At 35.6% G+C, this 265,855-nt stretch overlaps 2 protein-coding genes and 1 pseudogene across 7 annotated transcripts; 1 reads left to right on the top strand and 2 right to left on the bottom strand.

Moving 5' to 3' along the window:
* Positions 1–1,341: 1,341 nt before the first annotated feature.
* MMS22L (MMS22 like, DNA repair protein) lies at positions 1,342–113,594 on the bottom strand. 6 transcript variants are annotated; one of them, XM_033102207.1, is made up of 25 exons: positions 113,470–113,594; positions 112,718–112,956; positions 111,648–111,773; positions 110,843–110,892; positions 105,468–105,555; positions 105,195–105,372; positions 102,776–102,866; positions 101,117–101,247; positions 99,275–99,388; positions 92,653–92,829; positions 87,854–87,916; positions 79,339–79,458; positions 76,907–77,133; positions 74,531–75,034; positions 37,021–37,214; positions 32,390–32,540; positions 30,428–30,579; positions 29,453–29,595; positions 23,627–23,786; positions 19,475–19,644; positions 16,627–16,838; positions 13,439–13,602; positions 3,919–4,015; positions 2,369–2,536; positions 1,342–1,647 (listed from the first exon to the last, which is right to left on the bottom strand). In XM_033102207.1, exons 2-25 carry the CDS (start codon positions 112,876–112,878, stop codon positions 1,566–1,568), a joined length of 3,723 nt encoding a protein of 1,240 aa, XP_032958098.1. In that variant the 5' UTR covers positions 112,879–112,956; positions 113,470–113,594; the 3' UTR covers positions 1,342–1,565. The 6 variants fall into 6 exon arrangements, with proteins under 6 accessions (XP_032958098.1, XP_032958106.1, XP_032958100.1 ...); XM_033102215.1 differs by having other exon boundaries at positions 113,478–113,582; XM_033102209.1 differs by lacking the exon at positions 113,470–113,594 and adding an exon at positions 113,127–113,263.
* A 9,706-nt stretch (positions 113,595–123,300) lies between these two features.
* On the top strand, positions 123,301–123,908 carry LOC117020784 (60S ribosomal protein L9-like; annotated as a pseudogene).
* A 101,764-nt stretch (positions 123,909–225,672) lies between these two features.
* On the bottom strand, positions 225,673–226,207 carry LOC117015706 (ubiquitin-40S ribosomal protein S27a-like). Its single transcript, XM_033094402.1, has one exon. The coding sequence runs from the start codon at positions 226,178–226,180 to the stop codon at positions 225,710–225,712; it is 471 nt and encodes a 156-aa protein (XP_032950293.1). The 5' UTR covers positions 226,181–226,207; the 3' UTR covers positions 225,673–225,709.
* Between the last annotated feature and the right edge of the window lie 39,648 nt (positions 226,208–265,855).

A 265,855-nucleotide genomic window follows, 5' to 3' on the forward strand; every position in this document is an offset into this window, starting at 1 on the left:
GAAATCTATTAAGTAATCTTAAAGAGGCTTTTATCCATTTCATTTGTTGAAGTAATGACAGTTGATTTGGGGGGGGAAATAAACCATTTGTATGTTATGAAAATAACAGATACTCCTTTAGTTCTCACAGATTAAAATTAGGACAGGGCTATTAACTATATTTTGCTGATTGCAAAACATTGCATTTTCAAAGATAGTTCTTGAGCCAGAAAAGGGTTGAAATGTTTTCTTGAAAGGAATAGAACCATGATAAAGACTAGAGTTCTGAGAAGAAAGTGATAAATTATTTGAAAGATAGCAAACATGACACATTAAGAAAACACTGAAAAATAGTAGGATCATTCATCTAGGACATATTAAAGAGGGACAAAATTGAGGTATTCTTTACCTTTGTGCATGAATATACAGTAATGTCTGTACATCTCCAAACGGAACATAGGCCACCAAATATTTTCAGATAAACATTGTCCCATTGGTTCTTACCAAATAGTGTAAAATAGAAAAAGGATTACTCTTTGTTTCTCCACTAAGAGACTGAGGCTCAAAAAAGTTAAGTAACTTGCTCAAGGTCATAAAGCAGAGCTGGGTTTAAGACCCAGAGCTCTTCTGATGAAATAATGCTCACCACAAAAAAGGAGTCAAGTACAAGAGCCCAAATGGTAAAATAAATCTGGATGGGACAGTTAAAGAGTTGAGAGATAATAGCTACTAAAAGAAACTAAATTGGTTCCCTATCAACATAAAAGATGCTAAGTTATAAGAGGCTCTCCTTCAAGAGCAGGGAGATAAATCAGCTGACTTCTCAGACCTCTTCTGTTCATTTGCAATCTTAAGATTCTCCAGAATATTATTAAGCCTCTTAAAGACTCTTGTTTATCGTCTTCCTGGTAGGTCTTTTAATGGCAACTCCAAAAGAAAGGATGAGTAGAGCAAAACATCTGGCAAACGTTGGAACCTTAACATAAACACTGTTGGCCAAGGTTGAAAAAAAAAAATTATGTATTACCTGAATAATCATTTAGCCAGGTTCAGTCTCATTCCTCACAGTTAAGTGTGCTTGGGAAGGGTCTTATTTATTAACCTGCTTCACACACAGTATAAAAAAGGATAACAAACAGTCCCATCTCCTGACCATCCCCCCGTCTGAACAAAACAAAACAAAATAATAAACAGTAAACTTGAAAAAGCATCCTATTAAAACATAACTTATAAAAACAAAAACAAAAGAAACACAAACAAACCACAAGGCAGAAAGTCACATTACAGTAAAAAGTCCATAGATCAACCTGCTTAGGGGTCGTACCCAGTTACCCAGATAACATTCGCAGTTAGAAAAGGTTCTTTAGCTTAAAATCTCTTCAAAATAGAATGCAGTTTTGCCAAGTTACAACGATCGTGTAACACAATTAACCTTTATTTCCTTAATTGTATACTTTATACTTACAGTTATATAAGGTAAAAATCCTAGAAAGTATTTTTAACAGAACATTATACAACCAGTTAAAAGTAGGAGTTAGAATGATGGGAAGTGGCTTCAGATATAAGAAAAGACGAACAGCAAAAGACTAGATGTCACCATTTTCCAGTCTCTGTATCTCATCTTGCCCCACTTGTCCTAGGTGAGATAAAAGTTTGCTATAGGCTTTCCTGTTTAAGAAAAAAGAAAAGAAGGCAGATATATTTGTTACCTTCCCTATTATTTTTCATTGAAGTATTTACAAATTGAACCTGCCTGAATGTGTCTGTACACACACACACACACACACACACACACACACACACCCATGTGATTAAAGTACTTTGATTCTTTAACAACCTTGGGAACATATGAATTCTAGTATGAGTGCTGAACCCTCTAAATCAACCTTTTCAGGAACTACAGGCTTATTTCCACAATGTTGCATTCCTTTAAATAGTTCAAGCGTTATCCTCAGTTAGATTGTAAACCTATAAGAAAAAAAGCTTTAGTATCTATTTGTGACCAAAAACCATATTATCTAATTGGGTCACTCAGCCTATTAATTCGACACACATGATACTGCTGATTCAGCAAAGCAAGCATTCCTCAAAGGGCTGACTTGCCACCATGGATTTTATACAAAAGCAAGACACCTGCGGCTCTGAAGTCCACTTCCCAATGAGGAATACAGCGTTCGGAGCCACAGCAGCACTGCTGAAATACACAGCATTCTAAGGTGGTCACTTTGACAAGAACAGTATGTGAACGGCTGTGTCAATCACACCTGAAACATTTTCCAACTCAACACACCCAAAATTTGGGGGAATGGGAAAAGAAGGCATGTCTAGAAAATGAATCTAGATTTTATAATCATTGTTCAAAAGAACTTAATCAAATTACCACACATACCTTTGTTTGGTATTTCTGCCAAAGCCCCACTTCTGCTCTGAGTCCTTTAAAGACTGAGTGAGGGTAGAAATCAAGTGAATAACAACTTGCTGGTCCAATGCTGCTACTGCTTCTAAAATGCTGTAAATCTGATAATCGTATCTCATCCCATAATCCTGGATAAAATCCCTGAAAGTAAATCAAGTTACTTAGGATTACTTATGGGTCAATCCCTTAGGCTGGTGTCTGTATGATAATCAGCTATAACCTGAACACAAGAAACCACTTCACGTGAGATTACCTTAAGAATCTAGATGCCATATGAAGACTATTTATAATACTTAACAATGAAGGACAGAAATGGCTTATTTCAGTGGCAGCCAGGAAGAGAATGACGGCATTGGGAAGAAGAGGGAAGAGCTGCAATCCCAGAAGGGGGAATAAGGGGAAAAATCTAAGCCCAGGAACTTTTTTGCAATAGTCTGTATATTACAATCTGGGTAGTAAGGATGTGGAAAGAGACTAAGACAGAAAAAAATCGAGTCTGGCTTCCTAGATTTTTTTTTTTTTTTAGTTCTTCCTCACTCTAGATAAATCATATTTTTTGAGGAAAGCAAGTTATTTGTTATACATTTTTATATTCCTTAACCGAACAAGAGACTTTAGATGCATAGGAGCCCTTTTTAAATAAGAATTATGTATTTTAACCCTAAAATTCCACCACCACCCCCAACAAAATAAAAGCCACCTAGCTTAATAAATTGTAGATAAACATGAACCCTTTATTCATATAAAATCCTTTCTCCCGCATTAGGGTTGGACAGTTTCCATAAATGCATTATTTATTTCAAGTGATCAGAATTTAAATAAACTGTAAACACTTGACAAGTGCCAATTATGTGACAAGAACAAAAGCTGCAGAATCGAAGATCCAACACAGAATGAAGAAAATGACCCCAAATTATTTATCATGGTAGTGCTAGGGTAGAGATATTCATAATAAAAGTAAACTAGTAAAAACTGTAAGACAGTAATACTTAAAAATACAGCCCTAACAGAAAGCACAAAAGAAAGGAAGAAAGGCAGGGGGAAAAAAAGTTCCTCAAGTTGCACTGTTATTCTTGCAAACAAACAACTATCTACTTCTACAAAGTCTATGCTTCACAAGTGAAATATAACTGCACTTTCTGGGTCAGTAATATCTAAAGCAAGTAAGACACCATGCCGTGTACTTCCACACTGGGTCCTGAGTTAGTGTTTAGCAGTCTGAAGGCTTGTGCTCCTGTCATCAAGACCCGCGTTTCCCATTTCTCCCTCTTAAACATGCAAGAGGCTTCCTTACTAAATACTTAGGTAATTTTAAGTCAGTTCACTTTGTCTTTCTCCCTGGCAAGTTTATTTTTTTAATAAACCACACAATGTAACAAAACTACTGCCAAAAATACAATAATTGAAATACTATAAACACATAGTAACACATTATGTTTTGGATAATCAGTTATTTAAAAAACATGTTGGCTGTCAAATGGCTGGCGATAGTCTCCTTGCCAGTTGGCATATTTTCCAGTTACCTAAACACTGAAGTCAGCCGGGCGGCAGCTTCTCCTCCTGACCCCGCTTGGCAGGCTCTTACCATGTACTCCAAGTTCTCTGTGGCTAGCCTTTTAACTAGGAGGGAAAAGTACAGCATTATACACTGTCTGAATGGACCATCTGGATCCTCATTTTTATAAACGCTCTTGATTTAGAAAAATATGTTGTTTTCTTAAAGTATATATATGCTTTCTTGTTATTTCTCAAAATGAAATAGTTATGAGTTTTTGTTTTGTTCCAAAGTGTATCTCCCGATTTATCTCCCTCATTTTAAGAAAATATAAAAAGCTCAACAGTCTATTTTTCACAATCTTATAACTAAAACATTACAAGTGAGGATATGTCTTTCTCTTAGAAAAGAGCCCATATTCAAAAAGACTATACCATCCTAATTCTGCAAGTACTGTTACATCCTGAGAAAAGACAGCCTTTACTAATGCAGCTGATTTGCAGACAAGGTTATTTTTTTTAATTCATAAGCATATTCCTCCCACTCACTAATAAACATACATGTAGCAAATTAGACTCCACCAACAACTTACCTTCACTTAAAATTAGTCAAAAATATGTATAGATATAGAGATGTAGATAGATATGTCAACTATTTTAGATGCTACCTTCCTTTCAAACAGCAAAGTTACAAAAAGAACATTTGTATTATTTAAATATTTAACCAAATCCTTTAAAATTGTGTACTTGTACATAAAAATAAAAAAAATCAAGAAATATAGAAAATTCAACATGTTCCAAATGCTACTAAATTTTTGTTGTTTTAGTACATTTAATAAAAGTAGCTGGGGGATAAGTGCTCTCTCTAAGAATAAAAAAAAAAATCAGAGATTAATCCATGATAGCAGGCACAGAAAACATTATGCACATGAACTTAATATTAAGTAGTAATATTTTCTATGGCATGAGGACAGTGGATAAAGAAGATACAACATACTTGACTTTATTGAAAAAAGAGCTTCTCATATTAGATACAATTCTAGAGTCAATATAACAGGTTCTTTTTAAAGGATATTTTCTTAAAAAACAAACTCCAAAAGCTCTCCTGTGCAAAAAGTACCAGATCGTGAAGAAATAGCCTTCACAGCATATTAATAGCAAGTGCTGTTTTTTTTTTAAATAACAGCTTTATTGAGGTATAATTCACATATCAGAAAAAAACAACCTTTAAAAATTTACAATTCATTGGTTTTTAGTATACTCAGAGTTATGATGAAGCCATCACCACTATCTAATTCAGAACAATTTCATCACCTCCCCAAAACCTTATACCCATTAACAGTCATTCCTCCATTTCCTTCCTCCCCTAGTCCCTGGAAACCACTAATCTACTTTCTTTCTGTCCCTATGGATTTGACTCTTCTGAAAATTTCATGTAATCATATAACATGGGGTCTTCTGTGACTGTTTTCTTTTTACTTATTTAGCACAATGTTTTAAGGTTCATCCATGTTGTAGAATGTATCAGCACTTCCTTTATTTTGACAGCCAAATAATATTTCATGGTATGGATATACCCCATATTGTTATACATTCACTAGTTGATGAACACTTGGGTTGTTTCCACTTTAGCTACTATGAATAATACTGCTACGGATATTAGTGTATAGGGTGTTTAAAAAACATATTGGCAAAATGTTTTTAATCAGGTCTCTAATTACACTGAGCTTTTTTTTTTTTAAACTGGGTAATTCTTTTTCTTTAGATTTTTTTTACAACAGCTTTATTGTCATGTAATTCACATATGATACAATTCACCCATTTAACATGTACAATTCAATGGCTTTTAGTATATTTACAGAGTTATGCAATGATCAGCAATTTTACAGTATTTTCTTTACCTTGAGAAGAAACCCCACACACTTTAGCTATCACTCCCAAACCTCTGATACCCTCTAAGCAACCAGTAATCTACTTTCTGTCTCTATAGATTTTACTATCCTGGACATTTCCTATAAATTAAGTCATTTAACATGTGGTCTTTTGAAACTGGCTTCTTTCACTTAGAATGTTTTCAAGGTTCATCCACGCTATGGCATGTACAAGTACTTCATGCCTTCTTACAGCCAAATAATATGCCACTGTATGGATATATTACATTGTCAAAATCCATGTGTCAGATGATGGGCAGTTTACCTTTTGGCTATTATGAATAACACTGCTACAGACATTAATGTACAAGTTTCTGCGTGGACAGATACATCCATTAATCTTGGGCATATACCTAGGAGTGGCATTGCTAGGTCACATGGTAACTGTGTTTAATCGTTTGAGAAACTACCAGACTGTTTTCCCAAGCGCCTACACCATTTTACATTCCCAACAGCAGTAAATGAAGGTTCTGATTTCTCCACGTTGTCGCCAAACATTGCTATTACCTGACTTTTTCATTATACCCATCTTGTGAGTATGAAGTAGTATCTCACGGTGATTCTGATGTGCATTTCCCTGACGAACACTGATGCTGAGCATCTTTTCAGGTGCTTGTTAGCCATTTGTTTATATTCTTTTGGAGAAACGTCTATTCAAGTCCTTTGCCTATTCTTAAGTGGTATTTCGTTTTTTATTATTGAATTATAACAGTTCTTTATATATTGTAGAAACAAGTTGCATGTCATATAAATGATTTGCAAGTATTTTCTCCCATTCTGTGGGTTGTCTTTTCACGTTGATAGGGTCCTTTGAAGCACAAAAGGTTTTCATTTTAATGAAGTCCAATTTATCTCTCTTTTGTGGCTCATGCTTTTAGTGTCATATCTAAGAATTCACTGCCAAATCCAAGGTCATAAAGATTTACTCTAATGCTTTCTTCTAAGAGTTTTATGGTTTTAGCTCGGACATTTAGGTCTATGATCTAGTTTGAGTTAATTTGTATACAATGTTCATTCTTTTGCATGTACCTATCACTCTGTGACCTAGCACAATTTGTTCAAAAGACTATTTTCCACTTATTGAATCATCTTGAAATCGTTGTTAAAAACAAAACAAAGGCCACAGACACATGGATTTATTTCTGAACCCTCAATTTTATTCCATTGATCGGTATCTTTATGCCAGTGCCACACTGTCATTAGTACTATTGGTTGTACTAAGTTTTGAAATTGCCAAGCATGAGTCTTCCAACTTTCTTCTTTTTCAAGATTGTTTTGGCTATCCTGGGTCCTTTGCAATCCCATATGATTTGTAGAATTAGCTTGTCAATTTCTGCAACGAAGTCTGCTGGGATTCTGGTAGGAGTTGCACTGAATTTGTAGATCAATTTGGGGAACTAATCTGAACAAACAGAAAAACAACTCTTCCCAGATGCATCAGAGAATTGAGGTCATGAGGCAAACTACTACCCTCCAAACTGAGCACACAACTTGTCAAATTCAGTTTAAGTATTTTGATGAGTATCAGCTCCAGCAGCAGGCTTCTGGCCCTCGTGAGCTCTCCTCAGTTTTAATTGATCAAATAGGCAGCTTTCTGTTCAAAATAATAATATTTGGTGATTATGCCTCATGGATAAGTGAAATGAATGACATCAATATTATAAGGGACCAGAGAAAGGAATTGGGAATACTCTGTTAAAAGGTACCTGCACTACCGTGAAAGGATATAGTGGTTGTTATTTGAAAGTGGACTTGGATCACTTTAATGTTTGTACTACAAATTCTCGGGCAACCACTAAAAATAAAAAGTTTAAAAAGAGTATCTTTGATGTGCTAAGAGAGGAAAGAAATTGAAATTACATAAAGTACTCAGTTAAAACCTTCAGAGAAGGCAGAAAAAGAGTAGAATATGACAAAAAACAAGAGCAATGAATAGAAAAGTTACACATCTGGTAGGTATCAATGCAGCTATATCAATAATCAAATTAAATGTGAATCAAATAAATAAAGCAATTAAATAAGAGAGCCTGATAATGGATCCAAAAATAAGGCCCAACTGTATGTTGTCTACAACTGTGTCTACTTTAAATATAAAGACATAGATTAAAGGGAAAGACAACTATATACAATACTAACACAATTAAAAACACAGCTGTAGTAGCTATATTAATTTCAGATAAAGCAAACTTCAGAATTAGTGGAATTATCAGGGATAAAGAGATGCATCATACAATGACAAACCGAAAATAGAACTGCTTCAATCTGATGAAGGATATCTATGAAAATCCTACAGCTAACCTCATACATGCTGGTGAAAGATTAGATGCTTTCCCTTAAGATTAGGAACAAGACAAGGGTATTCACTCTTGCCATTTCTATCAACATTATAGTAGAAGTTCTAGTCAGGGCAAGAAAAAGAAATTAAAGGCATCTAGTTTGAAAAGGAAGGAGTAAGCGATCCCTATCACAGGTGATATGATTTGTGTATAGAAAATTCTAAGGACTCCACTAAAAAGCTATTAGAATTAATAAAAAAAGCTCAACAAAGTTGCAGGAGAAAAATTCAAAATATAAAAAGCAATTGTATTTCTATATACCTTCAATAAATACCCTGAAAATGAAATTAAGAAAATAATTCTATTACAATACCATCAAAAACAACTAGGAATAAATTTAACAAAAGAGAAATACAAAGTTATAATCTGAAAACTCCCAAACATTGCGGAAAGAAATTAGAGAATATCTAAATAAATGGGAAAACATGCCATTTTCACGGATTGGAAGAGTTAATACTGCTAAGGTGGTGATACTCCCTAAATTGATCTACAAATTCAGTGCAACTCCTACCAGAATCCCAGCAGACTTCGTTGCAGAAATTGACAAGCTGATTCTACAAATCATATGGGATTGCAAAGGACCCAGGATAGCCAAAACAATCTTGAAAAAGAAGAAAGTTGGAAGACTCACGCTTGGCAATTTCAAAACTTAGTACAACCAATAGTACTAATGACAATGTGGCACTGGCATAAAGATACAGGTCAATGGAATAGAATTGAGGGTTCAGAAATAAATCCATGTGTCTGTGGCTTTTGCTTTGTTTTGTTTTTGACAAAGGTGCCCTGATGATTCAGTAAGGGCGAGAGTGTTGACTTTCAAGCTCTTTACATGTTGAGTTGTAAACCAAAAAAATCCTCCATTACTGTTGTCTAGTTCTCCCTTCATATCTCTTAGTTTTTGCTTCTGTTGTTAGGGACACATATGTTTTGTTAAATCTTCCTGATGGATTGACTCTTTTATCATTATAAAATGTCTCCATTTCTAGGAACATTGGTTGGCCTAATGTCTATTTTATTTGATGTTAATATAGACATGCCAGCTTTCTTGGTTACAGTTTGCATGATGTATCCTTTTGCATCCATTTACTTTCAATATTTGAACCTAATGTGTTCCCTGAAGGTAGAATATAGTTAGATCTTTAAAAAAAAAAAAAAAAAACCAACCTGATAATCTCTGCCTTTTGATTGGCTTGTTCAATCCTTTAACAAATAATGTTACTACTGATATCGTTGGATTTACATCAGTCATTTTACTTTTTGTTTTTGAAATGTCTTGTTTTTTGTTCCTCTACTACTTTGAAGTCTTTATCTATTAAATCCCATATCTGATTGATCTCACTAGTAGCTTTTGTGGCCTGCTTTTCTCCCAGTGTATGGATCATAGGTCTCTGCTTTTTTGCATGTCTTGTAAATTTTTTATTGAAACTGGAATTTTTTTTTCATGAAGTTTACTTCTTTCTTTCCCCTTCCCCCAGTGTGAAGCCTCTAACATTCCTCCTCAGGTGGTGGTATCACCTTGGGTGTGCCCACAGTCTCCTCTGGAACAGTGATTTTGACTGTTTCTCTCTCTCTCTCTCTCTCTCTAAAGTTTATTGGAGTGACAATGGTTAGTAAAAGTTACACAGATTTCAGTTGTACAACTCTGTAATACATCATCTATATATCACATTGTGTGTTCACCACCCAATCAGTTCTCCTTCCAACACCATATATTTGATCCCATTTACCCTCATCTACCACCCCCCTCACCCCCGCTATGAAAGGCAGTGAGGCGATTCCTCAAAAAATTAAGACCAGAATTACCAAATGACCCAGCAATCCCTCTCCTGTGTATCTACCCAAAACATCTGAAAACACCTATCCATAAAATATATGGGCTCCAATGTTCATTGCAGCTTTATTTACAGGGGCCAAGACACGGGAAGAAGGTGTGGTATATATACAAGGGATGGATCTTGAGACAGTGCCCTCTGGGTTCCTTTCCCTGACCACATCCAGTTGTTAAGCTCCACTAATTGCTGGCTGATTATAGTATTGTTTTCAATAATGCCATGGGCATAAATTGCTTTCCAGGCTTATCTAATCAAGTTTTAGCTTTTTAAAAGAGATAGTTTCTGAGGTCTTTGTTTGGGATCTATCCTGACCTGAGGGCTCTATCCAGCTGTCTCTTTCACCAATTCTTCACCAAACTAGCTGGCCTGCACATTAGCTTGTATCTCCAATGACTCTGTTATTCTTCTACTAACTACTTTTCACCACAAACATCACTGTTTTTGACAGCACCCTCAGGCTGGAACTTTTTCACACTCAGTTGCAAATGATGTCAGTTCCTTTCGGAGAGGTTCAGAATTCCAGGCAAAACCTCAGAGGCATGGCTCTGGTGCTGGGACAGGGATCATGGTGCCTACCAGTTTCTGGGTGACACACCCACTTCAGAAGCTGGGTGCTTGTGGAAGCAGGGGCAGCAGCCCCAGGTCCCCTCCACTGGCTTCTCTTGGCATGGAACCCCCACCTCTAAGCTGCAGCAAAAACGATTGGCACCCCTATATTCTCAGTGGTGTAGAACTCAATGTACTGCAGCCATGCCATGACTGGGGGCTGCGCAGGAGAAGGAAGCCCCCACTTCTCAACCATACCTGCCTAGAATGGAACCTCAGCCTCAGGTCCTGTGGGGCAAGATGAGGAATGTTGATAGCCTGCCTCTCGCAGGATGATAACAGCCCTCCTACTGGGAGCTGGGGAGAGAGGGAGCCCTCTGTTCTTGGATTTACTAGTCTGGAGTAGACTTTCTGTCTTACTGAGCTGTGAGAAGAGATCTTGGTTCAAGTACCACAAATTCTTGCTGTTCTTACCAAGTTTTAGGTTTACCTTCAATAAATGTTTCTCCATGTACTGTATACCCTTAGACTATTTCCAAAGAATTTAAGTGTTTTAATGTTCACCAGTTTTGCTGGGAGCAGGTTGGCAGAGCTCCTCACATTGCCATGCCAGAAGTGGAACTCCTCAAGCTCCTAGGCACAGGTTTTAGAGTGGGCATGTGTTTAAAATACCCTTGGGCATATACCTAGGAGTGCACGTGCTGAATCATTTAGGAACATTTTCTATGATTTTATAAATTGTCCTTTTAAACCTTGAGACAACAAGGAGAGTCAGAATTTTCTCTGAGCTAAGCACACAAACCAGTGTTTAATGCTGCTCCTTCAAGGTCACGAAGACAGTAATGTGGAGATGGAGAATTCTGTGTTCCATCTACGTTGAGCATGTGAACAATTCACTAGCTAGTGTGAACCCCGAGAACAAAGATTCATTGGATGTGAACCCTGAGAAGGAATTTATCTCCCGAGGTTGATTCCCTATGGTCAACCGAGGGCCTAAATCTAAATCTTATGAATATGAAGAGTCTAGCACCCATTTGCTGACAGGGGCTTCTCGCATATTCTGTATACTGAGAAGAACCTCATACTGAACTCATGGCTTCCCGAACTATGCCCCGCTTGTTTATGCCATGTGAGTCAACCACTGCAGGGAAACCAACAGACTGCTTTCGTCATTCAACCAACAGACTGAGACCTGCCCCATCCAATCAAAACTGCACAATTTGGAAACCTCATTTGCATAAAATTGGGAACTTTATAAAGGATGGCCTCCACTTTATCTTACTGGAGCACACGTTGTTATCTGAATGTGTGTCTCCTGGACTATATAGCTCCTTTTGCTCAAATAAATGCTTTTTATCCTTTATTAGAGTCTAAAATTAATTTTGGTTTACACTAGATATGAGAGGCAAAATTTACCTTCCAAACCCTGGTCTCCTTCACAATAACTATTACTATCATTGAAATAAGAGGCTAGCTAAAATTTTATATTGTCTACTCTGTCTCAGGAAATTTTGTATTGTACATATAACAGGCTTTCCCTGAATTTAAAAGTATGCATAAGTTTTCGATGAGGGCAATATTTCTAAAGAAAAGTCTGGGGTCCATCTGGGTAGTCTTCAGTGAAGGGATGTTACTAGCAAGTAGAGTATTTTAAATTAACATAACACAACATTTTTTACAAAACCAAGTTTGGGAGCAGAAAGATCATGTTAAACACTAAAATAAATAAGGATGAAAACAAAATATGCATAATTTTTTTGAGATAAAAGAGAACATTTCGGGCCGGCCCGGTGGCTCAGGTGGTTGGAGCTCCATGCTCCTAACTCCAAAGGCTGCCGGTTCGATTCCCACATGGGCCAGTGGGCTCTCAACCACAAGGTTGAGGGTTCAACTCCTCGATTCCTGCAAGGGATGGTGGGCTGTGCCCCCTGCAACTAGCTACCGCAACTGGACCTGGAGCTAAGCTGCGCCCTCCACAAATAAGACTGAAAGGACAACAACTTGAGGCTGAACGGCACCCTCCACAACTAAGATTGAAAGGACAACAACTTGACTTGGAAAAAAGTCCTGGAAGTACACAATGTTCCCCTTCCCCAATAAAATCTTTAAAAAAAAAAAAAAAGGAAGAGAACATTTCAAAGAGCTGTTTGAGCTTTCAGCTAACCATGTAGGTCACTGCCCTCAGATTCTTCAGGATACATACTGTACTCACTTATCAGCAATTAGAACTTAGGTAAATGAAGCATTTACGAAGAAATCACATTATGATGATATAAAACTCACACACACACACACACAACATTCTACTTACACTGAAAAACTCCTTTAGGACAGAACTATGGCTACTATTCAGCATATTCCCAATAAACTTATTAAAGCATGCTACTCAATGTGGGGAATTAAATAAATGATATTTTAAAGAGATCACTGGCAGTAAAGCTGAGGGGTCTGAAAACAAAAGGACTAGTATCAAAAGATCCTTTCAGGTTTGCCCAAGAAATCAGCTTAGATATTCTAGCAGAAACCTGAATAGAAACAAGAAAGTATGCTGACCCCCTCACCACTTAATATTTAACAAGTTGCGTTTAATAGGGGAGTCAAATTGAACAAACATTCTTTAAGAGATTAACAAGTCTAATTAGAGGAAGTAACCCTCAAGTAAACTATTTGCTTTGGGGGAAAAAACTAAACCAAACTAAACTAGACCGAAACATGCCCGTTTTTAACCATTTTATCATGCTCAGCCTCAGCTAGCTACTAGTTGGAGTTTGGTCCTTAGCCATGATATATACAAACTGATATAAAATAGCCAAATACTTTTGTAACTATCAATTTAACTCATAGGAAAGAGTACTTTCTTAATTTGTGAACAGAAAAGTACAGCAAACACAAACTCAAACTAACCTTGGAATTCACTGACCAACACCAAGCATTTTAAGACACCAGGGAGAAGTAGTTCAACGTCAGAAATGTCTATATCAGTTTCTCTGAAGAGCTGGAGCATGAAGGCCAGAATGGATGCTAAGCGAGGAGGGAGCGAGAACCCTTTAGACTCCAAGTAGGATTTCCTGGAAAGAAGCACAACTTAGTTTTTTCTTCTGTTTAAAGTTTCAGTAGAGCAGAATAATAAAATGATACACAGTTTACAGACATTGGAAAATTTTACCCCCACCCCAAATTAATAAAGCACAATTTCTAAAAAGAATGTATATTTTACCATGCTATCTTCAAACGTAAGATTTTACAATCAATGACTGAGCATCCTTTTTGTGTGCTACAAGGGCCAAAGGAGAATACAGACACAAACTAAATTTAAAGCAACCTGGTCTTAAAATGAACTTAATCAAAATCCAAATAAAAATCTAATTGCTAATTTGTTTTTTCCTTTCTAGTATAGGCCTGATCTCTTCTATCACCTCCTCTATAATGAACATTTTCTCTAATGTCAAATTTGCATAAAGAAATGTCTCCTCACATTTATTTATTTAGGGATTTAGGAGAGGTCTTATTTCCCCAAACAGGAGTGTCCTAAGAATTAGCTCCCCACTCTGGCATTACCTCTTCCTTTCCCACAGGAAGTAAAAGAATCAGAGAAGTCATTTAGATTTAATATCTTCTCTCAAAGAAGGACAACTTTTAGCATTAGAACTCAAAATAGACCATAAAGATAATTTATCTGACTCACTTTTGTGTCTCTACCTCTTAGAATAGATCTTGGCTCATAAGAGGTGTATTTTTCAGTGTATTTTTGTTAGGTGAATAAATGAAAGTAGGAATTAGTTTCTAAAAAGTCTAGACAATACGAAAAATTGTCAAATGCAGCTACATCTAAACTAGACAGCCACATATATTTGCAAAGCAATAATAATTTTCCAAAATGAAGCACAGAAATTACTACGAAATATAAACCCGTTCAGGGCAGATGCTCTGGCTTCATCATCATTTCTATTCCATACAGTAACTTGAACAAATATTACATCTTAGAAGATTCATTCATTCTTTGAGGGTAAGGGTTTTGTCTTTTTTGTTCACTGTTGAATTTCTAATGCCTAGAATAAACATTTATTGGGTACCTATGGTATACCAGGTACAAGTCTAAGAACAAGAATGTAAAGCTAAGTAAACTATGGTCTCTGAAAGCAAGGGGCTCGGCATCCAGAGGAAAAGTTGAACAAGAAAAAAAAAAGACTATCGTAAGACTATAGTGTGATAGCTGCTTTGAAAACTAAGCCCAGAATTCTCAGGAATTCAGAGGATGCAGGCCTAATTAAGCTGGGGAACAGAAGCAGTAGAGAAGCATGGAATGGAGGAAGGCACAGGAGGCGAATTCTATTTTTTTTTCCCTGAGTAAAAAAAGGAAAAAAAAAGGAATTGTTACATTTTTGGGTCTTCAACTAGAAATCATGAGAACAATGTTTTCACTGGTAAATAGGAAAATCAGCTAAAGCAGCCAGTATCCTAAATAACTGGCTTTAAAACAGTTTTATGACCTGAAGGATTTAATTTCACTTCAGCACTTGTCATTTGCTTTGTACTAAAATTACTTATAGTGTCTCAAATACAGTGGTAGAGTACTACAATCTTTTTTTTTTTTTTTTTTTTTTTTTTATGGCGGGCACAGCTCACAGTGGCCCATGTGGGGATCAAACCAGCAACCTTGGTGTTATCAGCACTGCACTCTAACCACCTGAGCTAACTGGCCACCCCTGAGTACTACAATCTTATTGGCAATTTAGATACAAGTAAAGCAGAAATGTCACAATTCTGCAATCTGAATTGTATAGAGCATATGACTTCCAAAGAAGGAAGAAGCATCATGGTACACTGAAATTTTATAAAAGGTGTAGGTCTTATAAAGTCTAGGTAGAATTTAGTCCAGAGGGATGGCGTTTTAATGGAGAAAATGGTATGAACAAAGTTGTAATGTAGGGAAACGTAAAGCATTTGGAAGGGACAATAACTAAACCAATCTCATTTGGGTTTGTATATGATATGATGCCATGGAAAAGTTAAGTGACATATCACGGAGAACTAAGATATATGAAGTTTATTCTATAGGCAAAAAAGGAGCAAATGAAGGTCTGGGAGCAGGAAAGTGTCACAATGGAACAGTATTGCAGGAAAAGTAATCTGGGGCATTATTTAGGCTGGACTGGAAGAAAAGACTAGAGATAGTAAAAGTAGTTAGGTGACTGGCAATATTCTAGGTCTAATGTGTAAAGAAAGAAAGATGTGAAAAGGAAGGAAGGAAACAATTATTTGGCAAAGGGTGGCAAAGGACAGGGAACCAAGACCATAAAGCTTCCAAACCTGAGTAACAGCACACTAGGAACACAAATTAAAAAAACAGTTAGAAAAAAGAAAAAATTTTAGACATGGAATTCCGTAAAGAGGTGATGGACAACATCAGGTCATTAAAACCATCAGGTCATTAAAAACAGAAAAAAATATTAGATAAGAATAATATATATCACCATAGCATCTTAAAGTTTAAAAGCTGATTTCATATGAAGGTAAATACTCTATGAAGACAAAGGAAGGATAATTTCTATTATATTATTGAATCTTCTAATGTTACAGGTGAAAGGTATGGAGTTTAGTAGAAAATCTCGGAAGTTTCATTTATTTGTCTGCCAAATAATAAAACTGAGTTACTAAAACAGAGAATAGACTAAGAAAATAGGACTTCATATAGCTTCCTTTTTCATATTAGCAATCATATTTTCACTTGTAATCTTTTATAAAATACAATTACTGTATCTTATGCAGTACAAAACACAATTAGTTTATCTAATAAAAACTAAAACATATATATACATATGCCTTTAAGACATAAATGCTTATAAGGAATTATGAAAAATAATAAGGAAAATAATTGCTATGTAGAGAAAACAAGCAATCTAAAGAACATTGTCTTAGGCCGCCATGAGCGAAAGTCATTTCAGTAAAATCTTAGACAATGCTTCTCAGGAAAAAGAAGTTTCTAAACCACCAGTATCCTATGAGATGCGAAAACTTTTGAGATGCTTTGCTACTTTTCAATAGAGACTAATACATTGTAAGTACCACTTAGCTTTAATATTTACATCTACCTTATGACTTGTACAATGCATTTCTTTAGTTGAGACATCGGTGCACCCGTGGCCGAGTTTCTCAGCGCCAACAAAACAGGATGTTGTTCAAGATCTAAAAGCTGTGGCGAGGCTGGAAGAAACCGCCCAATGTACTGCCCAGTAACATTCCCCAGCAATTGATTCAAATAGGCATTTGGATTTTGAGACTGGCAACACGCGACACACATGCCCTACGGGGAAAAGCAAGAGAGATGGAAATATTAAAAGAGAAGGAAATATAAAAAATAGCTAGCAACCTACTAATGTTGTCCCCTGCATTGATATTTATGTCAGAATTTGTAACTGATCACAATCCACAAGGAAACAGCCCACTATCAGTAGATAACGTTTATATGAAGTTCAGGGAGTCGCTGAGCTTGGTGACAGCGAAGCTGCTATGTCTAACCAAACGTACTTGTCTGTGGGGCACAGCAAGGAAGCAGGGAAAGTGCAGGAAGGCAAAGGAAGTGTCCTTCTTCCCCTCCTCCTCAGGAAACTTGACCACCACACTCAGTGACTACATATATTTGTAATTTCAAAATTATAACATACGTTTTAGGTCAGTATTTTTAAGGTAGGGCACTGATCATTTGTCTGAGTAAGACTACAAAGGTTGATGCGAAGAATCTTCCATGTTAAGAAAGGTGATAAATTTAAAAAAAAAAAAAATTGAGGAGAGAAATGCAGAAGATTGACTCAGAATAATAACAATTTATATTTAGGTTTTCTTTTGTCTGGCACTGTGCCACGTGGTTTATATTGATTATTTTATTTAAATGTCTCAAAAAACCACTGAATCAGTGTTACTACAGTTCAAATTTTACAGCTGAGGAAACTGAGGTTTAGAGATATTAAGAGCTTGATCAAGGTCCCACAAAACTTACAATGTCGTATTACATGTCTGTCTATTTAATCTCTTCCTTTTGTAGAGAATTTAACAAAATACTTTCATATAGAGTACAGCATTTGATACTTACAATTAAACCAATACCTTGAGAAACAGAATTTTTTTCTGCCAGTATTATTAAATACTACATATTACTAAATATAGATAATCACACAACAAATTATGTTCTAAAAGTTCATTTATAATTTGATTGGGTACTTGACGATTCACAATGTGTTTTTCCAGAGAAATAATTAGAAATGTGTATGTCTCCATTTTAGGTATAAATATTTACCCAATAAGAAATTTTGAAAGAGTATTTGTAACAAAAACTAGAGTAGAGCTGTTAAAACACCAGCAACTAAACAATTTTAAAAAAATAAAGGGACACCCCTCTACCTCATTTCTTCAATGCTTTGTTTAAAGAAAAGCACATTAAATCAGAAGATGAAGGAATAGATATGTTTTGAAAATTCTGAAGAGGACAGTTGGGTACCTTCAAGACATTAATGATACAGCTCCAAGTCAATTCTGTCAAATGGATAATTCACCAAATTTTTCCATATACAACTTTGGAATTTTATAAGAATTCTTATTAAATGTACAATTTTGGCTTAAGAAGGCCACATGGAACAAGCACTCCAGACCCTTCAGCTGCCCACGACATCCCTCCCTCCTCTGTGGTGTTGGCAGTGCTTTATCTTCCTGCAGTGGACACACTAAAATTTGTTTTAAATGGTATTATGAATGTAAAATTAAAGAGCCAACTTTAAATGTCTTAGAAATCGTAAAAATCTGTTTTAAAAAAATTCATCTGTGGAAGAGACTGCTTATTACCTGATCACAGTTTTTTCTCCCCTCCCTCCTCAGCTTCCCTTGCTGGAGCAGAAATTAAGAAGCACTTATCTTCAGTGTCAAACACTAATGAAGAACAAAGGACACGTCCAGCCCTGTCCCTTCTCCTGAATGACAGATCAGCATATTTAAGTGCCTGCTGGACATCATTACCTAGATATACCCCAGCACCTCAAACAAAAGCTATTCAAAAATTCTACCTTCATCGCTTTCTCTCCAGTGTTTCTCATCTCAGTTAGCAGCACCACTATCTACAGAAGCAGCCACTCTGGAATCTAGAAAGTATGCTATTTTTTTCCGTTGCTCCACACCCTCACTCAGCAAGTCTTTTCGACTGGAGCTCCTAACTGTTTCTGAGTTCTAGTGTGAAATCTACTGAGCTCCACACCCACTGTCTTACTTCAAAACCTTCAGATAATGAACTACTCACTGCTTTCCAAGTCTCCAATCTCACCTCCACACCAACTATCGTACACATCGCCACCAGAATCACCTTTCTAAAATGTAAATATATGTCACTCCCACTTCTCTGCTCAAAATCCATCCATAGTCCCCATGGAAAAGAACAAGTCCAAACTTCTTACCACGGCATATACAGCTGTCCATTATGTGGCTCCTCTTACATGAGTCTCCAGCCACAACAGAATTATCTGCTTTCCCCCAGCGTGTCACATTTCCTTATAAAAATCATGCCCTTTACATGCTGATCCCCTCTGACAGAAATAGAACTTCAACTCCTACCCACTGTGCTCTTTGACAAATAATACCCTTTACAGTGTCTTTTCTCACATCTCCTTGTCTCAGTCTGACTGACAGCCAACCGACGCCTCTAAGGAAAATACTGAGCACACTACAACTCTAAGCGTCTATGCTAGTCAGCCTCTTCTCTCAACTTGAAGCTTCTTGAGGGTGGAGATTTTGTCTTCTCCATATTTGTTTTCAGAGACAAATACAAAAGTGGAAGTGCCACATGTACACTTAGAGATTACAGTGTATGGTTTTTATATCTGCAGTTAGTAAACTCTGTTAAGGCAAAGTTTCCATTTTGTTTCCTTTTTAACTTTCAAACAGCCACGCTTACTATACCTGGAGAAACAAAGGAAGACTCTTCTGAATTGCTGTCAACATAGGTGCAGGCAGCTCCTTCTCTTGCTGTAACACCAAATGGGGCAGCAGTAAGCAATCGATGATCCGGAACAGCAACCTCTGGGCTTTCGAGGTGGCAAAGATCTGTGCCCACGATTTAACAAGAATTCCTAACAAGGAAGAGCAATAACAGCAGTTAAGGTTTCAAGGTTTTCTTCCAAATAGAAAATTTTGTCATTTCACTAAAAAACGTATATTTAAAGCACACAGGAACAAGTTAAAGTAGGTAAGAGGAAGAAACATTTATGATGAGTCAAAAGATCTTGTCAAGTATTGTATTTCCACTAAAGACACAAATTTCTCTGAGTTCTGAGCCAAGAAAAACATACATTTCCCGAGAAAATGGCATTTAATACATACACACTCTCACACACAATGTGACTTGGTTATACATTATGTGTTGCAATTAATAAGCCCTCTCTTTGTTTTGGCTGCTAGGAAACTCAGAGGCAAATTTACAATCCAACTTTAAGAACACTGTAAGATCATACACTATGCTATTATGTGTGTACTTACTTTTCCATGGGCTTCATCGTATTACTCCACATTTTTTTTTTTGATACTCTTATGTCTTTCTATTTTTATCTTACATACAATTTTATATGCTGTCTCAACCCAGTTTGCAACAAGAACAGGCATAACTAAATTCAATTGTTAAAATAGGAAAAAAGGATTAGGTGTAATACCTTGAAGCAATCATTTAAACTCTTTGAACTTCAGTTTTTGTAACTTACAATCGTTTAACATAAACAAATAGGGAGTTTAAATTTTAATTCTGAAAGAAGAGAAATAGATATCTTTACTATGTGAGCTATATTATGGTTTCCTTAATGCTAGGAGTCTGTCAGTTGATACATTTGACGATAGTAAGCTTAACAAATGAGCACCCTTTGTTTAATAAAGTAATCAAAAGCAGTTATATAATTCCCATTAAAGTGTATTACTGCTATTGAAGTTTTCTTTACTGAAAAAACGAATTTAAAAGGAGATCACTAAGTGCTTGTCCAAATAGCACCGTGGTACATGTATCACAAACTTTTACATTTTATTTCATCTCGGAAAGCAAAAAAGGTGATAAAATTCAGTCATTTTCATAAAACAAAAAGTTTAAAATGCAAGTTCTGAAGGAACACAAAAATATGCTTATAGAAGAGTATATTGATGTTAAAAAAAAATAAACCCAACCAATAAACACTTCTAAGAACAAACGGCAACATTAATCTTCTGTTGTAAAAGGAAATACAATAATCAATCATAAAGAAACACAATGCTCACTTAGCAATATTTTAAATAATGCTGGCTTGCTCCTCATTTTTCCAGTAGGTGAAAATCTTGAAAATGACAGCAATGTAAGAAGAACTCACATTCTAACTAACATTAATATACCCACAAGAGGAACTGCCATCGTCACTGACATCTGAAATGATTCATATCACTCTTAGGTGTCACACGTGTGCTAACTTATAAAGAGCAAGGGCCTTCCAACCAAAAATGCATCATCGACCCTTGTATTTCATTTTCGGCAGTGGTTAAAATGCTTTGCTGAACACCTTAAGTTTTATGAGTTCATAGAAGGCACAAGTGATACATTTATTTTACTGCTATAGCAGAACCCTACCTTTTTTAAGTTTCAGCAAAGAATATTTGAATGTGTGTGGTAGTAAACATGCAAAGAAAGAATTTTTTAAATAAAAAACTTTGGGAAAAGTTTAAATACATCACGTAGCTCTGTGGAAAACCAAGTCATTTTCCTGCCTATAAACATATTACTTATTTACTGATGAAGCTGAAAATATAGAAAAATTGTGGGTAATGTACTCCCACAATTCAACGAGATGCACTATGAAAGTTCTTAGGTGTTTACTTATGTCTACTGCATGCATATGTTATGCTTTAAAAAAATGAAGATTGGGATCATTACAATATTTTTTAAATGTATAGGAACTTTGCTCATTTAGGAACTTTAAAAAATACATTATGTACTATTAGCTAGCTTTATAAAATAATTAAATTCCAGAAATATTTATTTAGTACATGCCATCTCCTACATTGGAGAAGCTCTTCAACTGATGTGTCCCCAGATGTATCCCCAGCTCCCAATCCAGTGCCTGATACACACATGAATATGTGTGCGTGCAGGCGTGTGTGCGCGCGCACACACACACACACACACACACACATACACACACAGAGTAAATGTTTTGATTTGTTCAAAATACAACATAATGACAGGAATGAAAAGTTCAAATACTATGGCCACTACCATGAGTAGGTTTAACATTTAGATAGGACACGCTAAGTACACAAATTATAATAAATGTCAAACTACAAAAAATGTCGTAAGGCCAGATGAAGCACAATCAGGGAGATCAAGTCTACTTGGGAGTGTAAGAAAGGTGGGACATTGGGCTGGGCACTGAAGGGACATGGGTAGAATTTCAATTACAAAGACAAAAGGCGAAGACTTACTGAGGAGAGAGGGATACTTAAAAGGAAAGCCATGGAAACAGAAAAGCAAAAGACATAAAGAATGAGAAAAAACAACAAAAAAAAAAGATACAAAGGGGTAAGTTGAAGATATTACTGATCGATCAATCCTGCTTTTTCAGAAATTATTGAACTACAATTAAGATCCCTGACGCCTTAATCTGAAGGGCAATTTTATCAACAGTTTGCACCTTGCAAATGAACAGCAGAGGTATCTCCAGTTAAGAACTGGCAAGGCGAAAAAAGCCCAAAATTTCATTGTTACACTCTTTCTCTCAAGTGGATGTGATGCCCTAACCCTGCACACTTAAAATAGGTTTGAACTCTCCAAAGTTGTATCTGCTCTTTCTCCATTTTGTTCTAAATCTTTTACATAATAGAAGACAATAAGTTATCTGTCCCTAATTTCTAATGAATTAAATGAGCAACACTGTAGCAGTATACTCTATTCTCAGTCTCTGAGATCTAGACAAAAGAATATAGATCTACCTGCCATCAAATCAAAAATCAACCATTTAACAAAACAAACAAGGCCCTCAGTTCTTCAAAAGGACACTTTTGCCCTGGGTCGACATATCACCAATCCAAAAATGATTTTGCAGTTCCTGATAAGACTGTCATATATTTTGTAAAATAAAGATATTCCCTGAAATCATACATTTAGCATTATAAGCCTAAAAGCTGAAATGCTTATTAATCTAGATTTTACTATGTTAAATTTACAGTAAATTTTCACTCACATTTTTCTCTAAAGATGCCTGAATCGTTACTACAGCTTTCACTACATTCTAAATCATCCATATTTACACACTTTCGCATTCTCCTTTATTTTTCACAACAAAGATAAAAGGTTTCATACAGCCCAAATCAGGTTTATTCATATGTTTATAAGATGAAAGGGAACAGATAGAAGGTTTAGGCCACAGAGAAATAAAAACAAAAACTTAAATTCTGTATAAAAACTTCTAAAGAAATCCTTCTTATTTCCCTTTATCCAGTTCCTATTTTTAGTTAGCAACACGGTTTCAGTGAACAAAGGTATTTAAATTACTTACTTCCTAAAGAAGGATGAACTCTGGTGTTACAGACTAGGCACAGAAAAAGATTTCTTTTTCAAAGAATAAAACATTGTGGTGTGATATACAAGATTTGAAGCATAAATACCCTTAGTGCTGTAATAAATTCTTTCCTGACCTCCTTCATACAGAGAAAACCATAAAAATAAAAGTTTTGATATTTTAAATTCTAACAAAGCATAGGTAAGCATTTTAAAAAGTCCATTTTAATTATCCAGTTATTCACAATGTGAGTGATTGACAACAGAGTACTGATAATAAATTGCTGGTGACCTATTTTCTGTATTGATCATAATTAATTTCGATATTAACACAAGCGTAACAAGAAAAGTTCTGAAGGAAGGTAGGACAAGACAGAGATACACTTGGAAGCCAACATGAATTATTTTTTAGCTAAATCACTGTCTTTCAGATTATTCTTATGATTGTATGGAGAATAGTGATATAGCCAGTGTATTAGTATATTCCTATCCATCATGATACTATAGACTCAAACTCAGAAAATTTTAATAATATCAGAAATACATACCCATCACACTATACGTCAGCTGCAGCCCTGCACTGGAAATTTTTTTTCCCAAATAAGGTTTTATATATTTTAATATTTCACCAAGGTATTCTAAAGACTTTGTGACCATGGCAGATTTATCAGAAAGTTCCTGCAGATTCCTGTAAGTTACACCAACAGCCTATAAATAAGGAAAATCATGATTTAGCTTTCCAAGTTGTATACAATACAGACTTCAAAAAATAAAGATTAATTTCTCACTCTCTCTCTACACACACACACACAAAACCACACACACCCCTGACATTTAAGCCTTCATCCTTAACTTTCCAATAAATGTTCATCGCAATTAAAATGCAACTCAAAAATAACACTTTCCTTTTATTGGTTAAAATAAGAACAAAAAAATCAATTCACCAAAAATTATTCATACAAGATCTGACTCAGCAAAGTATTAATAAAAAGACACATGGAACTGACATAAAAGAAGCTTATAACTAAATCACATCGAGACTTCCAAACGTCCTAGTATATAACTGGGAATTCAAAATCCTCAAATTCCTACAAGGACGACCTACAAGCGAGGTTACCAAATCCATACACGTTAAGACCTCTATAAAGTTCAGCTTTGTGATATGAATTGTCCCCCCAGAATTCTCTTTATGCGCCATTAGATGCCGTTTTAGCTTTCTTAGAGGAAAAAAGGATGAGGCACCAACCCAGAGCAGGGATGGCGAAATGGGGAGGTGGTGGAGAGAAACGTAAGACGAGGCTGTAAGGAGAACAATGCAGTGGGAAAAGAGCAAAGGAAATCAGTGAAAGAGTAAGTTGACGAAGGGTGAGAATAAGTAGGAAGTGAGAAATCACAAAGAGAATCAAGAGAAGACTGGCTAGAGATGGGTTAGAAGGTTTAAAAAGACTGCTCAAGTTTTCAAACCATCACTGGGAACTTCCGGTGGATTTCCATGACCTACGCTGGACACAATGGCATCAAAACACAGTTATGTGATTTGTCTTCCGTTGCTCTCAGCATGTAAGTCAAAGGAGAGAAAATAAGTCGTTGCACCAAACCAGGATTGAGTGTTTATAGGTGTGACCAAAAAACAAAGGAAGATGGTGAGAGTGGTGGAAAGGGCAGTTGAAATGAGGCCCCCGTGGGCTTAAGATAAATTATCCAAGGTGATACTAAAGTTAGCCATGTTGACAGTAAAATGTGGAATGGAGGAGAAGATAAGAAACGTAGTGAACTTAAGTGATCGACTGTGAATTGGACAGATGAGCACAAGAAGATGAATCTTTTTTGTTTGTAAATTAAATTTATTGGGGTGACTCTGGGTGGTGAGCACACAATGTGATATATAGATGATGTATTATAAATTGTACAGATGAATCCTCTTTTCGATTTAGCTCTCTGCCATTGGTTCTCTACACTTCTTTCCCTAGACCACAAGTTCTCAAACTTTTGTCTTAGTTCTTTTTATACACTTAAAAATGGAGAATCTTAAAGAGCTTCCTATTATACAGGTTATGTCTATTGATATTTACCATATTAGAAATTAAGAGAAAATTTTAAGTTATCAGTTCATTTAAAAATAATAAATATTGTATACTAACATAAATATACTTTTGGTGAAAAACAACTATTTTCCAAAACTAAAAAAGAATTTAGAGAGAAATGGCTTTTTAAAACATTTTTGCAAATCTCTTTAATTCTGAATACAACCAGTTGCAACATGTTACAGATGAAAATAAGTCAGCCTCACAAATATACGTAGCTGAAAGAAGAACAAGTATTTTAATAGATTTTTCAGATAACTGTGGGAATTCCTCTTTGATATTACACCAAAACTTGACAAATAGCATTTCTTAAAGGTTAGTTATAATATGAAATCCAAAACCATGTCAATGAACATTTTGTACTATGCTATATTGGTCTATCTTGCTCTTAGAGTGGATGTTTTATACCCATGCCTGCTTTCTAAAAAACCTGTCACTTGCGTTTTTTAGAAAGCATGCATGGGTCTAAAAAAATTGGTCACTTGGAAAATTTGGGTTCCCTGAGTTATGCAGCTTCTTAGTCAATGCTGACACATTTCTTTATCCATATTAAAAAATCATATTGGTTAATACCCCACCACTGTCATTGAAAAAGTCTTTAAGTACCAAGAAGCTTTCAAGCTCATGATTGCAAATACAAGTTTTCCAAAATTCTAATTTTCTTAAAAGCCCAAATTATGTTATTAGCAACAACCACCATCAGCTGCTTTCTTTTATGTGACAGGCTCATTTCACTCGTTTTTGAGAAAATGTCTGACAAATACACAAATCTGAATAACCATATTTTACCAGTTGTTCTTTCAGGATAAAAGCAGTCAGTTCAGTTTGCAACTCAAATGATCACATAACTGCGTTTTATTTAGACACTCATCTTGCTTTGGTACGCAGTAAAAGTGCTTCAAGCGCACTTTCCATTATCATTCATAGAACATTAAAAGTACATGAACTCAAGGGTCAAAAACCTAATAAAATAAATAATTTTACTGCTTCATTAAGGACATTCTTAAATAAAACTGGCTTTTTTTTCTCTTATGATTGCATAGCAGTGAAAATTATAACGACTGCTATATAATCTTGGGCCATGGTGTTGATTCGTGCTAAAGCTTGTGCACTATTTGTGCAAATATCAACATACTTTTGAGTAAAACTCCTGAAAAAGTATTAGTAACCCTCAGAGGTCTATGAAACACACTTTTGAGAACCAGTGCCCTAGATCTCAATATTTCTCTACATTTAGCCTTAACATCCCGAGATGATGAGATGTGTTATTTCTCAGTGTCTTGACTATCACTAGTTACAAGTCTTGCTATCACTTCTCTGCAGAAAATAATTAACATAGTAGGCCCAAGCCTGCTCTCCTTAAAGAGACCTACTTGAAAGGTCTGCCCATGGCTGGTGTTTGGGACCACAGAATTTCCCCACCATTTCCTGATAAGAAGCCTCGTTGATCCTAAACTGTGTGTGCAAACAATATGAGGTGTGATCAAACAATATGGTGAATGTTTAAATTAAACAAAGAAAAGGTTATTATAGTAAAAGACACATTGCTATAAATCCCCCTCAAAATATTCCCCCTTGCTTCAAACACACTTATCCCATCATTCTCACTACTTTCTGAAGTAGTTCTGCATGTCCTCTTTGGTGAGTGTCTTTAGTTGCACTGTCAGGGCTGCCTTCATGTCCTAAATCATTTTGACTTTGGGGAAGAGCCAGAAGTCACATGGTACCAGATCCATGTGGTGGATGAGGACACACCGTAATGTTTTTATTTGACAGAAATTGCCGTGTACCAGAAGCAATGTGTGACACAGAGCATTGTCATGATGGAGGATGGTTTATGGCACACTTTAAAACACACGTTCTCTCAACTGTAGCTCACACCCAACTGACTGCACTGAACAAGTTGAACCTTGTCATACACTGTTAGTAAGGTTTGACGCATTGCTTCCTGTATCGAAGACCCCTGCCTTTCCATTGGATGGCACTCGGCAGCAGCATTCACCGTATTTTGTGATCACAACAGAAAGGCTCTGTGTCACACATTGCTCTGGTACAGTGATTTCTGTCAAATAAAAACATTACAGTGTGTCCTCCTCTACCTTATTCACCGTATCTGGCACTGTGTGACTTCTGGCTGTTCCCCAGAGTCAAAATGACCGTGGAAGGTAAACATTTTGAATTGATTCAGGAGATCGAGGCAGCCAGGGCAGCACAACTAAAGGCACTCATAATGGAGAACTTCCAGAACTGCTTCAGAAAGTGGCAAGAACAATGGGATGAATGTGTTCAAAGTGAGGGGCAGTATTTTGACGGGTGTTAATGGCAATGTGTCTTTTACTGTAATAAACTTTTTAAAATGTAAACATTCACTGTATTTTTTGATCAGACCTCGTATAGTTTATGCTGAATATCTGCTTCCCTTCTAAGAGTCTGGGATTTTGTAAGTGCTAGGCAAAGGCTGTTATGTGACCAGCTTCCATTAAAAACCTTGGCCAATGAGCTTTCTAGTAGACAACACTTCATGTGTTGTCACAATTCCTTGCTGGAAGAATTAAGCACATCCAGTGGGACAGCCAGGAGGAGACTCTTGGACGCTGTGCTTGGTTTCTCCGGACTTCACCCCATGCACCTTTCCCTCTTTGCTGAATGGCACTTTAAATCCTTTCACTATAAGTCATAGCTATGAGTACAACTACATGCTGAGATCTGTTAGCCCTCCTAGTGAATCACCGAACCTGGGGATGACCGCGGGGACCCCTAACACAAGTTCAAATGAACCAAGTTTAAAATGAACTACTCCCCCACCCTAAATCATAATGTTCCTATTTCTCCTTAAGGTATCATCATTCTTCTAGCTAAATACAGTATTTATTTCATATCTACTCAAAAATCTCATAATTCAATCTTCAGTTCCTTCTAAATCTCACTAGTATTCTGGCCAATAGTTCTCCTGCACCTTTAATCTACTCTATTGTTACGAAGTTTCCAAAAAAGTCATTTAATCAAATCAGAACTACTCAAAATTTTATAAAGCCTGTTCACAGGATAGAATCCAAACTTCTTATACCAAGGTACTCTGAACTCTAACCTACTGATTGACCTATTAATTAACTGGCACTTAGTATATGTGGTCTTTTATTACTATTTTAACCTCTTCGAATATCTTGTATTCTCAGACAAGTAAAAGTTCTTTAACATCAAGGACTACTCCTTTTGGTTTTTCAAATCCCTAAGAAATCCTAGCATAATATCATCAGCATTTAGCAAATAATTATTATTTACTGATTGACGAAAGAATAATTAATATGGATTGGGTTGAATTAAAGAAGCCCTTGAAAACCATCCGTGGAATAATACATGACTTCTACCTCCCTTTCTGGTCCAGGATGGTTCCTAGCACAGGTGTTTAATTAATGACAGATTGAGATCCAATCAACAACTACATAAAAAGCTCACAGAAATGTGTATTTTACACCTGCATATACTACTACCAAATATTTTTAGGATTTATATAACATCTCTAATTGTCATACAATTGTCCTTTAACCTAATAGAAACCAATAGAAGAATTTACACTTATGAAAAAAGCTTATGGGTTGTAATTATGTTCAATGCAGTTAATACCAACCGTTTTGTGGGAAAATAAACCAACTTTTACTGTGAATAGCTTAGAAAAACACAAATTCAAACACATTAACAACCTTAACTAGGCTATAAAACAAAGACCATCACATAAGATAGATTCCTATAAAATTAATAATTGAAGATAAAATGTTGAATGGGACTATTTATTATGGAGACAAAACAAATGGATTGAATTTTAAAGCCCCAATCACACTATTATATGAAGTATTTGGTGCTTATGCTGAATAGACTAAAATTTTACTGTAAAATTTACACTGCTACAGGATGGTAGACATTAGTTGGAAGTATTATGGACCATATACAAGGAAATTTAGTTCCCAAGTACCTGAAGAACACTGTTAATCCAGCAATTTCAGCAACAAGCTATTCCTACAGTTTAGGTCAGCCTTAGTGCAAGGCTTTCATGTAGCATTTTTTACTCTTATTTTTCATTAAATGTAATTCTTCTGCTGTCTTTAAGAGTGAATTGTACTATACCTTAGATTCACATTTTTATTCTTCCAGAATGTTATAGTATCAGGCATCCAATAATATGAGTCAATTTAAAAAAATTCCTTTTCTAGAAGGACGTTATGAACAATTTCAAGTTTTTTTGAAAAATGATTGTAACTGATCTGGACAACTATATTAATAATTGAAAAATACCTCAAAGAATCGAATAAGTGCTTTTTTGGGGTCTTCCAGGATGGGTAAACATTCAACTTGAGACTTTGCGAAAATATTCTTTACTTCTGAGAGTTTAAACAGCAACCTTGTCAGTTCAGCCAACTGTTCCATGTAGTCTTTTTCTATTAAAATAAAATTACGTATTGATATTTACATAATATGTTTATTATATAAATTTAGTTATATACATAAATGAGAAAGCAGGAAATGTAGCATTCTTCATTTATAACATACTTTTCTTTTAAAATTCAAATTTCCAAATAATTAAAAACTTTGAATTAAGTTTCTCTAACTAAGGAAAGGTTTTATTATACTTTAAAACAAAAAACATGTACTTGTGAACATCATAGCCCTAGAAGTTTTTAATGTAAAGCCACCTCATATAATAATATAGCAAAACAAATTTGGAGCATTTTTTTTCAGTCCAGCCATTCTGTGATTTATAAATGTTCATATGGAACAGCTTTAGGAAAAGGAATGTCTTACAGACGACCAGAATGTATGGGATATCTAAAAAAAAAAGTACAAGTATAACTCAGTGACTAATAGTAAAACAGAAGAGAGGAAAAATATGTAACATAAATTGGGAATTATTCATAATTGAATAGTTTTCTTTTTAGGATTTTCAGTGATATCTGGTTATTTACTTCATATTTCTAATTTCTTTGTGATTAGTTTCTTCAAGGTAAAATAAATAAATAAATAAATGCTTGTCACCCAAGAGCTAGTTTTTGTTCCTGGCTTCCTTTTATCTTTACAGGAGAGAAATCTGTCATATATAGTAACAGGAAAATAACAAGAAAAAGAAATAGCCTGTAAAAAGAAATAAATTTCTGTTTATATTCATACCTAATTACAAATATATTTTTAATCTTTTCTCTTAATTTATATAACAAAACAGGAAATGTTAAACATATATAGCTAACTAGATAGCAAAACACCTGCAATACTTACCTACTGCCTGCTCAGAATTTCTATCAATGAATAAATCATCAGCCACATAGAGGTCTTTTATATACATTTGCAAAATGCAACGGATCCATGATCTTACAGTTAAGGCTTGAAAAGATACACAGCCTGACTGAGAAAGTGCTTCACATAACATGCTGTAAAAATAAATTGATGGATATTAAAAACAAAAACAACACCCGACAATAAGTTCCCTGAATACAGAGATTAAAAAATAAAGAAAAACATTCTAACATCCCCCACTTCTTGGCCTTACTTATTTTACAGGCAAACACAACTAATACAGGCAAGCATTGCTGAAAATGAACACTACAGATACACACAAAAATATATTTTAGATAAATATTCTTGCTTTCATTTGTAATGTTCTAATTTTTAATTTTCTTGTTCCACTGATGGCATATGTGTATGGTTTGTGCCTAGGGAACTAGGTAATGAAGAATATGGTTAAAGGTGGAAAGCGTGGGAGGGCTTATAACTAGCTTGTTGAGATGATAATGAAGAAAATGACATGTGGAATAAAAAACAGTGGTCCTTAGAGTGAATAAACCAAGAAGCTCGTCATGACCATCTATATAAGAAAAAAGTTAAAGACACAAAGACAAAAAGTATTTCTGTGTGGGTTTCCTGACCAATCCCATTCTTGCCCCTTCCTTTCCTGCTCCCCACCAAACAGGCTGTCATTATTAAAGAATTCCAAAACAAGATCTGACAGAAATTAAAAAAAAAAAAAATATTTCTATGAAGCCCAGGGCTTGGCTAATTTGATTTCTAATCATTTCGTAAGTGGAGGTAGAAAGGATGACGATGTTCTTAGCTAACTATAAAGTGTTATATAAAGACAGAGATTTTAAAAATACATATAAATGTAATTCTAGAAATACTGTTTTAAAATACTTTGAATATTAGCGGTCATAAAAATAGTACACAATACAGAAGAACTCAGACTGGTAATGTATTACCTATACAACTTTCCCAAAGCTATTTAACATCTTTGCATTTCAGTTGCTTCAGATGTTACTAATACACTAATAGTATTTTAAAACTAAAATAATTTGGGATAATTTCAGCAAAGGTATTTAACAAATAATATAACTGTTTGTTATTATTACAGAATTCTCAAGTTCAAGGGAATCTAAAAGTAATCCAATTAAAGTTGAAGTCCTTTCTTTACTTTACAACTGAAAGCCAATGAGAAATGACTTAATGACTCTGTTGAATGAACTTCCTTATGAGAAGACACCGTACCAGCTGCATCACTCTTCCTTTTCACTGACTCCCAGCTTGAACAAGAACGACAATGGTCTCTTAAGTTGGTATATTTATTTTATTTTCCCTTATCTTAATATTCTTATTCAAATATTCCTGGTTACTCTATATTATTTCTATTTTAACTTCATTTATTGTATATTTTTATTATTGGGGTTCCTCCGCTCTCTCATGTATTGTGGCAGGAGATACTTATAGATAAGGAAACCAATGTTCAGGGTAGTGCAGTGTCTTGTTAACGATCACCCAAATTAAGAGTCAAATGTTTAAAAATCTAGCTGTCAAAAGGAAAGCTATCATTAAATCTAAAACTTCAATAACATATCAGTGTCTTGCAAATTCAGCAATATTAATTGCATAATTTCTTTCACAATGTTGAGTGCAGAAAGGTCATTTCAGGATGGGAACAGGGCGGACCTACAAAACCAGTTTTGAAAAAGGGCTTAAGCAGCACCATTTTTTTCCTTTTTTTTTTTTTTAAAGCAGCCCATGAAACATAAGTTAGACTTCCTACTATACTACTGGCAAGATGCTGATAAACCTAAAAAGCAAGAAACTGCGAAAATGAGACTACTGGTAGTAAAAGACCAGTTTCTTTTGTGAAAATTCTTACTTTCCTAGTGCACTGACCTGTCATGGGTTTACAGTACTGTGCATACCTGAAAGGAAATCACTTACCTATTTTGGAGGCAATGACTTAAATATCTTGCCACAACTTGGGGCCAGATGATATCATCCCAACCAAAAAGTTGTATCATTGACAGAACTGGTTGAGGCTGAATGTCTGACGGGGCAGTGCTGGGCATGGCCATCGCAAGCAAAGTAAAATCTAGATTTAAAATGAGAGACACTTATGGTGAGAACATTGTTACAACTCTTTCCCTTCCCCAAGTTATACCAATTACGATTTTTAGAAAAATCAGCACTGAAGAATAATATGTCACATTTAGAAACATAGAACAAAAAGCTAAAACTAAATTAAATTTATATTGTCAAAAATATTTCTGGGGAGATCCTCTAGCCCACCAAGAGAGGGTCTAGAATAATTCATCTCAGCATTATTGTTATTAATCTATAATGACTCCCTCAAATTGCAAATTCTAAACCTGATTTTCTAATGCACCTTCCTCATTCAAAAAACCCATTTAAAAAATATGTCTAGCATCTACTCTTCTCCTGTGGAGCTAATTTACCTGCCACCTGCCACAGGTGAAGCGTTCACTCTTATTGTAGACACTGGGCACTGTCTTCTATTAAACATGGATCTCCTACGAAAGAATCTATGGCACTCCACTTCCTTCGGGACCAACTAGCCTAGGAACTAGAAGTCCTTAATTAACCATGTTAAATAAATATACTTTATTTTGGGATTTCCTGGGAAATCCCCAACTTAATTTGTATTATATTAATTTTTTTCAATAAATTCCTTATTAAGCACTGCCTCCAAGCAGCTCTCTCAAATGATGACTATTTATTTATTCGTCCACTCCTCTCTTACCACTTGACCTACAGGTAGGGTGAGTTTACTTCTTGGTCCACATTGCTGTTTCTAGATCATTCTCCCTTCCTCCTCTTAAAACCTCCAGCTTTGATTCTTATGTCTATGATTCTTATGTCTAATATTCTATGATTACACCAGCCACTAACTCTTCTTGCGGCATTTACCTACTGCTTCCTCCTTCATCCACACTCATTCTTTGCCGATTGTAGCTCACTGTCACACTCTCTAACAGCACTCTCGTCACAATCCTTGAGGATATTTCTCCCAATATCCTGGCCTCTCGGTTTCTTGAACTCATTCTCCTCCAATGAATCTATCCTCCACTCTATTTGAGTCTTTCATTCCCATGGTGATACCAAGAGAGCGTGGCATTACCAGTAAGTACAATCTCGCCATAATTTCAACTTCGAGGACTCCATTTTCTGGCACAAAACTCGTTTTCCAACTCTTTTCCTCTACGTCCCCAACTCCAACAATTTTTTTTATTCTACCAGGCCTACAATTCATTGATCTGATAACCTTTTCCTTGTCCTTCACTGCCTTCGTGCTTTCCTTTCCCTTTTTAGGCAGCTTGATTGCATGTTCACTATGCACATTTGCGTAAAGATCAACTCCCTTGCTTCTTACTTGATTCATTGCACTTGCCTGGAAACACCATCTATTTAATTCTAACTCTTGGTTATCTCCCCACATGCACCTGCACCAGTACAAATGGCTAGTGAGCCACCATGCTGACTGATCTCACTTTGAATTTATGACTACAAACCTTAAGTGGGCCGTTAGAGATGGCCGGCATTCCTACCACATTTCTCGAGACCATTCAGCTTTTTATTCTCCCGGGGGACTATTGCATACCTTCTCTCCATCATCAGCCAGCACCTCTTCCCCATCTCCACATCCAGCTAAGGCCCTAGTTACTACATCACAGAAAAATGAGAAACATCAGAGGAGAACCACCACAAGCTCCTACCACATCTACCCAGCCCCCTCCACCTGGACCATTTTCTCTGCTTTCTCTTCTGTTACCACAGATGATGTGAGACCAAGTCCTCTATGGGATCCCATTTCTCCTGGGCAATGAAACACAAGTGACTCTTGAATCATCAATTTTTGCATCACTCCAGAACATTCCTGTCAGTATTATAAATATGCTGAAATTTCTCCCACGTTATTTTAAAAAAAATCTCTTTGACCCCACTTCCCCCTCTAGCCAATATCCCCATTTTTCTCCTTCTCTTAAACAGTGATACCCAAAAAGATGTATCTACATTTGCAGCCTTTAATTCCTCTTCTCACATTTTCTCTTGAACCATCTTCAGTCAGGCTTCTGACTCTAACACTGCACCAAAACCACTCTTCAAGGTCATTGGCAACCTCCCTCTTGCTAAATCCAATGCCCAATCCTCAGGCCTCATCTTACTTGACTAATTAACAGCATTTGAACTGCTGATCACTTCCGCTTCCTTGAAATGCTCTGTCATTTTGATTTCCAGGACATCGCACTTTCTTGGTGTTCCTCTTTACCTCACTGGCACTCCTTTCTTGGTTCCTCTCAATCCTACAAATCTGAATATGGGATATCCTAGGGCCCAGTCCTCAGACTTCTCTTTTCACCGATACTTACTCCAGTGGTGATCTCATCCAGTTCATAGTTTCCAAATTCAAACCTCTAGCTTGCATCTGTTCCCTCAACCCTAGGCTCATTATCCATGTGCTTACTTAACATCTCTATTTGGATTTGAATGAATATTTAAAAAAATATGTCCAGTATCAAAATCCTAGTCTTCCCTCATAAAATCTGCCCCTGCCACCGTCTTCCTCATCTCAGCAAATGGGGAATTCTCTCTTTATCTATTTGGCTTACTATATCACACCCACTTAGAAAATTCTGTCAGTTCTACCTTTAAAATACTTTCTCTACCTTTGAATTGGGAATCTGACCACTTCTCACCACCTCTACTGCTACCACTTCAGCCCAAACTGCTCATTTCCGAGCTGTTACAATAGTTTCCTAACTAGCCTTCTTGCTTCTCCCCCATTACCTCTCTGGAGTCTACTCTCAATCTAGCAGCCAGAGGGATCATATTACTCATCTGCCCAAAACCTTGCAACAGATTCCAATCTCAGAGTAAAAACAAGTCTTTATAACTGCGTGCAAGGCAGAACACAAACTAGCTCTCTATTACCTATTGATCACATAGATCTCTGACTACTCTCTCCCTTTACTACACCACATGAGCTTTTACGGCTTCCCTGTAGTTCCTCAAACACACCATACATGCTCTTGCCTCTGGACGTCTGCACAGCATTGGTCTCTCACCTCCTGTAGGTTTGCTTAAATGGGGCTTACTCAGGCCTTCCTGACTACTCTACTTAAAATTAAAATCTGCGTCTGGCCTTCCCTATCCTTTTCTATATTTTTATTTTTCTCCAGAGCACTTATTATATATTCTATATAACATATTACACATTTTACTTTATTTATTGTTCTCTCCCCCAACTAGACTATAAGCTCCATGAGAACATATACGTGAGAAAAGGAGCTGAGTCCTTTCTTCCTACTGGTATTCCCTTAATGGCAAAAAAAAGTCGCTTTCAAGTCCTGTTTTTTTAATGCAGGAATTTTTTTTTTCCTCCTAACTTATCTTTATTTCAAAACAAATCCCAAACCCACAAATATTTTGCTTCATATTTATAGACCTCTTTCAGCACCTAGGACAGCACTGATTAAAGTTGTGTGATAATCATTTTAGTGGACTGACTGGGAGTTGGGATGATGAATGGAAGAAAGATAAGTAATATTGGCTACTAATGACTGCTTTGGTTACACCGATTGAATATCAATATTTATTTTCATAGACATTGCAGTGGTTGGAAAACCGTTGCCCTATCATAATTCTTCAATCTATCATTGTAAAGTTTTAATTATAGATGTGCTACAAACAAAATTCAAGATCTTTTAAAATTGATATCATTCAGTCTTTTGTGTGGTGCTTTTAGCTCTGCCCTCATCATTCACACAAGAATAAAATAAATCTTGGTTTAGATTTTAGTTTTTTTAAAGCATTACAATTAAGTACATTAAATACCAGCACATACATTGCACTTAAATACATGCAGACACCATAATGATCTCTGTCTACTCTAGTACTTGTTATTTTGGGCAAAATATCCCTTTGAGAAAGATAATGACATCTTTTTAGAAAACTGCACATATGTACATATATTCAAATTCTTGCCTACAGAGTCATGTGATTCAGACTTCCTTAAAGACTAAGGATACATCATTTGGCTAATAATCAAATTAAGTAAAAATTACAACCTAAAATAGAATCTAGAATTCAAAACAATAACTTTCTATATGTTTGAAGTTATTCTCATTTCATCTGCTTGGTGTTGAAGTGGAATTCCTGCTACACTCTTTTTCTCTTTATACAAGTAACTTCACCTGATACCTAGATATCTACATACGAGTATATAATCTGAAAGTAAACTACTTGGACTAGAAGAAATCAAACGCCACTTTACTTTCCAAATATTGCATGCATAAGAAAAGTTTATGTACATTCAATATTTTTTAAGATTGAAAATTATCTTTTGTTTTTAGCAAATAATCACTTAATTTTTACCTTTATTGAGAGGAAAATAAACAAGCCAAAGAATCTTAATTTTAAAGTATATAATTCTTTTCATTTTTCTGGTTGTCAAAATATTTATTACACTGTAATAAAATAAAGGTTTGTTCCCAAGCTAATGGAAGAAAAAACTGACAGGGTCTGCAAAATGAGAAACGAATTGCAAAGCTGACCTGCAGCTGCATCCGCGAGTTGGGGGAGAGGCACTGTTTGTGACATTCTCTGACTCTTCAAAAATGAAAAGAAATGTTTCCACAGTGCGCTGGCGACAGCGGCCAGGTGGCGCTCTTTAGCCGATAATGAAGACTGCACATTGAGGTCCACATTCTCCTTTTGAAGTTCCCGACTCAATTGTTGATGCATATTCCTAAAAAGAAATAGAAATATAGCTAACACTCAAAAACGCTTACAAAAATCTTCTTTAAATGCATTTTGGACTTTTAACATTTATACCATATGAAATCTGAAGGACCATTTTATATAATTAAAACCTTTATATGCTAAGACATTACGCATTTCTGGTTATTTGATGGGTGAATGATGGCATATTAAGCACCATAAAGTTAATGTTAATTACGAATGTCAACCATTAATTATACGCTTTTTAATATGTCAGATCCAAATGAGAAACAGGCAGCTTCAGAATGAAGGTCTGCATTTTGCGACTCACTCTGACAAGTGATTTTACTTACAATCTAGACATGAAAACAATTTTTTAAACCATTTTCTCCTGAAAGCTTTAGGACATTGATGTATCAAGAGGAAAGTAAGTATATCTGGCTTATATGTGGTATTTTAAATTAAAATATTTTCCTGGTTTATAAAAGACATAGGCCTTGTACTAAAATACAAACGTATAACAGATACAATCTTAGCACCTTGGTCCAAAAAGATGCACAGCCATTTTCACATAGTATACAACACTTAACAGGAAAAAGTCATTCTTCTCCATAAAATAATAAAATATGAATTCAACACTGCCTCAAATTTTGATTCATCATTTGCTCAATTTCTTTTTCTTAATTCAATTGAAAATTTAGACATGTCTAGACATTTACAGAAATATAAGAGGGGGAAAGACTAACAGCTTTTACCACGATCTAGATTATAAAGCATCTATACAATATGCCCAGTAATTAATAATATTATTTAAAACTAAATGTGCAACCATGATATTACTCCTATTTCTGTTTATACACTGCATATCAATCGAGAGTACACACAAATGCATGTACACCATCATCAAATTTTTCTATCTTTAATTAAAGAAAAAGCACTAAAAAATAACCGATGGAGCTAAGGCAGAAGACTTTCTTTGACAGTAGTAGTATTCTATTAAGAAAAATAATTAGTACTTTGAAAAAAGAAAGAAACATTCCTGATATTTTAAATTAGTTTATCTAGAGGAAGTGGACACAGAACTAACTAGTATATGTACTAAAAACAATTCCACAAAAAGATCAAACTGTTTGTAAGACTACATATTAGTACTTTTCACATAACTACACGTAAGCAAATATTATAAGTATAAATTATATAACATTTGGACTCTGACCCTTTACAGTGGAATTCTTGTATAATCATGAGGCACTACTTATTACTACTTGAAGTACAGGAAAAAAGTGTACAAATGCCTGGGGAAAGAATATCATAGCAAGCACTTCTCATAAAAGCTAACCAAATATCTGCTATGCTGTCTCTGTGTAAAAACCTGCCTGAAATGCTTTCAACTTGAACTAGTGGCTAGAGAACCATTTCAAGTCCTTTAGCTTTAAGATGAATATCAAACCACTAAAATCTGTTTGGCAACTAACTCAATTGCCTACATCAACACAGCAAAGTTCATGAATACATTTCAGCACACTGGATCCAAGTAAAATAATACTACCATTTGCACAACCTATTTATAGCTTTTTCAAAGTGTATTGGTTTCAAAGGATAATAAGCAACTCATTGTATTTGGGTAGGATGGATTTTGCCCCCTATTTCAAATAGACAAGCCATGTTCTTCACTAAAACCTATCCCGTAGGAAGGGGTTATCATTTCTGATCATCCTCTATGTGCTAGAAATTCTTTAAAGTAAAAATCACAACAATTCTATGAGATAGGTATCATTAATCCTGTTTATAAATGATGAAGCTGATAGCAAGATAGTAAAACAATGTACCCCAAAGTCACATAACTAAGAAGTGAGGAGGACTGGCCCCGAAATCTGACTCTGAAGCCTGTACTTTTCCTTACACACTATGACACACACCCTTATGCACTAAGTCTCACACACACACACACACACACACACACACACGCACACACACACTGGAAATACTGATAAATTTTCTGCTCTCCCTACTTGGGTTGAAGAAATTTCAGCAAGCCTAAGAAAAGAAGCTGGAAAAGCCAGGTGTAGCTTTGCCTTATGAAAAGGCAGGGGCAACACCACAATTCTGTACTAGAAAACTCTAGGAGAAGAGATACCAAGAAAAATGCATTCAAGACAATATTTAAAAAGGCCAACAAATGTGAATCCCTTTTGACCTCTCCACAACAAAATGTTGAGGTACCAGGGAGTATAGCTAGGAGTTACTATGGAGATCTGATTCAGAGCTCTGAAAAAAACAAACCACTAGGCACAAAGTTAAAACTAGAAATTGCACCCTCCAAGGTAAGAGTTAACACAACAAAAACAAGTTCCAATAAAGTGTAAGACATTGACCCCAAAACAGACTTGTTTTGGAAATGTGCAATCCACTTAGTATTTTGGTTTGAAAAGAAGCTATATATCCTGGGAATACACAAAATACTTCCTGTTCCATAGTTTGTATGTTCAAACAGTATCAGTCCAGATAAGAAGAATGATAATCTTATATTTTAACACAAAACAAAGTTGTTTAAGACCTTGTAATAATTGCTGTAACATGAAGAAACCAGAGTGGCAAATGCAGGAAATGCCAAATATTTACTCTAATGTGGGACTGAGGGAAGAATCAAATTTCTGCACTGTAGCCAAAATAATTAGAACTATCCCATGCAGTCATAGGTAATTTTTAAAATTACATTTTCTGTACCAGAAAACTAACTACACAAAGACTACAGAAAACTAGGTTATATTAGATGTGACTGCATCTCTACTGTAGGTACACTGACAAAAATGCAGACATTGAAAGAAGCACTATTACTAAAGATAGCAATATAAGAGAAAACACAAACATAAAATATGTAAAGAATATGACATAGTTCTAGACGTCATGGCTATTTTATTAACCATTTTCTACCTTCTTGAACTAATAGAAAAATATAAAAGTAAATTCATTGCACAAAAGGTAAAATGTGATTTCGAGTCAAGAACAAAAGGAAATATCACAAGAGATGTAGACTCTCCCAACACCTGGCAAATGCTGTGAGGACAAATTTAACATGGATTAAAATCATTTTGGAAATATACTCATGTAGAAATGTACATGCATAACGAGACCACTTCCATTTTAAAAGATGCAATATAGTATAGCAGAAAATAAAATTTGCCAAGTTATTCACATTGCAGCTCACATAACAGAAACAAGAATAACACCCATTATTTACTGGTATTTACCATGTGCCAAACACTATGCCATGTGTTTTATAAGCATTATTTCTCACCCTCTGAGGTAGGTACAATTATTATTCCAATCTTACAAATGAGGAAATTGAAGCAAAAGTAATGACATGTTGGGTAACACAGCTGGTTATTAGCAAAACTACTCAGGGCTGTGTGACCTTGGGAAAAAAAGAGTAATTTCCCAATTTTTGTTTGAAGAATCAAAAACAAGAACGATCATTTGCTATATCCACTGTTAGGTTTGTTATGAAGACCACATGAAATAACGTCCTCGAAAGTGTTTAGAAACCTATCATTACATTATATAAACAACCAAACTTTTACATACTTAGTTATCCAGGTCTTCTTATTCTTCTATTTTTAGCTCTGGGACCCTGCCTCCTTTGACTTACCTTATGTTCTAGCGCATTCCTGATTCCTGCATGTGACTGTTCTTTTGTCACTCATTCTAGTATTTGTTTTCCTGTTTTTATCTTCTTGCTACTTCTTGTGATTCCACACATTCATTTATCCATTTGCCCCCTGCCATCCCATCCCTAAACAGACAAATGTACTAGCCCTTCTATCATACGAGAGGCGCTGAACCCTCCACCTGACTGCTGCTACCTGCCAGCCTGGTCTCTCTGGTATGTTCCTCTCTGATAATTTGGGCAGGCTTATGGAAATACTTACTAGACTACTATATCCTAATATGCTCGTTTCTCCTATAACTGATAATTATGGAACAAGGTATGACATCCTGTCCTTCCTGGTAGTCCTAATTTTCTATGTAATACTTCTAATATATTATGCTTCAAAAATTTAAAGAACAGTTGTCTATTGGTGGACCAGGTACCACACAGAAAAGCATAATATAATAAATGTGACTGATAAGACGTAAGAGAAAGCAAAGGATTGACAATAACTGAATTCGTTTTATAGCTCTACTCCAAACCTGGCCACTTTCTTCAGTCTATATTAGTGAAAAATGTAATGGGAAGTTCTAAGTTAGAAAGTTGTTCTAAACCATTATGAGTAATTATTCCCAGTATCTGATTGCTCTAATAGAAAAGTGGATGGGAATCCAGATACTCTACAACCACGTTTAGCCTAAGTTACACCGTAGGCACTTTAAATCCTCTTGTCGTTCTTGTTCACATCTGTAAAACAGGGCTATAATCTGCTTTAGCACCCAAAAAGAACATGACATAACCAAAGTAATGACATGACCACAAAACCCCACAAAGTTTTAAAGCTGGGAGATACCCTAGAAATCACTGAATTCAATTGTACCTTCAAAAAATGAGGAGGGAAAAAAATACAGCCTCCAGGTACAAAGAGACTTCTGCAAAGCTTCCCTATAAGCTGATGGTAGCTTGAATCTTCACTCCCAATTCTGTGCATTCCCAAGTTACCAAGGAGAAGCAATAAGCAGAAACCAGGCTGGCAGGGAGCAACCCAGACATACCTTGCAAAGCCTCCCTGTAACAGATGCCTCAATGCACCTGTGCGTGGTGGAGGGGGTGAGTGCGTGGTGGATGACTGAATGCACGCAGGCGCTCGAGGCAAGAGGTCTGTTGGCTGTTTTGAGTGTTGACGACTATGACAAATACAAAGCACAGCACTGGAAATGATGCTTTAGACACATACATGCACCATTAAGGAATAAAGGGGCTCCTCAACGTGGGAATTAACCAAGTGAGCACTTACCTAAGACCACCTTACGACCCTGGAAAACTCCTGAGACTTAGTTTTTCATCTGTTAAGTGGGAATAATGCCCTCCTATCCTCCACGGAGCTGCTAATGATTTAGATTTACCTAAATCACACCATTTAGGTAAAAACAATTTGTAGACTATAAGGCAAGATAATATGCCTTTTAGTGGCATTACTAACTGCTTCTAAGTCCTGATAACCAAGGTCATAAATGCAGTAGAACATTATCTAGAAAGACATGAGCTTTAGAGACACGCATACCAGAGTACAAATCCTACTCTGTCAACTACTAGTTGCACTTCCTCATCTGTTGTAAGAATTCTTCATAAGACACATTCAATAAGTAGAACAATTATTATTTATTGTTGGCTAGTAAATCAAAAATTGTTTATTGAGAATAAATAGATGTGCCAGCCCTATTCTACGTCTTTGACCTTTATTAACTAATTTAATCCTGTAGGTATTATCGTGATCCCCATTTTATGGACAAGGAATCTAAGTACAGAGAGGATAAAAAATTTGGCTCATACTGTTAGTAGCGGCACAGCCAGAATTTGAACCCAGGCAATCAATTTAACTACCATGAAACAAGTATGCTACAGCTACCTCACATACCATTTTACTATCCAAATAAATAATACATGTTTTAAATGTCACATTGCTGTGTGTATTCATTCCTATGCCAAGTCCCTAATAAAGGTAATTTCAAATCCCAGTATAACACCCAATCCCAGATGGCATACCAGATATGCAGACACTAAAAGTTGAAAGCTTCTGGGGAGTATAGACTATTCTACAGGGATCTCAAAGGTCAATGACATGACAATTTGAAAATTTCCTGTGAAGAAAGAGAATAAATCAGGAAGCCAGTGTTAAGCCTTGCAAATCAATCATGCTTGTAGCAAAGCTGCCTTATGGTTTTACAGAATAATACTAGCGAAGTACTTAAAAGTGAGGTTGTTTGCCCCATCCCCAAAATATGGTATCGTATGAAAACATGTCAATTAAAAGTGATTATTCTTATAATGCTATTAGTCTTCCATTATATAGAAGATTACGGGTCTCAAATCACTGAAGTTTTTCAGTGACATGTCACTGCACTTTATAGTACATCAATAACAAAAATCGACCTCGGTCATTCTCAATCTTGACTACCATCACCTGTGGTAGTCTACAATCATCTGTGGAGCTTTTTAAAAATACTAACATCCTGGCCTTACTAAAGATCTTAACTGTATCTTCAAGTTTGGGGCCTACACTTATTACTTGTTTTAAAATTCGGACTCCGTAGGTCTGGGGAGGAGCCTGAGTGACATCTGTATTAGAAAGATGCTGCTAGCCCCCAGACCACACTTTAAGCAGTCACTTTCTTGGCTTTTGTCATCTATAAAATGGGGACAATAACAGCACCTACAGGATTAAATTGATTAAAGTAAAACACTTAGAATAGGGCTGACATATATATTCTCAATAAATAGTCTCTGATTTTCTGGACAACAACAAATACTTCATTTATTGAATATGTCCTATTTAATTCTTGCAACAGATGAGGAAATGGCCATACATCCAGTAGCCCATGGACCCCAATGAGCAGCAAGACCATACATAATTCTTTACTGGAGGAGCGCTGAGAACCATTTCCCTACTCTATAGGCCTAAGTGTAAAACAAAGTATAGGTTTTATACTAATTCAGAGAAGAAAGATCATTGAGGGAAGCAGAAGGAAACGGGCATGGAAATAATTCCCAAAGGACACGTGAAGGGCTGCATAGGTGAAAAGGAGAAAAGTAAAAGCACAAAGGCATATAAAATGCATTCATTTATTCTCCAATTCAACACATATTGCAAATGTGCTAGGCAGTAGAAATACAAAGTTAACAAAACAAAGTCTAGGCCCTGCTGGAGCTTATAGTCTCACAAGAGACATAATTAAACATAGGTGTGTAACAGCTCAGGTGGTGGTAAGCTTTAAGGATAAAAAAGAATCAAGGTACAGGGATAATGAGTGATGGGAGCCAATGTTTCAACCAGGATGATCAGGAAACACCTTCTGAGAAGGCGACATCTGAGCAAAGGCTAAAAAATAAGTAAAGGAGAGAAACACATGCATATATGGGGGAGAGCATTCCAGGGGGAGGAAACAGCATGCACACAGTTGTTGCCAAGGCTTGCAGTGTCATAGGCTCAATGAACAACAATCAGGAGGCAGCTGGCTGAAGCACCACAGATGACAGAGGAACAGCAGATGAATTCGGAGGTAGCTGGGTTCCAGATCAGGTAGGATCTTGTAAGCCATGGTAAGGACTTTGACTTCGGATAAAATCAAAGTGGATAACAAGCCATAAAAGCAGAAGAGGAACACAACTGACACCTCAAAAGGAACATACAAAAGAGCAAGATGTTGAGAGAGGGGGGAAAAATAACCACTCTGATTATAATGGAGAATTTTTATAGTAGCATTATAAGGCAATAAATTTAAGAATAGAAAATAGATCCCTATTTGTTAAGTCACATGTTTTCTTCAATTCACTTTGCAAGTGTCGGTCACTGAACTGGATGCCAGAGATACAAAAATGATTATGACAGATCCTGCTGAGGGGTGGGGGTGGGGATGTTTCTAAAGGTAGGAAGGAGCCACCGAAAGATTTTGAACTAAGGAATGGTATAGTAGAAATGGTGCTTTGGGAAACATGATCGTGGTTATGGCAAACAGAATGGTTTAGAGGAAGAACTGACGAGAGACAGGCGAGACCAATTAGGAAGCTTCTGTAAACATCTCGGGATGAGCTAATGCGTAATTTGAGCTACTTTATGTTGGAAAAAGAAAGCTAACAGTAATTACTTGATATTTTGTGAAAAAGGAGCAATCTATGTTATTACTAAGGTTTGGGGGGATGGAAAGAAAGGTAGGAGGAACAGATAATTACTGCAGAAGGAGAGTATAATTTGATTTGAAAACAGAAAATTTAAATAACAAAATCCAAAATGTGTTTTTGGAAATCTGGACCAAGAGTCCAAGAGTTAAATTCTGACTCAGGAATCACTCTGTCTGATAGTTCAGCTCATTGTAACGAACATTTCAATATCTATTAATTAGTTACATGAGGTACTGTATTACAGGCTCTCAAATATGGTCCTTGCTCTCAAAGAATGCACAATTAAGTGCTGAGACAGAGGTATAATGCACAAAAAAGGACCATTTGTTTCAACTGGGGGGAAGGAGGACAACTGGGGTGGATGAAGGCTTTCTGGAGTAAACATGCCATTACTAAGTTATAGAAGTTGTGTTAGCTAACTGAAAAATAAAGTCTCAGAAAGTTGAAATAATATGAGTAAAGCATGGTGACATGAAAGTGCATGGTGGACGAGGGAACTCACGAACAATTTAGTATTGACAGAAGATGGAAGGTCAAGGAGCAGAATGATGGAAAATGAAACTAAAGTATGATGAGGACCAGGTCATGGAGGGCTGTGCCATCCAACAAGTTAGAGCTACAAGTGAACAGTTCTTTCAGGTGGAGAGAATCAATGGAGATAAAACCAGCTTACATACCCAACAGATATCTTCCCAATAGTTTGTTCCCAGTATAACCTAGAACTTACAAGGACTACCTTATACCTTCATACATTTACACACTCTGTGTAACTGCACAGAGCTGATGTTACAATGCTGTTTGTCTTTCAGACAGTTTCATTAAAAACCCAACCCGGTAAGTATGTGTATATATGACATGGCACATATACAAATATATATAGCTACTCATCACAACATACTATGGATACATGTGTTTTTGCCAACGGTTGAATGCTATTTTACGCTCTCATCTATTAAAAGCGAGCACACCAGACCCACTTGAGCCAGCCTGACCTATAACCATTTAGCATTATTAACACAGCACAGTGCAAATGCTCTGAGCAAATGGGTGCTTGACTGCACTGTCCTCAGTTGAATATGTTTATTTTGTTGTGGTCTCTGTTTCTGCCATTTATTCTGTGTTTGGGGGACCGGTTCGACCCAAGACCAACAAGTACTAGTCCTGAACTTAACACAAAGAATCAAAGAAAAAGTGTCATGTGAAACATTAAGATTTCAGTTTTATAGCACCTCACGTGCCTTCAAGGGAATGGTTGAGGTTAAAACCCTATTGAGGCCTAGATGAAGTCCTTTGACATTACAACTATTAATATAACATACTATAGGCAGGTAGATGTTGTGACAGGGATTGTGATGTGCAGATGACGTGACAACAGAGCAATCACCACCTGACTGTGACAACTCATTTCCAAAGAGGTAATGCTACGGAACCTTGTACTGCTTATGTTCATTTAGGGCCCTCATTTCCAGAAACGCATCCTCCAAATCTATGTGGGTATAAGAAATGGATGAAAGTAAGAGAGGAAGAGATTCTGGGCTCAATATAACACTAGTCAGTTTCCAAGTGTGCCTGCTACCAGAATATCACGTCGGTAAGACCATGAGTTATTATACAGGATCCGGTCCATGTTAGAGGCACTCAGAGGTGAGAGCATCTCTGTAAGAAGTCTCACAATAAAATGCATACATCTTAGATAATATCTAAAGTTGTCATACTGATCTTCTGGGATTTCAAATATGGTTCTCGTCCTCTTCACTGTATAAATGAATAGGTATAATTGAGCAAGCATACATGTACTGGATCTCACCTAAAATGGTAAATTATGTGTACAATTCTCATATAAGAAGGAGAGATGAAAAAAAAACAAACTTATGAATTCATGGTCGTAAAAAGAAATCAGAATATATTTATTTGCAATATATGCAATAATGTGAACAGAATATTTATGAAAATAGCCTTCATTTTGGAACAGAGATCACCAATATGTCAAATTTAGCAGCATGTGTTTAGCTACCATGTGGGGGAATGTGATTTGGGTTCAAAAGAATTCAGGATCATTTTATTAAAGGTCAAGACTCAAACATTTTTGAGGTCAAATATTCCACCACCAGTAAGCTAGGGCTGAATTCCATTTGTGAGCACTTTTTCATAATTGGTGGTAATAAATTCATAAAAAGAAAAAGTTTAATGGTACTGTTGACTGATTCTTAACTACATGAACCCAAATGTTCCTGTCACAGTGAAATTTGCTCTATAACTTACCTTAATGGACTAGGTATATCGATAAATACAGAAACGTCCAGTCTCTTTTTTTCCCTTCCATTTAAATCAAATCCAATTCTATGTCAACAGATTGTACCAATGTATAATTACAGTAGATAATGCATTGGGAAAAGCAGTGTTCTTTGATAAATAATTTTTCTAAAACCTCTTAAGAATTCTGCATCCTCAATATTTCTCTTACACTCAAGAAATGTAGTAAATTACACAACAGGACACTACTGACCACTGCCGACTGTAATAATGGATCTAAAAACCTCATTATCAGCTCCAAAAGTGAGTATATTTTCAGATTTCAAAACTCAGCCAAGCAAGAGTCAAAAAGCACCTACGGAAGATTTAGAAGAACTTTCTTCATCAAAAATATAACCAAATTTTAATAAGTAATAGCTTAGTCACCACTGTAATATAATGCTAAATCTGGGATATATAAATAAGCCTTCTAAGTTTATAAACCCCGTGAAATGATGTATAAAATTTTTTGCATGTAAATGTATGTATTTTCATGACAAGAGAGACTATAGTTTTCATGACAGTCTCAAAACGGCCTACCTCAAATGAATGAAACCTACTAATTAGATCCTGTCTGTCACTTTTCTTGTACCACTTTATAAACAACATATTCTAAGTACAAGCTAAATGCTTCTAGATTTCTTACCCGAAATCCTCTTCTCCCTCCTTTTCATTTCCCCACTCTGTGCCTCTCCTGCTCCCAACAACCCAGCTGTAACCTCTGTGTATCAAATACACTAACTTTGAAAAGAAAAGCTTAATATGCATTTTATAAAGAAAAAGCTGTTACTAGTCATTGTACAAGATCATCAAAATCATCAAAAAGAAATAAAAGTATAAACTTATTTAGAACAAACCTGTATTTAACAGTCAATAAATTTCTTAATTTTAATTTAGTTATTCCAGATACTTACACACATACATTTCTCTCTAAAGATGCTATCTGCCACACTTACTGTAGTTCTTTAAAGGGGAAGAAAAGATGGAGGGAACAAAAGTTTTCCTCAAAGATTACCCATTGACTCAATGATCTGTGGGGGTTATTATGAAGCTCCATTACTAGGGTTGAGAGATTCAAAGGCTTTTGTTGTGTCACTAATTTCTTTCAGCAAGGCTTCAGCAAATGAGACGATTTATCTAGTTCTGCATGCTTGGAGCTTGATACATGCTATTTGTACATAACAGGTTTCAACTGCATAGCACCACTAATAACATTTATCGGAACATCAAAAAGCTCATCTCCTGACATAAAAAAAAAATGCATATACTGGGATAAGAAATGTTAAAGAGGTGAGTAAAAGATCTGTGCTATCTTATAAAATGGAACCAACCTACAGGAAGATCACCAACTGAGTATGAATGTGCAACAGGACTAGAGGAACAGACAAAACACCAAAAAAAGGAAAAACTGGAAAAATCCTTGCTTACAGTGATCAAGTGTAGGGCTTCGTTAGCATCCTGTGAATTTTAACTAGAAATGGGAAAAACTAATTTACATCAAACAGTAAAGGATGAAGCTTTATGATCAAAGCTTCATACAGCTTTATGACCAAAGAAGAAATATTTCAAAATAATTTTTAAAATAGTCCCCATTGTTTATAACCAACAGAAGAAAATGAACTCCTGAAATTTACTCTTACAGGGAAAAAAATGTTTAGATTGTGGCTGTGGGTCACAATTAAAAACCTCTGATAAAGCTTAAAGTCTTTATAGGAAAGTAACTTTAGAGAACACAAAACAAACAAAAAGGTAACCAAATGTAAAACTGCTTTCCTTTCAGAAATGATAATCAACTTAAAAGCATCCCTGTAAAAGATTCTAAAAGGAGGGTACAGCCTCCATATCTGAATAAAATGTAATCACAAGGTTATTTCCAAATTTCCAACAGATGATACATACAACACTTTCTTCTGAGAAAAATCAGTATTTTTCTCTGTGAAGAAGGTATACGTCAATTTAAAGAATTTGTTCCTATAACTTATCATCTTTCAGAACATGAGGTTAGATTAGGCTCCAATCACCCCCTACTCCAACTCTTCTCAGCATTTGGTAATATAGACAGTGGAGCTAATTTTCTGTCACTCAGGAAGAACTGTTGGATCACTAAACTTGTGTCATCACCACCTCTGAAACACACTAAAAAAAATCACTGTTAGAACCAATGGTTTTTAGATCGAACCCACCATCAACAATGTCAACTCTGCCTGGTCGTGTTAACAGGAAAATGTTTTACGAGTCCCACCACTGGGCATCAATTTAACTTCCAGCACCAGCTATGCTGCAAAACCGTGAATGTAATTTATATGGTGACCCGCATGTGTGGGAAGCAATATCTAGGTGAAACTTCTCACAGTCTGACAAAATGCTTTGATTTGCACCATTCAGATGATTGAGCAAAAAGAGTTTAAGCAATCATCACCAATAGCCTTTATCTCCAAATGCAGTAAAAATTTATTACTCTATGAGTGCAACCTATTGCTTTAGAGTCGGCTTGATAGAATAGAAATGATTGGATAAATATTACATTTTCAACTGGTACACATCTTGTCCATTAGGTTTAAATATTGGACAAACTGCGTGTTTAAGATAAACATCAGTCTTAGCTGATTCCATCACATAGTACATTTAGAAAGCCTCCAAATGTTTCCATAGTAATATTTTTGTGCTTCCACATAGCTGAGGATACATGTTCATTGCCAATTAGGAGATAGTAAACTGAGAGACCACTGGACTCTTAAACAATTTACCTTTGTCTTTTACTTAGCGTTTAATACAGTTGACAGTTATTTACACATCTATTGCTGTGTATGAAGCAATGGAATAATCAACCGCTCAAAAAGGAAAGGACATAACATGGCTCATCCACCTATCCTATATAACAGTTGACTATTCAGGCCTTCCTAGAAATTTTAAACTAGCCTAGATTTCACACTCACGGCTGTTGCTGTGAACGAAGAGAAGAGTATTTACCTGGCAACCTCTCTATCTGCCTGCCCAAGATCATACACCTTTAAAGATGGCAATGGGTGCTTCTGATCTACATATGCAGAGCAAAGCGGTCATGATTCCTGCAATGCGACTTTAAGTATCCTTTCTGGCATCATGGGAGGGATCCTATGCATATAAGCTTCAATGCCTTTGGGCTCCTAAGCAACTTCAGTAACCTTGACTAACCTGATTAACTCAGTATTACTTTCTGCTATTTTCTAATTTGGTTTGATTAGATACTGCAAAGTAAATTATATCACCTCCCGTTTGGTGATGAAAAACTGAACTCAGTGGTTAAATAACTAGATCAACAAGTAATGGAAATGGAATTATCACCCAGCTCTATCTGATTCCAAATCATTTTCCACTATAAGCCATGCTGAGGATCATTTTTGTTCAAGATGAGACTGTAGTAATTAAAATCTTACACCTGAAGGTTTAAAAATGTACTGAATAAAATAGTAAAATAAAACTTAAACACATATAGGGTTATTTATAACAGGCATATCTTTATGATACACCTAATCACCAAGATTTATTCATTGAAACAATATACTACTAATCAAGCGACCATCAGGAGAAATGACTACAGGTCCTTAACCTTGGCAGTTGAGTTGTTTTCCTGAATTAAGGTCCCAGTCTTGTCTTCACACATTTTGTTTGCCACATTAAAAAAAAACAATTGCAGTGTACAAAATGGATATAAAGCAAAAACCTACTATGGAGAAACAAATCATACTATATTCCATATACAAAGCCGTACCACTAGAAGAGACTTAAGCATTTAACTTGGAATGCCGAGCAAGATCTTTTAAGTTGTGTTTCTTATCTTGTTCTTCAAAATTCGAAACTAGAAAATCCCACTTGACTAGAAAGATAAATAAATAAAGAAAGAAGAAGAAGGAGGAGGAAAAGGAGGTTGTCATTTCTAGGGTTAACATGTTTTTTGTAAGATTTTAGGTAAGATTAACCTTTTGCTCACAATAGGACTGGTTATTGGTTTTATTTTTTTTTTTTACTGTCTTTAACTCAGGTAAAAATCAATACAGAGCGAGACAAAGGGCTCTAGAGGGTCTGGCTACACCAGCTTTTGGTTTGGCTCCTGCACAATTCTACAACATGCTGAGGCTGGGAAGGATTAGCCTGCTTGTGTTGAGTAAACCGATGATACTCAATAAACAGTTTCTGTTGTAAACCCCTGAGGACGTGCAAAGCCACACTAGTTGGCAATAGCCCAGATAAGCTGCAGAACCAGCTGTAATCTCATTTAGACCTGAGCTGATCCTCCTGTCCTTTCATTCCACAGGATCAAAGCAAACCACTGAGGAGGCAGCTGTATTATAGCGGCTCTGCTTGCTGGATGCAGCAAACATTTCATAAATTCCACTCCTTGAAGCAAGTCTCTACCTAATCTCTACTCAGAGCTGGGACAATCAATGAATTTCTGAATTCATTAGACTGATTATTACAGGGTAACTTTTTTCTCTTGGGAGAAATGTGATGATTGCACGCCAACTTTACAAAGCAGCTCCTATTTCTGACCATCATTTTCTTCTTGAAGGGCCCAAATTTTCCCCTACAATACCAAATAAAAAATGATTTAATATTACTTAGGTCATTATATTTAATGCATATAAACAAGCAAACTGTATATGATGCTGAATTCCTCCAGATGGAAGGGCTGACTACCACTCAAACACACCCAAGCTGTACCAGTGGCCTGTATTTCCATGCTTGTGATCGTGGGGGGAGGGAGTGGCGGGAAGACCAACCCTTACTGGGAACAATACCGTCCGTATATTGGACAAAAGTGGTATTCAGAAAAAATCTATAGAAAGCATTTCTGCAGTTCATCAGAGAATATTATTTAACATTTATTTGTTCTTTTCCATAAAAAAGAACAAACTTAAAGTATTCCAAAATGAGTGTTAAGTATTTCAAAATAAGTGTTTCTTTCCCCCCCTTTCAATAGAAATTACACCTTACTATCTCATTCTACAGGAAATTTCCTTTAATAGAAATCTAAATTTCAACTTACAAAGCTTTAGAAAGCAGCCAGCACTCCCAAATTTAAGAGAATACTAACTGAATGTACAATGGGCATTGAAGAAGCGGGTATTGGGCGTCACATCACAGATCACTCTAAAGAGTAAACATGAAAGAAATGAAACTGAAAGCAGATGTGCCTGGCTATATGTAAAACATCAGCATTTAAAAAGAATCAATGAATAATTTAATGCTGAATGCCAATAGTTGAGAGGAATCCTATGGAACATCTAGTCGGAGCACTGGCCAAACTTTTTTGTAATATTTAGGTTTTGCAGGTCACATATTCTTGCCATCTTACAAACTTTTAAAAATGTAAAAAACAGTCTTAACTCAATGGCTGTGCAAAAACCCGCCATGGGCCAGATCTCTTTAAGCAGCATCCTAGTTTGCCAACCCCTTCTAGTGCAAACTACTCCTTTTATAGACTAGGACACAACCTCAGGAACATCGGCTTCTTTTAACTAAGCAGCAGGTGTCAGCATCAGAATTCAGATCTGTTGAGTCCCACTCTGGTGTTTGTCTATCGCCTCCCAACATTTACCCCAGTATTACTCCCGAAAGAAAATGTGTGAAGAATCGACTGCATTTCAGACACATCTGAAAAAGATAATCAAAACTGTGAGGGACTTATCAATCTAGCAAGCAATCTGGAGCACATATTACCTGACCAATCCTTTCCTACCAAATGCTACTTTTAATGCTTCACGTCTCTCCAATCCATTCTTCAGACATAAAAGGGCTCCTTTTAACATAATCACATAACAGCAAAAGAGATAAATATCGAAATCTTAACTCTTCTAATATTTGCAAAATCCAGATCTTTGTAATAACACCACGATAGGAAACTGCAAAACTGTGTAATTAGACTTTAATTGTATTGTGAGGCATGCATTAATCACAAAGTTTAAGTACCAAGGATGGAATTATAATAATTCTGTAAAACAAATTTCAGCTAGCTAAGTAGGTCAGAACCACTAACATGCAACAGGAGACCTCTGGGAATTTATCAGTTAATGGCTATTTATGTGCAAATGAGTGCCCTCCAACCCTCCAAAATCCTGTGTAGCTGAAGGGTATTTCTGTTAACCAGGAGCACTGCTTAACTGCAGAGGCAGAAATTAAACCATTTTCTTGGAATGATTTTTAATTCCTCTGGTTTTTTTCTTACCACATGCCCTCCTACCTTTCTAGAAGCACAATTTACAGAACACATTTACCAGGAAAAAAAAAAAAGATGGCTAGAGTTTTCAAAATTGGTCTCTCCTAATGCCCACATGTACACACACACACACACACACACACACACACACACACACACACACACACACACTCAAAATACACCTTCAGCAAAATTAAAGGAAAACATTTCTTTTACTTCACATCCTCCAAAGGGGCTTACATTGTTTAAAAATTAAAGCTTCAATACAAGCACTACGTTAACACTTGTTACAATGAATTATAATAAAATAAAATTATATTTTATATCCTTATATTATTATCTAACAGAAGACAAAGAAATTCAATAGTTTGCCTATATGATAATTTTTCCTATGAGTCAAACTGTACACCTATCAAAGTATACTCTGAGAAGAGGAAAAAAAAGCCTTTTCTTTTTGTTAAAAACAAAAACCAAAAACCCAACACCCTAAATGCCTCATTTCTAACTTGCCTCAAAACAAAATGAAGCAATTGAATCTTTTCTGAAGGGGGTGGGGGATAAGCAGAATAAAATTTTAATATGACATAAATATGGTTAAAAGAAACCACTCAACATCCATTCTCAGGACCATGCCAAACTTACTGAAGATGTAGTATAAACTTAAATACTGTCTAACTTTTAGATTTTAGGTGGAATAACAGTTATCTAAAAGTACTCTTTTTAAAAATTTCATATAGCAGCAATCTAAAAGTTTTAAGTTGTGCTAACATTCCCTTGGAGTTCTTTCTTTCCTATCATTCAATGAGAAATAAAATATTCTATTTAAACCTAATGGTAAGTTAAAGGCAAGTAAAGGCCAAGATAAGGCATCCAGTATCTTTAAAATTACAGTATTTTATAGCACAGGGGAAACCTCCGCACTTTAAGCTAGAGTAAAAACGGTACTATTTGTGGGAACCCAATTTTAAACACACAGGTAATAAAAATGAGTGGTCAATCCTTCAAAAAGATAAGAAAAAACATTTTATTCATCTTTCTGTAATTGAATTTTCTAGGGTTGTAAGTAAATTATAGCAGAGCAGATGATTATATCAAATTTGCTTCTGATTAGTATGCTTTGGAAACATACCACTTCTGGATTCAGAGCGCGATCATCAAAGGTAGCAAGTGTTCCACTGGACAATTATGTTTGCATATGAAATACGGAACAGAAGTCTCCAGCCTAATGCCACGTGTTATACTTAAATGTATAATACATGTAAGTCATAGGAATTAACATGCATTTATAGCCTTAAAAAAATTAATTACAGTGATCTGCTTTTAGGAAGAACACTATGAAGTAGAAAAGATAAATTCTTACACAAAAGTAACCATCTGTTAAAGGTCATCATCTCATGTCAAAAGACAACTCTCAGAAACTGTCAACTCCGGGCTTCCATGCCCCTTGTGGTTGGGGCAATACAGTGGTCACACCGGGGTCTTCCAGTCACAGGCACAATCTCAGTCAGACCTCCTCTGCCAAGCACTGCCCTGAGATAAACAGGACCTTCTCTATTGTAGAGACAACAGATATATAATCGGCTTGCTGAAGGAGCACCAAAGCTAAAAGGCAGGTTCATTTTAGGACTACCCCCTTCCATAACTGCATGACAACATTAGGTGAGAAAGAGAACTGTGCAAGGTATATGAACGTGACTGAAAGTTACCTGACTCTGGGTGATGAACACACAGTGTGATATATAGATGATGTAGTATAGAATTGTACACTTGAAACCTATATAACTCTTTACTAACCATTGTCACCCCAATCAACATTAATTAAAAAAAAATGTCACCAAGCTCTGCGTTTACATGGCTGAAACACACGAATGACATGATATTAAGGTTTTTTGACATCATTAGGGTAGGAAGTCAACAGCACCAATAAGATAAATCTCAGACTACAGGATTAATGAAAAATGTTATCAGTCTGGAAGAAGTAAATCTAAAATTTCCATTTCCATAATTGCTCAAAATGTTGCTTAAATATTATTGCCTAACTATACAGCAAGCACCAGCCTAAGTCCTCAGATCATCTCTTTCCTTTATTCCCTTTATTTCCAATCAGTCTTGACTTCAAAACTCTTTCTTACCATACTGTATTTTTGAAATTACTTTAAATTTTTTTAAATTTATTTTTGTATTACTAGTCTATTTTACCACAATGGCTTCCTACCTAGTTTCCTTGCCTCAAGTTCCCTTTGAATCCATCATATTACTGCCAGAACCGTCTATATAATTATCATTCATTCATTCCACAAAGACTTACTAAGCAACACTATATGCCAGGCACCTTAGCTGGATACCTAGTGCTGAAGATAAAAACATAAATAAGACAAATTCCATGCCTTCAAAAAGTATCATTCTAGTGAAGGAGATGGACAAAGATAGATGATGACGTTTCAAGTAATAAACACTCTAGGTGATACAAATATGTACAGGGTGCTCCAGGGTGGAAGCCTTCCCCTTGCTCTGCCTGGGGAGCCTGGAAATTCTTCGTGGGGGAAACTGCATATTTCACTTATACCTGAAAGGAAATAAGTTTTCGGCAGAGAGGGAATCAAGAAATATTTCAGATGGGGGAATTAAGAGAAGTACCAGGTAATATCTTTTTCTCAAGGAGCTTATGATTCAGTCAGGGAAGAAGAGAACATGATGTATTTAAAGAACTGTTCTCCTGTTGTCTCTCTGCTTAAAACCTATAGTTCTTGATTTCCTCCTCACCCAGGTCTATACTCTTGCCCTAATTTCAAATTTCAAATTCCTTCATAGTCTGGTGTCATCTTTCTACTAAAGCACATATCCTCTTCTTACATCAGCCCCTAAAAACATTTAACCCCTTCTAACTTCCAGTTCTCAGATCACTCTCCTATCCTAGTATTTCCCTCTCTTCCTTCAACAACTAATATAATGGCCATTCTTATATGCCACCTCTTTCGAGAGGCCTTTCCTATCCTTTCTGCAGGTAGTCTTCCTTATTACGAGTGTAAATTCCACTGCTCCTACAATACCCAGCTCCAGTGCCACCTATTTCATATATCTTTCCTAATTCTCTCATCCCGTCCCTTCTCTTCCCTCTTTGTCCAACTGAAGAATTATATAATACCTTATAGTACTCATTACTTATTTTCACTTTGAACCACTCTACATTTAATACACGTAGTTCATTAAAAAAATAATTTCCGTTAGAGTCTATACCATTTTGCACACAAAGAAGTATTTCGCTCCAGTAGAGCTCAATAAATGTTACTGAATGATGCCATTTATCGAATTACTACAATATCCCACTAATGGTTTTGGGATAGTGTGTGGTACCATGTAGCTCCAACTAGAGAATATCTGGTGACTCTCTCATGTCCTACCTAACACCAGGTAAGAAGACAAGTCCACATAAATCATCCAAAAAATATCTGCCTAGGTATTCATCTACTCTTCCCTCACTCAACCTACTTACTTACAGTGTCTTTGTAATTCTTCAAATCTTTCTTCCCTGCTAAAGCATGGGGAAATGAGAACTCAAAGTGCCTGAAGACCCTGGCAGACAAGAAGCCCTCAACAAATACATTGTTTAGTAATGAACTAATCTGTACTTGGTTGTTATGCCTCTACCTAAAAAAATATCATGTACAAAGTGGCCACCTCAATATTTATTGACTGCGTTATTTTTTCTAACATGTAACTAAAAATCACCAACTACTGGCCAAAGTCAAAATATTTGATAGTATTTGTAGCACTGTAAGTTGGGGCTTAAGAAAAGTCTTTTCTTCACATCATTCTCTTTTTTGTATTTTTATTTTGTGCATGCTACATAAAGCAGGGGGGAGAAACCAGCTCTACATAAGTAAAAGACATAATAAAGCTAATTAAGTAAAATCTAGCTTAATTATGCTGGCTGTATAAATTATATTTCCATTTCATTTCTCAACTTTAAAAAGAAAAGTAAATTTACCTAAAAATATTAAATCATTCAATATATAATTAGTAGCATTAGAAACACTGAAACAATCTATTCTAACCCTTTATCCATCAGATGAATAAAACTGAAATATGGGGTTCAGCGAGGTCCCACTGGACTCACTGGTTGAATGAGGTACAAAAAGACTTCCTATCACTTCACATTCCACCTCATTTTGCTTCTTCAAATAAATGTAACTCAAACTAGTGATTTCACTCCCAAAATAAATGTAAACACTGCAGTAATAAATACTCGAGGAGCTATAGAACATATTAAATGTGTAAGACCATAGGCGAATGTAAACAGGCAGCAATTTTAACTTACTTTCTTAATTTTGAAACTTTGTATTAAACGTAAATAAAAGAACTAAAAAAAACTACAGGGTGAATAAAGGATTCTCTAACTTAGACAATTCTCAATAAAAGGCATATGAGACTAAAAGAGAAAGGATATATATGAAAATTTAATGGACTTCTTGGCTCCCCCACAATATTATCCCAATAGAAATAAATACACCCACCGCTATGGACTGAATTGTATCCCCCAATAAGATTCATACATTGAGGCCCTAACCCTCAGTCTGACTGGATGAGAACTCTATAGTAATTAAAGGTGAAAAGAGGAAATACGGGTGGGGCCCGGATCCAATAGGATTAGTGTCATTGGAAGAGACACCAGAGTGCCCCCATCCCCATGTGCACACAAGAAAGGTCACGTGAGTGCACAGTGAGAAGGCAGCCCTCTTAAAGCTAGGAACGGAGGAGCTCTCACGAGAAATCGACCATGCTGGCACACTGGTCTCAAACTGTCAGCCTTCAAGCAGAGAAAATAAAATTCTGTTGTTTAAGTGACTCAGTCATTCTATAGCGTTTTGTTACAGCAGTCTGAACAAACTAAGACACCATCTGTCCAAAGTTTTAAAAATTTTATGTAAACGAATGATGTAAGTAAGCCCCTAGTGCCTACTACTATTCTAAATGATAAATGCAGAATAGCATCCGCCAAAATTAGACATGACCGTAGCAGTCCATAGGAAAACAATGGAGAGATTGAACCATGTTTAATATTTCTAAGTTAGGCAAAACACACTTGCCTTCCAGGAAATTAGGGAATATATGATTACATCTTATCACAAAACTTCCACTGTAATGTAATTCGATAAAGGCTGGACCAGTATTTGACTCAATACATGAAATTTCTTATATTCTGGAGAACACCTACCATTTTACATGAGTGGTCTTCAGAATATATGAAATTCCATATTTATATGATCAAACTAATGGTTCAGGTATTTCAGAATTCAGAAAAGAATGGCTGAGTGGATATAAAAACTTGGAGGCATTAAAAGCTGGTTTCCACTACACCATAAGCTCTACATTCATATACATAAAACACAAAACTTCTACACAACCAAAAACAATGTAAAATGCAAATTTCAATATATTTAATACATGATGTTCATAAGGTCACTGTATTTAGCATATAATTTGCTGTGGAAAATTAATATTGAAAGACAAACAAGGTTATCCTTAGTGAGAGGTCATTATAACAATTCCTATTCAAGGTTATATATAGGCTCTTCAAAAAAAAGTTATTTTATCATGAAATTGCTTTATTTTCCCCTGGAACTAGAAAAATAATTTTTCTTTCCCCACTTTTTCCTGGAGGGCTGCCTCCCACAGATTATTATCATTCTATTTCAACCTGGAATGGTCGTTGCCTGAGCCAGGGTAAAACTGTCTTCTATCCCTATACGATTTCGTGCTGGATTGTCCATTTCCTGAACCCAAAATATTTCTTGTTCTTGGCTAAATCCTTCATTTCCCTGAAGCACACATTCTTTAGCAGTACATCTCAAAAGTATAAAACTAAAAGAAAAAAAGGCACACCTGTCCGCAGCATCTCTGGTATGACAGCATTTACATCAACTTTTAAAAATGCACAATGCAATACTACATATCGGTTTTGGATTTTATTTTAACACATTAAATTATGAAAGTACACTGTCCTCAAAAGATCAAGTGTTTATCACACATTTAAAAAGTGGTGGCAGTTGGGTGGGGTGGGGGGATATACAGGTTTCAAAGAACGGGAATAGAAGAAACGTAAATAATGTCAAAACAAAGAAATGTAGAAAAATACATCAATGACCTAGTGATGCAATTAACAATTCACTAAAGACCTTATGTATGTTTACAAGTGACTGGGTTATTGTTTTCATTATTAATAGAGGGAATGGGTTAAAGATGTGAAAAACAACTTGAAAACTTTTGAGGTGCTATTTATACAAGCACAAGCTGCTAAAGACATACAATATCTCCCTTCTAATTCATCTGTCACCGATCAGCTTTGTGACATAGTGTGACAGATTTATGACCATATAATCACATACTTTACTTTGTATAGGGCAACCTAAGAGAAAATTCTGTAAGTGACAAAGAAGAGTCTCTTTAACATTTGTCTACCTATTTCTTTGTACGTCTGTCTCACCACAACTGGGGAGCATTTGAGAGCAATGATCTGATTCTATGCATCTCTATTTTCTCCAACACCAGCACAAAGTCAGCCACAGAAGGTACTTACTGGGCACTCAAGAAAAGAGTATTGACTGAAAACTACAGTCATTTCTGTTTCATGAACAGGCACAAAATTAATCCAGCCAGAATTCTCTAAACCATAATGAAAAAGGGGGGAGGAAGAGAGACATGACTAAAAAGGAATAATTTATGCTTTTACTTCAAAGATAAATAGTATTCTTTTCATGGAATACCACTGAATTGATCCAGAATGGAGCACCAAAATATCTTAATTTAGAGTGGGAAACTCTATACCTTAAATTTACTTATAATACACATTCTTTCACTTGACTTCTCTGAAACCGATGGACAAGCAGTAATGAAAGCAATCATCACTAGGTACTCTGCTAGACACCTGACATTATCTCTTTTATTTTTTAAATCAGCTCTTTAATATGTATTATTATACACGTTTTACAGATTAGAAAAATTGAGGTTCAAAGAAATTACATGACTTGCTGAAGATTAAAGTGAAAGACAGTGGCAGAATAAGGATTAAATTCACATTTGGAAACTTTTGAAAAATATAGTAATATTTTTTACTATAAGTAAAAGAAATGAATTATTCCATATGATTCACACATATTAAATGACTGCAGTGAAAATCTGCTCTGTTGGTTTTGATGCTGGATATATTAATAGCACAAAATTGAACTACCTACCACTAATATTCCAGTTAAATAAACTGAGCAACCCAAATTTTCAACCAGAAATCTTAGAAAACCAGATAGGTACAAGAACCAAGCCAACTTAAAATCACATACAGCTCCTAAATGTTCACTGGGATTGAATAAATTAAGGTTTATTATACAACAAGATACTACACAGCCTTACACAATGTGTGTGTGTAGAGAGATGTCTTTGATCGCTCATCGAAAAACTGAAGTTGCAGAAATTTCTGAGGTAAAATCTGACTTTTCCCAATTAAAATAAGAGAGGTAGTAAAAGAAGCACTGTCGACAAAATAAGAAGCAATAGCAGTTTAGAAAATTATTCTCCAAAGGCTTTGTGGAGGAGTTCAGGAGGAAAGCGCCCTTTATTTTCTGCAGCATACATTTCTACATTTGTGTATTATTTACATTCTTTAGATGATACAAGAATTTTGATAACATAAAGATAAAAAAGAGATGCATTGGAAACTCTCTCTAGAGCCTGCAAGTGCTTTAGAAATTATATTAAAAACTACTTTATATTCGTAATTAACAGTAAGAAAAAAAGGGCTTAAAGAACATGCAGGAAAATTCTTTTTTAAAATTCTGAGAGATGAAAGGTAATTAACCCTATTACTTGTCATTTCACCCCAAACTCTAGAAGTTTTCTATCACTATGTTTTCAACATACAGAACTACAGTTTTGTTCTAAAGGAAAAATAGTTTTTATTTTTCTAGTCTAAGGTTTCCTACTAGTTAAAAATTTGCTTCTATAGGATGTAATGTAATTATGTATATATGTGTATGTATATATAAATCCTGGATATAATAAACCATGGCTCCCAATTTTTATTAGAAAAGAATTATATCTAAGATTCTATATTTTAAACCAAATCAATAATACACACACACACACTCACACACGTATATATCTTCCACATATAATCAAACATGTCCATACAGATCAAAGCCTCATTTGTAATGTTATAAATGGCACCTGTGGAGTTGGGCAGCGCAATTTACACAACAGTATCGATGGACCCTGCCAAGATACACATAAAGACGTTCATCACATTTTTGTATCTGATGGTGAAAATTTCAAAACAGTTTAGTTTTAACCAATAAGAAATTGTCAAGTAAACTATGGTATATCCACACAATGAAATACCATGAAGCCATCAAAAATAATATTGTAGATGTCACTGATATGAAAAGTCACTGATGATATATTAAGTTAAAAAAGTAGGCCACTAAACCCCAATTCTGATATTGGGGCCACTAACCCCAATTCTGGTATTAAAATTGTATATAAATAGGACAAATCTATACAGTTATAACAAAATATCAATAGTTCTCGCAGTATGGTGAGTTAAAAAAATCTGTCTACATTTTATAAATTTTATATCATAAATATACAATAGCCTAATATTGATTTTTTTAAAAAAATTACAACTGCAGAAATAAAATGAAACAAAAGAGATCTCATATCATAGGGTTTTTCTGGTTTTTGCTTTTTTAAATCATTTGACTTCTGGAAGAAATCTTTTCCTTCCATCCCACCCCCTTCCTAAGAGGGAGATTTATGCAGCATAAGCTCCATAATCATGGGCGTTTTTCACTTTATATTTTTATCAGGTATCTTTCAAACTGTGCTAACACTGTGGTTGGTAGTCTGTTGTTAGATTTTGAAGATTAGCTGTTAGTAAAATGATGTTATTGATAAAAATACATAATTGAGAGGTCAACCAATCCAACTGAGGCCCCCTGAAAGAACACTATTCCAGGCGGAGTATACTGGGGTTTCTTGCCCTGGGTAGTTTCACTTCATAAATGGATTAACTCTTGGTTAACTAGAAAATTAGGGAACAATCAATTTCCTAATAATGAGTTTTTTTGTTGTTTCAACTTACTATTAAGTATGCTCTAAAATACCATTTTCTTTGCATCCTACCACTGGCAACTTTTCATGACCAAAGCATCCCAAATTCCTGGAAGTCTACAGAGGAGGCTCTATTCTTCATTATCTTTTACCGGTTTCCAGGAAAACTGCCAGTAGGAGGCAGCAACGACTGGCTGTGGCACCAGCAGTGGCTCATCTCTGCACAGTGGGTAGCTGCTGGCTTCATTCTTCTGTCATTATATAAGCAAGATGACACTGTTCTCTAATCCAGCCAAAGCTGATAAGTACCATCAACCTGTCACTTCCTACATTTCAAATTCTAACATCACAGCATCAAAGAGTTTTTACATTTCGATTTCTTTCGCTGGCAGCAGCCGGTAGCCTCTCATTCTCCCACGGTGTTCTAATGCTGCATTTGCACACCGGGGTTACTCCCAGACTGAATAGCAGGTCATCCCCTGCTCACTGAGCTCATCTGTGGCCCATGTGCTAGGCAATTTAGATCCAATCAGCCCTTATTTAGCTCAAGAGTAATGAGCAGCATAGTGACACAGACTTAAGCCTGACCCTCAGGACACTGCTCATCAAGCAGTAAAACTGTGACAAAATCATTCATCTTCCACCCGCTGGCAAGAAATAATACTCGCACTCACTGTATTACTTTTCAAGATAAAAAAAAAAAAAAGTCCTGAATTTTCATGATGTGAGACATTAATTTGCAGAAAGCTGAATTCCCTTAAACCCCCCTGTTGCTATGAGCTCACCAGGGGGAAACAGGCCTTAGGAGACTGAAATGGAATAAAGAAAATTGCTCCCGCTTTCTTTTCATTTTAAATAAGCCTTAAATCTGACAAGAGATATCCTAAAGAGAGAAAAATATACATCTTGTAAGGTAAAGAAGAAACAATTGAAATTAAGAGTTCCAAATGCTAGTTTCACTCTTTATACTTGGTTTTTAATATTGTTAAAATAGAAATAAAATTTGAAATAGAGCAATTACTCACCTTCTCTACAAGGTAGATTGAGAAAGGTTAGGAATTGTTCCTTATAGGCCATATGGTGGCAAAAGTAAATTCCTAGCATAAAACAAAAATGTCCTCTGATGTTTTCTAAGAAATACATCTTAAGGAAAATAACTAGGATAATTGCCAGAAGATGGTGGGGCTAGAAATATTTTTAAACTATATTGAATCTACTTTTTCCACAATTTACAGTGCCTTCTGAGGTCTTGGTAATCCAAAAAAATTAACAGGATAATTAAGAGATCAGTTTCCTTCCGTCACTGACACATCACATCATTAAAAAACACATCTAGTAACTTACTGTACTATACTTATTAGACATAAATGCTTCAATTATTATTGCTTCCTCACTTGCTTTCTCTGAGGATTTCCCCTTTATCACCAAAGCCACAATGACAGTTCACCTCACTGAATTTCTTTAGACTGAGTCCACTTATTGAAATCACAGTTTCAGGCGTTTTTACCCATTCTCTAGTTGGAAAAGAGTTAACTTTAGCAATCCTGTCACAACTGGGATTTACCAGTCTTCAATATATTTATTATGACATGTCTTTGGTTTAAGAAACATAGATAGCACTGTGTGGTGTCATGAAAGAGCACAGTGGCAATGCCTTCTCACAAACTCATTGCTGAATTTCATCCAAAGCTTCAAAGATCTGGGTGGTCTCCATACCTACGGTGAACCATGGGGTGCAGACAAGGAACCGCAGTGCCATAAGTAAAAGTGAGGAAAGTAGCTTCCGTCTCACCCCAACAGCTTTTGATTTATTACCATTTGCTAAAGAGAAACATTCCAGTGGTTGGTACAGAAAATAATCATGGCACTTCTATTCCCTAAACAACCGAGCTGATCCACTTTCAAAAGAATGAAAGGTTTCCTTTACAAAGTATATTTATTTTGTCCTTGTTCTTTAATCCCAATGTTCTTCATCCCAATTTCTATTTGAAAGTATTTTCTCTGCCCTTACCTTCCCTCTTTTTCTTCTCTAACTATGAGAGGTGGCTTTATTGTTTCATCTCAGAAAAAAAAACAGATTTTCAGTAACTTTGAGAACTGTGAATCAGAAGCCATAAAGCCCCCGTCACCTACTTCTTGAAAATAGGAGCACCCTTAGAAAGAAAATCTAATATAAAGCTCTAGTCATTTCTTTAATTTTGTAATTATTGGGAATCAGGGTCAAATGTTAGATCTGACCTAAATTATAAGTGGAGATAATGAGATAGAGGCACAGAAAAGACAAAATGAGAAGACAAAGAGAGGTAGGGAAGACTAAAATGTCCATGGAAACTTTGGTACCTCTTCTTTGTACCCAACAATTTAAATTTCACACAGATGTGCCTTGCTGCATCTTACACTGTGCTGGAGTCACTCAATAGGCCCTTTCAATAAGGACTCTTTCATTCTGGGAAATTGTATTAAATTATTTTATTATTTCCTCTACTCCATTATTTCAGTTCTCTTTTCCAAATACCTCACTTCTAACCCAATCCAAATACAGATGATCTCTACTTTTAGATTCAAAGTGTTCCTGTGGACTCAGCCTTGACGGAAACGTTCTTGAAACTCGCAAAAGCAAGGTAAAAATCTCAAAGGCCCACTTACTCCCTGTATTTCAGTGGGAGAGGCAAAATAAAATACTAAAAGTGGTCCAAAAAATTTCAGCTACAGTAGACACGAGTTTTATCTTTCAATAACACCAGAAATCTTTCAATTAATTGAGAAGAATGGACTCCTGTCATCTCTCTGGAGGTTCCTTCTGCCCATGGTGTTTAGGTGGCAATAAACATGGAGGTGAAAGTCAGGTTATGCATTAAATCTACAGGCTGGCTGTGCACACACTACTGTCTACTTTCATGCTGGATATTGGCTAGAATTGTTGGATAAGCAGGTAAAACTTGGGGACAAGTTTAAATCATTAACAAATAATGCTGAATAATTTAAATAGTAAAATATGAAATGTGAAAAGGTGATGGTTTGAATAAACACCAAAGTACCTTTCTCCATTTTCTCAGTATATCTTTTACGTAATAAATACATGAGTGCATACCATATATGATGTAGTTAACTAGTTCGCTGATACACCCCAAGTGCCTGTAATAATGCCTGCTATTACAGATGTTCACAAACATTATTTGAAATAATAATTTGTTTAATGAAAATGTATCTTATGTAAAAAACAATTAGAACACAACACGGAAAGCAATCAAGGACATTAGAAAGTGTTAAGGAAACTCAAACAGAAGAGAGGTTATTCAAGATTGTGAAACGTATGTAACTTGACTAACCATTGTCACCCCAATAAACTTTAATTACAAAAAAAGATTGGGGACACACGGACATGCATATGGTTCAAGAGAAGTTTGTAATCAAGAATAATATTGTTCACAGAAAATGAAGAAAATGAACATGCATTGAGATTATTATGGTCCATGTCCGGGATATGGGTGCAGCTTCTTAGTCAGTGCTGTCCAGCAGATCTGCCGTCCACTACAGTAGCTGTTGAGTACCTCATATGTAACTAATGTGAGGGAGGAGTTGACTTTTTCATTTGATATTCATTAACTTAAATTGTCACACGTAGCTAGTATGTATGTACAGCAGAGATCTAAGCAGGTGTTCACAGAAAGCCTAGAATGTGGGTATTACTTTATAAAGATGCAGCTGAAGCTTAGAAAAGATTAAGTGACTTCTCAAGATTGTCCCGCTGGTAAGTGGAGGAGGAGAGAGTCATCTGAACTCAGGTATATTGACCGTAAAGCTTCTGATGTGTGTATAATATGCTGGAACAATGGCAACTCTCAGACACTGCTAGGGGTTCCTTAAGAAGCAAAGGCAAAAACACAACTTGCTGCTATGGAATTGTCTACTGCTGTCAGGAATTCTGGCTCCTCCCACATATGATGCTCTCTGATTCCATCTCTAGCTCTGATCTAAATACTTCTGACTTCTAAAAGCGCCGTTTCCTTCCCCCAAATCCCTCTAAGTCAGTCTTTTGTTCTGGGTGTGGTTTTCTTTTTTCCTTTCCTGTACTCCGCCCCCCGACCTCTGTGCCTACTCTGACCAGCACTGATCATGTCTGACTTCTGATCTTAACTGCTACTTTCATTCCCTCTATTTAACCCTTTTCTAGTCACTAGCTATCACATAACTTCAGCTTATTCGGTCCTCAGATCTAGTCTGAACCCTCAACTAGCTCTGACAGGAAAATATCGAAAAAGGTAAGAAAGACAGAGATTTCTTGAGAACCAGTAGTTCCATCTGACTAAAGTAAAGGGGAATCATAAGAAAACGTTGCAGACATAGGTAAAGCCAGACTGTGAATGACTTTGAAGACAATAATAAGGAATCTGAAATTTTCAGTGTCCGCTAGGATGTCATTAAAGGTGTTAAAACACAGAATGATTTAAGCAGACTTGTTCTCCAAGAAGAGAAATGTGGCAAGAGAGTATGAGATGAGCACACGCAACCACAGAAAAAATAAATAGGATTTCATGAAAATTTAAAAAATTTACACTGCAAAGGACATCAGGAAAGTGAAGAAACAACCTATAGAATGGAAGAAAATATTTGCAAATCATGTATGTGATGAGGGACTTGTCTACAAAAATGTAAAGAATTCTTAAAATTCAGTAACAAAAAGACAAATAATCCAATTTAAAAATGAGCAAAGGATTTAAATAGATATTTTTTCCAAAAAAGACATAACAATCAGCAAGCACATGAAAAGCACACGACCAACACCAGGGAACTACAAATCAAAACCACAATGAGATACCACCTCACATCCACCAAGATACCTACAGTCAGAAAGACACGTAACAACAAGTATTGGCCAGGATGTGGAGAAATTGCAATCCTTGTACACTACAGGTGGGAATGTAAAATGGTGCACCGGAAACAGTTGTGCATTTCCTCCAAAGGTTAAAAAGTGTTACCATATGACCCAGCAATTCTACTCCTAAATATTAATATAGATCAAAGGAAAAGAAAAATATGTCCACACAAAACTTTTACGTAAATGTTCATATCAACATTATTCATAATTGCCCCAAAGTGGAAACAAACCAATGTTCATCAACTAATTGAATGGATGAATACAATGTGGTATAGTCATACAATGGATTATTTGGCAATAAAAAGAAATGAAGGACCAATACATGCCACAAAATGGATAAACCTTGAAATCATTATTCTAAGTGAAAGAAACTATCATAAAAGATGACAAACATGTATGATTCCATTAATATGAAAGGTCCAGAACAGGCAAATCTATGGAAACAGAAAGTAGATTAGTGGTTGCTGGAGATGGGGGTTGGGTCAGGGAAAATGGGGAGTGACTGCTCATGGGTACAGGGTTTCTTTTTGGGGTGACAAACTGTTCTAAAACTGTAGTGATGGTTGTACAACTGTGAATACTCTGAAACCATTAATTGTATGGTACATGAATTATATCTTAATAAAGCTGGTCAGCAAGTGAATTGTATAAGTGATATATCTCAATAAAGCTGTTAAAAAAAGAGATGGTTTAAGGAGGGAAGGCACTGGAGGTAGAGAGATTAGACAAACATTCATAGTGGTCTAAAAATGAAGAAACGGATAGTGAGAAGGGATGATAAAGGAGATCCTTTAAAGAAGACATTAAAAACAATTCTCTCAAGCAATCTGATATAGAAAGAACGTAAGGACATACATACATGTCCCATTTCTACCTTTAAAAAAATATTTTCTTTTTCGACAGCAGCTCTTTACCTTTTAAGTAACAGAGAATCACAATTTCTAGCAGAATTTCTAATTGTGAGGCAAAGTTCATGTTCCCTACAAACCTGACTTTGTTTTTAAGAAATCTGTTTTATTTACACATCAAAAAGCATTTATTGAACGGCCTCTCTGCTAAAGGTACTATATTAGGAATGGGTTAAGTACCAGCAAGGGAAGTCCAAACACATACACACACGTCCAATGAGACTGACAGGCATAAAGTGTAGTATAAAGAAATGATTATAATATGGGTTCTTCTGAAAATAATAGTAACGATAATAACAGTGACATCTAACATTTACTGAACACTTACTAAGGTGCTGGGCACTGTGCTAACCACTTTATATTCACTATTGCATTTAATCCTCAAAATAACCTAGTGAGGTATGTGCTATTATCCTCATTTTACCAATAAAGCTAAAATTTGGACACATAAGTTTTCCCTTACAATATTTTAAAAGACTGGCTTTGTACTTATGCAAGGAGAATTCATATCTTTGTACCAAACCTAGTTGGAGACTAAATAAATGACCAAAATATTAATTTCTTTACATGAAATATTAAGTAGATAACCTATGCTTCGACAAAGTAGCCAAAAACCTGCACAAACATTCCTAAGTTAATAGGGTAAGTGGGTTATATTATTGCATAAATTTATACATATGTAATACAAAGTGAGCTTACCATATATAAATATAAGTGTAGTAAATATTATAAATACAGTAAACACACTTTGCAAAATTCAAGCCTAATAAAGAGTAAGTGGTTAAAAAACTCATAGCATACATGTAAAATATCAGTTGAAAGATATAAGAAATATTTAATGATGAAAGAAATCTTTATATTTTATATATTCCCAAAATACTAAGATTTATACGACATTCCCTTAGGATCCTTATGCTTTCTCTGAAGGAACCAAAACTGGTATATGGATCACTCCTAGTAAGCAACGTAACTATTTGATTTTTTCAAAGAAAAACTAGAAATACCTTTTTCTGTGAAGCATACTCACGTGCTCCCTCTCCCAAATTATTAAAACACTGCCCCCAAATTTGAATCAAATCAAATCAAAATGTGCATCAAATCATGTCATATATATATAATAAAACTGCAGATCAGCAGATATTCTAGGCAATCTAGAATACACTGAGCAAACTATATGCAAATAACTCATGATTCGATTATTTTAAAAATCCCCCCGTTTCAAATTTGTTTTGTAATAAACTATTCTTCAATAGTTCAAAGCTGTAACCCATTCATACCAATAGTACGTCCAACAACAAACGGTGGAAAAGGCATGCATGCTGTCAAGAGTATCCTTTCTATTTTTCCTGAAAAATCATGTAAATTATTTGGCACATAGTAGGCCCTCACGAGACTATTTCCTTTGTACTACCTTCTTCCCTACCTGGACAACCCCCAGTTCTCTCCCTGAATAAAAGATGTATTAGAATAAATTATACCATACCAGTAAAGGTTGAAATAACTATAACTATCGAGCATGGAAAATATTTGAGAGAAATAATAAACACAGTTCTTGTGCAAGCGTGTGCACATATTCTCATCTACCCATCCCAAAAGTCAAAACAGATATATAACAAACCGATAACCTTCTAGGCTCATGGGAAGAGAAGAAAAGGGATTTAAAAATATATATTTTTTCAAAATGCATTTTGAAGCCAAGGAAAAGAGTTTTAATCTTTTAAGGAGTTGTATTTGAGCACATAAAGTATCAAAAAAAGGTAATCCCTTTTGAACTATTTCTTAGCCTCAACATTTAACATTTTAGGTATGTTTTCAACTGCCTTTAGACTTCTTTGAAACCAGGCTCTTGTTTAATACAAAACAGGATGTCAGTTGATCAATATCCATTTGGCTTAAATTCATAAGTCCACAACATCCCTTACGTGGTAGAACAAACAGGTACAAAGCCTGAAAATTTATTGTTTCTTTTTAAACTCCAAATGATATTTGCAGATGCCAAAAGGCATTTTGAAATCACTCACCCTTACTTCAGTGAAAATGAAAAAGGGGATGGGGAGGAGGGAGAATCTCACGAGGCCTTGTATGTCAAGTTTTTGCCCAGAGCTAATTTTCATAGCTGTATTATAAAACCCTGAAAATGGAGGTTTAAAATGGAAATGCTGACAGACCCTTAACTATAGCAGCATGAATGGATATAATTAAAGAAAAGCTTTTGGCTACACCTAACTCTACAAATGAAAGACTGGCATTTTTATATTAACCTCAAATAACAGCAAGTGAGAACTAGAAATGTGATTCCAGAAAGGTAATGTAAAATGTTAAAGATGACTGCTAAAACTGTTTGACATTCGAAATTTTCAATACAGAGGCATTTAGTTAACATAACCAAGTCAGTATTTTCATAATGCTACTTAATCAGCAATAAAGGATGCTCTGGTGAGCCATCAGCTCCAGTTAGCAGAAAGTGGCATATGAAGTTATTATTTCTTAACAGCCTAGAGGGAGCCTCTTCTCCCTTTAATCAGTGATCTTAGTTCCTGCCTACCTATAATTTCTCTACCTATAATAGTTATAAAATTATTACCCAATTCAACACATACACTCACACATCCTACACACATATTTATGCAAAGACGGGTACCTTATTCCCACCTGAATCTGAAAACAGAAGAGATTGCTAAAGTAAAGTATTTCATTCTTTCCCTTGTCAGAAGTACAGCCAGGAATAAATATCATCAATCTATGTAACTCATCTTTCTCATCTAAACCAAAACTCAAGGAATTTAGCTGTGTTCTTAACTTAAAAGAAAAAAAGAAAGAAAAGAAAGAAAGCCTATGCTTTAATTTTTAACAACTACCCAAAATGTCTTTGAACTTTCTAATAATATTAATAGTAATAATATTATAGCATACCCAAAAGATTCCTATAAAAAGATATGCAACAAAGTTCTACATTTTGGATTAAGAAATGAGGAACACATCTCTATGATCAAATACCTAAAGGACTTTTTCTCACGCTTCCCCTCCCTGCCTCCCTTCCTTCTTTGTTCATAAGGTAAACAATCCTGAATGATCTTTGGGGCCCTTCCTCAAAAGATCCCAAACTAAAAGTAAGTTTGTCTTGACAATATCTGCCTCGGAAGTGCTAAAGATTGATGGAATAAAACTAAACTATCCAAATCACAGTGACTCTTATACACTGCAATCAGTCTCATTGAAGAGCTGTGTGCAAATTACTACACAAGCTTCAGAAATTTAAAAGATGACAGTGAATAACGACCTGCACTCTTGGTCAAACACTGACCTCAAACCTCTGTTAAAACTGTTCTATAATTTTGGGAACAAAAGTTATACATAATTTAATATTCACTTATAGCAATTTTTAAAAATCATAGTTGAAGAGTATAAAACAAAACCAAAAATAAACATTTTGCAAGGAATTAAATGTTATCAACATGAACATCTGTGTCCTTTTTTCACAGGTTAGTCCTAGAGATCAGCAAAACACTTCTTGCTCCTTGAACCACATGACAGCAAACTATAAACTCAAACCAGTTCTAGTTAAAAGATACTCCTAGTACAAATGTAAACTTACTTTCACTTATATAATCGAAAGTCTCCATTACGCCCTCTTGATGCTTACTTCCGTACTTCTGAATAGTGAAATTCGTGGATTAACAGAGATGCTTTCTAGTTTACAAGCAATATTTTTCAACACTCCTGAAACAGCTCTGGCTTTAATGCTAAAGGACTTCTACTAAACTGAATTTGAAGAGCAAATATTTGTTTTTATTACAAGAAGTGAAATTTAGATGGTGGCAATGGTGTTAATATAAACGCAAAATAAATTATTAAAAATAACATGTGATTTACTTGTCTCCACAACCCTTTGTGATTCAATTTTTCCAAGTTAACGACTCATTGAAAAAATATGTAACTTGCAAAATTATAAAAACAAAGTAATCAAAAGGCCCCAGTAAGCAACCAACCACCCTTTTATTTTTCTCTTAGTGGGAAAAATAAAAGGCAAAGACACTCGGAAGTATATGAGTAGTGGTAATACTTTCAGGTTTGCAAACAGTTTACAGATTTCATTCACTTAATTATCTCCGAATTTATAACTTCCTATTTTACTGCTTTCTTTGTATTTCCATTTTGAAAGTCTCTCCAACCTTCAAAATAAGTCTCATGTTCCTATTACAAAGTTTCTGTTAACATTTTTAAAAAACTTCTGTATTTAATATTTACCTCAGAATGCATGTTTTCTGAATATACCTCAGACATTACTGTAAAATGTGAAAGGAAGCTTTCTCATACACTGTTAGGGAGAGTAAAAACTGGTGCAAATTTCTTCTGTAGGAAATCCGGGAATGTCCAACCACATTTAAAATGCACATACACCAATGCATTCTTAGGAATTAATCTACGGATATACTTTCACGAGTACACAGAGAATGCGTGTATAAAGATGTGAAGTAAAACTGTGTTTGTAATAATATAAAATGGTAAACAGTACAAATATCCATTATTGGGAGACTGGTTAAATTAAATTTAGTACATCAATGAAATTAAACACTACAAAAGCTATTAAAAATAATTAGATAGGTGTCCACATACTAACATGAAAGCTGTCAAGGAAATAGTAAGTGAAAAAGGTGGCTGCAGAACAAAGATTATCCATTTTGTGTTTTAAGCCTATACAATGGAAAAAGGTCTGGAAGGTTCTGTAAGAATCCATTTTACTTTTGTGGAGTAGAACTAGAGCAATGTTTTCAACCTCGGCACCACTAAGGCTGGACCAGACAATTCTTTGTTGTGTGAGCTGTCCTGTGCATATGTAGGATGTTTAGCAGTATCCCTGACCTCTACACACTAGATGCTAGTAACACCATCCCAGTTGTGACAATCAAAAACTTCTCCAAACACTGCCAAATGTCCCCAGAGAGACAAACTCACCCCTAGTTGAGAACCACTGTACTAGAGAATAAAAGGGTAAAGAGAGGAACCTTTACTTGTCACCTAACACATTTTTTTCTTTTAATTCAAATAATATATTTGCAATTTAAAGAAAAATTTAACGAAAAAGATCTCCCCAAATTTCTAACTAAAAAATTAAGTGTTTGTAGAAAATGAATCTTTGTTTAAAACAAAACAAAACAAAACAAAACAAAAAACCTTTGTAGGAGCAATACAATAGTTAAGATGATTAAATGGGACTTATCCATCTTTAATGGAAAAGGCAAAAGATAGGGATTCTGCAACTTGGTTTCCATGACTGCTTTTTCCCAAGGTGCCCATACTCCCTGCTTCATTTTCTACTCTTTCGCCCCTATACCTTTCGGGGGGCTGGAGTTCCTTATCACCAGGATGGTTTAGACCGGCAACCTCCTCTTCTGTCTTATTTTGTATATTCAGAAAAATATAAATTAACCAACAATGGTACCAGAAATATGGAAATTTTGCCCAGGAAGTTTAGGGAAATACTACTTACCAACTATTTAAGAATTTCACAATGAATTTGATACTTGGGAAAGTATAATATCTGCTAACTCTACCAGACTTAAACAATTCATGGAGAAGATCCAGAATTAGTAAGTTTCTTCCCATGAAATTGGTTATTCACTTACTTATCCATCTATCCATCCATCCAAAAAATTTGAGTTCTTTAAGATTCTTGCTTTAATACAGCATACATTGGGGAATAAAGGGATGATTATCTGATCAGGAACTCTAGCTAAAGCTTTGGAACTTAAACTAATGGAGTAAATTATAATACATTTCAGTAAAGCCACCTGAGACATGAGCTCATGGTTTTGCTTAGAATATCTGAAACATTCCTCTAGATAATAATACTCCTTTAGGAGAGGCAAAAAGGAAAGGAAAGGTGAAAAGGCATAGCTCTGGAACTGTATCAGGAACTGCTCTGAGCTTAGTGTAATTTTATGTATTTGCACATAAGCTTTCTCTTAAAGAACTAGTTTGAAAACTACTGATTTATGCTAATGTAGCAGTAAAACCAACTTTTCTCTCTACTTTTGGATTTGATGAGGATGTTAAAAGGAAAACTTTAACAGAGAGTCAATATATGATTGGTGATAATATGAAACAAATTAATAAACTAACACATTACTGCAAAACATACCTGATTCTGGCCAGAACAGCTTGTAGAAAGTTCAATACTGTCCTGAGTTCAGATTCTTGACAAGCTCTGAGAAGCATACTAAATCCATCATTAAGCAGTTTTTCATGGGAAGCATGCAAGCAATGGCTAGTCTCAAACACTTCTTGAACACCATCAATATAGATAGAAAGAAGTATCCAGAGAGTGTGTCTTTGTCCCATTTCATCATTCTTAGATACCAAGAACTCCTTTGCTTTCTCCTGGAAAGCACCTGAAAATTTCTCAGCCAAAGCACCAATATCCAGATTTTTCTGGGTGTACATCAAGAGGAAGGCCGCCTGACCCTTCCAAATGAGAGATGACGTTTTAAAAGCAGGCTTGAGGAAATTCAAGAGGTCTAAAACATGACTTGCTACATCTTCCACGTCTGCAACAGCTGCTAACAGTAGAAAAAGGTTGAAAAAGTTCTGCAGACCAACTTCAGTTAGTTCTTCCATTCTCTTTTGATGGAATTTAGAATATATTCTGTAAAACATCAAAAATTGCTTTAATAAACTGTTTCATTCACAAAAATCCATCTTTTAAAATAACATTTCGCTCAATATTCATGACACTTATTACTTTAAATTTTTAGCTACTTCTTCCTTGTGCTGCTGTCAGGTCACTTTGTCTACTTAGAAAACAAATGCACAAAATACCACTACCTTCAAATTTCTCAATGATGCAGCCAATCACCTGTAAATGAATCAAAGGATTCAGTGGCTTTCCCCAAAGGCCAGTAGAAATGTTCTCTTCATAGAGTACATGACTTTTCCTTATTTTGTCCCCCGTCACCTTTCTTTACAAATTTTAAATGACAAATAGAAAAGAATATATAATCTTTCAAATACAATTTGATGTGCTTTACAGAAATCTTAATAGGGCAATTCCCTCTACTTTTCGTAAGACTTGCTCTTGCTATATATTTATACCCTAAGACAAATCAAAGTGCTAGAAAAATTATTTTTATTTACTCACAAAGAAAATTTGTTAGTGTTCAAACGTCTAAGACTAGCCATTTAAAAATTTGTGGTCAATACTACTTAATTTTAATAGTAATGTACTTTTCTTTCATCATAAGGGATGAGAATTGAAAATCATGCATCTTCAATCCTACTTAAGAATTGTTAAATTTTGAAACTACTATAATTAGTGTATTCAAGATAGAAATGACTAATGTTAATGAGCAGTTAAACTTTTATTTGTAAATAATAGATCTGGCAAGCTCCTGAAAGTAAGTATCTGTTTAATTATCTTTATGTCCTCCGTCATGCCCATATAGTGCGTGGTATGCATGGCATATTAGTATTTTCTAATAAACAGACTTGTTATTGAATGAATTCCAATGATTTCTTTTAGCAATAAAGCACCGAGTATTTTGTCTTCCATAAAATGATTTAAGATTCGAAGACAAACCAGCAAATACAACAAAGAAAAAAACCACTTTTTGAGCCACATAATTATTGGGGGGTTTAACAAAGTAGCTACCATTGACATTTAAAAAAGTATATCCTAAATAAAAAAATCCGAACTGTATCACTATAACCTTCCAAGAATTATTAATTGTGGGAATCATATAGGGATTTTATTTAGTCATTCTTGAGAAATCCCCACCTAGAATAAGACGTATTCTGCTGCAAGAACTCCTACCCCATAAGCTGAGCAAGTGGTAGGTGGCAGTGTATGCATCAGAGGGCTAGAAAAAGGGCAAGTAGGCAAAGGAAGCAAGACGTGGAAAAAAATTAAAAATCATACCCATGTAACAAACAAAACCCTAAAAAAAGAGAACACATGAATGTGACCAAAAGTTTATTTTACCACACCAGAAATGAAAACGCCATACTCCCCAAAGAGAACATTAGAGTTATTTGGTTCTATTATACTCTGGTTAGTTTTCATTCCAGAATGCAGGGCTTGTCGGACTGCTGGGCTCAAAGCACACGAAGTTTATAGGTTAAACTTATTACTCGCCAATGTAAAATTTGGAGATGTTTTTCTACTTCTTTAATTGTTAATAAAATGTATGCAATGAGTTATATAATAACATAAAAATTAATTTTGGCAAGGAAAACAACAGTTGTTTAATATCCTTGCATTTAATATGTGAAATTTCAATCTTCAGGAATGATAAATAAGAAATTAAAATCCTCCCGTTATAGATAATAGGTTTGCTCCTTACTATAAAAAATGGGCAGGTTCAAAAAGCTCCATATTTTGCAGTTCTACATTAAGAAATACATTTTAAATGTGTAAGCCACAAAGACCTCCAAGCACAAGTTTAACTTAAAAAACACAAACAGTAACATTTCTCCAAAGATATCAGTGGACAATCACGACAAAGAAAGATATGGTACACACCTTCCTTTGACTTGTTTCCAAGGATGAGGGCCATTGTTCTTCATTGCTTTCTTAACAACTTTTGCCAAAATGGAAAGGAAAATGGTATAACTACTTCTGGATTTACACAGGTTGTAATCTTGTTTATCACAACAGCAGGTCTTCACCATTTCTAGCATACATAAGGGTGACTTAATGATATTTGTAAGGCCCTTCAAAGGATGCCACGAAGTACTGAAGGAACTATTCTAAAAGCAAAAAAAAAAAAAAAAAAAAGACAGCAAACAAGTGTGAAGTCCCTGAGTAAATAAAAATGGAATAGTGCAAATCCCAATTAGCTCAGTAAAAGTTTGACTTATCTTAATCACAAAAGTTACAGTCGTTACCACATACTTCCCCAAAATAATTCCATAAAAGCATAAAACATCAAGAGGTATTCAAATTCCTGGTTTATCCCCCAAAAATGTCTTTTTAACAGTTGGTTTGTCCAAATTAGGGTACAAACAAGACGCATACGTTTTATTCTTTAAGTTCCCCAACCTTTGTCATACCATTTATTTTTATATCCTGCCATTTATTGTGTAGAATTTCCTATATTCTAGACTTAACTGCTTGTATCTCCCTAATGTTACCTACTGTATTCTTTTATCTACTATCTTTTCTATAAATTGATAGCTGTATCGAGAGGACTGATCGTATTTAGGTCAAGTTTTTTGGTAAGAATCTTTCACTGGTGGTACTAGGTACCTCCTTTTGCAATTAGTAAAGAGGCACGTAAGTTCTGTCATTCGTTTTGTGATGCTGGGTTGTCCCGTCGTCAGCCTGATCTGTTCCTTTCAGTGATCCCCACAAAGCTTTTACTTAACAGTTTTAGCGGCCACTGATGCTCACTGCCCAGATGCCTTATTTCATCAGATGTACAAGGTAGTGATTTTCTAATTCTAGCATTCCTTCTGAATTAGTTCATCAGAAATTTGGTTACTCTAAATATAGTTTATATTTTCCTTTATTTACAGTTCTTAGGATGAGGTGCTTTTTTTTCAGGATAACTTTTCTAAAAGCATCATAAACTCAAGGACTTAAACATATTTGATATGTTTTAATCCACAGCAGTCAATACTTTTTCTTATGCTCAAATTTACGCAGCATTGGGCAATGGGGACTCCTTTCAGGTGGCTCCCATGTCCTGTTGCTTACTTTGATACCTTCCCGCTTTCACTTATGACAACTTACTTATCTAGCTTCATCTTGTACACATGCTGCCTCAGAACTAGATTTGCCTCAGCACTAGATTTTGATTAGATTTCTCTAATCAGCCTGGCACTAAGCTTCAGAAAAAGGGATTTTTCTCATTTGTTAAGAAGCTCTGTTATGTACCAAACCTAAACTTATAATTGACTTATAAGTTTTCCATTTTCATTTTCTATCTTCACTGAAGAGATCACTATTTATTTACCCAGAAACCCAAACATTTCAAATCTTCTCTTATCTCCACACACTACAGGTTAACTAAATTCTTTAAATCTACCTTTAAATTTTTATTTTCCAAATTTATCCTCTCCTTTCTAAACCAATTGTTGTATTGTAGTTCTCACTTACTGCATTATTTGCTTATACTACTACACTGCATTACTAAATTATCTGTACCTACTTTATGAATACCATTTTCAGAAAAAACTTTCTCAACACATACCTGTCACATTCTTATTTACAAATATTGCCTAAACCATAATTCAACTGCACATTATCTTCAACCCTTCATACTTAGCCCATTACCTGCTCTGTTTTCCTTGTTTCCTGTCTCTCTCCATAGTCACCTCAGACTTATCACTAGAGCTATTTAACACCGTAGGAACAGATCATGTTTTTTCATGTCTCCATGTATTTGCTCACTCTGTTCCTTTTGTCTGGATGTTCTTTTTCTTCTGCATTTGGAAAATAACACTCATTCCCCAGGCCAAGTTTAAAAATTATGACTTCATAAAGTCTTCCACAAGTTCATACACTGGGTCAGAGACACCCTTCTCTGGCGTTCCACAGTATTATAACCTTTTTCCACAGTATATCTGCCCACTAGCCTATAAGTCACTCAAATGCCAAAACTGTGTCTTTTTCAGGACAACATTAACTCTTCAATGTGTTGCAAGCAATCAATAATTGTTAGAAAATACTTATAAATGAGGATATACAAATACATATTTCTGGCACAACTTCAGCTACTTCCCCTACCCTCAATCTAAAAAGGGATACCAAAGGCTTCGTTTCTTTATGCCAATGCTCCATAGACAAGGTTTGTGAAAGATAAAAGTACTCTTGAGCTGCTCTAATCTACTTCGAAAAATTAACTTTTTAAGACATATCTGTAACTATTCATAATTAAGCCATAACAGTCCTCAAATGTCATGTATAAATTCTTCAAATTCCCGGAACAAATTCATATTCTATTTACTCACCAGGTTCTTACTATAATATTCCCATAGAATGGTGACAACTGCGATGTTTGGCTCCCAGAAATCACAAAGCGTCAAACAACAGTGAAGATACATTCGTAATTGCTCTTCCAGTATACCATCCTAAAAAAGAAACTAAAATTGTGAGGAAGTAAATGGGCTCTGGCAACATACTATCACTTGATAGTGCACCGAATAACCCACCTGCTTCTAGAAAGAATATGACTATATATCATCAAATCATAGCCATTTTCATATTCAGACGAGAAGCTCCAAATCAACGTAAGGTATATGTCTAAAAATTTGCTCTACAGTCAATTAATATATTCAGATAATGGAAATTACATAACTCAATTTGACTTTTAACTCAATTATTTAAAAATTACAATAGGTGTTTCATAACTGAATGGTATAGGAAACCCAGAGCCTGGAAAAGAAACCCAAATCAGAAAGAAAGAGCAAAAATGATCTAATAATAAATGGATGGATAAAGAAGAGATGGTACATATATCCATTGAGGGCTGCCAATTGGACTGAACGATTGAATGAAGAAGAGCTGAAAGAAAAATGTTCATGACAGAGAAAACACATGGAAAGTTCCTGAGTTAGCAGTAAGTCTTCTATTGTAGCAATTAGGTCAGAGACAGTCAGGGACCATATCTCTTTGAGGCTTTATAAGTCTTGGTAAGAAGTATGGATTTTATATTAAGTATGTTGGAAAGCCACTAGAGTATTTTATGTAGAGGAGTGACATTTTGTGACACTTTCAAAACTCCTGCTCTGGACCATGCATGGAGAATGAATATAGTGGATAAGAATAGAAGCAGGAAGATCAGTTAGAAGGTAAACAGTCACACTTCTAGTGTAAGAGAAAAGCAGACTGAGAGGTCAAGTGCAAAGCAGACCTATTGGGAGTTCTGAAGGTGCATGATATGTAGTAAACTTTAAATAACTGCTGAATGCCTGGGATTCGGTGGTGTGTCATTTTTTAACAAACACGCATGGTTACTCTATGATAGGTAATGGATTACAGTGTCCTCTTTTTTCCTACTTCCTTCTCGTTCTACCACCTCAAAAGGTAAGAGGACTCAATTCTATGAAACTGTAAGATGGAGATAAGCAGACAACTTTAGAGATATGTTTCGAAACAGAGGCACTGGGATTTGTTGATGAGTTCTATTAAGATATGAAGGAAAGAGAATAATGAAGAATTCCCATCCATGGCTTAAACACATGGAAGATGATACTATATCCTGAGAGGGCAAGGACGAGGGGAGAACAGATGGGAGAGTACACAGGGAAAACAGGTGGAGATACTAAGTAGACAATCTGACATATGGGTCTAAGGCTCAAGGGAAAAGTCAGAGCTGTTGATACAAATTTGGATGTCACCTTCATATTGATGGTTTTTAGAGCTAAAAGGCTAGATAAGATCAACCAAGGAAAGACTATACATGGATAAGAGGAAAGGATCCAGAACTGAGAATGCTCTGCTATTCCAACATTTAGGTATCAAGTAAAAGAAGAGGAATTTATTAGCAAAAACCACTGGCCACTGAAGTAGAAAAGAAACCAGGCATTATGGAAGCCAAGAGAAATCTTTCAGAAAGGGACAGTGGTCAACAGGGTTGAATGTTATTGAAAGATTAAAATGAAAAAAAAGAACTCTAAGATTGACAATATGGAAGAAATTGGTGGTCTCAACAAGAGTAGTTTCGGGGATGGCAGAAACAGAAGCTTAACTATGGCAGACTGAGAAGACAATAGTAAGTGAGAAAATACATACAGTAATTCCCACTTATCTTTGGGGTATACATTCTAAGACCCGCAATGGATACCTGAAACTGTGGCTAGTACAGAACCTATATATTTTTTCCCTATACGTACATACCTATGATAGTTTAATTTATAAATTAGGCATAGTAAAAGATTAACAATAACTAATAATAAAATAGACCAGTTATAACCACATACTATAATAAAAGTTATGTGAATGTGGTTTCTCTCTCTCTCTCTCTCTCTCTCTCTATCTGATAACCAAGATGCCTACTAAATGACTAATGGGCAAGTAGCTTACACCATGTGGATACATTAAACAAAGGGATGATTCACATCCCCAGTGGGATGGCATGAGATTTCATCACACTACTCAAATGGTGTACAATTTAAAACTTATGAATTGTTTATTTCTAGAATTTTCCATTTAATATTTCTAGAATTTTCCATTTAATATTTTTAGATTGCAATTGACCACAGGTAACTGAAACCATGGAAAGAAAATCCAAAATTAAGGGGGGAACTACTGTATTTAAGTGAAGATATATAATAAAGTCCTTTAGTGGGTGAGAAGAGACAAGATCCTTTGATTGAAATTAGCCTTTGACAGAATTAGCCTTTGGTAGAAAGAGTGTCACTTCCAATATAACAAAAAAGCAGACTGAGAGATTGAGTATAAAGCAGAAATTGTTGGGACATTTAAAGATGCAAAGATAAAGAATTCTATACTGATTGGTCCAATTTCCTTAATGGTTTATGAGGCAAGATGCTTAGCTAAGTTTATTAGGGTAGAGTATATGTTGAATTATGTGTTAAAATGGAATTCTGAAATAAGTAATTTTGGGGAGTGGAAAAGCAAACATTCTACAGCTGAGTGCCATTTGACATTTATGATCAAGAATTTAAAGTCAGACCAATCAGTAAAAATGATTATGTGATTTTCTCCAGCAATATTCAGCTGAGGGTGGAGAAACAGGGGGTAGGAGAGGAGAACTAGTTTTTTGAACTAGTTTTACCTAAACAGGTAAGGAATTAAAGGTGTTTGTGATGGAGTGATTGTATAACCTAAATTGTTTAAGGAGGAAAGTGTGGAAATAGAAGATATAAAAATGAAAAGGTCGGTTGGGATTGGCAGAATGAGAATGAAAAAGAAAATGTAGAGTAGAGCATAACCATGGGAAGAAGTGGGTGAGGTAAGTGAAACAAAATCTGATTAGAAGGTATGCTATTAAAAAACTTAAAGGACAGGGGGCTTATACACTATACTAGGGTCACTAACAAAAGTAGTTAAACAGGTATAGAAAAATCAGTGATCTTGGTGCTAAATCTTTCAATGAATGAGAGTGAACCGAACATGAGCAGATTTTTTTTTTTATCTCTTAATTACTAATGCTTTACAATACAGTCAAGCTTCAAGTCCTCTAGGAAACTTCCACACTAAACCGTACCTTTTCTTTATGCTCCACAGTACAATAGGCGCACCTGTATTACAGCACTTACCTTGTTAAATTTAAAGTTTATCTGCCTATACGTGTCTATGAGCTCTCAGAAAGCTAGGCTAATGTTCCCAGAGCCTAGCACAGTGCCTGGTTCACCAGAGAGGCTCTATAAATGTTGCATGAACAAAACTGAGATCTGGTTACTGGTGCCTCTTTTCTCCAAATAGCAGTTTGGCTTAGGCAAAGACATTTAGCTTCTCTAACAGACAATTAAACTCATGTAACCAAAGAAGACAAGGTTCTGGCCATCACTACTAACATTCTTTGATTTTATTATGAAAACATTCAACTAGATTTAGGCTCATTCCTGTGGCACACTACCGATATAAATCAAAGCATACTAATCCAATTATGTTGCAAGGTTAATAGGTGGGCTCCGTGAAAAAAATGGGCTCGCTTTGAAGAGTTTTATTTGGTATCTGAAACTCATTTTACATACATGTGAGTCCACAAAAAGGTATTTAAACCATAAATATAAATGAAGTTTGGAAAAAATAAAAGATTGAAATACCATGTGTCAGGCAGTATGGACATTTACACACGTAAGTTCATGTATGTCTCATACCATCCCAGTTATATTAACTTCATTTTGCAGAAAAAAAGGTTGGGGTTCAGAAGTTACTAATAGCTTACCAAAGTCCACTTGGGAAGGAGCTAGGATTTATGACTATGAAGCCTGTTATACATACTAATCTGTGCCACCTTCCAAAAAGGGGGACAAGAAATGAACATTTAATGAACACCAGATTTGATCAAAATGCTCTTTGTGACCAGACCAAGATCTAAATAAAAGTGTTTATAAGGCCAGAGCTCATGCTATTGGTACACTCTTTCCAGTGTGCCCAATCAAGAAGGAATTAAAGATGGCATCCTTTTATTTTTTTAAAGGAAAGGAGAAAAATTTCCCTTCATTTTCTTGCTAGTGGTTGCAGATTAAAATGAAAAGAAATGGTTTAGAAAATACCACTTTCTCCACAGTGATGGCAGGATAGTGTAATCAGTCAGTTGATTCTGACTTAAATAGTAAAGTGTTTTTTTTCCCGGCCTTTAATTAAATAGTATTTGTTATAAAATACATTTTCACATTCTGTATATTCAATCAGTCTTTGTTTTGAACCCTTAGTGTTTTTCTTAAAAGTTCCCTTTAAAATGTGTGCGTGTGTGTGCATGTGTATGTGTGTGCACACATCTGTTAAATTATGGAGAGAATGGCTTCACCCATCTTCAAGTCCAGGTAGCCAAAGAGATGAGAATATACAATAGTCTGGAGTAGAGTAGGCAACAGACATCTTAGCTCAATTCGTAACAAATAGGGCTGAAATATCTTAGAAGACTTGAGTGTATTCATTTCTTCCTACCTTATATTTTCTCATCCTACACTTACTGGATAGGGGGGAAAAAAACAGTATGAAAAATTGAAGTATCCCCAAAACAGATCTAGAAACCAAAAGGGGTTACTAGTCAAACACATAGCAGCAAAGAAGTTTTAAAATGAAAATAACGAAAAAGAAAAAAAAAAGTTTTCTTAAGAATCCTGCAAAGTCAAATGCTTTGAGGGAGCACACAGTGAGTAAAACACATATGACGATTCAAATCCCAGCTCTGCCACTTCCCAAGCTAGCTGTGTGAACCTGGACAAGCTCCTTAACTCCTCCGGGACCCAGTTTCTTAATGTGTACAATGGAACTTCGTAAGATTGTCATAAGCATTAAATGGAAGAATGTAATTAAATGCTAAATGCAATGCTCGCACAGGGATAGCAATCATATTGTTACCTGCAAGAAAGAAATGTATTTTTTTAGGCCAAATACGGACTCTTTTGATGGTGAAAAACCAAACATGTTCATGGTATTGTACCTTAAGCTGATATATTTCCATTTGGGAAGTGGTAAGGTCAAATGCTATCTAAACTAAGAGGTGTGATTAACGACACCTAAATCCATGCCCTCTGATTAGAGTTTCTAATAAACCAGAAGACCTGTGGGCCTCTTTTCCACACAGCCTTAAAACGACCTGTCTCCATCCAGAGTCTGTGCTGCTCAACTTCTGCATTTTTCACAATACGCTATGGGTGTCTACCTCAGCTGTGTGTGTATAAACTATTTAATGAAGAAAGCCACCATAGAATATTCCATAATGCCTGCTTCTGATCACTGCTTTGTACCTTTTTCAATGTCTTCCTATCTTTATTCTGAAAGAACAAATTTAGACATATTAATCTGGGTTATTTCATACACCAAATTCTTTCATTGAACTAAAAATGACATTTCCTATTTTAGCATATTCTATAGAAATGGCAATTTAACAACTGGGGTTCATTTTCTTATACATAACCAATATACCTATCAGAAATCACAAGAAAAAAATTATTTGAAACCTGAATAGTAATTGTTAGTCTGCTTGATTGGATTTATTTTTAGGATTGAATAAAGAAAACTGAACTTCAATATCCCAGTCAAGATTCTTCTGTCCAAGAAACACAATGATTTTTAATTAGTAATTAGAAGATTATTGTCCCACATTATTCAGATCGAATCACATTCTGAGTTGTTTTTAATAGCCTTACATCCTCCAAGTTCTTTGAAAAAGGAAAATAATATTTAAAAAATAAGGCTTGCTTAAGATTTCTTTTTACTCCCTTCTATGACCTTTACTAGAAAATTCTTTCTGTGATCTTAGAAAATAATGAGGCTTTAAAAAGTAGCTAGCATAAAACTAAAAATCTTCCTTTTCATATGAAAACAATAATGTTGTTTTATAGGTAGGATAAATATTTCTGTTAACATTCACAAATATTAAATAGGATTACCTCTAAAAACTGTATTTAAAGCAAATACTTAAATATTCAACTGTATCTATATAAGTAAAATTAAACATATGCTTTCTTTACTAACAAAGCTCAATGTTTATGGAAGATCCTCTGGCTAGAAAAAAGATTTGAAACATTATTTGCTTAATTAAAACTACAGTGGAGTGCTTATCAATTTTATTTGAAGACTGCTCTATATGTGGAACATATTTTTTTTTTTAAACATTGCAAATGACCTCTTTCACTGCTGGAGATCAAGTCAAAGTACATGAGCACGGTCAGATTTTAATTTACCTCAATGGGAGAAAACAGATATAATCAAACTGATAGCTCTATCCAAACATATTATTTATTCTTTATGACCACCTACTGCACCCAACAAAATTGGTTTCAAGAACTCCAGCAAGTAGTCCTACACTACTTATAAAATCTAATTTGATAGAATCAAGGCATGACAAAATTGAAAGATTACTAGAGCGAATGGACTACTTCTTTCTATATATTATAATGACCTCTTCTTTCACAGGAAAGCTATTACTTTGACTTTATGCTAGACCTAAATTCACAGAGAAAGTTTTTGAGATTGCCTGTACTATCACTACTTCTAGGGTGACGGACTCCTCCCAGTATGTCCAGGTTTTAGCAGTGAAACTCCCACATTCCAGGAAACCCCAAGCCAGACAAATCCAGATGGTCACCCTACTTACTTCCAAAAATTACTTATTTATCTTCAAACTAGCTTTGGCTGACATCATTAAAATACAAGTTCTATTGTACAAGTATACTACGTATGTCAAACTAAGTTTTATCACATTACGAATGAGACATGCCAACTAAGAAAAGCTTTTTTTTTTTTCCCAAGATAATGAGTTTCCTTTGTTTAAAATCAAAATTAAAGGAAGCGGTAATTCAAAGGAAAAAAATAATTTTTTTTGGACCAACCAAATGTGTTTAAAGAGGGTTTTCAATCTTTTAGTCATAAAGCAAACTTTTCTATGGAAGAAAAAAAGATGATAAATTTTCTCTCTTGTTGTCCCTAACCATTACAGGTATATGGGTATTTATCCATATGTACCTTTAGAGCCTCCTAAGAAATACTCTTAATTTAAAACCTAGCTGAACAAAACCATGAGTTCATATACTGTTAGAGCTGAAAGGACGTTTAACTGAGAGTTTTTTTAAGCTATGTTGAGGCATTGGATTAATAACTGATAATAAATAACAATCACCATTTTTTTGTGATTCCCAACATTCTTGAAGTTAAAAAATACATGTAAGAAACTTTGATTTACTAAATCAATTATGTTCTCAAAAAAAAAAAAAAAGCTAAGGATAAAGCCAATTAAAATGATATAGAAAAAAATAAAAATAAACAAAAACCTTTACAATGGTTGGGATATTATTTCTTTTATTTCTGATACAACTAAAAGGACAATATCTCTTTTGCTTCTGATACAACTTATGTATGCAGAGCTCTTTGGAATTCTAACCTAGAATTCTTAGCTCATAATTAGAAGATTTACATTATACTTATACGTTTTCCCTACAAAAATTAAGAGTTAATATAGTTAACAAGGAAAATCTCAAGCTATTAAAATAATTTTCAAAGATATGGCTACAAAATAAATGTGTGTGTGTGTATGTGTATGCTACATGTATATAGCAATCTTGTACTACCTAACATATTTCTTCATTCCTCTTCAAGATTTTAACAATCTTTATTTCTTAACAGAAAAGTAATCTATTTCCCAAATTAAAAAATATTCTTTACTGAAGCTTTTTCTTAAACTCTTACATAAATAACTTATATTACAAAACTGTACAGAACCACAGTACAATATGTTTAAAGATGTGATGTACAGCACATTTAAAAGGAGGTCAAATCTGACCTGTGGGCCATGAAGCGCTACATTAACAGTTCTGCCAAAAGAAAAATGATAAGGTATGAAATGTGGGCTCAAACTAAGACCTTATCAGTTAGAGTATGATTCAGGCCTGTAAGACAAATTGCTCAGCAAGGTAAGTCACCTTCCTGCTGTGCTGAGGATATAGCTGAATTTTCAATGCTACTCACTATCGCCCTCATCGTATCGCCGAGACTTGATATCATACAGTCAAGGAATGGCTCAGAGTTCTGAAGCATCTACTACTTATTTTGAATACATTTTGTCAAAGTCACCAACCAGGATAATTATCTTTGTCCTTTAACTGGCAACTCAGTGTTAGAAACAAAAACCTTCAACGGAGAGTCACTAGTAGGAACTACTATCTGTTGGCACTTCATTAACAAAGAATCATGATTCTATCTCAGGTTTTTAATAATAAATTAGGTTTGTTAATTTACATCATTTCAAGTTTGCTTGGTTGTAATAAATAAAATCTGTAACACAAAAATTTAGCAAAGCCCACAAATTGTCTCATTTTAAATGCATACCTGAACATTGATGGACTTTTTCAGCAGTTCTTCTACAAAGCTCCAATTTGATTCCATTTGTCTCTAGGAAGGGAGAAAATAGTATTGTATCAAAATTAAAAATTAAATTTATGGTATAGCAAGTTAGGTGTGAAATAGAAACATTTTGTCCATCATCAGATACCATTACAATTTCTTGAATGTCTAAAATTACTTTGGCAAAGAGTTGTTAAGACTTCGTAGAAAAAAATTTACAACTATTCCAATCCAGTATAAACCTTATCAGGAGTTATTTCATTAAAGAGTGGTACTTCTGTAAAATTATAAATGTTTTAACAAATAATTTTTGCTGCCAGATATAATCTCACAGGAAAAAGAAAATATGTATATTTGGAGTTTTTAGGCCCTGAGTGTTCTTCCTTATCCTGTACTGCACTCACCAGAGATTCTTTTTCCTTCATTTTATATATAATAGCCTGAAGACACTTTAGCAAACAAGTAACTAAAATACTTACACAGAAAATAAAGAAAAATTTTACATAGTGCTACCTCAGACTTAGACAATAGTCGCTTATCTGGCAACCTCACCTATCTAAAAGATTTGTTAAAGTAAAGAAGAAAGCCAAAAAAAGAATTTCACAGAGCCAAAGTATTTCACAAGGGCTAGACACTGAAAATGATTCCACTTTTCCAACAGGAAAGCCTCTAGGACCATCTCACAGTATAGTTGTATCAATGCTACATGTACATTGTGTTAGGGTCTTTACATTATTACTTCCTCAAAATAAATCTTTCCCATTTCACGGATGACACAAGTCTCAGAAAAGTCATGTATATACAAGTCAGAGCATGGATTCAAATCCAGGTGGGTCTGGCTCCAAAGCCAGTGTTCCTTCCATTACGTCGGGTTATTTGTCACTGACTTTCTTTTTCTAACAAGCCTTCCCTTAGCTTTCAACAATTCACTTTTGTATCATTCTTTACTAAGAAAATGTCACTAGTCCCAAATAAGTAGGGATATGTAGGGTTGATGATTTTAGCTTTATAATTTGATAGTGTTAATGAGTACATTTCAATTATTCTATCTATCAAGGCATTTGAATCACACAAATTATAGAGAAGTAGTGTAATTCTTGTCCAAAGTTTTTCAATTCTATGGATCAGTATTGTGGATATAACATGAAACAAAAATAAACCATAACTCAGAGGAAAGAATGGTAACTAATTCATGCCTAAATCAAGTCTGAGTAAGAGAATATATATCAATGATCTTTCTTCCATTGGAAAACTCTGAGCAGCTATTTTTCTCTGCAAACTAAGTTATACATAACTTAATTCCACTGATAGAAAGAAAGTAGACGTCAGAAATTTGGGCCTGTGTTTTATATTTCTTATCCCACTATCAGAACTAAGACACCCATATAGGCTTCAGCATAGGTGGTATCTCCACCAGAAATATAAAATTGATCTCCCACCCTCCATTTCCAGTGACCTAAGTAATCTGGTACAACTCTCATTTTAAGGTTACATTTCTACCTACTCACCATTTCAGCTGTTTCAAAGATGAGCACCACCTGGCCGGACTGATTGCCTTATGTTATGGGCAGGGAAAGCACTGTTACACTAATCCTTGCAATGCCCAAAAGCAAATTTTCTCTTTACACTATATTTGCTTTTTTTAAGATGATTGGTATTGTGAGAAGATAACACACTCTAATCTAGGTTGAGAGAAAAGTATTAAACAGAAATATATGAAAACCTAAAGCCTCCAGTACGAAGAAGTGAGATACCAAATTTTCCTTTTAGGCCTGTAGCAAGCAATTGGCAAGTTTTGTGGTTTAAATCTACATTTAACAGAAGTCCAAATTTATAGAAACTCTTAAAAAAATAAAAAAATTAACCATATCCAAAACCTATTTGAAACGTAAACATTTCACATTCATCTTCAAGGCAAAGCAGTTCACATTTAAAAACTGAAACACATCCAAGGTTAACATAAGTATTTCTCTGCTGCAGAACATATGGCTAACCATTATTACTTCCTATCATCCTCTCACATCAGATTATCCTTAATGGAATAAAGCAGGCTTAATGCATAACCACTTTCTATATGGTAGCTGGCTATGCTAATACAACATAAAGAGCAAAAAATATTTCCGGTCATTTTCAAAATTCTGACGTAAATAAATCCCAGACCCAAATGAATACCCTATATAAGCTCTCTGAATGGATGAGCAGGTATGTCTTTATGTTCATAGATTAGAATATTTTATATGATTTATAAGCCAAACTGAGGCACTTTTGAGAGTGAAAGGAAAAAGTAACCAGATGGGATGAAGGGACACGAGGCACACACTGGGGCTGTTCCTGGTGATCCAGTGTACGCGGTTACTGTGCCCAAGTCCCAGTCATAGGAGGCACTCCGTACAAGGTCCCTCAAATCACGGTTATGTCAGTGACAGCAATAGGGTGATATTTAACCACCCTATACCTCAGTTTCTGTACCTGTAAAATGGACATATTACCCTCTCACCTAGTTCGTAACACTTCACTGAGTAAAATATCGAATAGTCAAATTAAGCAAGCTGCAAATGCAATATGCAGGTATCAATATGAAGGTATCAGCCCCTAATGAAAACTACCAACTGTAGAGCTTGAGGTTTTCTTTAAAAGCCCTTAAGAAGTCCATAAATATCTGAAACTCTTGAGTACTCATGAATGAAACTGTCTATTTTACATATGCACATACACATATATATATATAGTACATCTTTATTATTTCTACTATATAAAAGGTTCTTTTTCAAATATCATGGCTCTCTTGCTTCTTAGAACCTTTTACATAAAGAATTAAGATTTTTTAAAAATATATGTACCTTGGCAAAAACACAAAATCACACAAGAACTGCCAAAAAATACTGAAACACATAGGTTAAGCTGTTTTAAATACAGAAAATTCATTTAGAATCTTGATGCAGAGCTAATAAAAGTAATAATTTCATATGGAATTCTTTGTATGAAATAGAAGAGTGATTTCAGCAATGCTTCTTTGGGTGTTTGTACTAGTACAATTCAACATCACAATAGTAACGGTAATGATATATATTAATGTGATAACACACTGGGAGTGTCTGGGGTTCAATAGCAACCACTATTGAAATCTATCATAACTCACTCAAATAAGTGTTAATTCAGTTGCATTAATAACCTGAAACCATGGTCCTTGAAGCAAGAGGCAGTACAATATGTTTCATGTGTATCCTATCATTGACACCTATTATTATGATAGCCTCTCAATAGAAACTCAGAAGTGCTTAACTAATTACCATATTTATTTGTACTGATTCGAATCAAAAATATGTACTTGGAGGAATTAAGGTTAGAAGGGAAGATGAATAAAAATGCTACCTCAAGACTTAAGAATTGTCAGACATATTTTTGGAGTTCTTTTAATGTTGTTCTAGTATTCTAATAATTCAAAGATGAGAAACATAATATTAACTCCACAAAAATACTAAGTAAAATGATACTATAGTAATGGTAACCACTAACATGTATTGAGTACTTACTAGGTATCAGTATGACAAGGACTTATGTACAGAAACAAGGACACACAATCCTTCTCTATGAGAAACTCATTCTGTTGACCTCTAGATATACAGAAGAATTCTGCGTGTGAACTTACACAGCACTTTCTAACTCTACTTTATCTTGCGATCTCCTACAGGGCCTTTTATTATTAAGGAGATCATTTAAAGGACCTCTTGAGACCCTTTCCATTTCTATGACACAATGTCAATACTAACTAACCCTCAGATTTCATGGATGATTTCTCAGCCGACTTTGTCCAATATTCCAAAGAGAGGAAAATCTGTCATAAGGAACATGTTCCATAAAGCAATAGTTTCCATACCTAAAAAAGGATGAGAGCCATGGAACTGTTGAAAAATACAGATTCCCAAAGTCCAAACCACATTACTAAATCAGGATCTCCAGAGTTGAGACCTAGAAATCTGAATGTTAAAAAAAAACTCACAGGTAGGCCTGATGATCAGCCAGGTTTAGGAATCATTCCCAGAAAAAAGACCAATTTTGAAAATATAGATACATTAGTTTCAAGATTCTCAGTGTTTATTTTGTGGTACTGATGGGCTGATATAATACTGTACTATTCATTTCTGAACATGGAAGAAATTACATACAAATAGGGCTTCAAATAAATACATCCACTGGCTGGTTTTATTCATAGGGCTTTTTATGTAACACTGGAAAATATGTGTCTAATTAAAAATTAATATAGTAGTGCAAATCTGTCATTCTATTTGAACTAATCTTCACGGTTAATTAACAGATTAAAACATCTTGGTGAAAATATCTGAATAAGTGTTATTTTGAGAAAATAATTTTATCAAATTATTCACAAAACCCACTGATTAATTTCTGGAGAAACATGTTTTTCCTTTGGCAACCTTACAGATTTTAGAACTAGAAGGAATTTTCTGAACAAGCCAATCACATGATTTCTGGATGACGGAACAGAGGCCCAGAACGGTTTAAGGAACTCACTGAAGGTCACGCGACCGCTGAGTAGCAGAGCCTGGACTAGATCCTAACTCTTCTACAAATTGTTTTTCCTTAAACAAACAATAAAAAAAATAAAGATGTTCACTGAAAGGCCTACAGCTCCTAGATTAAGAAGCTGGATTTATCTCTGTAGAATTATGATCTGATTTTTGTTGTTTCTGCACACTTACTTCCTAATGTGTCTACCAAAAACATGTATTAATTGATAATATAAGTTCAAAAAAATAAAATCTTACTGTTTCATCTGGTGCTCCATGACGATCAAATTGGTAAAATGATGCTACATGAGTAATAATCCACCAACTGAAACCTAATGGATCCCTGGGCTGGATTACAGGCATAGAAGGTCTTCTCTGGTCACTTGATGTTTCGAAGAGCGCTTTAAGTAGCTTATTCAACCAGTTCCAAAAAGACTATAGAAATAGATAATATGATTCAGTTAAATTAAGACACTGATCCAATAACCTGTGATTTGGGCTTTTTCCTCCATTTTTGTAATGAAATATACACACAAAAGAGAACACAAAATATCCAAAACTTAAAGAATAATAAAAATACCCTGGTTAAAAATTAGAAAATGACTAGTATTTTAGAAAGATACTACATGTTCCCACAATTACATCTTCTCCCATCCAGCGTGATCATTATCGTGACTGTCGTAATAAATCATTCCCTTGTTTTTATAAGTTTTGCCATACAGGTATATAAGCCCAAAGCACATATTTTTAGTTTTGTTCTTTTTTTTAAATGCACGTTTGTATTCTTAAGTATCTTGTTTCTATTCCTCGGTGAGTTTCTTCTTTTCCACCAAATTATGTTTCTGTGATTCATCCATATTAATGAATATGGCCAGAGTTCATCGGAATATTCCAATATACAGCTATATTATAAAACCATTTACCTGATTTACTGCTGTTGAACATTTAATGAGTTTTAGTAAGATTTTTTTTAGGTATTTTGTCCATTTCATGTATTCATATTATTAAGCATAAAATTGTTGACAACATCTCAACTTTTTTTAGTATGTGTAGAATCTGAAGCCACGTTCCTTTCTTTATTTCTAATATTGATTCTGTAATCGTCTCAAGAAAGGTTAGGCAATTTTAGTAATCTTTTTGAAGAACAAATTTTTGGCTATTTTTATCTTTTTTGTTGACTTGATCATCTATGTTGCTTTTAGTTTCATAAATTTGTGCCAGTTCTATTTGCTACCTGTTACTTTCTTTGGGTTTATATGGAGGAATATTTTGCCTAACGTCTGCCTAAAGTTTTGCCTAACTTTGCCTAATTTAAAATTGCTGACCCATAACACTGTAAAACACAAATCTCCTAATAGTAGGAATCCAGTAGTTGCACTTTAGTTTGTTTGTTGTGTCTTTAGCCTTAGAGTACATAGCGAAAATCGTGCATTCTAAGTTGCCTAGGTTAGTCCTCTCCCCACCCCGTCCTCCAGTGTGTTATTCACTTGCAACATAGTTAGGTTCCATTGTTTCTCTTTATATTCTATTGAATCCCCCTTCCATGCATGTTAATCTATTTCTGGAGCACCTGAAAGATTAACATGGTTCTAAAGGCAGAACAACACATTCAAACCCTTCCACTCCATTCTCACTCATCAATCTTCCATTCCTACCCACCAATCTCAATAGTTCCTGATTTGTCTTTCCAGTATTTTTGAGCACAACTAAATATACGTATTTCCTTATTTTCTCTGCTTTGTTATAAAAAAGGCAGCATCCTGTCAATATTTTTTTGCACTTTGCTTATGTTATTTAACAATATATCCTGAGAATCACTCCATTATCAGTTCAGATATCTTCCTTATTCTATCATACAAATGCATAACACTCCAACGTGCAGGTATCCCATGGTTTGTTTAACCACTCTCCTGGGTAAGGGCATTTAGGTAGTTTCTAAGATTATGCTTTTATAAACAATGCTGCAATAAATAGCCTGATGCATATGTATTGTTGAATTATTGCCAGAATATACTGAGGGTAAACTCCTAGAAGTGGGCTTGGTGGGGTCAAGGTTATAAAAAATCCTCAGCCCATACTTTTTGAGTCTTTTGTGGTGGGCGGAGGGGGGCAATGGTAAGTTTTTATTTTATAGAGCATTTTTGTGACATTCTGTATGTAATGCTTAAAGGTGGCAACATGTAGACACATACACTTGTTTGTGGCAGGTAAAATATAATGTATACAGTTAAAAACATTCTACAATATTTGCAGGTGGTATAACACAGGTATCTGCTGCCTCATTCAGGCACTTCTGGAAATGTGAGAGTGCACATAAAGTATATTTAGGTCTGTTTCTCCAAAAGAAGAGGAGTAAACTATTTCAGCTACTCCTTCATTTTCTTTTTCTAACTTTCTGAAACATGCACTTTCTTAATGTGGTAGAAAAAAATGGTCTGTGGCATCAAATAATTCTGCATTTGAAGCCAAGCTTCACATATTCTGAGTCTGTTATTTGAACAGTTTACTTAACCTCACACTCATTCTAGTTTCTGGCATATAAGAAATATCACTCGAGGAATATTAATTAGCTTTCCTTCTCTTCTGGGACATTGAATTGAAGTCTAATTGAAGTCTACTGGATAATGAGTGTTGTGGTGGTTTTTTTTTTTAGGAAAATACTCATACAGATACATGCAGTATTAGCTACATGTTTAGAATATTTTCTGTGACAGAAATATGTCCTTGATCAAATTAGTTTATGTTCATTCTTGGAGTTCCCACATCATTTTAGGTGTGTGTGAATTCCCAAACATTCCTGAGCCTTCCTAGATTTCTCTAATTGCTTCTTATCCTCTCCCCCTGGGAAGCAGCACCCTGGTGCCTTCACAGAGGTCAGCAGCAGCCCAGACAACAGTGGAAAATAACTTCTTAACCCTGAACTGCCTCATCCCTTTGGACAATTTCCTTAGAGTATCAGTCCTTTAAACACTGACCTGCTGCAGAAAATGTCTCCCTCTCAGAGGGAAAACTTCAAATCTCATTCAGTCTTCCCCTCCGTCATTCCAGAGATAGGGTGGGGGAGACCAGGGAGTGGGGAGAAGGAATTAAATATTTCTTTCTGGAAGAATGGTAGTGTGCACACATACACACATATTTCTTCTTTTAAAAAATAAATTGAGTGCATTGTATAAATCAGTACTGTCACATTACAAATTTTTAGAATTCTGATACAAGATAGAAAATAAACAAGAAATCTCTGCTTTCAGCCGTGTGGAAAGCTCCTACAAACAGGTCCTACGTGAGGCTTCGCCTGCTGTTAGCATTCTGTGATAGCATTAATTCCCAGGTAGATGAAACAGAGGCTTACCTGTTCTTCCTGAAACTCAACTGCTTCTTATGTTTTTCTTTCTCAGTTTATCCAAATCCACCTTGGTCTCTAAGGCCACTGCAGGTAGTCAGTGCCAAGAATAATTTTTAACTTGCTCCTCTGTTGTTTTAGAAGGACTTTTTTGTTGTTTTGTTTCCTTTTGGTTTGGTCACTTTTTCTTAGGCTTGAGCTTTTTATTCAGAAAGTATCTCATAGTGACAGTCCATATAATCTCCATAGAGTAAAAGGTGGGCCCTAAATTGCTTTTCTCTAAGCTGGGGGCTTATTCTGTTCTGCCGTATTGGTTAATTCATTCAGTTTTAGCGGCTAGAAGTCGAAGATCAGAGTGTCAAGCATGGTCAGGCGAGGGCCGTCTTCCAGATCACAGACTTCTGGCTGTGCCCTCCAAGGAGGAAGGCTTTCTGAGTCTTCTTAAATGCTCCACTCTAGCCCTGTTTTTATATTGTTTTTGAGAAGTCTAGGGCAGGTCAAATTATTTTGCTCTTGTAAGTTATTTGATCGTTTTGCCTGGAGGATTTGAAGACTTCCCCGAGGACCTGAAGGATTTTCTGTATGTTTGAGGTCAAATAGTTTTAGTAGGCTATGTCTCAGGATGGATTATTTGCAGTTAATCTTCCAGTTATCCAGTAGGCCCTCTCAGTATGACAATTTAGGTCTTCTTTTATTTCTGGAATGTTTTCTCGGATGATAGTTTTGAATGTTAGTTGTATCCCATTGTTTTGTTTTCTTCTTTTGAGACTCTGTTTAAAATAACATTATTTCTTCTTTGCCTATCTTCCATTTCAAATATTTTTCTCTCTACCCCTTTATATTCCTTTACCTCATTTCTATTCCCTTGGTTACCTTTGTTACCCTTATCAAATTTCCATTTGAGTCTATTCTCCTTGGGACCTTGTAATGTAGTCAATTCTAAAACAATTTCTATTTCCATTTTTCTCCTGCATTCATCTTATTCTTTTTATTCATTCCTGGCTTTTGGTCTATTTATTTTAACATTGAAATATCTTATTCAAGGTGTTCTTTTCTTTTACAGCCCCAAATGCTTGTCTATTTAATTCAGTCTGGAGTGTTGTCTTACAATTTTCTTCTGCTTTGTAGTTGTTTCTGGGGAGAGGGTATCATCAGCTAACGTATTATCAATTCTGTTTTCATTAAGTAACTTTAAAAAGACTTGCTTGGTTTTCCTCTTTTCATTTTATAGATTTAGACTATTTTAAGATTCCTAATTCTGTGGAGCTCTCTTTTGTCAATGTACCAAAGTTCCATTTCTTTACTGGATATCCTTTTTTTTGATCCTACATTTTCTGCTTTTACTTCCTGTCACTTTCACGGCCCAATCATCAAGGGGGACCACTTCCTTTTTATTTTCTAGAAGCTCTATCTTCAAAGACTGCTTCTTCATGTCATGCACACATTTTTATATGCCATTCTACAGTCAGTTCTCTGATCTACAAAGAAATTTCTTCAGTATTTTCACACTCTGGCAATGGTTTTAGACCAACGTTATGACTATTGCTAACTCCCTTCTCACCTCTGAGCAATTTTCTGACTGCCTTGGCTTGCTAGAAAGTTTTGTGGTAAAGCTTTGGTGGTTTTTACTTTTAATTTATAGCTTTGAATATTCCTCTCTTATAGTTATGCTTTCCACATGTTTTTTGTGTAGCTTTATTTGTTCTTGTCGTTCCATGTTTAGGGGGAGGTTAGGCAGGAAGATGCAGGTTTAAGCATCCACCCATTATCCATGGCTGTTGGACAATGTCACCAGTTTAGATGTCACTGGCTTGAGATTTTTAGTACCATCTAGGCACCGTGAACTCAGAATGTAACTGAATAAGGACTGGCTTGCAATAACAGACACACAATTTTAAACCGCAAAGCACCACAGCTAAAGACAGGGAATTTTCCTTTCAAAATTTAGTTGAGTTTCTAGTTCATCCTTTTGGGAGCCCAGATTCATGAGTAGTTGGTATATTAGTAGGCTATGAACTTGGGTTGTCTCTTACCTTTACCTTCTCTGCTTGCACCTTACAATGTATGAAACCTAACAGTCAAGTTTACACAATTCAGCACTGCCTCTAAGGTGATGAGGAAGCTACAATGTTCAGCTGACCTACATTTAGTATTTGGCCTTAGTACTTCTTATTTTCTACAAGCTCACTGACACACTTAAAATGCTTATTATATGATACCAGCATAATTGAATTAGATTATTTTTTTAGCAGGAAGGTCAAACTGTCTAACTTTCAGAATATAAACTTCTAATTTGACTTTCAAAATAAAATAACCTTCAAATCTGAGAATAACTTATTTTAATAGTATTTAAAAAATGAAATGCCCTCAGATATTTTAAGACAAATAAGTCAGGTTACTACATAAAATGAACAGCATACAAATCATTTAGGTTAAACAATATATATTACTGCACAAATTTTTACAAACAATATTTTAAATTATGCCTACTTTTCTGCTTAAAATAAAGAAAAAGACTAACAGCAACAAGTATAATCGTGCCTGCATTAACTATATGTGGTTTACACTTTCAAGTCTGAAATTTATAAAATAAGAACAATTCTAAAGAAATACAAAATTCTTAAATAGTAAAGATAACCTTTGCAGAATATGGAAAATTGATTTTTACCAAGTCAATGAAATAAAACATAATGGCAAATAATCAAAGGGAAAAATTGCTGATGCTTTGTCATATTTAAATCTCACTGTAGAAAACTGAACTCTACTGACGAACCAAAATGCCAGAAAAAAACATTTCCTCACTCAATAAGTAAAAGTACAATAAATTTATACTTAGTAAACTTACTTTATTTTACTTACATTTAGTAAATTTACTGCTACAATAATTTAAAGTAAATATAGCATTTTTGTAAACCTGCAAAAATGCACTCATTATTAAAATTGGATAGCAGCCCCTAAACCCCAAATTTGGAAAGCTGGGAAATTTAAAAACCCATAAAATATCAAAAGTATATTTTCATATAACATAAACCATTATAAGCATCATTTTTCAATGAATTATTTGTACTTGAACACTTGAAATAAAATAAAGCCCTATTATAAAGACTTGGCTCAAAATGAAGTAAATTTCCCATCTTCCCCTTTGAGCTTTTCTTCATCCTTCCTTGAAATAAAATACTGTAAAGTTGACTGATAGACACCTATGTTTTATTTCTCCCCAAATCTAAATTGGTCACATTTTCTCACTAAAATGTTTCCTGAATTCCTAGAGAGTATTAAATATTTTAGACTAAGGGATTCTTGATAGAACAAAAAAAGAACTTAAGAAAATAAGACAGTCAAATTTTGTACTTATCCTAGATATTCATATTACCAATTTAGGGTTAAAAATATAGGTATTTAGTAATTAGTTAATGCTCCATTTAGTAGTGGTTGTTGTCTTATAAAGAAGGAAATCTCTAAGATGTTTCTTGGCCAAAACCACTGCATAAATTCAATATAATTAGTAACAATAACTAACATATAAATTTAACAACTTACTTCAGACAGAGACCGTTTACTTCTGTGGTCTAGAAGATGAATAAGTAGAACCCATAATTCTTTAAAGCATGGACATGGGCAGTGGTGACTCATTAATGCTTCAGAAGGTCTAACCTGTAGAAAAGAACCAAAATGAGTTACTTATAATAGAGCAGAATTTTACATGCCATACCTCTTCCCAAATAGTTGAAAAGAACGATTTAGATAACTTAAAATTTATTCTCAATTATATAAAATTGTTTATTAAAAAAAAGTACCATTTCATTAACTTTTAAAAAGCCCCATTTTAAAATGAAGAGCTCAGACTGATTTTCAACTTTTAAAAAAAACTCTGCTTCAATCATCTAATCTAGTCCAATGGTCAGCAAACTTTCTGTAGCTAGATAATAAATATTTGAGGCTTTACTCATGATACAATCTTTGCACAACTATTCAACTTTGCCACTGCTGTGCAACATCAGCCAGAGACAGTAAGTAAAAAAAGGTTAGCGCTGTGTTCCAGTAAAGTTTTATTTACAAAAACAGATGGTGTGTTAGGTTTGGCCTCAGGGCCATGGTTCCCTAACCTTGACCTAATCCATCAGTCACAAGAAAAAGATTTCTAATAAAAAGTTTAGAAAGTAAATTTTGACTCACTGTAAAGCAAACTAAAAATTTTTACATGTCTGAATAAAAATATTAGGGATATGTAACGGTTAAGCAATTTTACCATTTTTATAATAAGTATGTCCTTAATGGCCCTAAATAATGAAGACAATGTGGTTTATATTCATAAGCATTGCTAACTTCTGAAATTCAGAATGTGTACATTATTTTACATATATCACATATACACTTCTATTTTTTTATTTTTCAATTAAAATTTAATTTCAGGTGTACAGCATAGTGGTTAGACATTTATATAATTTAGGAAGTGATCCCCGATTAGTCTAGTACCCACCGAGCAATATACATAGTTATTACCATATTACTGACTATACTCCTTACGCGGTACTCTACATGCCTGTGACCACCTCACAACCACCAATTTGTATTAATACTTCCTAATTCCTCCACCTTTTTCATCTAGCCCCCAACCCCCCTCCCATCTGGTAACCATCACTAACATAATACATAGTAAAAGGAAACTGTTAAAATATCACTATATTGTATCTGGCTAATTCACTAATTATATTAATTGTAAACATAGAGACTAGATTTAAGAGATACTGAAAAGAAACACATAAAACAATCTAATTTTTAAAAAGTATAAATCCTGATTTGCTATAAGTAATGTTTACACTTGTAATTTGAAACAAGTGATGATAATCTATAAATTTCCATTATTTGAAAATGAATGTGTTCTGTAACACCTTTAAATCTTTGTCTGCATTAAACACTCTACATAAATACAATTTAGTAAAAACAAGTAATTTCCTCCATGATCCTAGACCTTTTATGAAAACAAGCAAACAAAACTACCCTTTAAATTTGCCAGCTAATTTAGTTAATTACTCATCTTTTTCATTATGTAACAGCAATACAACAGATTATTACAGGGCTGGCCTTTCCTATTTGAACAGAAGTTAAAATTCCAATCATTATATTAAACGTCCGTTGTTATTTATTTATTTTTGACAAGATGAAAAAAATATTTAAAAAGAAAAAGCTCTAAAACACTAATTCCAGCCTGTTTTAAAAGTTTAAATCAAATTCTTTTCTCATGCAACTCCCAGAATATAATAAACATAAAACTGAAAGAATTAACCGGAATTTAGATTAAATTCTTATAGCTTAAACCACATGTATTAAGGACTAACTATTGCCACTATCAAAAACACAAATAAACTCTTAAAGCATTACCTTGTCATACCTGTTGAGTGACAGGTATATTAAATCAAAAAGGAGATTTTCACAATGTTCTTCAAATAGGCTGACATTGGTTAAATTGTCACCTGCCAGATTCATAAACTGATGACCATATACAACTTGTTCTGAAATTGTAATAAAATAAAATTTATTTGAAACTACAGATTTTAATTCAGAAGGCATAAAGTGACTATATACCTTTAAATTAACTTAAAACTGTAACACATACAGTTCAAAGCAAATTTTTTGCAAATATAAGTTATATTTTAGGGAAATCCTGTCTTATATAAACATCATATAAAAAAATTTCAATCCTTCCAAGTACTATTTAATAGACTTCTTTTTTCTTACATCTTTGAAAAGCAACAAAGCAACAAAAGCAACAAAAAATAAAAAAGGGTAAACACTAGAAAATCTTCACCCATATTTCTAACCAATAAAGCCTTTTAAACATTATTATTCTTTTATCAAATCATAAGTTAACCATGTGCAATTCTTTTCTGGTGTGAAGTAGAGCAAACCAAGGTAACAGATACCAAAATTTGTACTTATATCAGAGTAAGTCCACTTGAGAGAGAAAATTACATATTTGTGTACATCTTTGTATGTTTGTGTGTATATATGTAAGTGTACAAGTGTACACACATATATATAGAGACACATATATGTATTTATTAGTTGAAAGGCAGGTACTGAGGTAATGGATGTCTTTATAACCTAAATAATAAATAATTTACTTTATACCTAAATAATATTTCCAGAATATTGCTAAATTGATAAGGGAACCTAAAGATGCCAAGAGCAAGACCAAGACATATAAAATAAAGGATTACTATCCATAATAAGCTAATTAAAAAAACAAAACTTTGCAAAAGACTATGGACAAGTAATTAATAAAGAAAATATAAAAAGACAATGAAATTATGTAAAAAATTTCAACCTTACTGGTAATCAGAAAACTGCGAAAAGAGGGATTCAATATTACTCTTCATGCATTAGTTGGCAAAACATAAAAATGATTGATAATGTCCACTACTGGCAAGAGTATGAGGCAACGGCGTGCTCACAGTTAATGTATACAAATTAGAGAAACTTTGTGTACAGAGAGCACATACAGTATTAAAACTGCAATGTGCCACTCCAAAGAATCTATTCTACAGCACAACTTGTGCAAATATCAACCATATATATACATACACAAGAAATTCAGTGAAATATTATTGTAATACCAAAAAAAGGAAATAACTGAAATATTAAAAATTAGACTTGGCTAATTCTGATAGATCCATTGCATCTAGCCCTGAAATAAAGTTAAAACTATATGTATTTACATGAATACATCTCTAAAAACTTTTCAATGAAACACTAAACACAACAATGATGATACCATTTGTGGTTAGAAACAAAACCAAAAATCCTATCTATGAATTTCTATGTATGTATACTAATAGACAGTAAGTATAGAAAGGTAAACAGACCAAGCTGTTCCCAGTTGTTACCTTTGGAATAAAGGGGTAAGATTTTCACTTTTTACTTTGATTACTATTTGATTTAAAAAAAAAAAAATCGGAAACACTACTTATGAAAATTTTTTAAAAACACTAAAAAGTTTACATTAGAAAAAGGACATAAATTAGAAATCCATAAACTTACTAAATTTTTCACCAAGCATCTGAAGAATTTCTAGCACCAGCCAGTGGATATCTAAGTGGAGATGTAATAAATGCCATGATGGTGGAAAAAGCTGTGAATGACATTATCAACTGTGACTGAGAATTCATAATACTATATAATGCATTTGATAGCATATCATACACAACACTCCTCCATAAGCACAAGGATAAAGAACCAATTAACCTATCGCTGTTCAAAAGCTCAGGGAAAACCTTTGTTTTATTCATTAGAATATTCTTTCACTGGAGACCTTTGAAAGCAGGATATATGTTCATCTAAAGGTTTAAGACAGACCACGTTGGGGCTGCTGAATAGTATAGTTAAGGTCCCTTGCAAGCAACCTCTGATTCTACCACAGCTGAAAGGCAGTGAAAGAATTCTAAAAACATGTTATTTTCATGATTTTGTATTTTAGGTAAGAAATATGTTTTTAAATGTAATACATACCTATAACATATTTTAAGAGAACTTTAAACAATCATGTAGACACTATTGTCGTGCCCATTAAGAAACTTTATCAATAACCTTCTTCCAGTCAACATTTAGTATCACTATAAAAATAAATACAATAATACAAATGTTCTATTAACACAACTAAGAAGAATAACGGAGAAAGAATTTGCCTTATCAAAAATGGGGGAAAAAATGCTACATTAATGAAACAGTATTGGCTGAAGAATAGATAATCGAGAACAGCAAAAATAAGGAAGAGAGAAATGAATAAAAATGGCATTTCAAATCAGTAGGGAAAGCGTGGGTCATTCAATAAAAGGCAGAATTATTAACTTTTTCATTTATAAGAAACTAAAGTTACATTTCCCACCTCACAGCATATTTTTTTAAAAAGGGTAAGAAATAAATATAAAAAATAAGTATGTTTTTAACAGCATATAGAGATGATAAAAAAGAAAAAACTGACAAATACAACTATATAAAAAATCTACCTAGCAAGTCAGCTTAACTGCTGAAATAGATGAAAATATTTGAAATACATAACATCCAACAAATAATATCTCTAATAAAAAAGTTCCAAAAAAATAATAAAAGACAGATGCTTAACTGAAAATATCAATTAAATCAATACTTTTCATATATGATTGGTAAAATATAAGGAATACATAAAGTCTTGAAAGATGCTTTATGTTTTATAAGATTTTTTTTGCTGTTGTTTTAGAAAAGAATTTTAGTGTATGATTTTTCTGTTGCTGTTTATGTATTGAAGACTACATTCCCCTGCTTTAAAAACTCAGTCTTCTGATCTTCAAATAACCTATTTTTTAAAGTCTGCCTAATTAAAAAGCCCATGAAAGGCAAAATCTAGTTTGAGGACCCTTGCACATATTCTTTATTTCTGCTACTAGATAAATTATTAATTTTTATTTGTTAACCACTTGATGATATCCAGAAAACAAAAATGACTCCAATTTATACAGACTAAAAGGAAAAATATCCCTCTCCCACAATCTACCCACGAATCTTTACTAAATGACATGATTAAAAGCAATTATGTATTTGCTTTATATGGATTAGACATATAAACCTGTAAATTAAGTTGGAATTATACTTACCTCTATTTGTAGATATATTGATCCCTGATAAAAAGTCAATTTTTTTGCTCTTGTTCACTTTCATAAAAATATGTAAACCTTTAATTGTACATTTTGACAAAGACGTGTTCCTAAAAACTGAATGTCATTCAAATTGGTGAAGTCAAATAGAATGGAAAGGCTGAGAATTCAGGGAATCCATGGAGAAGTATAATTTGTCACCCACATAAAATCACATGGAGAATTTGTTAATTACATCTGTAAACTGCATCATACTAACAACATAACTTTAAAAAATATAAACTTCAGAGGGAATGATTATTACAAGTAGAAAAAAAGGGCATTTGTCAAAATGATCTTAATTGTACTTCAAAGTCAGGTTAGACAAAATGATGTGGTTTTGAAAAGGTAACTTCTTGAATCTTACTATAATACTAGGGTTTTTCCAAACCTTCATCAATGGAAGAGATGATACAAACTTTAGAGAATTAATGTCATTTTATTTGCTTTGAAACTTTTAAACATTTGCACTGTTATAAATTAGAACAAAGAATAACTATCTCTGATTCAGTATATACTATGTTCTAAGCACTTCACTCATTTTAATTTATTTAATTCTCCCAATAATTCTAGGTAGCAGCACCAATTATACAGATAAGGAGACTGAGGCAAGAGATGTCACTTGCCCATTGGCACATAATCAATAAAAGGATGAGCCAGAATTGAAAATTGAGTTGAAATTCAGGCAGTCTGGTTCCAGAGCTGCACTCTTGATAATTTCTTTCATTCTTGAGTGAATATTCTGTGTGGGGAGAAAAAAACTGATAATTTAAAAATTAAGTAAGTCAAACCTTAATCTGGTTTTGATTTTCATATGCTCCTGGATTAATACTGCGCAGTTCAGAGAGATGTCCAACATACAAGAGTAATCCGTGCAGCTCATCAACCAACATTGAGGGAAGCTGAGCCTCCAAAGCCTCATAGGGATGAACAGGAACATGACTCTCAGCATTCTGTACTTTCAGGTACCTAAAACACGATTAGATACAATAAACAACCAGAGTCTGGATGAATATGCGCTTAGAAATTCATGCAGTAATCAAAACCCTAATCTGATGTCATACCTGAAGATGAAAACTTTAACATAATGAAGAAATGTTACGCATTGCTGCCTGATATCGTCCGCTTTGCAATGTAGGGTTGATATCTTCCCTGAAACCAAGTAATTAATTAGTAGGCAGTGACAAAAAAATTTTCGTAAGCCATACAAGCAGCAATTCTCTATCTCCTATTTTTTTCCATTGACTCCTATATGGTTCTTGCCACTCCTCCTTGCCCTCCCTCCCCCTCCCACACACAAAACTGCTCTTATTAAAGTCACCAGTGAAACCCATCTAATGGATACTACCTTGGTTACTAACCAATGGATGCTATTTGGTTAGTATCTAATGGATACTAACTTGCCCTTGCAGTAGCACCGACTATACCTGGCTTCATGGACACCACATATTGCCAGTCTTCTTTCTTCCTTTCTCCTACCTCTTCTTTATTGGATCCTCCTCCTCAAGCCTACTACGTATATGAGGGCTCTTCAGGACTCAATCCTGAGTCCTCTCCTCTCCATGCATCTCTTCCTACATGTATAATGCCATGACTTCCTTTATTTCAAAATGATAATGACTTGAAAAGGTTTACCTATATCCCAGACCTCTCCTATACACTCTAGACCTTACAAGTCAAACTGCCTAGCATCTATCTGTACTTGGAATACACAGACAGTGCAAATAATACATCCTTGATTTCTTCCAAAACCTTGTCAGGCTGCCCGTGTTTTCTACACTCATTACAGCTGGTGCCAACAGTTGCTGATATGTCATGCTTGCGCCTTCTACTGCCTTCAAATTATATCTAATCCATCAGAGTCCTATTAAGATTATAGGATTTACTACAACAGGGCTCCTAACAGGTTTTCCCACATCCTCCTTTGCCTCTCTGTAATCCAAGTACAAAATCTACTTTAAATGTATATCAGTTCCTATTCCTCCTAAATCAAAACCTATGAAATGTACCTACTGTATTCAGAATGAAATCAGAACTCCTTAGAATGACCTATATTGCCCCAAATGAAATAGTAATAGTGCCTGTCTTTCTCCCAACGTCAACCCATGCCATCTTTCCCTCACTTCAATATTAACATCAGCAAAAATTATCTGGGTGGTTACTATATACAAAACACTAATAATCACTATACGACAAATGAATAAAAGACAATCACTAAACAAAAAAGAGGATGAGAATGATAGACAACAAATTCTCATCCATATTAAACATAAAGCAAAACGTATTTCTAATTTTGAATTCACGAGCAAACACTGCCACTGCTTTGGCAAAACCAACAGGAGCATATAAGAGTCAAGATATTGTACAAAAATCTATATATTCAACACTGCAGTGTATTTTTATAACTTAATTATATTTCACCTACAAAACTCATATCATCCCTCAGTTTCACAATTCTCAGCCCACGCAGGCAATACTGTCTTAAGAACAACTGCTGTGAACTCCTGCATCCAACCAAGATGGAGTACAAGGAATCATATTTACCCACCTTAAACTAGAAAACCAGAAAAACAACATTTAAAAAAAAAAAAAAAGGGTTTTCAGCCACCGGGCACAGGCTATGCAAGACTGCTATCCTAGAGAGAAGATAATTCCTAAGACTACACCAGCTTCCCACCTAGAGACAGTTTCCGGGCTGCAGCACAGGGAGAGTCTCAAACAGACTCTAAATCACTGAGTTGAGGAGACGTGAGATCTGAGTTTAGGCAGGTTTAAATTTACAGAGCAAAAGTATCAAAGAAGAAAAAACTCTACATAAAAAAGAGCTCTGGAAACATATAGAGGGTACCCTTTGAGTCTTTGGCTATTCAAGCATGAGAAAAAATAACCGAAAACCAAGGGAAAACACCAAAAAACAATTCCCTACAAAGCTTACACAGGCCAGGGAACAGTTCAAGTTCCCACCCATAAGAATGAAAATAAAATAATATACCAGAAAGAATCCTCAGAAATCTGACTGGAACTAAATTAACATTAGACTAAAGGCTACTTTTTTTAAAGTCCTAACAAAATTTAAAACAAGACTCAAAAAGATCCAATGGATTACAAGTACTCAACAGCGAGCCCGAACAACATTTAACACTAGTTAGAGAAATACAAGAAAATCCAGAAAGCAGCAATGTAAAATCTACACTGTCCATCACACAATAAAAAATGTACTGGATTTTCAAAGAACCAGAAAACTATAACACAGAACTAGGAGAAAAATCAATCAATACAAACAGAAATAACAATGATGAAAGACTGCTGCAGTCAACAGAGTTAAAACCAGCAATTGTATGTATACTCTATATGTTCAAGATGGATTTTAAAAAAAGCATGAGGACAGAAATAGAAGACATTAAAAAAAAAATCCAAACGAAATGTCTACAGACAAAAAAATATATATACAATATCTGAAAAACTACTATATCTGAAAATAACACCAACAGCTATATTTAAGAACAGGTATCAGCAAAACATACATTATTTTGTATGTAATTCTGCCTCAACTGGAAAACATCTGGGTAGTATAATGAACAGGATAACAAGAACCATATGCACATCAGTAAATGACCCAACAGGAGGGCTTTCTGTGGGGGGCTGAGGGCCAAGGCTAGCTATGTGAATTTATTAACAAAGCCCTGACAGCTGCATGACAGGGATGGTCTTTAATCCTGCTAACCTGTCCAACAAATCTATTCTTAAAAGTTTTTTTTAAGCAACAAAAACAGTCAAAATGTCAGAGTAACAAAAAACCATTTCAACAAATAGTCCATTGTACTGTTTTCAGGCAATGGAATAATTTCAAGGAATAATCTTGCACAATAAATACCTTCCTCAAATCCAATTTAATTAAGTCACTCTGTATAGTATTTTTGCTGTGCCTATAATCTTTTAGAGCCTTCCCCAGGGTTTCAAAATGTAATTCTCACTCTTTAGCATGGTTTACAAAGACAACCGTGATTGCAATCCTTCCAAATTCATCCCTTACACATACTATGATCCAACCATACATCATTACAACTTACTTCCTGCTCCCTGAAATTTTATTTTACATACCGCAATGTCTTTGTCTATACAGTTGTTTCTACCTGGGACTCTTTCTGTCCCCAGAACATTCCCAAATCTGTTGCCTAGCTAAGTTCTCCTCATCCTTGAAGACTCAGACCTGGCATCACTCAATGAGGGACATATAAACAGATGAAGCCCTTAGCTCTCGTAACAGCTTGAATATACCGCTGTCCCTATAGTTTTCTATGTATCATGTTGACCTATGCTTGCATGTCTATCTGTCCTACTCAACTGCAAGCTCTTCAGCAGCATACTTTTCCACTTGCTTTTTCAGCACCTTACACGGTACCTGGCATGAAGCATGGACTCAGGTGATAATGAAACAATAATATTCAACGTTTACTGAGAAAACAAAATAAATAAAACAGCTCTGAAAGCTGATAGCAAACAGTTAGGCTATAAAGTTCCCTATTGCAATTAAACAATTTTCATAAAATACCAAAAGTAATCAGACTAACCTCCCACCTGTCAGAATGGCTATTATCAAAAAGTCAATAAATAACAAGTGTTGGCAAGGATGTGGAGAAAAGGGAACCCTGTGCACTGTTGGTGGAAATAGAAAATTGGTACAGTCACTATGGAAAATAGTATGGAGGTTCCCTCAAAAATTAAGATAGGACTACCATGCAACCCAGCAATTCCACTGTTGGGTATTTATCTGAAGAAAATGAAGACACTGATTCGAAAAGATACAAGCCCGCTTATGCTCATTGCAGCGTTATTTACAAAAGACAAGATATGGAAGCAACTTAAGTGTCCACCAACAGATGAATGGATAAAGATGTGATACACCACCCCCCATCCCCGTCATCACCACCACCAAACACAATGGAATATTACTGAGCCATAAAGACAGAATGAAATCTTGCCATTTGTGACAACATGGATGGACTTAGAGGGTATTGTGCTAAGTGAAATAAGTCACACAGAGAAAGGCAAATTACGATTTCACTTATATGTGGAATCTAAACAAAACAAAACAAAACAAAAAGAAACAGACTCAGAGATACAGAGAACAAACTGACAGATGCCAGAGAGGAAGCAGGTAGGGACATGAGTAGACACGGTGAAGGGGATTAAGAGGTACAAACTTCCAGCTCCAAAATACTTAGTCATGGAGACGTAACGTACAGCCTAAGGCATACAGTCAATAATATCATAATAACTTTGTGTGGTAATAGATGGTTACTAGACTTACCATAGTGATTACTTTGTATATAAGGTATATAAATGTCAAATCATTATATTGTACATCTGAAACTAATATAATATCGGATGTCAACAATACTTCAATAAAATAATAAAAAAAATTATCAGATAGGGCCACTTCAGGACTATGGTAAAACAAGACAAAAAGAAAACCTCTCTGTAATCACGTCTGAACACAGAAACAAAGTATTAGGCAATCACACAAAAACAAAATACAAAAACATTCCCCTGTTCTAGCTAACATGACTATTGCATTATAGTTACAACCGCCCATAGCCTCCCTTTGTTTGTCCTACCTCCTATATAAAAATTAACATAATCATCCAAGTGCTCCTTTATTTAACAGCATCTAATCCAGAACAAAGTACTAACACCCTTAAACTCTACCCAAAATCAGCTGGCACAAGCCCCTCTCTACTTCCTCTATTGAGACACCCCACCTGCTCCTCATGATGTACTTCCCCTTGTTTCAGTAAGCCTCTAAACCTTTCTTTAACCAAAGGTGTGTTCCTGCCGATCTTTAGCTGCTGGACATCACTAATAAGATACTAGGATAAGCACTTAAACATGCATTATGTCATTTAATTCTCACACTAATTCAATGAGGTGGGAACTATTACCCGATATGAGACCCACCATTAGCTAGGGTTGAAACCGGATCATCACAGAGCCATAATTCTAAACACAAAGTGCACCTAAACTGCCAGAAAGGAGAAGCAGCTGGCCTGCACTAAAACCCACTGCCCCTCATTTCCCTTCACAACCTTAACTACACCAAGTCCCCACAAGATCAGTAATTCATTAAGTGTCAAAAACAGACAGAAAGCAGAAGAGCAAGAAGACAGCACAAGGTCTGGTATAGTTCTCCATCCTACTCCCCATCCCCAAAGCAAGTTACTAACAGATGTTTAGCTTTAAATCAATTTTACCTACAGATTTGAAAAAATATAAATCTTACCTACAACAAACTTTCAGTGTCATACTTTTGTCTGAACACTAAATATACTTTATCCTGAACTTCTGTCCTAACACTGCCACCATGTTAGTATGATATCCCAATTATCAACGTAGACCCATGTGCGATTCACTATAATTTGCCTTTAAACACACAACTTACCAAAATCACAGCTGGCCTGTAATAAAGTTTCCAAGTTGTACAGTTGTTGCCTAATTTAAAAAATGTATGTGAGAGTTAATTTTAGAATAGTTTAAAGCATGTAAAATTACACAGATGTTTCCAAATCTATGAGCTTCAATGTGTCCCATTTGTGAGTGACATTTAATACTTCATGAATGTTTATTACAGGGTCAGCTTTAGGCAAGATAACTTTAAGAAAAGCTAAAATATGCCTTTGTCTGACTTGCCAAAAATATCTATTAAAAGCTGCATATACCTAAGAAATGGTATCAAATATCATAGATTTCACTATCAATTAGATACTGTTTAAATCTTCAAGAAGTTTAAGATACTTATATAAAATATCCTAGGTTAACAGTTACATAATGAAATTTAAGTTGTATCATAGTTACAGTAGGAGTTCAAAAAGGAACAATGTCCACTAGAGTTATCAGGCAAAGTTATATTTATAATGTTCCAACTTAATTCCTGAGAACTAATTCCTTAATTCCACTTTCCATTCTTCCTAGCTGCCTTTCGACTCCTTAAAGATTGACCCATATTCATGACCTGTGTCCTAGATAAAGACTCAACTCATCCTGTAATGTTCAGAATTAGAAAATCATTCACTTAGCCTGTTCTCTCAATAAAACATAGAACATGGCACAGATACAGTGACACATAGGGTCTTATGGGATGAGGGTGGGAGGAGAAATCCTTCCTGCACCTTTCCATTTTCATTTAAATGTAGCATATATACATTCTTAATGTATTTTTGGATATTTAAAAACAAAACGAAACATACCTGAATAAATGAAATAGCACTCTAGATGAATTCACTAATGCTGTTTCAGTAACCCACTGAATGCCAAATATTTCCACAGTATCCTCTTCAAAATTAGTTGGTAAAGGATCAAGATTCAAAATTAATCTGAAATGAGAAGTGATTTAATCTCACGAAAAGTATGCTAAATCTCATTACTATAGCATGTCATTTTTGACATTATATGAGCCTGTATTGTACATGACACGCTAGCAATGAGATTCTAAAGTCACAAACGATATACCCTGGTACCTTACATATTCAGGAACACTACAGCTAGACTGTATTAAAAAATTCAGTCTCAAGAGCAATGTAACTTATGTGAAAAATGCGTGGAGTATAGGGAACACACTTTCGCCTGTGTTTAATAGTGGTCTTCAGTTGTAGAATTTCATCCTTTGAGGAGGCATTTAATTTTTAAAACAGCTAAAAGTTATTGAACCATGTCTGGAGAATAACAATCAAAATGAGTAATCTCTTTTAAGGTCTCAAACAAGGTACAACTGTAAAACCAACAAAAATGATTTCCTTTCTGACTGAAATTGCCTCAGCAGGTATTCCCAAAATATTTCAATAACAGCACACAACTGCCCAAGGCAAAAATTTTGAAGAATAATATTCCTGTGAACTTATACAATCTGGTATTTATTAGAAAGCTTTTTTAAAATAAGTCTATTAAGACCTTTCTATATACAGATACATAGTATCAGAAGGAACTGGGGCAACAAAAAATGTGTATGTTTTACTTAAGGATTACTGAACAAATCAGTACCCACCTCCCTAATCCAAAGCTGAGGCAGCAGTGAGGTAAGAGAACATCTGGCAGAGCAAGAAAGTTGTTCTTCATATCCAAAAATCTTTCAGGTAAGCTCTAACCATGACAACAACAACAGAACTAACAGCTTGTATCCGTGTGATATACTAAGCCGATTTACAAACACATGGCTTGCACATCAAAGTTTAGTTAACTCTAATCTTAATTAAATAACATCCCTAACAAACTGATGGAAAATCTGATGAGAGAAAAACAAAGTCTCCGATTTTTCACTTACCGCTTAAGGGCTCCACTGGAAAGGTAGGACTCTCCAGAAAAATGTTTTCCTCCTCTGTTGTCAAAAGCACAAGAAAAGCAAGGGGGTTTGCACCATTCTGTCCCCAGCTCCAGTTCCAAGCTGTCGGTCAGGAAAGTCGACGCAGCGGAACAGATATCCATTGTTTACTTCATGTTCTGAAATGTCTGGGGTTCATTATAATTATCATTAAGGGCTCCAAAGAAGTCGTGATGAGATTCCTGGAGGTGGGGCGGGCCGAGAAATCAGAGGTGACTTCAGAAAGTTCCCAAAACGCTCCTCCCCAACACACACACACACACACACACACACACACATAAGTCAAATTCACAATAACTCTCTCCCACCGATCTCCCAAGATCAAGGTTGTCAGAACCTAAGCAAAACGCACCCGCGATTGGATGTAGCAGAAACTTAACATCCCATGTAGGTCGGACACTGCTGCACAGGGCAGGGTAAAGAGGAAAGAAATGTTTGCAGGACAGAGACTTTAACTCCAGAGATCGCCTGGCCCTGCGCCCTCCTCTGTGTTACTAAACTGCGCTGCCAGCTTCCCCAGTGTCGTGCAAATGCTCCCTTGCAGCCTCGGGGTGGGGAGCAGGACGGCGCCGCGCCAACCCCCATTTCTCCAGGCCCGGGAGCAAGTCTCACTAGGTCCGCACACGGCAGACACCCGCGTGGACCGGGCCAATGGCGAGGGGAGCCGGTGTCCTGTGCACCGGTGGCCGTCGTACCTACTCACACTGTCGGCCTCCGAGATCCGCCCGCCGCGATCCCGATCACAGCCCGGTGGTCCGTGGGATCTAAATCCCAAACAGGTGAAATTCCCGCCACTGTGCGCCCGCGCTCAAGAAGGGCGGGGCCACAGCGGAGCCCGCCCCCGGAGGTAAGCTCGCGAGGTCTCCGTGGGAATGGTCGGCACTCGTGAGTTCTCGCGAGAGTCCGTCAGCCAAGGCTTCAGTGCCGCATCGGTCCGCCTTTCCTTTCTTTTTTTGTGAGCTTTAATTGGTGCCTTTGGCCGGAAGGCGGGGCCTCGGTGGGCAACGAAAATGACGAAACTGAGGTGAGAGAAGCATAGGGACAAACGGGATTATCCTCTGTGGGCCTGAAAAAGGAGCTTTGATCGAGTCCGGGGCGGGTGTCTCATTCACACCGACAGCCGCGTCTTCGCCCTTTTCTTCCCTGGCTAGTGTCTGCAACTCTTTCGTTAAGAACGACGATGCCTGTTTATGGATTGTGAGCCAAGCAAGTGCAAAAATGAGGTGAATCCAGTGAATGGAAAACACTGATATGAAAACTGTTGCTCCACGTTTATGCAACACATCCAGGCAGGTTTAAGTCGTTTAAACCTGGACGCTTTTGTAAAAACATAGCCCATTCGCAGCATTTTTATCTTTTTAAGTGTTCTTGAAAGTCTCCTTAGAAGATTTTTAAGGCTGTCAGAGAGAACACATTTCAGCATCTCGCCGTCTTTAGATTCAAGAAAAACCTGAGAATTTCTCAATCAAATGTGCTGCTATAATTTGAGTATTTGCCCTTGCACGGTCCTCCACAATAGTTTGTCTTACGTTTAATTCCTATATAGGAAACTTAACTCTTTCCTCTGTTGAAACCACATTTTCTGACAAATGGGATGAGGTGGGGGGAAAACACAATGTGATCTGTATTCCGACTGCAACTTAGGGCTGCGAGGGTGAGTGCAATGTCTTTAATGCTCAGCAGATGTACCATGAGATCTCATGCTGCGTTGGGGACCACTGCAGCTGCTTTATGTTCCAGGGGGAGTCCAGCAGTAACACGTAGTGTCATCTACAACAATCCCTGGGAAATAGTGCATAGGTATAAGAATATTGGGCCCTGGCACTGACTTTTGGGGAACTTGGTCAGTATAGCCATTATTACTTCTTCCTCTAGTGAAAACATCAAAATAGACCCTTTTCCCTTTTTCAAGGGCCTGACGTTGAGTGATAAACTTGGTTGAACCAATGAGTGGAACAGGAAGAACCAAATAAGTTATCTGTAAGTAATTTAAACAAGTACTGTAACACGTTATAACAGTAACAGTTATAACAGTAGGTAAAAGATGGCATACTCAAGAGAAATGATTGAAGGGTGTTTAAATGAAAGGGCCATATACAAAGGTGTGGTTGACAGAATTACCTGAAAACAAAAAAAGGTGAACTAATCAGAGTCATTATCACTGTTAGGCCTAAAGGGTAAGGGAAAGAGGGCTTACCAGAGCCCAAGGAGACTTACTGCTGTAGGATACAGCCACCTACCTGATAACCACCTATGGTGGCTTCATGGAGGAACATACCCACTGCCTACCTGCAACCCAGCAGGGAGGAGCTGAAAAGACTAAGTATCCAAACCTCTTTCCCTCCACACAACAATGTCCTCCCAGTGTCTCTCAGTGGCCAAAACCAACCTAAAAACAGGGCAAGAATATAATCTATAAAATTCATTCTCCTGGGTTAGAGTCCAGGCTAACGAAGGATAGAGTGTGAATCTGAGAGAAGGGCCAATTATATCAAGAAGACAACGATACTAAATGTGTATGTATCAAGTTATAGAGCTTCAATACACATAACATGAAAAACACTATTATTTATAGGAAAAATACTCAAATTATTAACGGTAGGTAGAGACTTCGACATTCCTTTCTGTGATTGGTGGAACAAGTAGACAGGAAATTAGTACAGAAGACCTGAACAGCGCTACCGACCAGCGTGACCTAATTGACATTTATAGGTCACTCAACAATAGCAGAATACACTCTTTATTTTTTTTATTAGTTTCAGGTGCACAAGACAAAGTAATACTTAAACGTTTACCTTTTATATCTCTCACACTGTGTGAACCCCCCTCCCCCCATCCACTATCCCTCTGACTTCACACAGAGCCATTACATTTCCACTGTCTCTATTCCCAATGCTGTACTCCGCTTCATTTCTATGTATATATACATATACATACAAACTTGTAGTTGACATTCCTTATTGTTCAGCTTCAGCTTCAGGTGTACAGTGCAGTGATCAGGCATCTACATCATTCCTGAGGTGGTCTCCCTAATGAGACAAGTGTCCATCGGATACCGTACAAAATCTTTACAACATTATTGATTACATTCTGCAAATTAACTTTCAGAACCCCGTGGCCATCTTGTGGTTACTGACTGTTTTCTAATCCCCTCACCTTCCCTTTTATCCGCATCCCTCCTCCCATTAGCAACCCTCAGTTTTTCCTCTATGTCTCCAAACCTGTTTCTGATTAGTTCATTCACTTATTCTTTTCTTTAGATTCCACATATAAGTGAGATCATATGGTATTTGTCTTTCTCTGTCTGCCTTATTTCACTTAACATAATGTTCTCTAGGTCCATCCATGTTCTTGCAAAAGGTAAGATTTCTTTCTTCTTTATGGCTGCGTAATACTCCATTGTATAAATGTGCCATAGTTTCTTAATCCAGTCATCTACTGATGGGCATTTCAGTTGTTTCCATGTCTTGGCTATTGTGTATAGTGCTGCAATAAACATAGCAGTGCATAAAGTTTTTTGAATTAGAGTTTTGGATTTCTCCAGATAGATACCTAGGAGTGGAATTGCTGGATCACAAGGTAGTTCCATTTTCAGATTTTTGAGATACCTCTATACTGTTTTTCATAGTGGCTGCACCAATCTGCAATCCCACCAACAATGCACAAGGGTTCCCTTTTCTCCCCTCTTATTTCCCCAGCACTTGTTGCTTGTTGATTTATTGATGATAGCCATTTTGACTGGGGTGAGGTGGTATCTCATTGTGGTTTTTATTTGCATTTCTGTAATGATTAGTGAGTTTGAGCATTTTATCATATGTCTGTTTGCCATCTGTATGTCCTTTTTACAAAAATGTCTCTTCATGTCCTCTGCCCATTTTTTAATTGGGTTGTTTGTTTTTTTGGAGTTGAGTTGAGTGAGTTTTTTATAAATTTGTGATATTAACCCCTTATCAGACATAGCATTGGCAAATATCTTTTCCCATTCAGTAGGGTCCCTTTTTGTTTTATTGATGGTTTCCTTTGCTGTGAAAAAACTTTTTAGTTTGATGTAATCCCACATGTTTATTTTTTCTCTTACTTCCCTTGTGTGAGGGGATATATCAGTAAATATCTTACTCTGGGTAATGTCTGTGAAGTTTCTTTCTATATTTTCTTCTAGGAATTTTATGGTTTCAGATCTTACATTTAAGTCTTTAACCCATTTTGAATTTATTTTTGTATATGGTGTAAGGAGGGGGTCCAGCTTCATTTTTTTGCATGTGTCTGTTCAGGTTTCCCAGCACCATTTATTGAATAGACGGTCTTTACTCCACCGTATGTTCTTGCTTCCATTGTCGTAGATTAAATGGCCATATAGGCATGGATTTATTTCTGGACTCTCTATTCTCTTTCATTGATCTATGTGTCTGTTTTTATGCCTGTACCATGCTGTTTTGATTACTGTAGCCCTTGTAGTATAATTTGATGTCAGGTATTGTTTTACCTCCCACTTTGTTTTTATTTCTCAAGATTGCTGACGCTATCTGGGGTCTTTTGTGGTCCCATATAAATTTTAGGATTATATGTTCTATTTCTGTGAAAAACGTTGTTGGTACTTTGATAGGAACTGCATTGAATATGTATATTGCCTTAGGCAGTATGGACATTTTAACTATATTAATTCTTCCTATCCATGAACATGGTATGTGTTTCCATCTATTTGTATCTTCTTTCATTTCTTTCTTCAGTGTCTTATAATTTTCTGAGTACAGATCTTTTACTTTTTTGGTTAAATTTATTCCCAGGTATTTTATAGTCTTTGGAGCAATTGTAAATGGGATTGTTTTTTTAATTTCTCCTTCTGATGTTTTATTATTGGTATATAGAAATGCAACTGATTTCTGAATATGAATTTTGTATCCTGCTACTTTACTAAATTCATCTATCAGCTCTAATAGTTTCTTAGTGGAGTCTTTAGGGTTCTCTATATATAGTATCATGTCATCTGCATATAATGACAATTTTCCTTCCTCCTTACCGATTTGGATGCCTTTTATTTATTTTTCTTGTCTGATTGCTGTGGCTAGAACTTCCAGCACTATGTTGAATAGAAGTGGAGAAAGTGGGCAAACTTGCCTTGTTCCTGATCTTAAGGGGAATGGTTTTAGCTTTTCCCCATTGAGTATGATGTTAGCTGTGAGTTTATATATGGCCTTTATTATGTTGAGATGTGATCCCTCTATTCCCACTTTCTTAAGGGTTTTTATCATAAATAGCTGCTGGATTTTATCAAATGCTTTTTCTGCATCTATTGATACGATGATGTGATTTTTATTTTTCATTTTGTTAATGTGGTGTATCACATTAATTGATTTGTGGATGTTGAACCACCTTTGCATACCAGGGATGAATCCCACTTGATCATGGTGTATGACTTTTTTTAATGTATTGCTGAATTCTGTTCGCTAATATTTTGTTGAGGATTTTTGCATCTATGATCATTAGAGATATCAGCCTGTAGTTTTCTTTTTTTGTGGTGTCTTTGTCTGATTTTGGGATCAGGGTGATAGTGGCTTTGTAAAAAGTGTTTGGGAGCCTTCCCTCCTTCTGGATTTTTTGGAAGAGCTTGAGGAGAATAGGTGATAATTCTTTTGTGAACGTTTTGTAAAATTCACCTGTAAAGCCATCTAGTCCAGGGCTTTTATTTGTGTTGGGAGATTGTTGATTACTGATTCAATTTCCCTGGTGGTAATCAGTCTATTCAGGTTTTCTGTTTCTTCTTGAGTTAGCCTGGAAGGTTGTACGCCTCTAGAAAATTGTCCATTTCTTCCAGATTGTCAAATTTGTTGGCATATAGTTGCTCATAGTAATTTCTTAAATTTTTTTGTATTTCTGCGGTGTCTGTTGTCACATCTCGTCTTTCATTTCTGATTTTATTAATCTGGGTCCTTTCTCTCCTTTTTTTAATGAGTCTGGCTAAACGTTTGTCGATTTTGTTTATCTTCTCTAAGAACCAACTCTTGGATTCATTGATCTTTTGTATTGTTTTTCTGGTTTCTATTTCATTTGTTTCCGCTCTGATCTTTATTATCTCCTTCCTTGTACTCCCTTTGGGCTTATTTTGCTGTTCTTTTTCCAGATTCCTTAAGTGTGAAGATAAACTGTTGATTAGTGATTTTTCTTGTTTCTTTTGGTAGGCTTGAAATGCTATGAATTTCCCTCTTAGGACTGCTTTCGCAGCATCCCATAGATTTTGGGTCGTCGTGTTTTCATTTTCCTTTGTCTTGAGATATCTTTTGATTTCTTCCTTGATCTCCTGCTTGACCCATTCATTATTTAGTAACATGTTATTCAACCTCCATGAATTGGTGTGTCTTCCAGTTTTTTTCCTGTAGTTCATTTCTAATTTCATAGCACTGTGGTCAGAGAAGACAATTGGGATGATTTCAATTTTCTTAAATTTATCAAGACTTGTTTTGTGGCCTAACATATGGTCTATCTTGGAAAATGTTCCATGTGCGCTTGAGAAGAATGTGTATTCTGCAGCATTGGGGTGAAATGCTCTGAAAATATCGATTAAATCCAAGTGGTCCAATGTGTCATTTAAGGCTATTGTTTCCATATTGATTTTCTGTCTAGAAGACCTGTCTCTTGTTGTCAGAGGTGTGTAGAAGTCCCCTACTATGATAGTGTTACTGTTGATCTCTGTCTTTATGTCAGTCAATGTCTTGTTTTATATATTTAGGTGCTCCTATGTTGGGTGCATAGATGTTTACTAGGGTGATGTCCTCTTGTCAGATTGATACCTCTCTCTCTCTATATATATATATATATATGTGTGTGTGTATATATACACACACATATATATACACACATATACATATATATACATATATATACATACACATATATATAGTGCCCATCTTTGTCTTTTAATATGTTCTTCATTTTAAAGTCTATTTTGTCAGCTATAAGTATTGCGACTCCAGATTTTTTCTCATTTCCATTTGCATGAAATATCTTACTCCAACCCTTCACTTTCAGCCTGTGTGTGTCTTTTGATCTGAGGTGAGTCTCTTGTATACAGCATATACAAGGTTCTTACTTTCTTATCCACTCAGCCACCCTATGTCTCTTGATTGGAGCATTTAATCCATTTATATTTAAAGTGATTATTGATAGGTACATAGTTATTGCCATTTTTAAATTTGTAGTTAGATTGTTTTCATCTCTCTTCTATTTACAGAAGTCCTTTTAGTATTTCTTGCAATGTTTGCTTGGTGGTAATAAATTTCTTTAGCTTATTCTTTTCTGGGAAGCTCTTTATCTCTCCATCAACTTTAAATGATAGCCTTGCTGGATAAAGTAATCTAGGTTGTAGGCCTTTGTTTTCCATCACTTTGAGTATCTCCTGCCACTCCGTCCTGAACTTCAGTGTTTCTGTAGAAAAGTCATTTGATAGTCTTATGGGAGTTCCCTTGTATGTAACCCTCTGTCGTTCTCTTGCTGCTTGTAGGATTCTCTCTTTGTCTGTAACCTTTGCCATTTTAACTATAATGTGTCTTGGTGTGGACCTGTTTGGGGTTATCCTGGTTGGAACTCTCTGCACTTCCTAGGCTTGTATGTTGGTTTCCTTCATCAGGTTAGGGAAGTTTTCGGACATTATTACTTCAAATATGTTTTTAATCCCTTGCTTCCTCTCTTCACCTTCTGGTATTCCTATGATGCGCATGTTGTTGCGCTTGATGTTATCCAGAGGTCTCTTAAACCATCTTCACTGTTTTTTATTCTTTTTTCTTTCTGTTGTTCTGTTTGGGTAATCTCTGCTAACTTGTCTTCTAAGTCGCTGATTCGATCCTCTGCTTCATCTAACCTGCTTTGAGTTCTTTATTTCAGTAATTGTGTTCTTTATTTGTAACTGGTTGTTCATTATGATTTCTCTGTCCTTCTTTATGTCGTCTCTAAGCTCCTTAAACTTTCTTATCATCAGTGTTCTGAACTCTGTCTCTGATAGGTTGGTTACCTCTGTTTCATTTCGTCCCATTTCTGGAGGTTTCTTCTGTTCTTTTATTTGGGAAATGTTTCTTTGTTTTCCTTTTCTGGCTGACTCTCTGTGTTTGCTTCGATGTATTAGGTAGATCCCCTAGAGTTCTTAGTTCTTGCTGGGTTATCTTATGTAGTAGGTGTCCTTTATATTTGACTTGCACTACTTTGTTCTTCTCCTCTGCATGTGCTCCAAAGGTGACTCTTGCATTGTGTATATTGTCCTGTTAAAGAAGATCTTTAATTGCTTTTCGCTTGTGAGTAAGTGGTCAAACCCAGTAGTACTCTGTTTGGTCTGGAGTTGGCCTCTGGGTGTGTTGAATCTTGTGCCTCTTAAGCTGGGCCCTGGTAGGGCAATTTCAGAACAAAGCAAATCACCAAGCACAACAACAACAACAAAGAAAAAAACCAAATACATTCACATGTAAAAACAACCGACAACCCACACTCAACACAGGCAAAGGTATCAAAGATATAAAGACAAAACAAAACAAAAAAAAACAAAAACAAAAAAACAAACAAAAAAAAGCAGTGCCAGTCTTGGCTTAAGCCCACCAAGTAATCTCCCGGTTGTCCTCTGCTGTACCAAAGAGTCCTTTGTGTATTGTGCAGGCAGAGCCAGTCACCTGGTGCCCAGAGTGACATTGGGACTGCAGATTTAGATGCGTGGGGCTGAGGGGTCTGTATGATAGTTTCTACAAAGTCAGTGCAGTTTCTGCCCTTGCTTGCACATATGCACACTGAGAGTAGCACTACCAGCCCTGTGTCCAGTTCTCCTGAGTCTTTGGGCACTTCTTCCGTGTGTGTGTGTGTGTGTGTGTGTTTGTGTGTTTGGGAGTGTGTGTGTGTGTGTGTGTGTCAGGCGGAAGATTTCTGAGGTGCTGAAAGCCCAGAGCTGCGTCTGCCGCCTACTGCTGATCCCTGGGAGTGCCTTCCCAGTTGTAATTGCCCTGCCCTAGGCAGGCCAGAAAGGGTGGGGCCTGGGGATGGAGGGATCTTCTCTCTCCCAGCCCAGCCGTGTCACACTCTAACCGCAGGCCAGAAAAAGTGGTGGCTGGGGGTGGAGGAGTCTCTTCTCTCCTAGCCCAGCAAAAATCACATTCTTCCCAGCCTCTTCCTTGGGTCAGAGCTGCATGCCAGTCTTCCCAGAGCCTGAGCACTAAGGCTCCTCTGTAATCTGACACTACTCCTCAGTTCAGGGGCCAGTTTAAATCTCTGGAAGGGCAGGAGTAGGATTGGAAGGGGGGGAGGGGCCCAGGTATGGAGTTTGTGTCCTTTGTCTGACCTAGGGTCCAACTGGCTGCTCCCTCGGTGGGAGAGATTAGCTGTTGGACGCAGGGAAAGAGCCCACCTCCTGGTTTTTGTGTTCTCTGTTCCATCCTGGGATCCCCTGCGTCTCTGCAGCTGCGGATGCCGGCGGTGTTTCCACCACTGCAGATGCGGGCTGCGTCCCCACAGCCGAAGGTGCGGGCCACGTCTCCACTCCGCTCCCTTCCCTCTTCCCCTGCTTGCCCAATTTGCCCACCTTCAAGTAATCCTTGCACGAGTCTCTTAGCTGTTCTGCATGATGAGCAGAGAGTCCTTTGATGGGTTATAGATGTCCCGTTTGTGATAAGATCCAGAGGAGAACTCAAAAAGTGTGCCCCGCTGCCCCCCTTCCTATGACGTCACCCCAGAATACACTCTTAATAAATGCATCTGGAACATTCACTAAGAAAGATCATAATCTGAGCAATAAAAAAAAAATAATTCATTAACTTTAAAAGGATTGAAGTCATACAAAGCATATTATCTGACCACAATGGAATGAAACTGGAAATATATAATAGAAAGCTATCTGAAAAAAAACTCTATGGAAATTAAGTAACACACTTCTAATTGGATCAAGGAAGAAATCACTATGAAAATCAGAAAATACTTTGAATTAAATGAAAATAAAAACATTAAATTTTAGAACATTAGTTATTAACATTAGGAAAGAAGAAAGAGCTCAATTCAATAATTTACATTTCTATCTTAAGAAACTAAAATAAATAAATATAAGTAAAACCAAAACAAGCAAAATGAAGGAAATAATGGGGTAGAAATAAATTAAATGAAACAGAACAAAAGTAGATGAAATAAATGAAATCAAAAGTTAGTTCTTTGAAAAGATCAATATAATTGATTGAAAAAAAAACCCTCCAGCCTGACTGATCCAGGAAAAAAGAGAGAAAATGCAAATTACCAGTATTGGGAATTAGAGATGTTATCGCTACAGCTTCTACACACATTAAAAGGATATTAAGAACATTTTTATGTCAATAAACATAGATGAAATGGAAAAATGCCTTGAAAGATACCAACTGCCAAAACGCACAAAAAAGAAAAAGATAACTTGAATAGCTCTATATCCATTTTAGTAATTTTAATCTTTAGTTTAAAAGACCTCTTTCTTTCTCATACCACACACACTTCTTACAAGAAACTCCAACACCGCTCCCTTTGCTGCATCTACTGTGAGGATGAAGACCATTCTCAGCAATCAGACAGTGGACATTCCAGAAAATGTGGACATCACTGACCCTTCGAGTTATTGACCCTTCACACAGTTATTGTGAAGGGTCCCAGAGGTACCTAGTGGAGGGACGTCAATCACATCAATGTAGAACTCACTCTCCTTGGAAAGAAGAAGAAGAGGCTCCGGATTGACAAATGGTGGGGAAATAGAAAGGAACACGCTACTGTTCAAATTATCTGTAGTCATGTACAGAACATGAACACCCTTCATGTACAGAAGGGTGTTACATTGGGTTTCCGTTACAAGACAAGAGCTGTGTATGCTCATTTCCCCATCAATGTCATTATTTAGGAGAATGGTTCTCTTGTTGAAATCCGAAATTTCCTGGGTGAAAAATACATCCGCAGGGATCAGATGAGGTAAGGTGTTGCTTGTTCAGTATCTCAAACCCAGGAAGATGAGTTAATTCTTGAAGGAAATGTTCTTGAACTTGTGTCAAATTCAGCTGCTTTGATTCAACAAGCCACAACAGTTAAAAAAAAGGATATCAGAAAAATTTTGCATGGTATCTATGTTTCTGATAAAGGAACAGTTCAACGGGCTGATGAATAGGATCTAAGTTGTCCAGCTACATAAACACCAAGCTGTTAAGTGATTCCTCAGACTTATTTGTGATATTTTAAATGCAATAAAAGTCATGTATTGATTTGAGAGAGAAAAAAGAAAAAAAGAAACTACAAGACCAGATAGATTTACTATTGAACTCTAAACATTTAACGAAAGGATAGCACTGAATCTATACTAACTCTTCCAGAAAATAGCAGAGGATGGAATACTTCAAAACTCATTCATGTGGCCAGCAAAACTTGACAAAGACAAGAAAATAAAATTACAATCCAATATCAGATGCAAACAGAGAGGAAGAAATTTTACCAAGTAAAATTCAGCAATAGATAAAAAGGATGACATATACTAAGAAAATCAGGTTCATCTTGGGGGAATGCAAGGTTGGTTCCAGTTTCAAAGCACAGTCAGGGTAGTTCATTATATCAACACTGTAAAAAGGAAAAAACATATCATCTCAATATGCAGAAAAAAATCACTTGAAAAATTCAGCCTTCTTTCATGATAAAAACTCTTGGCATACTAGGAATAGAAGAAAATTTCCCTAATCTGATAAATGGCAATTGTGACAAACCTATTAATATCATAAAAATTAATGCTTCCTAAGATTGAGAATAAGGCAAAGATAACTGCTTCCCTACTTCTGTTCAACATTGTACTGGAGGTAACTAACCAATGCAAAGGTAGGTATGAGAAAGAAATAAAAGTCATATAGATTGCAAAGGATGAAGTAAAACTGTCATTATTCTCAGATGACATAATCATTTATGTAAAAAATCCTTAAAAATCTATAAAACAGTTTTTACTACTAATAATTCTGCAAAGTGGCAGGGTACAATGTCAATAAACAAAAATAAATTCTATTTTTCTAGATAAATTATGAACATTTAAAAATTGTAATTAAAAGCAATACCGTTTTAATGGCATCAAAAATACTTAGAGATAAATTTAACAAAGTATGCACAACATTTTTTATGTTGAAAATTGCAGAATATTGCTGAAGAAAATTCAAGAATACTCAGTTAAATAGAAAGATAAAGTGTGATGATGAATTGGGAGACTCAATATTATTAAGATTTATTCTGAAATATATCCAGAAATTCAATGGAGTGCCAATCAATATCCCAGTGGTCTTTTGTAGAAATTCACAAATGCTCTCAGAAATTTTTATGGAAATACAAAGGACCTAGAATAACCAAAACAATTTTGAGTAAGAACAGCATTGGAAGATTCACAGTACCTAATCTCATGATTTTTTTAATAAAGCTACTATAATCAAAATAGTGTGGTACTGATCTAAGGGTAGACATAGTCAATGGAACAGAATAGAGAGTCCAGGAATAGATCCCCATACATATATGGTCAATTGATTTTGGGCAAATGTAATTCAATGATGGAAGGACAGTCTTTTCACCAAATGATGCTAGAACATTTGGATATTGATACATCATAAAAAGGAAGTTTGACCTTTACTTAATACTATTTATAAAATCGAACTCAACATGAATCTTAGACCTAAATGGAAGAGCTAAAACTATAAAACTTTTAAATATTCACAGGACCATTATTAAACAGGGAATTGCCAGCAAAGAAGGGCTAGAAGTAGTAAGTTCAATTCTAAGGAGAAAATTCAAGTGCCTTTCATGAAACAGATTTCTTGATTTTCATGATAGACATCACACCACAAATCTGTTTCATGAAAGAATAAATAGTCTTTATCAAATGCTGATAAGTGGAATAATAAGAGAAAACCAATTAAGCATTGAATTTGGCAAGAAGTAGGTCATTACTGCTGTTGATAAAAGCCATTTCAGTTGAGTAGTAGGGGGCAAATGTTGCATTGGAGAAGGTTTCATTGAAAATGGGAGGTGAGTCAGCAAATATAGAAACAACCCAGGAATTTAAAGCAGAAAATTAGGGCAGGAGGGAGATGTGGGGATCAAGATTTGATGTTTTGAATACAGGAAATGTTAGAACATGTGTGTGAGGTTATGGCAATGATAAAGGGAATAAATATATATAAATAAATTATGAAGGTAAAAATTTGTGATGCTGAAGAGAAGGGGAAGGATTGCAGGACTGCAAGCCTTGAGAAGATAAAAAAGGATGGTATTTACTACACAGATGACATCTTGGCCTCTAATAGGATCAAAGGCAATTTTTCAGTAACACGAAGAGTGAAAGTTATGCAGATAAAATATAGCTTAATTTGCAAACTGGGTAGTTGGAAGTTGAGGTTGTTTTTGTTTTATTTCATCTATTTTCTCTATAGCATATCAACTGAAAGTGAGAGGAAAGAGTGGTTGTTAGAGATCTGAGGAGAGAAAAGATGTGTCATGATCATATGGGTGAACAAAATGTATTTACTAGGAAAGTGCAGTAGGAATGTCTGGGAGTGTTGAATGACTATTTGACATTTGTGATAAAAAATTAAGAGTTCAGTACACATAATTTTGTGATTTTTCTCCAACAGCACTCAGGAAGAGAGAACATATGATAGAATTTGAATGTTGTTGCAACAGCATGGATGGACCGAGGGTATTATACTAAGTGAAATAAATCACACTGAGAAAGACCAATACCATATGATCTCACTTATATGTGGAATCTAAAGAAGAGAATAAACAAGCAAATAAAACAGAAATAGACACAAAGATACAGAGAACAAACTGATGGTGGCTAGGTGGGAGGGGATAGGGGTGGGTGAGAAAGGTGAAAGGGTTAGGAAGTACAAATTGGTAGTCACAAAATAGTCATGGGGATGTGAAACACAGTATGGGGAATATAATCACTAATGTTGTAAAGACTAAGTAGGGTGTCAGATGGGTACTGGACATATCGGGGGGATCATTTCATAGATTATATAAATGCCTAACAACAGGACTGTACACCTGACACTAACAAAAAATTTAAAAAAAAAAACACATAAGTCATGGGGATGTAATGTACAGCATAGGAAATATAGTCAATAATATTGTGATAGCGTGCAGTGTCAGATGGGTGATCACTTCTTTAGGTTTATAAATGTTGAATAACTATGGTGTATGCCTGAGACTAATATAATATTGTATGTTAGCTATATTTTAATAAAAGTCTTAAAGAGGAAAGAAGAAAGAACTTGAATGTTATAATATTAATGAAGTCATGCTGTTTTTGTAAATGTATTCCCAAACCACCAATTTAATAATCTATTATTATGTTATCAGACTGAAAGTCAAACAATTTAATATGAATGTCATGTTTTGAGTAGGTAAACTTTTTATTTAACTGAATGTAATATATCACAAAGATTAAAGCCCTGAATTTCCGAAATTTTATCACCATTTTAATTGAAATCTTATTTAAGTGTTAAGACTATTCTCTCATCCCTTAAATGAAACCAAAGATCCCTTATTTATAATAACTGCTCATAAGCCCAGAATGGAATTTGGCATTTTAGTAAAATTTGACCAATTTTAAATACAATTCTAATGATCTTTTTATACAATTGGATATCACTGAGGATACACTGAGATAGCTATACTCATTTCTGGATTTTAGCCCTAATATTGAAAATATTAGGTGGTCTCTGTGAGCTATGTATCATGAGTGTGTACACAACTCAGCTTCAGTTAACTCTGTCAACCTGCAGTATTTTATTACACTAATTTTGTGCAACAGGCAATGAACTCCTAACATTACAAGTGCTACTCCCTGTACAGATACCACAATTTAAAAACAACTACTTCCATAGTGGTTGGGGAGGTTTAGTTAGTTGAGAAGGAGCAACTTTCCTATATAGTAAAATTAATTTTCATGCAGCTGAGCACCGGGTCATTAACAATTTAAAGTAATATACCACATAAAATTTAACAATTAGACCCAAGAAAATTTCATTATTGATCCTCATTCAGTTTTTTGTATGTTTAGCATCTTGCCCTCCTGCATGTGTTCTCATTAAATTTCCTATCTCCAGGAACTTGATTCATCATCAACCTCTCTCTCTCTCCTATCTTCTTTCCCTAAGCTTACTGTGGTAGGCAGCTTCTAATATGGCTCCTAATAATTTCTGTCACCTTGTATTCACACCTTGTATTCTGTCACCTTGTAGTTGTGAAATCTTCTGAGTGTGGGCTAAACCTATTGACATGTTACTAAGGAAGAGAGTCAAACAAAAAGTGATGGCGTATCACTTCCATGATTAGGTTACAAAATACTGTGAGTTCCATTTTGCTAGCACTGTCTCTCTCACTGGTACTTTTTCCTTTATGCCTTCTTGACTTATTCACTTTGAGAAGTAAACTGCCATTTTTGAGAGGATCATGTAGCAAAAACTGAAGGGCAGGCTGGCCAACAGCCAATGAGGAACTGTGTCTCTCAGTCCAACAGTCCACAAAGAACTGAATCCTGACAAACGCATGAGCAACTTTGGGAAGTGGATTTTTCCCCATCTGAGCCTTAAAATGACAAAGCCTTTATAGATATGTACAATTTAACCTGGTCAAAAAGGGGTCTGATCTTTGCCCTTGGTTTCTGGAAAATAATCTCTAATTAATCTTTGGAATGTTTTGTCTGATAAGAGTGTCTTTCTTTGCTTGCGTCACTACTGAATAGTCTGACAGTGTGGTTTAGGGTGGGGCTGGTCATACCCAAAAGACCAACATTTTAATTTAGGGTGGGCCTTTGGATCATGCAGTATTAATCAACCTGGAGACTGAGATCAACCAAGTGAATACCTAGTCACTTGATCATGCCTACCTTATGATGCCCCAATAAAAAGTCTGAACACTGAGGCTTGAGCAGGTTTCCCTGGGTGGTGTTATTCCATGCATATTGTTACACATCAATGCTGGTAAAATGTCCTGGATCCTCTGGGAAAAGATAATGGATGCTCCACATTTGGTACTTCCTGTTCCTTTCTTCCATGGCTAATTTGAGTCTGTATCCTTTACCTGTAATAAACCATAATTGTGAGTATATCTTTCCATGAGTTCTATGAATCTTTAAGGCAAATTATCAAAACTGAGGGTGGTTTTGAGAACTCCTGAACCTGCCACTGGTGTCAGAAGTGAGGGCAGCCTTGTGTGGACTGTCTTCCCCTGACTTCAAAGATGACTAAATTCTTGTTGCAGCACTGCTGCCAGCTAACCACCAATTGTGTCTGACACCTTGATTGCCACCCATGTATCAGAATATCACTGTGCGAATGAGGATGGATTCAAAAGGAAAATACTGAACATATTTTAAATAGGTAAAACTGTTCTGTGTCCCTTACCTCCTGCTTAACATACCTAGAAGGTTCTATATAGATTTGGAAAGGGGATGGAGAGTAGGAAACCTTAATTGACAATCCCTCTAGACAACATGGAACGAAGAAGGGTTGGTTCTCTGAAAGCAGAGTTCTGTTGTCGAAGGAAGATGAAATGCTGTGCAGGCAAAACAACATTTACCCAACACTCGTTTCCCCTTTTCTCTCTGGTGGGATTTGCTTATCTCTATATATATCACTTAATATCACTCCTTTTGTGATGTCACTTCCTATCATATCATCTCCATGTCCAGGAAAAATAAATTATACTCTCTTTTACATTTTTATAAGTAATCTGTCATCACTTTTGGTCTGCTATAGCAAAAGAACTGGAATCTATCTGCCTGTATCTTAGAAGCAGTTCCTCCAGGGAGAAAGATTCCACTCTACAGATAGGATAGGTGTACTCCTTCCTGCTCTGCTTCTAGAGACAACTTCTGTTTCTTCAGTTATCTGGTTCTCCCTTGTCCTGGTGCCCATCCAGGTTACAGATCCTTAGCCCTATTTCTGACTAAGAAAAGTTACCTTGGTAACTTTTGTTTAGCTCAAGATATCTTCTGTAATCTGCCTTATAAATTCCTCAACCCTGTTCTTCCTGCATACCATTTCTTTGATCAAGGACTATAAAGAAGGCCCTACTGATGCTTTTCTGTTCTTTCCTACATATCCCGGGATTAGATTTTCATGTCATACAAGTAGAACACATTAACTTTTATACATAGAATATATAGACAGAATAATATACTTTAAATACACAGAATAATTATGCCGATATCTGTCTCTTCGCTAGACTATAACCTGAGATTTGTCCATTATTATGTCCTCTGCATTTAGGATAGTACCTGAATATAGTAGGTCCTTAAAAATAATTTTGACTAAATAAATAAAATGTTGCATCTGGTATTTGACTATCAATAATCATCTATTTTGGAATCAAGTCATATTTCTGAAAGATGTTATAATTATACTTTCTTAGCCATGGAGTTTCAGCTGAGGCACCAACCTGAGATAAATAACTGTAAGGTATCCAATATTCTAACTGAGGTGCTAGAACATTATTGCAAAGGAAGTGGCCAAAATTTGCTTTTATTAACATTAGCTGATCATCCACCTTTAGTCTCTATAGAAAAGGAAATTCACCAGAGGTTAGAATTTCAAGAGTAAGGATTTCAATAGGTATTTCATGTAGGAGGCTGCAGTGTTTTTCCTCTTTTTCTCCAAGCTAAGGTACGGTAACTTCAGGAATCACTTAGGGAGGAGAGACTGACATGTATCCCCTGGCATTTGTGGCACCCAGGTCCCTGTTTCAAGGCTGACAAATCGAAAGGCAAAAGGTTGGCAGGAGTGGTTGTGGTGGCAGGGCAAGGAGAAAGTGCTGTGGAGAGAGCTAGCTGTACTGCTTCTGGGGTGAATAAACAGTGTGTGGGTCCCGATGGAGGGAGCCAGACCTGAGGTGTATTAAAAGGAAGCTTGTGCAAGGAAACTGCCTGGAGGGCTCAGGAGACATCACACAGAGGCTGGACAGGGGCCACAGGAAGTCAGGAGCTAGGCGACAGTCATTCGTAGCTTCCAAGAGGAGGCACAAATTGGATCAAATCTCGTCCTTGCTGAAAATCCTTCAGTGGCCTCCTGCTGTACTTATGAGTGACCTCGTAACTCCTCACATTTGTGATTTGACACCTTCCTATGTCCAAAATCTTATCTTGTACCACCCCTTTAACAAATTGTCAGACATACTGGTCTTCTTTCAGTTCTTTTCACACACTATATTCTTTCCTGTTTCAAAATGTTTGCACAAGCTGTGCCTTATGCCAGAATGGTTTTTTGGTTTTAGTTGTTTTTTCCTCTTGCTTTTCCTAGGCCTGGCTCTTTTTCATCCTTGAGATCTTGGCTAAAACCTCTGTGTCATTAGAGGCTTGTGTGGACCCCACAGTTTAACATAAACTTCTCTAATCGTTTGAGTTGGAAAAAGCTGAAGATGACATAAAACTCAGGATACCTGTTTTAACAAGAAAAAGCATCTTTCCTTCCTACATGAGAGTCATGGAATCAGTCTAGAGCTGGTGTTGGTGATGGTGTCGGTGTCCCAGAATCCTTATATCTTGTGTCAGCACAATGTGTAACCTCTGTTTTAAGTTCCCCTCATGGTCCATGAGGGCTGCTCCTGGTGCAGCCATTATATTCCAGCTGGAAGGAAGGAGAATCAGGGAGAAGTTCACGTATCCCTCTAAGCTCATTTCTAGACGTTGTTCATACTGCATTCGTTCATACCTACTGCATTGTAGAACATATTTTGGAAACGATATACTCACCCTTAGATATGCCTTGACATTTCATCCAGTTTGCAACCCACTTCAGTACTTCCTTGTTCTTAGTTTAGCTCTGCCAAATCTAGCCACAGTTCAGGAAAATTGGGAAAGTCGGTTATTAGTCTAAAATTAGGGGACAGGTTAAAATGAATATGAAGAACAACTGGTAGTTACCCCCACAAACTTCCATTGGTTTTATTTTCTCACAACTCTATGTTATAGAGACTAAAACTTTTCTCCCTTACAGAAGCCTTCTTTGATCACTCAATCTAAAGTAAATTTCTACAGTAGTTTGGGTTGGGTTCTGCTGTAAGTGACAGAAAATTCAGCATAAAAGTGGCCTGACAAGAAAACAATTTTATCCTCTTTCACATGAGAGTCTCATTCTAGGGTTTGCAAGGTGCTCTGTGATATTTAGAAAGGGAATGAGTTCAATTTCATTCAATTCTACTAGTTATATCAGTCAGCAAACTATAGCCCATTGGCCAAATCTGGCCTGCCACCTGCTTTTGAAAGTGAAGTTTTACTGGAACTCAGCTACACCCATTAGTTAACATACCAGCTATGGTGCTTTCTCACTACAACTGCTGAGCTGAGGTTGTAGCTAAGAATGCATGGTCCACAAAGCCTAAAACATTTAACCTGGCCCTGTGTAGAAAAAAATTTTTTTTTGCTGACCTCTGAGTTATATTAATAGGCTGTTGAATACTGTATATTAAAAGTATCAATTTCCTTGGAGCTGTAAGATTTTCCCTCTGAAAGCCAGCTGTTATAAGTAAAAGTGTTTTGTATATGTTCCTACAACAAATTTTTCCCCCCAGTATCTTCTTTAATTTTGTTTTCTGTGAGAGGTGAGTGAGATGAAGACCTTTTAATTTTCTAACGTGACATTCTTTTCTGGCTAATCCTTATGATGCCACCATTCTAAGAATCAAAGAGTGCCTGAGCAGGAGGGTACTTTAGAGATGACTACATGGGACCCTCTGGTGTGCCATCCAGATTCATCCCTTCCAGATGAAAGACTTGTTTCCCCAGCTGCTGCAGTCCTGCTGCCAGCTCTTGGCTGTCAGCCAACTGTTCAGAATTGCTTTGAGTGAAGAGAAACTTCTTGCCCAAATTGTTGCATCTGACATCCAATGACAATGGCATGAGGGTATAAATTCCCAGTCCTTTCTCCTCCTACCCTAACTTGGGATAACTGTGAAGGGATCTGCCCTTTTTAGAGTTTCCATCAGTAGTCTGAGGACTTGTTGAGGTTACATTGCAGCCCAATATCTCCTTCTTTCCCACCCTCCTTTCATTCCCTTCTTTCCCCAGGTGGTTGCTCCCCAGAGTACTCCTTAATAAACTTCTTGCATCTTAATCTCATAGTCTTCCCAGGGAGCTCTACCAACAAAAATCACTTGACCTAATTTCCTGATCTTAGGAATCTGAATCTTACGGATTTTCAAGGCAGAGTTTGGGAAGGGGAAGAGCCAGAACTTTAAGCTCCAAAGGTCAGTTCCCTTTCTACAATAATATAATTTCTTTAATTATAAGAGCCATCTGATTACTATCTAATCCTTTGAGCTTCTGTAAGAAGCAAAGACTTAAATCATCTATGAAATACTGCAACCTGTTCTTGATATTTTGATATTACAATGTCAAGAGCCTACGTCAATTGAGCTTCACTGGGATCTAATTATTGGGTTATGGGATGGGTAAAATGGAGATCATTTTTTAAAGGATAGTTCATAGGTCAGCATACCTGAATTTGAATTCCACATTCTGCATTTTCTATGATCTTGGACAAACTTCAGGTTTATTATCTGAGAATTGGAGGACAATACTACTTATTAGAGGCATTGAGAACCTTCTTCTTATTCCATAACTTCACTTTATCCAACATGTAACATCCATTCTATTTTCTTCCATTTTGTTCCAGAAGGAATCACTGAGAATTCTAAGATATTTCCATCATTGTGATAGCTAAACATGGAAGATCATGGTTCCTGCCCTCAAGAAGTCTCTATCAGAGATTCTATCAGAGAGAGAAAACTTGAAATACAAAATAATTAGAGAAATATGTAAAGCAGAAACCAAGTCCAAATGGTATGGAATGGACAGTATGTTAGGAAGTGAGGACTGAGATATACTTAATATGGACTAAACTCCCATGTCTTATAATTGTTCTTTGAAGGATCTGTAAGTCAAAGGAATCCGAGTTATCATTTTTCAAATTCAAAGGCTGGAAGAAACTTTCCCATTTCATTCTCTACAATTGAAAGTGTAAGAAAGGTTAGAAATGAAGCCTTAAAATTTTTTTTAATTTAAATTTTCATATAATAAATTCCATTCTTTGTTAGTCAGTTATATGAGTTTTGAAAAAGTCATGGAGTTATGTAGTCACCATAAAAATTAATAAACTTGTGGTTTCATCATTGCCCAAAAAATTCCCCCACGTAAACACTACAGTGAAACCTTCTCTTCTCCTCCCCCAATTCCTGACAATCTCTGATCAGTGCTCTGTCCCTGTTGTTTGCTGTTTCCAGAATGTTATATAAATGAAATTACATAGTGTGCAGGCTTTTGATATGGCCTCTTTTATTTGGCATAATGCATCTGGGGTTTATTCATGTTGTATGTATCAATTGTTTATTTTTTTTTAGTTATCTCCACTTTTTAAGTAATATGTATATAGCTGCTATGAACATTTGTATACAAGTTTTTTGTGTGCATGTGTGCTTTTATTTTGCCTGAGTGAAAATGGAGTAAGAATAAAATTGCTGGGTCCTACGGTAAATTGAATGGTTTTAAGAACATTTTAAGAAACTGAAAAACTGTTTTCCAAAGTGGCTGCACCATTTTATATAACCACATTCAATATATCCACATTTTATATATCCACATTCAAACAGGTTCCAGTTTCTCTACATCTTTGTCAACATTTTTTAGTGTCATGTAAGTGGAAGCTTAGATTATTGCTTTGAGACTTTCTTTTCTTTCTAATAAAAACATTTAATGCTATTAATTTCCTTTTAAGCAATGCTTTAGGTACATTCCACAAATTTTGATATGTTGTATTTTTGTTTTCACTTCGGTAAAATATTTTCCAGTTTCTCTCAAAACTTCCTCTTAGTGTGCTGCTTGATTTCTAAATGATTAGGACTTTTCCAGGTATCTTACTGTTATTGATTTCTTATTTAATTTCATTGTGGTTATATAACATACTTCATATGATTTCAGTATTTTTATATTTGTATTTGTTTTATCACCGTATGTATGGCCTATCATGGAATGTTTCATGTACATTTGAAAATAATATGTATTCTGTTGTTGTTGGATGGAATGTTCTATAAATGTCAACTAGGTCAAGTGGTTGATAATGTTGATCTTGTTTTCTACATTCTTCTTTATATTCTACTCGTTTTACTGATTACTGAGTGAGGAGTGTTGAAATATCCAAGTATAATTGAGGATTTATCTATTTCTCCTTTCATTTATTTCAGTTTTTGCTTTATGCATTTTGAAGCTTTGTTATTAGATTCATACAAATTTAGGATTACTATGTCTTAGTGAATTGGCACTTTGATTATGATATAATGTCTTTCTTTTTTCTTGATAATTTTCTTTGTTTCAGAGTCTTTGTCTGATATTGATATAGCCCACCAGCTTTCTTGTCATTTATATTTAATAGTATATCTTTTACAATTATTTTGCTTTTAATATATCTATATCATTTTATTAAAAGTGGGTTTCTTACAAAAAGTCAGTTGGTTTACAAACAGCATATACTTGGGTTTTGTTTTTTCATCCAACATGACAATCTGTCTTTTAATTGGTGTGTTTAGATAATTTTTATTTAATGTGATATGTTGTATTTATGTCTATCTTTTTATTATTTTTCTGTTTGTCCCCTCTAGGTTTTTGTTGTTGTTGTTGTTCCCATGTTTTCTCTTTCTTATATTTTTTTTTGTTATTTGACTCTTTTTTAGTATTCCATTTTAATTTATCCATCAGTTTTTTGGCTATATGTCTCTGTAGTATATTTATAGTAATTTCTCTATGGATCACAATACACACACTTAATTTTTCAGAATATAATTAGAGTTAATCTTTACCTCTTCAAGTAAAATGTAAAAGCCTTATCACCATACAGTTTCCTTTACTCTCTCTCTTCTATGTTATAATTGTCATATATATTACACTTCATATGTATTGAAAAATTACCCTGACAACATTGTAATTTTTTATTTCAGTAGTCATAAACACTTTTAAAACTTAAAATATGATAAAATCTCTATTATCTTTACCTAGGTAGTTGATATCTATATTGTTCTTTCTTTATTTTGGAAGTTTCTAATTTCCCTCTGGTTTCATTTACCTCAATCTGAAGAACTTCCTTTTAGAATAAGTCTGTTGGCAAGAAGTGCTTAGTTTTCCTTCATCTGATAATGTCTTTATTCACTTTCACTCCTGAAGCGTATTTTCAGAGAATGCATTACTCTGGTTTGACAGTTCTTTTCTTTCAGCATTGTAAGTGTACTGGTCTACTGTCTTCTGACCTCAGTGTTTCCCAATAAGAAATCTGCATCCATTTGAAAAATTGTTCCCTACTATATAATGCATCAATTTTCTCCAGTGATTTTAAGATTTGTCCTCCCTTTGGCTTCCAGGAATTTTATTATGTTGTGTGTGGGCATAATTTCCTTTGAGCTTATCTAGTTTGAAGTTCATTGACCTTCTGGATTTTATACATTTATGTCTTTCACAAAATTTGGGACAGTTTTAGCAATTTCTTAAAATATTTATTTCTGTACTAATCTCTTTCTCTTCTTCAGGAAATCTAATTATAGTTGATGCTTGAATAACATGGGTTTGAACTGTGTAAGTCCACTTATACATGGATTAAAAAAATACTGTAAATGTATTTTCTCTGCTTTAATAATATTTTCTTTGGCTTACTTTATTGTAAGAATACAACATATAATATACAAAATATGTATTAATTGACTGTTATTGGTAAGGCCTACAGTCAACAGTAGGCTATTAGTAGTTAAGTTTTTGGGGGAGTCAAAAATTATACACAGATTTTTGACTGTGCAGGGGTTGGCATCCCTAAACCCTTTATTGTTCAATGGTCAACTGTACATAAATATTAGGCCTTTTGATATTGTCCCACAGGTTCATGAGATGTGTTCATTTTCTTTAAATCCTTTTTCTCTATGTTCTTCAGATTAATTTTTACTGAGTAATTTTCAAGTTCACCAATTTTCTTCTTCTTTCATCTCCATTTTGCTATTGCACTCATCTTACGAACTTATTTCAGATACTATATTATTTTATTTTAAAATTTCTATTTGGTTCTGTTTTATTTTCTACCTTTCTGCAGAAGACTTATATCTTTGGCTTCATTTCAAGAGTGTACACTTTTACCTCTTGTAAGATGGGTATAATAGCTGTTTTAATGTCTTGTCTGATAATTTTAATATCTGCTCATTCCAGGATTGATATATATTGATTGTATTTTCCCCTGAAATTTGGTTTGGTTTTGCTGGTTCTTTACATATCCAGTGATTTTGGAATTTGTCTTGCAATTTCATTTTTGTGATCCTGTTAAAAATCCTTCAAATAATGTTTTTTGTTTTTTTTGAGGGGAAAGGGTTTTGTTGTTGTTGTTGTTTGCTTATTTTGCTTTTTTTAGGAGGCAGTAGTCCAGTTAGGTTCATTCTTTAAGTTTCAGAATCCTCAGGTATATGCTTTTTGTATTTGTCCAGAGCCTTTAGCTGCCGTTGGTTGGAAAGATGGGCTCTAGGGGTCTTACTCCATTTTGGCCAACACTTTTGTTTCACTTTCTGTGGGTGAATATCTTTTCAGTTTTCAAAGCATTTTTTATGCTACTTGGTTCTGCCCTTTGCATGTGCCACTTAGGGGGTTAGTCTGAGGCTTGAACAATGGTTTATATCCACGTTCAGTTCTCAGAACCTTTGTTTTGCTTCTTTGGTTATGTTTCCCATGTGCACAGTTGGGGGCGAGCCTGAACCTTGTGTTGATTCATCGAAACTAGGTGATCTCTTCTAGCTCTATCCTCACCAGGATTTCCTCACAGTCTCTGGCTCCTAACAACACTTTTTCCTAGTTCTTCTGCATGGAAATATGGAGTTATCGCAGCTGGGTCCTCTTGAAATATCACATATTTCTATGTGATAAGACCCTTCTCTAGAAAAAGCAATGGATGGAAAAAGAAAAGAAAAGCAGTGGATGGAAAGAGAAAAGAAAACAAAACAAAGCAGAGATTCCCATACCCCCACTCTTTGCAAAACAACGGCATCTTTTCCTAGTTCTTCTATTCCAATATACAGGTTTTTGGTTTAAGTTTTAGGTGCTCACCCTGCCTCCACCATAAAAATACAGCTGTATGATAATGGATGGACTTGGGGAAAGTCTGAGAAGAAGCCTCTTTTCCTGGTCTTCTAGCAAGAAAGATGGGTTTCTCTTGGACTTTTGCCATACATACTCATGATGGAGTTCTCCAATTCAATCCCCCCTTGGGTCAAAGCTAAAGGAAAAAGCAACAGGAGTCTGTCTCATCATCACCCCACTGGTCTTTAAATTTTGACTTTCCTCTCTAGTCTGCCTCGTATTCTTTAAGTTTCACTATCCTCAGGTATTTGATTTTTGTATTTGTCCAGAGCCTTTAGTTGCCGTTGGTTGGAAAGATGGGCTCTAGGGGTCTTACTCCATTTTGGCCAACACTGGACCATAGGTGAAACTATCAAACATAATTTTCACATTGGATAGGAGGATGCAGTGATCAATCAAGGGGACAGTTGTTGTTGTCAAAGAAAACAGCCTGCTATGTAACTTCTGTGTCATCATTTATTAAATACAGATAATGCCACCTTGTTGTTACTAGTTAAAATTTGGAAGATGGGAATGAAAGCATACTGGTTTAGATTTTGGTTTTTGTTTATGTCTAGTACTAAAAGGATATTGGAGGACGATAAGAAAAAAATCCTCAGAAAATGAAAACTTATGTTCCAGATACACGAATGACTTCTATTGTGCTGAGAAGCTGTTAGCCCTCCTCCCCCACCCAACACACACACGAAAAGCAGGCTATCTACAGTACGTACGTAAGATATATTTTTAAGAGGTCTTATGGGAGGACATTTTTGTTTCTGTTTTAACTCTGTGTGTGTTTGTATTGTTTGAATATTAGAAATGAACAAATCAATCTAAAAAGAAAAGAAGAATTCTCTTCACCCCTAAACTTCTAAGCAATGTTAGAATCCACAGGTTTCAGATTATTTACATGTGATTTGTAACTTCAGTAGAAACCTTTGGTTGTTATCTGCTCAGTTCATAACAACTTACTTTCTTTAAGAATCTCGGCTCTCTCCCATCTCTGCCCTCCACTTCCCAGAAGACTAGGCCATTGGCAGCCATGTTATGGTAAAAGACCCTGCCTCCCTTGTCAGCTGAAACATTCTCTCTCCTGAGGAATTGTAATGGGGACTGAAAAGGGCTGGCTTATTCTGGCCTGTGCACTTGATCTGAGGTGATTCCGATTCAGGAGCTGTGAGACATTTAGCTTCTCCCACATAAAGAAATAAGTATAGGAAGCCAGATAGCAGAGAGTGGAGGGGAAAAACAGCACAAAAAATACAAATAAAAGGCCATGTGGCCAGAGAAGGGGAAGAGAATTAAACGTAATAAGAATGAGACTGAGCATACACAACAAAATAAGCTGAGAGAAGAGCTGAGTTGCTCCTAAAGGCTTTGAAATTTCCTAGTTCTGGTAACTTCTGTGGCCTATCAACATTCTTACCCTTTTATTCAAGAATACAGTTATGTATTATTATAATATGTATGCCATTTTCCTTAAGCCATCTTAACTAAGATATTTGATTTCTCTCCCTAAGTGGAAAACCAACATCACAGGAAAACTGTGACTCGGTCATACGGAAAAGAGATAGTTGGGATTGTACATATATGAAACAGCTCTAAGAAAGCATAATCTAGTATGTTTATGCTTTGGCCAGATCACCATGGCCATATCTTATCGGTAATGGGAGGCATAGCATGAACGAACATTATGCTACAGTTGGGTAGGGGTGAGAGCATGTGGACTAACTAGGAAAGAACAACTTCCCAAGAATTCTTGAAATAGCAGTCTTTCCAGAAAAAAATATGTTCAACCAATATTTTGTGAGCAGCTACTAAATACCATGTATTGTTATAAGTACGAGTCACAGAGCAGTGACTAGCATGAGGCTGTGTCCACATGGAGCTTAAGTCCTAGTGGGGGTGGGGTGCACAATGGCGGACAAATGTAACATGGCTGAGTGCCATTAAAAAAGTAAATCAGGGCTGGCCCGGTGGCTCAGGCGGTTAGAGCTCCATGCTCCTAACTCTGAAGGCCGCTGGTTCGATTCCCACATGGGCCAGTGGGCTCTCAACCACAAGGTTGTCCCGCAGGAGATGGTGGGCTGCACCCCCTGCAACTAGCAATGGCAACAGGACCTGGAGCTGAGCTGCGCCCTCCACAACTAAGACTGAAAGGGCAACAACTTGACTTGGAAAAAAGTTCTGGAAGTACACACTGTTCCCCAATAAAGTCCTGTTCCCCTTCCCCAATAAAATCTTTAAAAAAAAAAAAAAAAAAAAAAAGTAAATCAGGGTCAAGGTTAGAGAATGTCTGGGCACATATACTATTTTATATAGGAAGCCCACAGAAATCTCGCTGATAGCGCCATTTGTCGAGATCTAACCGAAGAGGCAACAAGCCATGTTGATCTCTGGGGTGCATATGTGGCATGTTTGAGCAAAAGCAAGATTTCCCATGACAAATAAGAAAGCAAGAGAGTGTAGGTGTAGATAGTGAGACTAGGAGCGTGTACATAATGGGGAGGGCCAGGTCCTATTGGTCACAGGGACTCTGGCTTATATTTTGAGTGCTGTGGGAAACCATGGGAGGGTTTTGAGCAGAGTAAAATAACTCAAGCTTTACCAAGTCACTGCAACTGCAGTGGGGTGAATAAACTGTATGGTGTAAGTCTAGAAGTGTGCAGACCAATAGCAGGCTCTTTGAACACTCCAAGCGAGAGAATTCAGTAACTTAGACTGAAGTGCAAAAGGTGAGATATAGGTGAGATGTATTTGAAAGTAGTGCTGACAGGATTGGCTGATGGGACAGTTGTGAATTGTGTGAGAAGAAGAGTTTCAATTTGTGCTAAGTAAGTTTTTGGCTTAAAGAAGTGGGTGACTGGAGGTACCATTAACTGAGATGAGGAGTCCCAAAGAAGAGGAATTCTGTTTTGGGATGCCTATCTGTAGCTAGCAATATGCCACTTGGAAGATACCAGACACTGTTATAAGACACACTTTAAATACATCAGTTCATTTGAGCAACTCTGTGAGGCAGATTAAAGTAATAATATTGTACCCATTTTGCAATTGAGAAAACTGAGACACAGAGAAGCTGCGTTTCCCAACTAGTACAAGGCAAAGTTAGGATCTGAATCTAGGGAGCCTCGCTCCAGAATCTGCTCACCTGTCTGTCTAAATGGCTACATTCATCAGGCAATTGGATACAAAGATGTTCAGCTCAGGATGGATTTGGGTCTGGGTAGGATTATACATATGCGTTATCAGCACATTGATGATATTTAAAGACATGATGCTAGTTGAGATCATTTAGGGAAAGAGTCTGATGGGGAAACGAATAAATTCCAGGGCTCAGCCCTGGAGCAGTTTATTATTTAGAGCTCAGGGACAAGAGGAGGGTACAGTGAAGAACGCAGAGGAGCAGAGGAACAGGTAGAGTAGGAGAAAAACCAGTAGAGTGTGGTATTTGGGAAGTCAAATACTGAAAGTGTTTTAGGGAGGACAGTCAGCTCTCTCAAATGCTGCTGATAGCGTGAAGGAAGGAAGGCTGAAAATTGACCAACAGATTTGGTGATGTGAAGGTCATTGGTGAGTAAGAAAGCAATTTCAGAGGGATAATGAGGACAGAAGTTCTCTGGAGTGGGTCAAGAGGGGCTGTGAAGAGGGCAAATGGAGATCACAAGCATGGACGACTTTTGAGGATTTTTCTTTTAAATAAAGGAGCGCATAACTAAGTTAGTTTTCTTTTTCTTCTCTCCCAATGCCTCGCCACTCACTCCTCCAGACTGTAACATTCCATCCTCACCAAACTGGTGACTCCCAGAGAAGTCATCTCTGGGGGCCTTATGAATCAGTGTTCTCAGAAAAATACTTGACCTGTTTTCATCTCTGCCTTTTCCTGGTTCATGGACCAGGTATGTACCCAGCACCTCATCCTACTAACCCAGATGGCCCCCTCAACTTCAACCATTGGACAGCCTTCCCAAACTCTCAGAGTAGGTCAGCTATCTGTTTTATGATCATAGCATCCTATACTTTGCTTTATAGAACATATGACAGTTTGTATTTACACATATTAATTTATCTGAGTATTTTATTTATGCTTATCTTCTCTACTAGGTTGTGCAACGAGAATGGACTCCGGAGTCAGACAGCCAAAAGTACAAATCCTCGTCACATATACTAGTTGATGACTTTGGGCAAGTAACTTAGCCACTCTGAGACGCAATTTCCTTCTGTACAATTGGGCTTACAGTAGTATTCACCTTATATAATTTTGTGAGGCTAATACGACATGTAAAGGTTAATACTACTTCTAACGGTGCCTAACACTCAATGCATCTTAAAGTCACCGTGAATATTAATATTAAAGTAAAAAAATGCATGTTTTAAAATATATATCCAAAATAAACTGTTTTTTTTCCATCTTTACTCCTCCTTCCCTCCAGCCCAGTTTGGCCTTACTGTGTAGCCACATATTTTTAATTTTTTTTTTTTACTTCTACTATACCAGATTGCAAAACCCATTATTTCAATGAACTTACCTACTGGTGGAATTTTTTTTTTAAATGGAAATGATCTAAAATGTTATAAGAAATCCCACGATTATTTTTTCCCACAATACAGAAACACCATTATCGGTTTTCTGAAATGCCTACTAAATAAAAGACACTGATCTATTGCTCTATAACAAACCACCCCTAAACCTAGTGTCTTAACCAATGATTGATTATGGTTTACTATGCTTTTGGGGGTAAATTGGGCTCATTTGAGTACTTCTTTTTGGTTTCTCATTATTTAGGGGCAAATGGAGGCTAGGACTAAAGTCTTATGTAGGCTCGAATGTGTTGGATGTCAAATGTGGTTTCTTCAGTCACATATTGGGGTGCCTCAGCTGGGATGGATAGAATAGATTGGGGCTGGCTGGATCTCTCTCTCTCTCTCTCCCTCCCTCCATAGGTTTCCCCATTTCGTAGCTTAGGCTCTGTACTAGTATAGAGATCTCAGTGTATTTAGTCTTCTTACAGGATGGCTGGCTTTCTTACAACAAGCATTGCATTGACCCAGGTGGAAACTACAGGCTTATTATGACCTTACCTCGGAAGCCACACTGTCACTTCCGCTATACTCGCTTAGTTAAAAGCAAATCATAGGGCCAGTCCGGATTCAAGTGGAGGGGAATACACAAGTATGTGAATTCTGAGAGGCACAGTTCATTGGGTGTCATCTTTGAGGATAAGCTACCATAATGAGCCTATAAACCGATATGAAGGCCCTGCCTTAAGAAGCGCAATAGCATAGTATAGGGCAGGGGTTCTTAACTTTGGCACTATTGAATTTTTTAATTAAATAAATTTTATTTTTTAGGACAATTTTAGATTTATAGAAACATTACAAAGATAGTACAGAGAGTTCTCAATGTCCTACACAACGTTTCCTGTTATTAACATATTACATTAAGATGGTACATTTCTTACAATTAATAAACCCATCAATTGATACATTGTTGTTAACTGATCCGTACTGCATTCCGATTTCCTTAGTTTTTACCTAAGGTCCTTTATTGTTCAAGGATCCCATCCAGGATACTACATTACATTTATTGTTTGTTTCTCCTTAGGCTGCTCCTGGCTATGAGAGTTCCTCAGACTTTTCCTGGTTTTGGTGGCCTTGATAGTTTTGAGGTGTCTTGGTCAGGTGTTTTGTAGAATGTCCCCCTTACTGAAATATTTCTGATTATTTTCCATATTTAGACTGGGGTTAGGGCACATATGCGATCAACATGATTTATTGTTGGTGTCAACCTTGACCACCTGGCCGAGGTAGTGTTTGTCAGGTCAGGCTTCTCCACTGTAAAGGTACTCCCCAGAGTCCTGCCCCGCCTCATGGAAGTGACTCTGAACAGCTCACACTTAAGGAGTGCGGAGTTATTCTCCATCTTCTGGAGGGAGGATTATCTACATAAATTATTTGGAATTCTTCTGCAGGGAAGGTTTGTCTCTTCTCTTTCACTTATTTATTTTTTTAGTAGTTTATTTATACCTGTGGGCTCATGAATATTTATCCATGTTTCCCCTAGCCGGACCATCAGCTCTCATGTGTCTTTTGGAGCATAAATTAATATAAAGGGGCAGCTGGTTAGCTCAGTAGGTTAGAGCACAAGCTCTGAACAAGGTTGCTGGTTCGATCCCCACATGGACCAGTGTGAGCTGCGCCCTCCACAACTAGATTGAAACAACTACTTGACTTGGAGCTGATGGGTCCTGGAAAAACACACTTAAAATAAATAAAAGTTTTAAAAAAAATTAATATAAGACCCGGTCTTATTTTAATATAATATAAGACCGGGTATCATATAATCTAAAATACCAGGTCTTATATAATATAAGACCGGGTGTTATATTAATTTTTGCACCAAAAGACGCATGAGCGCTGATGGTCCGGCTAGGTCTTATTTTCGGGGAAACACGGTATTACACTTTGGGTTATAACCTGAATTGTGTTCCAAGACTCAATTTGTGTGTGTGTGTGTGTGTGTGTGTGTGTGTGTGTGTGTGTGTAGGCTTCCCCACACCAACAAGCAATTCTTGGACACCAACAAGGTGTCCAAGAATTCAACTCAGTTCTGTGGATGGAAAAAGAGCCATATATTAAAACTGACAAGCTCAGGAGACTGAAAATAACCACATAACACGGCATAAGGATAAAAATTTCATGATTAAGTGAGCCATGGTGAGAAGTCACATCTTTAGCTTCCTTCATAAAGTTAATCTGTGCCTTTCAGTGGATGTGTCTCTTGTCTTTTTGCACCAAAGATGACATCCTTAGAATGTCAGTAATCCCTTTTTCTGGACCTGAACAAGAAAGTACAGAACCCCTCATTATTATGCTTGTCCCTTGATTAACATCTCTGTGAGAGCTATTAACTCTCCGGCACCCACCTCTGTGAAAGAAGTACAGGTCTCTCCAATTTACTTTTATCCAATCCTAGAGACTTCCCCTCACCTTGCTTTCTCCCACCTCCTTAATCTATCACCAGTGGATTTCATGTAACCTTCCTCCTTTGATTTTATGTATAAAATAAGCTGCAAACCACCATTTTGCCAAGCATTTTCTCAATCTGTTGAGATTTTGCTTCCCGGCAATTGTCAGTTTGGCTCAAATAAACTCTTATAAGCTTTCTCTTAGGCTGGATGTTTTTCATTGACAATTCTGACACTATCTACCTAGAGATAGCATCAGTCTATAGATGTATAGTTTAGTCCTATGAGATTGCCCCCTTCCCAACACACACACACACACAGACACACACACACACACACACACACACACACACACACACTTCAGATGCCAGCTGCAAGCCCAGACTCTCGCTGTGCTGCTGGCCAGCCAGCTATAGACTGGAGGTTCCTATGGCTTTTTCCTTGGGTTTGATTAATTTGCTAGAAGGCTCACAGAACTCAGAGATACATTTTACTTACTAGATTACGGGTTTATTATAAAAAGGATACTAATCGACAGGTAAATGAAGAGATACATAGGGCAAATTCCCAATTAAAGGAGCTTCTGTCCTGGAACTTGGGACCCAGAATGATGCCACGTGGAAACATTCTGGTTCCCCAATATGGAAGCTCTCTAAAAAGCACCAACAAGCTGCCCTCCTGGGATTTCATGGAGGCCTCATTATATAGTCATGATTGACTAAGTCCCTGGCCATTGGCAACAGAACTCAGCCCCCAGCCCCTGTCCCCACCGCAAAGGTCTGCAGGATGGAGGGTGGGATTAAAAGTTCCAAGCCAATCACATAGGTTGCCTCATTTGGCAACCAGCCCCCATCCTTAGGTACTTTCCAAAAGTCACCTCATTAACATAACAAAAGACAACTTTCTTACTCTCAACACAGGAAATTCCAAGGATTTGTGAGGTTCTAGTTAGGAAGTGGGGATGAAGACTAAATATCTTATAAATCACAATATTAGGTAACCCAATACTGCTTTGTATATTTGGAGCTCAAATAGTTCCAACTTTACCCATTGGGAGTTCTTTCAGATGGTTCCTGTGTCCCTTTGGCATATCCATATCAATGATGCTGTTGTTGGAGCACTTCCTATTTTCTAGCACTAGCAGATGCACCAGGCTCACCGTGTATATTTCCTGCCTCCGATTTAGAATCAGCCTTTTGTGCAAGGATCACTGGTTTCTTCTATTAGAAACCAAGATCTGGGTGCTAGTTGTGTTCTTTGCTACACTATTGATATTTTGGGCCTGGTAATTCTTTGGTGTGGGGAGCTGTCCTGTGTATTGTCTATTGCTTAACAGCATGCCTGGCCTCTGCCTATTTATTAGATGCCAATAGCAAACCTCCTCCTGTAGTTGTGAAAATAAGTAGTGTCTCCAGATACTGTCAAATGTTCCTTAGAGAACACAATGGCTGCTGGTTGAGAACCACACCTATAGAGACAGAGCTGCTGAAAATTACGATGATATGACATAATGGAGAGCTGTGGGAGCATTGCAGAAGGAGCTTTTGAGCCTGTTTGCTGATATTGGAGAAAGATTCACAGAAGAAATGCCATGTGAACTGAGAATTGATTTGCTATTTTTTCAGCAATTATGAGCCAGACAAAAGGTAATGTTTCACTTTCATTATTTCATATAATCCTAGACTTTAAAAGCAGGTACTTTACAAGTGAAGAACCTAAAGTTCAGTGGGACAAAGTAACTTGCTAGAGTACCTGAGCTGGTCTTGAAGAACTCAGCCAGCCGTGTGGATGGAGAGCTTTGAGGGTCCTGTCATCTGCTCACAGCGCTCAAATCAAGGCTATATCAAACACTCCTTTGTTTATAAAAGTGCAATACCATTTCATTTGCAATTCATTTTCTCCATGGAAGTCTGGGTTCTTGAGAGTAGGAACCATGCAGTGTTCATCTTATGTCTCCTTTCTCGTATGATGCTTGCCACATTAGAGGTGTTTGATAACTGATGAGGGAGTGAGTAAATGTTAGTCTATTCCATGAAATTCCCTTTCACAGATTATAGAATTAACGTCTGCTACCTTCCGGTCAGATCACTATCCCACAAGCATCTCTGGTGGAGGGCTTACCAACCAATGTCCTGTAGTCTTTGGTCACTCTGCCTCATTATTTAATGCTTAGGCACCCCAGAGGAGAGGTTTGCTGGTGTCAGTGACATCCTGAGACTCAGAGTAGCCCATAGAGCTTTGCCAATGAGCTAGAGCTGCTGCAGGTGTTCTCTAGGGGAAGAAAAAACACATGCTGCACCTCTGATATTAAAATGTAGGATGTGTTGCTACTGGTTTCCGTTTATAATGCCAATTATCTACTTTTGTATTTTTTTGTCCACTCTTATTCTTCTATCAGTTAAAGACAAATTTTACTCAGACCATGAAAGGTATTTTTTTTTCCCCTTCCTTTCAAATCCTTCACTCTCTCATCCCAATTTCCTTGGGGCAAGGGAAGGAGTCTTTTCTTTTTGTTTATTGAACAAAATAAGAGAAATAACACCCTATGTTTTGTACTCCTTTTTTTCCCCCTACAACTTCTGGATCTGCTATTTGCAGTTGCTATGAAATTTCAAGTCCATTGAATTAGAAGTTGCTCTCTTCTCTGGTTTCAAGACTCACTTTCTTTCTTCCCTTCCTTTGCTAAATTTCTGGTCTAATTAAAAAAACAGTAGATCATAGTTAAATAAAACTGTACCCGGGATAACCCTGATTTCCATATGCAGATTTATCTGCACTGACAGCCACCCCCCCATACACACACACACACACACACACACACACACACACACACACTCGCTCTCTCATTCTCCTTGCCCTCCTCTCCATCTCCCTATAGCATTGTGTCTGACTGATTTTCAGAGCACCTTCGCTGTTTCCCCCTTCTCATTCTCTTTCTGTAAAATGTCTAGACAAGAAGGAGGTGGCTACAGAGGCTGAGCAAACAATCTCATATTCTGCCTGCAGTGTCATCGTTTCTTTCCCCCATTTTAGGGGGCTGAAGTTGCCCAGGAAAGGGATGCAGAGAAGCTGGAAAGGAAGGGGGGAGCTCTCCAGAGGCAGCTGCGGTCAGGAGCCCGGACTGCCGCCAGATGTGCCTGCCTCTCTGGGCTTTGATGCGAAAGGGGCTGCAGGAGGAAATATTGGGAGACAAAAGCCTCGGTTTAAATGATCATTTTCTTTATTTAACATGGCAGCAGACACTCTGTGCGTCGGATCATCACGCCGAGCATAAACTGGACTTTCCCACTTGCCTGGCAGGAGTGAGACACATCCCTGGGTGCTCAATGAGCATCTGAGGTAAGACCCACTGTTACAGATACTTGATTTTTTTTTCCTACTCAATTAGTTTTCTTAAATATATGTTTCAGCCTCAATCACAAACAGTATAATGGGGGCAAATCTGTTAATATGCTTCTAAAGAGCTAAGAAAAAGCAGAGGTATAATATATTTTAACTCAATTTGGGGAGGTTAGTTACTTTGTCAATTCTGTATGTGCTGCTTGTTTTTTTCCGAAAAGAAAAAAATATTTAGTTTAAAAATAGACTAATAATCCACCACTGGTGAGAATACTCACATTCAGACTCTTAAAAAAAAAAAAAAACTTTACAAAAAGACAGTGAGCTACAGATGCATGTGCTGTATTTTTAGCTCGCATACACATATTAGAACTCTTATTAAAATGATAGGTTTTTTTTTTTTAGCAGAGAAGGAATGAATGCTGCATAATTAAGTACAGTATTTAATTTGGCTGTTGTGAAGCAAAAGAATAAGGTAATAATTTTTATTGTACTAATCAGTCTCAAGATGTTCTGTGTGTTAATTGGGTTAAAAAAATTGCAGTACTTATTAGAAATTCTAATTTCACAATGCAGCAGTGACAATAAGCTCAGCCAGTGAATTATTCACATCTTTAATTTGCTCACTTAATGACAGTGTTCTGTAATCAGAGTGCAGAGACTGCTGCCTATGCATTATGTATGATGCTCAGGACTTAAATGCAGGACATTATGAAGCTCTCAGTGGTTCAGTAATTAGTTTTCCACTAGACAGGATTTAGATATTCACAGATAAAAGTCCACAGTTGGATAATGCTAAGGTTGCAACACAAAATAACAAAGGAAAGGAAGCTCAAAGTTTACACTGAAACTTTGTCTCTCAGGCCTTGTCTACTGTGGAAACAGAATCATGCCACCTGAAATAGTTGCCTAGCTCTGGTCACATGTTTGAAAACTGTTTTTGAACAAAGTTGTAGCAGGCAAGGCATTTGAACAATTTCAGTGGACCTGAGGGGAAAGATAAAACCTTTTTAATTAGTGTTCACAGAAGCCCTGCAATATATCCTCCTAATAAGTCTGTAGTATGCATAGCAGGCATTCTCAATGTGCTTTGTAACTTAGTTAGTGCAAATGCAAATCAGGTTACAATGGTGTTTGGCTGTAATTGTGTTTGTAAAAGGGTTACATGCCCAAATGGAGATTGAGCTTGCTCATGGTTTTGTTCCAATTGCTTCTGAGGGAAGGTTTGAAAATCAAATGAGATATTAAGTAAATCTGGGCATGAAAGGAAATAGATCTGAATTGTCAGTGCAACTTGGAATTTTTTACACTTGTCAGTTTAGAGTTGTCAGTTTTTCTTTGATGATTCTAAGATTGTTCTGTCATAAATTATATAACCTTATAGACTACTCAGAAGCATTAGCAATGCTTTAAAAATGTATGCTAACTTTGGGAAACATTTTAAAATATTAATTCTAATGTTTAAGGTGTAATTTGAAATCTTGAACTACAGTGACTTTTTTTTTCTCTAAAGAACATGCTGGTTGGTAGACTATGTTTTTGAGGACTTAAATATTAATCTTTATTAATAAAGTTTCATTGCTTTATCATTTGTCAGTCTAAGATTTGTGCTCATTTCCAAAACCCAAGTGTTAGGATCCTAGTAAAAAATTGGTATCCAAAATTGTAACATGCAGTAACAACTTTTAAAAACTGCCTTTTATAGCTTAGAACATTTTTTTAAAAGGAGTTGAGAAATCTGTAGGCAAATGTAGTGTATGCTGAAGGAATGAACTCATCAAATAAAAAACAAAATTACCTTTCGCCATAATTTGAAATATTCTAAATTGAAAAAAATTAAGTCACACTTCCAAATTTGACCTCTAACTTCTAGAACTAAAAAAGTTACTCTAACAAACTATAAAGTTTTTCATATTTATATAGAAAACTGTTGCCTTTGTGATACTTAGAACATACTTTTTGGGGAAGGACACTCGGTTGGGGGAGGAATTAGAATATTGGGCAGCTGAGCAGGTGACCTGGCTTTGACTTGGGTTTGGATCCAGGATAATATATGGCAATCAGATGTTGGCAGCGGTGCTGGTGGTGGCTCAAAGAAATGGCTGGGAATTAGGAAACTTGAGTTCTGGTCCCATTTCTGCCACAAACCAGCTGTGTGACTTTGAACACTTAAAATCCCTTTTCATTTCCTTGTCTGCCAGACAGGAATAACAAACATTACTAGTCTTTAGAGAAAACAACCGTAGAGTTGTTACGGGGATAAATGAGATAGAAGGAGTGAAAGTTTTTTGACAATTTAAAAGTACCAGACAAAAATAAGGAAGCTATTTTAAAGATTAGCATAAAACTAAATGTGTTTTTTTAATCTATATTGTTTGTTATGACAGAGATTCTTGTCCAGATTTGCAATACCCTATAATGCAAAATGTCGAAATATTGTCAAGTAAATCAATTTAAATTTAATTTAATGAAAATAATCCATGAAAAACAAATGTCCTTTTTAGGTATTCGGGAGAGATTAGAGATCTTTGTGATTTCATAAACATTAATTTGGTGTCACCATTGCAAAAAGTTAGCAATCATTTTGCTTTGGAAAATTCTTTCACCTGTCACTTAGGAGACACTTACATATCAACACACTGAGAAGTCTTATGCCTGGGATGTCTGCCAGTCACTAAGATTTCACTAAGGATTCTTCTCTTTAGAGTACATGAGTCAGATTGAAATCATTTACACCACTAGAATTTTGGTGCTTTGTCCCTCATCAAAAATGAATAATATATCAACCAATCAATCAATAATTGATTATCCATGAATTATTTTTTGTCATCTATTAGCACTTGCAATGCTATCAGAAATACCATGCTATCTCTCCCTCATTATTATGAGGCAGTTATCTCTATATCCCAGATAAGAGATTGAAGCACAAAGAAGTTTAACTTGACAATATCACAGTTGGCGAGAGGTAGAGTTGGAATTGGACCCGCTTCCAATCCTTAGGTCTCAGCCAATAGACTACATTGTCAGTTCCCAAGGCCCTGTGCTAAATGCTGAGATAAGGTGATTGAGATTCCTGCCCTCAAACTGCTCACCGTGGTAATAGTTGAATTTCTTCCACTTGCTCAGTTATAGGTCAAGACTCTTGCTTCACATATATGGTCCACAGACCAGCAGCATTGGAATCATCTGGAACCAGGCCCGGGTGCTTTGCAAACTTTGATGTGGCTTTTAAATCACTTGGGGATCTGATTAAAACGCAGATTCTGAATAAGTAGGTCTGAGATGGGCACAAGATGCTTTTCTAACAAGTTTCAAGGTGATGATGCAATATTGCTGTGTGGAGAAGCCTCCATTTGGTGAGTTTTTGAATTCGTCTTATCTCCCCTGAGTTTGGTACCCAGTGTGTCTAGGGCAGACCTAGTGTACCTGATTCCTTACTGAGACCAACTCTGCCTCCAGTTGTAATATTTCATTGGTCCAGACAGAAGAGCTTCCACCTTGATTTCTGGACTTCAGCCCTCCGCTGTCCTGAATCTCAGGCTACATACTTGGGGCCCTGGCTGTCTGTTTAGCTGTGGCTTAGACCTCCTATGCGTCTGATTCCACATTCACAGTTACCAGCATTAGCTGTTCTTTCTCTGTAGTAGCATCAGCCTGGTTGAGGATCTTTAGTCTCTTTTCTCCGTCAGAATCACCTGTGAAACTTATTAAAAACCTCCAAGGCGTCTCAACATCACTCTCATAAGTTCTGATTCAGTAAGCTTGGGATGGGTCTTAGAATTTTTTCTTTTTTTCATCTTTTATGAAGCTTCACAGTTGATTTTGAGGGGCAGCACATGCTGAAAAAACTTCCCTGGGGGCCTGTGCTGTGCCCTGACCTGATGGGAACCCTTTGGAAAGTGATGCTGGCAGAGCTTGCGTTCAACTTTGCCCAGCACTGGGGACGTTTTCTCTATGCCTCTATGTTAGCAATGGGAGTGGAACATAGGAAGAATTTAAAACTTTGCTAAGCTAATTTCAGGAAGGCTTTGCTGAGTGATTGGCATTTGAATTGGGTAGCCAATGAATGAGTAGATCTTTTTTCAAGTGAAAGGAATAGCATATGCAAAGACAGAGAGATAAAAATGAGAAAGGTATCTTAAGCACTGGAACATCCATTTTGACAAAAGTGTTTGTTTAACACATGAAAGGGCAGGGTAGGAGATAAAATTGTAAAGGTAGGTACTATCACTTTTAGGACTTTATGTGTTAAACCAGAGAGTTTACACTTCATTCTATGACATCATTATCAGAGCTGAAGATGGAAAGCAAGGTGCCCAGATGTGTGTTTTGGAAAAATAATCGTGGCATTGAGTCATATGAATTTATTGGGGCAAACCTGAAAGCAAAGGGACCAGTTAGGTACCTGTGGTACTGGAGTGTAAGTGAGATGGGGAAGAATGCTTCCATCAGGCCACGCTCCTGGGCCTGTTAGGTTTCCATCAGAACCTAACCTCCTCTGTCTCAGACGCCGATGGTGCTTCTTTAACACACTTACATTTTATAGTAATAGCCTGCAATTTAGACCTTACAAATGGCTTGGCCTTGAGAATTCAGGGAACTTAAAGCTTTTATGAGCCATCCCTTGCTCTTCTTTCTCCTGATTATTTTACCTGACAGTGCTGAAACAACTAGCTCTAGCGTTCTTCCCTCAAGAGCTGCTAAGAGCTTTTAAGGTAATTATTTGGGAGCAAAAGCTTCTACAATGCCGAGAGGAACTTAAAACCAGTTCCTCTCTGAGCAGTGATAGCCATGCCAACATTTGGAAGAGTTATGTCTGGCCCTCTTGGATGCATCGCTATTGCCCAGACTCTGGAGAAAGACTTTGCATCGTCCGCTAACCTTGACCCAGCTTGCTTTTTTATGTCCCGCCTCTGCATTTGTCTCTCTTAGAGCTGCAACTCAAGTCTGCTTTCTTTTAAAAGTTAGCATAGATTTATTGCTTCACCTACCTTCATCCAGTCACATTTACAGAGAGAGCTCATTTACTTCTACTATACCTATTGCACCACAAAGCATATTTTGGAAACAATAATATCCACTCTCAGATGTCTTAGGCATTTCACCCAGTAATTTGACCCACTTCAATTAGCTAAATTCTAATCTACATATGCTTATATGGTGGGCTGAGTAAGGGCCTCCAAAGACAACTCCCAAAACCTGTGAATATGTGACCATAAATGACAAAAGGGATTTAGCAGATGTGACGAAGAATTTTGAAATGGGGAGATTATCCTGGATTATCTAGGTGGACCAGTGTAACCAAGGAGCCTTGTAAGAGTTAGGTAGGAAAGTCAGTCAGAGAAAGACTGGACGGAAGTTGCTATCCTGCTGGCCTTGAAGACGGAGGGAGAAGCCAAGGAATACAGACATCCTCTAGAAGCTGGAAAAGGCAGGGAAATAAATATGCTCTAGAGCCTCCAGAGGGAACCAGCCCTGCCAACACTTTGACTTGAGCCCAGAGAGATGGATTTTGGCCATCTTACCTCCAGAAGTGTATGAGGATAAATTTGTGTTGTTTTCGGCCACTTTCAGGTAATATGTTACAACAGCAATAGGACACTACTGTAGTTTATTACATACCTTTATCTGGCTGACTTGTTTTGCGATCCAGTTTGTCCCACTGTTAACAATGATATAGCTTCATTGTTGCTTTTTGTCAGAGACTTCTCTGTGGGTGGTCCAGCACCCTGATTTTCCTGAGCTTCAAAGTCCTCAGTGACAAAGGTATTAACTAGAGGAAGAAAGTGACTGATGGGGGTGGAGGGTGGGGGCTGTCCTGAGGTAAGTGAGGTAAAGCCAGTAAAGCACTCTATAGGTGTCTGACGTGGGGTAGCTGTACAAGGAGTGCAGTTCCTGTCTCTTCATGGAATTCTCGGGAACTTATTGCTGGGGCTCTACTCACAGTATTGGAGATATTCAAAAGCTATTTTGGATTTTAATGGCTCCCAGAGTAGAAGTTGATTTAGGATTTAGAACAGTAAGTGCTTAGTGCTAATAACAAGTCTTTGATCCATTTTGAATCTCATTTAAAAGATAGTTTGATTTAGTAAACCTTTCGGGGTTTGGCCATGTCTACACTGTGCAGACTCAAGTAGCTAAAGCTTAGTAGATCATTATTATTTTCTCAGAATTTTCCCCCTTCCAATCAAGTTGTTGGAAGACTGCATTCCTTTCTGGATGTTCTAGGGGAGAATCTTGTTTCTGCTCATTTGAATTGCTGGTAGAATGCAGTTCCTTGGGGTTGTAGGACTGACATCCCTTTTTTTTCCTTTCTCCCTCCCTCCTTCTCTTCTTTCCTTCCTTCCTTCCGTCCTTCCTTTCTTCTTTCCTTCCTTCCTTCCTTCTTCCATTCTTCCTTCCTTCCTTCATTAATGGAAGCAATGATAAAGATTGGTATGGAAGAATCATGTAGAAAATTAACATTCAAATGTGATTGTTTGTTTGTATGTTTTGAAAACCTCACAGCACTCCCAGGGGCAGATTTTTTTTAGTCCTACTTTATGATGAGGAAAGGAAGGCTCAGAGAAGTGAAGTAACTTGAGCGAGGTCACACAGAAGCCAGATTCCAGCTGATTTGGTCTGACTATTAAGCCCATTCTGTCAATCTCTTACGCTCATGTGTCCTGCCCTCTAGCGGCACAGGAATCCCAGGCCCCTGGTCTGTGCAGACTAGCTCTGACCTCTCCCATTTTCTCGTAGAAGTGTGTCCCAAGTATTGCATGGAGAGAAATGGCATGGGACATTGTTTTCATTTTTTCACTACTAATTTGGGAGCTTGGTGGTTTTAATTTTTTTTTTTTTTTTTAAATTCCACATATGAAAGAGATCATATGGTACTTGTCATCTTTCTTTGACTTATTTCACTTCGTATACTGCCCTTGAGGGCATTATTTATTGCTGGCTGGCAGTCGAAGGCCATTTCCAGCTTCTAAGGACACCTGCATTCCTTAGCTTATGGTCCCCTTCTCCATCTTCAAAGCCTGCAGTGGCAAGTCAAAATTTTTCATGCTTCAAATCTCTCCTTATTCTTCCATATCATCTCTCTGACCCACTCTTCCACTTCCTTCTTCCAATTTCAAGGACTCATGTGATTACATTGACTCCACCTGGATAATCCCTATCTAAGGATCTTTAAATTAATCACATCTGCAACGTGCAGTTTGCTTTTAAAATAATATATTCACAGGTTCCAGGGATTAAGAAGTGAATGGCTTTAGGGGGCCATTATTCTGCCCACCACAGTCCATAACTGACAGCATTCGCCTGTATTATAATTGTTCCACATTTTGTTTTTTAATTTGTGCAGTATCATTTTTCAGCCCCTCTCTAAGACTCAATTATCCAATCTCAGAACTCTATTAGGCATCTTATTCAACCCTTTTGTCAACTTAGTTTTGCTGCAATAAAAAGCCATTTTTCTCCCAATTTGTTTCAATTCAGTTAGATTCAGTTCATTTCGTAAGAATTTATTGTCTACTGATAACATTCCTGGTATGATAAAGTAAGGTGTTGAGTTTCTAATCTGCTTGTAGAGATAAGATGTATTCACATGAGATAGACAAAAATGCAAGAGAGAATATAATAACCATGTGTGCATGACAGACAAAGGTGCTAGAAGGGGAAGGTGAGGTTGCACTGGTGGTATTGGGAAAGCAAGTTAGTCATTTTGCCTGGCTGACGTCGCTTATAGAGTGTGTTTTAAGGAACAATGGTCAGATCTTCCTGCTTGAAAATCTCCCTACATAGGTTGAAATTAATTGCTTTATTTTGTTGCTATTAGATTCATTTAACTTAACAAGCATCTACTTTTTTTTTTCTGCTGCAATTTAAACTTTTAGTTTCTTTTTTTATTTATTTATTGGGGTGACAATTGTTTGTAAAATGACATAGATTTCAGGTGTACAATTCTGTATTACATCATCTATAAATCCCACTGTGTGTTCACCACCCAGAGTCACTTCTCCTTCCATCACCATATATTTGAAAACAAGCATCTACTTTTACCAAGCCATCCTGTACAACTCTTGCTCAGGGTATGTATTTTCTTAATTGTTCGTCAAACTACTATGTATTAATCCTTGTTCCTTAGTCTGAATCAACGTTCTATAAATCTTTAAAGAATATTTCTCCCTTTAGATGTATTGTCCTGGTAACCTGATAGGGATTCTAGTACCAGACATTTCAGGACCTCAAGAGCATGTAAGTGGAGTAAGTCACAACCAGGTGGGGACAAGGCTTGGAAAACTGACCTGGGCCAGGACCCCTTTTACTCTTTCATGACGCCCCTAAGAGAGATTTACGTGGCGGTAGGGCTGACTCTCATGGAGTGTGGCCAGAAGTCCTTGTTCCAGTGTTCAAGGGGAAGTAGTTCCCGTCTGAGGCAAACTACCCTTGACATCACAGAAGTTCTTAACGTGATGAGTAGAGACTCAGTCATGGAAGTACCTGGAGTGAGTAGGTAATTATAATTAGGCAGAGGGAGCAAGAGGATGAACAGAGTTGGTCTCTGCAAAGCTAAGAACAATGTTATGGAAATTTGCTCCACCTGTGTTGTGGAGTTTTTCTAATGCCACAGGACTCCAGTCACAATTGGATTAAACTAACAAGTTGTTTGCTCCTATTAAAATGTTATTCCAGATATTGACACTGGTCATTACGTTACTTGGGCATTTTGTTAATTTTCTAAGTTAAAAATTTAGGTTGGATTTTGGCAGAATAGAAGAAATTCTAATAATCCACGGTCTCTAATGATGAAATGATAGGTAGTGAATTCTCTGAAATTTGAAGAATTCAAACATTCATTAGATGACCACTGGGCAGATGTGATGTGGGGGTTTAAACAGGTGACATTTAAAGGCCCCTTTTAATCCTAAAACACCATCTAAATCAGGATAATGTAAAAATGCCTGCACTTCATAGACATTATTTTTATTTATTGAACACCTGGCTTTTAAATTTTAGAAAAACACTTATTAATTAGAAAAGAGATATTAAAAAGGGGTAATTTTCATTAAGCATGCTTGGCCATTTTAAATTACAGCTTTCTTCAATTGCAAATCCCCTTTAACACCCTGATTACTTATTAGATAAACCAATAATCTTCTATGATTTACAGTAAAATGCAAATTCATGCATAAATATTTAAATGTTACACATAGTCAGATCCATTGAGAACCCTCCTTTTTTTAAGCCTAAAATTCAAACGGGTATATTTTACAAGGTTGTTTATTTTAATACTGGAATAAACTCAGGCTGTCTCCTAGTTGCACTGAATTTCAATGGCCTTTTTAATTGCAATTAAACTCACAGTTTTCCAAGTTCTTTCAGAAGAAGGGCTTATCTGTATTTAGGATGTGTGTTGCCTTAGGTAATGCTGTCACCCAAACAATCTCTGCTGTGCCTGGCAGTCTATGAAGAAAGTTCCCAAAAGTGGTGGGTGATTTGGGGGTGGGTGTCTATATCTAGGAATGAGGTCCAATGAAAGAAGGCCTTCCTTAACTGTTGCTTTGTTACCTTTAAACTAGGGCCTTCCGTTTAAGCCTAGCATCACAGAATTTGCAGGCTTCAAAGGTGATCAGTGATAACTCTCATACCTCATTTTACAGATGAGGAAACTGAGTCACAATGAGGTGGAGTGGCTTATCTATTCATATATTGCTCGTAATTCTCCCAGCTCCTTTACCTTCAATTTGACCCTGATAGCCCATTCAATTAGCACTCTTGTTTTAAAGAGGAGGAGAGATGGAGTCAGTTGTGCAAGGTGCCACACTCAGTAGCTGGGGGCCCTGCTGCCTCTGCTTGTGGTGCTGGGCTGCAGCCTGGACCAGTATTTCTTTCCATCCTTATTTCTCGCATGACTATGAGGTGATTAAATCAAACCCTATGCATGTGAGGGTAAGTAAAATCACGTTCAATATACCTATTCATTGCAAAATCATGTCTGTAGGATTTGGAAGTGCTGAAGATAGTTTTTCCTAAGGTATTAACTAAACTTAATATGTGCAGTATCTATTTTATAAATAGATAATATTAGATGCCAATCGCATGTATTATAACATTTAGAAATGCACAGGTTTCAGAATACTTAGCATTTTCAAAACAGACTGCTATTTATATAGTAATATTTTCCTTATTGCTTTGTAATAATTAGTATTGATGAATATTGACGTATATGATTAGAACATTCAGGAGCAGAAACTTGATAGTGATTCAGGCCACAAGTTATTCTCAGAATTTTCATTTTATAATGTTACACATTATAAATAATTAAATTTGTTTCTTTTGATCTCTCTGTGTTGATCTGTAAAAAAATATTCTTAACTATCTGCCTAAAGCTAGTGGTAAGCAAGATTTTTGATTGAGGTCTTCTCACATCTTGTGTCCTAAGAAGTCACTTTTCAAAGAAAGAGCATCTTTCTTACTTTCTCCGAAGCCCAGATGTGAGGATCCTGCAGTTTTTCTGTGGTAACGCAAGGAGAGCTCCCTAGCATAGAGAATGTGCTTCGAAGCTGCTTCCCTGAGACCTCTGTGACTGTGTCTGTACTCACTGCTGGGCTCATCCCTGGGCTCATCAATATGCCATGTCTTCTAATCTTACAACATCCCTGAGACCTAAGCATTGCATTATGATTGCCATCCTACAAATGTGGAAACTGAGTTTCTGAGTGGGTCATTGTGTGCGAAACCCATTCACGATATTCTTTCTACCACACCAAACTTCACATTGCATTACAGAAAGAGAGAGACAGAAAGAGAATGAGAATAAAAGTAAGATCAGCAATGGCACTTTACATCCAGGTAACATTTTAGAATTTTCTCTATTTCCCAGCCCGTTGTGCGTTACATGTGTATTACAGGGTTCTCTAGAGGACTAATGTGGTCATGATGATAGTAATATTTGTTAAAAGCTTGCGATAGGACAGGCGCTGTGCTAAGTGCCTCATACACATTATCTCATTTCATCCTCATAACAAACCTGTGAAGTAGAAATGATTATTCTTGTTTTTAAAAAGAGCAAATGAGGCTTAGAGAGATGAAATAGCTTGCTCCAGGTCACTGCTGTTTAAACCAGGCCGTCTAACTGCAGATTCCAGTTCCTCAAGGGCTCCTCTCTCCGCTGCTTGCACTGTACCTAGGGCTCTTCTTTTTCCCTACTAACATTTCTTCTCGTTATAAAGGGCTTGCAGGAGAAAGACTTCTGCACTAACACTGTGCTATTAAGAGCTGCTGCTACTGACCGGTGTCCTCAAACTTTAGTGTCCTCAAGTACTTATTTAGCATATTGTTGTTGTGGCAATTATTATTGTTTTCTAAGGCAAATGGTATTGGACGTTTCTGAAATTTTTGTATTAATCTAATTATTATAAAATATAAATGTATTAGAGTTGCTTAGTGAGTAAAACTAAAATTTGATATTGTCAACAAATGTCTAGGTAAATAATCCCTCGATTTAGTTTTCATATAAAAATGGATTTCATAAGGTCAATTGCTTTCCGCAATGTGTGGTGCCTTATCTTTGTAATTCACATAATCATGGGATATAATCAGAAAGGGTTTTTGTTTTTCTGCCCCTTTAAATTTCTCCAGTGGCCGCAGCTTGTCTGCTATTAGATGGAAACGTGGCCAATTCTGTGGGTTTTCTGAGTTGGCTCAGGGTCCTATTGTGTCTGTAACTCACATAAGCTGTCTGAGTTCAATAATAAAAAGCGTCCACTCCCATCTATCAATAAACATTTCCATCTTCATTCAAAATTGCACTTACTTCCTCTACCCCAGCTGAAGCTCTTTGCAGGTGGGAATCCAGGTAGAGTATGTGGGCCTTCCTTTTTATTTTACTATTTCAGTGGTTGCTCTGTGGATCAACAGTATACTCTGGGAAACTGTTAGAGATGCGAATTCTTAGGTCCCACACAGACTTAGTGAATCAGAAACTCGGGGCATGGGGCCAGCAACGTGTATGTTTTCACAGGTGATCCATGTGAATGATGACACTCCAGAGTTGGAGAACCACTGCACTATCTGACACTTGCTTCCTCCTCATCTTTCTTAGTAACCTTAGTGTCTGTGGTCAGAGCAAAGGAGGGAATAGAAAAGGGGTCAGAAAGGTTATTCCTTCTCTGGTATCGCTGTAAGATGGCTTCTCATTTTAGGACCTGGGACGTGTTTACAGTTGACTCTTTCTCTGATGGCTGCTTTTTCAGAACCTCACTGAGAATATTCAAGCCCCTTTCCACTCTGCCACTCTCCTTCCCGACTTTTCTTCCATGTGACACAGAGTCTCTCTACTGGGGTCTTATTGCCCTTTCAGGACCCATTCAGAATGGCCCCAAGAATGCTTTATTGGATGTGGTTTACAGGGTACAATGTTTTCAAATAAACACATGAATCTGTTCCTTTCAGAGCAAATTATCTTTTCTCCCATTCACCTCCACCCATTTTCCAAGTGTATAGACGTCTATGGATTGATCTGGGGCTGCTACGTTGGTAGTATTTTTAGGTGTCAAAGTCCAAAGAATAAGATTATGGAATCAAGCAATAGTCACTAACTAGCAGAACTGCCTGATTATTGTCTAGTGAACTGGACCCCTCGTGTATGCCACTTTATATCATGTTGGCCTCACTTCTTTCGCTAGTCACTGCTGTGATGACCAGGTCCATACAGACTTTGACGAGACTTATGTAGTTGTAACCTGACAATGTCTTTTACTTCTTGTTTCCCGTCTTGGACTTCGCTGACTCCTTAGAACTGCTGGGCTTTCATGCATGATCTACCAAAAAAGTGGAGGCAAAGGGCTTAATGCCATGGGGCCATTCTCGGCTACTAGGGAATATACCAGATAGATAAATGCTTCTTCCTGTTCATGCCAGGTTAGCAATGCTGAAATGTACATCCATAACGCCTCTCAGAACCTCCGACAGAACTGAATAATTATTGCCCATGGAATTTCTAACTAAATAACACATCTTTGAATTCACCTTCCCTCCTTCTCCACAGCTTCTCCCATCCTACGCTCCTATTCCTAGAGATCACTTCCCAAATAAACTACCTGCCTGCAAGTCTTTTTCTGGGGCTTTCTGGGGGACCCTGCCCAAGACACTTATCAATGCTAATCTTTCTCATTTCCGATCTCTTGAAGTTCATTGGTGCAAACCGAGCTATTAAAGATTATAAGTTTATATGAAATAGACTATGTCTACAAAAGTGAATGCTTGTGTTTTGTTAGCTTCAATTGAATAATTTGACACTAAGCACTGAAATAACTTATGTGTGATTCATGAGTATGGGTAATTTGGAAGCAAGAACTGTACTAGATAACTTTGAGAACCATTAGGATTTTAATGACTATTTTGCCAGAGGAAGGCACTTTCTTTTGGGCTAAGGAAGGTATCAAAAAGGCTTATCATTCATCTGGGATCACGAGTAGCTATACAGAAAGGGGTGCCTTACAGTTTGCTTTCACTGAAAAGCAAAATAGTCTTAAAATTCAGGTTTCCTAGATTACGGTTTTCCCGATGTCACTTCCACCTGGCTTTGTGCTACATGGGAGAAGCCGTACAAAATGTTTTCCCTTTCTTAACCTCAGAAACTCCCATAGTCCAAAATGTTTAGATCATTAATAAAAACAGTTTAGTACACTTCTTAATATGATAATTATGTAAAATAATTTGTAACTTTAAAAACAATAAGGGTAACGGAGAGGGCAGAGGTAGATGAGGGTAAAAGTGATCAAATATATGGTGATGGAAAGAGAACTGACTCTGGGTGGTGAACACACAATGTGATATATAGAAGATGTATTACAGAATTGTCCACCTGAAGTGTATGTAACTTTACTAACAATTGTCACCCCAATAAACTTTAATTTAAAAACAACAACAACAACAACAAAAAAAGAAAACACGGGCCAGTAGTTTTATTTGGGCATTCCCCTGCTAATCAGTAAGTATTTTCTAAGTTCACAGTACGAATCAGGCACTGTTAGGTGCTGTGAAAGATTTATAAAAATATATATTTTTAAATATTTGTTTTGACAATCAGTTGGCTCATAATTTGAAAAAAACAAAAAGATATATAATGGAAACACCAGGAAAATGACCGCTTCACCTCTGTGCCCATCCCAGAGTCCACTCTTATTACATTTCCTGTGTATCTTTATGCAGATATTTAATGCAAATACAAGTAAAGCAGGTGTTAGTCTCGCCCCATCCTTGATGTGCAGCTCACTTTACACACATGGTAGCAAGTCCTACTCATAGTTTTGAATCTTGCTTTTTCACATGCTATCGTGGAGATCGTTTCATAGCTCAAGTAACAAATTGACTCCTTTTTCTTTTTTTTTTTAATGGCGTCTAACTATTTTCTTTTTTGGTATGTCATAGTCTATTTTACCAGTCATCCCTTATGTATACTTAGGTAGTTTTCAATCTTGCTATTACAAACCATATTGCAGTAAATGACCTTATATAGGTCTTTTCACACATAAATAACTATGCCTTTAAGAACAATTCCTTGAAACGGAGTTGGGTTAAAGAGTATGTGCTTCTGTAATTTTGATTGATATTATCAAATTACTCTCCATAGAGGTTGTGCCAATTTTGACTAGCAGCATACAAAAATGCCTGTTTCCCCACTGCCTGGCCAAATAGTATTATTAACCTTTTGTATTTTTGCCTTTCTGATAGGTCAAGAATGGTCTATTAGTGTAGTTTTAATTTTCATTTTTTTATTGCCTTATTCATGTGTTTAAGAATAATTTGTGTTTCATTTTCCACCAACTGTCTGTGCACATTGTTTGCCTATTTTTCTATTATCAAATATTAGGTGCTTATTGTTTATTGGTTTATGATATGAGTTGCAAATATTTATCCCAGCTTGTCATTTTTCTTTTGCCATTACTTATTGTAGTTTTCACTATAAATATTTATTAAAATTTTTGTGTGTGGTTGTAATTTATCAATCTTTTGATTTATAGCTTCTGTGTCATGTTTAAATAGGCCTCTTCTACACCAAGATTATAAAACACTTCTCCCAGCTTTCTTCTAATACTCTCATGCTTTCACTTTTACAATTAAATCTTTGATTCATTTGGAATTTATCCTGCTGTAAAATATAAGGTATAGCTCTAGTGCTATTTTTTTCTAGGTGGCTACCCAATGACATTTATTGAATAATCCATCTTTCTTCACTGATATGAGATGTTGTCTTGCTACCTTTTGTTATACTAATAATTATGGAGTGCATGCTATGAATCAAATGTTGTTTTAGATACTATGGTACATTTTAAGAGTGTAATATAGTTCCTGCAGCCAGAAATACCATGTAGTTATAATGACAAAACTAACACTCGTGAAAAAACAAAAACAAAAACAGAAAAACAAAAAAAAACCTAACCCTCATGAAAAAAACCAACCAACCAACCAACCGACAGTGAGTTGTATCAGAGAAGGTTTTATAGAGGGGCAGGAATCAGTCCTTCCTTGATATCTGTACGCAGAATTAGAGAATAAAAACACACCAAACAGATATAGGGAGATAAGAGAAAAGAAGGATCTGGCTTATACTTACTAACCAAAACTGATAGTCCTAGTCCAGAGGGAGGCTGAATGTTGATTAGCAAATATTCAATGTGGATATGTTTCTGTATGGCAAATGTGTTTATTTTATTTTATTTTATAAAAACACATTTATGCCTTTTAAGATGAAAATTACTGTTATAAGATGCTGTTAATTTCTTAAATTCTTCCTTTTTAATTTAAATGTGGGACTGAAGTTGTTTTTAGAAAATGGCTTCAACTCCAATAGGCCTCTTGTTAGTCTGTTTGGAGTTATTTGTGTGTATCTGAATTGTTTTCTGTTGTATTTTCTTGTCTGCTTAATATTGAACCCCTTTGTATGAAATTAACCATACTGGGCTGATTATTTTCTTATTTTTAAATATTCTTTTTCTCTCTGTGTTTCATATTGGATAGTTTCTTTTGTTATATCTTCAAGTGCACTAATTTTTTCTTCAATGTTTAATCTGTTATTAATCCCATCCAATGTATTTTTATGTCAAATATTATAAATTTCATCTATAGAAGTTTGCTTTGGGCCTTTTTTTATTATTAGTTTCAGGTGTACAAAACAATGTAATAGTTAGACATTTCACCCCTCACAAAGTGATAACCTCCCTCCCCCAATCTATTGTGGACCCTTTTCTAAATATCTTCCATATATCTACTTAACTCTGAACATATGGAATACAGTTATAATAACTGTTTTAATGTCCTTTTTTGCTAATTCTATGACCTGGGTCAGTTTTTTTCTTTTACATTTTTTTAACTTTTGACCTCTCATTTTTTTATTTCCCAGATCCTAGAAAACAGAACACTTTTAGATGACCACTATTTACTTCAGAAAAACACTGTCTTGTTAGTTCATAAAAGAGCTGTTTTCCAAAGATATATCTGAATAATGACAGCTACAGTCTTTTAGGCATTTCAAAATATGATCAGTAAAAGTAAATGACTACTAATAAAATTTTTGTGAAGTCAGCTTTATCATTTTTTAAAAAGCAATTTCTGTTAAAGAATGCATGACTGTATGTTGAATAGAGACAAGAAAACGTTCTAGTGGGAAGAGATTATTAAAAATAACCAACATTGTCTCCCTTTTCAAGATGTTCCAGCCACAATGGCTCTTTCTCTGTATATCCCATATCAATATGCCACACTCATCCTTACCTAGAAGGATTTGCACTTGCTGTTTTTATTCCCCTCTTCTTGGAAAGCTTTTTCCAGATATTTGTCTGGCTGCCACATTTTTCATCTTTGAAATCTTGGTCCAAATGTCTCCTCAAAGAGGCCTTCCCTGACCACTGTTAGCTAAAATATCATCTCCCCCCACCACTTGGCAAGTTATTTTCTCTCCCACATTAGATTGTTATTATCTTCATAGTCTATTTAAGTAAAAAAAAAATTTTCATTTATTTATATATTTATCATCCCTTTCCTCACAGCAGAATATAAGCTCCTTGAAGACAAGCTTTTCATTTTTGTTTTTGTTTTACCAAATACATAGTCTTGTCTTACAGAAGTCTTTTAAATATTTTTTGACTAATTGTGATTAATTATAATACTGTTTTCTCAACATGTGCCTCAATTTTTTCTCCCTTTTACTTTCATTTATTTCGGCATATGATTACTTTTTCTCTTATTTATAAACTTAGTTTTGTTTTTTTTAGGGATTCTCTAAATACAGATTCTGTTGAAACCTAGGTGTTCAATCATACAAATAAAGTCTCAGTCATTAGAAAATTTTTTCCAAATTATGTAACAACTGTGTTTTTCTTCAGTGTTATATTAATGATGAACTCCCTGTACTAGCCTCTATTGTTTTGAATTTTTGTTTTAAACTTTTATTGTTATTTTTTTTCCTGCACATTTTGCTTTGCCAATTAGACCATAAGTCACCTGGGGCTGAGGGCATGTTCAGCCCATCAGACACCTATAGTGTTGTGTGACTGAGCAGTGTTGAGCTATTCAATAAACAGCTTAGTTGTTTTCATTGCAACTTAAATGAAGAAACAAAGAGTAGAAAGTCAAATCAAGAAAACATTATTAATAATTACATCTCTGTAGCAAACTAGGTAGTAGAGAGGTTTTGATATGATTTCTAAAATACAGTTTATATGTTTCATTTAAAAAAACCTTGCTAAATCAGCTCTCATCATTATTTAAAAGCTATTGCTTCTGTTATCATGGTTATAATGGCATGGTCTTTGTAGTTGGTTGAACTATAGTTCAAAGCCTTCCAGGGTGCCTACAAAAGAAAAAATTGGTATGAAAAGACACTAGAATTACACTTCTACTAGGAAATCTTTCACTTTGTTTAAGAAAAAAAAGCACACAAATGAATGTTTTAATATCCAAGTTGGGTTATGATCTTAGTGGAGTTAAATGCTTAAACAGGTAAACAATACTCTTTCAGGAATATTCAGTAGAATATTGCTCTTTTGCTATAAGCGAAAGAAATGTTATTAGATTACAGCGCTTGTGATATGCTGAATTTATTTGCAGGGTTTATAATATCTCTCATATATTTTATGGAAGAGTTTTAGTATGTGTTTATCAAATTAAAAATTGCCTCTAAGATTGTTCATTCTGTTTTCTAAACTTTATCACTGATTATAGATACAAGGCACTTCTATCATTTATTTTAAAGACTGTTTATTAACTTGTCTTTAGGCTAGCTCAGATTGCATATTGCTAAGAAATTAAGTGATTTGGACAATCAGTAATTTGCATAATTATTGTTTTGGAGATAATTCTGTAGGGAATAGTCTGCTTCTATGAATATTTATAAAGTATCTGATTTATAAGCATAGAAACCATGAGTATAAGGTATTGTTATCTTGTTGTTTGAAAGATAATAAAATATCCACAGAGAATAAATGCAATATCTTTGATATGGCTCAAATGACTTCATTACTCATCATATAATAGAAAAAAGAAAGAGAGTAAGGGGAAAATTGCTATTATTTAGATCATTTTCTCATTTGCAGAACACAGTCCCTGAAATATTCAGTAAAGTACTTTATGTCTGAGTACGTGTATCCATGTATGATGATGTATATGTAACATGTATATGTGATAGACATCATATCATGAATGATGAAATTAATCTAGATTAAGATTTGGCAAATTTATTGCCTGTAGGTTGAGTCTGGCCCACTGCTTACTTTTGTGAGTAAGGTTGCATTAGAACACAACAATGCTCATTCATTTGTATATGATCATTGTGGCTACTTTCATGCTACAACAATACAACAACACAGTTGAGCATGGCTTACAAAGCCATGTCCTTTATAGAAATATTTGTGACCCCTGATCTAGATATTAATCCTATAGACTCAGTTGACCTTCATACTCCAGAATCACCATGTTGCTGTATCTTTAAGTATTTCATTCTCTATATGCTTTTCTTTTTAATATATGTGACTGTTGAAGAGAGTCTACAGGTATCAGCGTAAACAAGATCTAAGAAATCTTTTTGTTCTTATGTTCTACCTATATTTATAATCATAAGCATTCAAAATAGAGGTATATAAAACACATTAATACAAAACTTAAAGATATTGTCATTAATGATCTAAATTCTGCCACTGCTTTTTGAATACCCAGGGCCTATCTAATTAATTCTTGGACACTGAAAACAAAAGTTAGTATACTCTTGATTGCATGTACTATGACCTTTCTAAGCCACTCCTATCACAAGAAGAGTAGTTTCCAGGTATCCTTCTCCCTCATTTTACTATTGAAATAAAATGAGGAAAACCAATTACAGAATAACTATAAAACTATTTTGTATCTTGATTTAAAGGCTTCTAGTTTCCATAAAAATAAAGTATTGGATTAAGTGACCTCCACGATTTTGGTTTTCAATTTTAAAATTTTATGATTTTTTAAAACTAGTGTAAGCACTTATCAAAGACAAATTTGCTCTCTCTTGTTTTTCTTTTCTTTTTTTTAATTAAAGTTTATTGGGTGGGGTGACAATTGTTAGTAAAGTTACATAGATTTCAGGAGTACAATTCTGTAATACATCATTAAATATGCTCTCTTAAAGAGTTAATTTGTTTCATTGGTAGTAATAAAAATAGCTCTTTTTCATAAACTCATTTAATGTAGAGATAAGTCATAAGAAAGTAACTGCAAAAGACTAGCTAAATAAGTGGAGATATATACCGTGTTCATAGATTAGAACTCAATATTGCTAAGATATCAATTTTTACAAATTCCAAGTTCAGTAAAATCCCAAATTCCCAATAGGTTGGTTTTTTTTTTTTACAGAAATTGGCAAATTGATTCTAAAATTCATATGGAAATGCAGAGAACTTAGAATATCCCCCCCCCCATCTTGAAAGGAACAATGTTGAAGAGCTTAATAAACTACTTGATTTTAAGACTTACTATACAACGGTGTGTTTTGGCATAAGGATAGGGAAATAGATCAATGAACAGAATTGAACACACGTATGGTCAATTGATTTTGGAGAAAGGCACCAAAGCAATTCAATGAAAGAAAGGAAAGTCAAGAAATGTTTTAGAACAACTAGAAAATGAACCATATCTCACCCTATAAAAAAACTAATTCAAGATGTGTCAAGATGTAAATTTCAGAGCTGAACCATAAACCTAGAGAAATAGCAAAGGATAATATCATTGTGGCTTTGGAAATTTGAAGATTTCTTAGCAAGACACATACATATATACAAACACACCCCAACCACAAAAAGGAAAAAAAAAGATGACTAGAACTGTATAATAATTCTTCTCTTTTCAAAAAGTATTGTTACGAAAATAGAAAGCAAGCTACACACTTGGAGAAAATATTTCCAACGTTTATATCTGTCAAGATATTTGTTCCAGAATATATAAAGAATTCCTGCAAGTCAATAATAAAAGCAAACAACTCAATAAAAAAATATGAAGACTAGAACAAATACTTCAACAAAAAAGAAGAGAAATGAATGTCCAATAAGCATATGAAAAGGTGCTCAACATCACTATGGAAATGCAAATTAAAATCCCAGTGAAATACTATTCCATACCCAGAGAAATTGCTAAAATTAAAAAGATTAACAATAGCAAAAAATGGTGAGACTGTGGGAAACTGGAGCTTTCATATTGTTGGTGAGTGTATTAAATGGTATAACCATTTGGAAACTGGTTGTTTCTTATAAAATTAAAAATAGACATAACTTGTTATCCAAAAAATTTATTCCTAGCCATTTATCAAAGAGAAGTACAAAAAAAACATATTTATAGTTGTTTTATTCATAATAAAAAACTGAAAATAATTGTTTATTAATAAAACAATAAATTGTGGTATAATCATACAGTGTATTACTACTCAGCAAATTACCGAAGCACAAAAATATGGATAAATCTCAAAATTTTATGTTGAATAAAAGAAAGAAAGCAGGCACAAAATACCTCAAAGAACATTTTAATTAAATTAATAAGAAGTTATAACAGGCAAATCTCAAAAACAAGAAGCAAGCTAAATGTCTATCAACTTGTAAACAGATAAAGAAAATGTGGTATATGTATAAAATGGAATACAGAATACTATTCAGAAAAAAAGAGTGAACATCCGATACATAATGCAACAGGTAAAGCATTATGCTGAGTGAAAGAAACTGGATGCAAAAGACTACATATTGTATAATTTCCATATGTATTAAGTTTCCAAAAAAAAAATAAATCTGTGAGTACAGAAAGCAAATCAATGATTTCATTGTCGCTTTTTTTAATGCCAAAACTTGAAGAGGTTTGCTAGGCACATACAGCTCCTCTCAGTTTATACCTGCAGGTATTGTGAATAAGATAAGGTAAAAGTTTTCTTGAGTGTAGAAGGAAAGCTTAGGTTTAATTAAGCAGTGATGGATTAAAAGGCTCATGCTTTACACCTAGATATTTGTATGTATATATACTATATATATATATATATATATATATATATATATATATATATTAACCTCACTCATTCTTTATTGAGTGCTCCTATAGGCAGAGCCTGACACAGGGATTCTTGTTTAAGTGCTTAATTGAGGGAGGGCTCTCAGGAGGAGAAGAGTGAAGGATGATGGGTAAAGGATGGGCTAACACTAAGCAGGAAAGCATCTCAGCTGGGGCTTGGCTTCACTCAGATACCACCATCCCATGCAGAAACTCTGGGGGTAAGAACTGCACAAAAGAGCTGTTCCTGTGTTGAGGTAAGAGGGTGGACTTTTTGCTCATGTTACCAGTTAATCATTGGCTGAGATTTTAAGGGTGGTGGTGTTGAAGGGCATAACCTCCCTAGTGAGGCAGTTCCCATCGGTGACTCTCCAGGAAATGGGGGCATCTGTGAGCTATCACCAACCTCCACTTACAGCAGGGAGATAGGAGCATGAGCCTGAAAATGGGCAGGGATAGCATTCACTACAACATAGAATAAATACCTCTGGGGAGTTATTTTATGGAGTAAGCTTAAATGTATCTTCAGTTGTTTGAAAACTCCTTTTCCCCTATGTTTGGAGAAAGCTATTTTTCTGAATCAAAACTCAAGGGTTTTTTTTTGTTGTTGTTAACTCATGTATCCTGATTTTATATTTAGAAATGTGTATCTCTGGTTACGGAATTTATTTTTTTGACACATATATAAATGTAACACACATTTATTGATATATATATATATATCAATAAGGATGCTTGCAATTGGGGACACTTTGGAACGTAAAAGGCCTAGAATTCATAAGTATCATGTACAGAGTCAAACCGGATTTGATGGATAAAATTTTCCATGTCCTTTACAAATCTCAGTTCCTTTTATGTCACACAATCATCTATTCAAATTTTCCCTTCCTTTACATTTTTCTGTAATATAAATATCTTGTTTCTAGTTACTTTTTTTCTTTCCAGAAATCATTTTTATTCTTCTGCTTACCGTTAGGATAGGCTAGAGATTTATCAGGAAACTCACTATTATCATCTAGGCTCTTATGGACATTAATTGTTAATCTCTGTCATCATTTTCCACTTCATTCTTAGAATCAAGCAAATGGGAATATAGCTAAGTGTACAGGAAATACACTGTTTGATTGCTGTCATCATCTGTTGTAATTTCTCTGATCCATATGTTTATGAAGATCCAGGGTGGAAGAGCATAGAAAATCTGCTGTTGGGAAGCCAGTTGAGTATCTGCAGTCTGATTAAGTAATTTAGAATGGTTACCCAAACATCCTCAAATTATTTATGCTTAACCTTTATTAAATCTTTTCAAATGCTAAACATGGCTTTATGGTAAAAGCCAGAGAAAAGTTTTAAATTGTAGTGAACCAACAGTGTTGCAGACTTTATTTTTTTCTGCCTTCTCTTGCGTTTCTCATATTTCTAGTATTGTGTATCTCGATTTTCTTCCCCATGCAAGCCAGATCTTCAACACTTTAAGGCTGCGCTTTCGTTTCTGCTAATGCATACTGCCCAGAAATCCCTTTATGTTGTAATGGTCCCCACTCTCACCTCAGGACCCTCCTTACCTCCAAACACATTGGCTTCATCCAGATGCTAACATTTCCATCCGAAGACTTCGAGTGGGAGCTGCTCCTAAGGTGCTTCCCAAGTGTGCTCTCAGGGATCCAGTGAGTACAACAGGTCTTTGCTGTGTGCTCCTCCGAAACCTAGTTTTTATCTTGCTTTTGAATTCCCTTGTCCTCGGATTACTTCACTACTTCTGAGGCAACCAAACATCTTTTACTGCAACCTCATTTCCTTCAGAAGCAAGACCCCACTCTGTCTCCACTTTCATTTGGCATTTCTTGTCTGCTTTCATCTGGATTTTATGACGCCAACTGCTGGGACCCATTTCTCTTCTATCCTCTCAGACCTGGGACTCTGCTGGGTCTGAGCTTCCTTCTCTTTGTCACACTTCTTGTCTCAACATCAAGGAAAAAAACATAATAGAACTTTTAATACCTGAGTTTTAAACTGTTTCTACAGAAGTGTATAATACCTTCAAAAGTTCTAGCAACTGTTTTTATTTACATAACTATGAATTTGGTGTGTGTGTTGTATCAGCATACTCTTTTTTCTGCTGCTACAACACAAATCAGATTCTTAGAGCCAGTGTTCTAGGCAGAAGACTCAAAATACTTTCTTTGCCTGGAAATATTGCATTTGTCTTTCCCTTTAGTCCAAGAAGATGACACATCCCCTATCTGCTTCTCAAACCCATTCTTACTTTTGCGTTTCTTATTGTATTGAACTTTAGACAAACCTGTACTCTTAAATCAATGCCACTAATTTTGGTTCCTCAAAATTAGTGGCATTGATTTAAGGTTAGCAACAATTACTCTCCTCTTCTTTTTTAACCTTCTTTTTTAATTGTGCTAAGAATATTTAACAGGAAATCTACCCTCTTAATTTTTTAAGTGTATAATAGTGTTGTTAACTATAGGTACAGTGTTTCATAGCAGATCTCTAGAGCTTATTCATCTTGCTTGACTGAAGCTTGATGAGCAAGTCCTCGTTTCCTCGTCACTCCAGCCCCTGGTAACCACCATTGCACTCTTTGGTTCTATGGCTTGGACTATTTTAGATTCCTCATATAAATGGAATCATGCAGTATTTGTTTTTCTGTGATTGGCTTATTTTACCTAGCACAGTGTCTTCAAGGTTCATTCATGTTGTTCCGTATTGCTGGATTTTCTTCTTTAAGGCTTCATATAGTATCCTGTTGTATGTGTGCATGTACCATATATATATATGTATATATATGTTTTCTGTTTTTGTCTATTCATCTGTTCGTGGACATTTAGGTGGTTTTCACATCTTGGGTATTGTAAATAAAACGAGGTGGAATAATGAATCCAACCCACTAACTTATCAAAAAGGCTGGACTGTATCCCCGATTATAACCTATTTGAAGCAAATCTTTTGTGGCTCCCATAATGAATTCTTATGTAGGGTCATGATGACCCTACATGATGTAGGGTCACTTATGTGTGTAGCTACTATTTATAGAGCCTGCATTGACTTCAGAACTGAATCACCACTCCCTCTCAGATTCTTCCTATATAACATGTGCTGTATAAGCCTTGCTTCTACCAAGAATTTAGAGTTTAAGAACTACACAGCTCTAGTAGTTTGACATTTTGGAGTAAACTTTGTTCCCAATTATCCATTCACTATGGAATTTTTGTCATACTATAGTATTTCCAGTGGAAGAAAAATTGCTTATGAACCTAGATGCACAAATATTTCCTATAGCCTCCTACTTTTGCACAGTTTGCCAAGATGCATAAGCATAGAATACATTTTTTAAACAAATGTTCTTCTGTACACGTAATTGCTAGTTGAGACTTGATCACAAATTTGTTTAAATTGGTTGCACCATATGTAATCTATCAGGGCCACATTTTGACTTCTAATAGGCAAAGTGACTCTATTTGTCTAGTCCTATTTGCTGATCTGATTTATTGGGTCTTATCAATTTGGGGGGAATACTATGCAAATGGAATCCAAGAGAATAATGTTCTTCCGGTTAGAGATAGAGTTGACTTAAGCCATCTCTTCTACATCTTTTTTCCTTCTGAAGCCTATCCAGATCTATTATTCCCAGTATGTTTCATGGAACTGAGACGTGCAAGAGCAATGAATAGATGGAGATAAATAGGTTCTGGTGAGGAGATGATAAAATTAGTTTTCAATATTACCATTCTTCTACAATTCCACTAAATTGTTGAAAATACAGGCCTGGAACCTGGAAAAAAAGTAGGACTAGAAAAAGATTTGCAAGTCATCTGCATAAAATATTTAAAGCCATGGGAGTAGACAGACATCTGTGTAGATGAGAAATAGTATATATGTATCTGAATACCTGGGTTTGGTTCTAGCTCTATGCCATTTTAGCTGAAGTTCCCTGGGCAAATGCATCTAACATCTGTGATCTTTAGTTTTCTCATTTCTTAAATGATGTTTGCCTTAGGTTATCTTTAAGTTCCTTCTTAGCTCCAAAATTCTACCTTAAGAAATTGTTAAAGGTGAAAGTGCAAGATAAACTACAAAGAACCTATAGGTATGCAGTGGAATTGAAACTTAAGGCAGATTGCAAAGCTGAAAGCAATTTTAAAATGTGCATATTTGAATGACATTATTTGTTTCTTGATTAAACATGAACTTTTTCTTTCCCCCTGATGGGTATTAGGATCCAATTTTCATTAAAATTTCCCAATTTCACAAGGTAAAATGCAGTACTGTATGGAAAGTACAGCAACTGAGACTAATGGTTTAACATCAAAAATTAGAATGAAATGAGTGATTTTCAGGGATGATGTTTCTACAATAAAATAGCAACTGATTGCAACCTGAATGTGGTATGAGAGAAAGCAAAGTCAATTTGTTGTAAGATTGCATACCTATGACTGAAGATGTGGCATAAGAGGAAATGGGAATTAAGGAGTAGTAATCAATGGATGTCTTTATGGGGAGGTCAAAAAACTTTACAGACATCAAATTAATCCTGATTATATCTTTAAGATGCAAATACAAGACCAGGTATTATTTTCAGTTAGAAATTGATGGCCAGTGTTTATGCGGTAGTCACATGGCACATGTAGAGGCAGTCGAGTGTCACGTGATCTGCCATTTCAGAGTCTGCATATGACAACTCACACACTACCCAACTGTCGCGTGTCCTTGGGTAAGTTGCTTATTTAGGCTTCAAAAAAATGGGAATAATAATGATTATTAGTGGTTGTTTTGATTAACTAATATGTGTAAAGTGCTTCTTATGGTGTCTACCGCATAGTAAATGTAGTCAATATAAACAACTACCACCACCACTGGGAAGTGATATTGTAAAAGACACCTATGAGCAAGTCAGACCAATAGCCTTCTGCGTAGTCTTGCAGATTCTAGTTCCGCCCACTCTGCTTCAGGATTTATTTCTCTTCCATTGTTTTAGATAACCCTTCTACCCTCTGAAGAACTCTCCTTACTTAGCTCATTAATCCACGTGCTTTTGATCCTTTAATACATGATTCAGAACATTCTGATCGTCTCTCACTCAGGTCACCCACAGAATCACCTCAGCATACGAAAATTAGTTGCACTCTTTTAATTTGCAATAATTTATATATTTATTTGAAAACCCTATTTTATTCCATTTGTATAGCATGCATCATCAGTACTTTTGAAAGTTCCTTGATGTCAGGGACTATATCTTCTATTTCTATTGCATCTCCCTAGGGTACCTGTCATAATGCTCAGAAACATTTATTAAGCACACAGTGATACTTAATGATGTTATTGACTGACAAGACTTTCATGCAGTTGAGATAGCAGCAAGACATCTGAGAGATTTCTAGGAGACAGGGAGAGAAACAGAGGTCAGAGGAGTACAGATTTGAGTTTTATCCTTGTAATAAGAGTAGTTACACCAGGCAAAAGAAGTCCTAGTTTATCTTAAACCTTTCATGCATGTAAGAATTTTTAAGCATTTTTGATGTTGTTTTTTTTTTTTTTTGTATACTCTTACGAAATTTGTATGCCTTTCTCTCCAAGAAAGATGACCCTAATTGAAAGGTGAAAGAATACCATCATTTATATAATGGCAGTATATTTTCTTTCTAATATGCCTCCAGTTATGGGAAGCTTTAAGTTTGTCCCTGTTAGCTAACCATGCCATGTACTGTGATTTAAAAAAAATAAATTCATCTTACCATTTTCATCTTGTGACATATCATCATCAAAATTTCAATAGTGTATATGTGACTCACATATAAAAATATAACATAAATCATACAGTCTTTGAAAAATACTAAACATTTTATTAAATTACAAATATAGTTTGGTATATATCTTAGTATAATGCAAAAAACATTCTGTGTTACAAATATATATTAAAAGACCTAACTTTTCCCTTTTTAAGTTTTCTTGAAGTAGTGCCTCATGCCAGAGGATGAGAGAGGATTATATAAGCAACATAGACAGTGTATACATTCTTACAAGGAGACACAATGGTGCATAATTGATTTAGTAATTCTCTACCATAAAAATTAGTCAAATGACCTTCACTTCAGACAACTCAAACTGGATGTAACTCAGGTGTAATCACAAAATAAAAATAAAAATATCAGTGCTCTGTATAGCATTATTGTAATATATACCTGTGTTTAGTATGTATGTGTATGGTATACAAATGTTTATAATAGATTTTGATTAAAATATATTGTGGAAATGAAGAAAAACCTTTAAGATAGTAATTTTTTTAAAGGAACTTCAAGAGAGGAAAAAAATGAGACCAGTGTGACAAACCCTGAAATTTACATAACATGTTTTTTTTACAGTAATTGTCATTGATATTAATACTGCCACGCATGGAATACAGTTTGCAAAAGAGAACAAGAGCACTGAATATCAGCAAAATAACATATTCATGGATATAAGCTCATATATGGCATATAAAATAAATTTGGTTGTCTCTACTAAGCGTATCAGGAATTCAGTATCAATTAATTATATTTAAGGGGCTAATATGTAATTAAGGTTAATGGTCCTTGGGCCTCAGTCCTTTCAATTATTTTAGTAGTGAGTGCCTTTCAGTTCAGGTGCTATTGTTAATATGGGATATTAAGGTAGCAATTCGATAACCATAGTTAAAATAAATGAGGGTTTATTTGCCTCAGAGTGATTGGAGTGACTTCTTCCATTTGTTTTCACCTTGCTGCTCTCAAGTATCATTACTTTCTATCCCTTGTCCAGATGAATAAGGCACCAGGTCTAATATCAAGAGTAATTTCTGTAGTTCCCTTTCATAGCTCATTTTGAAGGAATTGTGTATTGGATTGTTTGTGAGCCTGAAACAAGCCATTGAAATGCAAATATAGCTCCTTTAGTTGGAATATCTTTATGATTTGCTAAAATCATTTTTGCATCATTTTAGAAGATGTTAGAACAGTCTTTCAAATTTTTGTGCAGTAGTGCTGTGAGCCAAATTTAGTGTTTTATAGAAAAAACCAGGTAGGCTTACTTTTTCCTTTTATATACTTAACTTGATATGAGAAAGAAAATTAGTGTCTCTTTTCCCCTGTTCATTGGCGTGTTACCTATAATTCTATCCAAGTCATGACCAGTAACTAACACAAGGCTGTATAAATGAAAAGCAAAATTGTAAAAATGCTGATAAAGGTTTATTTTTGTTGATTCTATTTTCTAATGTTGCAACATCTGGAATTTGGCAAATGCATAGTAGTTTCACTAGGCAAGTTGATGTGAAAGAAAAAATAAAAACGAAGAAAAGTTTTGCTTAAATATCTGAAGGCTACCCTGATGATATCTGGTGTTTGAGATGGCTGTGATTTAGAATTGTTCTGTGTTTTTTTCAAAGTAAAAGAAAGTAAAGGAAATGCTTTGAAATTCTATCCAATATGTTGTTATGAAATATCTCTTGACAGTCACATTAAAACATACACACACGCACACACACACGCACACACACACACACACACCTCTCCCTAAAACTGTTGCAATTATGAATGGGTGGCCACATGGCAAAAACATGACAATCAAAATATAAAGGCTGAATATATCTATATACAATTTACCATTATAATGTAAAACTCAAATTACAACGTTTATTGTTCTACCCCACTAATTCTCACCAGTGATTTTTTAAGCTGCAACCCTATACTATAGATTCTGACTTAATTTGTCTAAGATTGGACTTGGGAATGGATAATTGTTTTTCACTCTCTTGGGAGATTCTGGTGTGAATACAAGGTTAAGAATGACTGCTGTCTACCACCAACCCTGAGAGAAAAGCAAAGACTTTAGGGTGAATTGGCCCATAATTGAACTCCTGGCTCTGTCTGGTTCTGCCAGTGGTTATGTGTTGTTGTGCAGGTTATTCTCAGAACGCATCCTCATCAAGGACATGGAAAATGTAAATCCACTGGATTTCCATGAGAACTGCATTCGGTAATAGTTATAAAACCTTGGTAAAGCTCATAAATACTATTCTTTCCTCTCGATGGTACATTTCTTGGTTTCTCATGACCCCAGGTATGAGGTCACTTTGTGTTACAAGATTAAGGTAAAATTAGCATCACCTCCCCCAGTGTGTTATCTAGTACATTTTTCAGCATTTTGGAGAATTCTTTTGGGGATGAGGTGAATGTATGTAATTATTTCTGGCTCTTATTTCCTGCTTCAGTCTATGCCTCACATTTCACTTCTTGCTTCTGACTTGATTTCTGCTTTGCAATGTGCTACTGGACAAGGTCCCTCCTGTGGGATGCAAAGGCCTGTGATAGGACCAGCCTTCTGCCCAGGGACTGAATCTCTGTGAACTGATACACTCTTTTTCGTTTAACCTAGACTTTTAGGTCCTCGCCTCCAGGTTAAGCAAAGAGGAGTGCTCAGTTTTCAAAAGAGGAGGATTAGATAAACTGCAGCAAAGAGATGGGCAGTTAGGAAGTGCCATCTCTTGGTGGCATAAGTGTTGCCCATCCTTCTTAGGTAGAGGTTAAACCTATGCCTACTGGAACTTTGGCCTTTATGTATGCTGCAGTATCCGCAGTGGAGGGCAACGTAGGAAAAACTCAGGATGGTGGAGCATGTTTGCTACATTTTGAAGCCTTCGGTGAGGTCTACAAGGTAGAGATAAGCTAAGGCTGAAACTAGCCTTACTGACAGCAGAGAAGAAGAAAACATGGTTTTCCTAAGGAAAGCTCTTTCTGTTTGGGGCCTGTAATTTAAAAGGACTGAAAGACTGATCCCCTGGAGCCAGCAAGTGTAAGAAAAGCTAAATGGTCAGCCCCCAGCCAAGGTGCCAAGGTGCCCAGGTTAGTACTAATGGACGCATGAAGGTAGCATCATGCAGGAAGCATGGGAGTAGCATCATATCAGAAGGCGTGGAGGTAGCATCATAGCAGAAGGCATGGAGGTAGCATTATAGCAGGAGGCATGGGGGTAGCATCATAGCAGGAGGCATGGGGGTAGCATCATAGCAGGAGGCATGGGGGTAGCATCATAACAGAATGTAAGCTTGGAACCCAGGAAAAGCATGAGTGGCCCTGCCTGGACAAATGAGACAGTCACCACCATTGTGAGAGTGAAACCTGTGGGTGGGGCAGATTCCTAGAGGACCCCTGTCTATCCTAACAATGCATATTCTCTGAAGCAGAGGACAAGATGGGAGCAGGAAACTGAGGGCTAAGGGAATGGGCTGAGCACCAGAGATCTATTGTGAATAAACTACATTTTCTGTTCCTAAACTTCGTGTTACTAGATCTCTGGGTATGGTTACTAGCTCATGGGACTGACCAGTAGCATATAACCTGCCCCTATATTTTTTAGGCAGTTAATTGTTTTGCCCAAGAAACACCAAGCTTGGTCGACAATAGCTTATGACTGCTTGGACCATAAGCCTATTTTCAGGTCATCAACTTGTACCAAGGGAGAGTGGGCTGCTTAAGAGGTGTAGCCCCCAGAAGGGGCAAGCACTCCTCCTCTAGGTTAGCTAGAGACTACTGCAGCTACTTTGCTGCCCACGACGGGAGCAATCTGAGATGAAGTCAACCCTAAGAAGCAAGACTGGAAAAAAAAAAAAAAGGAAGCAAGGCCAGAAAATGAGTATGTCACTTAAGCCTCAAATCAGGGCTGAGGCCAGCCTTCTTTGGATTTTGTTGATAAAGGAGCCAATAAATTCTCACTGTGTTCTGAGTTTTGTTTTGCCATTTGCAACATAAAGCATAAAGAATCATTTGATACACTTGGATATGCCCCTTGTCTATTAGAGCTCTCCAGAAAAGTGGAAGCAATAGGATATATATCTATAGATACCTATCTATAGAGATTGTCTCTCTCTCTCTCTCTCTCTCTCTCTCTCTCTCTCTCTCTCTCTCTCTCTGTCTCTCTCTCTCTCTCTCTCTCTCTCTCTTTGAATGTTTTATTATAAGGTCTTAGCTCATAGGAGTATGGAGGCTGAGAATTCCATGATCTGTTTTCTGCAAGCTGGAGACTAAGGCAAGCTGGTAGTATCGTTAGAAGACTTGAGAACTAGGAGTGCTGAGGCTAGGAGATTTATGACTCAAATGGGGGTGGAGGAGATAGAGTCACAAATCCAACCTTCCTCCGCATTTTTGTTCTATTTAGGTCCTCAATGGATTGGATGGTCCCCACCCACATTGGTGAGGGCAATCTGCTTTACTCAGTCTACCAATTTAAACACTAATCTTTTCTAGAAACACCCTCACAGACACACCCAGAAATAATGTTTGATCAGATATCTTGTGCCACAATGGCCCAGTCAAGTTGACTCATAAAATTAACCATCACATCTTACAGATGACTTTATAATGTTAATTGACTTTCTGGGAGCTTGAGTTTCTTTTACCCTACTATGAGAACAATATGTATTGTGAGCGTTGGGAATAATGTATATAAAGCATAGTGCCTGATATATGATGGGTGCTTAATCAATGTTAATTTTATGTCTATATAAGTGTAGAGATTTACCCCCTGTGATGTATCATGTAGTGAACAACTTTATTGGGCATTGATGAGGGAGGGATTTCTACCTAAGAGTTATGGGTATAGCCAAATATATTACACTTGGTACTGGACAGATGTGGTTGACAGCAGTTTAATAGTTTTTGGGGAAGAGGGCACCACATGCTTCCCAAGGTCACACGGGTTTGCACTTGGGAACACAGTGAACAAGCAGGGACTGAAGGAAGCAGATTTTGTAGTACCAACAGTGTAGTATAACTCCTGTTTCCTGTAGGAGGATGTGATTGGCTTGTTTGAATAATTCTATGGGCTGGCAAGGAACTGGAGCCTACTTCTTAGGCACAGGAGGTTACTGTGTCTGGTCCCCATGATAAAGATGGTTGTTTGGCTAGGGGACCTTATCTGCTTCAACAGAGTGGGGAGGGGAACTTGCGTTTGGACATCTGAGACCCGTTCAGTCTTACCCAGATGTCAAGGCAGTACATAACAGTAATTGTAGGCCTTACACCACTTGGGGGCAGAGGAAAAAACACTTGGCTTTGGTTAGAATTTCCACCTGTCATGTGGCCTGTAAAATTGAGGATATGCCAGTTCTGTCTCTCTTAAGGATGTTCATGAAGATCATCAGCCATACTGTGTCTAAGAACACATCACATGGCCCTTCTTTTGGTTGCGTTGACTGATATTAGAAATCGAATATTTGGTTCAAGACACCATGGACAAGTTTACATTGGGGCGTCAGAAGTTGGAGAGTAGGGTAATGAGTCTCAAAATTAAAAGTGCTTAAGAGTAACTGTAGGTGCTTGTAAAACACACACACAGACTCATATGAAACATACTTTACTAATCTATGTCTTCAGAGAAGTTTCAAAGTTTTTGCGGTTTAAAGGGGATGTTGATTTAGGAATGTGCATTTAACAAAATCCCAGATCATTCGGATGCAATCAATGGTTCTCCAACCAAACAGTGCCAACGTTGGTTTAGTACCCATGTTCTTAAACTTAACCGTGCATCAGAATCCTGTGAGGGCTGTTAAAACACGTTGGGCTCCAATGTTCCTGATTCGGTAGGTCTGGGTGGGGCCCCCAAATTCGCATTTCCGACTGGTTTCTATGTGCTGCTGCTGAGTCAAGGACCGCACTTTGAGAACTTTGTTTATCCTAGTAATTTTCAACTGTGTATGCTTTTTGTACCCCCATGGGACATTTGCCAGTGGCTGGGGCTACTACTAGTTGTCACACCTGGAGGATTCTTCTGACATGTCATTGTCAGGATACTGCTGTACATTCTGCCCTGCACAGGGCATCATTCCTTCCTTGCAACAAAGAATGATCAGACCCCAAATGTCCATAGTGCTGAGGTTGAGAACCACCAAGTTACTGGCACTTTCAGGGATGGGAGGTATGAAGGGAGGGTGACATTGTCCCTCGTGGCAGCAGGTGTATGTGGTTCATGTACATAGACACTGTGGGGAGTTGGCTTTACCTGAAAAGAGCCGCTAAGGGGGATTCACCACAGACATTTTATAAAAGAAATAGCTTCACACTCTTAATGAGCCACTCATTTTCTATGTTGCTCTCTACCCTGGGGAGCGAGTATGAATCAAATGGTCCTTTGAAATCAATGGGAACTGCACTCTGGATGGGAAAAGCGATAAAAAGAAACAGCTATGTTCATTCTGAATTAGCCAAGGTTGTTCATTCCTTTTGATTAAATGGCAAGTGAAAGGAAGTAGATGAAAGGATGCAAGTGATTGGGCACCAAAAAAATGATGCGAATGGGTGACTGACAGAAAATACAAGTAATGATAGGCAAAACTTATGTGGATTAGCTAATTTACAAAATCCTTTTTGTAAGGCTGCGCACAGATATTTAGACACTTTCAGTCAACGGTAAACTGAAATAAACAGTTTTCTAATTTTCCACTGTATCCACAGCAATCAAATAATTGTAATAACTGGCAAAATATTAATGGGTAGAAATCTGACTGGTGAGATTTTCTCAGAGGTTGGAGAAAATATTGAATTGCTTAAAGTTATAGATGTGGCAAGGAAAGTAAATGCATTTTAAAAATAATGCTGTGTAAAACAGGCCACATTTTACTGAGGCTCTTTTAAAGCACTGATGATGGAGCTGAGCACAGCTAAATAACATCTTCATGAAGCCTGGAATTTGCTCCGCATCTAACAGAAAGCAGACACTGAATAGCCTAAGATTTAATGATGGACCAGCCACATGCAAACATTTCCGAAAAGGCCTCCTACTGTCTTTTAAAATGCAAAGTTGTCAGAATATACCTTGATCTTCATTCCCCTACTTCTCGTCACTCATTAGAAAGGGTAGAGTGATGGAATTCTTCTTGGAAAGGAAGTCAGAAAGCAAGAAGGACCAATTCTCAGCCAGGAACTCTACTTTGTTCTTTATTTTATCTTTTACTTTTCCTGTGCTCACCCATGCCATTCCCAGTTGCATATCTTTAGTAAATGACCAAAACTATCTTTAGAAATTTTAGATATGATGAATATTTATGTATGTAAGTATATTGTCATCATTGCCGTCATTAATGCCTTTATAATTCATACCATCTCTACTGTGAGTTTTGTTTTTCACATCTGTAACATGTTCTAAAAATATTTTCTCTCCTTAGAATGCTTTTGTCAAATAAGTGTGTTAAGAAACTCGAGTATGTAAATAACATCTAATCAGCTGCTCTGATTGAATCCTCCTGCTTAGAACTAAGACCTCATCCTTGGTCCTCATGGTGGCTCCTGGAGTATTGTGAAGGCTTTAAGATTACACAAGGCACAGTTTAACAATCAATAGTCTAAATTTTCAGATACCCGCTAAAGTGTCAAGCTTGACAAACATAGGCACTTATTATCTCCAGAAAGAATTTAAGTGAAGTATGATCAAGACCTTATTTCTATTTTAAATTAAAGTAAAAGGAAATACCAGGAAATTTGACTCAGAGCTTCCTGTAACAAAACAGAGGGGAAAAAAGGAAGGCAATAGGGAGGTTATCTTGCTTTCTTTGTCTAATAAATGTCTAAAAATGATTGATGTGTTACTTGGATCTTTTTAGTAAGATTATTTACCATTATAACAGATATCTTCAAGTGTGATTTGGTAAAATATGGAGCTCTCCTAGACACATGGCATTTTCTTTTATTCTCCACCAATGCTGAGTGTATACAACTGAATCTTAAATTTCAGAAACACAGAAAGCATTTGTGAGAGAATTAGGTAAATCTAAAAACGTTACTTTCTCATCACCTAGCTTGACCTACAGGAAGTAAGATCCATATGTTCCTTAAACCGAGGTCATTTACAAATGTTAATCATCTCAATCTTCAAACATCAGCAAGATTGAGTTCGCTGCAGTGAGTGTGTACAGATGCTTTGTATTGTGGTTTAAATAAAGATGCTGTGTTTTATCTACACAGTGTCCTGGAGAAAGGGCTGGCATGCCATCATGAGATTAAGGGAACCTGACCTGCCTGAATGGAGGATGGGCACGTGTGCACAGTGGTGTACAAAAGGGATTCCAGCAATTGGGGGCCATGTTTTCTCTTTAAAGAAAAAAAAATATCAAACCCAGCTTTTAGTAGACAATTACTCAGCTGAGACAGCAACTTCCAGAGATCACCTTCCACAGCCGAGCACCTTCCAGAGATCAACATAGACACAGTTGTGTCCTGGAAAATTTTAGGTATTGGTTGTGGCGTAGTCGATAACTTTGATTTTAACTCAATTTAAGACTCACTACATATAACTTCTGATGTTGAATGTTACTGTCTTTATGGGTCTTTCAGGATATGTTTATATACAAAAATGGCTGAGAGAATTGACCTTGGGGAAAAATAACTTAATGGGTCCATCTGAAAATTATAAAATAATCTAGAACATTTTATTGTTTTGTATAGTTGATAGTTGGTTATCTATTATTTCTCAGTTCTCTCTATTTTTATTAATTTTAAAACCATTTTTCTTTTTAATGTAGTGATCTTGTTTGGTATAGAAAAATTAAAACTTAAATAAATAGAAAAGAAGAAAATAAAAAAAAATCTCCAATGTCACTATTTAATAAAAATCACCATTGACATTTTGGTTTTAATCTGTCTTCCCATTCTTTTTTTCCTATGAAGATATTTTTGTTTGCATGTATCAAATGGATTGGTATAAACACCAGTATGTAGGAAAATGTCTTTCCATGTCATTAGATATTTACCTATAATATTACTTTCAATGCTCTATTATTGAATATTATATTTCCATTGTTTGGATATGTGATAATTTATTTAATTTTCTGTTATTGAGAGTTTGGGGTTTTATCCAAATTTTTATTATAAAAGATATTCTAGTAAAAACTATTTTAAATTATTGCACACATTCGGGATAGATTTTTTGTGATTATAAGATAGTACTTTCATCTTATTGTTAAAGTAATATTTATTTTTATTGTAATATAAAAATAAAGCATGCCCTTATAGAAAATTACAGAAAATCATGAGAAGGAAGTAAAAGTCAGTCTTAATTTTAACAGCTAGAGTAAAATGTTAACATTTTGATACATGCTCCTTCCTATGTTTTTCCTCTAATTATATAGTAACATATGTTAATCATTGAAAACATGACTGTAGAGAAATTTATGAAGATGATAAAATCTTGTTCATTATCCGAATTCCCCGAAGTGAATACTACTATTATATTATAGATTCCATATAGTCTTTCCTTCTATATATACTTACTTATTAAAGATCATGTTGAATAGATATATTTGTGTTACGATTTCATTACTTACTATTATAGTAAAATAATTGCTCTATGTTATTAAGAACTCTAATATTTAATGCGCTTAATAGTCTATTTTGCGGTAGTATTTTTTATCTCTTGGTTTTACTATTTGACAGCTAGGTTGTATTATTACATATATACATATTATTAACACTGCTGCTTTATATACATTAATTCAGTTTTTAATGCACATCAGATTATTTCCAGAATGTTGATTCTTCCAAGTGGAATTAGGATAAAATGTTATGAACTTTATTTCAGCTGTTTCTTAAATGCCTGGTTAATTCATGCTGTTATTTCAAGTCAGCATCATAAAGATGGATGTTCGTCTTCTTATTTTCTTAAGAAGGGTAAGTGTAATTTTCAACTTTAGTAAAAGTATTTCTGTAGAAATGAAAGAGAACCATGAGCAAATATAACTATATTCATGTGTGCAGGTATTTATTTTCCCCCTTTTTTTAGCCTTAGAATTCTCATGTATTTTCTTCAAATATCTTTGAATTAGGAAATCTATACTTAATGATTTTTAAGTGATTGCTATGTTATTCACCCATCAGATATTTTTTTTTTAACTCCCATGCACTAGGCAGAATCCTGGAACCTGGGTTTATTCTGCCTTTTTGCTTCCTATAATATTTAATTTCATGGAAAACTGAATGATTATGAAGATCTAAGTAGATTACTTAATTCATTTAATGGCTAACGCATGCCTTTGCCATATGGGGGGTTAGTGCTGATAGAACAGAGATGAAGAAGACATGATTCCTGTCCTTAGGAGCTCACAGCCTAGTGAAGGTCCGGGTGAGAAACACATGATTGTAGTCTAGAGTGGGAGATGCAGGAGAGAAGTGTGCTTGTTGTGCAGGGGAGCAGGGAGCAAAACATGACCCCCCTGCAGATGGAGGTGGTCAGGGTAGACTTCACACAGGGGGCACTTTGGCTTGTTCCTTAAGGATGTATGAATTGCTTAATGTGAGAGGATGCAAGGCAGGGGGATACTTGCTTCCTTAGCCTCAAAATAAAGGAAAAAATATCAGAGGCACAGCAGGTAAGGCTATGGCCTTCGCCTTGGTGAAGTCAATAAAAGCCTTGTGGGTCAATTAGACATAGTGATTTTATGAAATTGAACTTGATTAACATAAACTACTTTTGTGTTAACTTAATTAGTAGCTATTTGTGTGTTTAACAATACAATAGACTAAATTTTTTGCAGTAATATTTTTGTTTGTAAAATACATACATGCTCATTGAAAAATTATGAAAATATATAAAAAAAGAGAAACATAAATATCAGCTAGGCATAAATGCTGTTAATGTTTTTATGTACATGTTTTAAAAAATATTTTTAAACAGCAACCATCCTTTAAAAAAATGGGATCTGGTAATGCATATGGCTTTTTACCTGTTTCTTCTCATATATCATGAAAGCTTTCCAAATAAATTTAAGTTAACATTTAAAATAAATATATAATTATTATATGGATAGGCCACATGCTTTTAAAAAACAAATTCACTTCTACTACTACATTTGAGGTTGTTTCCCTTTTTTTTCCTATTAAAAATAATGCTATGATAAATAGTCTTATAGTAAGCTTTATTCACTTCTTTATTTCCGTAGGAGGAAGTACTGGATTAAAGTGCACGTACATTAGAAATGTTGTCTAATGGCCTCCTGCGAGTTTGTATCATTGTATTTATATTTCCACTGAGCAATGTATGAAAATATAACCAATTCTTACTTTGACATAAATTGTGTTTCTTGTACAGGTAACATTATTCTGCTCAAAATAAAACTATCACTACCAATATGCTTTAATTACAGTTGTGATTAAATCATAAATAAATTGAGAAGAGATCAATATCTCTGTGCTTCTGAGATCACCCTTCAAAAATATTAAATGAAAGTGTAATAGGCAAAATTGAATGTAGATAAATTTGACATAGTATAATTTTTATACACTTATGGAATATTTTCTCTAAAGAATTAATAGAAATTTGTATTTAAGTCTGACGTTTTGTCGGGATGTTTTGATACTAAGAAGCTTCAGGTTTTCATGTGTTTCATTTTTGAATAATAATATCATCCTCAGGTTTTTGTGCCCTTAAACTAATGTTTTTTGTCCTTAAGGAAGTTCACAGAATAAGTTTTGCTAATTCAAGTAACTTTCCTTTCTGTCTGAGTAAATTGCTACTTATTTCAGTGTCCTGAATTAATCCATAGTAACCTAAAAGAATTAAGACAGCTTCTCAAAGTGTGCAACTCACTACTGGAGTGTTTCAACTATAAACAAAACAAAACAAACCTGTAGGTTTATTCGTGCTTTCATTGTTATTCAATATCCAAAGTTGAAAAGATAACCATTAACTCTCAAAGATTTAATAGCAACTCAATTTCCTATAATAATATATAGATTGATTCTTTATAATTATGATGCGTCAACAGCTTAGCCATCTTGAATTCTTGGTGACTGAGCCATTTTAGATAGCCATTTTCTGAATGATGCAATTTTTACCCCTAAGAATTAAAAATATTACCTTTTGCACATCCTGACCTTATTTAAACAAGCCTTAGGTAATTATTATATACTATACTCTTTTATTTCCCCCATTACCTGCTGAATTTTATTTTTGCCCATTCTAGTTGATTCCATACTGCCCTGCTGAAAACTCTGATCCTGTTTTATATTTTTCATCCTTGCCAGGCTATCTGTCACATTTTTCTGTGAGTGTACTACTTCTTTATTTCTAATATGCTGGTGCTAACTTGCCATAAATAACCACACTAGTTAAGACTGCACAAAGCAAAAGTAGATGGGAACTGGAAAAGGAAATGACAGCTTCTTCTTGAGTAAAGAACAAGCATTTTCCTTTATATGTACACTGACCAGTTCAGGACTCTATTTTTCTAATTTCTGACAAGCTAAGTTTTGAATAGGTAGGCTATTTTTCTTACTCAAAATGCCTCTCTTTACCAAAACTAAATGTAAAGCAAAAGTGAGTTTTAAGGAAACTATAGAAAGACTGTCATGAATTCTCCCACACTATGATCACATTAAGGTAAAACTTCACCTTAAATTGCATCAACTGTAGTCTCTGTGAGAAAATTTCCCTTTTTTCCTGTGGTCGTCCATTTATCAACTGAATTTATTATTACAATGCAAAAATGAATTCTAAATCCTCAAATTATAGCCTGTGAGTTTCTGTAAGTTTCTGAGCGTCAACTCTTGTTTTCATCTCACTTTACCCTTCTCTCAATTCTGCTTTGATTTTTCTTTTCAGCAAAAATTGGTGCACATTCCATGGGCCTTCACTCATGTTTGGCAATATGCGTATTAGAGAAAAAGAACTAATCATGTTGTAATTCAGCAAGAATAGGTATACCATGTATTTAAGGAATATCTGGCCAGTGTTACTAGATTAAATTGGAGTCAAAGTTCTTATTTGAGTTTGACTGCCTTCTATAGTCCAATATTCACTGAAATCCTCCTTTGTCTAAAAGCAAGTTAGAACTGGCTGGGAACTGCACTTAGAGATGAGGAAAAAATGCTTAGAGCAATCACTGATCGTGGACATAAAATTTTTAAAAAGTTAGAAAGCATGTCTAATTATATGGTATAAAAAATAATTTAAAATGAGTCTGATCTCCTAACCAATAATTGATATTGATTTTTTTTGCTACCTAATTTAGGGAACATAATTATAAAATAAATCAAAAGAAACAAAAGCTTTAGGAAGCATTAGAAGGACATTCAGGTATTGTGCATGACATTGAAGCACCTGAACCCTGAGCCACCCCTTTATTTAAATTAAAGACCAATTTGGGTAAAGGAGAGTAGACTATTTTCATATATATAAGTTGTTTGTTATTAGAAAATTCCTGACAAACTTGTTTCCAATTTTTGTTAAGAACAAAAATAAATCACACACTATCCATTTTTCTGGAATCTTTTTGGACTGGGACTATAAGAATCAGGGTCTCTAAAAAACCCTTCATGATTCTATTTTTAAAAGACCAACAAAAAAGAATGGAAAGATATGAATGTTTTCTCATTTAAATGATACATAAAGAGAAAGATCGTACTCAATTCTGGATTAAAGATGTTAGTCATTTTCTTCCCATCAACAGTGCTGTTGATGGGAACACTGACCTCGGGCTTTCTCTTTCCCATTATCTGCACATACGTCACTTTTCCATTTCTGCAAGAAGTGCTTAACATATTATATGAAACTATGACAAAGGTTTTTCAGTTACTATTAAAAAATATATTGCATACATATTCATGTGGTTTTGGAGAATTCTTGCATTTCAGTTTTATTGCAATTTGTAAAAACTACAACATGGATGCTTATTTATTTGAAAGTATAATATAATGTGAGAAGATGTAAATCCTTTTAATGTGAGGAAACTGATAGTCATGTTTTCATCATTCTTCTTACCATTCTCTTCCATGAATGTTTTTGACAAAGTGTATGGTATGTAAGAATAAGTTATGCATTGTGCAAGTATTGATTTTGTAAGTATGGTTAAACCACAATGATTGTTTAGAAGTATTTTATGCAGTAATCGTTTTGAATAGTTATGAGACACTTTACACGAAAACGGTCAGCAATCAGTTTATATGTCTGCAAAGTGTTTTCAAATATATCAAAAACTGTAGAATTAATTATTACAATGCAAAAATAAATTCTAAATCCTCGAATTATAGCCCATTGAGAAGACGTAGCAGTAAATCAGGTAAAGCATCCTTACAAAGCATGTGTTTCTATAAAAAGACACATTGAATTGGGTTACTGGTAGCAAAGCTTAGTGGTGGAGAGAACGTAATCCAAAAGCAGACTATGAGGCCTTATGCCAGTTACTTTTCTGGTCCATGCCTTAGTTTCCTCATCTGTAAAATGGGGATTAATAATAATACTTGCCCTATAGAGTTGTTGAGAAGATTGGATAAATTAGTCCATGTAAAGTGCTTAAAACAAGCCTTGCCCAGGCAAATTCCACAAAAGTGCTAGCTGCCATGATTATGTAGGTGAGTGATTGCAACAATACCCATGGAATGCCTGAATATGGCTGGGCACTCTTGAATACAACTTCAAATCCTCACAATAACCCTTGAAGGAAAATATTATGCCTGTATTATAGATGAAATTGAAGTCCAGAGACTAATTTGACAAGGTCACATTACCAGCATTTTTCAGAGCCATTGATTTAAACTCTGATCTGTTTGGGTCCAGAGCCTGACCTCTTTCTGCTAAACCATGTGGTATTCATAATACTTTTTACATTATAAAATTATTTGAGAATTAGAGGACACTTTTCAAATGCACAGAATATATTGAATATTAAAATATCTAAATCATTTACAGTTGAAAATATTCAGAGAAATCAGTAATCTATGAATATTTGTCTTTTTCTACTATAATTTTTAATAAATAGCTGTTAATGTAGAAACTATTACAAAGAAAATTTTCGTAGCTACCTAATACACTTGAATATATTCACTAAAAAACAAACAAGCAACTATTTCACTGCTATTGTTTTACAGTTTCATCAGACCAGAAGCCAATTTTCCCTGCCTTTTTTCTTTTCTGGTACCTACTTTTCACTGAAGGAAGTTTGTAATCATTCAGTATTAATCAGAACGCTATAAACAAAGCACAACATAGGGAGAGTAATTAACTTCCTATAAAACATCAGTTTGTCATATTGACATATTGAAGTTCTGACTTCACCAGAAATTATCTTTTTCCAAAATAAATAACTTTATAATAAAAGTAAACATTCTAAGACATCCTCTTAGAGAAAATTCAAATGCTTTAAATCTCAACTCAGAGAAGCAGCCGCCTTTAATATTCTGATTCAGATCTTTCCAGATATCTTTCTGTTCTTAAATTGTATACACACAGACATATAGAATTTTTGTACAAATAGAATCATAGTATATATTATGTCTTGCAGTTTTTTTATATCAGCACATATAAATAGACCATATTGCTTTTATTTATTGAATAGTATTTTTCTAATTTTCATTATAAAAAATGCTCTGATGAACATCATACAGAATTGTTGTAAGTTAATATTGCACTTGATTTGAATTCAGCAACCTTCTGTCCTTTTCTGTATGTAACTCATTTCATTTACATTTCCTGGGCAAAAGTATCCGTTACTATGGCAAATTACCAGGAAAGAAGTCCTCTTAATTCAATTTTGGGGCTCCTTTTTCTCCAAATCATCTGCTTTCTTATGAAACAAATTGAAGCTCTACCTGTTACTTCCTCTCTTGTGATTCACAGTCTGTCTTTCACTGGCATAATTCTTGTGTGGAGCTCCCCCAAGTGAAATCAGGTTTGTAATAGGGATGGAGTCCCTCTGTAAAATTGGAAGCACATATTGGGACTGCCTGGTATTATGGAGAGAGATAGAGGTAAAGGATGAAGGAGTGGTGTGTACCCATAATAGAGCCATAAATTTAGAGATGGAAGAGTTCCAAATATCCTCAAACTGCTCACTTTTATAATAACGAAATGCAGGTCAAGAAAGCCTGACTTGCTCAAAAATACCCAAGTGGCTTGTGATAGAGATGGGTGAGGACGGATCCCCTGGTTTCTGATCATTCTACAACTACTCATTCTGCTCCCGGCACCATGTCCAATTTTTGGTCCTTTTCAGCCATTCTTCAGAAGAACTCAGTTACACAACAGGAATAAAAGCAGAACAGAAATAAAGTTTTCAGAGTAAGGGTCAAGTTGCGAATTTAATTGTGTTAATGGAAACAATAGATAACAATAGTTTTTATGTGCTGAATTAGAATTTTGAAATGCGTATTGCAGGCTGCTACCATTTGGCAGTCATTTATCAAAGGAATGAAAATTAAGTGTAGTTTCTGATATTAAACATTTTAGTTTAGTAAAGAGAAAATAAGACTATTTTATTATAATATCATCGCATATAATGTCAGTAATTCAACACACTAGAATAAGGAATACCCTGTTAATTTGAGTAAATAGTATTTCTGATCTGATGATATGGGCAGATCATTATATGTATGTACACGAATTGATATTCACGTTTGTATTATAAAATAGGTAAATAAATTCCAATTCCCAGAAAAAAAATTATGTCATCACAAAATATCAAGAATGTATCTCATCAAGACCAAGATTATTAAATTGAGAAATATTTGTGGGTGTACATGGTTTAATATGTGTGGGGTTTGTGGAAAAAAATATACTAGGTAGCCGATGTAATGAGTAATGAAATTCAACCATTACATAGAATATTAGAGCTGTTTAATTAGCTGAATGTTTAATGTGCCAATAGTAAATATGTCAGTCATTTTTATTTCAAAGTGGAAATATCAATTCTGAAGTTAGAATTTTAATGACCATTATACTCCACTTTTTAAAAAATTTGATACAACTTATTCAGCTTCACTGTCAGTGATTTTAGTTATCTGTTGCTGCATAAACAAAACACCCCAAAACTTAGTGACTTAAAACAACAATATCTTATTGTTTCCTGTGATTTCTGTGGATTGACTCTGCTTGACTGAGTAGCTTTCTGACTCACATGATTTCTTTTTTTTTCTTTTTTTTTTTAATTTTTATTTTTTATTTTTTTAATTTTTTATTTATTTTTTTAATTTATTGGGGTGACAATTGTTAGTAAAATTACATAGATTTCAGGTGTGCAATTCTGTATCACATCACATCATGCCTCACATGATTTCTGCTGGGCCTGGAACGTCTAAATTGGTTTCTTCACAGACATGTCTGGCACCTTTGCAGGTATGGCTGGACCAGCGGGGGGTGGGGGTTGGGGGGGATGGGGTGGGGGTGCAGAGGGGAGGGCGCCTCTCTCTCTATGTGTTATATACCCCACTTTTTAAAGATACATTTCTACTTTGAGCACTTTAGATTCCCTGTGCAATGTTTATGAACATTTAAAAAATTCAAACTGTTCTTACTACATTCAAGATAAAGGTCTTTGAGATTTAGTTCCTATGCAAGCAATTAGATGCTATGAACAGTAAAACATGGATTCTTACTTTAACCTTTGGAATCTCTTTGTGAACATTTATTAAAATACATAGGAATATCATTATGATGCTATTTGCCATAGAACAAAATTCTATCTAAGGCTCGTCTTTACTGAATGTTGTATTACAGGCTTTAGGTACTGAATCATCTCATTATACAGGGCTTTACTTAAGGCAAGATGACATTACAGACTCCAAGAATGGCTCTGTAGCAGAGTTACAGTAATAGATACTCATGTGCATATATTAATGAATTATATACAAGTATACATATATATGCATTTATTAACAAGGATGCCATGACTGTTTTGTGGGTTGTTCAGATCATTCTGTTAAGGCACTGAAAGTTATCAGTTAAATCCTGGCCATGGACTATTCTTATTCCAGACTGCTGGGTGGGAATGAATTGGCACATGTTTATTCCTTCCACTGGTAAATTTGAAATTTATACCCACTGTTTTCCAGACACTATGTTAAGAATAGGTGAATGACTTTTACTGGAAAATGTATGCATGTGTATCTTAGGAACAATTTTCCAAAGGTATAGCCTTTGAACACTTATAATGAATAAAGCTGAGCTACATATATTTTTGTTCCAAACTTTTGACCAGGCTGCTGCTGACAAATCTGTACGAGTGTGTTTATAAAGCCGATGAGTGACTAAAAACCTTTTGTGTTGAACATTCATTCCTTTAAGAATTTCTGAAATACCTTTATTAGTGCAAAAATTTAAATTTATATGTAGCCCAATTGATCTTTTTCTTGATGATTTTCTCTGTTGCCTTTAAGCAGAGAGAGGCCATTTCCTTAGAGCATTTAGATAGCTATCATATGCATTATCTTCTAAAGTTTTAATAGTTTGACTTTTTACGTTTAACTATTTAATCATTTGGAATATGTTTTGAATTGGGTAATGACACATCCCTAGTAATGTTATAAAGAAAAAGGATTCATGTACAGTATCTAGAACAGAGCACTGTGTCAAGCTCGTATCTGGTATACAGTGCATTTTTTGGATTCACCCTTCTTTCCTGCAGCAACCAGGGCAGGAAAGGGCCTAGTTTCTGATGGTAAGACAGTCATCAAAAAGTAGAGAGGAGAAGAAAATGAAAATAAATGACTATGATATATTAATAACATAACTCTGTCTGGTGGGTCAAGAAGACAGAAACTTTCAAACGAGGCAATCCTTATGATGCTTCCCAGAGATAAGTTTATAAAATGAATGAGAGGGAAATGATTTTCCAAAAAAAGGAAAGTATCTGAGACAGTCTGGTGTGTTCATGGACTTTTAAGGAGCATAGCAGAGGGCCAACATAGATGACAGGAGGTAGAGGATGGGAAGAAGACACAGGACAGATAAAGAAAGCAATGGCAAGTCATATTGAGGGTTTTGGTCACTCATTACTACTTCTTGTATGTGTACGTGTACTAGTAACTTGGTTCATTCACAGTTTTTGACTTTTTATATCTGCTATGAGTTTTAGAGTATGTATAAAACTTCTCTCATGCAGTTTTGTATCTGAAAAATAAATAGTCCACAATCCTGCAGATTATTCCCAAATCAATTGAATATCTAATTTCTGGAGATGCTCAGATCATGTGGGTTGGAAAAATTTGCCTGAATTTTCCCATTGATATTTTCATTTAGGTATGGGTCGGTTTCCTGAATTATTTGGAGAGGCTTTTGTAGTCATGGAATAGTAAACGTGGCTTTGAAACATAGGGCTATGCTATAAAATTACCTTTGCTCTGAGACAGAAAAGCTATAATGAATTATACCAAGATCTTTTTGCTTCTTCACAGGTTTTATAAACATATTTGGTACCATTAGTGTTTATTAAGCAAGCTTGGCCAATCATAAAGTTTGTTAAAATCCTATAGCTAATCTCCCAAGGTATTGCTTGGGCATTCTCAGAGTACTTGGTACCTCATGTAATGTGTTTCCATTCACACATGGAATGAGGCAATCTTCACCCTTAATATGTATCTACTATAAATAAAGAATATATTTATATATACATAGCCTCTGAAGATTGTCTATTATACATTTGCCTTAAGATAATATGACTCTGTTCCAATTGAATTTTGCTTGAGAATGAAGCTGGAGACTCCTTCTTTCTTGTTAATATCTACATGGATTGGTTTCCTTGGGCTCTGAGGATCTCCCTAGAAATATAACTCTGGCATTCAGGTAGGCAAGGCTGATACACTGAGTTAGGATGGGGGAATATGGGAAAGGTCAGTTGTTAAGGATGGACTGCAGGGTGCGTTAGAGAGAAGACACGCTATCAGAAGAAGGATTGGGAGAAGGAGTTGTACTGCAGCACAGCGATGGCAGGGTGGTATGGGTAACTGCCTGAGAACTGGGGCAAAAGTTCTGCCCATTCATGTGCCAAGGAAGGGAATATACTGGACGGAGTGATTCTGGAAACTGGTGGCAGAGATGATGTGTTAAGATACCAGAGTGTGGCCTGGAGGTGGGTTACTGGAGTGGCTTGGGAGGGACCCCAGGTTTTTGTGAATGGTGGTCTTCAATAACCTATGGCGAGGAAGCTGCAAATTGAGCTTGCCTGATTCATGACAAAGTTGTTGGGGACTGATCGTATTAGGGACTCTTAAATCATTGAGAACTGAGATTAGAGGTATATTAAAGGTGTGATAACTGGAGGTGTGTATTAGTGTTATCTAGTTTGTAACCCTGTGCTGATGAGGCCTTGGAATATTTGAGTTACATACTAACTTGACCACTAACTTGACAAATATCAGTTGTAGTTGCAGAGTGATGGCTAAGCTTGACATTAGCCAAACTGGATAAATCAGACAAGATTTACTTATCTAAAGAAGTGCTTCCCTACTATCTTTACATCCTAGAATGCATAGGTAATGATGTATTTGTTTGGTACCCAGGGGTAAAATGGGGGTGTTTTGGAAGGGCAAATAACTGGGGATTGGTAAAAAAATAATAACAATAAAAAATGTTTTCTTTATGTTATATAATTATGATAGGAGAAATAAATAAATACAAAATATTAGGAAAGGCAAAAAATTGAATATATGTAAAACTTTCAAATAAATCTTTTCAAAATTTTAATGAACTTGACTTGCTTTAGTGAACACATGATTTCTGATCAAGAAATTTTAATGCTAATCTCTTCAATAATTGAGTTATATAACATAGATAAGAAACTGTTTTAAAACTCTTATTTGCCAATGGTTTCAACAATTAAAATGAATATTTAAAGACTCCTATAGTTCTTCTTTTTCTTTCAATGTTAAATGTAATGGTAAAATTTCTTGTGGTGAATTCAAATGAATTTCAATTCCTATTGTGCTTTTTTTACGTCAAATAATTCAAATTAACAATTAAGTTCTAACTGCAGAATATACATGTTTTTGTACTCTGTAGCTAGCTTGAATGCCCCTAGGTGGGCACAAATTGACAAAAGTATTGGATATACAGGAAGACAGAGATTAGGGGACAGGTTTGGAGTTGCATCTGCCAGGAGTTCCCCCGTCTCTTCTCCACACATTGAACATGTCTCTGGGCTGTATTCCTTCACTTCTTGAGTGTGAACTCTTCCATCAACTCCATAGTGCAAGAAGAGTGGTGATGTGGTCTGCCCCAGGATGCTAAAGCAGGTGTCCAGATAATGGATCACTTCCCTGGGGGCGCTCATAATGTTATAGAGGAGCAGAAGGTATAGTATCCTGTCACCTCTTGTGCTCCCCTTCTGTGGGTACTACAGGACGAGCCTGATCCTAACTTCTGACTCTTCTCTAAGGAGTCCTGGAAAATGCTTATTGAGGTCAAAGCCATCCAATGGGGTAACTCCAGCCCTAAGGCCTGAGTAGGTCAACATTTCCACATATGCCTATAAACCACTGGCTACACACCAATGCGCTACAGTTCACCAGTTTGGAAACTCTGGTATAAGTCCTATAGAGGAGAGGAATACCGAAGGAATATCAGCAAAAATCCCCAGTGACAGTGGAGGTATTTCTGGGTCTTCCCAGAATATTTTGCATAATGGCAGATGATAGGTGTAGGTTACTAAGGGTCAGTTCATAACATCTGCAAGCTCAAATGCTTCCCTTCTGGCCCATCCTTAATTATAAGAGGTTAAAACATTTCAAAATACAACTTTGCTGGGATACGTGCTCGATGTCTTGGCCTATGGGCCAGGCACATCATGAATCCCCGAGATAAGAGTGCATAAATACTCTGCACAGCGTCCTTGGTGCTGAAGATACTTCCTGCCCATTACTCTCATCCTCCCAACAGGATTCAGGTTGGGCCAAAAACATTTTGTTCTGTGGAATTTGAGCGAGTGGCAGTTACCAAGGTTTCTGGAATTCCTTCTAATCTGTCCTGAGATCAGCCAAAAAGCCAACTGTGCAACATATGTACAGTTTTGGGGAAAATTTAAAAACATAACTGGCTAGCAAAAAAAACTTCATTGTGGGTGGTATTTCAGAGAATTTTCTAGGCTCTGAAATTAGAAATATTTTCCCTCTTTTGTGCACACAATGCAAAGAGGGGAAAATGTTCAACTATGATGATTGAGTTATCTTTTTTCTTAATATTTAGACACAGATTTAATGTAGCTTGATTATTAATATGAAGACAATATCAAGAAGAGTTTAGAAGCAGAAGATTATGTTAAATACTCACCAGTCTTTCCATGGGAATGGTTACTCACAGGACATTGGGGAACCTTATTTCCTAGGGAGACTTAAAAAAAAGTGGTTTGTCAAATGTCTTATGTTGGTGTCCTGAATACGAAGGCAGCCAGATGCTTCTAGCGACTGTGAAGTTTTAACGTCACTGGTCTACACATTTGGCTTATGCCCTAGAGCCCAGGCATGTTCTGTGTCCTCATGCCTCTGAACTTTGTGGGTTAATTAAAAACTGTCATTATCACTGTTTCAGGTGCTGACATGCTATAAAAAAGAGCTTTAGAAATGGATTAATTGAAAGGCAGAGAGCTACTTGAGAAATCTTAAGAGGGAATGCACTTCCTGGACTACTAAGACTGTATAGAATCAATTCACATGTGACAAGTGTAATCGGGCCCAGGGATGTCTGTCAGGCTCTGTCCTGGAAGAGTTGAGGTCCATGGTCTTCAGACCTGCTTCTTATTCTGCTTCTTACCTCTGAGACTGGGGTTATAAGAGACCCACTAAAGAGCATCTGACTTCTACAACTACAACGTGGAACTATGGAGAGCCCCCAAAGTAGCTCTCTGACATCCTTTCCCAGCCCTTCTCCCTTACCTCAACAGTAGGTCGATCCTGAGAATATTCTGGGTCTTTGCTCTTCACTGGCAAGTGGTATTTATTTTTGACTCTTCTTTCATGTTCCCAGGATCTTAGAGCCAGTTCTGATTGCTTGGTGGAGGAAGATTCTAATTCTCATCTTTTCTCATTCACACGCAGGCTAAATGACTTCTGTTTTTGTTGACTTGAGGTTGTACACATGGTAATCATTCCCTTAGTCATATAATTAATGTAAATCCATGTTGTCACCTTTCAAAATTCTGTTTTAAATGTTTCTTGACACTTTTAGGAACTTACAAAAAGAAGTATTCTATTACAAACATCTGTCTTTGAAATAAAAATTCCTAACCACCACAAGAAACTTTTTTTTTTTTTTTTTTTTGGGTGACAGTGCATTTATTTCTTCTTTTGTTTATGCATTGGACTGTTACCTAACTAAGTTCATAAGTTAGAAGTGTGTCTGTATGTCAGTCTTTTTTTTTTTTTTTTTTTTTATTTATTTATTTATTTATTTTTTCCTTTTTTTTTTTTTTTTATTTATTGGGGTGACAATTGTTAGTAGAATTACATAGATTTCAGTTGTGCAATTCTGAATCACATCATCCATAAATCACACTGTGTGTTCACCACCCAGAGTCAGCTCCCCTTCCATCACCGTACATTTGATCCCCCTCACCCTCATCCCCCACCCCCCAACCCCCTTACGCTCTGGTAACCACCAAATTACGTTCCCCAGATTAATTTTCAAACCCCGTGGCCATCCTGTGGTCACCGACTGCCCTCCAATCCCCTCACCTTCCCCCCCACCCCCCACTCCCCCCGCCCATCTAGCAACCCTCAGTTTTTCCTCATTGTCTCCCAAACAGTTTCTGATTAGTTCATTCACTTATTCTTTTCTTTAGAATCCGCAAATAAGTGAGATCATATGGAACTTATCTTTCTCTGTCTGACTTATTTCACTTAACATAATGTTCTCTAGATCCATCCATGTTGTTGCAAATGGTAAGATTTCTTTCTTCCTTATGGCTGCATAATACTCTTTTTGATGAATTCAACGTGAATTCTCGTGAGCTTCTCGTGGTTCTATGTAGTTCCAGCTCAAATGTTTTTTTTTTCTTTGTGAAGTCTTTTTTAACTGCAGATAAAGAGAATTGTCCTCTCCACTGTGCTCCAAATCTACCCTTTTGTATATATTTTGTTTATAATATTTACCATACTAAACTGCAGTTATTTGTTTATACACTTTGTTCTCTCATTAGACCGCACTCCTAATGTGTGGTGTCTTACTTTCCTTTGTATTTATTCCTAGAATCTAGTACCCAGAGAAGAATAAGGGTTGTATGGATAGGAGAAAGAATGAATGACCAATCTGTTGTGAACCCAAATCAAAGGGTTCTAGTTACTTAGGTATCAAGAGAATAGTAGCATTAACAAGTTATGGAACCTAAACTTGTTATGCTCTGTTGATGTATCAATACATATGCCACATTAAGGCTTTTATTTTGTTTATGTACGTCTATAGGCAAAGGAAGATAGTTGATGCTAGCTGTTGTTTTTTTAAAAAACCAATCTTCTATTTGAAATACTTCCATTCTTACAATATTCTATTTTGTTAGTGATATTAGATTTAGAACTTTTAATGATTCTCTGATATGCACATTTATGCTGGAATATACTGTCATCATTGTACTTAAATAGGAGATAATGCAAGACTTGGAATTTGAGATTTTTATATAATTCTAATATCAAATAAAAAAAGTTGATTATTAATGTCTGCTTTTTTGTAATTTGGTAAAAGTTTCTTAAGGCAATACTGAAAAAAATAACTTTGGGAAACCTGTTTTTTTTTTAAAAAATTAAACTTTATTAGGGTGACAATGGTTAGGAAAGTTACGTAAGTTTCACGTGTACAATTCTGTAATACATCATCTGTATATCACATTGTGTGTTCATCACCCAGAGTCAGTTCTCCTTCCATCACCATAGACTTGACCTCTTTTACCCTCATCTACCACCCTCCTGCCCCTTTACCCCCTGGTAACCACTAAACTATTGTCTGTGTCTATGAGTTTTTGTTTCTTCGTTTGTTTGTCTTGTTCCTTTGTTGTTTTCATTTTTATGTCCCACATATCAGTGAAATCATGTTTTTCGACTTTTTCTGTCCAGTCTATTTTTAAAAATTTATTCTGAATTCTTTCTGAAAGACTAAATCATAAGTTATAACACTTTTTAATAATTTTAAGGAATTATTCAGAATATAGTACCCTCCACCACCCTTCAAAAAGTAATAGTTTTTTTCCCCTTTCTCCTACTCTGGTATTTGCTTATAAATAAAATCTCTAACAGATTTCTAGATGGCTTTATGAGAGAATTGCCAAATAGGAGGGGATCAATCACACATTGTAGTTATGATGTAGGCTGAAGCCTTGTATTTCTTTAGGCAAAAATATGATTCCTAAAAGAGCTCATGCTTCCTTATTCTTAACATTATCTGTTTAAAAATATGATTTTATTTTCTGTTTGGTTAGGGTAATAGTTAGCCAAATTATATATTCAGATTGAAGATTATAGGATAAAACCAAAATCATCTCAAATATATGCAAAACAATAGATAACAAAAGAATTAATCTTGATCTTCCAAGTGTTTTCAGGGGAGAGGTTAAAAAATAAGATGTCTAGATTGTACTATCGAATGATAATGACCTGCTATCGATGAATCTTTTCATTTCATAACCTCAAATCTGGGTTCTTTCTGGAAACTTATTTTTTTAAAAAAATATTCAAATGAAATTATTATGGTAGAATCTGGAATCTACTCATGATGACTTATTCCTAGGCTCTATACGGTAATACAGAGCTCTGGGCCTATATGCTCTTAGGTTCATGTTAGCTGAAAAAAAGCATGTGCCTCTCTTTCAGTTGTCATTGCAAAATTCCACAGACTAGGTCTCATTGGCTCTGATAAAGTCATGTATTATTTCTGAGCCAAACCCATCAAGACCAGGGAAATGAGCTACTTGGGACTAGTCAGACTTAAGTTATATGCCTCATTTCTAGAACTGGTAGTAGATTCACTTCTACAGGAAGCACATAGGTTCAGAGTAGAGGTATACATGATAATTCATAGAAATATTAGAATTATAGACTTTTCTGGGATGATCAGAGGGGCAATAGACATTGGATGGAAAATACAATGAATTTCTACTACAAAGAGATTATAATCATTGTTGCAAAGATAGTACATAAAATCACAAATATAAAACAATTATTGTAGTCCATGAACTACTCAATATCAAATGTGTAGAAAATACACTATAAGCCTATGATATATGCATTAAGAAAGTTTCCGGATAGAATTAAGCTTTAAATGGAACTCTTAATGAGTACTGGGTAGCTACAACGTGGAGATATTGTGCTAGGTGCTTTCATCACTTATTTTTTCTACTCTTGAAAATCATATACAATAAGTATATTATTTCCCTTTATAGATGACAAGCAGAAGACCAGAGAAGTTAGTCAATTTAATAATGATGTGGTTGGTATTTATTACTGCTTTCTATATGTTAGAAACTGTGATAAGGGCTTTATTTGGATTGATTATCTATCTATCTATCTATCTATCTATCTATCTATCTATCTATCTATCTATCATCTATCTATCATCATTATTGCCATGATTGTAACACTTATTTTAAAGGAGAGTTAGGGGGTTTAAATAACTTAGCCAGGGTGACACACATGGTAAGTAGTAGATGAACCCAGAGAAGCTGAGTCATGAGTCAATGGGCTCAACCCATATACTAAACTGCTCTTTTGAGTGACTTACCCAAGTTACATAGCCAGTAAAAAATGGAGCTGCAATTCCTATCCTTGACTTCTCTAACTGCCAAACCTATGTGTATTTCCTCTTTATCTTTGTTGCTGGTAAAATTTAGAAAGGAATTAAACAAGTGATAGAGTATTTAAAGTGTTAGAGTTGTAATGATTAAACTAATGTTCCCAAAATAAATGATCCTCAAAAGAGGTCTTACAGTTGGAAAAGAAGTTATATCTATTGTTAAGTGGTCTGGCTGCTATTTACTACCACTTCCCACTTTGGTAACCAGGATTTTCCCTTTCTTCCCTTCCTTTCCACGTTTGTACTAGACCCTCTACAATTCTAGACAATTCTTCCTCAGGTTTCTACCAGAGTTTGGCACTGCTGTTTCCTCTAATTCAGCTTTCTCTTTCCCAATCCTTTAATCTTGAGTTCTTTATACATTCTTCGAAAACCACTAGCTAATCCAATGAATCAATATACGACAGAGGATTAATGGAAGACCTGCCTGCTAGAAGGCAAATATTTTCCCTTTGGTCTTAATCATCATCTGTCCAAGGAAAATTATTCTAATGATAAGAATTTCAAACATGGTAGGAGAAAAAAATCCTGTGGCATAGGGTCTCACTTGGTGAAACCATCAGTCCGAACACATAAGATTTCACAGGGACAATCTCAACTCCCTCTCTGGATTTTAAAATAATAAACCTGGATATTACAAGTAAGCCTGCTTTGCTTCTACCCAAGTCGTGATACAAAAATATCTTGAGAATTTTAGAAAGTGAAAGGATCTGTACCTAAAAGGTAGCTTTTCCTTTTAATGCTGTTATCTCAGAAAATACTGTTTGATATGCCTAAATTATTCAAATTTAATTGTGTTACAATTCTTTGAAAATTGCCAATTCATGTATAGTTTATCTGTAGCTTTGAATAACTAGAAGATAATAACTTATTGCTGGACCATGTTTTCTTGCAAAGAAAAATACTGATATTTTAATTTTATCATTCTATTGTTTTTGTTCGGTGATTCTTTCCCTGAGTAGATATAGCAAAGCAAGTTTAGATGGGACTAAGCCAATTTATAAGATATAGTTTCTAATGTAAAATCTTTACAATCTAGTTGAAGATATGACACACACACACAAATCATAATAGAAAAGAACCATAAAATTTCAATGGCTACAGTTTAGATATAAAGGGACCATCAAAATCTTTAACCCATTGTTTTTCACTGGGGTTCTTCAGAGCCTTCTGAGAGAGTGCTTTCAGAGTAGGGTTTAGGGAGAGGAGAGAATGGAACCAGCCCTCAGAGCACAACCCTTCTCCTTATACTTTCGCCTCAGGAGCTCTATCTTGACCTATTTTATATAAAGTTTAGTTTGAACAAAGAATTGCAGGATTAAAATAATGTCAGACTCACTGATCCAGTATAATTCATATTGTTTTATAGATGAGGTAGTTGCCTGAAGCCAAGATAGGTTACAGGTTGGTTCTACTCTGAAAAATTTGGAGTTACGGGAGGGATTGAAACTGGTTCTGTTAATGGCCTAGTATTGCTCTAGTGAATGCCAGTGTTTTTGTATCAGACATAAAATGCTTTATATAAATTCCACTTTGTTTTTAACATGTTTTATATAAATGTGATAGCTATTAAAATGTAACATACTCTTCTCACACCTAAAAAATTAGTGTTTTTAATTTCTCACTTTCCTGGTTTCTTATGTATAAGTAATTTTTATATAATTGGAATCATACTGTATATTTGTGTGTGTGTGTGTGTGTGTGTGTGTTTGTTTTTTAAACCTGTTTTATTCTAGTTTTTGATGTTGCCACAATCTTCATATGTATAAACTTTACTTATTGTACAATGTACTATTGAGTTGATATAGCATACTTTATTTAATCATTTGCATATTGTTGGACAATGAAAATATCTTTAGTTTCTTTGCAATTTTGTTGCACTCATATACCTTTCCTCTCTTTTGGATTACTTTTCAGAATACAGTGTTAGAGTGGTATTAATCTATCAAAAAATATATAACATTTTTTGTGATCCTTGCTACATTGCTTTCTGAAAGTGTTGTGTAAGTATCACTTTACCACAGCTTCCCACCTATACGTATTATCAGTAGTTTGAAATTCTGTTTGTTTCTTTAGGTGGTGCCACATTGATGTTTTGTTTTGTGTTTTGTTAGTGAAGATTACTGTTTTTATCATTATACCTATGTGCAAATTACCATCCTTTGAGTGGATTGTTGGTTTATATCTTTTTCTCTTTTATTTTGTGGTTCTCTTAAGTCATAAATATTTGTATATTTACAAATATATCATTTTGCTAAAATTATGTTCATAGTTACCTTCTAATATTTTTAACCAGTGACTTTCACATGTTAACTCAATGTATTACTATCATTGATGCTTTGGGCTAGGCTTTGAAAATTAGCATTGAAATGTTTAGTTTTCCTTGTTAGAAACTGTGTCATTTGATGAAAATAATAGCATACTTTTAATAAAAGAATTAGTTGTGTTATCTAATAAATACAGAAGATTAATTTTTGGCTAGATAATTTGGATAAATAGCAAAATTGGTAAAACTCTTTTGAACTCTGCCTTGCCTCTTCTCATACAAAATATATATGTTCACCAGTAGTTTTATCGTGTATTACTAGCAAATTTCCTCTTTTTAAACCAATTCAGATAATTGACAAAATTGACAAATCTAATTTTACACTTTTACCATTTATAATTCTAGTCCTCAAACTGTCAGAATCAATGAAAACTCCTTATTGCACTGTCCCCCCAACAAAGAACAATTTACCTAAACAAAATAGAGAGAAAAAGCAGAAAATCAAATAGTGCTATGCAAATAATCTTTAAGTCACATATTTGAGTTGGTAAAGTTCAGAAGGATTCTTTTTCATTTGGGAAAGAATATTCTTATTTGAAAAACAATGAAAGCATAAATAAGCAAGCATTATCCTCTCCCTCTTTTCTTCTCTTAACTCTATAGCCAAAAAAGAGGATGCTTTAAGAATTTGACACTCGTGCATATATTCCCCTTGGCATTTCAGAGCTTCCAGAAATATCACATCCCTTTGAAGGATGTTTAAAACCGTATTTGCTTGCTACTGCAACTGGTACAGTGAACTAATTTTTCTGAGGTGATTGGCCCCTAACCTGAATTTCTCTTCAGCTGCCGCCATCAAATGGAGTTAGAGTCTTTTCCATTGCTGTGAGGTTAATAGCATTTTCAGATTCTAATCTACTCTCTGGAAAATTGTCTTTTTAAAAAATTAATCAATAATACTCATTTTTACATCAGTATGTCAAACAAGGCAGAGACCACCACACCAGGCATTTCTGCCACTAACTGTCCTATCCAGTAGATATTCCTATACGACAAAAGTCAATAAACTCACCATGCTTGCAGCGTTGCCATTTGTTCATGCTTTTAATTCACTCATGTATTAAAGCTAGCCTGGAAGAATCACTGAGCAAAGATATTACATTCCCCTGAAGCAAATATTTTGAGGAAAAAGGCTTAAATACATTTTCACGTCTGTATCCTGATTTATTCTCCTTAGGGATACTGGACAAATGCTCTCTGAAGACAACTTATGTGTAGTGCCACAAAATAAATAACCAATTAATGTGAAGTGACCTGGAGGCCAGATCAAAATAGATCTATTTAAATAAGAAATGAAGAGGAGTTGTTTTGAGGACTGAATTAGATAGTCATATAAAAATCACAAAGTCCAATGTTGGACACTTAATAAAAAAAACTAGATATTAATAGATGGGCATTATTAATTATTACTGGTTCTATATATCAAAGAACAATTAGAAATTATAATTGGGATTCTGGATAGGGCAACATTAAGCATAACTGTTTTCATCATTGGTCCCAGCACACTAATATTGAGTGTTATAATAGTAATGTGATTGCAAACCTGGAATAGGATTATTTCTTTTGGCAGAGAGAACCAAACTGTCCAGAAATAGACCAAGCTGTTAATATAATTACTCATGGAAGAGATTCTCCATTAAACTCATTATGCACTAACACTTTCAGTTCAAGTAAATTGTTGTTGAACCCCTATTATGGGTCAGGAACTTACCTATAGGGGTACAAAATATAACTTATACTTCCTGTCTTTAAGGTCCTGTAGTGGAATATGGGAGACAGGAATGTAAGTTAATTATATTTCAGTGTGGTAAAGAACATATAACATGTGGGATACAGAAGAGGACAAAATTATTACTATCAACAAGATCAGGAAAGGCTGCCTGGAAGAATACCCAAGTTGGACTACAAGTTAGGAAGCATGTTTATAATAGAGAGTATAGCTGTGCAAAAGCTTCAAGGCCAGAAAAAGTATGGTACTTGAGGGAAATTTAGATGGCTGCAGTGGTAAGTGTGAGATGGAGATGAGTGAGGAGAGATGAAGCTAGACTACTAAATAGAGGCCAGATTTTGAAAGGATTTGTAACTGTGTATGGAATTTAAACTTCATTTCAAGGTCAATGTGGATCCATTGAAGGGTTTGAAGCAGGAGATAGACCTGATTGATTATGCCTAAATTTTATAAAGAAGACTCTAATTCTTACATGTGAAGAAGGGATGTAGAGGGGTAAGAATGAAAGCAGGAATTTGTAGTTCTTTACTTTATTCACTGCTATGGAAACCTATAAAGCCTAAGTGATGAGAATTCCTACTTGCGAGGAGATTAATTGATCAATGGTTTGCGGCAATAGTAATCAATTTTTTTTCTCATCTTTGAAGGATTACTATTGAGTACTCTCTTAGTAAGCCAACTTCATGTTTTATTTTTATTTTCTGATTTCAGGAGGGGTGTTAAGGACCACTAAATGTCTGGGACAAAGATAATGAGGTCTTAGGTCCAGTTCGGGCAGAAGGTTGAGGAGAGAGACTGAAGATAGAGGCTTACTTGGCAAGAGGGATATGGATGTGGTAGCAAGAAATGGGGAGGAAAAATGACATAGAAGAGTGGAAATGGGTTAATGAAGTCAAATGTCCTGAGAACAAAACACAAATTATCAACTCATACGTACATACAGACATATATTCTATTATTATAGGAATTTGTTGTGATAATATAAAAAAATAGTAAATATGAATGCCATTGAAGTGTATAGATATTAATTTGTAAATACATATCACATAAGTGAAGCATTCAAAGACATAAGGATGAGTGGATAACTTATAAAGGAAACCTTTCAGTAAAGAAAAATCAGGTTACTTGCTGTTTGCCTTACTCAAAATCAAAAGTATTTATTAAAATGAGGTATTTGTTTTTGCCTAATATCACATTTTCTTGTTCTATTTATTAAAATTCAGGCAATAGAAGGTATGATGCAGTAATTTTCTTGCCACCCTCTGACTTCCTGTTATTCACTCTCAATATATAAAAGTGTTAAATTTCTTTGTTCAGTTAAAAGCTGAGGCTTGTTGCTAAAGTGTGTGAGTTGTAAATCTGTTACTTAGTAAATAATTGTGTCTATATTTAAATTAAAAAGTTTCTGATGGATAGATCCAATGTAGTAAATAAAAGTAAACTCTTTATATATAAAAAGTAGATGAATGGCCCCTTTTGACTTGGAGAAAAAGGGACTGTTACAGAAAAGGAGGTTTACTTCTTGGGCCATAAATGTTTTTCGTAAGTTTTTGGTGTTTGTGTTATCTGAAAGCAGGTTTCAGGTCTATGAGGTGAACAGCATTAGTAGAACCATTAGAGAGGTGGGGCCCACTGTATTTGCTTTAAGGCCTGTTTCTTAAACTGGGAGAATGTGGAGTGATGACTAACCCAGCAAGGGGGAGATTATTTGATCGGAGGTTGAAGAGCCCAGGGTGAAACACAGAAACACAGTGCATTCCTATTTGAGGGTCTATAGGGTTAGACTGAGCTCTAATTGGATAGCTAATATGTAGTGAGACAAGATATCACTTAAGTATCATAGGATTCTCGTTTATTTAATAAAATTTAAAGTATGCTTAATATTTCTTCAAATAAAAATATTACATTTTGAATTAATTTTCCAAAAGAAATTCTGGTCAAAATACTAAATGCATACTTTGAAATCTATAAAGCAGTGGTGCAAAGAATCAGCGGTCTAGCATGATACCTGGAAAAGAGATTCATACGTTCATTGAATGAATGAATGACTGCTTCTTAGCTATAGGCAAACTGAGGTGTTCTTGCTGCTAAGACTACAGCGCTGAGCACTACTGCCACCTAGTGGCGATCTACCTGGAGTGCATGGGTAATTAAAATGGCAATAAAAACAGGCCCTTCTGGAAGGGAATTACATGTACTTTGTTTGAATTCTTATAGAGTGACCTCTTGCCTACATTAAATTATACCTTCATCATTATTGAACTTGCTGAAGGAAATAGCCCTATAAAACCCAGTTCTGAATTTTCTATGAAAATATGCTTGAAGATTTTGTTCATGACATTCATGAGTCAACGTACGTAGCTTAAATGAAGCTATAGTCTTTTATTTAAGAAAATTGTGCCTGGAAATGAAAAAGAAAGAGATCATTTACGATGAAAAAATGTAAACTAGTAATAAACATATGGATACATTTTCTACCTCGTTAGTAGAAATAAATTCACATTAAGATACTATTTCTCCCTATCAAAACAGCAGACTGCAAAAAACAATACTTTGCTGATAAGGAAGAAATGAGGATAGTGCCTACAAAAATTCCTGGTGGGAGAGTAAGTTAGAACAATCATTTTCTTTTGCTTAATTTTTTAACTTTTTATTTGCACATAACTTCAAGGTTATAGAAAACTTGTAAGAATGTGATTTGTACAAAGAATAGTTACATAATTTTTGTCTAGAGCCATCTATTGTTAATATTCTACCCATTTGCTTTGAAATTATCTTGTGGAACTACCTGAGGCTAATGAACATAAATCACGACCCTTTAGAACTGGACCCTACAGATGTGTTTCCTAAGAACGGGGACCTCCCCTCCCACAGTACAGTTATCAGTGTTGGTGACTCTAACATTGATGCCATAAGTTTTATTTAAGGATCTGGTCTAAGATCAGGTAGTGTGAGTGTTTATAGCTCTTTAACCTCCTTTAATCTGGAATATTTCCATAGCCCTACTTTGTCTTTTATGACCTTGCTATCTTTGGAGATATAGACTATCCTCTTTTCTGTGATAGAGCATTCCACATTTTGTGTTTAATGACCCTCATTATTAGATTTTACTTATGTTCTCAGTTGAAATGTTTCTCAATTGATGTGTACTTCTCAGAGTATCACATCTAAAGGCATATGATGTCCATCCCACCCTTATTGGTAATGTTAATTTTGTTTACCTGCGAAGGGTGGTCTTATTTCTTCATTGCATAATAATTTTGTCTGTGGAGAAACACTTTAAGACCACACAAATATTTTACTCTTCATGAAAATTTCCCTTAGATTAAGCACTCATTGGTGATTCCACCTATTTCAGTCTCCACTATTCTATGCTGTAATGGTTGTAAAATGCTAATTTTCAACTCCCGATACTCCCTTCACATTTATTAGTTGACCCTCAGACTTCTAGTGTAAGCAAAAGCACTCCCTTCCTTATCCCCCATTTGTCTGTATGGACTCATTAGTTCCTAATTTTTAAAATGATTTATCGTTCATTACGGTAGTTATTGTCCTGGATTTGACCAGTAGAAGGAAGCCCCTTCAAGATGGATTTTTTTTTTTCTGGGTAACAAAGAAAGGAAAATAAGAAAAAATACATATATGTGACCTTTTGTACTTTTTTTTAACCTAGCTGTATTTTCTGGAAATCATTCCATATTAGTTCATAGTGATTTTCCACATAGCTCTTCACTTGGAGCAGTTGTCCTTAACAGAAAAGCGTATGAAGAATCTTAAAGATGTTTCCAACCATTGACCAAGAAATTTCATATTCAGGAGTGTCTTCTAAAGAAAAATTTCAGAGATGCAGATAAAGATTAATGCACAAAGATGTTCAATAAAGCATTATTTATAATGGTAAAAATTTTAAAATAATTTGAATAGCTTACATTAAAGGAATGTTAATTTACTATATCCACATAATGAAGCTTTATGTAGTCATGTAAAAGGTTCATGCTTTAATTTAGTAGCATGTTAAGTGAAACACACAGATCTAAAAATTACATACTTTGATATCATTCATATAAAATGTGCAGAAAAGATATTGGAAGGAAATACAGTGAAGTGATCAAAATGACTGCTTCTCAGGGTAGAATTTGAGATGTTTAATTTCTTCTTCTTTTTATATTTTTTGTATTGTCTAAGTTATTTTCAGTGAATATATAATCCTATTATTTTCGGAAAAGTTGAAATCAGTAATCCAGTATTAGAGAAGCTTTACTTCCTTTGGAATTGGAATGCTTTTCCAATGGGGTTCATTATAGATCTTCATTATAGTGTGTATTGTATTTCTGTTTTTGCGCTGGGTGCTAGGAACCAACTTTTTGAAGGTCAGTCACAACAACTTGTAAAACTTGAGTTCTCTTCCCCCCCTTTTTTCCTTGATATTTTATGTCTCTTTTCTTAACCTTATCATAATGTCCTTTGCTGCAAACTACCATGTTTCCCCCAAAATAAGACCTAACTGGTAAATAAGCCCTAGCATGAATTTTTTCAGAATGGTATCCCCTGAACATAAGCCCTAATGCATCTTTTAGAGCAAACGTTAATGTAAGACCCGGTCTTATTTTTGGGGAAACACGGTATCTCAAATTCTTTTTAAAGAGGTGGAGTACAAATAAATAGAATATATGGAATTCTTGCACAACACTTGTCCAAAAACTGCTGAAGCAGACATTATGGATACATAATAGATTTAGTTTGAATATTTAAAATGTTTTATTGCTTACCACAGCAATTAAATTCTAGACTTCTCTGCTGGTTAGTTGGTGGGGAAGAATTTACCCAGATCTCTCTGTTTTCCAGACAAATTAAAAGAAGAGAGAGAGAGAGAGAGAGAGATGGAAAATTAAAAGAAAAAAAAATCCATAATCTTGAGTTGACACTAGAAAATGAACCCAAAAGCAGTTTAAAATTTTACCTTAAAAAGTTATGTAATATGTGTGCAGTAGCGAATGTCCCCTTGGTACTTCTTTTCTCATTGGTCCAAACATACTGATGTTAAATATGTGCTCTCTGACCTGCTCTGCTTTTCCCTGCCTATTATTTAGGAGTCCTGTAACCCAAATCTTCCATGTTCTCATTTAAGCCAATTCTCTGTGGCGTTCGCCTCTTAGGACATGTAGAACAACTGTCTAATTTCCATGCAGTGCTCTTTCATAAAAATGAACATAATTGTTAAAACTCTTTCCCTATCCTACACTTTTCCAGAAAAAAAATCAAATGAAAGGTAATAGATCCTTTTATTTAATTGTAGGGAAATAAGCACCAACTAAAAGTGGTAGGGTTTGCAGGACCTTGAGAAATCACTGAGTTTATTCTCTCATATCCACACAATTTCTGACATAAGAGAATGTCACCTATTACTAAGAAAAAGAAAAAGCCAACATTTTTTCAATTTAATTTTTAAAGGAATAATTTATTTAAGAACTCTTGCAATAAGACTCTTCCCACCCTCCCCTTAATATACACTGATAATAGTAAACATTTATGCTTCAACTTGGGCCTTTGTCCTCAGTGGAGACAGAAAGAAGCAGAACTTTCAGAACTGCATTCACCGGACAGCTCTTATTAAGCTTCTTTTGATTTTGTTCCATTTTCTAGGTTAAAAAGCCTGATCCTTTAAGCATTTCCTACAGATGTTATTTTCTAACCAGTTAATCATATTTGTAGCTTGCCTATGAATCATTTCCAGGTTGTTCACATGGATCCTTTGCTATGCATCTAAAACAAGACACTGTACTATGAGCATCAGGCCTGTGTGGTAAATACAGGAAACTGTCCTCTCACATGTTCTATTTTCTCTCTGTTTCTTCAGGACTTGGTTTTGTGAAAATGCTACCTTGTCACAGACTTTTGTGTAAGTGTGCCAACCAACCTAAGATCACAAACAATCATCCTCCAGACTAGTCACCATCATCCAGCATCAGGAGGGGAGAAATCCTGTTTGTTTTGCTAATCATTATCTCCACAGTAAATGCCACACACGAGGCATTTAATGTTTGTAGACTGACTGAATGGATGAAAGTTTATGCAGCATTTCATGATTTGCAATATAATATTTTTAAACAGCACTACATTTAATTTTCAAAGCTATTTCTAATGTCGCTACTAAAACTGGGGCAAGTGGAATTCAAGGTAAGCTGCCAAAGGCTCCCCTGAACCAAGGAGTAGTGGAGCCAATTCTTCACCCACTGTGGTGCTTAGAGGCAGGGTAGAAGCAGTATGGTTACTTGGAAGGCGGTAGAGTCTCAAGCTGCAGAATAGCCAGGTCACATGAGTGTCCCTGTGTTAACAGGCAAAGTCAGGTCAATGGTATATGGTATGGAATCTCCAGAATATGGTGTGGCACCTTAAGCAAAATTATTTTCTTGTATATGTTGGTTTCTTGGACTAAACGAGCGTCTCAGACTCAGTTTCCTCATTTTCAAATGATAATTCTAATACCTATTAACTAGCTCACAGAGCTGAAGTCATGAGTATAAAGATACAGAGAGTGTATGAGTTTGAAAGCACGCTGTAGACTGTAAAGTGCAGTGCTTGTTTAGGGTGGTGGCACTGGTATATTTACACCACTTAATAGGTGGCTAACCCATGGTTTCCCAGAGACATTTTTCTCTCACAGACAGGAGTTATTCAATATACCTAATGAACAAACGTGATCTAAACTATACTTCCAGTTTTAAAAATCTTTCCGTATTTGACCCCTCTATCTTACAGGCTGTCACTTTCATCACCAAAACACATAAACAGCTGCCCGCCCCGACCCCACCATCCCTATTCATTATGATGAGAAGGCAGAAAACTTACATTGCTTTAGATGAGGTACCTGTCAGGCCCTGGACTTGTAAATATAAATACCGTATTTAGTAGGTATTTGCTAATGCTAGTGCATTCAGTGTTGTTGTTTCTAGGCATATTTCAAGGTGTCAATTATTATCTATAAATTCCTAAACATTATGTGTCTTTTTTCTATATGGACACTCAGAGTAGCTACAGCTCTGTGGAAATTAATTCTGAGGTTCATTACCTGGTGACAAGAAGACTTGTGGAGTTTGGTGGAGGCCTTAATTATTGTTGGCAGGGAAATTCAACCTATTGAGTTTGGGAGCATCTTTAAAGTGCTGCTTGGTATTATAATATATGCTGATGGCTGCTGCTGCTGTGCTTTATGTATTTTAGCTAAATTTTTAATGTGTGCATTTGTACCTTCAGGCAATTTAATCCTGAATACGTAAATTGATAAGTAAAAAAAAGATGCACAAATAAAAATTATATATATGTATGTATGTGTATATATATATGTGTATATATACATGTGTGTGTGTGTGTGTATATATATATATATATATATATATATACTCCGTTCTAAACAAAGCCAAAATAAAAATAAATAAATTAGAATTTTAAAATGACCTTTTTTGGGCTAATCTGAAGAGTTACCTTTTCCTCTCTTTGGGGTTATTTATTTATTAATTTTTAACATTAGGAGATTGCTTTTTTTTTAGAAGTGTGTACTCTCCTGCGATCTCAAAATCACTGGCTAGCAAGACAGAAAACTGTTGCTAACTGAGTCATGTCTCTCAGTTGTGTTGGAGTAGAAAAGACATTTAACAACAAGTGATTTAAGGTAAATATGAGGATAGTGTTTCATCAAATGCAGTCTATTTTCTGGGATGCCAAAAGGAGAGAGAAAATAGGTAGAAAGAATATTGTGTGGTTACCAGAGGGTAAGGGGGAGGTAAGGTGGGAGATGAGGGTAAAGGGGTTCAAATATATGGTGATGGAAGGAGAACTGACTCTGGGTGGTGAACACACAAGGGGATTTATAGATGATGTGATACAGAATTGTACACCTGAAATCGATGTAACTTTAGTAACAATTGTCACCCCAATAAACTTTAATTAAAAAAAAAGAAAAAAGAAAAATCAAAAAAAAAGAAAGAATATTGTGACTAGAAATGTGGCTTTAGATAGAATATAGTACATTTAAAAGAAATGTAACTAGAAAAAACTTTGAGGGCATTATGCTAAGTCAAATAAGCCAAACAGAGAGAGACAAATACCATATCATCTCACTTGTATGTGGAATCTATAAACAAAACAACCCCCTCTCCGCCACCACCCAAAAAATGTCATAGATACAGAGAACCGATCAGTAGTTGGAGGGTGAGTGAGATGGATGAAGGGGAGCAAAAGGTACCAAATTCCAGTCATAAATAAGTCATGTGGACACAATGCACAGCATGGTGACAGAAGTTAATGCCATATTGCCTATTTGAAAATTGCTAAGAGGGTAGATCTTAAAAGTTCTCATCACAAGAAAAAACAAACAAACTTGTAACCATGTATGGTGTTGGATGTTAACTAGACTTATTACCGTTATGATTTTGCAATATATATAGATATAATTTTTATGTTCTACACCTGAAACTAGGATAATTTACACCTTAATTATACCTCAATAAAAAAGAAAACTTCGACATTACAAATAATATTATTAATATTTTCAGTAAAAAGCTCTATTTAAACTTCTAAACTTTTAAGTATTTTGGATATTTCAGTTAATTGTCAGGAGAAAATTTTCTTCTATATAATCTTAAAAAAGAACTTGTTTAAGCAACTCAGTGCTTGCAATAATGTAAGAGAATAGTTAGAAAAACTCATGAAGCTCTTTGGAAGTATTTAGTTATGAAAAAACAAGAAAATGCAATATAGGTGAGATTAGCATTATTTAGACTGGTAAATAGTAAGATAATACGTTAAAAAGGTGGTAATGTTCATATATAACAGATATTACACTAAGGCAAATATTATACATATATACTATATTATAGTATACATATTATACATATTATACTATATTATATGCATGTTTGTTTATTCTATATGTTTTCTAATAGAATATATTGAAGTCTAAGAAATTAAATAAACTCTTAGTGATTCTACAAGTAAAAGAATTAAATGATTTATTGAACCTTAAAAATACTACCTACCTTGGAAATAAACTACACAACCTCACTTAAATGTACCAAACTCAGACACTGTGGATGGCCCTTTGCAGTATCTTTGATGAGCAGAAACTTTAATTGATATTCAGTGAAGCAAGATATTGTTTCACTTTTGGCTCTCAGCACTTACGATCAATCTGCAAAAGTGTTTGCTGTGACCTAAAACTTTTCATGGAACTGCCAGTTCATATGTGAGAGGTCCTTATGTTTGCCCTTTAATGCGCCTGGGGTTTAGAGAAGGATAGAGAAAGTCTGGCTTAGTCACTAGGCCTGCAGCAAGGTCACAAATCACAAGAGCAGATCTTTCTAAGCTGCGCTTATATTCACAGTTTCTTCTGAGATGCACAGGTTTCCAGAGGTGTTTTCTTCAGTATAAACTGGTTTGGGTCTCATTGAGCATCTACTGTCCTTTTCTCTAGGATCGCCTTCAACTCAGAAGAAAATGCTTCTTGCTTCTGCTCAGCAGCTCGTCTGCATCCCCTCATTACTTCATCTCATGCAAAAAAAAAAAAAAAAAAAGAAAAGAAAAAGAAAACTTCTTAAAATTCTTTGACTAAACTTGGTTTGTGATGATATAATCTCAGTCACTGTTGCTTCACCACAATGCTGGCTTTCTCATAATCATATTTCTTCTGAGAGTCATGATTCTCATGAGTTGTGACACATACGGGTTAATCATATTTTTAACTTTCACTGAAGTTCTAACCACCACTCAGGGAATGAGTTTTTCACTACTAGAACACCCACTCACTTATGGTGGATTTATCAATGCCCAAGATCTGACACCTGATTGGGCTGTCACTTTTTTATACTCTAACCTTTAAATTTATATAACCTTTTATTTTCAGACAACAATCACCTTCTAAGAATTTACATTTTCGTTTTCTTATATTTGCTAGCAGTTAAAGTTTTTCTGACACAAAGAAGTTAAGCTAAAATAAATAAACTGATCACTCATGAGCTTTATGATATTTGCAATAATAAGTTGAGAGCAACAAAAGCAAACACTGAATGAGATCCAGATCTAAGCTTTCCTGTTGTCCAAATCGCTTACTTTTGCCTGCCTCAGATCACACCCCTGCCCCTGTCAAATCCTGAATGGCTCCATATTCTGGATTTATAGCATTGCTTGTAAATTGTTGAAGCTACTATGAAAGGTAGACTTTGGTTGGCCTGGTTCCAGGTATTAACTATTCTACTGAACAATAAAATTGTATTTCAAACTTTTCACAAAATTTCATTTAATTGTTGATTTAAATTAGTAATTGTTGACATGAAATTTTAATGAGTGATGAAGGAAATACCTGAGTTATAGGTGCCTTCCGTTTGTTTGCATTTAAACTTAACTTTTCTTAAGTTGTGTGTTTATATAGGAATGGGAGCTCCCAGAAAGTAAGAAACATGATCTTTGTGTAATTTGGGTATATTTTTTTTCACTTTCATTCTTCCCATAGAAACATGATAAACAATCACTCTGTGATGATGATTTGTGAGTTGGTTATTAACACCCTTAAAAATGCGTTTTCCAGGTCTCTAACTGGCAACTGGTGATATATGGCTTCGTGATAATCTTTTGAATGGTCATTATTTAACTTCTACAAATTTATCTTCCTTTCCAAAGATCCTCTTACCAACACTGTTTATACTTCTTTGTCATTAAACATTTTTTTGAGTAAATAAGGAATTGAACTTTGACCTCAGCCTTAAATGAAATTGCTTCAATACAGGTTTTTTTTTCGTTTGTTTTTTTCAAACCTTGACTTAAACATTTTATTGACAATATCACTAAAAAATTGTTTTCTCATTTGGATTAACTGTTCAATACCTTTCAATGGGTGGGTTTCTAGTCAAATTTTAAAAAGTACTGTGAAAGACATTATGAGATATCTAATAGTAGTATTACATATATAGTATTATATGCACTTAATTTTACAAAATTTAAATGCCAAACCACATTTAATAAGTAATATAATGGAGGGGTTTCAGGTGGAACTTGACTCATGAATAGTTTTTGCTTAAATAGCACCTGATACACCTCCTTTTATTTGATATTTACATAATGTATACCTTTTAAAATGAAATACCCAAAACAGTCTGGTCAAGATGGTGCAGTAGTTTAAACACTGTGCTTACTTCCTCTCACAACCACATCAAAATTACAACTAAACTGCAGAACAACCATCATTGAGAATTGCCAGAAGTCTAACTGAACGGAAGCCCTACAACTATGGACATACAGAAAAAGCCACCTCGAGACTGGTAGGAAGGGCAGAGACATGGAATGGGCTGGCCCCACACCCGTGTGTGACTGTTAAAAATTGGGAGGTATATCTTGGCTGCAGAGGTACCCCCTGGAGGAGTGAGAGATCCTAGCCCTAAACCAGGTTCCCCAGCCCAGGGTCTCAGTGCTGGGTTGAGAAGTCCCCTATAAGCGGAGATTATAGCTGAGTGAGACGCAGGGTGGCTGGAGTCCAGCCAGGCGCTGCTCTTAAAGGAACTGCACGTGGACTTACTTGCTGATGGACTCTCTCACTCTGAGTTCCAGCAACAGCTCGAGCAACAGCTCAAAAGGTGCCAGGCACATACTGGGAGGAACTGAGGTGTCAGGTTTTAGGGTGAGGGTTGAGGGGCAGCTTTCTCTCAGAAGGAGGAGGAGGTGGCAGAAGCCATTGTTTCTTTGTTGAGCCCTCCCCTCTCTTAGTGTGCATATGCAGGTGGCTGCCATATCTGAGTCTCCATCAATCTGGCTAACATCATTTGTTCACCCTGCCCTGAAGATTCTGCGACCCCCCTCACCTAACTTTCAGGCCCATCCAAACCACTTCCAGTCAATTTTCCATAAAAACGGCCTGCCTTGGCTCATGCTGCAGACTTTCCTAAAATCTCTCAATGGCTCACAAAACCCAAACAGCATCTGGCTTTGGCATGTCCCATACCTCTGGCTGAGAAGCCCGTCACCAGTGACAGTTGACCTCAGTTTGCATCTTGGCCTGTGAGGCACCTCCAAGCTTAGCATGGTGGTGGCCATCTGCAGATTACTTTGTGGCTCATGTCAGATGGCCCCTGACAAGGTACTTGTGGCTGACCTGGCCTGCAGCTTGTCGTCTCCCAGGAGACCCTGAGGCTGACATGCCCAATTGTGAGCTTTGGACCCAGCTGGAACATCACCCAGCCACCTACAAGGACAATACACCCAAAAGAAGAACGGACAGAGCCCTGCTAAAGCGAATCCTGCTCTGTAGGGTGAGCCTCTGCACCACAACTCCTCTACTGTAGTCATGGCCAGTTCTCACAACTAATTTTCTTGAGGGTCAATCCCTCCCATTGATGTGCAAACAGCAACCAAGACTCTACTACAATAGGAGGGCACACAAGGGACACTCCTGGAGCACCCAGCTCTTGTGACCAGGTAGACTGTGCCACTATGCCCCACAGGGGACCTATTACATAAAGCCACACTACTAAGACTCAGAGGCATAGCAGCTTTACCTAATACATAGATATAAACACAGGGAGGAAGCCAAAATTGGGAGACAAAGAAACATGTGCCAAATAAAATAACAGAACAAAGATTCAGAAAAAGAACTAAACAAAATGGAGAAAAGTAATCTACTAGACTCAGAGTTTAAAACACTAGTTATAAGGTTGCTCAGTGATCTCAGGGAGAACTTCAACAAAGAGACAGGAGAGATTAAAATGGAGATAGAAAACATAAAAAAGAACCAGTCAGAAATAAAGAATACAATAACAGAAATGAAGAATATATTACAGGTAATCATCAGTATATTAGATGAAGCAGAGGATTGAATCAGCAATTTAGAAGATAATGTAGCAGAAAACACCCAATCAGAACAGCAAAAAGAAAAAAACAAAGAATCCAAAAAAATGAGGATAGTTTAAGGGGACTTTGGGACAACATCAAGTATATGAACATTCGCATCATAGGGGTACCAGAAGGAGAAGAGAGAGCGCAAGGAACTAAAAACCTAATTGAAGAAATAATGATGGCAAACTTTCCTAACCTGGCAAAGGAAATAAATATAGAAGCCCAGGAAGACAGAGTCCCAAACAAAATGAACCCAAACACGCCAACACCTTATATTTAACATACCAAAGGTAAAAGGCAAAGAAAAATCTTAAAAACAGCCAGAGAAAAGCAGTTAGTTACCTACAAGGGAGCTCCCATAAGACTATCAGCTGATTTCTTAACAGAAACTTTGCAGGCCAGATGGGATTGGCAGGAAATATTCAAAGAGATGAAAAGCAGGGACCTACAACCAAGATTACTCTATCCATCAAAGCTATCATTTAGAATCAAAGGACAGATAAAGAGCTTCCCATACAAGGATAAGCTAAAGAAATTCAGCACCACCAAACCAGTATTACAAGAAATCTAAGAGGGACTGTTTTAAGTTGAAAAAAAAAGAAAAAAATGTTTAAAAAATATGAATAATAAAATGTCAATAACTACATATCTATCAACAATTACTTTAAATATAAATGGATTAATTGCTCCAATCAAAAGATGGAGGGTGGCTAACAGGATAAGAAAATAAGACCCATGCATATGCTGCCTAGTAGAGATTCACTTCAGATCGCAAGACACACAAAGACTGAAAAAGATATGTAAAGGGAGATTAAAAAACAACAACAAAAAACCTGTGGTAGCAATATTTATACCAGACAAAATAGACTCTAAAACAAAGGCTGTAACAAGGGATGAAGAAGGACCTAGTAATCCCACTTCTGGGTACTTATCTGAAGAAACCCAAAATGCTACTTTGAGTGAACATATGTTCGTTTGAGCATTATTTACAATACCCAAGATCTGAAGGCAATCTGAGTATCCCTGAATGGAGGACTGGATAGAGAAGGGTTGGTACATACAGAGGGTGCCAAAAAATGTATACACATTTTAAGAAAGGAAAACTGTATTAAAACTGTAATACTCAATATATACTGATAATAAAAGATGAATGCAAGCCACATTTGACTTCTGCAATTACAAGAGGTGCTCAAAGTTATTACCGTCAGTGCCCAGACACTTCTGATTATAGTGAACTACTACTGCTTGAGCAACATTGACCAAAGTGTCAACTTGTATACATTTTTTTTGGCAACCCCGGTATATAAAATGGGATATTACCCAGCCAAAAAGAAAATGAAATCTTGCCTTCTGCAACAACATGGATGGATCTAGAGGGTATTGTGTTGAGTATAGTAAGTCAGAGAAAGACAAATGTCATATGATTTCACTTATAAGTAGAATCTAAAGAACAAAATAAGCAAACAAAACAGAAATAAACTTATAGATACAGAGAACATTTTGATGACAGCCAGATGGGAAGGAGTTTGAGGGTGTATGAAAAGGGGAAGGGATTAGGAAGTACAAATTGGTTGTTACGCAGTAGTCATGGGGATGGTAGGGTATAACACAAGGAATATCATCAATAATATTGTAATAACTACGTATGGTGTCAGATGGGTATTAGATTTGTTGGGGTGACAGATGGGAGGTGGTTGGTTTCAGGATGAAAAAGTAAAGGGATAAAGACGTACAAATTGGTAGTTACAAAATAATCATGCGGACGTAAAGTAAAGCATAGGGAATATAGTCAGTAATATGGTAGTAGCTGTGTGCCGCATTGGTACTAGATTGGTCAGGGGAATCACATTATAAATTATATAACTGTCTAACCACTATGCTATACACTTGAAATTAGTATAAAATAATATTGAATATCAAGTGTAGTTGAAAAATTTAATAAGAGAGGAAAAGGTGAAGGGGAATAAGAGGTTCAAATTTCCAGGTATAAAACAAATAAATCACGGGGATGTAACGAACAGCATAGGGAATATATTCAATAATTGTGATAGCATAGTATGGTGTCAGATGGTTGCTGGACTTCTATTGGTGATTACTTCTTTAGATATATATATGTTGAATAACTATGGTGTACACTTGAAACTGATATAACATTTTATGTTAACTATATTTTAAGAAACATCTTTAAAAGATTATGAAGAAACAGAAAAAAAATGAAACACCCAATATAAATATAAATTTTGTCTAACATCTGAATTGAGTTAATTCATTACAGTTCAATAAATCCTCAAATATGAAAAAGGGTAATTCATTTAAAAGTGGCTACTGCTTTCTTTGCTTTTTATGTTTAAAGCTAAAAGGTAAGCTTAAATTCTACCTATAAAAGTGCCTTTTTTGATGTGTCTCATACACTTATCTGTATCTCCAATCCTTTTACTGTCTATAGAAAATGTGTTGACACAATCAAATGTTGGAATTTGAATTACTTAGAGAGTCTGTACCTATTGATTTGTTTATAAACACCACTTACATTTTGCTTAAAGGCACACGATATTTTTGTTTTTCTTTCTAAAATCTAATTTATAGAAAGGCATGGCAACTTAATTTCAGTAGTGATCATCTAGGGCTATAGCTTCTGAATACAAATCAGAAAATAATTTGTTAGTCTCCGAAGTTATAGCATCACTATTCATCTGTGAATGATTAGTGAGGCTAATCATTGGGAGATTTTGTTCCCTCCAAAGACTTCATCTAACATTTTCTGTTCATCATTTTCTTTATTATATGTTTGTTTGTATGCTCTTGAGGGAACAAAATTCCTGAGGCCAAATAAAATAAGGCATATAATAATATATTTCTAATTTAATAATAATAATAATAATAGCTAACTTTGAGCTTTGAGTGCCTATTGCATGCCACACATTATTCTAAGCACTTTATAGGTATTAAATTACTGATGCTTTACAACAACCCAATAAAGTAGAAACTATTGTTATCTGCAGTTCGTAGGTAAGAGTACTGGGTCTCAGAGTAATTAGATAATTTGCCTAAGGTCACACAGCTGCTAAATGGTAGAGCTGGGATTCAAACCCAGAATGCCCAGCTCATCACTTGAGTTTTTAAACACTGTGTTTTGTACATACATATCTTGTATGTATAGCTACAATAAAGCTAAATTAACAGGAAGCCAATCAATGGGAATCTCCAAATAGCCAAAATTACACTGAACCCAGTTATAACTTCAATAAAATGGGTTAGGTTAGTTTGAATTGGTGATTTAGTGAAAGACACACTTTTCTGGCTATCTCCTTAGGTTGAACATCAAGCCAAATGGTATCATGAATGTGGTCCAGTCTTAGAGTTAGAATACATGTTTGGAATCTAGCTTTACCACTGGTCGTGGTTATATTTCTGAATGCCATTTACCCTTTCAAGTTCCCACTTTCCTCTTCTGTAAAATGAGAATGAGAGCTCTTATTTATTTCTGATAGATTTCTTGTGAGGACCAAGTGAGATAGCATTTGTGAATATCCTTTGCAAACTTTATTGCACCCTACATTGTCACCATCAACACTATCAGTAATAATAATGATTTTTATACAAAATTCCAAGATACAGTGTGGCCAGGGATAGATCTGGACATATAGCTGGCATGTAACTCTCCAAAAGCAGACTTGGTACTGGCCTCTGATATCGCCCAGTACCTGCTCTTCCCTACCCTCTAATGCTTTGGACACTTATGCCACTCTCAGATCACCCAAAACTACCCCTATTTTTGTCTCTTTATGTTCCTAATCTTTCTGGTCAACTTCACTGGCAACTTACAGGGACCGCAAACTCTACACGTTTAAAGCTGAAGTCAAGAATCATGGTTCGTAAATAGCAGAGGTGAGACTTGAACCCAGATCTAGTTTGAGAGTATTTGTTCTCACCAACACACCATAGGCTATTTGTGGTGTGTTTTGAAGAAAATAACTCTGTGGGCAGTATAGGGAATAGGTTGGATAGGGGAGAGATTAGAGACGAGGAGAATCACTTGCAATGATCCACATAGGAGATACTTAGGGTCCGAACCAGGGTAGAGGTTGGAGCCTCCTAGGTCAGACTGGAGAATATAAAGGGCTGTAACTGGCTCATGCCGGTGGTCTATGGAATGAAGGGGTTGTCCAAATGTCCCTGTGATGGTAGTTGAGAACTCAAATGACTAAAGGAGGAGCAGTTAGATAATTTAAATTAGTCGTGGAACCATGTGCAAGATACTAAGGAGTTGTGGAGATTGTGGTGAATTGTTGACATGTGCCCTGTACTGTCATATATTATATTCTGATTTCTGAAAAGGAGTTTTAAATTTGAATCTTCGTGTAGAATCTGTTCATTTTCAAGTGATGGCAACTAATTTAAAAACAATAGACAAATTTGTATGACTCAGTTGAAACGTATCTTCCATGCGGACTAAGCCTGCAGCTGTGAGTTTATAATTTCTGCAATAATTCTGGATTGGCAAGTAAGAGCATATTAATACCTATAAATAAAGCAGGCTGGAAGGTAGGTGAAGATGTGTCAGGGGTTTTGAATATGTTTCTGTGGATGTCTTGGTGGGTGGACCAGAGAAATGATGGGAAACAGACAGTGTCATGAAGTAGAAGACAGAAAAGTGGTTTGAAGAGCACAGGTCAGTATGATAAGATGAAGAGGACTTCTAACTAAGGGAGGTAGTCATTATAATCACTATCGGCACTGCTAGCACTGTATTGAAAGCTTACTCTGCACAAAAATCACTTTACTAATTTTACATTTACGTTTACTGTAAAGCATTTGACGTACATTATCTCATTTAAAGCTAGATTAACAGGAGGCCAGTCCTGAAAACAATCTTCTGAGGCAGGTATTACAATTATACCCATTTTACACATGAGGACAAGTCTTAAAACAAGTGAGTGGCAGAACCCAGGTTTTCCAGTGACCAAAACCTGTATTCCTCTAGAAATACCAGATAGAGCTTTGAGAAGAGGGTCTAGAAATGTGCAGTGCCAGCATTCTACACATCTGTTTTTTAAAATTACATTTTTTAAAAAAAAATTGAGATAATTGTAGATTCACATGCAGGTGTAAGAAATAACATGGAGAGATCCGGTGTCTGCTTTAGCCAGTTTTCCCCAATCAACATCTTACAAAACTATAGTGTATAGTCCATCACAACCAGGATGCTGGCATTGATACAGTCAAGATATACACCAGGCAAGTCCTGTACAGGATTTAGATGTACATCTAAGTACTTACATCTTTTTGGTGTGAATATACATTTTCTATTTAAAAGAAAATATGTCCATATGTTCATTATTAGTGTATTGAAATAGAATTTATTTTTGTGTGTTTTTTCTGCATCCTGTGACCTTGCTAAGCTCACTTATTTGTTGTAGGAGGTTTTCTGTAGATTCCTTGAGATTCCTTTATGTAGACAATCATGTTATCAGCAACAGTTTTCTTTCTTCCTTATTGATCTGGATGCCTTAATATCCTTTTCTTGCCGTATTGTGCTGGAAATAATTTGCAGAATATGTTCAATAAGAGTTGTGAGAGTGGACGTCTTTGCTTCACTCAAGATATCAGGGAGAAAGCATTCAGTCTTTGAGTATCATTTTAGCTATAGTTTTTTGCTTGTTTGTTTGTTTTTATAGGGATGCTTTTTATCAAGTTGAGAACATTTCCCTTTTTTTCTATTTTTCTGAGAGTTTTTATCACGAATGGGTGATAAATTTTGTCAAATGCTTTTCCTGCATTGATTGATCTTCTGATTTTTCTTAATATGGTAGATAGCAATGATTGAGTTTTGAATATAAACAAGTCCTGCATCTCTAGAAGAAATCCCACTTGATAAGGGTGTATAATTCTTTTTATATATTGCTGAATTGTATTTGCTAATATTTTGTTAAGGATTTTCACATCTATATTCATGAGGAAAATTGGTCTGTAGTTTTTTTGTACTGTCTTTTTCTGGTTTGATGTAAGGGCAATATTGACTTCACAGAATGAATTAGGAAATGTCACCTCTTCTATTTTCTGGAACAGATTGTATAGACTGGTATTAATTCTTCTTTAAATATTTAGTAGAATTCTCCAGTGAAACCATTCTATCCTGGTGATTTTTTTTTGGAGTGTTTTTAAATTATAAGTTCAATTTCCTTAATAATTACAGGGTAATTCATACTACTTAATTCTATTTGAGTGAGTTGTGATAAATTGTGTTTTTCAAAGAAATAGTCCACCTTGTCTAAATTGTCGTTTATGTTTATAGAGATGTTTGTAATATTCTATTATCCTTTTGACGTCTTTAGAATCTGTAGCGATAGCCCTTATTTCATTACTGATACTGACAATTCATATCCTCTTTCTCTTCCTTTGTCTTGCTAGAGGTTTACCAATTTTTTTTTTTTTTTTTTTTTTTTTTTTTTTTAGTTCATGTCTTTTATTAATCCATATACAATTACTTGTCTTCTGGTTTGTTGAAGCAATAGGTCAGACAACATTTGCCACAATAATGTCTGTCAAAGTGGCTGGCCATAAAAACTCCAGCACCACATTCATCTGAAGGGCACTCCCGACGAAGGCAACTGATTTTGCCATTCTCATCCACCTTATAGTATTTCAGGACAGCCAGCTTAACCTTCTTTCTCTTAAGCTTATACTTCTTGGGAGTGGTGTAAGACTTCTTCTTCCTTTTCTTAGCACCACCACGAAGTCTCAACACAAGATGAAGAGTGGACTCCTTTTGAATGTTGTAGTCAGACAAAGTGCACCCATCTTCCCGTTGCTTGCCAGCAAAGATCAGTCTTTGCTGATCAGGAGGAATTCCTTCCTTATCCTGGATCTTGGCCTTTACATTTTCTTTTGTATCCAAGGGTTCAACCTCGAGGGTGATGGTCTTCCCAGTAAGGGTTTTCACGAAAATCTGCATCTTGAGGGCGATTCCACCGCAGATGGCGGATCGCGAGGTTTGCCAATTTTATTGATCTATTCAAAGAACCAGCTCTTTGTTTCATTGATATTGTGTTGTTTTCAATTTTATTGATTTCTGGTCTTATTTTCTTCTGCTGGCTTTGAGTTTATTTTGTCTCTTTTTATATGTTCTAGAGGAGGGAGCTTAGAGTATTGGACTTAAGACTTTTCATCTTTTCTAATATATGTATCTCGTATGCCAGATTTCCTTCTCAGTACTACTTAACTGGGTCCCACAAATTTTCGTATGTGCGTTTTTATTTAGGTCAATATATATTTCAATTTCCCTTGAGATTTCCTTTTTGAACCATAGATTTTTTTAGAAGTGTGTTGTTTAGTTTCCAAATATTTGTAATTATTTCTTTTATGCTTTAGCTTCTAGCTTGATTCTATTGTAAGCTTTTCTAGCTTGATTTTTTTCTAGCTTGATTTTTTCTAGCTTGATTGTAAGCTTTCTAGCTTGATTCTATTGTAATTGCAGAACATATTTTGTATATTTTCAATTACACTTGGTCAGGATGCATAATTCCTTTTATATGTTGCTAGATTCAGTTTGCTAATATTTTGTTGAGGAGTTTTGCATTCATATTCATAAAATATATTGATCCGTAGTTGTTTTTCTTTACCTGGTAACACTCACTCACTTCCCACACTGATGGTAGCAGATTCCAGTCGTGGAGAATACTCATCAGCCTTTATATGATCTTGTGTGCTTTGCTTGATTAATGGCCCTTCCCCTATAAGAACCTACACTCTGAAATCAGAGACCTCATCAGTTTTTGGTATCAGGATAATACTGGCCTCACGGAACCAGTGGGAAGTGTTCCTTACTCTTATGTATTTTGGAATAGTTTGTGAAAAATTGTTATTCTTCTTTAATGTATGGTAGAATTCAAAATAAAGCCATATAGGCCAGCGATTTTCTTTGAGATTAGGTTTTTGATTACGAATTCAATATATTTATTTGTTATAAGTCTATTCAGATTGTATATTTCTTCTTGAGTCAATTTCAGTAATTGTGTCTCTTTGGGTATTTGAACATTTAAACAAGTTTGTCTTATTTGTTGGAATTCAATTGTTCATAGTATTTCTTTATAATACTTTTAATTTCTGTAAGGTTGGTATTAGTGTTCTCTCTTTTCTAATTCCAGCAATTTGAATCCCCACCCCCCCTTTTTTTTTTGGTTGACATAGTTAAAATTTTGTCAATTTTCTTAATTTTTTAAAAGAACCAGCTTTTGATTTAACCAATTTTTTTTCTATTTTCTGTTTCATTAGTTTCCACTCTATCTTTATTATTTCCTCTTTTTCTGCTTACTTAAGGTACATTTTGCCTTTCTTTTTCTAGTATCTCTAGTTAGAAGTTTAGGTTATTGGTTTGAGATCTTTTATAATATAGTCATTTACAGCTCTACATTTCTCTCTCAGCACACTTTAGCTTAATTCCATAAGATTTGTTATGTTGTGTATTGATTTTCCTTCATCTCAAAATATTTTCTGATTTCCTTTTTGATTTCTTCTTTTACCTACTAGTTATTTAGGAGTGTATTGTTTAATTTCCACATATTTGTGAGTTTTTCCAATTTATTTCTGTTACTGATACTTAATTTTGTTCCATTGTGGTAGGAGAACATACTTTGTATGATTTCTGTCCTTTTTAATTTATTGAGGTTTATTTTGTGGCCTAGTATATGGTCTGTCCTGGAGAATGTTTCATGGATGCTTGGCAAGAATGTGTATTCTGCTGTATTAATTTCCTGTGGTCGCTATAACAAATTACCATATATTTGATGGCTTAAAGCTAGAGAAATTTATATTTCCCTACAATTCTGGAGGCCAGAAGTCCAAAATCAGTCTCACTGGGTTGAATTCAAGGTATTGGCAGATTTGTGCTCCGTTTGGGGACTCTCGGGAGAATTTATTCCTTGACTATTTCAGCCTCTGGTGGCTATTAGCATTCCTTGGTTTGTTACTGCATCACTCTATTATCTGCCACCGTGGTCACATTGACATTGGGAAATTTCCATCATTCTGCTTCTATTTCACTGAATCTTTCCTTTGTCTCTTACTTCTAAATCCATCTGAGCTTTTTTATTTCATTTTTTGTATTTTTCAGTTCTAAAATTTTCATTTGTTTTTTTCTTTATATCTTCTAATTCTTTGCTGAGATTTTTTTTCATTTGTTTTAAGCATGTTTATAATTGCTTGTTGAAGCATTTTTGTCAAGCCTACTTTAAAATCATTGCAATTTAATTTTAACATCTTTGTTACCTTAGTGTTGGCATCTATTGATTTTTTATTTTATTTTATTTTTTTTATCCAGTCTGACATCTTTCTTGTTCTTGGAGAAACAGATTTTGCTGTGAGTTTGGCTGCAGTATGGTGGTTATTATCTAAAAAACTTGCCTTGCTTGACTGCCCATTTCTTGGTCACTTTCCTAGAGAAAGCAGGCTTTTGTTGGGACTTTTTGGTCTGTATCTGTTTGTGTTTCCAAGTTTCCAGCTTTTTCACCTTTAAGTCTGGTACATATGGAGCAAAAGGAAAACCCAGGGAACTCATTACTACATTGTTCCTCAGGTACAAGGTTCCCAGGGCCTGCTATCTTTTCTTTATCTTTCAGTCTTATATTTGTTATCTACATATAATGTTTAGGGTTTTTAGTTGTACATAACAGGGACAAGTGCATCTACTGCATCTTTCCAGAAGTGGAAGTACTATTACTTATTTGAAACTCTTAATTCTTTATTTTTTTCTCTTTATAATGAAATTTTTCAAATATATGTTCAAAAAAAGCAGAAGACAGCATAATGAACTTTATGTGTCTTATCACACAATAATTGATATCCTGTCTTTTGGTTTTAATATTTTTTCCTCTCCAGATACTTTTTTGGGGAGGTTAGGATAATATAAATCAAATTTTATTCAACTCTGATTTAAGTTTTGTATGATAGTCTTTGGCTCTTCATTAAACTGTTACTTAATAATTAAAAATTGTGATTTGCATAAAGATTCATTTCTTTTCTTCCTTGAGATGTTTGTATATATTATTAATTGAAACTGATTACACACATGTGTGTAATTTTCTGAGCTACTAAAGTGCTGTCATATATGCTTATTGGACATGACATGATGAGATTTTCGGTGACTTCAAATAAATGTAGTTAATTAAATGTTTACCCTAATATTTAAAATTCAGAAATGAACATTTTGTCATTGATTAAGTGACTCAGAACACTGGTTTGGGGAAGTCTTTAATGCAGAATTATGCACTTGAATTTATGAATTATCTACATGTTCCTGTGTGTTAAACTTTAAAGATGAGTGCAAAATTCAAAAATTTGCCTGACCAACAAAAGTTGGAGGCAACTATGATCTGCACTAAGTAATAATTTTGGATAAGTTGCTAATTGATTGGAAGAAACGTAATTTAGTTCTTAGAATATGAAATGGAAAAGCTGATTTAACAAAAGCCCAACACTCTGAAGAGTAATAACCATGAAACAGCTCTCTTACACACCTGATCTCATTGAGGAGACTTGGTGTAGACTCAAAATCCTGCACTGTTTTTTTTTTTTTTTTTTTTTTTTGTCCAGAAGAGAAAATACTAAGTAGTTTAGTCCAAAACTAAGTTAAAATATATATATATATATATATATATATATGTATGTATATATGTATATATATATATATATATATATACACACACACACACAGACACATATAACATATATATATATGTGGTTTGATGACATAACCCCTAAGGATAAGTGTAGCTTTAGTCATAGTAAACTCTAAGGGTAAATGAAAGCCCATTCAATATAAATTCAAGATCTCTATCGATATCTGAACAGTATTTATTCCCTCAATAATGCATGCTCCGTATGTGTGTGCCAGAATTTGTGAAGCCAGCATTTTAAAAGACTTAACACACATTACACTAGTCTTCTGCCCTTAGGTTTTTGATCTAAAAATACAAACTGGAACAGTTGCATGTTTTAATGGAGGGCTAATGTAACCTCTATCTATTCCTGCTTTCTTGCCTTGTCCTTTCCTCAAAGTTACATATTCTAGAAGATTAACGGTGCAGATTTTTCCTTGAACTCCATTGTTAAACTGCTAAAAAATAGGTTTATAGAGGTCTGTTAGTATAAGGCTCTTGAAATAACTGAAGTTTTTCTCTTCCCTTTGTTATTCTGTATAAATCTATCACTCTATTAGTAGTTTTTAGGTTTTGGAGTTATTTCTTTAAGTCAGTTATTCCTGCTTCTGTTTCCTTGTAGTCTTCTGTGTTGTGTCCATATTCCGTATTTCTGGTTCATTGTATAAGAGGAGAAGTTCATTCTCTAGAGAGATTTGTAAGCACTTTATGCTTACAATTTGTGTTTACATTAATTTAGAGGCTGTGTTATTATCTTGGTATTCTCAGCATATAGCACAGCAATGGGCATATAATGGGCTTTCAGTCACATCCAGGGTTTAAAATTGAGAAAGGATGATTTGAATTGAACAACAGGTGGGACTTGTTACTGGGATGGGTGGGAGAAGTGGAGAGTGCAATGGGAGAAGAAAGAGAGGGAAGTTGGAAAGGTCAGATGTAGAGCTGATGCTCAAAAAACCTGATCTGAACCAAAGTCTGCATTTGTGAATTGTGGCTTTCAACAATCCTTCTTTCATCCCAGACAAAACAAAGCACACAAAATGTCCTCGCATTAAAACCGTTTGGAATTAATTTCTCATTGTCAACTGTAGTTCTCCCAGTTGGACACCTGATTTGAAAATAGTATCTATGAATATAGGTTAAATGTGGGTTAAGTCAACCTCCTAGAGTCTCATCCTATAGGATCGATGCCAGGGTCCTTCTGAGGTATCTTTTTCTCCTTGTTAAGATTTCTGCTCGTGCTGTCTTCTCTCTTTTGAGTAGGGGTTCTATGGGTTTCTTGTTCTCTTTCCCTACTTCCAACTGTAACATCCAGAGCACAGCAGAGAGACAGTGCCTATAGCTATTTAAGTAGTGGCCAAATACTTAATAAGGGAAGGAAGCCATATTTTTCTTTAACCTCTGTAATTAATAGCTAAAGTAAGTCGGTTTTACCTTTCATCCTTTCTATTCTTAATTTTCTATTAAAACTCAAATGGAACAAAGCCTGCTATGGTTTTGTGGGGCTCTAAAATTAAGCTTAAAGAAAAAAAACCTAAAAGAAATATTGTGTGGAAAGTTACTCATCTTTACTTTAGAAACCTCAGATGACTTGACTGTTTCAACAGGATTTTCTTTTGATATTGTCCTATTCACAAGGGCTAAAAGAATCTTCTCCAGTATCCCAGATTGCTTGAAGCACATGTAACCAAGGGACAGCCATATGCCATGCAAGCATTTACTGAATGTTAGCACGTTAGGAACAATGCTTGGTGGCACTGGGGAGACAAATATGAATGTGTCCTGTATTTACATCCTTAAAGAGCTCATCGCCTAGTCAGGAAAAAGATACCAGTAAATAAATAAACAAATACATAAATAAAATAAGTGCCAGAATAATGAAAAAGGGTAAAATAGGACTCTACCAGGAGGAGCTATTTCTTCTTTTTGATAGAGATCGAAATAAAGATCTTTATTTGATAGAGATCGAATAAAGTAAAGGCATGCTTCACAGTGTATGTTACATTAGAAATGCACAATAAAGAGCACAGGAGACAATGATGCCACTGGAAGTACCCTAGAGGTTTGGAGAGGGCAATGATTGCTGATATATCTTGAAGGATCTCTTGGGCATCTCTTTAAAGATGTTCTAGCATCTACACCTGATGTTTTACACCACTTTTTATCTCCATGGATTATTTTTGGGTTCTGAGAGCCAACCCACTGTTTGGTTTCACTTGGAGATCCCCTTGAACTAATGACACTTTTCATTAAACTGTTCTCCCCACCTAGGATCATTCTGTTGCAACTATGCCACATGAGGTGACATTAGAGAACATGAGGTGAAACTCACTTTTCTCTTTGGATCTGGACAGTTCTCAATTGAACTGGGATAACAATCAGACAAAAAGCATCATATGTAAAGTGGTATAATACAAATGGAATAATGATCTGAGGGGATACGTGTCCTTACATTAAGGAAGTGCTTTTAGGTCTTACAAAAAAAGTAAGATATTTACATATTATTATAGGTATCAATATAATACCTAATATTTTGATATTAAAGTAAAATCTCTTTTTTTCCCTCTTAATAAGACCACCTAGCATAGTGCTTAATACATATTTTTCCTTAAGAAGTATTATGGAATGATTAGCTTGGATAGTCTACTTTTGGCTAATAGCGTGGAAACTTTTATTCTTAAGTAAATCTAAAATGCTGTGTATTTTGGTGTAAAATAGAAAAGAATTATGGTTCTAGCTTTAAAAACCTCAAACATCCATCCACTTTAACCAAATGATCAGGTTAACAGTAACTAGTTATAATACATGTGAACAACATGAACCCCTGATGTGATGCACTGAACAGAACACAATTTCCCTTCGGTAGTATTCTTACCAAAATTGAAAACTTCAAAAGTGTCTAGGTCATAAAAGACAAGAAAGACTGAGGAACGATTACATATTGGAGGAGCCTAAGTAGGGAAAAACAAAATAAAACAAAACACTAAATGCAACATGGGCTTCTGAATGGGGTCCTAGAACAGACAAACGGCATTCATGGAGACAGTGGTGATCTATGAAGAAGGTCTGTTCTTTAGTTAATATTACTGTGCAAATGTCAATGTCATGGTTTCGGTAATTGTACTGTGGCTATGTAAGATGTTAATATCAGGGGAAGCTGAGTGAGAGTACATGGAACTCTATACTATTTTTGCAACTTTTTTTTAAAGTCTAAAATTAAAATAGTTAAAAAAGCTCATACTGTGTAAATGCCATCCTAAGACATAGCTGGAAATAAAAGCAGATTTATTATTTATAGTATTAACAGAGTCAGTGATTGTCAGTCGCCATTTTAAGTTTAGAAAATACTGACGCTAAAGTTTTGAATATTTTTTTAAATGTTATTCATGCATACTCAAAAACATTTTTTTGAATGGGTTTTAGTTGGAGTTCTCATTCTTCAAGCTATACTTTCTGTATGTTGTCCTAAGTATTGGTAACTATGTTTGTAGTATATTATGGTATAAATAGTATTTGTTTTTGTTTTATTTTATGAACAAATCAAACACCTTTTGAGTATTTACAAACATAGAAGTGGCCATCAGTCCTTGAATATGCTGCCTTCTTAATTTGCTTGCTTCTTTAAAATTTTCTACCCTCCTTTTTTACTCTCCAAACCACGTATTCCTGTCTTCTCTACTGCCCTCTAGAGGTCCAACAGAGAAAACTGGAGTTATGAACCCTTGAGTATGAGTTCAGAGGAAAAAAAATAAATGAAAATTTGAAATATCTGAATTTGATGGAGATAAACATGGATTTCTCAGATATACTTCTTTTACCAAATAGCACAGTCTCGATTTTTATCTAGAATTGCCAGCATGTTGTTTTAAGATCCATTGTTTATTTTGGGGTGTGTAAGCCACCTTTAGCCTTGTGCCAGGTAGAGTACTTGGGGCATAAGAGATGCTCTATTCACCAAAGAAATGTTATCAACAAAAGCCTTCAGCACCAATCTCTCATCTGTGATCTTTTCCCTTCATCATATACAGGCCCTTCCTTCAGACTCCTCAGACTCTTTGTTCCCCTTTCTACTATATTAAAACATGTTTTATTAGTTAGTTTCTTTTCATAAATAAATGATAATGAGGACTTAAATGTTACTTCATAAATTTCTACTCTTGGGGAAAAATAAACACACATGTCCTAGTAATAATGGATTTTTCTTCAACTCACTTGTTCATTCCTTTCTCTCTGCATTCTCCTCTTGAGTCCAGGTATTAGACTGTGACATCATATTTGCACAGAATATTTACCTTTGTTAATTTAAAAAACCTCAGAAGTTTGTTTGCTGTAGTTTTTTGTTTTTATATTGCACTTTTATTAGCATTACTGAGAGTTTATCTTCTAGAAATATAGGCTTAAATGAAATTTAAGTCATATGTCAATAAGGTACATATTTTAATCCTTGAATGAAACAGAAGTTTTCTGAAATTTATTTATTCTCTAAATACACACAAGAAGTGCATGCACATGGGTTAAGGAAGTGTACGTGGGTTTGGAATTAATGACTTTTTTAGACTAGAAGTTAACTGAGGCTAACTAGACTTCTAATTAGTTGACTATGTTATTTTAAAATAGAGATTTACAATATTATTTCAAAGTTATTATTATTAATATTATTATCAGCAATCTTATTTTCCTATAAGCATTACAAAACCCATCCCAGGGGGGAGCTGAATGGTTTCAATAGCTAATGACTGAACTTTTCACCTCAGGCCTTGGTTCCCATTAAGCTGTGGTTTTAAGTGATTGACAGCCATTTCATAGTAACCTGCAATGAATTGGGGGTCAAAATCCTCCAAATGATGGAGAGAAAATGCCCCCATTAGAAAAAAAATAAAGACGGACATAAACTAACCAGTGTAGTTGAAACTAATTGGCCTCCTTATTGGCAAAGGATTGAACGGGCACAGGGAATGAATTAATCTCTTGAATTTGGTGGCAGATTCTTGCAGGTTGAAATTGTGAATTGGCAGGTTAGCGTAAGGGGAGGCTATATCCCCCTTGCATGTGATACTTCTGTTCTGTGAATTTCCATTTTGTGGAGCTGTCAATCTGAGGCTTTTGTGAGCATTAAACTTTCTTTAGAAATAACACCACCAAAAAAAGAATGACCCCCCACCTCTTAAACTAGCACATAAATCAGCTTGATTAGTAATCTGCATTAAGAGACATTGAGTTTTGAATAGGCTGGGTATTGTGGGTCCAGAATGAAGGACTTGGCAGAGTCAAATAGGGAAGTTTGAACAACATCTGCCCTACCCCTTCCTAGCACTTCTGCGAGTTTTAAGCCTATTTACAAATGGCCTAAATTATAGAAGTACAGATTGTAGTTCCCCACAAGCAGTTTTTCTAATAAATTTTAAGGGTGAATATATAGTATTAGTATTTATTAAAGGCATAGAAACCCCACAAAATATTTTAAGGAGAAAGGTAACAGTGACAGACTTTTATATATGAGCCTATTAATACTAGCTTTCTTTTAGCATTTTTTCTTTTGCTAAACAAGTGAAGTTTGATCTTGAATTTTTATTCAAAGCTCTGTGAACCAAAGCCACAGATGGGGTATTGCTGTGTCATTTCCATGGTCTTCTACAGAATGTATGCAGCTGTCCCATACTCCCTTAATAGACCTTCAGCTTTTCAATACATCTTCCACTGATGGTGTTTCTGTGGATAAACATCATTTCAGAATGAAACGTGCCAGATGTCCTGCAGTGCACTTAGGTACAACAAGGCATTTTTAAAAAAATTGTGCCTATATTATTTACTCATTTAGAGGGATGTGACTTCTGGGATATACATTAGAAATCCAAAATTTGCTGAATGAGAGAGGAAATATTATAAATAGTTTCCAACTCATTTGTACCATAGAATTCCCTCAAACACATTTTTTTTTCAGACCATAAAGAAAGCAGTATTTTATATTCAGGTTTCCCATAATTTCTCCCTCTAGGAGGCATAACACAATCAAAATCTCTGGTTACTACTGAATAGAAATAGTCTTTTTTATTGAGGTTAAAAATTGCTAGATCAGGGATTTGGCATATATATATTTTTATTTTTCCTTTAGTATAACTAATTTTAAGAATCATTCCTCTCAACATACTTGAGTTTTATATTCCCACCACAAGAAAATATTATTTTCAATTTCTTTTTTTCTGTTAAGGGATTAGAGTGTGTGAGCCAAATAAAAATAAAAATACTAGTGAGAAATGGTTGTCCAGGATCATTCCAATATCAGCATTTGGTTCTATCATATCAAATGCAACTATACCACATCCTCAAATGCTTGATTACTATTGACTTGTGTCATTTTAACTTTTTTTTGCATGTCTATCACTCTCTTTAAAGACTGTGAAATCCTTGACTGTAAGGATCATATCTCCTCCATTGTTGCTGAGTACAATGGGGGATCTTAGTCAATGCCTGTTGAGTTGGTGACTACATTATATCAAACTGGAACAAGGAGATTTCGTGTTACATTTTACTATGAGATATTTGGATTTCATGTAAAAGTGGTGACAGATACGGAATAGAATATGAAAGGGAACGGAGTGTAGACTTTGCTTAACTATTAATTACGTGATACTGCAAAATGCGGTAGCTTTATTCTTCTTCAAAGTGTTTTGCATGCATTGTCTCATTTGTCAAAAGTGGGATTTCTAGAGGCACCCCAAGTAATAGCTGATAAAACTGAGACACAAACCCTTAGTTGGTCCATTGCTAAAGGAGATTGTGCTAGGCAATATTCTGAAGTTTTTTTAAACTCCTAGGAATTATTTAAAAGAGAGATGGCCTTCAATATTGCATAGACTAATTATCTACGAAGTGTTTATCCTAAGCAATAAATGAACAAACAAATAAATAAATAAAGGAAAATGTCACTCCAGGAACACTAGCAATTATTTAAAATCCCACTACGTATTTAATTTAAAAGGGCTGTTTGAATTAAATACTAACTGGGATTTTAAATAATTGAGGCTGTATTCTTTTCTGTGTGTGCACTCTAAGAAAAATAGCCGAAAATTTTAATGATTTCTAAAATCATTTAATAATTTTGTGTATTGTCAATTCACATTCTCTCCTTAACACAAATTATACTGCTTTTAGAAAATGAAAATATGTTTATAGTGTATTTTGCTATGGAATTCTTTAAGAAAATATAGACCAACGCTTGCAGTTCTGTCTCTGACGGCTGTGTGATTAATTGTTCTGTTCTATGGTGTGTAGCTGTTTTCTCCTGGTGCTGCTGTATTTGCCGCCATGCTGCCAACATCCACCAGAGAGCAGAGCGGCTCCAACACCCACATCGTTCATGCTAGAAATAGATGGAGACAGTAACACAGTCAGATCCTTGGCCAAACAACGGGAATTGCAGTTCATTTCAAAGGTCAACGCATATTTAAGCTTGCTTCATTACTGCCACCTTTATGCCTGAGATTTTCATTTTTTTTTAAAAAATCCGTTTACCCAGGTTCCTTTACAGACAGAAAAATGAAAGTGCTGAGTCCTATTTTCATTTGGGGATATCAAGCTTTTTATCAAATTATAGAGGTGGCGTTTCAGAATATTTCATATCTGATCAAGACGAAAATCCAAAAATAATTTTCTCTTTATTCAGGAGTCTTTCAGGCTGGAGGACTGCTTTATTTTTTTACTTAATAACGTGCTCAAGTCAATCATTTTGAATTCGGAGAGAAAATAAACATTTGAAAGTAATCTATAATAAAATATTTTTGACTTCAATATTTTTATTTACATTTTCTAATGAAAACACAATTCGTACGCTTTTGATCTGTTTTTATCCATCACAAAGTAAAATAAGTTTACACACTTTAATTTTTTTATATTAAAGATGGTGAACAAGGGAATAATCATAGAACATTTATATTGTAGTTAAAAAGAAATAAATTGCTTGCCTTTTAAGAATAAAACAAGGATGTTTCATCTTATTTTTAATCAAACCTGTGCTTTTCATATTTACTTTAAAGGTCCAATATACCTAGGAAGAATAGGATATGCATATATATTAGGAATATTAATATGGTCAGTACATAAAGATTCCAAGTGGTATTTTTATATATCTTTTTTTAAATAGACTGTAACTTAATAAAAACAATTTCGGGAAAGAGTTTTACATACTTATTCTCTTTGAAAACAAAAGAAAATAATTCTGATATGACATTTAAGCCACAGAAAAAATAGACTTTCAAAATAGTGTTTTTATAAAGGCTTTTGTATCAAAATGTGAAAAAAAATGGCATAAGTGATTTTATTAATTGTGTGGAGCAACAGTACCTACCTATAAAATGATTAACTTTACATATGTAATGAAAAGTTTTTCAAACTTAGAGATGTTATGACCATTTTAAATTGTGGAAATTCATATTTTTCTTGTGACACACATAATTAAGGAACTTAATTATGGAAGAATTTTAAAAAGATTTAAAAAGGTATTTCTTAAAACTGAAGGCTTTCGAAAAGAAATACAAACTAAATATGGTTTTTGTATATGTTTATATATAATTTGGTGGTAATTTTCACTAGGTTATTTTAATTTTGGCATTCATATATTTCTGAAATGAGTATTTAAAATACATTATAACTGACTGAAAGAGGAGAAATAGATCTATTATTTTAATTATAATAATTTTGGACTTATAAATAGACCTTATAAAAGTATTTTGGCTATTTCATTTCTTTATACGTATCATCAATAATTTATAAATTATTTTAAACTAAATAAGAAATAAATATAGCTTAAAATTCAGTCATCTGTTGTATTCAGACATGAACCACTCATCTCATTTCTGTAGGTTGGAATTGTTGCTTTCTCATTTCAGGAGTAATGCCCTGGAGAAAGTATGTGAATGGAATCTAGAAAATAATAATTGGTCCTTAGAATAAAAATAAGAAATGTAAAAGTTGAGAACTAGGAGGAATGGGATCTCACGTCCTTTGGACCATCCAGGTGCATTTTTGAAACTGAAAGATAGGATAAACCCATTTTTTCAGTTTCTGAAGTAAAGCAATTGCTGATTTTGTTTGTTATAAACTATAATGTGACTTAAGTATGGATTCTCTACTTCTTTCCTAAATGCTGTTTAAAATAACAAAGAAGAAAAGTAGGCATCTATTAGAGATGATATTCATATTATAAAGGAAAGAAAAAAGTTATTGATTGCCCATTATTTGCCCAGCAGTACACTATCTCATCTAACTTCACCTGTGAGCTGGGTGGTGCATGGTCCATTTTACAAATGAGGGACTTAAACATTTACCAGTTTAGTGTTTACCTCAGTTAACAGCCAGTGCATGGTCCCAGGTCATCTGACTCCAAACCCCATTTTTTTTCCCCTTGCTTTATTGCAACTTCTGGACTCAAAGATCCTTTCCTTGAAAGTTAACTTAGACAGTCAAGGATTTGGATTGCCAACAGATAAAAAATAGGAAGGGACAAGGTGAGCTATGAGTTGAGTGATGAAACATGGGTAATTCTTAGTTTTCAATTTGTGGCTTACTTCTATACTCAATTATGTGTATTAAAAAACAAACAACGACCCTCCCCCCACACTTCTCCCCCTCAAAAAAAACAAGTTATGCTGATTTGTTAATTATCAGGTATTCATCCCAATGCCATCATTACTTATACAAGGTACCTAAACCTATTTTAGCATATGTTGCTGGTAAATTGGTTGCAAAAATGAAGGTATTTACATATGAAAAAATAATACATGCCATTTTTGGATAAATATGGATAGACAATTTTATGTGATATTTAAGGCTGATAGCTTCAAATATGTCACGACAGTTTTAAAAGTAGAAATATAATTTAGATTGATTTTTTTTTAAATATAGTTTTAAAAAGTTTATTGTACACGATTGCTACAGAATCACCTTATTGTTATTTTCCAAAGACTCTAGGCTTAAATACGAGGTGCTAAGAAAAGTGAGATAAGCCAGTTTTTCTACTCTTTATCAAGGCCTCTACTCACCTGTCCCTCAAACTTATGATGGCTCTGATTTGAAATAAATTTAAAAGCAATATTTCACAGTCATTCTTTTGTACAAATGAGAAAATAGGTTCCAATGATGGTTTATAATTAGAAGTGATCTTTAGCCTTTTCTTAGAATTTGAGTTAGGTTTATATTAGCGATAGGTGATCTTTGGCTTTGCTTTAGAATTCAAGTTACTATTTTTTGAAAGCCCAATCGCCCTTTATAGAAACTCTATATTTGTTTCAATACAACAACCGGAAGATACCTTAACTGCTGCTGTGGACAGCTTCTTTTCATTATATGCATTTGCTTATTAATAAGAAGCCATTTAGAAATACAGTAGGAAGATTTAAATTAACTCTCCAAAAGGCCATTTATGTGGATTGTGTTAAAAAAAATATATATATTTTTTCTAAATGTTCTGCGAACCTGTTATTCTGTACCCTCAGAAGTTTAAAAATAAACCTCTTAGGCTTCAAGCTGAATAATGATTTAATATATAAGTAAAGATGAATGGAACTTTTTCTTACAATATGTCCATTGTCTTTCACTGAGTTCTAAGGATGTTAGCATTGACTAAACTGTTCTTTATATGCCATGATAGGAACCATGAGCCCTCTGTGGAAGTCTCTCAAGAAATCGGACACAACCAAGATATTTTTCAAAATGTGTGTTTTTTTTTTGTTGTTGTTGTTGGAAGTTGTGTATATTAAAGAACTTGTAGTTTACAATGTCAATATTAGAAGGCATACTTTATAAGTGCTAGTATGTTTTATAAGATTCATTTATATTTTCTGAGTTGATTCTTCAGAATTTTTAAATAAGCAGAGAAGCAGGATCTGACTTACCATTATTAGGTTGGGGAACAACAGCCCTTTGCAAAGATTCAGGTGAAAAATTAGGTAACATTAATTTTTTTCTCATGTTCTTATAATTTAAGATGAAAATGAAGGGCCAGTGTGCAGAGGCTTCATGAGTTTTACTCAATAAGCCACTAGGAAAGGAAAAATCATATATTTTTAAAGAGGAACATGAAAATGTGTTAGCTCTATCTTAGATTTTAATTTGTTTTTAGTGATTTAGAACCCTATTATATTTCTATAGAATTTGTATTGATCATTTCATTTGTTTCTAAGAGTTCTTATTTTGTTCTAAATAAAAAGCACATATGAGTACTATGTTAAAAACACAAATACAGCAGAGTTTTTCATAACTTTATATATCTTGTCATTTAGTATTCATTTGAAAGTGACATTGTTTTTTCAGTAGGTATCTCGATGTTGCAGTTTGTATATTTAGAAGTATAGATAATACACTTTAATTCATTTTCTTAACATATCCCAAGATATTTTAATATACAATCTGTACATCGTGTTCCAAATTTATTTTATGATGCAAGCTTCATATTTTATAGTACATTATTAATCTGCTAGGCTAAAAATCTAAGCCAGTCTATGAGCCTTCAAAGACATTCTAAAAAAACAAAATACTGTTAGCTAGAAGCATGATGTCGGTAGGAAAATTTTCTGAATTGTTTGTGGTTCATATAAATATATTTTGAGAAATCTGGTACCAAAGTTCAAGGTCCTGATATTTACATAGTTCCTTTGCATAGTGCACCATGTTGATTTGTGAGGAAATGAAGGAATGTAAATTAAAATTTCAGAGCATGAATGTAAAATTTTTGGATATTTGCACATAGTACAGGTTTAAGAGAGATTTTTTTAAAAGTTACCCATATGGCAGCAGAACTTTTAATAAACAATAGTTCTAACACAGATTCTTTATGGAAACAGAAAATGGGATTTATGAGGTGACATTTCGAGTATATAGAGAAAAATGAAATAAGATTAGCTTTATTTTCCTATTTCCCCCCAGTCTTGAGAAGGTTTAGTGACTGAATTACCACTTATAATTTGTTTTTTCATTCCATGCATGCATTTCATTAACCTATTCCTAGCTCTGCAGCTAGCCTGCAGAGAAAAATTCAGTAGAAGGTTTTCTGAGCAGATTAGCTACTACAAACTATAGCACATACTGCCGAATCCAAGGACAATTTGATAACTTTTACTGTTCTTTACATTAATAATGTGAAAAGTTTCATTTTGTTTAACTGGTGTCTTAGAGAATTAATGTTATTTAATAATATGTAAGTAAAAGTTTATGCGATATCACCAAACACTCAAAATTTAAGAAATAGCTCACTGAAGTTTTTCTGATGGCTTCAGACACAAGATTAAATAGGTTAGTATTGAAGTTATGGGATTTTATCACTTACTCAAAGAACTAGTAGCAAGTTTAAAAAAACATAATTGATTTGTCTCTGAAGTAGTTATGAGACTCAAGAAATAAAGACTGGGAGATATTACAAACAGATGCAATTGTGCAATTCTCTGAATATTACAAATGCTCCCTTTCATTTTTTAAAGTATATATATATTTAAATTTAAGAGAACACTCAATTATTTATGTTAATGCAATGGTGCAATTGGGCATAAATAATTAAAATTGATGTTAAAATGCATAAAATTATTTTTCATGTTCGTTGCTTGAGTTTAATTTTTATTAAACTTACATTTTTATTTTAAAATTATATTTTGCTCTGAGTTGAATTTTATGCGTTTGCATTTCCCAACAGAAGATGCTCAGATGCCTAAGTGAGATGATGAGATGAATCTGTAATTGTAAAATTGCAGTGACTGAAAAGAAAATTCTTAAAGTTAGAAGGCACTTCAGTTCAACTTTTTGTGCAATAATTCCTTCATCCTCTAAAAATCCGGCATTCTCCGGTACTGTTTTATAACTTATTATCTGTGTGAGCCAGTGCTAGTACCCTCATTACCCCTGCAAAAGGCAACCTCCTCTTATGTGGGATATTTTAAGAGGCAAGTACTTCTTGATTATTTTGAGCTCAAATCTGTCCTATGATAACTTCTATTTGCTGGTTTGTGTTCAGTGGTAAAAACCTAGAAGGATGCTACTCATTCTCTGCATAAAAGACCATCAGATCCAGCTATTGCTCTATTTCTCTGCTTGGTTTTATAGCAAAACTCCTGAAAAAAAGTCAGATCAATTTAACAAATATTTATGGAGCAACTGACACTATTTTAGGCTCTTAAAATATAAACAAAGAAACAAAAAAGGATTCCTGACTTAAGGACTATTCTATTCTGTTTGGAATAAGGAACAAACAAAACAATATATGCGCTAAATGACACCATCGGCTCTGCTTGCTCCATGTCCCTTTTCTTTGACCCATCCCTTATGAGTCTTTTGCCCCTACCATTCTTCTGAACCACTCTTGATGGTCTCACTAGTGTCTCACCTTTCTTTCTTCTCAACCTTCATTGTCTTTTATTTTCTCAGCAGCATCTGACACAACAGACCACTCCCGCTCTCCTTTTTGAAATAATTTCATTATTTTTAAGACACTACTGGCCCTAGGTTTTTTTCCTGATTCACTGGCCACCCTTTTTATTCTCCTTTTCCAGCCTCTCCTCTTCTTCCAGGCCTGTCTCCAGAGCTCATCCTTCCACCTTTCCCCATCTGCCTATACTTACTTCCTGAGTAATTTCACAGTTTCACGGCTTTAATGCCTTCTATATTCTGATGTTTTTCAAACATTCTACTGTTCAAAGAATCTAAGATCCTACTGATGATAAGATGTACCATTTTATGTACTACTAAGAAAGAAAGAAAATGTTGCCAATTCTCATTATAGGACAACATTGATTGTAAGACACATCTCAATTTCAAAGATATTAAAGTATGAAAAAAGAAGTATATCTACATCAAGTGAAATGTGGCATGTCCTGATGTTCCTCTGAAATTTAAATTTATATATCCAACTGCATACATAACATCTCCCCTGGGTTGTCTGATAGGCATCTCAAGGTAGCATTTCTTAAATAGATTCTTGATATCCACCCATTCCAAACTTGCTCTTCCTCTAGCAGTCTCCATATCAGGAAGTGGTATGCTCATTTATCCAAGTTGCTTTGCTCAAAACCCCAAAGATAAGGTTTCACCTGAGTTTTCAATGTGTGCACAAATCCTACAATCATCAAGTCTTCTACCTTCAAATAAATCACCAAATTTGATCACTTTTCACTACCTCCACTACCGCTTTCTGTTCTAAGATACCTTTACCGTTTGCCTGTATTACTGCAATGGCCCCTAATTGGCCTCCAGTCTACTCTTGCTCCTATGCAGTTATATTTCACATACAGCCAGAGTGAGGGTTTAAAAACAATCACGAAATCACAGCACTCCCAACTCAAAAGCTTCCAGAGGCTTCTTTTTATATTAAGAATAACATTCTAACCCTTCCCTTGGGAAGGCTTTGTGTGACCATGCCTCCTCCCTCTCAGACTTTATTCCCAGACTTTAAAGCTGACTTTAGACTTTTCCAGCCACTCAGCTGTTATTGCTGATCCTCCAAGGTATCTTAGTAGTTTTCCCACTGCTCCCAGAACATAAGAACATTGCATAATTTGAAACCCTGAAGCACATCTTCACGATCCATCTCTCTTCCTTTTCTGCAAGAAGGAACTAATTATTCCTCTCCCTTTATTTATGTTTTTAACATAGTTATGTACCTCTAAAGCAGGGGTGTCAAAACTGCGTCCCGCGGGCAACTGCGGTCCGCAATCCATTGTTAATTGGCCCGCAGCAAATTCCAAAAATATATTTAGTTTACTTAAATAAACCAGGTGAGGCAATACATACTTCACCTCGAGTGAGTGGCCCGGCTGTTTGTGTATTTTACCGCATATGGTCCTTGGTAAAAAATGTTGAAAAAAGTTTGGACACCCCAGGTCTAAAGCATATACAAGCATACAACTTTTAGCTTTGTTCTTTGTAAATGGAATTATACTGTTTGTATTCTTCTGTGACCGGTTCTTATCATTTAACATTGTGATTTGATATTTATCCATATTGATGTGTATAACAGTACTTTGTTCATTTTTTTCTGCTGTATATTACTTCATTGCATGGATATACTAATTCATTATCCATACACTTAACTATCAACTGATTTTTTTTGGGGGGGTGTATATTAACAGTGCTGCTATGGACATTTATGTGCATGTTTCAAGATACAGTTGTTAAAATATTTCACTGGGAGTCAATTTTGAGTCATAAGGAATGTATATCTTTAACTTTGCTTGCAATGTAATACCAATAATTTTTCAGAGCAATGGCTCCAGCAGCATATGGAACTTTATATAAATCAACAACCTCATGAAAGCTTGATATTGTTAGACTGTCATATTTTTTCAACCTGATGTGTGTAGAATAATATTGCATTATTTTAATATGTGTTTCCCAGATAATCTTCATATGTGTATATATATATGTATGTGTGTATATATATATATATATATATATATATATGTATATACGTGGTATATATATATATACACACACATATATATATATATACACATATATGAAGATTATCTGGGAAACACATATTAAAATAATGCTTAAAATAATATATATATGTATATACGTGGTATATATATATATATATACACACATACATATATATCTATATATATACACCATTCGTTTTTATTTATTTTTGTTACATTCACATTTGTGCCTTTGCCAGTTTTTCTATGAGATTTTAAAATTATTTTAAATATTCAAAGGAGATTTCCCCCCACCCTGCAACAGGAATACTAGTATTCTGTTGGGTAAATATTCCACAAGTATTTCCCATTTATTGTTGCTTAACATTTTACTTTCTTTACAGTATTTTTTGATGAGTAGTAGTTCTTGATTTTATCATGGAGAATTAACTTTTGTGAATTGTAACTTTGCATGTTGTACAAGTAATTCTCTATCTTATATAAATAGATATCCTATATTTTCTTCTGAATGGCTTAAAGTTTTGTCTTCTACATTCAAGTATTTAATCAATGTGAAATTGATTTTTAGTAGGGGATAGCAATCTGGAATTCATGTTTAGTGGGGGATAACAATTAATTTCCATTTCCTATGAAAAACTGACTATTCCAGCACTAATCGATCCATCATTGGTTAATTTGTCTATTTCTGTGTCAATACCACTCTGCCGTAATTGCTATAGGTTTTAAGTAATTCTACATAACTGGTAAAACAATTTCCCTGACCTTGTTCTTCTTTTTCTGGAATGTTAAGGTTATTTTGGCCCTTTCATATTCTGCATAAATTTTAGAATCAGATTGTCAAATTCAATGAAAAAATCTATAGATTTCTACTGGAATCTTATTTAATTATGGATCAATTTTGAGAAGCTTGACCATAAGCAGCCCCCAATTAAATCCCTGGACACTGGGTCTCTAATAAGATTCCCTAGTAGACAACATTTCACAAATGTTATAATTCATTGTTTTGGGAGTTAAGCACGTCCTGTGTGACTCCACTGGGGGAGGACTCTTGGAAGCATGTGCCTGATTTTCTCTTGAATTCCCTTTGCTGATTTTGCTTTGTATCCTTTTAATGTAATACATCTTAGCCATGAGTATGACTACATGCTGAGTCCTGTGAGTCCTTTAAGCAAACCTTGGAGACTCCCTGGACACTTGTTATATTTTTCCACTGTACTTTCAACTTTTCCGTGACTTTATGTTTAATGTGTCTCTCAAAAAGTCAGTGTAGCTAGATTTTGTTTTTGTTTTTGATCCAATCTGAATATTATTGTCTTGCATCCAGAGAGTTTACTAATTACTATTAATAATAACTAATACATTGCAATTCATTTTAACCATTTTATTTTATATTATCTATTTTTTCTGCTTTCAGACACATCTTTTTCTTGCCTTCCTTTTGAATTACTAATTATATTTTCTAATTTAGAATTCTCCCCTTGACTAGTTTGAAGGTCATAAATTATCTTTATACTTTTTAAATGATTACCCTAGTAATATTGATATACATATATAAATTAAATCTGATTTAAACAATACAAGGTGTGATAAAAAATACAGTGAATGTTTAAATAAAAAAAAATTACTGTAAAACCACATTGCCATAAATACCTGTCAAAATACTACCCCTTGCTTTGAACACACTTATCCCATCATTCTTGCCACTTTCTGAAGCAGTTTTGGAAGTCCTCTTTTGTGAGTGTCTTTACTTGCGCTGTCATGGCTGCCTTGATGTCCTGAATCAATTCAAAATGTTTTCCTTTCATGGTCATTTTGACTTTAGGGAAGAGCCAGAAGTTGCACGGTGCCAGATCTGGTGAATAAGGTGGATGAGGACACCCTGTAATGTTTCGATTTGACATAAATTGCAGTACCAGAAGCGATGTATGACAGAGCTTTGTCATGATGGAGGATGAAGTAAAGACACTCATGAAAGAGAACTTCCAGCTGCTTCAGAAAGTGGCAAGAACAATGGGATAAGTGTGTTTGAAGCCAGGGAGAGTATTTTGAGAGGGATTAACGTCAATATGTCTTTTACTGTAATAAATATTTTATTTAAACCACCACCATATTTTTTGATCATAACTCGTATAATTGCAACTTTCATGCAATACTCAAAGGACCTTAGAAAAAGTTGCTATTGTTACCTCACCCCCTCTATTGAATGCATTTTAATTTTAATCTTTTTAAAATAATGACAATTAGGTGTCTTTATTGTTTTGGGTAGTGATTAATTCTCAATTTGTCAATATTTAAATTTTCTTTGCTTGTTATTCTTTCCTGCATCTCAGACCTTCTATTTGCTTTTATTTGTCTTCTGTTCCATGATTATACTTTATAATTTCCTTTAATGTGGATCTGTAGATGGTAAACTCTTTCATCTTAGTTTCTCTAAAAATGTCTTTATTTTGCTCTTTTTATTTAAAAGGAAATCTTCATGGTTATATAATTCTTAGTTATAATTCTCTGAGCACATTGCAAATATTAACAGCTTTTTTTTCTGGCTTCTGTTGTGCTGATGAGAAGTAAGCTGATACTCCTTTTAATTTGTCTATCTTTTCTCTCTCACTGCTTTTAAGATCTACTTTTTATCTTTCCTATTCTACACTTTCACTGTATCAGTCTAGGTAAGAATTTCTTTTTATCTATTTTTCTTAAAACTGAGTAGGCAGATTAAAAATATACTCATACACCTCTTATTTTAGAGTTGTTTTAGATTCATGGGAAAGTTGTGAAGATAATACGGAGATTTTTCATATATCCCACACTCAGTTTCCCTTACTGTTAACATTTTACATTAGTATGGTATCTTTGTCACAACTAATGAACCAATATCAGGGCATTAAATAAATTTCATACTTTATTCCAATTTCTTAGTTTTTATCTACTATGTTTTTTGTTTTGTTTTGTTTTGTTTTTCTGTTCTAGGATCCTATCTAGTATATCATATTACATTTAGTTGTTATGTATTCTTAGGCTCTCTAGACTGTGACAGTGTCTCATGCATTTCTTATTTTTGATGACCTTCACAGTTTGAGTAGTCCTGATTAGGTATTTTGTAGAATGTCCCATGTTGGAGTTTGTCTGATGTTTTTCTCATTATTAGACTGGGCTATGTATGGGTTTTTGAGATGAAGACCACAAAAATAAGTAAAAAATCATTCTAATCACACATATTAAGGATATATGCTGTTAACATGACGCTAACCTTTATCACCTGGCTGACACCGTATTTGTCTGATTTCTTCATTGTAGAGTTAGTCCTTAACCCCTTTCTATGTTATACTCCTTGGAAGGGAGTCTCTCTTTTTTTCTGCCTGGCAACAATAGACAATAGTAGCACTTTGCATTCCCCATTTTTTACTGTGAGCAGTAAAATAATCATTAAGTAATGTTTTCATGCCTCCCACATCCTCCTAACACTATAATATTCACCCTAAGAATATTAGGGAAGTCTCTGAGTTCTTTATTTACACTTGTTTATGTAGGTCCTGGCTATAGAACTTGACATTGGTTGTAGCCTATATAGTTCTGTTTATAAACTAAGCAAAGCATGGATCCGAGCAAGACATGAATCCCACGCCCTGGGGCTTAGAAAAGTAGTTATGACGGCTTCTGTACTACAGATTAAATGGGACCATTTTTAAAAAATTCTGGGAACCTGGCTAATTAAGATTTTAGAGTAATGAAGGAACATGTAGGCTCGGTCAGTTTAGGGAACAGACTTGTACTTGGGCTTAGATTCTGCTGAAGAAATCTGGTTCCAATGGGATTTCCAGAATGCTCTTGGATTACAGCAACTCAGTTTTCAATGATTTAATATGATTTTGGGTCATGCAAGTGAGTGCACATCCCTGAAAGATTCTTTGATGAAAAGATTTTATAGAGGAAAAGGGAAGGCAGGTTGGCTGGTCCATTGACCTTTTAGCATAGATGGGTAACATTTGTTATTTTCCATATATCAGATGTTATGCTAAGTTCTTTATATTTGTTACTTTATTTTATAGTTGTGAAAACTCTGTGAAATTAAGCATTTAAAAAATACATCTTTCACAGATAAACAAGACTCAGATTCAATAACTTATTTGGGGTCACAAATATTTTGACACTAAAATCTTGCTCCGTTTATTATACATGTCAACCCCTTATTCCATAGATGAGAAGCAAAATCAGTTCCTGAGGAAATGGGTGCCATGTGGTCACCAAGGCACAAGCCTGGACAGGAGAGAAACTTGACTAGTAAATGCAATTAGCAAGGTGTTGGTTGGCATGCTTTAAATTCTTCCGTCTCAACTCAACTTAGACCTATAGTCCCTACGGACTGGGACAAAGCTGAACCCATTGTTGACAATCAAGAGATTCAGTGAGACTCAGAGCTTGGCAGAGCTAACAGCACCAAAAGCATATAAATGTGGAGAGGGATTCAGGATAAATAGCTGATTAAAGTGAGAAAGAATTAATAGGGGTAGAGGCTTGAGGTAGAAAGGATTTGAGTACCTCTAACTGAGCTGATGTTTGTCAGATGACTTCTTTGCATATAATACTTTGCTTTAGGAAAAGTAAAGCACAGATGGGTATGGCACCTACTCTGCCTTCAAATAATTTATATTACACAAATGACCTTAATACAGTGGAATGGAATAAGTACCAAATGGAGGGACATGTGATCCATAGGATTATAGGGCAATTACTTGACTGGATCATTTATGAAAGACTTTGGAGGTGACACATAAATAAACAAACGATTGAAAGATAAGTGAAACCTTTTCAAGTGGCAGAGCAGGTGACAAATTTCATAAGAAAACATGAGGAACAGCAGAGATGTGAGTAGTCCAAGAAGGTAAATGAGAAAAATGAGTGAATTCTTTTTGAGGAAATGACACAGACAGGATAAGGTAGACACAATTGTTTTTGCCCAGTGGGTATTCATTCTGCCTTGTTATGATAACAGAATGTTTGTTTTACTCTGAAGAACAACCACTCCCCTCATCTCTCAGTCCTGATGGTTTATAAGTGACTCTAGGCGAGAGCATGTGATCCAGGCCCAGCAAATTAGCATATTCCTCTCCTGACTACAATGATTTGTTCAAAGATGGCCATGTGACTCATTAATCTGATAAAATTCAGTCCTGGAGCTTTGTTGGAATTATTGGGAAGAATATCTCTTTCTTTTTGCTGAGGTTGTTAGGCTGTAAGGATATATGTGCCTGAAGCAGCCTGGGACCACTGTAAAGGGAGAGCCTGCCTGAAAATAAAGCATCAAGAGAGAAAGTCAGAGCTTGCCCTGAATTTTCAGTATGTGAGCCAATTTCCATGCTCCCTGAAACCGCTTTTTTTTTTTTTTTAGCTTGTGTTTATCTGAATTGGGTGTTAAGTGTTTGTGATGTAAAGGATATTGGCTGATATACAGGGAATGGAGGCCCCATCTTATAAACTGTGAGCAAAATAGAACAAGCGTTGAATTAATAGAAGCAGTTGGGCCATTTTGAAACTGGTGAGAAATGAATGACGGGAGAAACACGATAATACAAGTTGGCACAGAGCTGAGGAGAGGGTTGATGTATTAACAAATAGGAGACATTCCAGTGTTTTTTGAATTGTAGACTGATGTAGTGAAGATTTTTTGTTTCTTCACTGTATCAGTCTACCATTGATCTTTGTTTCTTGGGAGTAATTTTTAGTTTTCTACTTTCTATTCTGTTCTGGCATTGGTTGTATTTATAGCAATGTTGGTTTTGTTTTTTATTGATATCTTCTGTTGTAGAACCTAGCACTTAAACTGATCAAGTCTCTGGATCTCAGATATTGTGCCTCTCTGAAAAAATAGAATTTCCTAGAGAAGGTACAGAGCAAGCACAGTCTCACTAGATACCTCTCAGTTGGATTCCATGTTTTCCTCTTCTAAATCTATATACCACTGAATTAATATTTTTCTGAGGGTAATAAACTAAGTGTGACTTGTACTATTGTTACGTGTGCACTTATCCTCTATCTACCTAAGCCCTTTCTCCCTATACCAGATTGTAGCCTCCTTGGTGGGCAGGTTCTAAAGGTTGTGCATATTTTAGAAGAAATTTTTCACAGTGCTAGTCCATTGTCTTGAGTACAATAGGTAGTCAAATGCTTGTGGGGAAAATTTTCCTTTCAATAGAACCACTATTACATTTCTATTAAAGTAGGTGTTAGTATCTAGGCTTAGAGAATGATTACCTTTTAGGAAATTTGCTTACTCTTTGAACAATTAAAGGAAGAAATAACTCACAGAAGAGACAGTTTTGACAGTTTAAATATGCACGTGTGTTTATCCTAAGACTAGGAGATACCCTTGTCTCCACAGGTCACAGAAAAGCCTTGGATGTTTCTGGGAATATAATTCTTCTCACTCTTTATGTCTCTTGCTCCCTTTTTTATGCTACTTGATAATTTTCCTTTTCAAAAGTTATGACCTATGTGTAGCTATCCCTCTCTCCAGAAGGTGGAACTGAATTCTGCTTGCCTTCTCCCCTTTTCCCTGGACGGTGATCTAGACTAAGTAGTGATTCATTTTCTAAGAGTAAGGAAGGGAAAAGAGTAACTTTACAGTGGAGAATCCTGGCAGACACTACCTTAACCAAGTGATGAAAGTTAGCATTGACAATGTTGTCATGTAGACAACATGTAACCCTGATGTGATATGGCGAGAATGGCACTTCATTTCGTTGTTTCCTTTCCAAAAGCCTGTAACCCCAATCTAATCATGAGGAAAACAGCAGAAAAAGCCTCAATAGGAGACATTTCAGGACCTTTGGACAGTACTGCTAAGACTGTGAAGGTCATGGAAAACAAGGAAAGTCTGAGAAACTGTCATAGACCAGAAGAGCCCAAGGAGACATGACAACTAAGGACAATGTGGTCCCCTGAAGTGGCTCCTGGAGCAGAAACAGGACTTTCATGCAAACACTGGTGAGAGACAAATAAAGCCTGGAGTTAGGTTAGTAGCAACACTCGTATACCAATGTCAGCTTCTTTGTTTTGACGAATGTATCATATGGATATAAGATGTCAACTAATATAAGGTGCGGGAAACTGGGTGTAGGGCCCATGGGACCTCTACTATCTTTGAAACTTTTCTGTAAATGTAAAATCAGTCCAAAATAAACGTGTACTTGTACAATTGTTATTAAGTATTTCAGTAATTCAAAAAGTAAAGAAGAATGTAATTAACACCATGTACCCATCACCCAACTTAAGACAGAAAAATTACAAATGTCGTCAAAGTCATCTATATCTACCTCCACAATCCTGGTGTCCTTTTGCTTGAGAGGTAATCACTAGTCTAAATCTGCCTTAACTATTTGGATTGCCTGTTCACCCAGTAATATGGTTTTAAATTTCATCTATGAGGTTGATGGCACCTGTGCCAGTCATTCACTCAATAACTAACTTATTGTGCTTTAACTACACGCCAGTCAGAGTACTAGATGCTGGGCATTCATCAGTGAATCAAATATTTCTGGAAGTCACTGTGCTTAAAGATGGACATGTAAAAAGTATTATTGATAAGGCCACAGTCCAGTTAGCGGGCTATCCCACTGTAGGAGGCCGTAATGTAGGTATTGGTTCCTAACTTTAGTGTTGTCTGTGAATACTCCCTGTGTTAAGAGACTTTATCTTGATGGCCTGAAGACCTGTTTTGTTTGGTCAACTTGATATCTTTTATAATACTGTATTAGTTCTCAACAGAGTTAAAAATTAAGAGATTGCTCATAGTGATTTGACTTTTCAGCTTCTCTTGCAAACTCTGGCCCCACCGGGTGATTTCCACATGGTTACTCCTGGGGGGACCAGAGGGGCTGCTGCTTCACATGCCTGCCCCAGCTTTCTGCAAAGCTCCACAGGTTTGTGACGTTTGAGCTGTACAGTAGGTATGTGTATGTTCCTTGTTACCCACATACAGTCTCTTATTACCATTGATAGTGTCGATGGTACAGGAGAGTAAAAGGATGAGTACATGTCCACACGTAGCTTGAAAATTGCAACCCTATATGTGTTTTGGCAATATCTTGTTTTCTAAAAAGGGTGGCATTGTTTCTTATCGATACACAAAACATTTTTCTACAAGTTGGTGCAGTTTTCTAAATTTCATGCTTTCACTGCAGTTTACTCCACTGTTTTTTGAGGGCCTAATATGTGCATAACATGGTTTTCCCTTCTGAAATGATTCAAGGAGATACATAGCGAGTGCTTGCCTTCTAGGATCTTATAGAAGGATAAAACACTTCAACAATTAACTTTGTAATTCAACGTATTTATTGAGCACTTGCGGTGTGCTAGTAATACTCAAAGGGAACTTGCATATGCAAAGAGAGCAACATGGGTGCATAGGTGGTTCTTGACCTCAGGTACTTTATTATTGTCTGGGGCAAGGTCCTCCGAGTTGTATGTGCAGACATGGACATTCCTGAGCCCAGAACATGTGCAAGCTCTGATTTAGTGATTGAGGTGAGCTCTGGACATCTCCATTTTAAACAAGTATCTCAGGCACAGACATTCACTGCAGCTACTGGGGCTTAAGTGGCATGGCCACTCATTTCAGTGGCTCTGTCAATTTTGGAAGTTGTAGGGAGTTATAGTGTATTCTGGGTAGAGAGGGGTAGTCAGGTTTCCACCAGGAACCATTTCTATACATGCTCTGTTGGTAAATTTCCTCAAGTGTCCTCAATTTTCAAGGCTTCAGTACTTCGTTGTGATGTCTTTTCTTCTGCTGAATAAACATTCAATTTTGCATCGAACTTTGATTCCTAATCGTGTATTCTTTTCCCTAAAATGAGCTCACCAAATTACATAAGCTTCATGCAGGCTGTTAGCTCTCAGGTGATTCTGATTCATGCTGTCCTTGGACCAGTCTTTGACAAATGCTGATTCAGAATTTATGGGAAAAAGTGGGAGATAGATTATCAAGAACTACATGTAATGCTTGTGAGATGTCATAAGGATTATCGTCACAGAGTCAAGTTAGGCTTTATGCCTATCAAGTATGTGACCCCCTGATGCCAACCTGCCATACAGTGGCCGTTTGGATAATGTCACTCATTTGTTAAATATAGTTCCTCTGCAGAGATGTGCTAGAGGAGAGTGTAATTGTGGGTGTCTATTTTTTTCAAAATTATTTGACTGTTGTTAAATTGATGGGAATATTCCTTTGTAGTCTCAATTATTCTGCCTTTGTTCTCCCTACCACTTGTAGCTTTTCAAAGTGGAGTCCACTGTTTCCCCGCCCCTCCCACCTGCCAGCCCAGTTTATCCCCCTTTTAGAGGCAGTCCTCACTGAGGCAGAGAGTGTTCGAACAGTTTCAGTTCTTCTGTATAAATTAGACTTTCAATTAAGTTCACAGCTCAGAGTTGGTGGCCTACCTAGGATTGCTTATTTCTACATCTTAGCCATTTCGTAAGGTTTTGCCAAAAGCAGCTGTGGGTCCAGGAGGTATATTTGCGTATGCTCTACCTTCATTGCTCTTGTCCCTCTTAACTCCCAGAAAAAACCTCGCTCTGAGTTCTAGCACACCGTAGCCCATGATTTGGCCCAGTCCAAACTGAATTTCTCAGTTACAATTCCTACTAATTATCAGCTTGTGACTATTGATATGGAAGAAGGCAACAGGATTTCATCATAGATATTCCTGAAATCTGCAAGCGTGTTTCCTATTGAGCAGGAAGAAGCAAGCTTAGTAGGAATCATAATTAGACACGTGGAACCATTCTTTCTACTAAGTATGGTAACTCTAAGTTATCAAGACCACTTTTGGGCACATCCTAATTTATGTTGTAAAAGAAAGTAACAGGTTGGCCAGTGCTATTGTTTCCAATGGTTAACATAAAGCATTTTGTTAATGGCGGCCATGTCCCTCTAAGCCATTTTTGCATTTGGTAAAAGGATCACCATCACATCATTTGACTTACCTGCTAAATTGTCCCAGCACAATCACCCCATGAGATATTGGGGCTACTGCATTATAATCGCCCAAATAACTATAAACTTTGTCCTCTCATTGATATTCGTACTGTGGGGTTGCTGACAGTGATGATTGTGGCATAGTAGGTCCCAGGGAAAGCAATAGCATCATTTCTGGCAGAATGGAAATGTCATCAAAGACAGAGGAGATCTTTAGAACCATTCCACTGGCTTTACTTTGAAAGCTATGTAACCTGGGAGTGTAGATTCCCACGGTGTGGGAGTGCTGGTTCTATCCAATAGTCATGCCTGTAACACCGCTCATGCTTCTTTCTCAGTGACTGTTTCTCTCATCATTTCATACACTTCCGGTGTGCCTTAACTATCTATGAGTCTGTCTTTTCCTCTTGTCGCCCTTTGAAAGAACATATTTTATTTTGCCTGGTATGGCTTAGGATAACTCCAGTAAATAGCAGTTGTCTTTAAGCCTGTCAAACCAGATATTTGGCTCACTTTTCTAACCCTTTTCCAGAGGGGAAAATTTAGTGAAATTTCAGAAAAGGTTACCAAGGTATGCTGTATGTTGCTTAATAGTATTGCTACCTCTTACTTAGTACTTGCTGTGATGGTCAGATATATCTGGATGAATATATCCGGAATTTTTATACATAAAAATAATGTCATTTATATACAAAGCAGCTCAAATTGTTATTATTAAATGCATAAAATAGTCAAAATATCAACTCTTTGTTTTTTATGGATTTCTGACACATTTTGATAAAAGATCTTGAAATCAATTAACGCAGTGAATGAGTTAAGAAACAAAATGAGCGCTAGCCAAGGTCAAATGTTCTTTGATAATACGGATGTGTATCAATCCTTTCAAGACTGCTGGGTAACTCTGTTCAATTCCCCCCCCCCCCCACACCGTTTGGAATTTGAAAGGCAATATTTACCTGTCAAAGGATTTGTAACCCCCTGGTTTCAAACCAGAAAGGATTCATGGGTGCCCTGGGGAAGAGGGATTTGAACTTACTCTTCTCAGGGTGCTGCACAGTGCCTACTGTAGAGTAGGCTCAATGAATCACACTAACAGGAAGGTACCTAGTGTGTTTCATGGCTCTTCCGCTTGCCCAGAGACACTTCCTTTTGATACTGAATGAGATTTACATCAAGGCATATACACATTTATATTTACTCTTCTTTCAGGGACAGTGCAGCTTCAAGTGCCCTCTGCGCGTGTGATTAAATATTAATTAGGCTTCTAATATAAGCAAGTGAGTTCACAGGCCCAAGTGTCACATGAATAATTAATGAGGTACCCAAAGGCTCAGCCTGGAAAGCTGATTGGCCACCTTGGATTTGTATAATTACGAAGTTTCATTATTAACAGTGGAAGCGGTGTAGAGATTTGCCTAGCTTGAGGGACTTTGAAAGCATAAGCTGTCTCATTAGGGTAAAAGGGAATAAGGCAAAATATGCAAACTTGTTAGCAGAAAAGAAGGGGCGATGAGATTTAAACTTAGCCTTCAAATATAACTATAGTATGTGTGCATTTCATAATATATCGTAAAATTGGTATTCTGATAGATAAGCATCTTTGCTTTAAATTTTTAGCATATCAAGCAATGCTTCGAAGCTTTTGTTTTAAATTGAAGGCCAAAATCTTTAATATTTTACTGAAAAAGCCACAGGTAGCCTAATGGACCTTGTGGAGTGAGGTTTGGAGGTAAAATAAGGAAGACAGTCCAGGGCTCTTGCTAGAATGTGTTGTGCATGCAATTAAATCTCAAGGTCAAACAATTTACAGACAATTACTTTTCTAACATCTCCAGAAATGCCTGCTTACACGTCTTTAATTTTAAATGATACTGATATTCCAATTCTCCCCAAAGGTTAATGCTGACTAAATCCAGCTGTGACCTGACACGATGCGACAGCACAGTGCCTAATTATCCTCTGGATAGTCATTTACTTGAAACCATTAAAGGAATAGGCTGAGAGGAAGATTTAGGACCCTGAAAAAATGTTAGCCTGACTTCTTTCTTCTTGAAGATGGGATGGGCTGAAAAATAAAAATAAAATCCTGCTAAATGTTAGCCATTTGCTTTGATGGCAGAAAATTGTTCATCCCACTCTGTTTTTTTACAGGTTAAATTGCTAACTAGTTCATTTTATCCATTGCCTACGGCTGGCGCTAAATGTCAGTGACAAATTTTGTACTTGTCTTGAAGAATGAATTAAGTTATGCACAAAAGCTGTGGTGCTCTTTTAAGATGAGTGAATTGCAGAAGGAAAAAAGTTGCTCTTTTGAAAAAGGATTATTTTGATTAAAGGCCTTTTCTATTGTAGCTGAAGACAGGTAGTGGTTTAAGATAATTCCAACAGTTACCTCCCACAGAGGCTGCGGTCCTTTACTAGAAATTTCTTTAAGAGCCCTTGTGTCAGATTATATACTATGATTATTATCATAAGACCATTAGTGACAGTGAAAGAAATTACTAAAAAAAATAAAAGTAAGAAAACACCTAGTTTTCATTAACTAGAATAAAAATAATGGTTTTCTGTGTGGGATCAGCATTCCATCACTGTTACAGAAACCTTCCACAGTGAGTTGCAATGGAAATTAAAGAGGGACACCTATGCTTGTCAAAATGAAACCCTAGATACTTCCGTAACATTATAATACAAAAATAGGACAGCAGCTGATAAAGATTTTCATCCTTCTTGTTTTTAGTTACTCGGCAAATGAATTCTGACTCATCTCTCAATAAAACTAGCTATCAGCAGTTACCAATATTCCATTGTAAAATGGTTTATTATCACAGTTTATATAGACAGAGATTTGCATCAGTCCTTTTCCTGGTTTTCATTTTTCTTTACAAGGAATATGTTCGCTTATTTATATGAGGTTTATAGTAGTACTTTTGTCATAGTACTGAATTATTCTAGTTAAGTTTTAAGACTCTTGATGCACAATATGAGTAACATAAGAAAGCAGTTTTTAAATACGGTGTTCGTGTGAGCATAGCAAAGTTTTGGTTTCTCAAAGGGGCTTTTCACCTCTAGTTCAAATTAATAGGCACTTCTTTGGGTCGGGTTTGGGTCGGGAGAAGATTTATTAAGATGAACTGACTCCAAGAGTGTGACTGACTATGATTAGTTTGTAATTTCTATTCTGCTAGTCAAAAGTGTTTATTTGAAGGAGAAAACATATACTGATGATTTCTTGGTGAATTAGTAAGAATACAAGATTTTTAAGTTAGAATTGTTTTTCCATCGTAAGGGACAAGTATAATCACACTTTGTTATAACGCACCATTCTATTGTACTATGAAACTATTATAGGGAATTTGGTTTTAAAGAAAACTATAGTGATTAGTTTTAAAACCTTAGTTAAATAATTGCTTACTTGGAATTAGCCCTTTTAAATTGCATTTAAATTAATGAAATCAGTTGTTAAATCAGCTCTTACTAAAGTGATAGATAAATATAGGTGTTTGAACTTCTGTTAAGACCCAGTATTCAGACTTGGCAAGAACCGGCTTTTGTGACTGTGTGCTTTTCTCTTTTGCCCCCCAGCCCCCACCCGTTCTCTAACCACTTCCCTCCTGTTCCATAATTATGAGTGGTGTGAATGGCCTCTCAGTTGGAGTTGTCATTAGCTTCATCCTTCCCAGCAAGAGTTTCAGTCTGATGATGTAGAACAAGATTCTGAGGAAGGAGCCCAGGCCTTAGTATTAGAAATCTCCTAGAATGTTGTTTAGGATCATTTTTCTTGCTGTGTGTGTGTGTGTGTGTGTGTGTGTGTGTGTGTGTGCGCACGTGTGGAGAGGGAAGTGCCAGTTAAAATGAAGCAATTTAATCTACAAAAAATTGATTCTTATGTGCTCTCCTGGGTTGGAGCTCACACCGTCTCTTTGGCTACTTCTGCAATGGCTAGATGTCTAACTATCACCAGTGAGTGCGTGTCTGTTTTCCAAGACTGATGTCTCAGGAATGTGGACGCTATGTAATGGAGATCATGTTGCATATTCACCTCTTTGGAGTGGAATGCACTAATGTGGCCATGATTTTGCCTGGCTTTCTTCTCTCCTTTTTGTATTTTACTGTCTATATAATTATCACGTTAACCTCATAGGCTTAAATAAAATATTATTCAGTTTTTAATAAATATCCATCAAAGAGCTTTGCACCTATAAAGTAGTTTAAAGTTTTTTCCCCCTTACATCAACTGCTTGTCATGGATTTCCATACTTTAAAAATTTTATTAAGAAAACAATAGCAAAGATAAAACCAGAGACCTCAGTTTTTCTCTGCTGAGTTCAGATTGTGTGCTAGGTGGGTGTTGTCTTCAAATTGTTCCCACTGTGACTTGTTGGCATTAATGAGGCTATTGGTTGGGTCAGAGGGAGGAGCAGGGAGCATTCTTTTCCCCAGTGAAAATCACCGTCCTCTGTTATCGCCATACATGCGGCTGAGAGTGTAGACCTACGACTAGAAGGTATTCAATATTGCAGGAGGTGTGTAGTGAAGCCTAGAATATATTTTGGCATTTTGCTTCCACATGCAGCTTCTTGTATAATCAATCCCACTGTGTTTAGAGGTGAAGCCTTGTTATGCTTCTGTTTTATGAAAACAGTGGAGTTGGTTGGGAAAGTAGAAACTTGAAGAGTAAAGTCTTCTGCCAAAAATGTAGACTGAGAGCCAAAGAAGTTTTGTTTGTATATAATTTGGAAATATAATAGCAAAATATCTTTAGCTGTGAATTCTGTCTAGTTACCTGTTATCAGTCAACATTTCTACAGAGTGCTTTTATAGTGGCAGTTTGAACTTAAACATTTAAAAACTTTTCAGCACAATATTAACAAATGTCCATTTGAAAAATACCTTCTCAAAGTTGTTATTTGTATAATTTGTTGTCTTCTTTAACCCTATCTACTTTTCTAAGAGAGATTTCTCTCTCTTTTACAGCTCAGACTATTTTATCAGTGATTTCATTTTGATCTTATATTGCTAAATATTACTCTAAATATTTTCTCTTGAGAACTGTGTACTACTGTGTTTCCCCGAAAATAAGACCTAGCCGGACCATCAGCTCTAATGCGTCTTTTGGAGCAAAAATTAATATAAGACCTGATTATGATATGATATGATATGATACGATACCCGTATTACATTATATCACATTACATTATATTATATCTTATTTTAATATAAGACTGGGTCTTATATAAATTTTTGCTCCAAAAGATTCATTAGAGCTGATGGTCCGGCTAGGTCTTATTTTTGGGGAAACACAATATATTTCCATTTTTAAATCTTAAATCCTATTTTCTATACCTGTTACTTATTTCTAAACCTACTAGGTTTAAATTGTCCCCTTTACCTTTCTCCTTGGGTTTTCAGACCACAAAGTGTTTTATAGGTGATATAGGGCACGTAGAGGATGAGTCAAATATATTGAAAAATGACCTCACTTATGTAGCCATAATATAGACTTTAACTTCATGCAAAATCCATAAATTATCACCGTGTCTCTCCACTGACTTGGATATTCTAATTGCCACATGTCATAGTTGTGGTATACTATTATTCACAATGAAATAATCAAATGAAATTAGTACATTTTCCTACCTAAAAGTTGGCCATCTAGTTTGCTTGTTTCTAGCTCAGCAGGCCCAAGCACACTGTCCAAAAATGCGAGTTTACGCTGAACTCGCAGGAAGTTTGTCCAACTTGGATCTCCTGTCTGTCTTAGGTCTCCTGTTTTCCCTTGCGTACATGTATATCTCTCTTTATTTTGGCAGAAGCTGTGGCCTTACTAAGTCAGAGTCAGGCAGTTTGTCAGGGCATGCTAGCTGAGAGAAGACAAATAGATATAGATCTTATAGGTCCACTTAATGTTTATTTATTTCTCTGTGGGAATTGGAAATAACTTGGAGTGTAGATGTATTGCATCAAGCAGACCCAACAGATGAAGCATCTTGTTTTATAGATCAAGCATGTTACTGGTTATTTGCTTTATAATACTAATGATAATGACAATAACAGCTATATTTTTTTTAGCACTTACTGTATGTTAAGCTTATATTAAGAATTTTATAAGGTACTCTAATTTAATCCCCACATTTACTCTGTAAAATAGTTATAATCTCTATTTTACAGATGTGGAAACTGATATTCACCACTATACAACATGTATAGTGAATCTATTTTGTAACTATTTTGCTTTCATTTTGGTTTCATCTATTTAAATAGGAATATATACCCAAAAAAGAATAAATATAAATTATTTGGAGTGAAAGTTTGTGCACATATATTTTTCATGAGATTCAAGTTATGGCTCTGGCTTTTAGCTTTCATCTCTACCTACTTGGAATATTTTCATATGCACATTGGAACAAGCATCTGTCTATCAGACACCTGTGCTCTTCCAACTAAATGAGGTCACTGACGACCAGTAGAAATATAATTTAGTATCATGAAATTATTTGGAGTAGGTGACTTAGAAAATAGCCAATATGTTGGGACTTTTTTTTGTTTTTCCTTTTGGGAAATAATACGTTAGTAAGTACAAGTGAAAATTCAGGTTGACTTCATTTTCGATGTTGCCCCTTAAACCTTTTCTGGAGCCTGATTTATGCTGATGCTGTGGGTACCACATAAACAGTGTGTGGCAGGGCACCTTTTCTCCTCACGCCTCCACTTCCCTCTCCATCCCAGTAAATCCTTTGAAGGTTTTATTATTCAGGGGTGGGAAGATTGGAGTGAAAGCTACAGAATGATTTAACACTGTGGGAACTTAATCAATAAGAGTGTTGCCCAGAGCTCCCACCAAAGGGTGTTGTTTTCCATCCACATGATAATGAGGCCGAGTAGCAGCAACCTCTGGAGGAGAAGTGCTGGGGCAGCGATTCTTTGGTGGTGCTTTTGCTGGTTGCTAATTAATAGTTTTGAGGCCAGTGGGGCACCTTTTGGCCTCTCTGACATTTGCAAGCTTTTCTGTGGCTTGTCCCACATGTCTTTCCACCATCAGGGGTCACTCTCAACTGGATTGGAGCCTGACAAGTCTAATTGGCTCGAATCGATGCAGATTTAAACATCTAGCCCACATGCCAAAATCTGATGTTTTCTCATGCTGCTTCTGAGTTCTTGGCATTATGGGATCGGTGCATGCCTGAATTATTATGTACCAGCTTATCCTTCTGTTAGCATGTTAAAGAGCAATTAGCTGGATGTGGTGTAAGAAATAGGGGAAAGAACTTCAATGCAGTTCAGTTGTAAATGCCTTTTATACTTAAAAAACTGTCAGACCATTGAGCATTACTGGTTGGAAAGCAGACTGAATCGTATAGTCAAATTTTTTAAAGGGTGAATAATTTCCTGAGTGTTAGTTAAAAAAAAAAAAAAAGAAAAAGAAAAAGGATCCTTGCTGGGCAAACATACAAAGATGGGATAATGTAAATCACCCAAACATTCTTGATTTACTTATTTTGTCTCATTTCCTTTTCCCGATCTTACAATTCTCCCACATTCTCAATTTTTATTATACATTTTTTAAAAATTTCAACTTTCTTATAGCTGGTCAGGGGTCAATTTGCAATATGTATTTTCTTATAGATACACTATGTTTTTTCATCACTGCCAGTTTATGGGTTCTGAATTAATGACAGGATGCTGGACTAGATGAATTCACACTCAAGTTATTTGGATAAGATAATTCTTGCTCACTTGGAAATAATTTATTTTAATTGACCATTAAGCCATACACAGAATAATATAATGGCTATGCTGATATATTGCTTCATAGTTTATAAAATATTTTGTCATGTTTAATCTTCACAATAATCTTGGAAAGACAGTAGTTCAGGGCAGGTGAATATCCTTAAATTTACAAATGAATGTATTGATTTACAGAAAAATTAGGAGACTTGCCCAATGTGCCTATGTCACTGAGAGGCAGAGATAGTTTTGATCCCAAGCCACTTTTTCATCATAACGTGTATGTATGAAAATAATTTGTTCAGTAGATTATTTCATAAACATTTTTGATTATAGATTATATACTAATTTTTTTAATGTGTTGGCTTAGTCTTAGAACTATCCAAGGAGTTTATGAAAGATAGCAAAAAGCAATGAGTAGTTTTACCTATGTGTCATTTAAAAAAACAAAATTAACATCAAAATTCTCTAACAGCTGAGCTTTCATTTGGCTTCCATTTTCTGAGAGGTCTGCATTATTTTTGATAATTCACCTGAGAATATCAACTTTGCCATACTACATACGGAAAATATCAAGATAATTAATTCTTGAAAATCTTACTTTTTATAAAAATTTGTTTAATGCAAATAATAATTTAAAATATCAGTTCCATACCATTTTCAACTTTTGTCTCATACACTTGAGAAATCTGAGAGTATCTTTTATTTTTTTTTCATTTTATCATAGATTGCCATCTTTTTTTTCCCCTGACAATTCTTTGATATCTCAAAATTGGTGATGTCTTAAACCCTCATACTGTTTCCTCATAATTAATGCATATTGTAGTTATAGTTTTGGAAAAAATATTACAGGATAAAAAGAAGTGTGTGTGTGTGTGTGTGTGTGTGTGTGTGCGTGTGTACTGGTTTCACAATAATTTAGAATTTTCTAGTCTTCAATGGAATTGGTTACATGGAGGGTAGTGAACTGTATTTGTCTCTTGCTTTTTGTTTCTATTTGTATAGTATTAGTCACTAGTACAGTCATAGACATGGACATTTAGAGATCAAACTAGTAGAGAATTTAGATATCATTAGTTCAGTGTCTTAGTTATACATTATAAGGATTTTATTTATTTGGTTTCTGTTTTTTTTCCCTTAAAGCAAATAATTTGGGGTCCATTAATATAATAAGAAATAAGAGGATAAGCACTTTCATATGTCACTGTGGAAATCATTTATTATGACATTATCTGACATTTTCCATTAGGAAATGAATAAACATTAATTGTAACACATTTTAGCATAAAAAATTTTAACATAAGCAGTTTTATTGAACAATGCTCCCGTCTTACTATCAAGACAAGAATGAGACCACGTCTTGTTCTTGAAGGGGAAAGGAACAAACACTTTAAAAATATTCACTATTTGTTAGGTTAGGTGACTAGAGATCTCGGTTTGCATGGGACAGTCTGTTTTATATTTGTTGTTCTGGCCTAATTACGAATAGTGCTTCCGTTTACTCTCGAACCATATGAAATATATGAATCAAACATATACCTTCTATCTCCTTTGTCTAAACATCCTCTAATGGAATTAAATCACCAGGAAATTGGGGTTTCTAATTTGGATTTGCCATTGACTAATTGCATGATTTAGGTCAAATTATTTACCTCTCTGTAAATCAGCTTTCTCATTAACAAAATAGGGACAGAATACCTTTCCCATACAATAATAATGACTTACCAGAACTTCCATGGCTAGTTCTTTTAGAATATATCCAGAGGCCTTACTATTATCAGACAAAGAAATCATTGTTTTAAGGTGGTGTCAAACATTTTAAGGTATAAATACTGGAATTATACAAGACTTTGGTTCAAATCCTGGCTCAGCACTTTACCAAATGTAATTTTTTGGAGAAGTATGTTTGGGCTGTGTTCTTTCTTTCTTTCTTTCTTTCTTTCTTTCTTTCTTTCTTTCTTTCTTTCTTTCTTTCTTTCTTTCTTTCTTTCTTTCTTTCTTTCCTTCTCTCTTTCTCTCTTTCTTTTTTTTTTCTTTTTTGGTGATTGTTTTGTTTTTCATCTGAAAATAAAAGGAAAAGAGATCATATATCTTAACTTTCTGACACAGACATGGTAAATAATAGGTACTCAATAGATGTTAATCTTACCTTCCTATAATTTTATGGAAATAATTGGGCAAATTAGCTTAGAGTCATATGAATGTGGTTTACCATTGTTGTTATATAATAATGATAAAATGTGTTCCATTTGATTTTGTTCACTCACTTAAATTACTATATTTATATCTCCTTGATCATTATGCTTAAGTAAGGATAAATGATTCAAAATGACTGTATTTCATACAGATTTGTCTCAGTGAAGGGAATTGAGGAGAGCTAGAAATATATTAGCTACTTGAGCCAAAAGGAATGTGGTTTTGGTGGGCTTCAATTCTAGAGGAAAAGATGACAGTAGGAGTCAGGCCAGCTGTCTAGAAATTAAGGAGAAAGAACCTAGGAAGAGGACCAAACTAAGATGGGATAGGGTGGGGTGGATGTGATTTGCGATAAGGATGTATCCATTGACTTTAACCAGGTTTAATTTAAAGATCAGTCTTGTGTTGGAATGTGGGTAAGGGTGGTACTGTAAGAGAAGGGGTTGAGAAGAGTGGTAAGCAGAGTTAGGGAAATTTCAATATGGGTTTCAAGCTAGATTCAATGGGTAGGCCCAAGATTTTGGGTGAAATCATTGGCAAATCTGCTTTTTTTAGAACTAGGAAAGAAAGATGTTGGTAAACTAAATCAAGAGCTGACATCCTAGTTGGCTTCTTTTTGTCAAAATTTGTTATTCAATGGTACTTCCACACCACGTGCTAATTAG

This window comes from Rhinolophus ferrumequinum, chromosome 3, assembly GCF_004115265.2.
Source record: "Rhinolophus ferrumequinum isolate MPI-CBG mRhiFer1 chromosome 3, mRhiFer1_v1.p, whole genome shotgun sequence".
Classification (NCBI taxonomy): Eukaryota; Metazoa; Chordata; class Mammalia; order Chiroptera; family Rhinolophidae; genus Rhinolophus; species Rhinolophus ferrumequinum.

Excerpts from the sequence above, each read along its gene's own strand:
- MMS22L (XM_033102207.1), bottom strand. The coding sequence starts at position 112,878 with ATGGATATCTGTTCCGCTGCGTCGACTTTCCTGACCGACAGCTTGGAA. Across the intron at positions 75,035-76,906 it reads TGGAAACAAGTCAAAGGAAG|AATATATTCTAAATTCCATC; the intron begins GTGTGTACCATA and ends GATGTTTTACAG. Across the intron at positions 16,839-19,474 it reads GTCTTCCTTTGTTTCTCCAG|GGCATGTGTGTCGCGTGTTG; the intron begins GTATAGTAAGCG and ends TTTTCCCCGTAG.
- LOC117015706 (XM_033094402.1), bottom strand. The coding sequence starts at position 226,180 with ATGCAGATTTTCGTGAAAACCCTTACTGGGAAGACCATCACCCTCGAG.